Source organism: Caretta caretta, chromosome 11, assembly GCF_965140235.1.
Source record: "Caretta caretta isolate rCarCar2 chromosome 11, rCarCar1.hap1, whole genome shotgun sequence".
Lineage (NCBI taxonomy): Eukaryota > Metazoa > Chordata > Testudines > Cheloniidae > Caretta > Caretta caretta.
In genome coordinates, this window is record NC_134216.1 from 41741403 (window position 1) to 42029760 (window position 288358).

General features: G+C 41.2%; 1 protein-coding gene and 2 pseudogenes across 2 annotated transcripts; 1 reads left to right on the forward strand and 2 right to left on the reverse strand.

The window, feature by feature from the left end:
* Positions 1-274: 274 nt before the first annotated feature.
* CDCA7 (cell division cycle associated 7) lies at positions 275-13810 on the forward strand. 2 transcript variants are annotated; one of them, XM_048869948.2, is made up of 10 exons: positions 280-605; positions 4665-4787; positions 5190-5300; positions 6818-7066; positions 7476-7553; positions 8502-8690; positions 9216-9356; positions 9572-9721; positions 10919-11055; positions 11431-13810. In XM_048869948.2, exons 1-10 carry the CDS (start codon positions 540-542, stop codon positions 11459-11461), a joined length of 1275 nt encoding a protein of 424 aa, XP_048725905.1. In that variant the 5' UTR covers positions 280-539; the 3' UTR covers positions 11462-13810. The 2 variants fall into 2 exon arrangements, with proteins under 2 accessions (XP_048725906.1, XP_048725905.1); XM_048869949.2 differs by lacking the exon at positions 5190-5300 and having other exon boundaries at positions 275-605.
* A 5020-nt stretch (positions 13811-18830) lies between these two features.
* Positions 18831-205210, reverse strand: LOC125645061 (dynein axonemal heavy chain 11-like; annotated as a pseudogene).
* An 11656-nt stretch (positions 205211-216866) lies between these two features.
* LOC142068502 (dynein axonemal heavy chain 9-like) lies at positions 216867-249972 on the reverse strand (annotated as a pseudogene).
* Between the last annotated feature and the right edge of the window lie 38386 nt (positions 249973-288358).

The window sequence follows — 288358 nt, forward strand, 5'->3', positions numbered from 1 at the left end:
TCGTTTGTGGCTGATGATACGCTCTGCAGGGCAGCAGGATCAGTCCTGCCCCTGTGCACTGACCCGACCCCCTCCCAGGGGCACTGGGGACTAACCACGCAGACGCCACGTGCACGAGGGGCGAGCCTGCAGACCGCTCTGTCTCCCCCCATCCCCTCCCCTCCCCTCCCCATATGCAAATACTACTGCTTTGCTACAGGGAGCATTTCGCGCCACAGAATTAGGCCCTTACAGTACCACAAACTCCACTGCAGGAAAAAATATTCGAGGATGCTTTCGGCCCCCTCTTTGCACTCCACGGAGCCCTCTGCTGCTCTCTGCACAGGGAGCAGGCTGTCTGTTGCACGGGGGAGCAGTAAGGGGTCCTCGCCTAGAGGGGTGTTGCCTGCACCTTCCAGGACTCGGGCTCCAACGCGGGAAAGGTGCCCCCAGTCCCCGCCCCCCTGACAGTCCCGAGCTGGTTTGGCGCGAGCTCGCAGCCTCCTGTCGACCTTCCCAGTCCAGCGCACGCTGCCCGGATCGCGCCCGGGCTACCCGTTATGACTAGCCGTTACAAGAACCGCGCGCGCCCTGCAGCTGGTAGCATGGATCCCTTCGGCATGCAAGTGAGTGGCGGACGGGGGCCCAGGGCTGAACGCGTGCTGGAGCGGGGAGTGCAATGCATTACAGGCTCTGGAGGACGGGGACGTGCAGTGATTGTAGGCACCGGAGGCTGAGCGGGGCAGAGGGTGCAGTGAGTTGCACGATCCGGAGGAAGGGGGCTGAATGAGATGGGGGCGGGGGGGGGATGCAGTGAGTTGCAAGCGTTGGCGGATGGGGGCTGAGGGTGCAGTGAGTTGCACCCGTCGGAGGAAGGGGGTTGAATGAGATGGGGGCGGGGGGGGATGCAGTGAGTTGCAAGCGTTGGCGGATGGGGGCTGAGGGTGCAGTGAGTTGCACCCGCCGGAGGAAGGGGGCTGAATGAGGTGGGGGGGGATGCAGTGAGTTGCAAGCGTTGGCGGATGGGGGCTGAGGGTGCAGTGAGTTGCACCCGCCGGAGGAAGGGGGCTGAATGAGATGGGGGCGGGGGGGGGATGCAGTGAGTTGCAAGCGTTGGCGGATGGGGGCTGAGGGTGCAGTGAGTTGCACCCGCCGGAGGAAGGGGGCTGAATGAGGTGGGGGGGGGGTGCAGTGAATTGCACGCGTTGGCGGATGGGGGCTGAGCTAGCTGCAGGAGGGAGGCTGAGGGGCGGTAAGTTGCAGACTCCGGAGGAGGGGGGCTGAGCGGGGCGCGGTGCAGGAAGCTGTAGGCGGTGAAGTGGGGGGGGGGGGGAAGCGGGGTAGGCTGCGGGCGCTGGCTGGATGTGGCGGCCCGAGCTTTCGCTGCGGTGGCGGCCCGGCAGCTCCCGCCCCCCTCCCCACACACGTGTCCCCGTGGAAACACGCTGCGACGCCCCCCCCCTTTTTTTTTTGCGGGGGTGGAGGTGTCCCTGCAGGCGGGGGCCGTGGCGGCGGCGCTCGGACAGCGGACCCTCCGGGGCAGTCTGCGCTATTGGTCCGCCTGGACCCTTCCAAACTCGCTTTCAGCCCGATGCGTCCCCCCGGTCCCGGGGTCAGTCGCGTCGATTGCGGCGGGAGCCCCGTGGCCGGGCTCGCTGCTGGCCCGGCTGGCCGAGGGATCCTGTGGGAAAGGTGGAGGAGGCAGGCAGCCCTGCCGCGTGTCCCGGCCGGCACGCTGAGCCGCGTGTCTGCTCCCGCGCCCCGCCCTGTGCTGCTTCCAGGCTCGGCGGAGCCTGCTGCCAGCTCGGCTCCCCGGCTCTGCCCCAGCCGCTCAGCCCTGCCGCTCGTCCGGCCCATGGCGATCTCTGCCCTTCAGAGCTTGCTGACTGGGGTCCCTGAGCTTTGCGAAATCCAAACAAGGTCCTTGCACTCTCTCCCCATCAAAACAAGGGTGGCTGCAGGCTCCCAGTTGAGTAGGACGTGTCTCCATGCAAAGCTGCGGCCTTCCCACTGTCTGGGTGGAGGAGAGCTTTGCGAGCTAAATAAAGCCCTGGGGATCGCTCACTGGAGGAGAGCCCGGTGTCCCCAGGTCCCCACTGTGTTGGGAAGAAATACTGGTTAAAAACTGTTCTTTAGAAAGTCTCTCCATGTCTACTGGATTTATTTTGCACTGGCGTGGCTTCATTGGTCTTGCTCTGCATCTTGGTGCAGTGTGTGCCACTTGTGGTTTATAGCCGCCTAATTAGCCACATTGCTGTCAAAGAAGCCCTCACTACTCTGGGATGATTAAAATAGAAAGGATTTACAGTGAAGATGGTCAGGTTCACTTCTCTTGCCCATTTTGGGGTGCCGCAACTACCATGTTGGGGTGACCTGGTTGACACTCAGTAGGGTTCTATCTTGTGGTGTAAACAGGACCTAACTGATGTGCCTGTAGCACACTGCAGACACAGTTTGGAGGGACAGTTGAAACTCAGGTCCCTTCAAACAGAATAGTGCGTTAATAATGGAATAGGAATTCGCAAAAAGAAAAGGAGTACTTGTGGCACCTTAGAGACTAACCAATTTATTTGAGCATGAGCTTTCGTGAGCTACAGCTCACTTCATCAGATGTTTACCATGTTTACCATCTGATGAAGTGAGCTGTAGCTCTCGAAAGCTCATGCTCAAATAAATTGGTTAGTCTCTAAGGTGCCACAAGTACTCCTTTTCTTTTTGCGAATACAGACTAACACGGCTGTTCCTCTGAAACCTGGAATAGGAATTGTGGTTGTTGTGGCTTGGAAAGGACTTTTCAGGCTGTCTTGTGCTTATCTAGTGCAGTGTCTGCTCTGCACCACAGAGAGTGTAATGTAAGTTTTTACTGGAATGTTGCAAAAAGAAAAGGAGGACTTGTACTCACTTCAGCTGTAGCTCACAAAAGCTTATGCTCAAATAAATTGGTTAGTCTCTAAGGTGCCACAATTTTCTTTTTGCGAATACAGACTAACACGGCTGCTACTCTGAAACCTGTCATTGGAATGTTGGTGTTTAAAAAAAAAAATCTTGCCCTTGGGGTTTTGTAAAAGTTCACATCTGACTCCATATTGAGCTGATACCTACTTTGTTTTTCCTCTGCAAACCTACCTTTACCTCTGCTGAAAAACAATAGGCTCTCTAAAGAATGTGCTTTTGGTGGGAGTGCAAAGTGTCTAATTGGGGTGGAAGCATACCACATTGGAGAATGATTAATAGAGTACTGAAGAAGTTTTAGGCTGGTTTACACCTAAAATTTAGGTTGACTAGCTGTGTCTCTCAGGGGTGAGAGAGATGTTGTTAAAGTGACCTAAACCCCAGTGTAGATATTGCTACATTGACAAGAATTATTCCATTGGCCACTTTTTGGTGGTGGGGATTAATTACAAAGTGATGGAAAACCCCTTTCGATTGCTGTACCACATGTTTACACTACAGTGCTATAGCTGTCTTGCTGTAGCGTGGACATAGCCTTACCCTCTCCATTGGCCAGATTAAAAAAGTAGTAGCTATGATCCGGGTGGAAGCAAATAGCTGTGTCTGATTGTGAGGAAAAAGAGAGACTGGTCTGCATGTTGGTGCAAATTTCAAACTCAGAACTGGCGGGGGAAGGGAGGTGGCAATCGTTTCTACAGTTGTGTTAGAATTAGATTACGTTCTCATGGCTCAGACAAGTGTATGCAATATCCAGCATGTGCAGACAGCACATATCTTTAAACCTCTCTGTGTGGCTACATTTTAAAGAGATTTCTTAAATATTTTGGGCTCAATGAGGTTGGCCTATGAATTGCTAGTAACCATAAGAGTTCTTTCAGCTTGGCATGAGCCACATCAATCACTGGTCACGTTGCAGTAACTTTTGGGTGGTGTAGTGTGTTTAAATATGGGTACAGACATGGGTCTCCATTTACAACTCAAAATCTTAAACCATATTTACTGAGGATCTGTGAGATTCCAAGGAAAAGGATAAATTTAAAGGCCATCAAAAGATAAGACATTACAACCCAATGATGGTACCTAATGAAGTAATAAGCCATTGTCCCTAAAGCAGTTGTTCCAGTGTTCCTTTTCTGGGTTTTTTTAATGCTTTAAAGAAATTTAGTTGATTAGTATTTGATTTCAGAAATTAAACTACAAACTAAAATGGTGATTTCTAGATGCTAGTCACACTCTATAAGATTCAACATAAAATAAAACTTGAAGGACTTTCAGAAGGGATGTAACTAATTTTGGTGGGATTTTTCACAAAAGCTATTATTTGTCAGAAGAAAGAAGAAACATTTATAATATTCAAGGATAAATCACTTATGTTAGTGACCAGAAATGCATTAGAGCAGAAACTACTCAATTTGAATTTTAGAGCTCTACTCCTGTTTCTTTTCAGTGCTGATGGTGTACTGAATGGATACAAGTCTACTGCATATCTGAAAATTTAACCACATTAGGCTTTATAAGCACACTTTTAAAAGCTAGTGTACTATAGTGTAAATCATATTTTAATATTACATCCGATGAAGTGAGCTGTAGCTCACGGAAAGCTTATGCTCAAATTAATTTGTTAGTCTCTAAAGTGCCACAAGTACTCCTTTTCTTTTTGTGGGTACAGACTAACACGGCTGCTACTCTGAAACCTGTCATATTTTAATGGTATTGTCATCCTCCCCTTGCAGCAAGCAGACCTTTCAGGAAAGAAGAACTTCATAGCATTCCGAAATATGAAATTGATCCCCATGGAAACGTCATCATCTGATGACAGTTGTGACAGTTTTGGTTCTGATAATTTTGCAAACACCGTAAGTACAGTACATGAATAAACAGAACTGAATGTGCTGTGTTGAAAATGTCCCAAATGCTTCATGTGTGATTTAAAACTGCTTGCTATGCTTACATTTCTATACAGTAGCTATGAATCTACAGTATGCACTATAATTTCATTTCACTTTTTGCTTGTCCTTCTAGGTAATTGTTGGAGGCAGATTAGCTATTTATTCTATTCTTTGAAATGTCGCTTAAATTAATATGCCTGATGATTTGCCGTAACAGCTCTGAAACCATTTGTAAATCCCTGAACCATTTTGTTTTCTTTGTTACAAAAGCTATTCTCTTGTAGTGCACTTGTAAATGTGATTGGCTGTCTGCATGGTTCATGAAAAATTGGTTCTTTTTTTAAAAAAGTGTTTTTATTCTTTTTACAGAAACCAAAGTTTAGGTCAGATATCACAGAAGAACTGGCTAAAATTTTTTGTGAGGACTCGGATGATGATTCGTTCTGTGGTTTTTCAGAAAGTGAGATTCAAAATGTATTGGTGAGATATGCAAATTAACTCACTAGTTTTAAAGTTTAAGTAATTACTAATTACTGAAATGTTACAGCCTCTAGGACACTTGCCAAATATAACTTTCCTTAATTTTAAAATCGCTTCTCTAAGTGTATGAGAGCGTGTGAATGCCTAATATGGAGAAAACTAAATTAAGTCTTGCAAGAGATAAAATTTGTGCATTTTAGAAAAATACTGTTTTTCCAGATTTAAAATTTAACTAGTACAGATTGAAACTTTGTTTATTGGATATGTACTCTGTTCGTGAGCATCTTGTATTTTCTTTTAAAACTGTTTGGACAAGATGGCCATCATTTGCTACAATCTGTGAGTTAGCATGACATGATATTGGTCTTCATGGCACTTGTGTAGCATAACAGGAAACAGTACAGGAAATTCTACACTTTGTAGGCAATGTAGAAATAGCAATAGATAGTAGAATTTCCCCCCTTCTACCTTTAATCAACTGCAGAACATCATAGCAGGCTTACTGCTTAAAAATAGCCCAAGAATAAATATTGAGCATTGTAGAGAGCAATATATTCATATTGCATGTAACATGGGTTATTGGAGTATTATGTCAAGGGATGTCTAGGGAAAAGAGTAGGTGCTCTTCTTGTAGAAAGAATACACATCTAAGTTAAATAATGAATAGTAGTTCAGAGAACTAACAGACAAAGTACGCTCATATATTCAAGAAAAGGGCAAGGACAAGCAATAACAGCATGAAAATTGGTGAGCAAGAACCACATATCAAGCTTAATACAAAATTATAGAAAATGGGATTGTCAGTATGAGCCTTGACAAGCAGAAAAAGAAGTACTAATGGTCCACAGCAAGGTGGCTGTTAGACAGGTTAGTCGTAGATGGAAGCAACTTTATTTTGGTTAAAGTAAGATAAGACATGTCACCGAGTGGATAATTAATTAAGCAAACAAAAAATAGAATAACTATCTTCATTGGCATCACTAGTAAATTCTCATTACAATTGTGAACAGCATCAGAATACTAAGTTGATAAAATACTTGATTTGGGGACCGTAATTGTCTCAATGGCTATTTGAGTTGGGGCTGTATTTGTCTCAATGGCTAGTCCTGTGAGTAAGTTACAATTTGCTAGTGATCTTGTTTCCGTATCCATTGAATTCTTTGTAGTTTACAAACTTAGGCCTGACCCTGCACAGAGAACCCTGGTGGGGGACTTGTACACCCATGTGGACTAACTTGCAGGATTGGGCCCTTAACGCGTACCAACTCAAACAACATTTTTCTCTGAAATATTTTTACTAACTAGACTTACGAGTAAAACTAATCTCTCTCTTTCTGTGTATTGGAGCACTCTGTAAAACCACAAAACTTGTCAGGGGGTTTCATGGGTAGTAGTGCCCAAAACTTCAAAAAAATAAAATAAAGCAACCTAGATTTCAGGTTGATAAACTTGCGTGTCAGACTAAACCATACAGCAATCCAGTGTCATTCATAAACAACAATATTGGTTTTTGATAGAAATTGGAGTCAGACTGTAAGGAAAATGGCTTACGTGCTAAGGAGAAGTTGCAATATAGGAGACATGAGAGACGCTCGATTCCTTTGAAAGTGGCTATGAAGTTTCCAACTCGAAGGTCTAAAAGGGGAAAGAGTGAAATAGCATCACCCCCTGAAATACAACCATCTGCTTTGGATTCTGACTCTGAAGAAAAGGGCCCCAAATTCTTAGAGAAAAGAGCTCTAAACATAAAGGAAAACAAAGCAATGGTAGGTATGCAGGAAAGTTCTTCAATTCATTTTTCTCCTTGACTTCTAATCTCCACGCAGTTCTCTTCTCTTATATAAGTTAACATTAATGGGAGTTATGTGAATGCATTAACAGAAATTTAGAGCCCTGATACGGCACATTCACTGGCATATGAAAATCCACATACTGAAATAGGTTCTTCAGCAGACATCTGGGTATTCTAAAGCCTTATTCCATGTTTAGGCTGGCAGCCTATTAAGCCTAAGCATCATTTTCAACCCACTGTCAGGCACCAGGATATAAAAATAAGATCTCAAAGAATATGACTGCATTTCCTATAAGGCAGTTGTACTTCTAGGCAATTGCCCTAATTTAATAATAGCACATAAACTCTTTTTTAAGACCATATATTTTTCTTTTTTTCCCTAGCTTGCAAAACTAATGGCTGAATTAAAAAATGTCCCTGGCATTTTCACTGGCAGAAGATCATTGTCAACTACCAGCCCAGTAAGTAGAAATTTAATTTCTGTTTGTCTTATACTTCAATCATCTGAGTGTATCTACTTTTGATTTAAAAAAACAAAAACCCTTTCAAATAAAAAGCTTAATAGACCAAGTAAATCAAAGTCCAGTTGTTCAGAATTTTATTACTTGTTAAAACAATCATCCCAGTTGTGCAATTCCCTTTTGATTTGCCGTTCTATAAAAACTGAACAACATAGGCACCTGGAAGTGTCCATATCAAAGGCCAATTAAAGCCATAAAGCAAAACAAAACCGCTTTCTAAATGCTTATTTACACAAATGGAGAAAGGGGGGATGGGGGGCTTAAGCTTCAAAGGTCAGGTCTGAATGTCATCAACAGTTTGAAGGTGCTTGGATCCAGATTCTGGTTTGGGCCCATCTATATGTTTTACAGCTGCAATATCAATCTACTTAAGGGGGCAGCATGTCCCAGTGAATGGGTCACAGGATGGGGAGTCAGGAGTACCTGGATTCTACTCCTGGCATTACCAATGACTTGCTTGTATGACGTTGGGCATGTACTTTTCCTTTGTTGTGCCTCAGTTCCCCATCTGTAAAATGGGAATAAAGATAATATACCCTTCTAAATAAAACATGTTGAAAAGTACTATTAAAGTGCTATTTATTTGATTGATTATTAAGGTACTTGGAATCCTACTGAAAATATATGCTTTTCCATAAAACAGACAAACATATCTAAGCTCATTGAGACTCTCTTATGTTTACACAAGTGAATTGCTGCCTTCTACCTTATATAGGCACTGCCTGCTGCTTGGGGCTTTGTATGTTTCTACAGTTTGTTGAATGGCAAAGGTGAATTTACCTGCAATGTTGAAATTGTGCTCCATTTTCCGTACTAGAAACAAAGTTATTTTGTTTTTGTTTGCCTTTGAGGGCAAAGGGCTTTGTTTTAACTCATTTTTTCTTCCAGCGTCCAAAACGGGCTCCAAGAAGCTCGTTTCCCCAAAATGCTTTAAGGAGGAACCCAGACCGAATTTCTCGGCCTCACACAAGATCTAGGTCCCTGATTGATGGACCACCTACTCCGTTACAAGAGGAGGAAGATGATGACAAGTACAGCTTAGTGAGGAGAAGAAAGCTGTCTGATGAATACTCAGAGGTATGTTTAATGTGTTTGCCTTTTACAGTAGAACATTAATTGGGGAAACTTTAAAAATATAATTTGGTATTGGTTATTCAAATAAGTGCAGCTTAAGCCTGGTTGTTGGTCTCTTTGGCAGAGCTAGAAGCTCATGCAGAGCTAGCTGGTGTTCCAGTCCACACAGAGGCTAATGGGAGGTGTGGGAAAAAATGGAGTGTATTGCACAATTACCTTCTTACTTTATTTTTATTATCACAGTGGACGAATTGTCACTTTCTCCACTATAGTAGGAGCTAAAAAAAATCAAATAGCATTTGATTTCTGTTCTGTTACATTTCTAGAACTAAAGCTGGAGACCTGGATTGAGATTTTCAAAGCATCCCATTAACTCAGTACTCGTCTGCTAACTCTAGTGGAAGATACACATCTAAATCCCTTAAACTGCTTTGAAATTCTCTGCCCTTGTTTGTGTGGGGTTTCTGCTGGCAGTAATGTTATGACCACAAAATAAAACTTAGATTTTGATTCTTCCACACCCTTCAGCAAGAGATTCAAACTCCCAGGAGAAGTCGCCCTGGTGCTATGGCTCTTCCTCACATAGTGCGTCCAGTGGAAGAAATAACAGAGGAAGAGTTGGATAATATTTGTGAAACTGCCCGAGATAAAGTATATAACCAGGTGATGGTAAGTGTATTGCAAATCAGAGAAATGCAGATTGTGTATGTTAAGATAGCTTTCTCTTTTGGGTTCCCCTTAAGAATGTCAAGTCTTGGAAGAAGTACTAATACAAATACCAAAACTATTTGCAAGGGATGGGTTGTTTGTTAAATGAGCTGTCTTGTTAACTAAACTACCTCTCTTGGCTTTCTTGTCTCCTGAACACCTGTTTGTTGATGTAGGGATCCACTTGTCATCAGTGTCGCCAAAAAACTATAGACACAAAGACAAACTGTCGTAACCCAGACTGTGTAGGTGTGCGAGGTCAGTTCTGTGGACCTTGTCTTCGCAATCGATATGGGGAAGATGTCAGGACTGCATTGCTGGATCCAGTAAGATAATTTAATGTGGGCACGGGGTTTGTCATGCTTAATATAGTGGGAGCCAAGTTCATGGAGCAATGGATTGTAGGTAACGCTGAAGATAGGATGTTGGTGGGCGAGCTGTGTTTTAATGCCTTTTAATACTGTAGTGCATGCATGCTTTCGTCTTTAAATATGTCAGAGCATCATGGGTGGGGGTTCACAGTGGAGACTTGAACTCATATGTGTCCTGTTGCCTTGTGTAATTCACAATTCTGAGTTAGTGTCCAGGTTCTCTATACAATGCATGGGGAGAATGGGATTCCCAAATACCAGCATGCGGAGTGGGGAGCGACTCATCCAGAGTGTGGGAGACCCAAGTTCAAATCCCCACTCTGTCTGATGGAGCAGGGACTTGACCTTGGGTCTCTCTCCTCCCACGGGAGTGCCCTAATCACTGGGCTGTTGAGTATTCTGGGTGGGTCCCTCTTATTTTGTCCTCTTGGATCTGTTTCACCATACGTAAATAATTAAATGGTCATTGGGCCAGAGACAGACTGATTGTAGAGCCCAGTGGTTACAGTCCTGGACCTGGGAGTTGGGAGAGTCAGGATCCAGTTTCTTTGCTTCAGAGAAGATTTATACACAGTTGCACAGCTCCAACAGATTGCAAAAGACTTGTCCCTGAGCAGGGGTTTCGTGAATACCCGTGCCACTAAAGTTCTCCTTGCCACTCCTACGTACCTTATGGTACCACGCAGTTCCGCTAGCTACTGTCATAATAACTATCAATTATGGAAGCAGTGCAGCCACAAAAGCATATTCGTGAACTTCAAGCTATTGAATTCTCAAAACCAAGTGGCTCACTTTTGTCTGGCTTTAGTGCCCGTGATGTAGGGAAAGAAATGCTGTCTCTCATCCTATGGAAGGCTACAGCGCAGGAGTTCAGCCAGTTGTCTTGAACAGAGAGCTAATTGTCACGATGTTGGGTTTGGAAGGGAGTGGGGAAAATTGGGATGCTCCTTGTGGCTCCATTGAAAGTACAGAAGATGCCTAGCACATTGGAAAACTTACTCTTTACTCACAAACACTAGCATTTGTTGGCATATCTTGACAGCATCTGTGCTAGCATGGAATTGTTTTGAGCCAGTGCCAGAGAGGGAAAGGAGTGGGATGAGGAGTCTCTGAGATTTTAGTTTCTTTAAAAGATGTCTTATTTTTCTTTAGAACTGGCACTGCCCACCTTGTCGTGGAATCTGCAATTGTAGCTTCTGCAGACAGCGGGATGGCCGGTGTGCTACTGGTGTGCTGGTTTATTTGGCCAAGTATCATGGCTATAACAATGTTCATGCTTACTTAAACAGGTAATTGCTATTTTTTTGCATGGTCCAGTTTTGTGTGTTAGGCAAGGGTCTGAAAGCCAGGAATGGAGAAATCCTGGCTTCTCCACTGAATTGCTTTGAAGTCTTAGTTAGGTAAATCTCTTATCCTCAGACCTGTCATCTGTGAAATTGAGATGATCTCAGAAGGATCTCATGGGAATTGATTGTTACTACTTAGTAATGTGCCAAAGTGGTGTACAGTGTAAACACTAAGTACTTATTCTGCTGGCAGTGAAGTTCAGTTATTACTTAGTCCACAGCTTTCAAACTGTATCTAAACTGAATGGAAATCAAATTCTTTAATGGATCAATCTGCTTTTCTTGAAACTAAAAGTGGTTCCTCTTTGTATTTTGCAGTCTGAAACGTGAACTTGAAATGGAAGATTGAGGTTGTGATGGGTTGTCAGTGGCACCTTTCTATAGTCATGTGCTCTTTCATCCATGTCAGACTTCGTGTGCAGTTAATTGTTCAAACATCTGAGGGTTTTAATCCCAGGGTGATCAGCGTTTTCTTTTTTTCAGGTAAAAAGGGACATGGATTTTTTTCAAGATAATCAAAAGCTTTCCACAAATCATGTTGAGTCCTTTAAATATTGTTGGACAGGCTCTTTCTTTCCCCTTCCTGTTCTTACACAGTCTGGCTAGCATCCACATTTTTTCCCCCTTCCTCCCTGGAACGGGAAGTGAGACTTGACTTGGCTTTAAACTGATTAGTGTCTTGTTCACACAGTTGCCCTTGCTGCAGTTTTTATCCACAGTTAACAGTTATTGAAAATGTTAAATGCATTTAATATATTAATAGCTGTGTTTCTCATGGACCTAAATGGAAATGTAGATGTTAATCCTTGGCCTGGTGAAACTGGTTAATTTCTGTCTCATTAAAATTTAAAATTATTTTAGGAAGAGTAACAGTAGCAAATGGAAGCAGAAACCTTTTAGGTGCAGTGATGGATCTGCTTTAAAATTAGCAACTCCAAAATGATTACTAGTCCTTCAAGTTTAAAGAGGAAAAACTTACTTGAGATTGTTTGTTTGTTTTAAAAACTTCTTTACAATGCGTAGATTTCCAGCATTTGGTTTTATAGAGTGCTCAGAAGTGCAAAACAACAGTGGGGGCAAAAATGCTGCATAAATAAGGAATTAATATAAACGTTTAAAGTTTCCAGAGTGTGACAAAGTGGGCCAAAATACAACTGAAAGACTGCTTTTGAGTAGTCAAAAATCTTGATGGACTCTGTTGATGTCTTCCTTTGTGATGTGAGCATGGAACACTGTTGAAAACTTCTAGGGCAGCCACGCTTTTCCTCACTGAACTAGTACTGGTACTACAATGCTAATGTGAGTTGGCAACAATGATGGAAAATGATTGCACCCTGTTTATATTCGTGTTTCCACTATTGCTGCCAATAGTGATGCTGCATCAGTGCAAAGTCAGGAGTGAGACACTACTAGTATGTAAGTGCAAAACCTCCGTTTGGCATAGAGGCAGAAGGTCAGTTCGAGACGCTTACTTAATCAGTCACAAATAAGGTTGCAAGATCAAATGTAAGAAATCATATGTACTGTTTTTAGAGCTTTATGGACAAGTGGTCTCTAGCCATTTGGAAGTGGAGCCTGAATTTTCTTTTATTTTTTAAGAGCCAGTGGTTTCAAAGCCCATAGTTAGGATGGACCCTGTCTTGTACGAAACACATCTAGCTATGTAGTGCAACTCAGATTTGGATAACAAAGTATTTTAAAAAGAAATTAAATGTCCTGACTGCTGGGGTATTAAATGAGACTCCCAACCCTTTTTGATAAAAGCTAAAAAGTAATAGTCTAGGAGTACAGATGTAATGATTGAATATATTTTGGTAGCATTCACACATACTGTTGCCTGATCCTGAGCACAGTCTAGCTGTATTCCCACTTAAAGTGGTCTCAGCCTAGTTGTGGAACGTTATTTTGCGTGACATGATTAATGAACCATAAGTACAGCTAAAAGCAAGGACTTAAAAGTTGAAAAGATCTAGTGTGCTGCATGGATGAGACCACTGTAATGGCATGAAATGGAAAGAGCACTACATCGGCTGAACCAATGTAATTTTGAAAATGATTGTATAGTTAGTGAAGACTTCAAATGTAATGTTATAACTGAGATCAATCCCAAGTAGAATCATCTTGGATTTGTTGAGCCATAGCACTAGATATGGTCTTGGATCTTTCTGCTAGTAGGATATTTTATGCAACAACTGTTTTTCTCTGGTGGTTTTTGCCCCTTACCACAATTCAGCACCTCCTACTGCAGCAAGGAACTATAGTAAGCCAGAGTGAGACTCTTCAAAGGCAATTAGGCATCCAGCAACTCCCTCTGCCTTTCATGACTGTCATTGTGTTTCTCTGAAAATCTCCGTCCTGCCTCCAAACATTTTCTTTTAATTATGTCAAAGCTTGAACGGATGTATAGTCTAAGGTGGATAACACACTCATCCTAAATAGAGTGAATATTTCCTTGGTCAAAAATCTAAGGTTGATCTTTTGCATTTCATGAAGAGGGAACTATATGTGCTGTGATAATTCAGGTGACCTTCTAATTGAGTTGCTAAGCTGTGTAAGTATTTCTGAAAGGTTTGTATTAAGACAAGACCTTAATGCTCACCTTAAACATGTCATGTGAATAAATGCTGTAACTGGATCATCGGATCTATGAAGTGCTTTTGTACAAAATTTTATTTTGATAATAAAAGCTTTGTCAAGAGTTTCTGCCTCTTTTTTTGCTAACATTCAGTCTTACATAGGTTATCTTGTGCGTGCTTGCTTGCTTTTTTGTTGTTCGTTGGGTTAATGTTTATGCTAAAGTTTACTGCAGAATTAAAGAAAAATATCAACTAAATACATGGCCAGCTACTCTTTCTCAAAATAGAACGGCTTCCACTTTCTATCAGATCCCATGTGTAGCTATTGATGTGAAAGCCATTTGATTAGAGAAGTCTTCCTAATTATACACGCAGTGACATTGTCTAATTTTCGTTCTTGCCCCCAAAGATGCAGCTTCCCTCGTGGCTTATATATAAAGCTGCAAGTTGTATAAACTCATCCTTAAGCCAATACAAGACTTGGCTTTGTTTACTGTAGTAGAAGGTGATGTCGTTTTAGTTTGTATGCAAAAGACTATTATTGCTACTTGTAAATCAATTGCTAGACAGTTTAATTTTAAGTAATAGTGCATTTGTACAGTATGCATCCAGCAAACCAGGAATATACTAGTGCTTTACCAGAGCTGGGCACTGCTCATTAGTATAGTGTTTCCCCTCCCCAACATGAGTGAAACTGGGCCCAGTATAGAAAGAAGATAGGGGAATGGGAATAACTGCAATTGCAGTGAGAGACCAGGTGGGTGAGGTAACCTCTTTTATTGGACCTACTTCTGTTGGGGTGAGAGAAATTTACGCAGTGCTCTTATTCAGGTCTGGTGTGCTACTGAACAGTAAAAGTTCCATACTGGGCTTCAACCTACCCATAAGTCAAAGCATACTATTGAACTTACTCTGCAGTACCAGGGTCAACACAGCCAATGAGAGAAAAGTCCAGTACAGTGCTGTAGATTTCCTCCTCAGTTTGCTGTGCGCTAATACTCTGGGTAGATGTGTTCTGTTACTCACTTTAAAAGAGACATCTTTCCACGCTCCCTGCAGGCTGCAGCCCGTATATTAAAAGGCTTTAAGTCTGGGCCAAGCTAACTCAGTTTCTTCACGCACCCAATGTTCTGTGGGCCTTGCCTTAGTTTTTAAATGGAATGCCTACACGCAAGTGGAGCCTCTTAGTTTCGTTGTAAAAACTGGGCATTCATACATGTTTCTTAGCATCTCTCTGTCAGTGGGGAGGGTGCTCGCAAAAATAACAGGACTCACTGGTTCTGATGCTTTCAGAAAGATTACCAGCTATATGTTCCCCTGGAATGTCCCGGGGAGTGCCTGTAAATATTTTAATTTATGGCTATATGGATTCTTAATCACTTCAAAGTTAAAGTTGCATTTGTTTTTGACAGTAATGCTGAAGTGAACATACAAACACAAACTGAATATCTTGTGTTTTATTTAGTTACTAAGGGCCAGCTTCACAAAAGTAGGGGCCACTGTGGTACTCAAAATGACTCCTCAGCTGTTCCCGAACCTGTCCCCAGCAGTAGGCATGCAGACATCACCTAAGCATATATTCTGTTTACTGTATTTTTCATTCCATGCGTCCAATGAAGTGGGTTTTAGCCCATGAATGCTTGTGCCCAAGTACATTTGTTAGTCTCTGAGGTGCCACAAGGACTCCTAGTAGCTTTTGCTGATACAGACGAACACGGCTGCCACTCTGAAACCTAAACACTGACAGTATCTCACAGCCAAGGAGATGCTCATAGCCCTTGCGAAAGCCAAATCTCCACAGGTTCGGAAGCGGGATTCTCAAACTTGGTGTTCCCCCGGCCTATTTTGTCAGGCGTGAGATGTGTCACCCAGACTAACTATTAGGACACTCCTGGGGTGTATGTGGAAGACCCAACGTCAAATCCTGCTCTGACTGATCTGATGCTGGGACTTGAAGCCAGGTCTTGAAGTAAGTGCCAGAACGACTAAGGTATTGTGGGGTAGGTCCCTCTCAATCTCTCCTGCTGAAGCTTTTCCACGTAGTATAACTATTTATTAGGTACTGCAAAACTCAGCCTTGCAACTTTTCTGGTACTAGCCCAAAAGTAATGTGCAGTATTTGATGTTACAGTGGGCCCTTAAAAAAATGCAATCTAGTTCTAGTGAGAGGATCTGTTCTAGGGCTAGTCCCAAATTAAACATAGAGCTTTAATCAGAATTAAATTTTAAGTGCTCCGGCTGCAATCTTGCTGGAGTCTCCATCAAGCTTATTAACCACATTTAGCAATGGGAGAAATTACATTTCCTATTGCTCTAGCCTATTTTTAATTGCCTTTGGTTTGTGAGCTGCATGTGGCTCTTGTGCAGTTTGCAGCACCCACCTCCATACCCTCCCATTCTCCACCGACCAGACCATGTGGTGGGGGAGCTCGGGACCTCTGCCTTGCAGCAGTGTCGGGGGGTAGGTGCTTCTGCCCACAGGGGAGGAGCGGGTCTCAGGGCTTCAGCTCCTCAGGGTGTTCCTGCCAGGGGCCGGGGCTTCAGGAAAAGCGGGGCTGAAGCCCTGAGCCCTGGCAGGCTGCCCCAGCTCTTGAACATCTAAAGAGTGGGGTAGGTGGCTTGGAGGGTCAGTAAGTCTGACCACCCCTGGGTTATCGTGTGAATACTAGTGTTGACCATGACTCACCAAGAAAAAAAATACTCTCAAACTCACATTTTCTTTTTTGTACACTAAAGAAAAATGGTCACACTCGAAAGGGGGGGAGGGGCGTGGAATTACTTAGCCAGTGGTTTTTCCTTTGGATTTAGGGAAGGGTTTTTTTCACACCTGCCATCTTAATGCACATTCCTGCTTTTTCCTACAAGGAAGCCTTAATCTGGTGAAGGCTTTTGGTTTGTTTTTTTAACCTAATTTTCTTGGAAACGATGGTGATTAGGTATAATGCTGAAAGTGTAACAAGTGTACAAGTGTGAGGGTCCAAAACTCTTGCTCCAATTATAACTTAGTTTGCTTAAGTAATCAAGCTGTAGTGTGTGTGTGTGTGTCTTTTTGTAGGTGCAAAACTGCCCCTGCAAACTCAGGGTCTTGCTGACGACTAGGCCTGCAAAAAATTCTGGCCACAGTCTACATACTCGCTCTGCCACAGACTTCCTGCATGGCTTTGGGCAAGTCTCTGAGGGCATGGTTATGCTATAGTGGCACAGCTATGGCACTGTAGCTATGCTGCTGTAGTATAGATGCTCCCTACATCTATAGAAGGGGTTTGTCTGTTGATGTAGTTAATCCATCTGTTTAAGCGGCAGTAGCTAGGCGAACGGAAGAATCCTTCCGGCAACCTAGCTGCAGCTATACTGGGGGCGAGGTTGCCCAAACTACAATGTTAAGCACACACAATTTTCACAGCTCTGTGAGCCATAGACAGGGCCTGCGTCTCTGTGCCTGAGATCCCCAGGTGGGGATAATAAGCACGTCCCTACCTTGTAAGGGTATTGTATGGACAACTAAATTTAAATATAGTGAGATGCTCAGATACTACAGTTGTGGCAACTGTGTCCAGGGATGCCAACCTGATTTGCCAGTACAATCATATATTCAGAGATGTTAAAGGCCAGAGGGGATCATTAGATCATCTAGGCTGATCTCCATTATAACACAGGCCAGAGATTTCATCCAGTTTCACCCTGTAATGACCCCAATAACTTGTGTTTGGCTAAAACATATATTCCATAAGATCTTCTCCTGTTTATGCATTGGTGCTGGAACTAGGGGTGCTGATGCACCTGACCTGGCTCGATGTTTGGTTCAATGGCTGTCAGCACCCTTCCCCTCCACTGCCAGAATTGTTCCAATACCCCTGCTTTATGGTTTGAATGCAAACTTGTATTTGCAGAGTTGAGGCCCTCTTAAAAATCAGCCCCTCTCAGCTTAATGATATTTTCATCAAGGCTGAAAGTCCCTCCACCCTCAACCTGGAAATAATGCCCTTAATATTTTGTTCACCTTCCAAGTATAGGCCATGTACCTATGCCCGGTCTCTAGCAAGCTGAGTAAACTCATCTTTGTATTTCTTAGTGGCATCCATTGTTCAGTCTGTCTTATCTAAAGATCATTCATTTTTATGGGATATGGTAGCCTCTGCATTACAAACAAGATTTTTTAATTGAATCACTCTGTCTAGGTATCCTACTGGTCTTACTGGTCTCTAGACTTCTACAACATGCAAGTTTGTGTAACACTTTAATGTTAATAGTCTGTGTTTGCACCATAACTGTGAGGAAAAATCTTGACTAGGAAAAGGGGTTGTATTTTGGGTAGCTAAGCTGGACCAAAGTTCAACATTTTCCCTAGTGCAAATAAAGAGTAACACTTTTAGGTTGATGAGGATAGGCTAAGATCCTGCCTGCAATCGGCCTCTTAGGTATCTTCAGAAAAGTAGCACCAAATGAGCTGCAATGTATAGATACCTAATTCAGAGGAGCTTTCTAAGCGGGTCTTATTTACATGCTGGTAAGTCAGGCTGCGGGGCAATTCTGACTTAGAAATCAGTAACTCCACTGCAATCAATGGAGTGTAAGTTAAATCAGAATCTGGCCCACAGGAATCAAATCTAATTTAATGTAACATGGGCAGTAAGGAGAAGGTACCAAGAGGCATCATTTTAAACTCTCTCACATTTACTTAGCCTCAACTTTAAAATTGTCCTAATAGGTGGATGAAAGGGATGCTATCAATTTGAAATTAACAAAAAAAAAAAAAAAAAAAAAAAAGTACTTTTAGGTACCTCAGCTGCACCTCATCACCCTGCTAATTTTTGTGGATTTATTATAATTTTCTTAGTTTGAATGGGTTTTTTTTTTGCTGTGTGAAATGCTGATGCACGTAACACAGACTTCATGAGGCAACACTAAAATTGCATTAGACAATGCTTTGTTGAAAGAAAACAGGAACATATTCTTTAATTTGTATCTGTTATATACAAAAATTGACCTTTTAAGTTTAAATCCTTATGCTGAAGTGCTTTGACATATATATATAACATGACCTTACTGTGGGCATTGGCTTGTAAAGGAATTGTTGAAATGGGCTCAAATGATGGCAGAAAGTAGAGTAGAGAAGATTGCTTTATAGCCTTGATATGTGTTTTAGTGTACCCCATATTTCTGTACTTCTAAATCTGTAAGCAAGGCAGAAAGTTTAATTAAATTGATTACATCTAAAAGCGAACTAAACGTATTATGTTATTGTTGGCCCACAAGTGTTGGTCTTCTACCTTCATTGTTAGGTCTCACATTGTTTAGTTTCACTGATTTACAAGCTAAAATAAAATAAAAATAGACTAAACCAAACTGCTTTGTCAGGGGCTAGAACAGAGTGAGTGCAAACACAGTGGAGCACTCTTCTTTGACACCAAAATACACAGCTATGATCCCTTTTTTGTTACTAATGAGCAGTATTTTACTTTTTGCAACAGATACGCCAATTTCTGTTTCAACCATCTGTTCCTTGACAATTGACACTTTAGAGGTCTAGCTGTTACTGAATAGCCATTGATATGAATACAGTAAATTCTTTACAAAATGAAAATCAATAGTCACTGACATACTGCGTATTGAGGAAAATAATTGTTTATGGCACTCAGCTTAAGCTGTTCTGGTAATCACGTTGAAAAATACAATATTTATTCATTAGATCAAATTTAATGAGGCCTCCTGGCAGTAATTATAAAAATTACTGTAGCAGTAAATTACTAATGAGCTGTGATGTGCTTCCTACCTGTGAGGCAAGACTGGGGGTTGAAAAAGCCTGATATCCAGACAACACTGAGGAGGGAGAGATCCTGAGACCAGGAGTAGAGCTCGTGGCAATGCAGCAGACCATCACTGTACCTTAGTGGTAATATAAAGAGGGGAGAAGGCTCACAAACAAGTGTGTTCAAAGGGTCACTTTAAACAGGCAGTAAATCTCTATGTTCGTTTCCGAACAAAGATGCATTTGCAATAACATAAAATTATTAATAGCAGGAGGCGCATAATTCATGTACGTAGCGGACAGTCTAAATGACCCAATAGGTCTCGATGGTATACTGACCTTTTTTATCGCAGAATGAACGTTTTTCCTACATGCTGTTCAAACATGAGGAGGGTCAGGAGTGCAGTCCCATTGCTAATCAATAGTGGAGGTGGCTTCTGGCCCCAGTAGTTGATTATTTTAGCTTTCTGGGCAGATTAATTTCTCAGCTGTGCATAACCCTATGGACAAAATCAGCTCTTGAGCAGTTGCCCACATGCTCAGTAGCTGAGGTGAACTGTATATCTTGAGCCAGGAATGACTTCTTGCTTTTTGGTGATTATGATAATTGGACTAATATTTTTGCAAACTGACTCATTATGGATTAAAGGTGGGGGGTTGCAGCTGACTCACAGCACAAGGTTACTGCATTTGGAGGGGTGGATGTTGTTGCTGGAGCCATGAACTGTACAGATGCGCTTGCTCACAAAGCTGTCTGGGTGAAGCAGTGACACATGGTCACAGCTCTGGCCCATGTCCTGGAGTAGAACTGCTTCTTCAGTCTTTTTATTCTGTTCCTCAACCCTAGTTATTTGGGCTGAGTGCGCTTCGCCAGCATTTCAATTTTAATTCTTATAGAAAACCTAAATAAGTCATACATATACTGTACTGACAAAGGGGCATATGCTGCATAAGATCATACTAGAAGAGGTAATCCTCTAAATGCTTTTTGGCTTCAATTTAAAATAGATGAATATAAAATAAAAATGAGCTATTTGGAACATTTTGGAAGAGCATATGAATTGGAATAGGTATTCAGTGTGTAGGCAGAAGGATTGGATCGTGGCTAAAGAAACAGAACTGGGAGACTAGGTCTGTCCTCACTGCCAAAAAGAGTATTTTTAAAAACATGTATTAGAGGCCAACAGCCTAGCTTCCCACCTGGGAGTGACCTCACCTACCTACAGCACAGTGAAAAACGACACAGTCTTGTCTCCATGACAATGTTACAGCAAGCTTGCTAATGCACAATAGTTACAGCTTTTTGACAGTGATGATCTAGCTTTAGATACTAGAGTCCTGTGTTCTATTCCTACTCAGTCACACACTTTCTTTGTGATCTTGGGTAAATCACTCTCTCTCTCTCTCTCTCCCTCTGTTTCCTTACCAAAGCGTGGGAACAAGGCTTTTCCCTTCCTTTTCCCTTTCCTTTTCCCTTTCCCTTTGCTGCATCTACAAGGGCAAAAACAAAAAGGCCTCCTCTGACAGCCGTGAAACCTTTTTTTTGAACATCATAATTTTAAGGAGAAAAACCTTGTAGCTAATGAAGAAATAGAGAAAAAGATAGTTAAATTTTTTTTTACAAATCCCATGAAAACCTATGCCCTAAAGACAGACCTGGACTGTGCCATCTGCATAGTTTTGGAGGCAAAGGCGTCTGAAACGGGTGTCCTCTGGGGTGGCCCTAAGCCCAGGGTCAGGGTCAGGGTCAGAGCAAAGATCTGGGCTGCTTCCTGGTGCTAAGGCGATCAGGAGCACCCCATTGTGAAGGCTCTAACATGGGGCAGGAGTTCTAGGGAAAAAATTCAAAAGCTAGAATTTTTCAATCTTCTTTCTCGGCTACTATGAGGTAAATCAATATTTGCTGAAGCATTTTGAGATGTGCAGATGGAAGGCACTTCAGAAATACAAAAGTGTAAATTCAAATGCACATACAGTAAAAGCCGTCAGGTAAATACAAGAGCGTAGACCAGGTAAAATGTTCTATGTTTTTAAAAACAGTTAAGTCTTGGGATTTTACAGCCACTCAGAGAGTCACAGACTTTCCATTCAGGCAGCCTATCTATTGTCTTACAATACAAAGAAGACGGTTGTTTAACTTTGTGAGTTCTTACACTATCTCAAATTGCTGTGCTGGAATGGAGCACATAGCCCCAAGGGTCTACTTCTGCAGCTTATGATGTTACTTAAAGGGGAGCTGAGTACCACAGTGCTGAAGCATACAAGTTGAAAGCATCAGCAGTACTGTTTAAGAGAATGTCACAAGTCTCAGCAATCCAATAAGTAGTAAGACTGTTGCTGTATATTAGTACTATAATTCAATTACATTCAACTAATACATTAATCCGTCACTAATACTATACTTAGCGGTAGGGTTTTGTCACATAAACAAGCCTTTAAACTTCTCCATTTTGCTGTGTGAAATGCAGGCAAACATAGAAACTGAAGCAGCAGAATATGACAGAAAAATGTTTAGCAAAAGGCCACCTGGTTTAACATGCCAGTCCTTCTTAAGGGGGTAAGTTAGGACTGCTGGAATACATTTACCAAAGGGCTGGATCAGAAGATGTGTGTGAGAGGTCGCTAGTTTTAGTTATTTGAAGCCATTAAAGTGCCAATGTAAGCAATCTCTTTTCAGTTTTGCCTTGAACTTGGGCATATGTATGGTTACAACTGAAGCTGCTCAAATTGGGATGTTAAATAACAAGTGCAAACAATAACTGAAGTGAAGCTTCAACGTTTTCTTACAGCAAAGGTGGAAAAAGGAGCCTACAGTATCATTCAAACTGTGATAGCGTGACCAGTGCAGTATGGCAACTAGCCTGAAAGCCTTAGCTACTAAGGCAAAAAACAAGCTAGAAGAGTAACATTATCTCAGGCATTCCCCTAGATCCCATGTCCATCATGGCATCTTAGTCCCTTTTCCTCTTTGGCAACTCCTGCTCCGTCATAGCCTAATATGCTTTTTGCATGTAGTGGGTGGTGTTGAATTGCTGTCAAGTCATTGCATAAACTGTAGCATTATGCCAGACTAGCTGTCCTTTCCCCAACCATGCAAATTATGGTTCAAGCTAAGGCTGCCTTAAATGTGCCCTTTAAAATCAGGGCAGTTTGTTTATTATCAGTGACCAGCATAGCTGAAACAAAAGTTAGATTTTTTTCATTTTATTTTTTGAATGATCAGAAACAATAACCAGATTTCTGTCCTATCTGACACCACCACATGCACACACACAGCATTAGACACTTGGAATATACCAGGATGCACCGGTTGACTGGCCACAGTATTTGTGGTATTTCTTTTACTTACCAAAGGCAGTAGGCACACAGATAATAAACACGATGCCCTGTATTAATTTGGTGTTCGTTGCTTATTGCACAGTTGTTGGGGTGACAGTCTATTAGGATGGCTCAGCTGTTCATGGGGGAGTCAGAGGTCAGTTTCCCATCTTCCTGCTGCCTGAGGTAGGCATAAAATAGGAGTAATATGGAGACAGCACCTTATGAATCCCCCCCGCCACTGGCTGATTCAGGAGTAGTCCCTGTAGCCTCTGCAGGGAGCTTCAGCCATGACATGTTTATGCTGTGTCCATGTTTTATAAAAAATGCTCACCAGTTTGTAACAATACTTTGCACGTTTGTGGTGCCTAGCAGCTGAGGCTCTCATAGTGTTTTAAAAGAACTAAAACTCTCAGCGCCATTGTGAGGTAGCCATGCATTGTTTGAGGCTCTGAGATATGACCTAAGTCACTTGAAAAGTGGGAAGAATTGGGCAGAGAACTCCTAATGTCTCATTCCCAATGTGCTAATCATGCTACTTCCCATCTAATTTTCCTAAAACCCAGGTCTATGCTCTTAACCGCATTTCCTCATTTCTATACACAGCGTGTGTAATAAATATAGCATTGTTTCAATGGTCACAAGATATTAGTTTCCAACTCCATTTAATCACCTGGAAAGCAATCCTTTGACAATTGGGTGTAGATATGGCCATGAAAGAGAGAGAGAAATGTCTTTTTACTATTGTCACAGCTATGGGGTCTTGTCTCCCCTGGAGGTGTATAACTCCTGTGCATGCCATTTACATGGATTCCTGACAGAATAGGATCCTAAAGCTACAATGTCCTTCATGCATAGCCGCCAATTCTCTACAAAGCTTACATCTCACAGGATTCAACAGTATTGGTTCTTTTGGGATCAATGAGAAATTCACCACCCATCTCCACTAGCTCTGAATTACAGAGCAGAATCAGATCAAATACAGAAGAGTTCCCTCATTTATCCTGCCTCTGAAACACTTCAGAGTATGTGCTGCATTCATTTTGTGTAGGCGGGCTGGTGTCTAATCTATTCTGTGAACATATTTATAAAAGATTAACCTGTGCCTAGTATTCCTGAAAACTGATTTACTTAAAATACATTTTATTCCACTTGTCTCAGCCATACATATCTTTTCATTTATCTTTGATATTAGTCATTTTCATTGAAGCATAATGTACTGTACATTATCAGTATTTCTTCTATGTATGATACAGCTTTCTCCGAGCCAATACCATTCAGAAGATTATATGCTCTGTGTCTAAGAATTTTAGCATACAGTTAATGCATTCACTAATGGGTTGGACTATGATTCTTAACAAATAGCTGAACACCTGGGATTTCATAGAATGCTGTAACTTTAAAAGTGTTTAGGAGCACCATGGACCCACAAAGTCATGCCTCATGGCACTGAAAAGCACCAGGTGCAATGTATACAAGTACATAGGCACACGCACACCATGTGCGCATGTCTACATACACTCCTTGCACCTCCCATTTTATATATGATCCGGAAAGGAGTGAGTCTTCTGCAACTGTAAAGAGCTTCAAATATGTTTTAAGTGCAGATGATACTTGACTGATTTAGGGGAATGATTAAAAGGAAATGCATGTTTATAGCTTGGTTATTCTGAGGAGACAGGATCTGCTCGCCCTGTACAAGTATTTGAAGGAGGGTACAAACTAGTTAATGGTGATTCTGGGGATTTACCTAGAAAGGCTGGGATGAAATTAAGAACGAATCAGTTTGGGTTGAGTTAGACAACATTCACTACTGGTCAGGTTCATGAAATAGTCTCCCAAGGGAATCAATGGAAAACCCATCACGTGAAAGATTTAAAATGACTAGACCTGGGAATTCAAGATGCCACCAGCAATGGCAGCCATGATCGTCTAATTCTCTCTCTCCTCTAACATGCACTTTGTCGCTCCCTTCATGAGTCAGAAAAGTTTTAGTCAAAATTCCTAAAGACACTACCTCATCCTTCAAGTCCCTCCTCAAAACTCACTACCTCTTTAATGAATACAGTATAGTGCAAATTGTTAACAGCTAGGCAGGCAGTGAATTGTGATTACTGCTCCCAACTAAGAATTGCATGTATCCTGTTTTTTATTACTCTATTTCCCCTGTCCTCACGCTGACCTGCTGGTTTAGCTCATCTATCTGTTATGCCTTGTCTTTTAGATTGTAAGATCTTAGGGGGCTCCCATTTGCTGTATGTTTGTACAGCACCTACCACAATGGGGCCTGGGCTGGTTAAGCTCTTTGAGTGTTACCACAATACAAATATTAAACACCACCACCCACTGCTACAGTGGAGTTGAATTTGATGACCTTAATAGGCTTTTCCCATTTCTACTGATAGTACACAATAGATTTCAACACTGTAACATGTGGACTCAGACTCCGTAGTCTGTCATTCAGGTGTGCCCTGCTTTTCAGCCTAAGTTGGGGCTGTTCAGCTTTAAGATTTTGAAATTTGTGGATATTAGATTTCCAGATGAGTTTCACTGTGCACACCATTGTTATTTCTCATTGCTGTGATTTAGAGACTTACTGAAGCTTTACAATATATTTGATTTATTTCTTTTTGTAATAATTGGCTCTTGTAACCCATTGTACATGTGTTATCTGTGCTTAGCACATACCTGCTCTGCATATATTGGAAAGGCAAGGTTTTTTGGAAAAACCTGGATTTGTTCTTCAGCATCTTTTGCATTGTGGATCCAGACAACTGATTGGTTGATTACTCATTATATGTTTCTTCTGTTTGCACTTTGAGTTGGTGCATTTCATTCCAGTTCAGCCAGTTCTGCGTTCTGTTATTTCCTTATTTATAACCCATTGGTCAGGCATCTTACAGTATTAGTTTTTTTCACTATCAAAATATCTTATTCTGCTATGATGTAACACAAAAGTCAGCATTTTTTTCCCCAGAGCCCATCAAGCAATTTTTATAGTTCATTATCTTTCTCATTGGTTTAATGCCAACTCAGAAGCTTGAAAACGTGTCTTTTTTTTCCCCCCAAGACAGTGATACTTTTGCCATGGCACACAGGTATGGGTTTTTCTTGTTTTGAATGCAGCTGAACAAAAAACATCCTTCTCAATTTAACAGCAACCCTCTCACATTAAGTTCTTATATCAAAGTATCTTTTGATTTCAGCAAAGATCTGCAATTGAATTTGTTAATTAACTATTTCTGAGCAGAAAACTGGGTATCTGTAGGGATATCTAAAACAGGTTATTTTTCTGTCTGTTTCGAGTATATCATAGAGCGCACTTGCAGCTTCACTTTGGTTTGGCATGTACTAAAACTTGCAGAAGGGTGGGAGGGATCTTTTAATCCGAAACTCTTTTAGCTGCCTTTCCCGCTACAGCTTCCGCTCCCTTTTTATGTAAGTTACAGTATGGTGCACTTTCACTGAATCCCAGCTCAGTGCATGGTACAGGTTTTTGGCTGGCTTCACAGAAAAAAATCTGTGCCTCGAGGGTTCCATGTCACTGAGATTGTTGTAATGTCACCCTTCCATTTGATTGACAGGTATCTTCCTGAATGCACAGTACATTTCATCCTGGACTGCTCCATGATGATCACCATTAGGCCACCCCTCACCCCCATCCTCCTGTTCTTGTAGTATTCCTCGCTTTTGCTTTTGCTTTTTTGAACTAGGATTCCTTCTCAGAAGAGTAATACCTGCCAACTCTTTCACATCAGCAGCTGATTCTGTTATGCACTTTAAAAAATTTGTAAAAGGCCTTTTCCTTTTAAGCATGTTGTTTTCCACTCAGTGAGGGAGGAAGACAGTGCATTCATGGGATATTTTTTCTTGTGCCTGCCTTTGCTAATCTTGTATACCACTGTCACATTTTCCAAGGTACAGTTTTCTGTATTTTGCAGCATCCTTTGTGGAATTTTGCTGTATTTGTTGAAAGCCAGGGTGGGAGGGCTTGTGAGATCAGCTTTTTTTCAGATGGATCTCATAGATTTCTCTGAACTGCTGTGGCCTGAGAATCAAAGCATCAGTACATTTCTTCCTTTTATGCCACTTAACATCATCTAAGACTCAACCACCGTCTTTCCATCACAGGTCTCTTCTCTTCTTGGGAGCCCTTCAATGTTGCTTCATAATAGATCACGATTAGGTAATGCGAGGCACACCTTCCACCCGAGGGGCAGACATGCTGCTTCTAGCCCACGGGTCACAGGGACGTGACTACTGGTGCAAGCGCAAGAGAATGAATCCAGGCCTCTTGTCTGGCAGAGTAAAACACTCACCCTGGGCTACAAGGCTAGCTCTTGTAAGAAAGCATTTGACAGTATTTGCATTAGATTCAGATAGCTGCACAAAAGATCCTGAGAGATCATACAGATCATACAGTTACTAGGTAGTCTGACATTTATCTTCTTAATTTAATCACTCATACCTGCTGTTTCTATGACATATTTGCTGAGCCCATGAAGCTCAAACTGTGCATTTATTCAGATTTTGCCCTTCACCTCCTTATCCCACCTCACCCCACTTTGAAACAGCATCTGTTTAAAAAAAGCAAAGGGTTTTATCTGGTGTCTCAGCTGGTGACATGTCCATCAGGGATACAGGAGAAGCAGATTTTAAAATCAGGGTGAGTGAGGCATCATCTTACCTTGCAACGTATGTGCCAGAGAGAGGCTATCCTCCACGGATAGCAATAATACAAATTATTACAGAAAGGGTTTTCACGTGCAACAGGCAATCAGGTTTTATTTGCAGGCTCTAACAGTGGGCTACTGGTCTCCCTCACCCATGTGGGCTCTCTGACCAATGGATGCAGACTGCCATCCCAATAGCCACACCCATGCATATCCTATGGGCCACCCTCCGCCCCACCCCTCCCCTATGCTCAGTCAAAGAAAGCTGGCATGGAGCCCAGCTGTGTGGCACAGAGTCCCCCTTACACTGCATTCTGCTTTTCAATGATTTCACTGCACTTTGCACCTTATGCAAAGGATAATCCTTCATGCTAAATCCTAATATGTCTGTCAGATAGGTTTTAAATCAGTGCATACTTTCCCGTCCTCTCCAGACATGAATATTGGGTCTAGCTTGACTTTCCCATACATTTATTTTTTTAAAAGAGTAGCCGTGTTTTCCTTCATGAGAACAGCTTGTAATTTACCATGACTGCTTTATTTTCCCATGGCAATGCTTACTGTCCTCAGGACGGTTGTCTATCAGAAGCGCCACAGGCTCTATATGGTGCTCCAGTTTTCCATCAAGGGAAGCTAAAGCCCCATGATGCTCTGGTTGATCTACTCCAAAATCCACCCCTGGTGCTTTATGATTTCCTTCCTCTGATCAACAAAATGTCCTCCTTCCCTTTTCCTCTTCCAGGGATCTGAAATGGCCTCAGATGAACTCATCTGGTTTGGACTTGTTTTGCTTTTTAGCACTCTTTCCTGCTATGCCTGGCAGTTCCTGGCAGAGCTCTGCTATCCTTTGGGTGGCTCTACAGAGATGGTACAGTGCAGACTGGTAGAGACCAGTCCCCCTTCCCCCCCGTACCCCTCCCCTCCGCTTAGGGTGGCATCAGTACAGGATGAGAACACCCAGAATTCCTTGGGTGGCTTCTAGTGATTCCACTAGCTGGTGGCCGTGGAAGCTGGCAGAGCTTCATTCTCCCCTTCTCTTTGCTCCTGAGAGTGTTTCAAAGGTGTTTAATCAGACATTTTTATCAACAAATAACTAATCATCAGTTACTTTTTTTTCTTCTCCCAACTTTCACTCCTTTGTGCGATAAGATACCCACGACTGATGCTAGACTAATGTATATTTCTGGAAATGATGTGCTATTAATGCTACCCATCACGGCAGCAGAACTGGGTGGGTCAACACTGTATGCCTGCTCCGAAACATCTCCTCCAAGTTTCTGTGTCCTTAATACAAAGTTCTGTGCAACGGTTACCACTGGAGTCTGATACTTTCCCCTCCATGTACCCAACAAGGTATTTGTTATCTATTAACATTATGAATCATGACCCAAACAGAAGACCTGTGTCCATGTTTAGTCTTTTGAGTGGTAGATACTACATGTTAGAGCTCTCTGCCCAGTCACTTTGAAGAGCACTCAGCTTGATTTGAAAAAAGAAAGAAAAGTGAGAACTAGAACATTACAGAAATTGCCCAATGTCCAGAGCAAGGTAAAATGCAAAATCTTTTTGCTTTTCACACTACAGTTAATATCAAGCTACAAAAAGCTAGTCTGAATTATGCACAGACACAGGATATTTGCTGGAAAAAAATCGTATCATTCATATTCTGTTTTTCTGATGGGCAAGAGGCACCGTCCATTCTGATTGACTGTTGGCATGCAGCTTACTACTGAGCTAGACTGTATGTTGATGGATAAACCAATCTCATCCAAGTGTCAGGAAGATTATATGAAAAGAAAAAAAAAAGAGCTGTCTGTAGTTGCTCCAGCTCTGAGAAGATTGCCAACTCACCCTAACAAAAGAAAACATTAGTGTGCTATTTGCGTCTCACAAAGAGCCTGTGATAAGATGACATGATAAATGATAGAGAGCTTTTTTCCCCCCAGTAAAAACACATAAGGTAGCTAAATCATGCAAGTGTAAAGAATATCTTGGCTCTTTGAACTAGTGCGAGCCATTTATTAAAAATAAAAAAGGTGAAATTGTCAGAAACATGAGTGTAGTTTCCATTTTTTCTGCATTTCTTAAATTAACTCAAATTACATTATGTAGGGGAAATACATATGTATACACTGAATATCCTAAGAGCCGTCTCTCTCTGCACCCACATGAAATGCCACAGGCAAACAGGTTAGGAGCTTCACTGTTTGTTTGTATTAATGGCTATTTGAGTGCCCCAATTCTATAGGTATTAATTAAAAATAGGAATGTGTGTATTTCCAGTTGTCAAAATTGGAGTCTACTTTCAAAATTTGGTACTAACGATCATATCTTCAAAAGCCAGTTGTAGCAATACGTGCATTTGTCACAGCTTTGCATACAAAGCACTTGATCATAAATGCAAACTGCTGGTTAGGCATCTAGAAAGCCATTTAGATGCGCAATGTGATCTGAATGTGCATTAAGTCCAAACACAGCAGGTATGTTACTGCATTGACATTTCTGTATCCAAATATCAGGCTTCCCTTTGTGAACATTTGGCCCTAAATATTCAAGATTAGTGAATATTATTATCTACTCTGGTCATACACAATGAATAATAACTACAAATAAAGGAAAGAATTAGATCACAAACCCCTACAGGGTAATTATAAACTATTGCTACAGTCTTACTTATGTTAGTATTCCTGGAGCACTTAGTGAACATGCGACCAGATAGGACAGCACATATTAGCCTCATTTTAAACCTGGGTATGTTCTGAGACTGGGTATGTATGATAAGAGTATGAACCTTATCCAATGGCTAATGATTACCTTCTAGTCATGGTCAAAGGCACATGCGAATCCATTTAAGTGTTCCAGCGGGCACAGTCGTATATATTTTGGACCACTCGATATTTTTGTCTTGGTGGATTTGAGTGGATCCATTTTTCCCCCCTCCCACAGAGTTCCCAAAGTGGGTATTGCCTTCTAGCCTAAGGGTTGCTTCATGATGGGGGCATTCTCAAAATATCCACCACAGCTGGCAACCCCTCTTGGTGGCACTTGCAGCAGAGAGGCTGAAGGAATGAATGGGCATGGGGATTTATCTCCCCTCTCACCAGCTCCAAGCTCGGGCTGAGGCACAATGAGAAGGCAATACTCAGAAGGTTGTACTGTCATTTCCTAATATGGGGCTAAATGGAAGCTTTCAGGCTTCTGAGCAGCACCTTTTGTGATCACTCATTTCACATAATTTAAAAAACAAACAAGCTATTTTAGAGTTGACAAACCGTGTTATAATATTTTTTAAGGTCCATGCAATATGAGATGACAAAACACCCCCCAAAATGCAGACATCTACTATATGCATACACAGTCGTGTCTTTAGTTAGACTGGATCATCCCACAAGGCAGGTAAGCAAAGCACACATACCTCCAGAACTAAATCAAGTCTCTTAAGTAAATGCCTTATCTCATGTATTAGCATATTCATTCTCTCACATTCTTGAAAACAAACCAGTATATATGGGGAGTGTTCTGCTGTTTTTGAGGTAATGTCAGACATGTTATATTCTTCGAGAAGTTTCTCCTGTATCTCATCTAGTATGCCTTTACCTTCATGTTTTTCATGTTGAAAGTTTCTTGTGTATCCAATTATGTGAGCATTTGTAGAATTTAGGGGTCTATTTACATGCAGGGGAAGTTACAAACATACATACGTGCTTAACTTTATGCACTGAGTAGTTCCACTGATTCTTGTGGGACTAATCTCAGTGCATCACATTAAGTACATGCATAAATAGCAGGATTGGGGCCAACACCTAAATGTTAACTACCTGGGGAAAGCCCCAGCATGACCTTTGGAAAATAAGACCTCTTAATGTGCATGCTTACATTGATTGGAAAGATTGTCTGAATGCAAAGAAGAAAGTCATAGCTTGAGTATCGACTACTACTTTGTGTCTTGCAGTCATGTTGTAGCTGTGTTGGTCTCAGGATATGAGAGAGACAAGGTAGGTGAGGTAAAATCTTTTATTGGACCAAATTCTGTTGGTGGAAGGGACAAGCTTTCGAGTTTCACAGAGGTCCTCAGGTCACTACTTTGCTAACCACTCCATATTGCAGTATTAAATTGCGCGATCTGCCCCATTCACACAATTGTTTTTGTATGTGGGATGGAGAATTGCAGCTGCTTCTGTCTCCCCTTGTCTCTCTGGACTCAGAAAGCGCTTGGTGCGTCTGGGAATTGGCACGTAGGACGGAAGAAAACCAACCTCACCAGAAATCTGCCCAGGAGTTCTTCCAGCTCCTCCTTAGAAGAGGGCAGGAGTATCAGGGGAGGCTCCTGACAGGGGAAGCTGGAATATTTGAGAGAATCTGGCACTCCTAGCATGGGAGTATGGAGGTACATCCGCATAGATATACTTGGCCTCCTCTGAATCCTCCACAGAATTTGTGGGCTTTTTCTTTAGGAATGGGAAGGGCATGGAAACGAACCCTACTCTCCCTTCCCTGGATCAATTTGGAGGAAACTGCAAGAACACTTCACAGGGTTTCCCTACAGGATGGCAAGTTCTGGGGTACAGTTCATGGGAAAATGGGATACTGCAGCTTGACAAAGGATTCTAAAGAGCGGAGTTCTACTAAAGCATAATAAGACTCACACGGGATTGCTGCATGATTCAAACCGGTGTTTAATGTATTCAGATTTCTTTTATGTATCACTTAGGCTGTAGATCAGTTTCCCACATTACCAATTTCAAATCAAAGCCATACAAAATAGCTTTTACTGGTGAAACCAAAGAGCCAGCAGAAGAAACCAACAAGCGACACACCATCTTGTGAAGGATTTGCAATCTGTTTTTACTAGCCTTTTCTTCCACAGTCTGTGAGACTCCTTCCCCAGTAATCGAATCCTTGGATTGCAGTTCCAACAGCATATGGAACAGTTTGTCTGAAATCACTGTCAAGAATTCAATCTCTGCATTGGGGGGGTAGGCCACAGTGGATGGACTTTCAGGAGGTAACATTGCATCTGTGTATTTAGGGTAATGTTGATAAGCCAGGATCACAAACCCAGGAGCAAGACCTAGCTTCCTATCAAACTGTCAAAAAAAACCACCAAACCACAAGTGACAATCCTTGCTAAACAGAAAAAGGAACCTGCTAGCTATAAATCAAATTATTCCGTTATGGAGTCATTGCTGAGAATGATATGACTTCTTAACAGTTTATGTCCATGAAAATTAATAAAATTTGTTCCATATTTTAATTAGCTTCTTTATATCACATACAGATATTGATGTTCACAAGACAAAAACTACATGAATTTGCAAAAAAACAGGTTTTTCTTCAGTTAGCAAAAAACATACCGATAATTTTAATTTAAAAAATAGAGAGAACTATTTTAAAAGAAAAATGTTATTTCTTCCAAATTACAAAGTGCTGCTCTCTGGTGTAACATTATTATTCCTTATATTAATTTATTAAATAAAGCAATTTATGATAGTATCACTGAAAAAAGCCATCCCTTCTTGAAATGAAAGCAAGTAATAGTGTAAGGTTTGCAAAATAAAACGGCATGGTTTTTTCTTCAGATTATTACCAAAATACATGTATTGTTTATTTGACAATCAATACACTCCATAAAATAAAATGGAGCTATGGTATCATCCTCATCATAAGTTCTTTTCAAATGGTTTGCTGAGAGTCAGACTTTATCCTTTATGGAACAGAATGGCAAAATTGTTTAATTCAATATCATATACTTATAATAAGCTAAAATTCTGCTGTATCTCAAAACTGCTACGCAAATATTTTAGGCTCACTAGACATTTAAAACAACAGACGGGTGGGAGTACATTTATTTATTTACATTTGTAATGACTTAAAATTCAAAATGCTATTTGATGCTTTTGAAGTATTACTGTGGGATGCTAAATTACTACTGAAATCTTACAGTTTTGTGATACCTTTCAACCTGCCAAGATACATAATGATGATGATGATAACAACAATAGCAGTAGTGCAGGATCCTTAAAATAATGTGGGGCTCATTTCTGAAAGATAAATACCATTTTCTCTAACTTCAGTTTTGTGATTCAGCATTTGTGATGCAAGTAATCTGCAATAATGAAGGTAAAATAACCCCAGGTTTGTGTGGGATGGAGATACATTTGAATCTAAAATGAGGCACCTCCCTTATAATGAGGGACATGTTAGCAGCATGCAGTGCCATGATGCAAGGCTTCCTCTAGAGAAACTGCAAAAAAGTTCATCTTCAGAAATGACATTATACTGAAAAAATGAACAATTAGTCCAGATGTGCCTGCTGCCGGGCCTCAAGTTTTTTCAGTGCCTCACCAGATCTGTTTGGAAAAGGATTTCCCACTGTTTCTTTGAGAGAGAATGCACCACACTCGTAGGGCCAGAGAAAGCTGAATGACCCCAGATTCCTGGCAACCTCAACTGCAAATATGGGTAGCTCCTTGAAAGGAGTTACAGCTTTCCTCCCTGCAGCCCCTCTATATTCTGCTCTCTTTTTAAAAATTCTTGTTTCTTTTCACTGCATTCTTCCTTGGCTTTCTTTTAATCCTTTTCTGCTCTTGTTCTTTTGTTCTTGTTCTTGCACTCAGAGCAGGTTACATACTGCTCAGGGTGGGTAGGGAATGTACACTGCAGGCTCTGTGGGTGTGTTCTCACAGCTGAGCTGAGTGGCACATGGGACAGGAGAAAGGAAGAGAAGTTTGAGCCAGTGGGCTGCTGCCTTGGCCTGCCACTGTATACATCTGCGGCCTGATTCTCCACTATCTCCCACTTTGTGTAGCCACTTACATATGTGCACGGTGTGTATAAAACACCACCAATCTGATCTGGAAGTGTTGTATACCCACTTTGCACAGGTGGCTTGTTCAGGAGGGGAGAGAGAAAAAATAGATATAAAAGGACTATGTATGGTGGCAAATATATTGTTTCATGGGGTAGGATGAGGGAATCACAATAGAAGGTTAGTGTTCATCAATGTCAAAAGGGATCCCAAAGAGAAGGGTTGGGAACCACTCGTTTACAACAATCAGAATGATCCTGATTCTGTATCCCACAACTCCCATTGACTTCAGTGCAAAATCTGTGTCTGTCTAAACAACAAAAGTCATAATTGTGCACAAATGAACTCCCTTGTACAGCATGACGTAAAAGGGCTTTTGCTGCCACTGACTCCTACCATGTGATTTTAGAACTTGAGGGAATTCCATAAATATTATAACCCTCTCTATAATGCATTTGCAGACATCTTGGATATTTGAAGGGAGATCAGAGACCACCACCAAAAATCATCAATGGATTGGACAGATAGTCTTATGAGCTAAAATAGCTAAATCCTTAATTGAACCCAGGATGCTTACATGGGTAGGAGTGGAGGAGCACATTTGAGGATGTCTAGGTAGAGAAAAAATAATGTTGCTTAAAACCAAAATCCACGGACCATAGAACTTTGTGCCAATGGATGGATGGATGCAAGGCTGGATTATCACTGGGGAATCTCCCCTGGCAAAACCTACAGATGTTCCGCTTTTACTCCAGTCCCATTAACTTCACTCAGACATAACCTCATGCGTCAGGGCTTAAACTATATCTAACCAGTATGGGTTAGGGTGAGACCTTATTGGGAAACAGGTTATACCACACTGAGAGATCCTACTCTGAGGTTTGTTGTATTTTCCTGTGAAGCATCTGGTTCCAGCAACTGTAGGATACAGGACAGTGGACTAGATGGACCATGGCTCTGATCCAGTCTGACAATTCCTAGATTCCTATGCAGATGCTTGTAAATATAAGACAGAAGGGTATATCCCTACTGCATTTTGATATCACATTATTCTCGTGTGTCAATGATGTCTCTAAAATTTCAGCATATCTAGAGCTGTTATACAATGAAGTTATCCATTTTTAGTCAACTTAACCATACAGTTTTTGATGTTTAAAAAGTAATATGTTATTAAAAGCTGATATTACTATTCCATTTTTACTTTGACATCTGAGAATTTGAAAGGGAAGAACCCAAAGCTTGATGTGTACAGGCCATGTCACATAGAACTGAATACACAACCTAGATTATGTGCAGGGTGAGGTAAATCAGTCTGACGACGGTAATAAATGACCCAAACATTTTTATAAAAAAGATGAACGGAATCTTTTCTGCAATTCCTAACTGTTCCGGTAACTTCCTTCACCAATTATCTTACATATTCATATGTCCCTTTAATTCCTGATTCCCAGCTAAGACTGAAAGCAGGAAGTTGAAACTATCTTGAGAATGAACTCTTTGCAGGGTAGTTCTGTTGCTTCCTGATTCCAGTTAAGACAGAAGTCCCACAAGCCTGCTTGTGTTAACTGTATGTTAACAGTTTTGTTAACATAAATGATTTGGTGCTAAACAGCAACACCCAGCTTTTTTTGGGGGGGAGGGGTGTATCCTAATCTACCCTATGGAGATTTACCCATTAATAATTGAATTACAAGCAGCTAAGCAGAATCCTTATAAAAATAGTAATCAGTGGTCCAAAACACTTCAGAATCACTATTGTAAGCTTTAGCCTTTTGGATCCTTACTGTAACATTTTCTTTTTTATATATAGGGGAGAAGATTCTGTTTTATTGTAAAATGAAACGATTTAAGGTAAATAATGGTATGCAAGGACATAATTTTCACTGCCAACATAAAAATGGATGGAAGAGCCAGGGGACTTGAAAGGTGAAATAGCACATCATGATCCAGCAGTGCACTTATCACAAATAACACACGTTTAAGAAAAATTATATTCTTCAGAAGTGTTAAGTTTACATATAAAAATGTGTCAGCTTCCAGCAGGGGGAGCTCTAACTCTGGAAACACTTCTGTGGTTGCTGAAGCTTTGATTACCTGACTGGGTTGCATATACTCTTCCAACTATATGCGACAAAGTCTTCTATCCTAGTTGTCTGGAATATGACCACCATACATAATCTAGCCAAACAAGTAACAGATCTTCCCAGGATACCTACTACAAGAAAGATATTTTTTAAGTGTAGGGTTTGATTCTAAAGGAAATGAAATAATTATTCAGACAAAGAGCAGAGGGTAGTTAGTGTATCTGGATTTCTACCCTCAGTGAAGAAAGATTCAGTTCTGTTTGCCAGTCAGGTTCAGAACAACAGTTGATGGGGCAGAAAATTTCCACTATTCTAATTGTCACACAAGAGAGGTCGCACAAAGTCATCCTTCGTAGAATGTGTTAATCATCTTTAAAATTCGTATTAAAAATAAAAACCCAGTGTTGCACATACAGGAAACAACAGGATTAGGTACAGCACATTTATCAAAGTAGTCAGGGATGGCACATGCTTACTTAAATAGGTTTAAGGAAATGCAAAAATATCTGAGAATTTGCTTCTAGGTAGTTGTAGAGAACATGGTCAGAAATTGTGAGGTTTCCATTGTTAAAAGGGCACTTTCTGTTCTAGCCCCAAGGTCCAAATTTCTGCCACTCATCCACAAAGGCATGACAGCAGCAAAGTGAAAAACAGAATAATCTTGAATTCCTGTTCACAGATACACTGATCAAGCAGGTTCTGAAAAATCAGAGAGATTTCACTTATTCAAGAGACTCCATCAATCTGAAAATTTCTGTGTGAAGATTTTGTACTTCCTATAATTATAAGTAACACTGCAGATGATTATAACTGACAGAAGTTAGTGACAAAAGTATCTTCACTATTTTTTGCAGCTTGTTTACTTTGTACATTTGTCGGCACTTTCTGTGTCATTGTTTCCCCTGTACAGTCCGCTACCTGTTTTCTTTCTTGCTACAAGACTCCTATAAACATCAACAGGGGAACAAAAAAAGACATTATAATTTCTAAAGGGGTTTCTAAGATGATTTGCACACCATACTATTTAAGTTGTGAACTATCAGAAAATAGATTTTTTTTTTGCTATGAGGCAATTTCTCAAAAAATTAATGTTAATGGTTTCCCTTTAATGTGACTATTCATGTTAAAGAGCTAATTGATTTCTATGCCTGTCTATGCAACGTTGCTTGCAATTATTAACTGTATCAGTGTTTGTGTATCTTTTAAATATCAATAAAAGTGTTTTAATTAAAAGCACATTCTACAAAATGGAAACAAGTTGAGAGAAAAATGATGATGATCCAGTACAACCAAAGTGATGTTTCATATTACATGTGATCAAAACGCTTCGGACTAGTTGCTTAGCTGGTGTAAATTGGCATAGTCCCATTGATTTCAATAAGGTTAATTGATTTACACCAGCTGAGGATCTGACCCCATACACAGTAATAATACAAAATAATCCAGTGGCCACTGGGCACAAAAATTCATGTTCTCGCATCTGAATTAAAGAACAAAATGAAACCAGACCAAAATAATTTCTCATTTCTACAGTAATTATCTGTAATGTCTGCAAACTGTTTCCCATGGACACAGGAATATATTTAATCAGAAGCCATATTTCATGCTTCAGAATGAGAGGATCTAATTTCTTGTTTGATGTACAGTTACACCACTATAAGAAAATTTTGTGAATGGATCTTTATGTAATGAAGTTTATTCTATTATATTATCTCACAGCCTGCAGTAACTGTCAGGGACTTTTCAATTTTAAATGCCTTTACAATGATAAATTTAATAATCCTATTTTTATACTTTATAACTCCTATGATGTTTTACTTGCTTGGACAAAATTATCCAGTGCAGCATGAAGATTATGCAGCATTCCAGTGTGTGGCTCATTGGTTATTTTAATAGAGTTTTCCAAAATTCCCTGTGGAATGACATGATCTTTAGGAGAAGGGGCACGTTCAGCACACATAAAAACCTGATAGTCTGGGTGACTTCCTTCACTGCGTTTCTCCACAAATTCCTCTACTGTGCCAAGCCACTTTGCTACCAGATGAATATTCTGGGTAAGGGGGTGGGGAGGTAAGAGAGAGAAATAGGCTTCCCAGTGAGCTATTGATTTGAAGTATGAAACATTTTATTGATACAAGCAAATCCGAGGCGTAAGGAAGCATTTGGATACAACACAATATCTGCAAAAATCGTGTGCATCTGTTCAGCACAATATACCGCATCATGACAGCAATCTTCCCTGCTTGTGTCTATTCATCTGATTACACAGAGTAACAATTCTTTTTGCTACACATTTATTTACTAAAGGGTTTTTTTTTATGGATAATAAATTAGTAAATCAAATAGCATGTGTCTGGTAAAATACTAGAGTCAACTCCCTACCACACAAGGCAGATGCAGTTCACATTTTATGTGATTTTCAATGATCCATTAACACTCAGACCTCGATATTAAGTTCTGAGCTTCTCTTTTGGAAGAGACAAAGGCAGTTGGTAATCATTATTTAGCGCTGTTTTATCTAGACACACATTATTTTGAAAAGCTTCCATTTTTAACACTGCAATGTAGCACTGTTGAAATGAAGAGTTTTTACTTACTTGAAGTATAACCCAGTGGCCTTCTTTTGATGCTTTTACCATAGCTATTTCTGCCTCTGCTTCCTGTCCTTGACCCAGAGGTACACTGTGAAGTTTTCTGGCATCAGTGGTAAATTCAAGCTTGCTCCCTAAACAGAACAATATATCATATCACTTCAACCCAAATAATTAATATAATTCAAAGAATCACATACTGTGCACTGAGCATTTAAATTGTACACATAATAGAAGTCACTAAATTGAGAACAAAAACAATCCCTCCAAAATAGAGTTTCATTATATCAGATGGACTAATATGTTTTACTCCTTTTGTGCTTCTTACAATACAAAATTGCAGATACAATAAGAGGCAATCCAGAAGGAGAACAACCAACTAATTTCCACTAAGGAAATCACTACCTACTACACATATAAAATACAATTATATCACAAAAGTGCATTTTCTGGTAATGTAATGTAAAGGCAAATATAAAAAAACTTCTGACTAAAATAACATAAACTGACTAGTTTCAGAGTAGCAGCTGTGTTAGTCTATATTCGCAAAAAGAAAAGGAGTACTTGTGGCACCTTAGAGACGACCAAATTTATTTAAGCATAAGCTTTCGTGAGCTACAGCTCACTGCATCAGATCTGATGCAGTGAGCTGTAGCTCACGAAAGCTTATGCTCAAATAAATTTGTTCGTCTCTAAGGTGCCACAAGTACTCCTGTTCTTTTTATAAACTGACTAGGGTATCTGTTAAGCAGCTGCACATCCCATCGATGTACATACAGAGTGCAAGGAGTTAACTTGTAGTCATTACATTGAAATTGTGTGTGTGTGTGTGTGTGAGTGTGTGTGTGTGTTTGTGTGTGTGGTGGGGGGGAGAGTCGTGGCATAAAGAAGGATGAGTTGAAATTAATACATTTGTCTCTTATCAATGTAAGTAGGCCAAATTCTCCTCATGCAAAACTATCGACTTGCACTCCTGTAATCAAAACAGATGCTGGCCCTTTATTTTTTCACCAGAGAGCAACCAACAATTGCATTGTACACTGTCTGAGTCAAGCACTACAATTGTCATAAAGGAGTATATTTTCCAAATGTCAAATAGTTCATGAAGTAATGTGATGGTACTCAACAATAATGGAGGTTCCTTATTTATTTCTCTAGAGGTATTAATTGTAATAGCATTAATTACAATGAATTCTTTTGGTATTAATGTGAATGAGTAGGAGTTCCACTCCAATTCAATAGAAAGTATATTAGTTGTAAGCATTCCCTTTTGTGCAACATAAATAGACATGTTTGGCCTGGACTTACCTAATGATTCTATGGCTTTCAATGGGTCAGCTCCAGGAGATAAATGAAAACTAGCAGGACTGTTTTCTTAAAACTATTTTGCATACTCAGCTTTATGCCTCTCTACATATTGGTTCCAAATTTCTCTTCACCAAAGTTCCTATAAATTAAGAGTTGCAAATGACAAAACTTCAGGGAAACCAACATTTAAAATCTATAGAAAAAACATGAATACTACTAGTATTTTATCATGATTCATATTTGGTAAAAATCCAAGAACACCACAGTCTGGAGGCAAAAAATCCATTCCTCAAAGTGTTCAGGTTAGTAATCCAACTAACACCATATGTCATCTGATCTGGTCGCCTGGCTTACATCATAATCAGCTTCTGGAGGGAACTTTTCATTTTCCATTCTTGTGAAAACTTCTCTTTCTTTGGACATTCTGATTCCACCACTTTTTTGCCTTCATTTTGGGGAGCCTTCAATATCTTTATCCATGCCACAAAATTAATCCCTAAAACATGTTGTCTAGAGATGAAAAAAACCCTAAGCACACCGATCACATTTTATTGTATTCATGTATATTTTGAACAGCAAAAAATCCCAAATTATTTGCACAGATTTTTAAAAACAACAACAACAACGTTTGTGGTCTGCCTTGCAAGCCTACCCAGGTTCCGGGGTACATACTACACCTTAATTGCACTCTATGCAGAGCTGGAGTGAAAATCCAGTAGCCTGTTTTAGCTGTTGTCAATATTAACGGTGAATAAGAAGTCAAGTTCACAAGCATCAGTTTCTGTATTCATAAGTAAAAGCTGCAAAACAAAACATTTACGTAATTAACTGAACAATTCCCCGCCTACAGTTGTTTACATCTGTAAGAGTTTAGGACCCCATTCATGACCAAAACCCAAGTTCCAGCCGGTTTTTTAAACATGCAGTCTACGGGTACCCTAACATGTTGATTTAAATATAGAAGTGTTCCCTACTGCAGTTGAATCAATTCACAGTAGATAAGTGGACAAAAAGTAGCAATTGAGTAAGTCCATTTGAATCAAACAAAAATCACCCCGAACATTCATACAAAATTTGAACCAAACCCCAAACCTAAAGCTGTTTTGAAGTTCAAAACATTTAACTCTTTCTGTTAATTTTTCGCTCCCATCTGTGTGCCTTTTTTATATGGGACCAGGGATAGAAACACTAAAATGTGGGGAGAAACAATATTTTATGGTGTTCCTGGCTCGGTAAAAACCAAATAGCACTGGAATGTCATATTACATTTCCAGAACTGAGAGGATTAGCTAAGCAACCAAATTTTTGGATGGTTATCAAATCTGAATCCAAACTATCTAAGGTTAGCAGATTGCTAGCTTTTGGTGACTACTTTATAGAAATCAAAAGTAAACATAAAACCACTATAGTATTTAACTGTCTTGTGGAAGGATATGTTGCTTGCCAACATTTGGAATTTACTGAGGAAGCATTTCAGCTAAGTGTTAGTAGCCACCACTCCTTCAGAGCAGCAAAAAATGTGACAAATAAACCATTTACTGCAATTGCCCCTTTCAAACAGAACAGGAATGTTTTTGGGGGCAGAGGGGAGGGTGGGAGCATCCCTGCCCCTGGTGGAGGTCATTATTCTCCAGAAACTGGTAAACCAACCCTGGCTCATGTAGATATTTGAGAATAGGAAATGTTTTGTCTTTGAAATGCACCAGATTACATGTAGCTTCAAAGAGTGTTCATGGGGAAGACACCCCCGGGACCACCTTACAAGGGCTTTATTTCTTGCCTACAAATTAGTCAGTTCAAAACACTGCTCTCCTCTCATCTCAGCCCTCAAATCTAACACTGCAGATGCCATTTGCAAAATGGGGGGTAAGAAAGAAAAGCAACTGTTTTGGAAAAGACAAAAATATTCTAAAAAATGAAGCCAGGCGCTGTAGAGATAGGAATAAGGATGCAGTTCAGCTGGCAAGTAATACACTGACAGGGTGATGGAATTTTGAGGCATTTCAATAAATCCGTCTTTTTCAACTTCAGCAGGGGCGCATTGAAACAGCTACATTTTCCAAGTGGCAGACAGACAATAGCATCTACATTATTTTTAAGAAAGCACCTACAGCATTATGATGACTATAACTAAATCCATCTTAAAGCTGGGGGGGGGGGGTCAACAAATGTATTGAGCTCTTTGTGTAATGCCTCACTGACATTTCCCAACTCCCTCAGTCGGCTTTTTGCCCCCCCCCTTTTTTTTTTTGAGAAACCTGGTAAAATGCACTAAAGGATTTAAGGTTATCCTCTGTCTCTCTGTCTAACTTCTGACATATCTTTATGACAATAAAAAGTCACAGTCAGCTGTAATAGGAGGGCAACACAATGAATCCCGGTAAGTCAGGGAGGGAGGTCATTTTTTTTTCAACTTCGCTGCCCTCTCACCCCCATTTCTTCCTTGCATAACAGAAGTGCCATCTGTTCCTACCCCAAACATGCATGTATTTGATTTCCATTCTGTAATAGCTAACAGAAAAAGAGATTATCAAGCGATCTAAAGCACTCATCAGCATTACTAGTCTCTCCCATCCAATGTGTTTTGTTTGCACCTCCAAAGATTTAGAGACAAATGGAGATAGATGAGTGCTGTCATTGCCTATAATTATTCCTTTATTTGGTAGGGGACCATATATCAAAGATACAGAACATGGCTGCAGTAAGGAAATATGAGGCTCTGGGGTCAGAAAGTTTTAGGAGCCCCAAATGAGGGGAGGGATGTTTAGCTTATAGTTTTGTGTGCTCTAGTTTGCATTCACATAGCAAGCACTATTACTTGGGTGCTGTGCTATCAAGATGCTGCATTAGAATACGTTATTACCAAGTAACGATGTTGCATGATGCAATGTCACCTTGTGGTGATGCAAAAATCTGTATACTTTGCAGCTGGGGTGTCAACGTTAAAAATGTGGCTCCAAAAATCAGCTCTGTACAAAAGTCATCCCAGGGTTCCATGTTTAGTGGAGCTCAATGACTTCCGCTCAAATTTGTGCAGTTTACAAGTAAAAAAAAGATTTTTTTTCCCTAACTGCCAGGTCAGCAAACTCAACTTGGGATCTTAAAGTCAAGTTGGGTCCTTTCCTTCCTATCTTGTAACCAGTTCTAATGATTCTGTAGGCCAAATCCTGCCCTCAGTTACATCTGGTGCCACCTCATGAAAGCAATGGCTCTACATTTGGAACTTAATTAATGGTTCAACTGAGGCCAGGTTGTGGTTGTCCTGAAGTAGTGCTAAAAAGAAAAGAAAGGAATATGCATTTTGTTACCCAGACAAGTAGACGTGACAAGATACATTCATGGAGCAGATCTACTGAGACATCTGGTGCAAATTTGCCTTAATTACTTTTCAAAGTAGAACAGCACTTTAAATCCAAATTTCTGAGCGATCTAACCTCTGTCCCATTCCTCTTCCCTCACTTTCTGCCCCTCTGTCTCCACTCCTGACTCATAGATACTAAGCCCTGGTCTACACTAGGACTTTAGGTCGAATTTAGCAGCATTAAATCGATGTAAACCTGCACCCGTCCACACGACAAAGCCCTTTATTTCGACTTAAAGGGCTCTTAAAAATCGATTTCCTTACTCCACCCCTGACAAGTGGATTAGCGCTTAAATCGGCCTTGCTGGGTTGAATTTGGGGTACGGTGGACACAATTCGATGGTATTGACCTCCAGAAGCTATCCCAGAGTGCTCCATTGTGACTGCTCTGGACAGCACTCTCAACTCAGATGCACGATTGTTTGCCGTTGCTCTGACGCAGGGAAGGGCAACTGACGACACGGCTTACAGGGAGCTAAAATTAACAAACGGGGTGGCTTCACATCAAGGAGTATTTCAGGCAGGACTTCACGGAGGGTTCCAATAAGAAATGGTGCACCTAAGTTATTGTTCTTATTGGAACAAGGAGGTTAGTCTGGCCTCTGATTGATACATGGCTAGATTTACCTCGCTGCACCTTCTCTGTGAGTGACTGCAGTGTGACCTAGAGGAATGAGTCCCCTAGACGGGGGGGGGGGGGGTGTTTGCAAATGAGTACAAAACAAATCTGGTCTATTTCTTGTTTTAATACACTCCATCTATCTTTTACATCTTTGGCTGGCAGCAGACGGTGCAGAAGGACTGCATGCCATCCACATCTCATGGCTGCTCGGCAGAAGATGATGCAATAGGACAGCTAGCAATCCGTATCACCTGCCTGCTCACCATAAGATGGTTCAATAGGACTGACTGCAGGACTAAAGAGAATGACCTGGTCAAGTCACTCCAAATTTAGTCCCTGCGCCCATGTCTGCCCAAGCACTCCTGATCGACTTCACAGAGGCGACCAGGAGCACCTTGGACATGATGATGACAGCTACCAGTCCTATTGCACCGTCTGCTGCCACAAGGCAATGGGTTGCTGCTGCTGTGTAGCAATGCTGTACTGCGTCTTCCAGCACCCAGGAGCCATACGGTGACAGTGAGCTGAGCGGGCTCCATGCTTGCCGTGGTATGGTGTCTGCACAGTTAACTCAGGAAAAAAGGCGTGAAACGATTGTCTGCCCTTGCTTTCACGGAGGGAGGGAGGGAACGGGGGCCTGACGATATGTACCCAGAACCACCCGCGACAATGTTTTAGCCCCATCAGGCATTGGGATCTCAACCCAGAATTCCAATGGGCAGCGGAGACTGCGGGAACTGTGGGATAGCTACCCACAGTGCAACACTCCGGAAGTCGTTGCTTGCCTTGGTACTGTGGAAGCACTCCGCCGAGTTAATGCACTTAATGCACTTAGAGCATTTTCTGTGGGGACACACACACTCGAATATATAAAACCGATTTCTAAAAAAACGACTTCTATAAATTCGACCTAATTTCGTAGTGTAGACATACCCTAAGGCCAGAAGGGGCCATTGTGATCATCTAGGCTGTCTTCAGAACTTCCCCAAAATAATTCCTAGAGCAGATCTTTTCGAAAAAATCCCATCTTCATTTTAAAATAGTCAGCAATACAGAATCCACCACAAACCTTGGTGAACTGTTCCAATGATTAATTACTCTCCTGGTTAAATTATCTGTCCATCTCCTGTTTCTTTCCTTTCAGTCCCTGCCGCCTCTCGCCTTACCCTCCTCCTGCTTTCGTTTTCCTCCTACCTACTTCCTTAATTAAGCCAGCTCTTATATGTCCAGGGCCTTTCCACTTTGTCAGGCCACTGAAAGGTGGAAGCAGAGCCAGGAGTGGGGCAGATCCTGGAGCACAGGAGACATATGGGCAGCATACCCACACTGTGGAACTAACTGGCATGGTAAGACAGTGGAATACACCAGGAAAAATTCTGAACAGCAGGCTGTGTCATTGCATGGGGACTCCAGGAAGCTATGCTTGTACTTCAGAGTAGCTATTTTGTTTAGCTCTTAATTAATTAATTAAAAAGAATCAGAGACTTTTTACAAAAGGTGGAAGTAGAGGGGAAGGCGTCAGCTCAGCAGTGTTCTGCAGTTCAGTCACAGGGGACCTCCCTAGACTTGGCTACTAGCTGGGTTTTGATGCAGGAGTTCTGGAGGGCCAGTAGATCCAAGATTACGTACCCAAGGATCTACCAGAATAAGGAGAGAGTTAATCAGAGCAAAGGCTACCAAAGCCTTGGGGCTGCAGTAGATGCTGCAGAGCAACTGCTGAGGGGGCTGGGAAGAATTCCCTATGTCCTGGAGGGCAGCCTACCCCAAGCCCAGCTGCTCATGCTCAGGATGGTGGGCAATCTATAAAGCAGTTGTGCAAATCAAATATTGCATAAGCAGAGTCTGAAGCAGATCTGTCTGGCAAACCTCCTGATTTCTACATTATGTCAAAATACATGAGTCAACATTTCATTTTCCCAAATTTTCAGTAATTTAGTTGCCCTATTCTTGTACTTTATATCCTACACCAAGATGACATTTTTGAACCATATTTTAGGAGCTTAATTTGATCAAATGATCCAAGGGAACTACCAGTAGATAACTCTGATTTAATGCTAGATGTGTTATAATGGTTAGCATTTCTGACAATGAAGTTTTATTCTGCTCCAGTTAATTTTTAGGAAATACATGCTTTATTTTTTACATGAGCCAGGAATGCACATTCCTTTTTTTGCAGTTCAGTTAGGAAGTAAAAAAAATTAAAAAATAAAGAGCTTAACCTTGAAAAGTGCTGAGCACCCTCAAAGAGAGCAGAGGGTGCTCAGCATCTTGCTGGATCAACCCCATAATACATCTCCCAGTGTGATAGACTTAATGGTGACCTGTAGGTGACCCAGAAGGAGCTGGGGTAAGACACAGCTAAAGGACTGATATTCGGATTTGGTAAATACTAGCAGTGTCTGAATATCAGCTTTCATGACCTCTTTCCCCTTCTCCACATGGGGAACCCAGTGCTCAATTTGAATGAAGGAGGTGCGGAGCGCAAGGTGCTGGGGTTCAAGCAATATTTTTAACATTAAAATACATACAGCAAGCCCAGAGATACCGGGGCTCAGCCCTGCCAAGCTCTGGCACAAATTAAGCACTGATTCAACCTCCTCCTTCCCCACAACACATGTTCAACAAGCCCCACTCCTAAATTTACCACCTTCCTCCAGGACATGGCAGCTCATAACCCAATAGGCCCTTGGCCCTTCTCCTCTGTCCCCATTTGTGTTTTTTTTCCAAAAGGAACGTGTAGCTTGTGGGGAGGGGTACTAAGGCCTGTGCCCATCATACAACCCCTTCCGTGAACCCAGAAGAGCAATGTCTGGGTTGAGAAGCAAAGACATAATAGAGAAATTTCCAGCTGTGCAAGGAAAAAAAAGGCATTTTATACCAGATCAGAGAACATTACACAATACTCTTCCCTCGCCTCATAAGAACAGCCATACTGGGTCAGACCAAAGGTCAATCTAGCTCAGTATCCTGTCTTCAACAAAGGCCAATGCCAGGTGCTTCAGAGGGGATGAACAGAACAGGTAATCATCAAGTGATCCATCCCTTGTCACCCATTCCCAGATTCTTGCAAACACAGGCTAGGGACACCATCCCTGCCTATCCTGGCTAATAGCCATTGATGAACCTATCCTCCATTAATTTATCTAATTCTTTTTTTAACCCTGTTATAGTCTTGGCCTTCACAACATCCTCTGGCAAGGAGTTCCACAGGTTGGCTGTGCTTTGTATGAAGAAATGCTTCCTTTTGTTTGTTTTAAACCTGCTGCCTATTAATTTCATTTGGTGACCTCTAGTTCTTGTGTTATGAGAAGGAGTAAATAACACTTCCTTAATTACTTTCTCCTCCCCCACTGGGTTCTGTGTGTGTGAAAACCATGCCATCCTTGGGTGACCCAGTATAATTTAAAAAATGAATCCAGCTCCCACATTTTGCTCCCAGGATGGCTAGTGGGAAAATCAACTCTCTTCACTGGGATAACTTTCCAGGGATGATATTGTTTTTGTGTTCTTAATGTAACCCTTCTGCCCGTCAGAGTTGGCAGCAACAAGGGCCGGGTTCAATATCTAGGGGTTCCATTCCAATAACACAATGCAAACCGGCTCGAGCCCCCACCCAGTGACCTGGGACAAATATATACCACCCCCGCTGGGCGCCTCCAAGAGGCAATACTTCCCCTCTCGCAAGCACATAGTCTAAGTGTAGCAAAAGCCTTTTAATAACAGAGAGAAACAATGTGGCATTATGTTGGGGAAACACCACCAACAGGATTCATAACACAACCCATGAGCAACAAAAAGCCCACCCCAGGCAAATTGGGGCATGCCCTTTTCCCTTTGGTTCTTGAGTCCAGCAACCCCAAATCACCCAAAGTCCCAAAAGTCCAATGCCCCAAAAGTCTCTGTCCCTGGTCAGGGCAGCCTCAGAGTTCGAAAGTTTATCTGCGGAGCTTTACCTCCCAACCTGGGTGGAAATGGGACGGGGGTAAGAGGCACCTTACGTGATCTGAAGCTGACCGCCCCATAGCTCCATAGCGGCGCTCCGCTCCGCCAGCCGCCCCACAAACTCCTTCGCTCAGCTGCACTCCGCTCCGCCAGCCGCCCCACGAACTCCTTCGCTCCGCTCCGCCAGCTGCCCCACGAACTCCTTCGCTCAGCTGCGCTCCGCTCCGCTCCGCCAGCCACCCCACGAACTCCTTCGCTCAGCTCCACGGCCCACAAGCAGCTCCTGCCATCCACACACTTCTCCGCGTCGAACTGCTCCACAATATATCTTCAGGCTCCCCCACTACTTAACACAACACTCAGTGATTTCAGCTCTTAGGTGAATTAGGGGAGCCCCAGTGCTGGTGCACTGTCAGCCCAAAGTGAGCTCAGCAGCCTATAACTAGACTTCTAATGAAATCAAAATTAGCTCTGATATTCCACAGTGGAGAGAGGAGGAAGTGCAATTAGCATGTAAGGCCCTCACCAAGGGGCCCATGCCACCAAGTATTAGTACTTGCCCCCAGCCTCTCTCCATTCACACAGTTTTGGAACCCATGACCCTTGCCTAGCGAGTGCTACTTAGTTGATGGTGAATCCCTCCATCATAACAAAAGGCCACGTACAGTTCCAAGCACAGTTCCCATAATCAGGGTAATAACAATTTATTCTTCCTGCCCCAATAACAGAGACACTGGGGATCCCACAGCAGCCAAAGTGACCATTTGGGCAGCTATGGTCTCATTCTAGGTGGGGTGGGTGTGCCTATGCAAATGAGATCAGCCCCTGAAGTTCTTTTCCACAACTTGCCACACCTCACCACCAGATGTCAGGGTGGAGCTCATCCTGACACTGCTTACATCAAGAAAGCAACTTTGAGTGGCTGGGAGTACGGTGGAAGTACTGGGAGTACTCTGGCACACTCAGCCCCAGGGAGCATCTCAGACTCAGGGTGACACTGATGGACCAAAGTCCAACTCTCCAGAGGCCCAGTAGAGCTGTCCTTCAGCATAAGCAGCTCAAGCACCAGTATGGAGTCCTAGTAAATGTACAAACCAGTTCAATCTCTCCCTCCCACAGTGGGAAGAGAGGAGGAGGAGATATCACTACAGCAGAATCTCTCCTCACACTCAGCAGATGGGGGCCTTGAACATTGTAAGATTAGTTCTGCATACCTAATGACATATGGAGCAAAGTGTTGTGGGAGAAAGCGATCATGGACTAAGCGGGCACGTGCATGAGCATACACCCACCCAACAACATACAAAGGTGTCTCTGTCACAGACATACCGCACCTGGAAAGCTAACTGGGCTGTGAAGGTAAGCTTGTCTCTTTCAAACAGACCCCGAGGACGGATGTAAATGAAAGTGGAGTATGTCACACACTCGATCAGATTGTTTACCCTCTGTCAGGAAGTGTGCGGGAGTCCGGGCCCTGCACCCCTCTTCCTGAGATTCACCATGACTCTCAGCCAGCCAGTAAAATGGAAGGTTTATTGGACAATAGCAACACAGTCTAAAACAGAGCTTATGGGTACAACCAGGACCCCTCAGTCAAGTCCTTCTGGGGGGGCAGGGAGCTTAGACCCCAGCCTTGGGCTTCCCTGCATTCGACCACCCAGCCTGAAACTGAAACTCTCTCCAGTCCCTCCTCCTCTGGGCTTTGTCCCTTTCCCAGGCCAGGAGGTCACCTGATTCCTTTGTTCTCCAACCCTTTAGCTCTCATCTTGCAGGAGGGAAGGGCCTGGCCATCAGTTTCCAGGAAACAGAGTGTTGGCCATTCTCTGTGACCAGACCCCTGCACACACCTGCCCTCTAAGGTTCTGCAATTTCATACACCCTTATCCCACCACCTAGATACTTAAGAAGTACATAGGGGAAACTGAGGCACCCCCACAATATTCAGAGAAAACATTAAGAACAGTCCCACTTCATCACAGCCTCTCACACCCATTGTCAGAGGATTCTGCCTGCTGCCCTGCTTTGTGAAATACAACATAAAAAGCCCATGACAGAAGGGAGACAAGGGTCTAAGCCAATGGTAACACTAGATTAAAACAGCAGCACACGAACGTATTGATCTCTTTCTAACTCGTAACCTTGAGCAAGAACTGATATATTGGATTGATTTTAATCAGCTTATCCTTGCGGAAATAGAGCTGGGAAGCTCTTGCCACTACTGGCTGATAATGCTCACGAGCCTCATTGATCTTCACTTTGTTGACTTTTGCTTCCAAAACCTGCAATATGTGAGAGATACAGAAACTGTGTGTGAAGAGCTGGACCTGGCCTGACTGGATTCAGTGAGCAGCATTACGACAGAGGCCTTGGGAGAAGCCAGAGGGTTTGCAAATGATGGAAGTAGCAACAACTTTGGGTCTGTTTCTGGAAGGTTCTGAGAGCCTCAGATTCTGCAAGGTTTGAGATGTGACATACTCTCAACTCCCATGACAGTCAATGAGAGCTGAGAGCACTCAGACCCAGCAGGAGGTGCTCACTCTTTGAAGGATCAGGTCCTTGAGGAGGCCACAAGATTAAGAACACCCTGAACTTCTTTTCCCTGCTTCAGTTACTTTTCAAATCATTTTAGGGCATTAGAAATTCAAAGGGCCTCAGCCGAAAATTGTTTTCCATGCAGCACTCCCAATAAGGCAATGGAGTTTTGAGTGCAGACATTGCAGGATTGAGTCGCAAATATTTAATTTCAACCCATTTGTTTCTCACTGCTCAAACATTTTAAAAGAAAGAAAGAAAATAAATCAGTGATCACTTTCCCTCAATGGATATTGTGAACTAAGAATAGAGAGACGACACAGAAAGTATCCAGCTACTATATATGTCCATAGCAAATGCAGCTGCTTGTATCATGCTAGAACATCTGCAGGAACATGACATTCACGCAGACTCACACACATTAGCTTTATACAGAGAACAGTTTTGTTATGAAAGCAACATAAATCTATTTTATAATAGCTTTGTCCACCACCTCCCCTTGCTCTCTTAACATAATTTTAACTGAAGAATACTGTCAAACTGGTCAAAATGGGACAAATCCTCAAGTCCGTCATCATTTTTTACTCAGTCCTTAGTAGTCTGAGTGATGTCATGGTAAAAAATGACTAAGGATTTCAGGATTTGGCCCTTTTTGCATTAATAGCCACTATGTAATTGTATCTCTTCAGAAAAGGCATGAAGCTACCAAAAGAATGACAGGCGGAAGATGTCAGTGCCTACGTGAAACAGCTAAACTCATTCCAGGCAGAGCTGATCACATTTTGTAAGAGGCACTGCTAGTCTGTAGAAACTAGGCAACAAGGACCTGCGTTTCTATTCCTCTGCACCTTGCGTAGTCATTTACACCAGTGAAAAGTAAGTGGTAGAAATGTTACCATTCCAACTTTGCACTGCTGTAAATGACAGCACAAGGTCCATAGAAATGGACAATCAGGCCCCCCAATGTGAATTTTTGCAGAGTTAGAGGCAACCCCTTCCCTAGTTCCTTTACAAGTCTCAGCTAAACTCTCTTCCTAAGGATTCACACTCAACCATTTTTAAAAACAAGTGTTCTAAAAGGTTCTTTTAAACTCCAGTCTGTCCCAACAACCTGTTTATAAAGAGTTCTGATGCTTTAGTTTATTTGATGGCTTCTTTTGAAAGAGGCTTTTAATTGAATGTTTGCTATCTACCGCTATTTCATCAATATAGGCTGCTTCCTGAGGATTTTTACAGGGGAAACTTTGGCACTGATGTATGTTAGTTTAAAGTTATCTAGGAGATGGGTAAAGATGACCTCACAGTAAGACAAATACAAATCTGCAGCTAATGTGCAGATTTGCAATTTACTGGGTTCCTCGGGAACATCTTACTCACAGCCCCCTAAGGAGAGTCCAGGCAGGATGCATCCACACAGGGTAATCAGCTCCAGCCACATTCTCTCATTCTTCCCTCTGACTTCAGGGCTCAGACAAGCCTGATGGAAAAGTAGCCTAGCTGGGGTCACAGCTTTCAGCTCTGTCTAGTCTCACAGCACTTACTGAACCCTCTCCACCTAAGGAAGACCTTCAGAAGTAAGCGTCTCCCTTTTAAAAAGACACTGTCACATGATTAACGTTCCGAGACATTTCTGCAGTTGGTTGTTGATGTTATCTATTCTGAGATGGCAAAGGGATGGGATAATAGCGTCACTGTATTCTGATCTGGCTTGAATGCTGATATCCTCAGATTTTTTGGTCAAGTCACTTAATCACCACCTCAGTTTCCCTATCTGTGAAACAGGGGTGAACTACGTATTTTACTACCTAACAGGGACGAACAGAGGATGAATTAATTAGTTTGTAAAGCACTTTGCAGATGAAAAAGAGATGTAAGTGCTACGTATTTATTACTGATATCACATGACATTTCATACTTATGAATGTAATATTTCTCTCTAAACTGCATATGAACCATGACTTTAAAATGCAATGATTTCTAACATTAGCTTCTTGGTTTGCATACTTAGCACTGTTTGCACAAGAGATCCAGTGATGTGCATCAGCATAGCAGAAATTAATATAGAGCTCCAAAATGTGTATGGCATTCATCACTTTCCTGTTACCTTCTTGAGTTCCTCAATTTGCATGAGGTTCATTATGCATCCACTGAAAGGGTTTTCCATACTGGACATATGTTTTTACAGTCAGTTCTGACTACTTAGAGCCAGAGAAAACAGCTCAAGGATTGAATCTGCCTGCCTGCATTTCACTGGAGTAATTCTTGCACTGTTCCCTCCTGTTGTTTTATCTAATCTCCTCAGGCCCTTGGGAGTTAGGTGCCTAGGTGCTTTTTGAAAAACCCACTACCTGCCTATCTGTATCGGTGCCTAAATCCCTATAAAAATCTGGCCCTTTAGTTTTATGATTGAGCAATGTCAACCAACCGATAACTCAATACAGGGCAATCTCAACATAATTCTAAACCAAACAACATAGAAAAATATCAGTAAGCATTTGGTTCATAAGAAACTATGAAAAGAGATGTGCCAAAGAAAAGCTAATTTTCAGTTAACAGTCACATGTGAAATGTAAAACATCGATCTAATTCTCTTCTTCTTACAGCTTTTATTTTGAATTTATAAAAGGATTTCATTGTGATTAAAACATTTTAGAATTATCAGGGTACAAATTATAGAGAGATTCTACTACACTACATATACATGCAGTTTCACCTATGCAAGTAACTGAGGCTGTTACCCACGGAAAAGAGCTATTAAAAAGAATCTCTGAAACACACTGAGATCCTCACAGATTAATATGCTGAAAAAAGAGGTGATGCAATAAGTATAATTATGAAAGAAAAACATCTGGTTTTGATCAAAAAGAGCCATCTTCATCTTATCAAAATGATCATTATTGTTGCTGAGCTAATTCTTTTCATATTTTACCTTTAGTTCTACTTCTGCTGCTGTGTGTAGTGTTGTTTCCAGCTTTTCAACCAGAAGTGTATCCCAAAGAAATTACTCTTGGCAGCCAAAAGACGTGCCAGCAATTCATCCTCAAGCATTTTCAACTCAATTTTAAAATAATTTTGCTGCTTTGTGAGTTCAGACTGAAATGAAGATGGCTAGTTTGCAAATCTATATATCAAACAATGTTAACATAGGAAATATTGCATCTCTTTGCTTCAAATACACTGATCTCCTAAACCTTCCTTATAAACCTAGATTTTAGTAATTAAGTTTTGGATTAACATCAAAAGAAAGAAAATGTATAAATTGTGACCTTTTTTCTGATTATTATTAAACAGATTTAAATCAGAAAAATTAGCTAATTACTGGCTATAGATTCCATCCTAATAAATGTGAGTTAACATCCAGATTTATGTCTGACCATATCTTGCAATTATTTCTGTGTGCACCACACACTAGTCATGTCATCCTCTTTCAGGCAAAAACATGCACAAGAGAGAAGAACTCATACACAACATTAATAGCTTCAAAGCCAGGGAAAACCTGAGGCATTATCTCCTTGGTTTAAAGGGGTAGTAGCTAAGCAGACCTAGCCTGGCATGTGGCTTACGAGTACAGACCCTTTATGATTTGCAAAGAATCATGGCCCTAAATGTCAGTCTGAGGGAATTCATGTGGCATGCCTGCCCCACCAACAGCTGCAGAAGCAGCTTGGTTACCTAGCTGGCATTGGTCCTTGGTCTCCAGTTGCAACTTTGCAGTGAGTACAAACTGTAGATTGGGAGCACTAACTTCTCAGCACTTATCTGTGACAAATCTGTGGGGTTCTGAAAGGATTATGCTATCTACAGGAAGTTCCCCAGGCCCCTTCCGTGGTCTGAAATCTCCAACTCCCAGCCAGCAGAATCCCACACTTGTTGCGGAGAAGCTGCTGGGGAAGGAGTTGTGCAGGCTATGCTCATAGGTTCTGCCTTGGCATTTTTCATGACCCAGTTCACAAGAGCCATTCGATGCGTTCATTACTTGTTACATTGCTTTATCCCTTTCTCCATTATTTCTCAATTATCAAAGTGTGGCTTCCTCAGTGAGGATTCTGTGCATGCCAATGCCAAAGTACTAACACAGTTATCGTCAGTTATTCTAGAGTAAAAAATGGATGCCACAATTTTTATGAGTATAAAATGTGTATTTGTTCCACCTCCAAAAAATCCTTTTTGATGAGACCAAGCATAAAATATTTCAGTTCAAAAGGAGCATTCCAAGATAAGCTTATACATGACATATCCATCTCAAACATAACTAGAGTGTTGCCACTACGGTGCTCAATTGGCAGCATTCAGACTTGGTGTGTGTCCACACCATTGGGCGGGAAGCTTTAGGGCAACATTTTCAAAAGTGTCCAAGTCACTTAGCAGCTCAAGTCCCATTTTCAAAAGTGACTTGGACACTTAGGACCTAAGGCTTATTTAAAGTCAGTGGAACTTAGGGTATGTCTACAATACAAAATTAGGTTGATTTTATAGACGTCAACCTTTAGAAAGAGATTTTATAAAGTTGATTGTGTATGTCCCCACTAAGCGCATTAAGTCGGCAGAGTGCGTCCTCAATACATGGCTAGCATCGACAGTCCCCACAGGCTCCGCTGCCCATTGGAATTCTGGGTTAAGCTCCCAATGCCTGATGGGGCAAAAACATTGGTTTTGGGTACATGTCGTCTGTCTCCCCTCCCTCCCTCCGTGAAAGCAATGGCAGACAATTGTTTCACGCCTTTTTTCCTGGGTTACTCATGCAGACGCCATAACACGGCAAGCATGGAGCCAGCTCAGCTCACCGTTGTGAGCACTGTAAACACCTCACGCATTATCCTGCAGTATGCGCAGAACCTGGGTAGGAGCCATAAGCACGAGGATGATTGTGAGGAGGACAGGGACACAGATGTTCCTGAAAGCATGGGATGTGGCATTTGGGACATCATGGCTGAAGTGGGATAGGTTGATACAGTGGAACGCTGATTTTGGGCCCAGACAACAAGCACAGACTGGTAGGATGGCATAGTGTTGCAGGTATAGGATGATTCCCAGTGGTTGCGAAACTTTTGCATGCGTAAGGCGACTTTCATGGAACTTTGTGACTTGCTTTCCCCTGCCCTGAAGTGCAGGAATACCAAGATGAGAGCTGTCTTGACAGTTGAGAAGTGAGTGGCAATAGCCCTGTGGAAGCTTGCAATGCCTGACTGCTACCAGTCAGTTGGGAATCAATTTGGAGTGGACAAATCTACTGTGGGGGCTGCTGTGATTCAAGTAGCCAATGCAATCAGTGACCTTCTGCTAGCAAGGGTAGTGACTCTGGGAAATGTGCAGGTCATAGTGGATGGCTTTGCTGCAATGGGGTTCCCTAACTGTGGTGGGGTGATAGACGGAAGGCATATCCCTATCTTGGCACTGGACCAACTTGCCAATCAGTACCTAAACTGCAAGGGGTACTTCTCAATGGTGCTACAAGCACCGGTGGATCACAAGGGACATTTCACCGACATCAACATGGGATGGCCGGGGAAAGGTGCATGATGCTCGCATCTTTAGGAACTCCAGGCTGTTAAAGCAGCTGCAAGAAGGGACTTACTTCCCAGACCAGAAAATTACCATTGCGGATGTTGAAATGCCAATAGTTATCCTTGGGGACCCAGCCTACCCCTTGCTCCCATGGCTCATGAAGCCTTACACAGGCAGCCTGGACAGTAGTAAGGGGCAGTTCAACTATAGGTTGAGCAAGTGCAGAATGGTGGTAGAATGTGCCTTTGGATGTTTAAAAGCTCGCTGGCGCTGTTTGTTGACTAGGTTAGACCTCAGCGCAACCAATATTCCCACTGTTATTGCTGCTTGCTGTGTGCTCCATAATATCTGTGAGAGTAAGAGGGAGACATTTATGGCAGGTTGGGAGTTGAGGCAAATCGCCTGGTGGCCGATTTTGAGCAGCCAGACACCAGGGTGATTAGAAGAGCACAGCTAGGCGCACTGCGCATCAGAGAGGCTTTGAAAACCAGTTTTAGGACTGGCCAGGCTATGGTGTGACAGTTGTGTGTGTTTCTCCTTGATGCAAACCCACCCGCTTTGTTGATTTTAATTCCCTGTAAGCCAACCACCCTCCCTGCTTTGATCACAGCTGGCAAAGGAAATAAAGTCTCTATTGTTTTGAAACCATGCATTCTTTCTTTATTAATTAAAAAAAAAAGTGAGATAACTGACAAGGTTATGTGGGTGGGGTTGGGGAGGAGGGAAGGACAATTATAATCGGGCCCACTGAGCACAAAAGTTCACCAGCATGCCTGCTGGGCTATATATATTAGTATGACAAGTACAAATCTATTGATGAAAGTGAAAAAGTTTGTTGTGCTGGTCCCTCCAGCAAGTGGAGATGTCATTCTAAAGAGCAATAACTAACATGAGAAATGTTACAGTAATGCACATACACACCTTGAAGGGTTCTAAGTCTGGTGTTCCCAAATTGACAACGTGTGCCAACAACTGATCTTCTAAATCAGCTTGAGTAACAGTGAAATTGATTAAAGTGTTCTGGGCCTGGCTTTCTCGTTTGTAATGGGGATTTGCAAACTGTGTGTGGTGGATCAGCCAGAATTTAGGGTGAAACTTACATTCCTTATCCCCTACTCTGATATAACTGTATGCAGGTGGGGAGAGTGGAGGTGAAGGAAAGGAACATGACAGCAGGAAATAATTGTACTTCTGAAGAAATAAAATGTGAGTGAGAGGGAAAGTAGCTTGACTGAAAAGTGAATGGGATGCCTGGCTCAGTTATTCAACAAGACCGAAAGAGACTTGTAGCGTGTATTGGAACAGAAAGTGTGCATTTCAAAAGTCATTCACATTCAGAATTGCAACCAAAATATAATTAGTAGCAGTAACTTTGTGAGTCTCAACATACCAGGAAATCCCTTCTTGAATCAAATGCCTCCCGAGGGAGTGAGAAATTAAAGCTGCCTTTCCACTCTGAGCTGCTGCACACCAGTATCAGTAGTCAGCATAAGGAGGATTCTGCATGTAGTTGCCCTGTGGGGGTGTCATGAAAAAACACCCTCCTGAGTGCAGCCAGTTTCAGTGCTGTAAAGCGCCAGTGTAGACAGTGCCCCAGCGTTGGGAGCTGCACCCCTCGTGGAGGTGTTTTTTTTAAAGAGCGGGAGAGCTCTGCCGCGACCACCCAAGCCATGTTAAAGCCCTGACATGGCAGCGCTTTAGCATTCCCAGTGTAGACTAGCCTTCAGGAAGGCTGCTCTCAACAGGTAGACAATCTGAGAAGTAAGATTTAAAGTTAGGTGGGGAAATTAAGATAACAAGAGAAAAAAGGTGAAAGGATCAGGACAGGAATGTGGGGATTGTGATGACTCCACTTTGTTCCTCAATTTGACCTGTTTGATTAGGGCTCTCACAGCTGCTGTAATTAGAACTAAATTTCAAGAGTCAGGAATTCATTACTGTGGCTCACTAACTACTTTCTCCCAGTATGATTAAAGAGTAGAGAAAAGGAACTGAAAGAATTTTATGCTATTCCATTAATAGTTCTCTCTTGCCTAAATTGTAGGTAAGAGCTGCATTATGGCAACTTTCCCAGGGTTGCATGATTTAAAGAGATTAGACAAGCCGGGTAACGTAACAAGCTAGCGTGCATGATCCCTATAGTCAGAAACAATCTTGGGCAATAGAGGGAATGACCATGAGAGATGGGATATTCTCATTCTCCGGCAGGGCCATGGGATGGAAGGGAGAATCCCTGGTAGTTGCACAAAGGGATGTAGGTGCAGCTAAACCAGAGGGAGGGAAAGGGTTCAGGATTATAATGGGGAGGAGAGGGAAATGCCACTAGACTAAAAGGGGAGTGAATAGCTGAGAAACCCACTCATATTAGCATGTCTCTATCTCAGAGAGGTGGGTACATGACTTGAATGGAAGGGGAGATAGCTCCCTATGTCAAAATAGTGAAATAAAGAAATCAGGTTAATAAAGTGGAGGATATGGATCCCTTCCAGCCACTCCTCCTCTTGGGGAGAGGAGCATTACTAAATGTGGCCTATTTTTGACCCATGCGGCAGCACACAGGTTGGTATAACCCCTCCGGTGCTACAGTAGGGAATTGAGGAAGATTCCATGGTGTGGTGGGGAACACTACTCATCTGGGTCTCACAAGGTCCCTGGGTAGTACAGCCAGGACTGTGCAGATAGAACCCTGGCCCAAACTTTAGTTTTCCCCTGTCAGGTGTGCATGGGTGTAAAGCCACACACGGAAGGGTTAAGCAGCTGGAAGATGCAGCTGGGCCCAACAGTTCAGGGGCCTTGCAGTACCCAGATGGTAGCATACCCAATCACACATGTGCTAGAGAACTTTGATGAAAAGATACATTAAATATAGATAAACATAAGTGGAGAGATGGCTGATGACATGATAGCAAACTGATTTACCTTCCTTTCTTTAGCATATGCCTTCCAAGTAGTTGGTTAAGTACAGGATCAATGGTTACGTCGAGTTCTCTATCAAAACAGGATCTCCAGCAACAACTACCTGCTGTATAATATCAACATACCTGTAAAAATCCACAGGGGTCGGGGGAGACATGGACACAATGCTGAAGATGCTAATAGACAGCTCAGTTAGTTATTTCACTGGATACTTTGATATGCTTACAGTAAGAAAACAGTTTAGTAGAGTTTTTAATGCTTCCTGGGATATAAAGAAAACAGTTCAGGATAAAATTAGCCCCCGCACCACTTTAGTAGCTCAACAAATAAATGTTTCTATTCCTACTAATTCTGGTAGCTGCCAACTAGCTTTTATCCTGCCTGACTCAAATGGACGACTTTCAAATCTGAGCCATATCTGCTTTTTATCCATTTGATCCCCCTGGAGCGGGGGGTCAATCAATAGAGGCCAATGTTCATCGTTTGTAAGAATAGTGGCATTTTGTGTGGACATGTATCGCTGGGCAAGCCTTCATTGTTCCATTTAGCAATTGTTGCATCATCCGTCAGCATGGAGATTGGAGCAAGACCTTCTGTCATTGGAATGGGGACCTAAAGTAATAAAGGTTAACTTTTAAATTGCTAGTTTCAATGGCTTGTGTGTGACAATATCTTTTCACACATATTTGTAATGCATGTAAAGAAAAAACTGCATCAACAGGAAAAAAATGCAGCATGCTTCTTAACTTTGTACGAATCAACACATGAATGTAAGAACTTGGGTTATAATTTTAAACAGTCAAAAGACGGAATACACAAATTAAGATTTTCATAGTGATCTCAACTCTCCAGTGCTGCACATATGGAAAACAATTTGACTGTCTGTGTAACATTCATTGAAGTATTTTAGAGTTATACATACAAGGGCAGAAGAGTAGTCACTTATATTAAACCTTTAGCTGTATAATCAGTACCTGGTGGGCCAATTTCCACTCTCAGCTCCGCTGTCTCACAGCTATAAGAAATCCTGTGTCTTCAAATACGTTACTGCAGGCTTAAGGTGGTATAACTGAGCAGAATTTAGCTCTCCACATGCCACATGGGCACTTTATGATGAAGACCTCTGCTTTTTGTACATCCTGACTGTAGAGGGTTTAAAATTATGGCCTGAACATTATTACATTAATATAAATGTGTATATTTTATTCCCATGTTTTTTTAAAAAAAGGGAGATTCAGGGCCCAAATTTTGCCCTGTATTAGCACAAAGTTGATCTAACACTGGCTTAACCAGCCCATAGAGGAGACGTAATCAATTATTTTTTGTCAAGGTCTAAATTTCTTGGTCAAGGTCCAGACTCCAAAGAAAATAATACAAAAATAAAATTAAGAATAAGAATAAGAGAATAAAAAGATTTTGTGGTCTGTCCAAAAGCGTCTGGTGGTCCAGATTTGGTCCACAGTCTGCCTATTGATTACCCTTGCCCCAGAGGATTCCTCCAGTGTTAGGGAATCCGTGGGTAGCACAGAGCTACTTTACTGTTCCTTTGGCACCCACTATTCCACCCATTGTTGCAAAGAGTATATCTGGGGAAATGGAGGAATGGTTCTTTATACACTGAAAGTCCTTCATTGCTAGGATGGTTCCTTGGTGTTCTTGGGAGCCTGAATAATAATTTAGAGTAGCCCCCAGACTGCTCTAATTTACTGAGGCCAGCCTGGCATCCAGACAGCCCCAGACAGCAGTCTAAGGCCAACTTTGCACTCTCCTGAGTTGTGCCTAGCACTCTCTCTGGTCAAAGCACATGATTCACAAAACCCTAATTACTATACTGCTTTCACTGTGAGCTTCCACATTTTCACAGACAAAAGCTACTGTATGGAACTCCACAGTGAAATTGCAGCACAAAACACTGGTATTATGTAATTATAATATTTTATAATATCTTAAATAAGCTTATTACTTTAAACTTACGCTAAGGGATTCATAATAGAAACATCTCAAACAAATTAGTTAATCATATAAAACACTATATGTAACTTTTTATTTCGCTCTTTCTTTCTCATTCTTTGTAATTAGCTTGGAGACTGGCCCTCAGTCAAAACTAGCCACCTGGAAAGTTTCAGCTTGTAACATTTAGCTTTTTGTGAGTCATAAATGTGCAAAAAAGAATTTTTTACAATAGAAAAAACACTTTTTTTCCCCATCCTTGCATAATTCAATACCAATGAATGGTTTTTACTCAGGCTTGCAAAAAAAAAAAAAAATCACATTTCAACTGAAACCAAGCATGAAAAATTTCAGATGCAAAGGAAATTTTCATCTGAAGGAAAGTTATGCGCATGAGACAACAGCAGGTTCAGATGGACGTCTCAATGCAACCTTAATATAGCATTCACCATGAATCCAGTGTTATAACTGAACACTAAATCTTGCTCTGTGCTGCACAGTGGAGGGACGAGAATAGAGTATTAACAGCCTGTCCCCTCATGCAAGCAGCAGGGAAGCTTCTCTCCACAGCCCTCAGCAGAATACTGGCCGGACCTGACAATTGCCCTGGGTTGCAAATCATTTCCCCAAGGTCTGTGGGTTAGTCTGCATGTCTAGCCCACATCAGCTAGTGAATATGTTTCAAACAACAGCAAGCACTAGCCAGCGACCTCATTTGCTCTTGTTCAGGAGTGCACTTCGTTGATTTATTATTTCCAAACGTACCTTCCTATACAATGAGATATTTGCAGAAAGTAGAGTTAAGCTACATGGTGAGTCAACAGCTAAAAAAGGAAATACAGCAGATGTTGGATTTTTTTGATTAATTGTACTTTTAAAAAAATAAACAGTATGAGCACTTCAATTACGAAGGCGTGTGCAAGTCTTTACTTAGCCTCTAGTTTGCCAAGTAAGGCATCCACAGGTTTTGAACTAGCCAATATCTCTTTGCAAATGAACCAGCATAAGAAATAAAAGCTGCAGGTAGGAGCATATCTCCACACAGAATTTGCTCTTGTTCACGATCCTGAGGGACTGACTGAACCCATCTGAAATCTTTGGACTAGAATACAAGGATGAAAGAGCCTTGTTAATTAATTGTTTACAAACAAATTGCTGAAAGGAAGTCCTCATTGTTCTGGGAGCAGGTGGGGTTACTCACACGTGTTAGAAACAAGACAAATAGTTTGGAGTTTGCACATAGCAAGTCTCAAACAATTCTGTTGCACAAAATATCCTGTGTTCAACATTATGTTGATCTCAAAAGCAGGTTGCTTTTGGCAGTGGGGGGGGGGGGCAAGATCCAGTCAATAGCATAGTAGTAGAGGGATAGCTATGCAGCATAGATGCAAGACTTTCTAGGGAAGGGCTTAAAGCTTCATCTTGAGTCTGGTTGTCTTTGGGGATTGGTAATATCTCTGATATCCAGATGACTTGTGAAAAATCAACTCAGGGCATTAGTGGTGGAAAAGTTGTTGAAAATGGCTGTTTGGTGATTTATATGGAATGAGTTGGTGGCCTCAGTTCTGTGATTAGCAGGCAGATGACCACAGCATTATTGGCACCAATCAGAGGCCAAAGACGGAATGGATACAGAGACAGAACTAACTTTTTGGCCCTAGAGATGATCTTGTGTGTCAGGGCTCAGGGACACTGGTGGAGTGGCAGGGGAAACTTACACTGCCATTGGCTGTTTCAGGGCTTGATCTTGCATTCAGTAAAGTCAATAAGAGACTTGCTATTGACTTCAACTGGTGCACAATTGATCCCGTGTTCCTTTTCCTGTGGCTAGACAACTTCAGCTTCCAAGACTGTGCATTCAGTACTTTCCACCAGGAATTAGAAGAGAAAACACAAGCACTGGTTATTTGTTAGTATACTAATGATTTTCAGGATGAAATTCCATTTAGTCTAAAAAAAACCAGTACACATATTAACATAATAGAAAGATCCACTTATGTAGCACTTATGTAGCACTTGCTCAAAGGGAGTTTTGGGAAAGATTACCTTTCTAGTCTTTGCCAGGTCAATGTGCAACTATGACTGCAGCAAGGGCTTTGGCATAAAGCTAATAAAATAATATGTTCTCAGCAAAAATTAAGATGAAACGAAATCAATCCTCTTGCTCTCTAGGGATATGGTCTAAGAGTATTCACTTCATACAGGCCACGCAACAACCATCCAAAGGTAACAGCTTTGGGTCATTACTGACCTTGATTGAATTTGATACAATTATGTACAGGTGATAGACTCAGTATCCCACCACCAATCCCTTGAGCTATCCAGTCTCTTCACTGAACTGTTGCTTTGAGAGGTGCCTAGTGAAGGACTTGCCATTAAAATTCACCTGACTGTCATCTTCATCTAGTGAACAACTCACCTTTTCTTTCCTTTCATCTCCATCTCCTCCTTTAGATTATATTCCATTATACGCCTCCCCTTTTCATCTCTCTGTTGCTATTCCAGTGCTTGTCAACCACAGCAGGGGGTCATGGTGGAACCAAACAATATGAGACATTAGGCGGAAGAAAATAATATCTGATGCTCCAGAATAACCATTTATTGCAATAATTTTGAAAGGTCTGCTGTATTAGATCCTTTATTATTCTGTATTATGTATGTGGTTTAATTTTAGAGGCATTAGTTTCTCACTAAAATATACTATACTTTCAATTCAATTGGGATGTTAACATTTTAAATTATTTGATTTTGCTTCTTTAAACAGGAACAGTGGGCCTTTTGCATTCTCCTTCAGGCAATCAATCCTTCTAGAAATGCTGTGCTTTATTTTAAGTTCTGCCAGAGAGACTGAGCAATATAAATTTACGTAATAACAAATAGATCTTTTATTTTTGAAGGTCCACATATTTGGTTATCTAAGTCAGCTTCAGACGACTGGCTCAAATTGCACAACACCCATAATGCCAGTAAACTATAGCAAGAGATTCCCCAAATGAATTTTAACATGGAATAAAATATCTGAAAAAAATATATAAGGTAAAAATCTAGATGGGTGATGAATGAAAAATCCATCAGTGAATATGGATTCCCCTGAGCCAAACTGAATCAACAGACAGTATGGATTTTTGATAATTCATGGGTTTGCCATTATTTTTTCTCTCTCAAATAATACCCACTGACTGCACATCTCAGAGAGCTAATTAGAGAATTATCATATTACTTAACTAAGTAGCCCAAACTATTATTCTGTATGTACCCCAAGCAAGGGCAGTATCATTAGCACTGTTTAATTGTTGCAAATAAAGCGATTGCATCTTATTAAATCATCATCATGGTCAATACCTAAGATTCACTAGATCCATTCTTTTAATGTTCTTGGATATGTTAGTTACTAGGTAATCTTACAGTTAATATATACCACAGTGAAGCAAAATATAAGAAAATGTAAAGGTCAAAAACATGCTTCTATTATGAAAAAAATGAATGATAATGACATAATTTTTTCAGCTCATCAGGTTCTTTGCTAAGTGCCTCTGTTATTGCCAGATCAGTAGTGTATAACAAAGAAATGCTTTCTGTAGGCTGCTTCATTAGCCTGCCCTGTAGGACCTCACCTCCAGACCTTTCACTAATCTGTTGGCCAGCTCAATAGTCTTGTTAGTTCTATTCACTTCTTCCTGGCAGCGGATTTTCTCAGCTGTAGCTCTGAAAGGCAGTGGTTAAGGCAGCCAGGTTTGTGTCTAGTGCCTTCAAATAAAAACAGTAAGAAACAACTTTGGCCATTGTAAGACCAAGTAAAAATATTTCTGCTGTCTTATTTTATATTTCTGAAAGTTAAATTATGCACTGTGAGAAAGATGTAAACACGACTGCTCTTAGCATCCTTTCCCAAGTCACACCATCAGATGGTACAGTTGGAAAGCAGTAGGAAAAAAATGTGGCAGTTCTTGTAATTTTTGCTATTTGTTCAAAACTGCATTAAAAAAAGAAACGACAGATTTGCTCTCATAAGAGGGAAAGAAGACTGACCATTTTTCAGAAAGGTATCTCAAATTTAGCAAGCTTTAATACCATGTATTTCTTATAAGATGGCATACTTTATAGGAGGTGTCAAAAACACTCTGCAGAGAGCTCCATTTGGAAACTAAAGAGAACAGACAGGTTTAATGAGGAGGGGTAAAAATTTGCTAAACAGCATACACGACAAAGTTAGCTTGACATAAGTCACCTTGCGTCAACCTATTAGCGTAGGTGTCTATGCTCAAATTTGTCTTTGGCTGACATAAGCGCCCAGTTACAGTGACACAATAAGCAGCTCTCCCTTGTGTGCAACTGCCCAACCCACCATGGAACTCCACGTACTAGATGCATTCCCGCTTGGGGTAGACAGGAAGCATCGGATCCCCTGGGCCTGTGGGGAGAAGAGACTGTGCAGATGTAGCACAGACCAGCCATAGAAATATGGACAGCTACGCACAGACTGCATGGGGGATGCAGGTAAAGGGATAAGATAGGGATCAGCAGCAGTGCCGTGTGAAATCAACATCGGGGGAGGGCTCCAGCCATGCCATGAGCCAGGACCATTTCACATATGTTTACACAGCTCACGGACACGAGCCTTGCAGCCAGGTTGATGGTCTTGGGGGTAGTGGGACACAAGCTAACATTCTAAAAATCACTGTGCAGACAACACTTTGAAGTTGTGGCTCAGGCTGGACTGTGGGCTGTGAAGCCTAGGGATGGGGTGGCGGGAGCTTCAGAGCCCGAGCCACAACTTTCAAGAGTTGCCTACATATCTATTTTTAGAGCACTAACAGGAGCCCTGCTAACCCAAGTCTATTGATCCAGGCTGGAGGCTTGCTTCCACAGACTGTATAGAGATACCTTTCATGATTCTAGCCGGTGTCACCAGCTGAACACAGACGAGTCCAATGAAGGGGAAGGGACCTCAGGTAAGTGTCGCATGCATGTTTCCTCACAATATTTAAATGTAGAGCTGGCAACTAGCCCATCTGCAAGTTAACAAGACACAGATATCAACTTCTTCTTGTTTTACTCATGTGAGAAGAGGTAATCGTACAACAATCAGAGGTAGGGTTGGTATCGGCTTTTCACTCCCCCGTTGGGTTCAGCAGGGAAAAGGGAAGTGGATGTAGAGCAGGTTGCGTATGTACAGTAGAACCTCAGAGTTACAAACACCTCAGGAATGGAAGTCATTCGTAGCTCTGAAATGTTTGTAACTCTGAACAAAACATTATGGTTGTTCTTTCAAAAGTTTACAACTGAACACTGACTTAATACAGCTTTGAAACTTTACTATGCAGAAGAAAAATGCTGCTTTTAACCACCTTAATTTAAATGAAACAAGCACTGAAGAGTTTCCTTACCTTGTCAAATCTTTTTTTAAACTTTTTTTTTTTTAAAGGAGTTTACATTTAACACAGCACTGTATTGTATTTGCTTTTTTGGTCTCTGCTGCCTGATTGTGTACTTCCAGTTCCAAATGAGGTGTGTGGTCGACTAGTCAGTTCATAACTCTGGTGTTTGTAACTCTGAGGTTCTACTGTACATAGGGATGTCCCTTGTATCCTCCTGGAAGATCATGCTGTAACTTTCATGGAGATTCTTTGCAGTCCTCTCTGGAAAGTGTCTAAGAATGGCTGCCTTATTTCTTCCTCCAGAATAGGACACTTACCCATACCACTCTGCAATGAGTTTGGCTGCAGTAAACAAGCTAGTGACATACAGACCCAGATAGCTTTGAGACACCAGGAGCAGCTGTGTTCTCTGGGCCTTTGTTATAGTCAGAAGTGAGATAGCAGCTAAAGCCACCACAGCTTGTGGAAAAGTAATGACAGCCTTCAGTACCATTGCCCTATTGTTGTACCCAGGGAATAGGAACCAAAACTGTATTGTTTCTTGCAAACGCCCATGGCCCTGGCAGGCCACAGTCACCATGGCTGGGGCAGAAGAGCAGCGAAGCAGGAATTGATTAATGACCGTACAGACTTGCATGACAATGACCCCCACTGAGACCCCAAAATGATTTCACATTGACAAGCAGCAATGTGGCATTGCACGTTTGTAGACTGCAATTGCCACTCAGGTCTCCACTGTCAGTGCAGCTCTCATTCTGGTATCCCTGCACTGAAGGGCTGGGATGAGCTCAGCTGATATACCCAGGAATGTTGCCTTTCCCAGCCAGAAGCTTGGTGTCCCAAACCTGCATTATGATGAGATCCCACCAGTCAGTGCTCATTTCTTAGGCCCAGAAGCAGCACTCCACCATCTGCAGCTGCTTTGTGAACTCTACCGATAACCTTCAGTTGTTTTTCACCATGACTTCAATAAACCATCCTCGATAATAAACCATTGTTATATCCTCCATCCTTCCTATGGGTCTGCAAATCAGGTAACAAATCACATGTCCTGTTTGCAATGTTCATGAGAATAGTGCCGAACTCTGTGGGTTCCATGTTTCTGTCAGAGATAGTCGACACTAAAAAGTGCTACATGGGTTTGTGGGATTAAAAAAAGAGGTGCAAAAACTATGGGATGACATTATCAGATGAAGAAAGTTGCATACTGGGAAGTTGACCCCCAGCGGCCAGAGATTCCTGGGCAACTCATTTCTACCCCACAACACAGTGTGAATAGTGCCCAAAAGACATTATGTCAGATGGCAGCGCCTGGCACGTTGGAATACCTACCGATGGTGTTCCACATTTTGCATTGACAAGCACTCCTGGTAAATACATGCAGTATCCATGCAAGCAACCAAGATAAATATGCACAAACTTCAGTGGCTGGATGCCGCTGTAACTTGTGTCAATCAAAGTTTGTAGTTGTAGCCATGGCCTTAATAAATAAATAAATTGTCAATGGGATTTAGGCTCCTAAGTCCCCAAGTCACTTTTGAAAAGTGGCTTACTTGGGTGCTTTTGAACATTCTGCCTAAGATTTGGAAAGAGGAAGTAACTTGGGTCATGATCCAGCAATGCACTTAAACACACTCTCAACTGTATGCATGAATAGACCTGTTGGATCAGAGCCTCTGTTGTTCCCAGAGGAAGGAGTGGGAGAGAGAGAGTTCAGCACAGATGGTTGGGCGTGCCCACTAGTGAAAGCATGATTTCCAACTCAGGAGCGTTACATCAAAGGAACACAAATGACTCCAAGAGGAGAAGTGTAGAATGACTTGGCTAGTGAATGGGTTGATGTGCTATTAATAAATGTGTAGAGAAATTTTGAAAGCCAAAAAGGCAATTCTAAATTGTACCGCAAGGCCCCAGAGCCAGTGAAGCACTTAAATTTGGAACATGTGCATACTCCTGTTGGCTGGGATCTGGGATTTAAACCCTAAAAATACTGCAATTGTCCAGTATGAGATTTCATAACTATAACTTGAAGCAGAATTTTGTCTTTTGTAGCTGATGGTTAAATCAGGTGACTTAAGAGCGCCATGTTTCAACCCCAGTTCTGCCACTCACTTGCTCTGTATATCATGGGAAAAAATCAAACCCTTCCTGTGCTGTGATTTGCCCCTCTGCAAAATGATGATGATGATAATAGTTAGCTACCTCACTGGGGTGTTGTAAAGCTTCATTCATTAACGGTCACATTGAAATCCCTGTGGCATTATAGGAGGGTAATGTATATAATACAGAACACATGTGGCTGACACAGAAATTGTATTGGCATGAGTTTGGCATGACCAAGTGAGTTATACAACACAAACATTCCTAACAAGGGCTGTTACATATATTTCAGATAAGGAACAATATAACTTTTATACCATACCACACCACCATATTTAGGGTCAGATCCCCAGGTATATCAAGCAGCACTCAGAGCACAGAGGAGTGAAAGGCTAGGGGTAAAGGTGGTTTTCTGTTACCTTCCTGTCCCCTGCATGGGGCATATTAGCGCAGCCTCAGGTCAGGCAGGATTGCCCAGGCACGTTGGCCCAGCTCCTCTTAGATATTTAGGCATCCAATTCCCATTGAAATCAATGGATGTTAAGTGCCTAACTACCTATTGACCTCTAGCGCCACCTCCTGTACTGGAGAGGCCAAGACACCAGTCCCATACCAGTTAGGCACTCCCCGTGTACTGTAAGAAACCTCAGGCAGCATTACATCCCCTTTGTGCTGCTGGAGGGGCTGAGCATATGGCCCTGAGGGTTATGGTATATATTTAACACACTTTTTAAAAATATCAGGGAGCGTTGGAACTTTTTTACTGGAATAATTTTTGCTTCTCTCTGCCCACTGAGTGCAATGAGCCAAACTGTAAATCCCTCAGATGCAGAAATATATGGCTAATTGAATTTTACAGACATCTAAAATCATGATTTTGAAGTTCAATGTCTCTGAACTTTCCAGGGTTAGAAGCAGGAGCAGCATGCCCCCTGGAATAACTTGGTCATTGGTCCGAGGCTCGGTGTGAGACCAATGTAATTTTTGGCAATTTTGTTGTTAATAAAAGGCAGCTGTCTGAAGGGGGAAAAATAGGCAGACAGTGAAGAGATAGAGAAGAAACCCCTGTCTGTGATTAATCCACGAAAGAAATAGTTCCAGTTCGCGTAGGTTAAATAATGACCTGTGGACTGCTGCCAGAGCCAGTGAACCGCTGGTGAGCTGATGAATAAGAGCTGTTTGGGGAACTGGAAGTTGCCTGGGGGCAGTATTAACTTACCTAAGCAATTTTCTCAAGATTTCATCGTATGAAATATTACATGCAAGAAAATGGAACTCACTTTTAGTTACCACTTTGCCCCGTCCCTCGTTTTCTACTCCTTTTGTGACACGTGCACCCCTTCCTGTGCCCACACAGACCAGGTACGTTGTGGCTGAATTCTAGTAAGGAGAGAAGAACAAACTGCAGGTAAATTTAGAAAGCCATGCAGCACTACTTCCTTTTCAATTAAAAGTCCAAGACAGTCAGGGCCCCTGATGTGTTACCTTTCACTTGACTACCCGCATTTTTAACTATCTGCAAGTAATGTACTAAATGGATAAAAGATACGATTTTTTCTTCTTTCCCCTGAGTTACAGATAACAAGACAAGTCCCTTCCCTTACAGTTTGTGCATATCAATGTGATTTAATGTTCAAAAATACTAATAATAAATTGGCCAAATCTCTCTCTCTGTCTATGTATTTTTAAAACATTGCCCTTTTCAAAACAAGAGGAAATTCAGTATAGTTTCAGTGCCACAGTGATCAAACAGTGTCACATCACTATGGCAATTGCTGCCCAGGCCAGGAATACAGATCAGCTTTAATTGTGCAACGCCTTATTGCTGGTGCATGTCAATCAGAACCTATGAATTGAGAAAAATTTGCTCTGTTCATTCTGTTAAATGATGTATCCAATTAAACCTGTTAGAATTCATGATCTTCAGTCAAGGTTAAATGAAAGTAGTTACTCCTGTCAGCTAGGTGATTAAATGCTGCCTACATCAGGCACATTTATGTGCAAAATTAAAATTTTGGTATAAAGCATGAATCTTTATGCATGCCAGTTAATTATCTTGCGGTTCCTCCATTTATTAAATGCCCACTGCATTTCTTCTTAATCATCAACGTCCTTTCAAAACTTATTTCATAGTCCACATTATGCCAAATTTCAATGTTTAAATGAAATGCTTTATCAATGAAAACTTGCTCTTTTGAAGGATTTGGCTGTTGCTACGCTACTAAAGATGGCCATTATTAATAGTTTTTTAACCATTATGCAAAAGATCTAGTTGTGTTGTGTTGTATAATTCTGAGTGACTGTGAGAGGAATCCCTTGTGTTGTTGCTGTCGGTCATTGCCTCATTCTCTGTACCTAGCTGGGACTTGTGCTGCATATCAGCCAACTCCAACATACACCAAGACAGTAATATACAGTGCTACAAAATTAGTATAAACCTAACTGCTCTGGGGCCAGTCCTGACTCCCTACCCTCCTATGTGGGAACGGAAGGCCTTGAACACAAATTCAGAGTAGTTTCTCTGTATGGGGGGAGAGAGAGGGAGAGGAGGGGCAGGATCTGGGGATCCTGCAGGATATCCATAGCCTCTGCATGTCAGATAAGGATTTCTTTCGAAGCAGGGCCAGTGGATCCATCAGCCAAACATCCACACATAAAAGAGAACATACCAGCTATGGGGTCTACACAGCCTAGAGGAGGAGCTCTGCCGCTGCTCCATTTTATGGGGTGGATAGAAGACTTTGCTGTCTCTCCCCGCCCCCCGCCCCACCCCACCCCACCCCACCACACAGTCTATTTATTCCGGCTGTATGCTCTGTCCAGGATTTGCACAAAGTCATTCACTGTACCTCAAAAGTATTGTTCGAATTAGGAGCAAGAATTATGTATTGTATATTTATTCTTGTAAAGTCCAATAAAGCCAGGCTTTGAATGCTGCATGCAGTGTAGAACCAGGATACAAATGTGTGTAGTGATCAGTCAATACATCTTTAACTAGAAACGTATACAAAAAAAGACTGTGAAATACTCGTTTAAAAAACTACAGCGTGGCACTAACTTTGCTATTACAAGGGACATTTCTTCCTAAGGTCTGAAATATTCTAGGTGGACATTTATTCCTTTTCATTCTGAGACAGTGTTAAGAACCCCTCTTACAAACAATCAAAATTAAAAATCTACTCTGCCTCTTCCCTGACTATTAATGAATAATATTTAAATCAGACTGGGAGATAAACTAGTACTCTACTAAACTGGTACTAAAAAGAAGCATGCCGCTGTTATTAAAGGTGAATGGTCACAGTAGTTTTCTACTTGTGGAGTGTAATAAGTGTAATTTTTATTCACATGTTTAAAAATACAGCTAGATAAAATAAATATTGAGGGTGGCAGAAGGAGTGCCACCAATGGAAAGACTGTTGAAACCAACTTGCCGCTGTGTACAGCTCTATCTTTGACGGTCCTCAGAAATTATGGAATGCTGGTTTGAATCTTAAAGGTGATTGATCTGATTTGATTTATTCAGGATTACACCAGAAAATACCTGTTCAGAAAGTATTTCCACAGAAGCTTACACAAATGGCAGTGTTCTGTCACTCAACATATATCTCTAGGCATTCAGTAAGTTTCCGACACAAATCTTTTGTGGACTGGAGCTTGTAAGCCAGTCAATTCTCGCTGAACTTTGGCTTCAGCTTTTTTGAGTCCAGCTAAAAACAACGTGTTTGTCTCTTTGAAAAAAATCTCTGAAGCTTCTTGATCCATGCAGCAGCACACTGAAGGGAAACTATCACAATTGTATTTCTGGAGTATCTGAAAAATGGAAAAGGTCACTCCACTGAAGCTGCCTTGGAAAACGTCTGGAGCTCGAAGGAAAGGCTTTCCTTTGCTCTCCCCCTTAAACAGCTAAAGACAAAGCCCTCCTTCCGGTCCCAGGCAGCCGCAAACAAAGGTCCCTCTCCTCTCCCTTATCAACTGAAAATAATGGATTTTTCTCTCTTGGCAGCCAGGAGAAAAAAACCTCTGCTCCCTCCTCTCTCTGGCAGTTGTTTACAGCCACTCCACACCAAAGTTCAATATTTTTAGGTATCTAAATATAATGCTGTCAGCCACTGTGAATAAAGGAGTATCATCAGGCTTGTAGACAACAGAATCCTCACCAAGCCTTGCAGAGGGTGGTGACAAGCCTTGAAAAGTGAACTGGAAAATAAGCCTTTCACTAGCTTCCCAGAAGGCTGATGCTGAAGCTCCTGGATTTGGCTCGGCCTGTCTAGCACATAAATATTCTTTCTTCTTCTTCCTCCACCCACACTTAGCACTATTCCACTCCTCCAGACATACACAGAGGCTGGGAATTGCAGGCTGTATTCTACAAACCCAGCATGTCCTTTCCATGGTTAACTGTTGCCATGTGCATCAGTATGGATTAGTACTTTAATTGGATATTTCTGCTCAAGTGCTCCCCAGCAGAAGATCTCAACCTTTTTTTGCTGTGTCTCCCTTTGGAGATTCATGTCCTATGCATGCCCCACCCTTTCTCAGAAACTGTATTTCCATGGAGGTCTGGGGCCTAGGATCCCATCCCATTCCTCCCTGGCCCAGGACATGCTCTGGGTGGGAGCCCCAACAGGACACAGAGCTGAGCTGCACCCTCTTCTTGTGCCTCTGTCCCAGGGACCCCCAGAATCACTCACAGACCTCAGGCTCCTCTAGCCCTGGTACAGTCCCCAGCATGCATGAGCTAGAGCCTCTGCAGGTAGAGAGGCTGCTTCCCCAGTGGGCACATGCACAACAGCCTCTGGAGAAGCGAGCGAGCTGGAATGTCTCCCCCACCTCCCAAACAGAGAGAGGCCACTCCCTTCGCTCCTCATCCCTCCTGCCTCCTTGTTCTTCCACAGCAGAAGCTGGGGCAGGAGACTCAGCTAGGGGGAGGCATTCTTATTTTATTGTAACCCTTCTGCCAAGTGGAGTCAACAGCAACCAGGGCCAATATCCAATATCTAGGGTTTCCTTTTCAACAACACAACACAGAACCAGCTCGAACCCCGCCAGCTGCCGTTCCGCTGGCTGCTCCGACAGTCACTATGCTGCACACAGTCACCTTCTGCTGCCACCTGCTTCTCTATGGTGACCTCTGTAAATCAGCCTCTTGAGGTTCCCCTGCAGCTCTATGTGATTGTCAGCTCCCAGTGGGGAAACTTCACTGTAGGACAGAAACGCTGCTCCACAACAAGTGATTCCAGCTCTAATGATCACTTAACAAAATGAAAAGACTCCTAAAGGAGCCCTACTTAGCTCTGTCTTTGAACAGTGGGGAGGGGCATGTTAACTTTTGCATGGGGCTCTGAGCTAGAGCCCACACCTCCTGGCAGAGACACCTGTCCCCACCCCTGCTTACTTTCAAAGTGGTCTGCATTTGAGCCCCTGGTTTAGCAGAGTTCATTTCAGTTGAGGGTGACCCCCTCAATCTGGGCAGGCTAAGCACAGTTCTAGTGCCCTTTACCGATACAATAAAGATAACATTTCACTACCCCTGTATTCAGTTTTAAATTTTTTATTAACGCTAATGTTAAAAAAATTATGTAATACATAGGTTGAGAAAAGAGTGTTGGTACATCTGGGTATAGTCCTTAGATTATCCACAAATACAAAGTTTGTTTTTAAAGTCATATGATACATAGAGTACATAATGAGCAATAACCCAAATTTGGGTGAATAGATTTAACAATACAGTTTAGATATTAGAATCCAAATACTTGGGTATATCACTCATGAAAAGTTGTACAGCGAGTTGGTTGTGGAAAGCAAAATATAACAAATGAGTGGAGACTGTCCCTCACTAATTGAGAATTAGGTAAATTGTCCATTTAGAAAATACAATCCATGAGGAAAGTATTTCAGTTAATTCCCTGACTGATTTGTAACCCAACATTAGCCAAAGTTGATCACTTCGGGCAACACAGCTCTGTCTGCTGGATACCTAGGCATAGTAGGTGTATTCATGTAAATACAATCTGCTCCTGTAATCTTCCCCCCCCCCCCCCAGCCGGGGGAGAGCTCATTCATCCTCTGCTTACATCATCAACAATAATTGGAAGAAACAAGAAAACATTCTTAACCAGTCACCACCTGATAATCTCATCATGCCCCCCTCCCCCAGTTTGAAAACCCACACTCTACGATAAAAGAGTTGACATGTGGTTTAAAGTGTGATCATTAGGTTTCAGTGTTATCCCACCTCTCTCGGTTCAAGCTGTGTCTCTACAAATTTAAGGAATGCAAACCCAGCATCGATTTATATTTGGAGTAGGGTATTTCACAGGCATAAGGGTTAGGAACTTCTTTAATGGCAGATTAAATTGTGCAGAAACTGAGTGACACTAGCAGGGAAGAAAAAACAACCACTTAAACACGCTGTGGGTTGTGCATCACAGCTATACATGTACACAGGAATATTTGAATACATATATGTTTATCTGATTTCATATGCTGTTTTATTTCTCAGTCTGATCTACACATATAAAAGCAGTATTTTATAGTAAGGAGAACATCAGCTCTATGAATTCCACAAGAAAATCCCTATGCAGTTCTTTATATTCCAGTAATTTATGACAAAATCGAGAGAATTTTTGCTTTAGGATTTGCAGTCACTTTCAGTCAAAACCTCACGTATAGATAGAAGGCTATTAAGCATATTTGTATCTGGTAATTCCATATTCTTTGTTTTAATTTTTGTGTGTGTTTTGCCCCTAAAAACTAAACAGAATTAATCAAGGAATGGAATGGAAGGATTTTTTTTTTTTTTTTACTGAATATTATAAATGAATTGAACAAAGATTGCTAGTGTTTGTTATTTTTCTTATCTGTACACATGAATATGTTATATACTCATTTCCATTGCAAATGGTACATCAAAATGATCATAGCAAACTGAAATATGTCGTACATTTCATTATTTAATTTCTTTGAAAGTATCACTCACAAAAATATTCAGTTGTCACTGTTCTTGAACTAAAGCTTTATGGTGCGATGAAAGACCTAAAAGTGCTAATGGTGTCAGTCCAGAATAAAAACAGGCCACAAGCTTTGGAAAATTATTATTTGTATTTAATTAGCTAGAATCCCAATCAAGTTCAGGGCCAGTTGTGCTAGGTGCTGCACAAAACACTTAATCACTCTGCTTGTAGGTTATATTCCTTTCCCTTACTCTTTGTATGGCAGGGGTTAATCCAGATCTCAGAATGGCATTCAAAAATACAGTAGGGGAAAAAAAAAATCTGCTACGGATCATGGATTGGAGTTCTTCATCACAATGTTAGGAAGGGCCTATCAATCAGAATAGGAGAAACAAGACTGGGGAATAAATATACAATAGGGAAGATAAACACATCCTTTTGGATTTAATAGGACCAACATCAGTGGGAACTCCACACATATATCTCAGTGCATAATTGAGTGCTAAATTAATTATTGTAAACAGCATATTGGACCAAACCCTACAATCCTTACCAATGAAATAAATGGGATACTTGTGTGAGTAAGGACTGCTTATTTGCCTTACCAAGGGATTACATGATCAGGTTCATTTTTTGGAGGATTATTGGACAAATGCTAGAAAAAACACTCTCTCTTCTTTGACACTTTCTTTTGAAGTAAAATAAACAAACAAAGAAACAAAACCCACACACACTAGATAATTTTGAGTTCAAATGTTCATTGTTCCTGGGTGTTTTTAAAATTCTTTTTTAAAGCTAAATCGTCAAATCAAAATGGAGTGAAATGTTCATCTACTGGTGTGTTTTATAGCTTGTTTTTATAACTAGCTTTGTTACTTAGAAATGTTACAGAGGCTAAAAGAAACTTTGTACTTAACTAGTCTTTATCAGTCCAAATAGACACACACTCAAGTTTGTTGTTCTGTAATACTGCTGTGTTAGCAATTGTCAAGGTTCCTCCCCCACTCTGAACTCTAGGGTACAGATGTGGGGACCTGCATGAAAAACCTCCTAAGCTTATCTTTACCAGCTTAGGTCAAAACTTCCCCAAGGTACAAAATATTACACCCGTTATCCTTGGAATGGCCGCTACCACCACCAAACAATTACTGGTTACTGGGGAAGAGCTGTTTGGACGCGTCTGTCCCCCCAAAATACTTCCCAAAACCTTGCACCCCACTTCCTGGACAAGGTTTGGTAAAAAGCCTCACCAATTTGCCTAGGTGACTACAGACCCAGACCCTTGGATCATAAGAACAATGAACAATCCTCCCAACACTTGCACCCCCCCTTTCCTGGGAAATGTTGGATAAAAAGCCTCACCAATTTGCATAGGTGACCACAGACCCAAACCCTTGGATCTGAGAACAATGAAAAAGCATTCAGTTTTTACAAGAAGACTTTTAATAAAAAATAGAAGTAAATAGAAATAAAGGAATCCCCCCTGTAAAATCAGGATGGTAGATATCTTACAGGGTAATTAGATTCAAAACATAGAGAACCCCTCTAGGCAAAACCTTAAGTTACAAAAAAGATATACAGACAGAAATAGTTATTCTATTCAGCACAATTCTTTTCTCAGCCATTTAAAGAAATCATAATCTAACACATACCTAGCTAGATTACTTACTAAAAGTTCTAAGACTCCATTCCTGTTCTGTCTCTGGCAAGAGCAGCACACAGACAGACACAAACCCTTTGTTTGTCTCCCTCCTCCTAGCTTTTGAAAGTATCTTGTCTCCTCATTGGTCATTTTGGTCAGGTGCCAGCGAGGTTACCTTTAGCTTCTTAACCCTTTACAGGTGAGAGGAGCTTTCCCCTGGCCAGGAGGGATTTCAAAGGGGTTTACCCTTCCCTTTATATTTATGACAGCAATTCCCTGAATTTAATGTCAAATAGGAGCCAAAGTCACATTAACATGAAAGGGAATTTCTGGAGGGTGGCTGAGTTTGTGTGTTTTGGAGGATGGGGTGGTGGTGGTGTTAGTTATTTGGAGCTTTAATTTTCAGGAAAAATTAAAGCTAGAAAAATTCACAGTTTGTTGAGGGAAGGAGCCCTTTTCTCTGAATACTTTTATTCTAGTCATAGAAATTGAATCTTTTGCTATATTTGTTCACATTGATTTGAGCACATTATGTTGTGGGGTAAAGACTGGTAATGTGGGAAAGATGGTTTTAATAGTGTTCCCATTTCAGGTTAACATTTATGGCACTGCATCAACCACAGTGGAATACAGCTAACTACTAGTTTAACTATTAACTGGTGAGTACAGAGAACCAAATAATAACTAAGCCTAGTTGGTCTACAATTATAGATATTTATGGTCAAAGTCAAATGTAATTTTCAAGACTGAAATATATGTTGAGTCTCCAAATTTTGTTGCAGCACACTTCACCCACAAGGGGGAAAAACCAAAAAGATAAACACGGTTAATTTAAACAATAAAATAACCTACTTCAAGCTTCTTTTGAATAACTGAGTTTTTCTGTTGCAATGGCAAGATCTGCATTGGCTTGAGGCAAGGACTGGAGTTTTAGATCCACCTCACAATACACCTAAACTGTAAAACATTTTCAGCATTTTAAAAGTGAAATAAGTCATTGTTTAAAAAGATCATGGATGGTTGGCACCTATATTCTTGATCACACCAGGAGATTGATAAATTAAGATTGTTAATGAGGAATAGTGAATAATGAATTGGAATTAATCTCCTCTTTCCTAGAGTCAAAAAGTTTGGGGGAAAAAAAAAAAGAAACCCCAAATAGATTCAAAACCTATAGAACCCTGGACTCAAAATATTTGGCTCAGATAGCCCCCAGATGTTTCACTAAGAATTCCCACAGTCTTCCTCCAATCAAAGTTAATAGGCATTTTGGATGTCCAAGGAATGAAGGATTTACTCTTTAGACGCAATAATTTAAGGGCCCAGTGTTGCAAAATGCTGAACACCCTCAGCTCCCAATGAGTTGGTTCAATGAGACTTGGAGATGCTCAGCATCATGCATGACTGAGCCCTTATGTAGCACCCATTGACTGTACCCATTGACTTCAGTGGAAGGTTTTGTCTAACTCAGAAGTGTAGTATCAGCCCTAACCTATTTATATATTCTATTTCTGTTCCAATTCTACTCTCATTTACCCTCACGTGACAGCATGGGCCTCCACGCAGTTGCACAGAGCTCAATTGGGTGGTCTATATTTTATAATAAAACCAATAGCGAATATAATTCTGTACCTGTTCATAGTATTAACCTTTTACTAAGATCTTTTGCACAGAAATGTAGAGTAAAAATAAGGAATTTTGTTCAAAGAAACAACACTATTGCACTGCCCCAAGATCAGCCCAGAAAGGAGATTGTTCATCTGCTACTCCAGGGAGAAAGTAAACTGCAGCAGGTCTATTCCTAGTGCAGTGCAGTGTACTATTCCCAGCAAGCCTGTACAGCTATGCTTCTTGGTGCATTGGAGATTGGAGCTAAGGCACTAGCCAGTCCCTGCCCCCTTCCACTCCCCTGTGCAAGGGGGGACATAATGGTCCTGTACATTTATTTCCCTTCTCCTGTGCTGCCACCCTAACCTTGCCCCTCCTTCTGCCCCTAAATCACCAGGCTAACTGGGCACAATTTGGCCCTATGACAGCTGACAATATTACCTTACAAAGAAATGCTCAACAATTCATAACAGGCTTGTACGAATGCATACTTACCTTAACAAATACATTTCAAACATTCAATTTGTTTACAGAATTATATTATGAATGCATTTATTTGCCTACTAGTAACACAGTCAAATGTTTTTAAAAAACCAAGAGAACAATTAGGAGCATTAAACCCTTATACAAGCTCAGCAAATATGGCAGCAAGAGATCATCCACCTCTTCAGTGTGTGCTTTATTTAACTGGTTACTACATTAATAATATTAAAAGTGCACCAGTTCACAATGAAGAATCTTATAGCAAGTAATGCTACAAAATCTAGGTTTTTACAAACTGTGCTGCATACAACACAGGGAGAAAAAATGCCTGTTTAAAAAATATTGTAAAAAAATAAGTCCCCAAATCAGGTTAAATACATACATCTTTTTGAAGTGCCACATGGTAGGAGAGCAGATTGATAAAGGACAGAAGAAATGCTAAATATGCAACATGACAAATAGTGAAAAATTAAGTATTGTAACTAACATTAATTACACTCTCGTAAGATGAATAGGCTGCTCATCATTAATGAGAACGTATACCTTTGTCTAAGTTTCACATCTACCTGTGATAAATGTGCTAAAGCTGATAAAATTCATCATAGTAACATTTGAATTAACAGCGCACTAATAGATTGACATGCGAGTATGAATAAAGCATTTAATCATAAACACTGTACACACCCGAGAGCAAATGTTCTTTTATGCATATATCAAACAAAATGGGTATGATGAACATTACAATCTTATTTTTGGTTATATTGAGATAACCTCACATTATTGCCCCAAATATTTATAACCCAGACTATTAGATAGTTTGGACAGAGTACACTCATAGGAGAGATTCAGGCAGTTTAATCAGAGAGTGATAATCTCTGAATAGAAAGGGTGGACTTGGGCTCAATACAAAATACCCAGTGACTCTTTCTCACAAGACAGGGAGGGAATATTCAGACATGCCTCATATTGGGCCAGATCCAGCTCCCACAGAAGTCTGTGAAGCCTTGTCTACACCCAGGGTTTATTTCAAACTATCTTTAATTTGTATAAAATGACTTATATCCATACAGCCCAATTCTTGACGTGTATTAACTAGCCAGTTAATATGTATTCTACAATCCGCTTTGAATGTGGTTTAATTCATTGCGTATTGTTCACAGGGGCACAGCTTTACCTTGCATTAGCTTTGGCAGCCTTCCAAATGCCATCATACAATGCTTTCCATTATGCCAGGACTGGCCTGTCTGTTTACCTGCGTGCCTTGCACTGCTCTAGAGTCATCCTGACCAGATGTCACCTCCCCATTTAAATGGTGGCACAAAGCCAAGATTGGTCCATTTGTTGCTGCACACCCCTGGAGTCATATATATTATACATTGCTATTGCTGCACTATAGCACAGGCCCAGGAGACCTGCAGAGGACCTGGATCTCCTAACCCAGTGGGGAGAGGTAAGGGTGGAGGCAGCCCTTCCCAGGAAACACAGAAATAAAGAGGTGTAAGAAGCAATATCTAAGGGCCGGATGAGAAGGGTTACTTCCAGGACCCTGTGCAATGCCAGCAAAGAGGCTCAGAAACACTTATAAGAAAACCAAATACAAAAAGAGGCTTTCCAGCACTGCTCCTATTGAGAGTCTTTCCATTGATTTTAATAGAAGTTTGATAAGGCCTACTGCCCATTTAAGTCATTGGCAGCCTTTCCATTCTCTGTCCCTCATAACTCCACCCCCCACTCATGCTTGGCTTGGCTTATGTAGCCGGGGACTGAACTTTCCCTGCCCACAGAGAATGCAGGCTTATCTCCTGACTCTCTGCTTTCAGTGATTTCCTCTTTGTCATCTGCTGGCACCTCTCTACTGCACAGGTGTAGCTCCCAGTTCTTCCAGCAGCTCTAGAGGCAGCTTTAGGGGGTGAGAGCTGGAAGCAGCTGCTACAATTGAGAGAAATAACTGGCAGGGAGTAGTGGGAAGGGTAGTCTGACACATAATCTTGGGTCAGTGACGGGGACAGATGTTTTCCAGGGATGGTTCCAAACCTGGGCCTGTCCTGACCAAACCAGGCATATTAGCAGGTGGCTTCCCTTCTCTTCCACATCCCCTACTTACTAGAAGGATCCATGCATGTGGTAAGCCAAGGAAGAGGGGGAGGCAGGATGGTTTGATGCCTCTCTGGTACCTCTGTGGGGAATGGAACAGGTACCATTGGTGGGTGGCTGCTTGAAGAGAATATGAAGAGGAGGTAAGCAGATGGCTTAAAAGAAGCCACTAGCTACTGCCTGCTCTCCACAGAGAACATTCTGCAGCGAGAGCAGGAGTCTGGCAGTTTCTCCACACCAAGTGCGCCTCTCCTCCAATCCATGTGGGCTATTCCAGCTGCTATCACTATTCTCCTGCCCCAGTCTCATGGAGGCCTGAGACAGGATGGGAAGCAGGCAGCCACTGGAGTTCAGAGCCTCCCTTTGTTTTTCCACAACCCGTCCTGCACACAGACTGATACCAGCAGCCACACATAGCTGGAACCACTGCTGGAGTTGGGCACTCCTGCCCCATTTACTGTACATTCTTACAAAAAGAAAACTTGTATTCCTCATTGTTCAGTGCATTACGGCATCCCATTGGAATTCCACATCACAGCACAGGTATAACTGGAGCAAAGGGTTTCTCTCTTCTCTGTGGGTGAAGACTGAGGCACATAGAGTAACTCTCATTAATGATAATCACATTTAGATACATAAATCCCTTGTCCTAGAGCAATAAAACCAGTGATTACTTATTAAAAAGTTTGAAACATTATCCACTGTACTTTCATTTGGCACATCTAAAACATGCTATTTAGTGAACTCACTAATAGCAACAATTAGCCCCTCTCCAAACCAACAGAAGCAGTATCAAAGCAAAGGCCACACACAGAGTAAGTATGCAAAATTATTTCAACATTGCTAATGTGGAGTTGTTCTAGCCACTCATCTGATTAAATATAATTTACTGCAGGTTGTTCACACAATACAAGTGCATTGGTGGTTTTTTTGAACCATTAAACCATTAAATATACTTCAATTTCAAGGCTGTCCCTGGCCCAACTCCTGCCCCCTCCTCCAGGGGAGACTCTGGGGCCATGGAGTACCCTCTGTGGAGTTTGGAGAACGGTAAGACTGCCACATTGAGACAGCTAATCCGTCTGCTTTGATCAGAAAGGGAAGATCCATGAGGGGATCTACGGGAGGATGACCAGGCCAATGGAATTAGTGAAAGTGAGTGGAGAATCATGCCCTCCCCCAACCCTTGCTGTCCTCCCCACATCAAGACTGTTTACTTTGACTTTGAGCACAATATGGTTGGCAATTTCAACCTCCAAACAGTTTACACTACCACTACAAAAGGCTAGAGAGGGGCATGCATATAGTCTAGCAGCCAGAGTGCAGAACTAAACACCAGGGACTCCTGAGGTCTGACTCTGATATGACTCATTGAATGATCTCGGACAAATCAATTCACCTCAGTTTCCCCCATCTCTAAAATGGGGGTAGTACTATTTGAAGTGATGCTGGATAGTTGGAAAATTAATTATCTTACAATTTAAACTTTTGTAAAGTGCTAAGCATTATCATATTATATGGCAAGCAAGCCACTGTAATACAGTATTATTGCTTCACTAGCAATTGTAGTCAAATATAACACTAATCGACTATGTATTTCCTATTAATACAAATGCTATTCATTCAATATCAAATTAGCAGAAGTTTTTCTTTGCATTTGGAGTGACAACTTATTGATCTGCTATTTCATGTACCTAAGAAATAGATTTTATTGATTCTCCTACACAGATTTGAAAGCAGGTATGTATTATCATCATCCTCATTTTACTAATGGGGAAACCGAGGCACAGAGAGGGGAAATGACTGGCCCAAGGTCGACCAGCAGGCCATTTGCAGTGTGCAGGAATAGAATCTAGGTCTCCTAGGTCCCAGTGGCCTATTTGTTGGACTACACTTACAAGGTCAAACCCTTCCAAATAAAGAAAGATGGTAAAGTTACCACTATGCTTGAATCTAGATTTACAGCTATGACATTTTAAAAAAAGCATTTTCTCATATACTTTATTATGGCTATTGACAAGAAGTAAATTCTTTTGCATTTTCAGAAGAGTATGGCTGAAAGAAGAGAAATTTTTAAACTATAAATTAAACAGATTAATACTAGTTTAAAATGGAATCTAATGATATTAATAACCCAAGCACAGAATCTGACGACTGCTAAAGATTTTGTACACACAAATTCTGGGTTGAACTCTGGGTCACTAAGATAATCTTTTTTTTTATAGTCTTAACTCTGATTTCACGGGTGTGTTCCTTATCAAAATGTACAAGATTTTGGAGGAAATCATCTACCTAGAAAACAGAGAAAACACTGTGAAGATGTATTAATCGTGTAGTACACGAAACTCAAGGAGCTTTTAGCACCTGCCACAAAGCACAAGCCCAGTAGATCTTGGTCAGTTTGCAACGGTATTTCCTCATTTGCTGCCAGTACTTAGAGAGGGTCTGGGGAGAGTGTCATATTCACAGTTCAGCTATGAGAGCGAAGCAAACAAAGATAAATTACCAACACTTAGAAACTACACAAGGGCACGTAGTGGAAGCCCTTTTTTCACAAACCTCTAGGTATATCCACATTCTAGAGGTTGATAACAAATGGCTCGAATCTATTTTTGTTAATCATTTTGAATGTTAACTTAGATAAAGATTTCTTATTTGTGGAAACCTGTTCTTCTTTCTAAATATTCTTTTCACTGAGGTTAATCAAGACCTGACTATCCAGATTGACCCCAAACAAACTTCCTCTTCCTTTCCCACGTTATCAGACAGATCTATCATGATCCACATATGTTGTACATGGCAAATTTAACTTGAGACATCTAACTAGTGAGAAACAACAGATAAGTTAATAAAAACAAAAATCCCCACACAGAGTCCAAATGGATTGTTTTGTATGGTTTTCCTGGCTCTATATTTTTGCATGTTTATGGGGAAAAATCTTTATGAAAAAAAATTAAAATAAGAAACCTCCCTCTGAAATTAATGGGAGTTTAAATGAGTCTGGCTGGCAACACATGGCTCATAGTGTCCAATCCTGCTGTCACTCCACATGAGGAATTCCCATTGAAGTCAATGGGAGGTTAGTATTCAGGAGGACTGTAGGATAGCGTTTTCCCCTGGCTCCTATTACTATTTGCAGATGAGTAGTGCTGCTTTTTTAAACTCACATTACTAAGTATCTTGGGTATTAGCCATGACCTTTTTGTGCAGGTCTGTTCTTTGATCTCAACAAGTCTTTTGGGTAATCTAGCAATTTGCTAACAACAGCCTCAAAGAAAAATAACACAAAGCTTTCATTCTACATTCAAGCTATGCAAATACAGTGTCTCTCAATGATGTGTTTCATAATCACAGCTTTAAATGTGTATGATCATGGAGGTTTTCTAGCTGTTCCAGAATACTGGAATATATTTAATCTCTAGAGAAGATCAATATTTAATCCAGGTAATGACTGATTCACTAACATGAACCCTACTTGAAACTTAAAATAATTTATTTTGCTTTTATTCAATGAAGTTTGTTATTGTTTTATAATGAATAATAAGAAACCAAGGTAACTAAATATTTAAAGTTCATTACTTGGCAAAAATGTAATTTATAAATGCTTAATCTAAACAGCCTATTGGTCAATCATTAACTCAGTATTATATAACAACATGACTCAGTTTATTCTCTCAGTTGATAAACAACTTTGTAGCAAAACAAACTGATACTTCCTAGTAGTCAGATGAATAACCAAAGTGATAGAGCTGGATGCAGAAAGGTTAATTAATAATTCTGGCTAGACTCAAACTCTGAATATACAGTAGTCTAATGACATGGTCTTCTTACTTAGGGCTTTAATCTGCATGGGGCTGAATGCCCTCCACTCCCACTGAGAACGTTGTGCAGCACTGGACTCTAAGGCATGCTTCTGAAAGAGAAACCTATTTAGCAGCTATTGAGGGATGATTATAAGATAACCACCTGAAAAGTCCACCTATAGTCTGGGCTTTCAGCAATTCTATGACTAAATTGGCTAACAATTTTACCTTTTCATTCCAGCACAGTGTAACTTTGTATAACTACCAGCAGTTTTCCCTTAGTTCATTTGTACTGGAGGATTTGGGTAATATTTTTGGAGGACATGGTTGGCGACATTAAAGGAGGCTGAAACCTGAGCTGGAGCTCTCCCACTCCCAAATTTCAGACAGACTCATACCTAAGTGATTCAGTGTCACCAGTGCTGTAAGCTACTTTAGCTTTTGAGTTGAATAAAAACAAACAGCAAAATTTCATTTGGCATGTATGAAACTTCCCAACGTCACCATTCTTCACCTCAGAACTACCAAATGATTTTTTTTTCACGATTGTTTAGTAGCTTAGATATCCATAAGATTAACCCAAGCCAAGTCTGATATGTCTACTTTCTAACTACCCACAACATTTCTGATTACAGCACAAAGGGAAGAGTATTTTCTCACATACACTTGCATATACCCCTATCTCCAAAACCTCTGATTTTGCTCAGACTTTTCAGAAACATTCACCTTTGGATCAAGAATGGAAAATGTCAGCTTCACAGAATTAGTATGGAAAAGGTATGCACAACCAGAAAATAGGATACAGAATGGAAGCTGGTACACAATCTTTATGCACTATGCTAGTCTGCTACAGGGGGCTATCACAACTTCCTTCACAATCACACTTTCTTCATCCATTCATAAGCATCCACTGTGTCATCTAGCCCTACTCTCAGCATATACTAAAGCTTACCCCATTGGTAGGAATGGTGCTCCCACAGTGTTTATGAAAATTAGATAAGAAATTTCCTAGCATCCATAAGGTGTTTCCCTGTTGCCTGTACACCTTTGTGCCTTCTGCACTTTCAGAAGTATTTGTCCCATACTTTTTATGAGTGTGAGTTGCAAACAGAATTATTTCTCTAATGTATATCAAACTTAGTACACCTATTTGAAAATATGATCATCAATGAAAAATCCCCCTTCCTCCGAAAGTTCTGTAAACAAAGCACCACTGGGATAACTGCTATACATATGGGTGTTTATAACAAGCAGTTTTAAAGATGTTGGGCCTTATCCTACAGCCTCTATTTAATCAGAACTCCTGAAGGCTGACTGAGGATTGGGCCCATAAGCAGTAGTCAGTCCATTCATACTGTCCCAGGAGACAAAACTTGTACGTTAGTACTGTGCTGCTTGACTAGGCCATAAAGCTTTAGGATGCAATGCCGAGACCAAACCTTTGCTGCTTGATGCTACTAAGTATATGAAATTCATCAGCATGATAAGCGTTCCTCTTATGCAATATCAGTGGCTGCCTTTCTCATACAGTATGAAATTAATCCTTCACCAACAGCAACTGTTTTGCAGTCACTGTATCTTAGTTCACTAGACTCGCAGACAAATTGACAGGATTGTGATAGTGGAAGCTGGAGAAGGCAATCTGGAATAAAGGAAATGAGACACGGTGAATGGGCATGCCACTATCCTCCCTTTACCTCTCTCTTTAGGGTGTCAGCAATGCTCTCACCAGTCCTGCTCAGCAAAATGATGAGAGTTAGTACCTTCCTAGCCCCGAACACAGTGAATGGGGGTTATTTTCCTCTTGACACCTGTGCATTACTGATGGAATTACAGACATCCAAATCAAGTTGAAAACATAGAGCACAATGTGGGGTAGATAACCCCAGCACCTCCCCTTCTGGCTTTATTTGTTGACAGTATTTGACAGCCGGCAAGGTTAAAATATTCTTAAGTTTCAAGGGTGCAGATGCTTGAAATAGTTCAGTCTGAACCAGTCTGATAATGACAGCCTTAGCTAGAGCTGTCACAGCACTACATTAAAAGTACATATTTGACTGAATTTTTTTTTTAGATTCTTTTATAGCAAGACTTTTCTACAGTACTCGCCACTGTAGAATCTGGACTTTCAATTTACATCTTGGAGTTTACATTTAACAAGTATCATCTTGGGAAATTGTCAAATATGTCCTATAATTTTTAAGAAATAAAACAGTAAAGATGTCTGTATTTATGCTGAAACATTTTCTGAATTCATTTGACAAACTCCTGCCTTTTCTGTGATCTTTGGCATTTGTTGCAAATATCACAAATAAGCCAGCACACAGCAATAAAGACTTATTTACTTGGATTGCTCCCATACATAATACTTCTGAAACATTCTAACACATTGAGAAAAGGAGTACTTGTGGCACCTTAGAGACTAACCAATTTATTTGAGCATGAGCTTTCGTGAGCTACAGCTCACTTCATCAGATGTTGTGAGCTGTAGCTCACGAAAGCTCATGCTCAAATAAATTGGTTAGTCTCTAAGATGCCACAAGTACTCCTTTTCTTTTTGCGAATACAGACTAACACGGCTGTTCCTCTGAAACCTGTCATTCTAACACATTGTTACCTTATTCATGTATATCTCTGCACTCTTCCAGCTTTGATCCTTTGGAATTTTGCCACTGGGAGACAAAAGGACTTGAACAGCAACAGTCACTTTGGTTACAAGAGCAGGGGAGTTAGGGAAAGTTCTCAGCTCAGTCACATTGAACTAAAACAACACAGGAAGGTTACAACTATGAATTGTACCAATGACAGCTCCGAAACTGCAAAGGAAGAGAAAAGAGTCTATTCACACCAGATAAGAGAAGCGAAGCAGAATTGTTACCCTGTTTAGAATGGTTAAGGCAGCATTTGTGGCAGTAAGAGCAGGTCCAGCTTTGGCAAGGTCATCTCCAGAATCTTGCTGCTGCTTTGTCACTTTTGCTTGAATCTCAGCAACCTGGAAAACATCCCACAACCAGTTCCACACCACACTGTGATGTTGCTGCAGGGTAAACAATGACTGGAAACAGACATATTTATGGTTAATTTCAGCCCAGGAAATCCTATGACTTGGTATGCACAGGTGCAAACGAGGGCAGAATTTATCCCTTAATTTCAATGTCTAGGTTTTAGCAAATAACTAGGTTTATTGTATTTGGCATATTTATCTCTCCACAGTCTCAATGATACTATATCTGTATGAAAGACACAAGTTGTATAAATGATTTGCTTAATTAAAAAACAGCATTATGCTGGCATTCAAAAATTTTCCAGGATAGCACTTAAGCCAGAGATGGGGTGCATACGCGCCAGAAACAAATATGATGAATCATATGCAAATATGAGACCAGACTAGATGCTCATGATGGTCCACTCTAAGTCTATGAATCTGTATTGCAAACAAACAGCTTTTAGGTAATGGAATGAGGCAGGTATATGAAATAAGTAAAATACTGAATTCCCTAACATTTCACAGCTTCCATCAACACCCTCTGGATACACAATATGAAAGAATAGAAAGGGGCAGTGATGATGGCTGTCACCAGCATCAACAATCCTAACAAGTGTCTGGCATATCAATCGAAAGGAAGACAAATGATTTGATAGCATTAATCAGAACTGGTCCCCAGATACCATGGCAAGTCACTTGAATTTGTGCCCAGTGCCAATTGTTCACTTTTTGGATGTTTGGACGTGCATGCTTCTTTGTGGATACAGTCATACTACAAACGCTGAAATAAATCAATAAAAAGTTGCTTTCGCTTGGCTGCAAAGGCAATCGTAAATGAGTTAAAGTTCAAAGAACCGGAGTAGAACAACTACTACTTGTTCCTAAACATTAGCTGGTAAATGCCACATGCAGATGGGAACGATGACAGGCCTGACCCGAGGCAACTTTCTTCATGCTCTTGGAAACCACATCAGTGAGGGCACATGAGAAGGAGATGGGATGCTTCCCAGAGTCTCCAGCTACCCTAGGCAAGACAGGACAAATAGGAAAGCCTCAGGGAATCAATCCTGCTTCATGGTTTAACTGTTGCTATAAAGACAGTGCTGTAGGGGCAAAAGATCTTGCTAGAATCTTTCTGATGGACGTATAAAACGCCAGTCTGTGATTGTCACAGGTAAAATCTCTTAGCTAAAGAATTAGTCCTAGTGACATAACAAGGTAAACGTGTTTTGCCAGTCTGAGACTGGATTAGGATTTGTTAGCAGGGACTTTTCACATGGGACACTCATGTTACAAACAAGTCTGTGAGATTGATTCCCCCCACCCCACCATAAAGAGGTGGGTAGCAATTGCACCCAGATGCATCAGATGGCAGCAACTGCCCAGCATGGCTCACCATTGAGAGAGGCAGTAGATGTTCTCCTCGGGGAAGGCAGCTTTAAAACATGGCCAGGGCTCTGTAGGAATCCCACCAGCAGAGGTGCTACACTGAGTCAGCACATCCTTTAAGTGTGCTGCCCAATGCCATCTCCCAGTTATTGCGACCAGCTTTTGGAGCTGCACTGGCTGGCTCTTGGCTCCTTGGCAGTGCAGGCTTTGAGGGTGCCTTGAACCACTGGGATCCCCTGCTCTCCCTCAATTTGGACCTTCCACTATTGCGGCCCACAGTCTGGACTTTGCCAGCTGGAATTAATCAAGCTCTATATACGTATGCACAAGCGTGTGTGTATATTTTCCCTGTGCTTATATGACAGATCAGCTCAGTCTTGTTTTTATTAGACGCATATATACCCTCTGCTCCTCATCATCCACTGTGACTTTTTCTTCGCTATTTCTATTATCCGATTTTGACAACGAGCTCCTCAGTTTCATTGCTTCTCAGATGAAGTTCTATTGCTTGAACAGCAAGTTTAGACTTCAGATCTTCCACCAAATTATCACAAGAGAAAACTGGTAATTAAGTTTTAACAAGATTTAAATTATATTAAAAACAGACAGCTAAAAGGAGAGACTGCTTTGGGCTTCATTGTAAATTTGTATAATTATTTTTAGACCTCTAGAGGATGCATAATTATGTTTCTGTATTTATAAAAATACTGCCCCGGAGGTACCAAAATGAATTTTACAGTCTGTTGATTTGCTTATTAATGTTCATCTTGTGTCAGATATTTTCCTAACAATGAAATGTTCGCAACGATTTTCAAAATGGCCAGAGAACTTTACAATACTGCTGCCCTGGTTTTGAAAAAAACTGCTCTTGAATGAAAAAAAGGAGGAAGAACAAGAAACCATGGTGATAGGCATGGCATAAAAGCCCAGAAAAATAAGATAGATAAAAATAAGAGAACTATACCTACACCAAAACTAGAGAGAACATAGAAGTGTAAAGTTTAATTCTATCTCATGATTAAATGTTTTTGGTTCAGTTTACTTTTGTGCATGTGTAGCTAAATATTTAGACCCAGATCCACAATAGTACTTAGGTGCCTCAGTCTCATTTTTAGGCTCCACTGACATCCACAAACCCACACTTGGCTGCCATGTAACCCTATAAGCATCTAAATTTTTTGCTCTAAAAGTTTCCGCCTCTGGGCATGTGCGCTGCATGCCTCACTCTAGGCATCCAGGCATCCACTGAAGCCCCAGAGCGACCTATGAGCCGGGGAGGATAGGCAGAGGAGCACCTATCTCGCCCATGGGACCTGAGAGGGTAGGCGTGCTCAGAAGCATTCCGCGTCAAGCTGGTGGTGTTGGCGGTGCCCACCTTTTAACTTTAGTCCAGGAGTTACAGCACTCTTCTGAGATGTGGGAGATGCCTGTTCAAATCTTTTCTTCCCCTCAGGCGGAGGGGGGAAATTGGACCTAGTGTCCCACATCCCAGGTGAGGGCTCTAGCCACTGAACAATGGGATATTCTGATGTGGGGTGCCCTCAGTCTCCCCTGTTGAAGCTGTTCCACTTTGGATAAGTACTTAAAGACTCACTGGGTGATAAAGAGAAAATGACTGGGTAGCCTGGTGGTCATGGAACCCATCTGGAAGGTGGGAGACCCCAGGTCCAGTGCCCCAGCTCCAACGATTCTTTCATTATTTCCTCACAGTGGAACAACAACAACAGGAGAGATAGAGGGAGACCCACATCAATATATCCCAGAGCTCAGTGGTTAGAACACTTGCCTGAGAGCTAGGAGTCTCCTGTTCAAACCCTATCTCCCCTACTATGGATGCCCTCCAGACTTCCAGTCTGAGGAGGAGATTAAGGGGGACACAGACTTTACTTGTTGCTGCCTCAAAATCGTCTTTAAAAGCTAGGACAGCAATGGTGAAGGAGGGAGCTCTGAACCAATGCACTATTTGCACCACCAGAGGGACTCTGGGCCAAGCTCTGGAGCCATGCGAACTTTGGTATTCCAAGAAGAGACCAGGAACGGTCAGGGTCCAAAATGTTTTACACTGGAAATCTCCTCTTTAAACTTTCAAAAGGAACTCACCACTGGCCTTCCCTCCCGGCTTATTTTTGCCTGTTACTTTATAAAACATTCTTTCTTTATGTCCATAAGAGATTTTCAAAGACACAAACTCTAACTTCCATTGAAAGTTAATGTCAGTTGGGTGCTTATCTGCACTTTGTGCTTCTGAAAATCTCCCACTTAAAATATATTTTTTTAAAAAACAGTAATAATAGCAGGATCATACTAATAATATAGGATCCAATCCTGCAGTCCACGTGTTGGCAAACTCTCACTGACATTCAGTTAACACAGTGAAAACAATGTGAGATTTTCTTGCGAATGGACAGCAGAATGAGACCCATACTTAATGGTAATCCAGTTTTCTTATGACAAACCGTAAACCCAATGAATTTATTATCTTCATATGGAACAAATTTATTGCCTACTAAAATAATGTAGTATTACTACCATTGCTAAAGCAATAATCTTACAGTTATTTGTATTTTAATTTTATATATAGCTTATCATCCAACTTTATAAAGAGATCTATGTAGGCGTTTTTTGATTCACACACAGAGTAGAACTGAGATGTACTCTGTGTGCCAAAATTAAATGAAAAAGTGACAATGTACAGTGTCTAATATTAGCAGATAAGTTGACTTTTATGCAAAATGCTGCGTGTCAGTCAACTGCTGGCATAGGGCAACATTTGTTAGTCCCTAAATGATCTGATTGCATGGTCACAACTACCATTTCTGTGAAGCCTCATTCAAGGAGATATTAATGGCCATTATTGAGCTGCAACACAAAGGTATCACAGAGGGAAAGTACAAATGACACTCTTCAGCTGTTCCTTGTAAGCATAACTCCTGAAATGTGATCTTTTGACCTATATTCTCTTATCAGAATGTTTAAAGGATCAGTAAAAAGGTTAAAACAAGAAAGGACTGAGCTAAATGTTTCTGTTAAATTAAAGGATTGATTGCAAACTGGCTACCATATAATATTGGGCGGGGTGTGTGTGTGTGTGAATTAGGTTGCCTATAAAACGAAGTCCAGCAAGTTCTTAGGATTTTATAATGGACGAACATTTGGGGGGTTGTTTGAGAAAGTTTGCACCTGTACTTTTGCATCCACAACCAACTTCAGGAACAAAGCTGCAGATGCGATTCCAAGGGACTCATCCTTACAAAGTGCTAAATGTCTCCTGCAATGCAAAAGTGGGACATGAAGATGCTTAGTCTCTTGGAGAATACAGTACTAAGGGCACAAATCACAGCATTTAGATGTCTAACTACTTGAACTTCTAAATGCACGCACCTCGAAATGCTACTATGGATTTGTCGCTCAGACTCTGTTGCTTATGAGTTTTAAAACCAAGTCCACAAATGCATAGCATGTTTGTTGCTGTTTAAAATGTTCCAGTTTTGTTTCCAATGCTATTAAACTGTGGGTCGACTGTAAGATTTTCAGGGCAAGGACCTATTTGCTTGCCGCTGCTGTTTGCTCACCAACTGTATAATGCCATTTATAATAATAATAGCTCTGTTTTGATAGCTAATAAATAACACAAATATTTGAAAGAGCTACCTGTAAAGCTGTCGCCTGGAGCTTTTGTAAACCGTTTTCCAGTCTTTCCATGTTTTGAACCAACTCTTTTCTCTTCTTCCCAAGTAGATTCTGGTAGAGTTTGATAAGAGCTTTCTGGAACTTAGGAGCTGCATAGTTATGATGTTTTTCATTCTGCTCCTACTTGACATGTATTTCATTAACACTAGTGTGTGCAAAAGCAATGAAGTGGCTGAAATGCAAATACATAGAAAATAATACTTTGTAATATACAAACGAAATCCCCTATTTTAGGCTCTAATCAAGGTGATGTTTTGTAAGCAACCTTTAACATCACTAGTTGATTTAATCTCTCTTTTTCAAGATGATGCTAACAATTAAGGGCCTGTTTGTGGTTGGCTTTTATGTGCGGGCAGGGAATGAGATGGTATAAACATCCTTCTTCCCCACCTGGGCAGCCGGCACACGGGTCAACCACACCTGTAGTGCTTTTCTCAAGTAGCACAGGGACTGCTCCTATTCTGAGACTCCAGGAGCACAATCCAAAGGGACAGGGGAGGTTCGCAGAACAGGCCCAGTACACCAGAGGGGGTATGTTGCACCCAGTGAAGAGATGTAACAACAGGCCACGACGCGGCGCAATCTGCCTCCTTGAATTCCCCAGTGGCAGCACTTTTTACTCTGGACTGTTTGCATTTTGCAGAGTTTACCCTAGATGAAGGAGAAAATAAAAGTGCTTTGAGGGATGTCTGATTTTGCAGAGATGGAGCATCACAAAGAAACAGACATTAAAGGTCAGATAGGGTGACCAGACAGCAAATGTGAAAAATCGGGACAGGGGATGGGGGGTAATAGGAGTCTATATAAGAAAAAGCCCCAAATATCGGGACTGTCCCTATAAAATCAGGACATCTGGTCACCCTAAAGTCAGATGACTAATGACAATACAACTATCCATACCTCCTTAGTAAAACTGTTCATGCGATACCCTCTGAACCTGATCTATTACTAGCACCTTGTGCCAGGAGTTTGCACACCTGTGTAGTACTTGGCTGCCTCATTATACAGAATCTGCACCTAGACTCTTTCTTTTCTGACTGGTGTCATTCTGGAGTAATACATCATTGGGTACCATACTAGGTGATGCATTGCATGAATACATCAGAAAATCAGCTGGCTTAGTCTCTCAATCCTTGGAGTCCAGCAACAGCTGGCAGTGATGATGCATTACACAAACACCCCAGTCTATCATTGCAATACATCAGAGCAAGGCACTGGTCCAAAAGGTTTACTACTCAAAAGATGGCATTGCTGAAAGAATCTGTCCAGGAGAAGGAATCTAGGTTAATTATGGAACAGAAGGTACGGTCCACTGCTAAGAGGAGGAGGCTTCTTCGCTTCAAATTTTTGATGCATTGGTAAAATACAATTTGCATTCAGACAGATTACATTACAAGAGCGGGTCATGTTGTAACTATAATTACTCAGTTGGAGACAAACACCACAGCTGGGTCAAGACGCTGCCACCTGTGTTGCGTATCAGAGTAGAGATTAGCTACAGTTCATAAAAAGTCTCTGTGGGCGTTGTTCTGCCCTTGTGTGCAGAGGTTTCCCATTGACTGGGAATGCTGCTCATGCAGCTGAGGGCAGAATTTGGCTCTGAAGTTTCAAGGGAGCCTTCTTATGATTGAGACCGCTCACCACAAAAAGGGTTTGTCTGTGCCTGATGCCATGTGAGGAACGCACGTGACTCCCATTCAGAAGATGATGGACTGGCAGTGGATACGAAGCAGGACTCTGGTGAGGCCTGTTTTCAACAGTGGCTCCCTCAAACATGTTAGAACAGCGCTGGGGACAAAGTTACCAAGTATCACTTTTTCAAGTCCAGCTCCTCTCAGACTAGGTTGCTTTCAGAGCCCTTCACTGGCATCTAATTTAGCGCTGTCACATCCTTTCTCCAGACTCACTCCCAGTTCTGATAGCCCAGATAACTCCTTACACTCCAACACAGATGTGTTGTAGATGGTGAAGTAAGTGTGTTGTGTCTCATCCTAGGGTATGGTGGAGGGTGCACTGGCTCTTCCTGTCCCCACACCCACTTGACCCATTTATTCAGTGCTTCTCATTGTGCTCAGCTGATGAGAAATACTCCTTTGAGGAACATAGAATCATAGAATATCAGGGTTGGAAGGGACCCCAGAAGGTCATCTAGTCCAACCCCCTGCTCAAAGCAGGACCAATTCCCAGTTAAATCATCCCAGCCAGGGCTTTGTCAAGCCTGACCTTAAAAACCTCTAAGGAAGGAGATTCTACCACCTCCCTAGGTAACACACTACTTCCTCAGGATTCAGACACATGAGCAGAGGGTTGATGGTGTTTCACATGCAAACCCAGTGATGAGATGCTTTCCCACTAGCAGGCAGGGCAGCATACAGACACCTCCAGATATTGGCCCTCCTGCAGATACTGACCACTGGTTAGAACTATGGCAGCTGTTGGTGCTCTTCACCTCCTACTGCTGAAACTATTACTACTAGACACTGATTCGCAACCATGAGTTTGCACCTTTGAATCCCTCCACTGCCGCCTCACTGCCCTGCATATCAAGTTCAAACTTCTTCCCCAGCACACCTCTCTGACTTCATCTCCTACTGAATGCCTCTCCCCTCCTACACTGATGACAGCCTTTTCTTCTTGTCGGTCTCACTCCTGTCTGCATGTCCTTTACAACACTGCTCCTAGGCTTGGAACACCCTTCTATACCAGAGTTCATCAGCTCACTTACCTCAGTCCCTTAATTTATTTCTGCTGTATTACCTACAAGAAGTACAACTAAAAACTTAATGATTTGCTACAGAACTTCAATATATACATAAGCCAAAACTGGGTCAATGCATATTATTTTAACCCTTGTCCTACCCTTCCCCACGACTCTGTCACCCCTTCTAAAATTGGATCACTAATTCCTCAAGGTAGGCCTTTCCTACATATGTGAATCCGTTAAGCCCCTATGCCCATTTCGAAGCAATATAAAAACAACAAATAATAATAGTATCTCAGTGTATGCCCAATTCTAATCTTTAATACATTTTCAGGGAAAGCCTCTGGCTACCGTGGCATCTGAACTAGATAAAACAAGGAAGCTGCATCATAACTGATGATAGATATAGGAATGGCACTTGGGAAGAGGGACTTCACAGCCATATCAAAGAGATATTCGGAGTGAGAAAGGGAATAGAAACTAGAGAGCTTGAAGTAAAAGAAACAACAAAGTCCAACACTGTCTACACTGCAATTAGACACCCGTGGCTGACTCATGCCAGCTGACTCAGGCTCGCGGGGCGCAGGCTGTGTTGCTGTTTAATTGCATTGTGGATGTTCAGGTTCAGGCTGGAGCCGGAGCTCTGGGACCCTTCCGCTCCTTCAATTTTAATAAAAAAAATTAAAAGCTGTTTAATAACATTCTCAAAATCCTAATGAAATATTTTATTTGGGGTCCAACAAAATGCTCAGTTCACTGAGATGCTCAATCCACCTGATACCTGTCCCGCTCTAGCTGGGACGCTAGTCAACACTGTTATTCTGCAAAAATATGATTAATAGCATATGTAAATATAATGACTCAAATACATGAATGGGGGTGGCTATTTCAGGAATGTGTCATATATTTGCTCGAGACAGTTTTAGGATTTGCTTTGTTGTTCAAAAGAAGATCTAATCAGTCTCCTGTCTGTGAAAGATGTCACTCACCCGGAGATGCACGACAAGCAGCCCCATGGATAACACAGCAAGAACAGACAAATAGTACTGAATGATTAATAGTTAATAAGAACTGACTCACCCAAGACACTTATACCTTCCTCCATAAGATGAGCAAGGTTCAGAATAAATTATACAAATTTAGAGACGAATGTAGATGTTGTGTCTTTCGCTGCAGTACCACATTGTTGTGCTCTTGGGGTCCGGAGCAGTTCACAAGGGTTAAGGACGATGGAGCCATAAAGCCACGATGGGAACTTGGGGTGAACTCTAGCTGCTCACTCAAAATAAAAACAGAGTTGCTGTGTCTTCACTACTGTTTTAACCCAAGTTAAGAACACACCTTTTTTTTTTTTTTTACAGTGTAAACATACCCTAAGACTGCAAGGTCTTCAGAGCCGGGAATTTATTTTCTTCCTTCTCTATAAGCACCATGCACAGCAACAAAGCTGTGTACCTAACTAATAAATGTGGCAGTTTAGTGTGTACATATGTAATAAGAAACATGTTCTAATGGGATTAATGGCTCAATCCCACCTACTAGTTGGCATGCTTCTTTGCTGGTGAATTGTATCACTTCCAAGAGAGGTGCTGAGGCACTCTGAATAAAAGAAGGTACAGTCAAACCATAAACATGTGTAAGTATTTTAAATCTATTAGCTATATTCTGCCCTGACTTATAGTAGGGGCTGCTTTGGGCACAAATCAAGGCACACTTTACCTTAATTCCGTCCTTCTTTTAATGCACAACTCCCAGTAATAAACACTGAGGAAAAGTTCATTATTTTTCAAAAAATCTAATTTAGGCATCTACTTGAAACTACTGCAGCACTTGAATCTGGCACTTTCTGTGATATCAGTGCTCCATTGTTACTTAGTATTTGGACAGCTGAGTTACAATTCTGGAGCACTATATTGTTCTGTTTCTATGAAAATCACTTCTTGTGTTGACTACGCTTATTCTTTTCCACTTCATTTCTATATTATAAATCAACTTAAGATCATCAGGGATATTATTAGGAACTTATTGTTGCCTTTTTCAATGCACTTTTGAATACCAGCACTCCTCAGTCACAAGTGTCAGCATATTAAGTGCTGTTCAGGCATCTGAAAATAATATATCCCACTTCTAAGGCTTCCATTGCATTAGTAGTATGTTGATTATTACAGCAAATAATAAAACACTGCAAAATTGTTTTCTCCCCCACCCTAATAACATAAATAAAAGGAGCAATTAATTTCCTACAATAAAAACAGGCAATACAATAACGAACAAATGTAGAGTTTCTTCATTAGTGCATCAAATTGCAAAACGGAAACATATAATTTCAAAAGGCTCAAAAGTAAAAATGGAAACACAGCTGATGTTGCGTCAGCATGTAGGCTACAAAAAGAATGAGGCTTGCACAGCTCCCAGCCAGCCTCCTTGGATGAGCCAGTTCAGTTAAAACTTCTAAACTAAACCCTCTAAGGTCTAAGCCGTCGCTTGCTCTAAAAATACATCACTTTTTCCAGTAGGCTTTATTTTTTGTATTTGAGACAACCCGTTTTCTAAGCCCTTACTGCTAGTTACCTGTATAATTCTACAAGCTCATAGTATTGCAGCTGATCTCAAAACTTCAGTGTCATGCGTATGCACAGATAGATTCACAAACAACAGTTGTTCAAATGGCATTTGAATACACAAACAAAACATATTACACTTCACATACAGTTGCCAGCAGTACTTTAAAATCCACAAGTTCCTCACTGATATTCTGGTTGGTTGATTGGTTTTTAGTTGCTGAAAAAGATGACACTTTTTTTTTTTTGACATTTTGTGCAATTTTACAAGTATTCAGGGCACATTCCCTGCTTTGCATGGAAAATGTATTTGCACAGTTGTCAGAATGATGGACAGGGAGAGAATGATAGGAAAGAGCACTGATCTTTGCTTGCTATTACATACAATAGCCCAGTAGGAATCATGATGTGTTGTGAGACAAACTGTGTCCCATCCTGGAACATATTAAGTTTGTCTCCAGGACACACATGACTTCACTAGGGTGTCTAACCTCATTCATAATAGATGCTAATCTTTTCAGGGCTGACTGATGACAGCACTTCCTGCCCTTCACGGAATTAGAGCTGGGTTTTATCAAAGGACTCAAACTGCCTGCTAATTAGACTAATTCCCTTCATCATGAATTATTTATTTCCATTGGTAACCGATCACTGTGACATTAATGGGTTCTGCTCAACTTAGTTTCATACTAATATACACTATAAGTTAAATGTTTAAAAACTCTTGATACTTTACTCCAGGTCAAGTGTATCCTAGTCTAACTCTTGACAGTTTCAGTGAAGTTTTGATTGGTAAGTTCGAGTAACAATTAAAAAATAGAAAACAAAAATGCAGAATGGCTTTAAATTCTGCAAGCACATTTGTTTTTTCCCAGTTATCATGTGACTGAGGCAAAATGAACATGTACCTAGGGCTCAAGGGTGCGAAATACCGACCCACAGCTTCCAGTGGTTTTGATAAGAGTTCATGGTGAGATTCTGCAGTGTTTGCACATCCAAAACTCCCATTCAGTGCAAGAAGTTTCGGGTTGTAAGTATCAAGGCAAAGTGAAGGCAAATGATAGGTCATCAAGTTAATGGGGACATACATTGAATTAACCCTAATTCCAAGTAAGGCTAAATTGTAAGAGCCACAAAATGATTTACCCTAATCAGAAAAATATTATACCTCAGTTACTATTATATATATATCCCTTTATAAAATACCTTGATGTATCTTACTATTTAAAGACTAAACTCTAAGTTTGCTGAAAATATATGGTTAATTATCAAACTGCTTAATTAGTTTCTAAGTGTGTGTGTGTGTGTATATATAAACATTTTACTTGGTATAATATTTCAATTTTCTCAAGGTAATGGATGATGTTTTACCCCGCTATCATTACCACTGAATTTACACCACACCTTTGACACATGGAGTAGTTATGAATCATGCTTATGCACAGTATAGTACAATGTCATTGTTTTCTCCCTGCCCTCACTGTTTAGGGCCCAGTCCTGCAAAAGTGCTATGTGCCTTCTGGGAGGTGATGGGTACACTCAACTCCAGCAGGTGTTGAGCATACTCTGTACCTCCAATGGGGCGCACAGTGGTTGCAAGGCTGGGCCCATCATTTGAAGTTGAATGTATTCCATGTGCATCTGCACTTAAACGCTCTATTCTCTCTCTGATCCTGTCAAGTCAGTCAGAGAATAGGTTTTATTCCTGTTTAATCATCCTGTCTATAAAATGTTGTAAAACAAAATGCCTACAAGACCTAGACGGATCAACAGCCAGGTTTTTTGTATTAATGAGTGTAGAATAATAACTACAATGAGATATCTGGACAGAATAGTCTACAACTCCTGGAATAATAAAAATTTGTACAGGGCATCTGACAGACATTCTTGCATAGTAGAATCTAAAGAAGAATGTGTGATTTTAATGCAAAGTGATGTTTCATAGAGGTTTGGTTAAAAAAAAAGAGAGATCATATTCAGGAAGTATATGTACATTTTGGTCACAGTGGGGGTTACTTTCACTGTGAAAATAAAGGTGTTATTTTTCTACTATTGAAATAATACAGAATCAATGAGAAACAACTGTGAACTTCAATGGCATCGAGGGGTTTCTGTTGACATCATAAACCACAAAAGCAGAGCTCGAATGGATTGAGATGTCACTAGAAACCCCAAGATGGCATTATAGCCTTGTTTTTCTATGTTGCTTTCCACCCCATAAATACATGAAATCCAACTTTTATTTTAATTAGAAAAAATAAACCTCTCATCTTCCTAGTTCCTATCTCTTCTTTCGGGTTTTCCTCTCATCCTGTTTTCCTCCATCCTCCTCTTGCCTTTTCTCTCCTTTCCTACTCACTATTCCCCTCCCCTCCCGCCTCTTTCATGCCTTCAAGCAAACAGCTGCTGGAATGGGCAAATTATGAGATTTTGCGGGACATGATAGCAGTGATTTCTAATGTCATTTCAATAGTGCAAATAGTAATTTTGATAATACAGATAGACTATTCTATTAGACAAAAAGAGGCATCAGTCAAGTACCTCTCATTATGTGTACAAAATTCCTGGCCAACAGCATAAGATTTCAAAGAGCTGGGCTGTCTCTAAGCAACTACTGATGCAGCCACATAAAATATCTTTCAGTTCAGATTTAATATGACTACTTCTAATAATAATAATAATAGACACTTATATGGTGTCTTCCATCTGATGATCTCGAAGCATTTTACAGAGGCTAATGAATTAAGTCTCAAGAGCCCTCTTTTATGTAGATACTATACCCATTTCACAGAGGTATACGTTATTTGCACACAGATCCTGATCCCATTGCATTCAAAGAGATTTTTGCCTTTGCCTTCAGTGGGCACAGGATCAGGACAACCATGAGTAAACAGAGTCAATAACAGAACTCGGCTCTCCTGATTCACGATCCTGTGCTTTAGCCACTGGGCTGGACATTGTGTTGTGTGTCGACTTGCGTTCATGGAGGGACGGACGAGGACAAGCCGGACAAAGGTGACATTGCTTCTCCTGGTATTATTGAGAGAATATTTTCTCCACATGCTGTCGTACAAACACTATATGAAACATTGATTCACATTTTTAACTTACAGTTCACCTAGAAAAGGTAGACTTTGCTCCTCATTGCTCTTCTGTCATGAACAGACCCACCAACTCACGTTTGAATTTTTATTTTATTTTTTTTTAAAAAAGGTGTTCTGGAACCGTATCCTGTTGTATAAATAACATTGCAACCTTAAATCTAGCTTTTACTATAATGAAAGCCACCATGCCATACAAGAAACAGAAAGAGGACACTATACAAACACATATCAAACATTTCCCATATAATAGTAATTGCAATTTGCTTGTAATATCCTTAGACCTGTGAGATGTAATATCCTTAGACCTGTGAGATGTATGTCTTATTCAGGGTGTTACTAAGTTGTGCTTAATAGATTTGACTGATATCACAAGATTTTGACAAAAAGATGTCATTCGCATCATCTACAAAGTGTTCTGCTTTATATTTATTTTTTTGAAAGTTCTGGTTTTTGAGATACATGATAAATAAACCCCCAGAAAAACAGGAGAAAATGTGTTTAAGGTATTTTAGTTTTACAACTGCAATTATTGGATGATTTAATTGCAGGGAGAAATACAGAGACCAAAAAGTGCAGTAGAGAAGGTCACAGGAGCTCTAAAAGGGATAGTGTTATAAAAAGGCCAAAGCAGCACAGAGTAACAGGAGATGTCATCATGGGCAACCTTTATAAAAACCAACAAGTTTGTATCATGTTCATGAATGTGCAGAATCAATTTAAAGCAGGTCCAAAGATCAGGAATTCTATGCACTGAGAGGGATGGGGGTGGGGAGGAGGGGTTTGAACTTTGCTACAGTAGAAAACCTTTGTGATTAAAACTAATTTTGAGCAAAAGATGAAAGAGGAAATTGTTGTGGTATTTCAAATGATAATGCTGGATTCTGACATTAAGCATAGCAGGTAGGCATATCCTGCGTGGATTTTAAAAGATGTTTGTTTTTAAAGTCCTGGTCACTGAAGTGCTAATGAAGCATCAGAAAATAAGTTTGCATAGAGGGGGGCATGAGCTACAGAGGTGGTGACAGGAGTACTGCGGCTGGGTAAATAATTATGTGGGATCCTAGAGCAGTACCAGAGTGACAGGTTATTCTGAGACACAAAGAAGGCACTGGAGAGTTGGCACGGTCAGCTCCCAGGTACAGAAAGGAGATAAGAAAGCAGTAAAAATATAATCTGATGGGTTTAGCAGCAGGCTGATCTGGAGTGGACTATAGAAGATCAGAAATGGTCTGTCCCTTTTGTCAGACTGCCATTCACACTAACAGTGTTATTTCACAAAGTGGAATTTGCATCGTGTATGTGTCACTCTCTTTTCAGTTAAAAAAATCACTCTAGTAAGGGCAGTGAAATTTAGCCTCTACTAGCACTGTGACGGAGAAGCTGCCGAGACCCATCAAGCCCTAGGATCGCTACCCCTTCCTGCTTCTCCACGTGGGCACCAATCATACTGCCAAGAATGACCTTGAGCGGATCACTGCAGACTACGTGGCTCTGGGAAGAAGGATAAAGGAGTTTGAGGCGCAAGTGGTGTTCTCGTCCATCCTCCCCGTGGAAGGAAAAGGCCGGGGTAGAGACCGTCGAATCGTGGAAGTCAATGAATGGCTACGCAGGTGGTGTCGGAGAGAAGGCTTTGGATTCTTTGACCATGGGATGGTGTTCCAAGAAGGAGTACTAGGCAGAGAGGGGCTCCACCTAACGAAGAGAGGGAAGAGCATCTTTGCAAGCAGGCTGGCTAACCTAGTGAGGAGGGCTTTAAACTAGGTTCACCGGGGGAAGGAGACCAAAGCCCTGAGGTAAGTGGGGAAGTGGGATACCAGGAGGAAGCATGAGCTGGAGCGCACGAGAGGGGAGGGCTCCTGCCTCATACTGAGAAAGAGGGACGATCAGCGAGTTATCTCAAGTGCCTCTACAAAAATGCAAGAAGCCTGGGAAACAAGCAGGGCGAACTGGAAGTCCTGGCACAGTCAAGGAATTATGATGTGATTGGAATAACAGAGACTTGGTGGGATAACTCACATGACTGGAGTACTGTCATAGATGGATATAAACTATTCAGGAAGGACAGGCAGGGCAGAAAAGGTGGGGGAGTCGCATTGTATGTAAGGGAGCAGTATGACTGCTCAGAGCTCTGGTATGAAACTGCAGAAAAACCTGAGTGTCTCTGGATTAAGTTTAGAAGTGTGAGCACCAAGGGTGATGCTGTAGTGGGAGTGTGCTATAGACCACTGGACCAGGGGGATGACACGGACGAGGCTTTCTTCCGACAACTCATGGAAGTTACTAGATTGAAGGTCCTGGTTCTCATGGGAGACTTCAATCACCCTGATATCTGCTGGGAGAGCAATACAGCAGTGCACAGACAATCCAGGAAGTTTTTGGAAAGTGTAGGGGACAATTTCCTGGTGCAAGTGCTGGAGGAACCAACTAGGGGCAGAGCTCTTCTTGACCTGCTGCTCACAAACTGGGAAGAATTAGTAGGGGGAAGCAAAAGTGGATGGGAACCTGGGAGGCAGTGACCATGAGATGGTCGAGTTCAGGATCCTGACACAGGGAAGAAAGGAGAGCTGCAGAATACAGACCCTGGACTTCAGAAAAGCAGACTTTGACTCTCTCAGGGAACTGATGGGCAGGATCCCCTGGGAGAATAACATGAGGGGGAAAGGAGTCCGGGAGAGCTGGCTGTATTTTAAAGAATCCTTATTGAGGTGACAGGGACAAACCATCCCGAGGTGTAGAAAGAATAGTAAATATGGCAGGCGACCAGCTTGACTTCACAGTGAAATCCTTGCTGATCTTAAATACAAAAAAGAGGCTTCAAGAAGTGGAAGATTGGACAAATGACCAGGAAAGAGTCTAAAAATATTGCTCGGGCATGCAGGAGTGAAATCAGGAAGGCCAAATCACACCTGGAGTTGCAGCTAGCAAGAGATGTTAAGAGTAACAAGAAGGGTTTCTTCAGGTATGTTAGCAACAAGAAGAAAGTCAGGGAAAGTGTGGGCCCCTTACTGAATGAGGGATGCAACCTACTGACAGAGGATGTGGAAAAAGCGAACGTACTCAATGCTTTTTTTTGCCTCTCTCTTCACAAACAAGGTCAGCTCCCAGACTACTGCACTGGGCAGCACAGCATGGGGAGGAGGTGACCAGCCCTCTGTGGAGAAAGAAGTGGTTCGGGACTATTTAGAAAAGCTAGACGAGCACAAGTCCATGGGTCCGGATGCGCTGCATCCGAGAGTGCTAAAGGAGTTGGCAGATGTGATTGCAGAGCCATTGGCCATTATCTTTGAAAACTCATGGCGATCGGGGGAAGTCCCGGATAACTGGAAAAAGGCTAATGTAGTGTCCATCTTTAAAAAAGAGAAGGAGGATCCTGGGAACTACAGGCCAGTCAGCCTCACCTCAGTCCCTGGAAAAATCATGGAGCAGGTCCTCAAGGAATCAATTCTGAAGCACTAAGAGGAGAGGAAAGTGATCAGGAACAGTCAGCTTGGATTCACCAAGGGCAAGTCATGCCTGACTAATCTAATTGCCTTCCATGATGAGATAACTGGCTCTGTGGATGAGGGGAAAGCAGTGGACGTGTTGTTCCTTGACTTCAGCAAAGCTTTTGACACGGTCTCCCACAGTATTCTTGCCAGCAAGTTAAAGAAGTATGGGCTGGATGAATGGACTATAAGGTGGATAGAAAGTTGGCTAAATTGTCAGACTCAATGGGTAGTGATCAATGGCTCCATGTCTAGTTGGCAGTCGGTATCAAGCGGAGTGCCCCAAGGGTTGGTTCTCCGACTGGTTTTGTTCAATATCTTCATCAATGATCTGGAGGATGGTGTGGATTGCACCCTCAGCAAGTTTGCAGATGACACTAAACTGGGAGGAGAGGTAGATAAGCTGGAGGGTAGGGATAGGATACAGAGGGCCCTAGACAAATTAGAGGATTGGGCCAAAAGAAATCTGACGAGGTTCAACAAGGACAAGTGCAGAGTCCTACACTTAGGACAGAAGAATCCCATGCACAGCTACAGATTAGGGACTGAGTGGTTAGGCAGCAGTTCTGCAGAAAAGGACCTAGGGGTTACAGTGGACGAGAAGTTGGATATGAGTCAACAGTGTGCCCTTGTTGCCAAGAAGGCCAATGGCATTCTGGGATGCATAAGTAGGGGCATTGCCAGCAGATCGAGGGACGCGATTGTTCCCCTCTATTCGACATTGGTGAGGCCTTCTCTGGAGTACTGTGTCCAGTTTTGGGCCCCACACTACAAGAAGGATGTGGAAAAATTGGAAAACGTCCAGTGGAGGGCAACAAAAATGATTAGGGGACTGGAACACATGACTTATGAGGAGAGGCTGAGGGAACTGGGATTGTTTAGTATGCGGAAGAGAAGAATGAGGGGGGATTTGATAGCTGCTTTCAACTACCTGAAAGGGGGTTCCAAAGAGGATGGCTCTAGACTGTTCTCAGTGGTAGCAGATGACAGAACGAGGAGTAATGGTCTCAAGTTGCAGTGGGGGAGATTTAGGGTGGATATTAGGAAAAACTTTTTCACTAGGAGGGTGGTGAAACACTGGAATGTGTTACCTAGGGAGGTGGTGAAATCTCCTTCCTTAGAGGTTTTTAAGGCCCGGTTTGACAAAGGCCTGGCTGAGATGATTTATTTGGGAATTGGTCCTGCTTTGAGCAGGGGGTGGGACTAGATGACCTCCTGAGGTCCCTTCCAACCCTGATATTCTATGAAAACATGACCTATGAGGAAAGGTGAAAAAACCTGAGCATGCTTTGTCTTGAGAAAAAACAGAAAAAAAAAAAAAAAAACCACCAAGGGGGACTGTCTTCAAATCAGTTAAGGGCTGTTACAAGGAGGACTGCGATCAATTGTTCTCCATGTCCACTGAAGGCAGAACGAGAAGTAATGGGCTACAAGCTTAATTTGCAGCAAGACTAGATATCAGAAAAAAAAAAAACTTTCTAGCTATAAGGGTAATTAAGCTCTGGAACAGGCTTCCAAGGGAGGTTGCGGAATCCCCATTATTGGAGAATTTTAAAAACAGGTTGGACAAATACCTTTCAGGGATGATCTAGATTGACTTGGTCCTGGCTCAGCGCAGGGCGCTTGGCTTGACTTCATGACCCCTTCCAGACGTACTGTTCTATGATAATTTACCGCATAGCACCAAAACCCTGCACTAAATACAGAATTATTAATGTCCTTATGGGCTTCTCTAAGATGCTGTGATCTTAGCAACTTAGTTCTTTATAATTATTATTGAACTGATCTTCCCAACATTCCTGTGAGGTGACAGGATATTATTATTATTCCCATTTTACACCTGGTGAACTGAGGCCCAGTGGTTAAAGCTAAAACTGTCAAAAGTGTCAACTGATTTTAAGTGTCCAATCTGAGAAGCCGACAGCCTGATTTTTCTGAGTGTGGAGCATTTTGTAGCACTTTATATATTCGGTGCACTGCTCCTATTGACCTCAGTTGCAGTTGTGAGTTCTCAGCACTTCTGCAAATCAGACCTGAGAGGTCTCAAGAATGGTACCCAGAAAACGAGGAATACACAAGTAGAGCTGGTCAAAACTTTTCCATCTGAACTGCTTCTCAATGGGGAATTGTTTTTTGTCTAACCAACTTTTTGCAAAAAGAATATCGGTTTCCCAGGGAAAATTTTTGTTTTTTCCATCTAAATATTTTGCCAAAAATCCTTTGGTTTTCAGCTTCAAACTTGAAAATTTCCATTGGAAGAAAAAATTGGACCAGCTCTAATACACAGTGGCCACTTGTGAAATTTTTGCTTTATGTGACTTACCCCAATTCATATCAGAATTCTGTGGCAGAGACAGGGGTAGAATCCAGTCCTCCAGGGCAGCATTCAACTGCCTTAACCATGGACCTTTACCTCATTCAGTGCAAAGAATAAATGGTGCTCACTTAATAAGCAGCTATTTGCTATTTTGTTTTATCCTCATTGTATAGAGTGTGACCCCAGGACTGATTACTGCACACTATTCAAACCCTGCTCTGAAGACAGAATTATTAATTTCCTCCTAGGCTTTTCTATGGTGCTCCTCACTATGGTATCGAAATGCTTCACAAACATTAATGAATTTATTTTCACAACAATCCTGTGAGGTGAGAGTATAGTATTATCCCCATTTTGCAGATGGAGAACCAAGGCACAAAGAGATTAAGGTCAAAAATATCTATTAATTTTGGGTGCCCAATTTGACACATTTAGGACTTTAGGTTGCAGAGTACTTAGCATTATGTAGCATTTTATACAGTCAAAGCACAGCTCCCATTTACTTCAGTTGTAACTGTGGGTGGTAAACATTTCTGCAAATCAGACCCCAGGATCTCAAATCAGGCACCCAGAAAAAGAAGAACACAGCAACCGTTGGTGAAAAGCCTGTCTCAAGTGACATGCCCAGCATCACACAGGAACTTTGTGGCAGAGGCAGGGATGAATCCAATTTTCCATTCAACTGCCTTAACTATGAGTATATATATATATATCTTTTCTCTTCCTGAAATTCCCTGCCTCATTCACGATACAACTTCTAGCTTTTGCAACAAATGAGTCGGTAAACTTGGGCAACCGGAAGAATAGATGATGCTACCAGCTCTGCCTATAACAAACATGGCCAGAGTTCAAGAGTGCCTGCTGGTTCCTAGTGTTGAAGGTGGAGATATATAGGTGCAGGGTGGTAGAAGGGAGATAGCTGAGTGTGAGAAAGGAAACAGATGAGTGTGTAGATGGGTTGTTGAATGTCTTAACTGCTTATTTTCTTGCTTTTTGTGGTTTACATTGATGTAATAAGCAGTTTCACAATCTTAACTCTAAACTTTTTTTGTGCAGGAATATATATAAAAATGTATACCTATATGCAGTCGCTCTCTAAATACAGAGATATGAAATCCAACATATGCATAAGATTACTTAATTTAACTGAAAATGGTAGCTCGTTGACAAAAAGGCCCTGCTAGGTTCCACAACCTGGAAAGGTAGCTTTTATGAAGCAAATAATTCTTGAGTAACAATACAGTTTGTTTCATATCAGTGTCACAATATTTAGCTCTGTCATCTAAGTATAACTGCTCTATTTTTACAATGTTACCACTATTGATAAATGTGGATTATGTGGAATAAGAAAATTCTCCCTTAGGATGGTAAAGTGATTATTTATTAAAAGGAGAAAACTGTTACTTACACATTTCACAGTCTAGATTTAAAACAAATGATTCTATTTATTATGGTAAATTGAGGTATGACATTTCAATGATTTTGTGTCTAATATTTTTTATATTGCAATATAGTCTGCCTGCTTCATAGACAATACATATGGATTTATGCAGATCACAATTTACTTGTGGCTGCTGTCTTGCTGTGTGGAAATGCCCATTCCTCTTTTGAGAATAATCACAGCAATAACAAAAATTGATATTTTAGGTGGTATTTGTAAAATGAATCCAGTCCGAAATGCACTGGTTTCTGCCAGCACCACACCATGGCTGAATCCTCCCCATGAAGAAATCCCACTGTGGTATCATTTTGCCATTTTTAATGAGGAATTTCACCTCAATTGCAATAAAAAATGTGAGTGCGTTTTTTTTTTTTTACTTTGTTTTTACTGAAGTGAGTCTTTCCTTAAAATCAGCTCATCATTTTACAATGAATGCAAATTTTTGGCTTCACAAAACTTGATCTCTCTGGGATTAAACATTCATTTCAGACTGACTCAGAGAAAAAATTACTTCTATTACCTCTCAGCCACCTAAACACAAAGAAAGTGTCCTTTATATAATGCTCAACTCACTGGTTGGGGTGAGGATCTGATGGGACTGGGCAGCAGGGGCTATGGGCCAGAATTCTCTGTCTCCTCATTTATGCAGTGCTCCCCTCACCTTCCATCCCCACCCCAGCCAGGACTTCTGCTACTACTTACAATGGAAGGCAGGCATACATGCTGGCATTGTAGTGTGAGGAACTTGCATCTTTACTCCACTGCACTTTCTGGCCCCGCTGGGAGAAACAGGAAGCTGAACAGGCTCACAGCTTCAATGGGACGGCTGTAGGTGTGTTATATTGGGAACCCCTGACCATAAGCAGCCCATTCTAGCGCCCCATTCTTCACCCCCTAAGACACACATGACGGATTTCCTGGAATGCCAGAGGCTCACGTTATCACCTTTTTCAAGCTCTGGGAGGGCTCTTTCCCTTTTGACAAAATTTGCAAACAGCCTAGCGGGTCTTCTAATCTTCCTCCTGGCAGCTAGTGTAGTGTATTGGGGACTGTGCGCTTTAAAGGCTGAGCTTCTCAGATAGAATCTAGGTGGGGGCATAGTCCCTAGTACTGCACCTAGGGGTCCATTCTGGGTCACAACTCCATCCTCAGCCCCTGCTATAACATGCAAAAGGAAAATATTATAAGGTACCTTTTGACTGGTTTGAATCAAGGGGAGCAGAGTGCTGTAAGGGAGAGGAGAAAACTATTTGTAATATTGTCTCTTTACACTTTTGGACAACTCCTGGAGGGGAGCTGGTACAGAATGGACTAAAACAAATCACTGTCAAATTTCAGAAACCACCATCATAACTGGCACACTCACTAGCAATCAGAGCAGAGAGGCAGTGCACAGAATGGGCATGGATTCTGAACTACACATTTGGGCTGCATGGGAAGAGGGTGGACCCTAAGATCTGGGATTCAGAGTGGGAAAAGAGCCATATCCACAGATCTCTGGTACCAGGGGTAGAAGCTGGATCCCCCGATGTGTAGTGTGTGGGAAGAGCATCTGTGTATGCTCTCAAATAGAATTGCAGTATTTGCAACTGCAGGCATTCAAAAATCATGAGTCAGCCCACCATAAATCAATCATGAGATTGCTTAGAAATCAGGAGATTTTTTTAAACAAATGATGTGTGTTGGTTTCTTTATATTTATCATCTGTTTTCTGAGTCTTTGTGGTTAACCCAATCTTGTTTTCAAGATTTTTTCTGCAACTATAAGGGCTATAAACTTTTATTTTAAATAAAGAAAAAGTTGTATGAGATTCTCATACAGTCTCTTGATTCTAGGATCTGGCGCTTTAAGGAAAACACTAAATATTGAGAAACTCATGATAAAGTCTTAAGAATTGGCAAGACTGGCCTGTTTTGGCACACTTGTAGGACAGCAAGTGGAAACTTGCACTCTACTTTCCATGCTGTACGTAATCTGTGGGTTAGCTTTCATTCTCCACAGCTATCAGTCTGGCACCTTTCAAAAGGGCTAAAGAGATCTATACAAATTGAAAGAATCTAAAAGAAAATCCTGTAAACCTGGAAATAGCCCCCCACAAGTTGCTTTGTATCACTGAGCTGCCTTATCTTTAGTAAGGACAAGGCCCATTAGCAAATCAGCATTTGCTTAAAGCTCTTTTACTGTATAACATTGAACAGCTAGTCTGAAATCATTTTAAGTAATACAATATTAAGAAAAATTCCTGTAAACAGAGAAACAAACCAATTGGACCTTATGTCAGGTAAATCCACCTTCTCAATGCAACTGCTGCTGACAGACTGAAGAGCCCCCAGTGGCCGGCAGGAAACGAGTCAATGGCTGTGCAACTCACCAGAGCTAGAAATTTCTTTCCTCTTGCTCTCTGTATAAAACCCACAGGGGAGACGCATAACATAACAGAACGCCACTAGCGGTCACCTTCAGCCCCCAACTAAAACCCCTCCAACGCATTATTAAGGATCTACAACCTATCCTAAAGGATGACCCAACACTCTCACAAGTCTTGGGAGACAGGCCAAGTCCTTGCCTACAGACAGCCCCGCAACCTGAAGCAAATACTCACCAACAACCACATACCACACAACAGAACCACTAACCCAGGAACTTATCCTTGCAACAAAGCCCGTTGCCAATTGTGCCCACATATCTATTCAGGGGACACCATCACAGGGCCTAATAACATCAGCCACACTATCAGAGGCTCGTTCACCTGCACATCCACCAATGTGATATATGCCATCATGTGCCAGCAATGCCCCTCTGCCATGTACATTGGTCAAACTGGACAGTCTCTACGTAAAAGAATAAATGGACACAAATCAGATGTCAAGAATTATAACATTCATAAACCAGTCGGAGAACACTTCAATCTCTCTGGTCACGCAATCACAGACATGAAGGTCGCTATCTTACAACAAAAAAACTTCAAATCCAGACTCCAGCGAGAAACTGCTGAATTGGAATTCATTTGCAAATTGGATACTATTAATTTAGGCTTAAATAGAGACTGGGAGTGGCTAAGTCATTATGCAAGGTAGCCTGTTTCCTCTTGTTTTTTCCTACCCCCCCCCCCCAGATGTTCTGGTTTAACTTGGATTTAAACTTGGAGAGTGGTCAGTTTAGACGAGCTATTACCAGCAGGAGAGTGAGTTTGTGTGTGTATGGGGGTGGGGGGGGGATGTGAGAAAAACTGGATTTATGCAGGAAATAGCCCGACTTGATTATGTAAAGAGTTGTCACTTTGGATGGGCTAGCACCAGCAGGAGAGTGAATTTGTATGGGGGGGTGGAGGGTGAGAAAACCTGGATTTGTGCTGGAAATGGCCCACCTGTTGATCACTTTAGATAAGCTGTTACCAGCAGGACAGTGGGGTGGGAGGAGGTATTGTTTCATATTCTCTATGTATATATAAAGTCTGCTGCAGTTTCCACGGTATGCATCTGATGAAGTGAGCTGTAGCTCACGAAAGCTCATGCTCAAATAAATTGGTTAGTCTCTAAGGTGCCACAAGTACTCCTTTTCTTTTTGCATAACCTGGAAAGCAAAATGGTTAACACATGTCTATGAAACAAGTTTCTGTGCCAGTCCAAATTATATTCAGAAAAGTCCAAATTATATATTCATTATAGTTCTATTAGCACCAAGGGCATAATGATTTTTGGAGTTCCCTCCTCCCATATCCAGCAAATCTTCAAATCCAGTACTCCCCTCATTAAATTGCAGTACTCCCCTCATCGTCCTGCCTCTGCAAAAGAAAAAAATAAATCAACACCCCATACAGACATTCTTCTCCGACAGGCATGCGTCATGAACTGCACTGTCCTCAAAACATTTAGCCACTCTACTCTCAATAAGAGGGGGTCATAGGACAATCATCTACCTTCAAAGTCCCACTATAGCCATTGCTCTCCAATTTCAATTACTCATTTCTCGTATTCACAAATGGAAGCAACATACAGAGGTAATTGGTTTGTCATTGAGGGGTCTGAATAAGAGAAAGACTGAGATGTCTCATGGCTTATTGCTAACAATTCCCATGCTTTATATTTCCATTCTTCAAACTCAGAGCCACTCAACTTCCCATTGAAGCATTCTAGGTATTTTTATTAAAGGATTTCTCCAAGGGATTCAGTGTTTGATTATAGTCTGCTCGAATTAGAATTACCCATGCAGAGCATTCAAAACACTATGTGCAACGGTTTCTATAGTACTTTACAAAAGGCACTGCCCTAATCCATGCATAACCTCGGCTATTACTCACGTCTTTATTCCTAAGGTAACTTACGTCTCATCAGGCTTTGTTAGCTTCCTCACAGGAACAAAACATCCAAGTCTCTTCTCTGTAAGAGTAGTTTATTCCATCTCTTAACTGCATGGTGGTTTCTTGCAGTCCTTGCTTCCAATCCCCAGATCTTATGATGAGCCCTCTCAATTCCCCTTGCTTTCCTTTATTCTCACCCCGGCTTCCTTTTTCTTTATTGTCTTGTGAACCACTCCATTTTTTGCTAACAGGCACCCTCAGTGCTCAACCCGTTACTAGGGGTATTTCTTTTACCACATCACATCACTCCAAAAGCCACTGTTTTCCACCAGAGCAGATCAACCACTGTCCTCTGCTTTCACCAGTTCTGCTCACCAACTCAAGGAAGAGAAACATGGTGGATATCAAGCTTTAACCATTTCAGTGTTAGGTACATCTAGATATTCCACTGATTTAAAGAGACATCCAGTTAAAAGAGCAGCAGTTTAAAGAAGGAGGCTGTAAAGCAACAAAAAGAAAAGTATTAAAAAGACAATCCTGATAAATTCTTTTCTTCATCTTTGATTTTATTAGATTTTGAACATCTGTCTTTCTTCTGTGTGTAACAAACAATGTTCTCATAGAGACGAGCCAGAAGTAATTTGGCAAATTCAGTCTTAATTCCACTAACTTCAGTGAAGTTATATCAGGGATTAATTGGGCCCAATATGTGCATTCAGTAGATATGAGTAGTTAGCATGAACAATAAAATCTTTAAGGATTAAAGGATCATTTTATTTTTCATATATACTTTACTGTCATTTCAAAGCTGCAATAGCAGCTTGAAAAATAAACACAACTTCTCTTTGAAAGTTTACCACCTACCATAGTTATCTAGTAACACTAAAAATTGAAGACAACGTGTTGGGCGGAGGGGGGAAAAGAGTTTCTCTACTTTTCCAGTTTGTTTACTCTGTGAATTTGTCAGAACTTTATGTATAGTCAGTTTCTCCATTTCCTCTTTGAGCCAGCAGTCAGCCCCTGGCCAACAAGATTGTTATAAACACTAACAGATAAGGGAGCAGAGAAACCCTTATCTTTTAAAAGTATAGAAAAAATATCAGGACAGACTATTTCCATCAGAAACTGGATTTTAAAAAATTGGAACATTAGAAACAAATTAAGTTCACAGTTACAATGGTGCTTGGAGTTTTAGCAAGATGCATTAGCATTTGATACACTGCCTGGGCTTCCTTAATGCTATTTGCTTTTCACAATAAGATACTACTGCAAATTTATCTGAGACTGTCATAAATATAAAGGGAAGGGTAAACCCCTTTGAAATCCCTCCTGGCCAGGGGAAAGCTCCTCTCACCTGTAAAGGGTTAAGAAGCTAAAGGTAACCTCGCTGGCACCTGACCAAAATGACCAATGAGGAGACAAGATACTTTCAAAAGCTGGGAGGAGGGAGAGAAACAAAGGGTCTGTGTCTGTCTGTATGCTGCTTTTGCCAGGGACAGAACAGGAATGGAGTCTTAGAACTTTTAGTAAGTAATCTAGCTAGGTACGTGTTAGATTATGATTTCTTTAAATGGCTGAGAAAAGAACTGTGCTGAATAGAATAACTATTTCTGTCTGTGTATCTTTTTTTGTAACTTAAGGTTTTGCCTAGAGGGGTTCTCTATGTTTCTGAATCTAATTTCCCTGTAAGGTATCTACCATCCTGATTTTACAGGGGGGATTTCTTTATTTCTATTTACTTCTATTTTTATTAAAAGTCTTCTTGTAAGAAGACTGAATGCTTTTTCATTGTTCTCAGATCCAAGGGTTTGGGTCTGTGGTCACCTATGCAAATTGGTGAGGCTTTTTATTCAACATTTCCCAGGAAAGGGGGGGGTGCAAGTGTTGGGAGGATTGTTCATTGTTCTTAAGATCCAAGGGTCTACGTCTGTAGTCACCTAGGCAAATTGGTGAGGCTTTTTACCAAACCTTGTCCAGGAAGTGGGGTGCAAGGTTTTGGGAAGTATTTTGGGGGGAAAGATGCGTCCGAACAGCTCTTCCCCAGTAACCAGTATTAGTCTGGTGGTGGTAGCGGCCAATCCAAGGACAAAGGGTGGAATATTTTGTACCTTGGGGAAGTTTTGACCTAAGCTGGTAAAGATAAGCTTAGGAGGTTTTTCATGCAGGTCCCCACATCTGTACCCTAGAGTTCAGAGTGGGGGAGGAACCTTGACAGAGACTAAAACACAGTCATAAATAGAATCATACTTCATGATTCTACTATGCAGGCCAATCCCTGGTGCACCCAGCCATGTACACAGCTGGACACAAACACATAAGCATATTGTGGTGATGGGCAATATAAATGGAGCACTGAAAATTAATTTGGATTAGATAGATTTTAACTCAGAAAACATTTTGAATGACAATTAAAGAGGATACTTCAAAAGCAGTGATCCTCACAAGTGGTGGTGAAGTGTTGGTGCTCATCCAAAATTATCCACCCTTTTTCAGGCTTCCTGGCTTCATCGCCTGCTCCCTCCCTGTTACCAGCCCAACATGCAAGAAACTCTAGCAGCCTCTCTGCTGGAGGCTCAATGCTTTTAGATTCAGCTTTACCACACTCGGGAGCAGCATTGCTCTCTCACAAAATAAAAAATTATGTATTTCTTCCTCCTTCAGATGAAAACAGTTGCTGCCCGTTGACCCTGTCTAATTGTGACTCCAGCTTTAACCACTAGGAAGTAAATTGTGTCCTTCAGTTTCAGATGAATTACATTAATCTCTGCCAAACAAAGTGGCAGGGAGAGCATGTGCTTTCATTGTCATCTTCTCTTCAAAGTGAAGGGAGAACATCTGGAAGCTTACATTTGAGTTATTAAAAATTCCAGGTAAGAACACTCCTATCTCTGACCTTGTATGGGAGTGGGACACTCATCTAGACTCACTTGGGGTATGTTTATATTGCAATTAATAACCTGCGGCTGACCCGTGCCAACTGACTCGGGCTTACAAGGCTTGGGCTAACGTGCTGCTTAATTGCAGTTTAGGGTCCTAGAGCCCCCGCCCCAGGACCATGTGAGGTGGGAGGGTCCCAGAGCTCAAGTTGCAGCCCAAGCCAGAACATCTACACCGCAGCTAAACAGCCCCTTCGCCTGAGCCAGTCAGCATGGGCCAGTCTTGGGCGATTAATTGCAGTGAGAGGGACCAGAAGGAAGCTTCAAGGCCAGTGGACAATAATTTTCTTATTATCCCATTAAGGCACCACTTCTAAGTGCTTGAGCTCTCAGTCATATCCTTCTGATAGAGCTAACCTGTTGGAAACCTGTAGATTACCTTTAAACCTAGGTTAAGCACAGACTAAGCAAAGCAGGGCTTGATCAAATGGCATTGTCTGCAACATTTAAATAGTTGTTTAACCCCCAAAAGGTCAAACACAAGATAAAAATAATTTATTTTAAACTTGTATTTTTTGAAATGTTAAAAATAGAATAAAAAACAGATGAAGAAAAGGATGTTCCTTAACCCTATGAAAACTGGCATGATCCAGAATGCCAGCAGAAGAATTTGGAACTGAAGGTCAGTGCTTGAAGAATTTGATGGCAGATAGGAGACCAATAAAGATTAAAGAGTTACCGAAGCTATTCATCATCTGAATAAAGGCAAAGCAGCAGGTATTGATCACCTCTCTGGAGAAAGGTTGAAAGGAGGAGGTAAGGTCACTACATCGAGGTTATACAAGATCTGTGGAAGAAGTGGAATCAAGATCAAGTGACAGTCATGAAACCAAGGGATCAATGTACAACATATTAGCTATAGCACAGCTGAAGGGCAGTTTCACGAACTGCAATAAATACCAAGCCAATGTATTCTATGGCCCATGGATGTCCAGATATGACCCAAAGACAATGAAAAGAGAAGCCATGATACAGCTCTTGGTTGTTATGCATGATCATCTTAATGAGTTAGTTAGGCAGTTAGTTGAGCTGGTAGTTGGATCAGGATCCTATGCAACACAGAATGGATCTGCAGCTTCTATCAATTGATGAACAGAATCTAAATATAAAAGCATGATAGCAATTGACATTGTGACTTACACCACCAAGCTATTTCACAGAGTTTTGTCTGTAGTGCAGATGAGCAATAGGCAGCAAACACCCAGCTTCTAGGAAAGAGTTTTAAAAGCTGTATGAAAGGAACCCAGGGAATCAGAGGCATGAGGGCAGAAGGGTGCTGTCCCTATTGCACTCTCACTTTAGGTTCAGGAAATATTTGTTCCCGTTTGTAGTGCAGTACTGAGTACATTGCCCCTTGGTGCTTGAACTAAAACCATCAGAGCAGGAACCTTTGGTTCTAGCTACCACCACTCAGGCCAGCACATCATCATAGGGAAAAACATAACAGTCTGCACTGCCTATTATTATAGGGTATTCTAAAATATGGGTGCAGTGCTGTGGAGCCTGTATTACATATTTCAAGGAAGAGCTACTAAAGCCATGACATGTCACAACTCGAAGAATGGATAGGCAAGGAAGACAACCAATTACAAAGCAGAAATTAAAATAAATGGCCAAAATCAGGCTGAAAATCTTAACTACTTGTGCGGTGTCAGAAAGAAGATGGTTATGCTTGGCACCACATGACAAGCTAAATTTAAATCCTTTTGTAATTAGACAATATCATCAAGAAAGAATGTTGATCAAAACTCTGAAGGCCTAGCCTCCTGTGGGACTGTGTGGGTTCTTGGGTCTGGCACACTAAAGGGGTCATTCCCAAGACTTACAGGATGGGCATAGACCAGACCATGGGGATCCGTGACTCCATGCTTCTAATTTTTCTACATAAATCTGGTTGTTGAAAATAAAGCTACCTAAAATCAAGGCAGCATCATTTTTGTTCAGTTTCATTTCCAAATCAAGGGGACAAAGAGTCACACTTTGTGTTTGCCCAGGCTAAAAGCTCAGAGAAGGGGGACACACACACCAGGGATGAGCATGCCATAAAGTTTTGGATCCTTTCCACCAACACAATAATGTAAAGAAGATCAGAATCTGGCTGTATGTGTTGCAGAGTCACATGGACATGATTTTCCTCTCATTTACATTGGTTATACACCAGCATAACTCCCTTGACTTAATACTCATTCCTGATTTACACTGTGGCAAATGTTTTAAAGAATGTTAAGCATTTGTCAACAAAAATTACATTTGGAATATAATGTTATGGCACTAGAGGACTTGGGGGATGGAAGAAAATGGATCATTTCAAATATTGCTAGAGCATAGTGAGAAAGCTAGAAAACAGTATCATGTTTAGAGTAGCCTTTCATACAGAGAATCAAAAGTCTAATTCAAGTTGATGCTAAACTCTAACTGCCTCATTTTCTCTCATTTGAATGTTTCACAGAAAGTTGCTGCAAACACCTACATACATCAGTAACTTTGCTCCTGTAAATAGTCCGATGAAGTCAATGTGATTACCCACACAGAAAAGTTACTCGTGTGCATGTTGGCAGGGACTGGTCCAGAAATTGCACCCAACCTGTTGTAACTGACTTGAAGCTGCAGGAGTTGTTATGTATTTATTCCTTAAAATCAATGCCAGCTTTATGATGTCATTTCTGTCATTCAAACTTCTTCCTCCCTCAGTAAAAAGAGAGCAAAACACAGTGATTCTAGGCAGAGTTTCCCTAATTTACTCTTGCTTTAAAAGGTAATACAAGGATTAAGGATGGGGTTTTTTCAGGCCTCCTACAAGTAGATTCTTCACATCATAAAAAAAAATCATCAATACATTGATTTTTCCTCACTAACCAACATAATTTACCACAAACGCTGTGCTTATGAGAATTCATTCTGCTGTGCTTATGAGAATTCATTCACTTCAGCCTGGACGAGTTATTTGTCAATTGGAAAAGAAAAAAAAAATTCTTATCACTCCTATTTATTATCCCTCCTCACCTTAAACAGTCGAAAAATTCTGTCAATAAAAAACTGCCAGCCGTTGTCTCTCAAATCTGCCTGACCGACCCCTCGTAATTCTATCCTTACAGAAGAAATGATGCTACCCACTTCACCCTCACAAAGAAGTCAGGAATACCATCTTCAAACACAAGCATTCTGCTTAGCAATATGAGGGCATTACATAGAATTCAGCCTTTTCCACCTGTCATAGCTTTTTCAGCACCTCTCACTGAGAGATCCCAAAGTGCTTTACAAAAATGAATCACTTAAGCTTCTACACCCCTGTGAGACAGATGTTATCACCTTCCTGCAGATGGAGTATCTAAGCCAGAAAAAGACTAAGGGCCAAATGGTGAATCCCTTACCGCCACTAGTGAGCAGTTACTTGCCCAAGTAGTAGCACTGAAATTAATGGGGCTACTTGTACAAATAGTTGCTTGCTTGTGGGAGTGAAGAGTTCTCAATTTGGCCTGAAGTGACCTGCCTAGTGTTATGCACTAAGGATGTCTACACAGCAGCTGGAAGGTATAATTCCCCATGCAGGTAGACAAACACACACACTGGCGCTGTGTAAGGAATCAGGGTGCAGGCAGTCTGGCCTACCAGACACAACTGGGCTAAGGTCTTCCTACTAGGGCAAGGAGTTGCCAAGAAGGAGTTGGAGGAATTGCAAGGCCGGGTCCCATAAACAAGAGTCAGGGTCAGAGTCAGGCCAGGGTCAAAGACAGAGATCAGAGGCAGTACCAAGTTAGAATCGAGAGGCAGGAGTTAGGGTCAAACTGAGGCTGGAGTCAGAGACCAGATATCAGGAGACAAGGCAAAGTCTGGCATTTCAGCAGGCCATGGTCTCTGTAGCTGCTGAGACAACTTCCTGGGGCAACCCCTGGGGTTAAGTAGGGTCACTTGTCCAACCAGAGGGCCACAGAGTACTGTAACCCTGGGTCCTGTGGGCAGTATGTCCTGGAGCACCTACTCTCCACATTACTGTGCCTTCTGCATAGCCTCCTTGTGGCACTGTGGGAATATCAACTGCCCCGGGCTCTGCAGACCTGGGTTCTGGCCCTTACACTCTGAACGAGTGCCTAAAAATAACAGTATGGCTGCAGCAGCCCGGGCTGCGAGTTGGGCAGGATTGTTTTTAGGGGGCTAGCCTGTGCTGCCACAGCCATACTGCTATTTTTACAGGCTAGCTCAAGCGGATCGAGCGAGGGTATGTCTACCTACACTGGGAATTACACCTCCCTCCCAGCTCTGTAGACATATGCTAAATCCCTTAGAAGGGCAACACAGTCTAGTGGATAAGACACTGGCCTGAAAGTCAAAAGATCTGCACTCGATTCCTGGTTTGTCACTGATTTGCTGAGTGATTTTGAGCAAGTCCTGTAATTGCTCTGTGCCTCTATTTCCCCTCCCACCCTTTTCTGTCTTGTCTTTTTAAATTCTTTGGGCCAGGGACTGTTTCTCACTAGACAGTAGTAAAGCACCTAGCACAATGGGGCCTGGTCTGCAACAGGCACTACTGTCATACAAATAAGTAACAAGAATATAGTCAGTAGCAGGAACAAAATCCAGGACTTCTGATTCTCAGTTTCCTGCTCTAGCCACACAGCATGCTTTACAAATCATATTGCATGTGAAGGATTTTGTATTACTTTAAAAGTACATTTCTTTGGATATTCTTTTATCTAAGTTCTAATTATTATATCGATCATTTTCTGCTATTCCTACTACATTATTCACTCTCTCTCTCAAACAAATCAAGCAATACTTCCACTTTGCATCACCTAAGCTCTCTTATCTCAGTAAAACTTACAGGAAATGAAGTTTGATTCCTCTCCTTTCGTTTTATTTATTTTTAGTTAGTAGGTGCTTTTGATTCACTAAAAGCCTTTTTTCCTCCCTGTCTTTCTTTCCACCTTTGTGCTTGTTCTCATCTAGAACAGGCTCCTTTGCTGTCTCTTGCTACTTCAATCAAAATGATGGTGGTCTGACTCCGAGTTACTTGGCCTGGAAGGCAGTTAATTTCTTGCTTTTATCCAGAATTTCACCACGGGAACCTCTCTCATTTTCCCAGTATATCCATCTGCACTGATCTCTTCAGTCATTATCACCAGCCCAATTTACCTCAAATGTCACTGCAAACACTGATCCATGAACTAGATGGAGTACAACAGGGGGTTAGTATGTACAATGGTGACAAAATTCAGTCAGTTTCTTTCATATCTTTATCTCCAATGCTTAAATTCCAGCACAAAAGACTTGGTTATGCCCTCCAGCCAACAACTGGACAGAACATTCCCCTCCACACCCACAGATATGATTGCCCCCTAGGGTCACAATGGGTCCAAAGATTGCCCTGGCTTTAAAATGGACTTGCTGACCTTTGAGCTTCCTCTGGTCTACCCTGAAATACAATAAAATAAGCATGTGAACTGGTAAAAAAAAAAAAAAAAAATCTCCCTGAAAATTTTTCTAACAAAAAAATTTCAGTTGAAATTTTTTATTCTTACATCTTAATTTTTCATTTCAATTCATTTTTTGAAAACAAACTGGTTTTTTTTTATTTTCAGTTTAAGGATTTTCTGTCTCCATTTTTCTTCCTTTTTTTCCCCCTTGCTTTAATTATAACTCTGCTACTCTTTAACTTGACATACTTTCCTAATTTTTGAAAAGTTTTGGACAAGCAATATTATAGTGTCTCAGTTTTTCCTTTTAGCACTCTGTAACTTTTCCAAAGTTGGAATAGTTTTGAAAAGTTAGAGTGGTAAACAAAACTGAGGAAAACACAAAACCTTTAGATACGATTCTAAAGATTCAAGGGGGGAGCGGGGTGAGAAGTAGGGGGAAAAAACCTAAAAATTTGATTTGTTTTGGTTTTTAAAAACCTAAAGAAAAATTTTCCTGTCAAAAAAATGTTGAGCAGCAATAATGGGACCAAATACACACAAAATTATCTAACTTCAAAGTCATTTCTTTCAGCTTTTCTCCCTTTATTCCTTTCTCTTGTTCTCTTCTTACAAGTGTCTGTCTCTACTTCCATCTTCCACTTTCTTTTGCTTATTTCCTTCATGTTTTTTTCCTGTCTCTCTCTCTCTCTCTTTCTTCCCTGCTCCACTTCTCCAGAGTATCTTTTACGTCTGCCCTTCCCCCATCAGCTTTATGTCCTTTCCTAGCTCTTGGCTGCACTTCATTACAGGTTCTCTCTTCCATAATCCTTCTCCAACTTCTAATATTTTCTCTTCCCTGAAATCTTACCTCAAAATATCCTTTCCCCTCACTACCTTCTTTAACCCCACAATCGCTCTTCATTATCCTCTGTGACAAAGTTCCTCCTCTGCCTTGGTGGGTCCTGCGCTTATTGGGGGATTTGCTTGCCTCAGAGATTCACGGCAGCCCTCAGCTTGGCCACTTTTGCTAGTGGCTCAAACCTGCCAAACACTCAGCTAACCTCACCACTGGCCAGCATGCGAAAAAGGAAGAAGAATAATCCCCGCAGTCTCTGCTGACCCACCATGTGGGTTGGGGAACAGCCCAAAGACCTTCCCCTCTGGTGGAACCCACAGTCCAGGTCAACTCCTCCTGTGTCTGATCAGGAATTGGGAGGTTTGGGGGGAACCCAGGCCCACCCTCTACTTCTGGTTCCAGCCCAGGGCCCTGTGGAATGCAGCTGTTTAGAGTGCCTCCTAGAACAGCTGTACAACAGCTACAACTCCCTGGGCTACTTCCCCATGGCCTCCTCCCAACACCTTCTTTATCCTCACCACAGGATCTTCCTCCTGGTGTCTGAGGATGCTTGTACTCCTCAGTCCTCCAGCAGCATGCCATCTCCCTCTCAGCTCCTAGTGCCTCTTGCTCCCAGCTTCTCACACGCACGCCACAAACTGAAGTCCTTTTTAAACTCAGGTGTCCTGATTAGCCAGCCTGCCTAATTGATTCTAGCAGCTTCTTAATTGGCTCCAGGTGTCCTAATTAACCTCCTGCCTGAATTTGTTCCAGGAAGTTCCTTCTTCTTCTGGAACTGCCCCTGTTATCTTACCCAGGGAAAACGGACCTGCTTAATCTGGGAATAATATATCTGCCTTCTAACGCTCTCCTGTAGCCATCTGGTCTGACCCTGTCACACCTCATGTTCATTTCTTAGTCTCCTCCCTCCATCCCATTCTCTCTTTTGGCTCTCCTCTAACTACATGTTTAGTAGCAGACTCTGGCATCTACTTCCATTGCTCTTGCTCTGGGGTTGGCTCCTGCCACCCATGTTCCAGGATGGGTTCCCAGGGCATGGGAATTTTTCTTTGAAAGGTCTCTCTCCTTCAGAGATCTCTTCTCTGTGTAATTCATCATTTAATGGGCTGTTCATGCTTTTTCTTTAACTCAAAGCTAGCATTACAACGAGGCAGCCAAGCAAGAACCAAAAGGTCAACATTGCACTGGTATGATGTGTCAGCTAGATATGGTACAACAAGAGCATTGATCGCTATATCAGACTGTTGCATACAATGCCTCAATTCAAGCATTGGATATATTGGCATATTCCTGTGCCCAGAAGTCAGCACAAGATCTTATGATGGATAATAAACTAACTGGAGTGATGTTAAGTGGCATTGTTAGTAACAGGAGACAGTTTGCATCACCATAGGTATGTGCTTAATCTCTCTCAATCTGCACTACCACTAAACATGATGTAATTTACGTCACTCAGGGGTGTGACCCCCTCCCGAGTGACGTAAGTTACATCGATTTAAAGCCATGTCTACCTACACTGTGCTGTTGGTGGGAGAGCTCTCTCTCATCAACACAGTGTGTCTTCATCAGACACAGCTATACCGATGTAGCGCAGTAGCGAAGATAAACTCTTAGTCTAGGAATCAAGAGTCTGCTACCCCTGCTGCTTCTTAACTAGGGTGTCACTCATGGCAACAAATCTGAGGTTTTATTATCGATTAGCTAAAAAGTTAATTTGTAAGAAAAGACATAGCACTTGTCTGAATTATTAAGATGCAAAATATGAAATGAATGGGAGATCAGAGTTAGTTAAGATGGGATGGTCTTACTTTTTGGTCAGTAATTCATTTACACCTATGGGGATTCGTGGATTTTAATTTCACATTTTATTTTAAGTGATAAAAGACTCAATCTTATTGTCATGGATTTCAGTGCAGCACCAATCTCAGTCAGAATCCTTAGGTGTAATACAAATAAGAAATAATAACAAAAAAAAATCTACTTAGTAATATCAAAATTTCTATAAGGAATTTTAGAACTGATGTGATAAATGAGGGGGATAGCTGCCTTTTATGGACACCCAGCCAGTCAGTAGCTATAGAATCCGCCTTAGCAGCTGTACCCTAATTGTCATAACTGTAAAGGGTTAAGAGAAACTTAACCTGAGTTGGCACCTGACCAGGGGAACCAATAGGGAGTCTGTACCCTTTCAAATGGGAAAAACTGCTGGGTGTGGGTTGTTTTTTTTTTCCTTTGTCTCTCTCTTAAGTAGCACAGGAAAAGTTAAGACAGATGCGATTAGGAACCTTTTTGGTTGTTTTGATTTGTGGATTCCTCTGTGCTAACCCAAGGGGCTTTTGTTTTGCTTGTAGCCTTTAAGCTGAACCCCAAGAAAGTTATTTTTGGTGTTTAATCCCTAAAGCCTGTTTTCAGATGTGTTTTCAGATGTGTTTCTTTCTTTTTTAATAAAATGTACCTTTTTTTTAAAGAAGTCTTTGATTCCAAAGTCCTTAGACAAGGGGTTGGTCTGTGCTCACATTGCTAAGGCAACTGGTTGGTATTTTATTCTCAAGCCTCCCCAGGAAAGGGGGTGAAGAGGCTTGGGGGGATATTTTAGGGAGATAGGGATTCCAAGTGACCCTTCCCTGAATATTTGTGAAAATCACATGGTGGTGTCAGCAATATTTGTCCAAGGCAGAAGACTGTGCCCTGGAAGAGTTTTAACCTAAGCTTGTAGAAGATAAGCTTAGGGGGTTTTTCATGCGGATCTCCACATCTGTCCCCCCAAGTTCAGATTTCAGGGGGTATACCCTGACAACTGATTTCACAGAGATTCAGTGCTACTTCTGATTTTTCAATCAGTTCCCCACAGACAGCAATACACAGGTGTCTTGACCTTAAATTTAGGTAATTATAATTAAAGATCACATACTCCATTCAAAAGCATCTGCAGCTCTCTCTCTCCCTCTCTATTGTCTAAAACCATTATTCTGCATGTGGTTCCTTTTTTGTTCTCTGCTTCTTTGGACCTCTTCCAAGATTTGGTTGGTGGTTATTTAAACCCTTTCTCCGTGTTTTGGTATTTTGTGCTTTGCCTCCTCTGATTCATGGATTATTCCACTCTGAGTGAGATATTTTCTATACCCATTCACAGCCGTTCCTCATCCCACATATCATAAATATAATGCCCATCTAATCAATCATTACTTCTATATCTCCAAATAAAACATTTCCTTATTAAGTTGGGCAAATTAGTCAAATGAATGTTTTCTAAAACTTGCTGCCTTTTTAGGTCCTTTGTCTCCCAGCCTGTCTCTCTCCCCCACCTCCTTTATAGTCCTTTGATTTGCAATCAGTACCAGCTTAGATCCATTAGTGTTTATGTGGATATTTTGGCCTTCCTGATTTTACCATAATAATTTAGTTTTATAGACCACAATGACTGGAGGGAGGGATAGCTCAGTGGTTTGAGCATTGGCTTGCTAAACCCAGGATTGTGAGTTCAATCCTTGAGGGGGCCATTTAGGGATCTGGGGCAAAAATTGGGGATTGGTCCTGCTTTGAGCAGGTGGTTGGACTAGATGACCTCCTGAGGTCCCTTCCAACCCTGATATTCTATGATTCTATGACTGTGCAGGGAGCATCCCCTCCCAGAAAAGCAGGGTCAGGGGTAGCATATAACTAACAAATAATGGTTTCTGATCATCCCCCCTCCCCCTAAATCTGAGTTCAATTGATTCTACTTTCATAAGAATGGCAATCATATAAGAGGGAATGTGGTATAGTTAAAAAAACAGGGTTTTATATATTACAACTTCTACAACAGACTTGCTGTATTGTGCTGCGTAAATTACTACTTAGCAGCTCTGTGCCTTAGTTTACCAGTCTATACAAAGGCTAAGAAATTATGCCAACTTCAAAGAGGTGTTGAATTAACTGATGTTTGTGAACCCCAAAGATCCTCCAATGAAAAGCACAAAATGTTATAATGCAATCAATAATAATAATAATGAATTGCAAAATGCATTGTTTGTAGCTTCCATATAAAACAAATGTGCGGACAATGGTTTGATTCTGCTCCCACTTACACCAGTTTAAGGCCCCAGTTCAGTAAGGCACTTAAGCGTGCACCTAACTTTAAGTCTGAGACACAGCACACATGCTTAAAATCAGGAATGTGCTTTCTGAACTGGAACTGAGTCAGGAGTAACTCCAATGAAGTCAGTGGCATTACTTCATAGTAGAAATAGAATTGGGATCAGGCACATCACACTGAGTCCAGATTCCCCTCCCCCTTTCAAAATGTGTTTTTAATAAGAAATCCCATATTTTAATAAATTGCTTTCTCTTTGAGTCATCATAGAGTGTTCATGAATTAATGCAATTCAATACAGTCTTCAGAGCTGCATCTGTTACTCTATGGAGTCTCCAGCACAAATCCCGTTCTGGTGAAGTCTTACTACTGTCCTAATGGAGCAAATGGCTAAAGACAGAATTCTTTCTAATGTGTATGTGAAATATATGCAATTAAATTCCTGTTATAGTGAAGAATCACTGTCAGCAGAGATTATTTTAATGGATGTACAGTAGTACTCTAAACTGAGTCTTCACCATCTGTTCATCTTAATTATAAATGCAAACACAACATATCTTACATTAGCATCAGAACATAGTGAAATATCAGCGATTGAAATGCCCATACATACATACTCTTTGTACAATACTGAATGCATCTGTGCTATTTTTCCTCTCTCTCCCACCCACCAACACAAATTGAAACAGGGGAAGGAAAGTGCTTATTCCTCACAGATAATTTCCTGACATGGTTGAATATTTTCCTAGCAAACAAGGATTAATTATAGAGAATTTTAATACATTATGCTCAGAACACTTTCCAAAAGTATGCAGTGCAATAGGACTGCCACTTAATTTTAGCTCTTTTTAGTTGTCTTAGTTTTTTCCCTGTTTAGCTGTCAAAAGCTGTGAGAAACAGCAAATTCACTCTAATCCTAATAAATCACTAGCTTGCAGGTAAAAAATAGCGGAAATAAACTTGAGCTTTTCTTTTTTATAACTGAAATTTAAAAGAGACACACTGCAGACAAATAAAAGGTACACACTTGATTGGGAAAGTTTACAGATATCCATACATTTCCTTTTTGATGTGGCTCTCTATGGTTTTGCAAACTCGTTATTGGGAGGACAATAAAACACATGAGACCATGGTCTAGAATCTAGATGGTGGAAGTATGGATTCATGATCTCCTTCAATTTCATAAAAAGAATGAGGAGTACTTGTGGCACCTTAGAGACTAACAAATTTATTTGGGCATAAGCTTTAGTGGGCTAAAACCCACTTCATCAGATGCATGGAGTGGAAAATACAGCAGGAAGATAGATATATATATATCTACACACAGAGAACATGAAAAGATGGGGGTTGCCATACCAACTCTAACAAGACAAATCAATTAAGGTGGGCTATTACCAGCAGGGGAAAAAAAAAACTTTTGTAGTGATAATCAGGATGGCCCATTTCAAACAGTGACAAGAAGGTGTGAGTAACAGTAGGGGGAAAATTAGCATGGGGAGGGACTTTTATTCCTGTTTTTTGTAACTTTGAAGCTGAGCTTAGAGGGGAATCCTCTGTGTTTTAAATCTTTTTATTTACTCTGTAAAGTTACCTTCCATCCTGATTTTACAGGTGTGATTCTTTTACTTTTTTTTTTAAATAAAATTCTTCTTTTAAGAACCTGATTGATTTTCAGTGTCCTAAAAACCCAGGGATTTGGTCTGTGCTCACGTTGTACCAATTGGTTAGTATATTATTCTCAAGCCTCTCAAAGAAAGTGGGTGAAGAGGCTTGGGGGAATATTTTGGGGAAATAGGGACTCCAAGTGGCCCTTTTCCTGAATTCTGGTCTAAATCACTTGGTGGTGGCAGCAATACCATCCAAGGACAAGGAAAGGATTTGTGCCTTGGGGAAGTTTTAACCTAAGCTGGTAGAAATAAGCTTAGTGGGTCTTTCATACAGGTCCCCACATCTGTATCCCAGAGTTTAGACCAATGTGATATATGCCATCATGTGCCAGCAATGCCCCTCTGCCATGTATGTTGGCCAAATCGGACAGTCTCTACGCAAAAGAAAAAATGGACACAAATCAGATATCAAGAATTATAACATTCAAAAGCCAGTCGGAGAACACTTCTGTTTTCCTGGACACTCAATTACAGACCTAAAAGTGGCAATTCGTCAACAAAAAAACATCAAAAACAGACACCAATGAGAAACTGCAGAACTGGAATTAATTTGCAGACTGGACACCATCAAATTAGGCTTGAATAAAGACTGGGAATGGATGGGTCATTACAGAAACTAAAAACTATTTCCCCATGCTAATTTTCCCCCCTACTGTTACTCACACCTTCTTGTCAATTGTTTGAAACAGGCCAGCCTGATTATCACAACAAAAGTTTTTTTTCCCTCCTGCTGGTAATAGCCCACCTTAATTGATTTGTCTCATTAGAGTTGGTATGGCAACCCCCATCTTTTCATGTTCTCTGTGTGTATATATATATATATATATATATCTTCCTACTGTATTTTCCACTCCATGCATCTGATGAAGTGGGTTTTAGCCCACGAAAGTTTATGCCCCAATAAATTTGTTAGTCTCTAAGGTGCCACAAATACTCCTTGTTCTTTTTGCTGATACAGACTAACAGGGCTACCACGCCGAAACCTATCACCATTCAATTTCATAGTTATACTATTATGCGTTAGATTCTCACAGTGTATATTGAGGCTGTAGCATCACTATAGTTAACATTGAGACTAGTTTACTGTTTAACAGCCCATTTCTCTAAAAGCTCTAAAATCCATATGTTGACTCAAATTATCTTGAAAATTGTTCTCTCATGGGGATCCAGGGTGGAATTAGTGAGCCAAATTTGAGGCTGCTTGAGCAAGGGGTTTTGGAGATACAGGTCTCCCCTCCAATAACTTGAAATCAAAGCAAAGCAAGTAATTGTGATTCTCATCAATGCTAACATGATCAAAGGGGTTGCTGAGCATTAGGAAATGCACCCATAAAACAGAACTTTATTCTAAGGACCAGTGTAAGGTGCCATTGACTATTTCAGCACCAGGATAGTCATCAGTCAAAACATGAAAAATAAAACACACAAAACAAATTTCAACTTTCTACAATAATTCCAACCAATCGATCACTCCTATCAATTTCACCCCTCAAAGAGCAGTAGTTCCTGTGAAAATGGGTTCTGAAGGACATGTCAGACAGTAGAAAAATCTTAGACACATGGCCCTTTTTAAAGCAAACCTCAAATGATATTCCCCCACCCCAAACTGCTATGGGGGTGCGGGGGAACACGAGCAGTATGCAAACTAAAACAAACCCTTAGAAATAATGTTCTAACTGCAAGAGATAGAATTTTTCTATACCATTTTCATTTCTGTTAAAATGAAAATCCTGATGTAATGTTAATTGTCATATTTCTGCTGCGCCAGCATAATATTGCTGTGCTACCATAGGGTCTGGGTAGAGTTTGTGGTGCAAATTTGGGGTCATTTGATCAAAGGTCCAATATATGGTTGCCCATATTATGAGCTGCTTTTAATTTTCAAAATGCTCTAAAATCCAAGTGCATAGTGAGATTATGTTGAATATTGGTATGCCTGTCTCTCTTGGTGCAGGCATTCCTCAAATGTAGCACCTTGCAATAAAGAGTTGATGTTAATATTCAAATTGCTCTAAAAACTATGTGTCTACCAAAACTGTCTTGAAAACTGATATTTGACAACAGGGGCTGGGATAGACTTTGGGAGAGGGAGAGGGAGAAGGAGAACACCCACTGAGGAGAATGGGTCATTTCACACCTCTTAGAGCTATTGTGTCAAGATGTATTCATCTCCATGGGGTTTTCAGATGAACTGAAATGAATGGGCCACTTCACACCTCTACAATGCTACAGAGGGTTGTGCAAAGCCTCTTCCCACTATCCTAGCCCCCAAAGGGGAGTACAATGTGTGGGGCTACCCTCACTCCCCTGTGCTGCCTCCAGCCAATAGATGTGCTCCTCACAGCCCGTTGGTTGCCACCTTCCTTTCTCCACAACTTTTACTGGAGGCATGTAAGGACCAGGAGGAGGGCAGAGCTGGTAACTGAGTCAGTGAGGTGTTCCCAGGAATCCTACTTCTGCCTTCAGTTATACCACTACAGTTATACCACTATTATACCTGCTACAAATTCCCACTGCAAGAATAGAATATTGTGCTCCTCAAATTGCACAACTTTATAAAGGTATTAGGTGCCTAGTGGGATTTTCAAAAGCACCTAAATAGATTAGGCACCTAATCCCCATCGAAACTCCTATTACCAAATCCAGTCTGCTCAGGATGAGGGAAATCTTACAATAACATCCATTCTCACAAGTTTTTGGCCAAAGATGAAGGAAAGCCTGGGGGTAGGGGGAGCGGATCTTTTCAGATTTATACTAATTTGGATCTAAGTCTTATGGGAACAGCTAGTGAAATTTCAGCACGCTCAAACCTGAATATAAACCTTACTCCTAGTTCAGCCTGAAACCCAAATTCCAAACTCTGGCCTTCAGTCAATCCAGATTCAGATACCTCACCAGACCACCCTTCGTATCAACATGGGAGAAATAACAATGCAAATATATGACAAATCAAAATATAAGTATTGCATACTGTAAGTCTAAGCTAAAGTATTTTATTAGACAATCCCTCACCCACATTTGCCAGTTCTTAGAACTCAGTAATATGCACTTCAAAGAGATGGCTGGTATCAAATTGTTAAGAAGGCTAAACGAACTAAAACACAGGTGTGTAATGTAAGACTGCAGATTAGCCTGCTTGATGTAGGATCATTAAACATTATCACTCACAAGTGTTTATGAGGACAATATAAGGACCAAGCCTCAACCATCTAAAAGCAAGCCTTCAACTACTTAAGCAAAAGTAGATTTGGAGAGGTATCTCCCAACAACGTTGTACTTTGAAAAACAATGTCATGAAAACACCACAAATCATTAATAATGACACTTTGTACTCATGAAATGCAAGTGTGTGCACCTTGCATTGCACCATTTTAAATAATATTAAAAGGGAAAAACATTTTGTAATAAACGGCATTTTTGCTGATTGCACATGATTATGTTAAACAGATTGTACTATTGGTGTCACAGAGGTGACTTAATAGCTAGCTCCTATAACTAATTTCCACAGCTGACCTCTCCCCTCTGTTGATGAAGCCTATTCAAATCCTGCTGCCCTTTGCTCATTTTAAGATCTTATATTTCTGATCATGAATATATTTGTCAATGTTCTTTATTTTAAACCTGTAAAGATTTCTCCAGTGGTCTTCTTAACCTGCATGATTTGAGTTTTATATATTACTTTATAAAGTGTAACAGAAACTAGTTTTCATTGTTATTATTATTTTTTACCGGATGCTAGCATGTCATTAACTAAAACAAGAAAAGACTCATAGGGTATCTGAGCACCTGTGAGAAGGAACAGTGCTAATATTCTTCGCTATAACTTTAAAATAAAGGGTGAAAACATCACTCAGAGGTAGGAAATACAATAGGTCATTTCCACAATCTGAATATACATACACATTAAGAAACACTCGGTTGGAAATATCACAAATTAAAAGTTAAAAATCAGTTTTATTAAAATAATGTAAAAGGAATTTGTATTTATGATATCATATATTTCCACATATATATGCATACACTCCCTCTATAGATACACACATGCATGACTACTTAAAATCCACTGAACACAAAACACAAACCCACAGGATGCCAATAGTCAAAAAAAACCCAACACAACCTGGAAGAGGTTAAAAAGCAACTTAAAAATAATGATATCTGGAACAGGAGATATTCAAAGTTACTATCAAGGTCAAAAAAAGGTGAAGAGAGAAGTAAGCATTCCATATGAGAAATACAGACTGTAATAAATGGATCCCTTAAGGCCTCCAAGCAAGTTGCCACAAGCAAAACACATATCCCTAGAGGGCAGTACATAATTAACAATTTGAAGATCTAGCCACTGTCACAAAGAAAGACAGGGAAGCTACCCAAAAAGATGAACAATCATTTTGCTCTCAGATCAGCTTGCTGATTACCCTATAAAGCCCACGCTGATTGTTCCTCATATAGTATTTTCCTACTTTCCATCACAAATGTTTTCCTGTATACTGTTTAGTTTTCCAGTAAAATGCTGGGATTCTAGACAAGACACAATTACTATAACTAGTAAGAGAGAAGCAGTGAAACAAGCATCTCTGCAGGTGTGGGGGAGAAGAATGGTGATTTTAAATCATTGTGAATATCAGGAAGATACATTTTAGACAGATCATAAAAGTCAAGTAAAACTTGAGTAGATGGTGTTTTGTGAAAAGCAAACCATGATTCTATGGAGTACATAAATCAGATTTAAGGACCAGTTCATGAAAAACTCTAACTCATATTCTGGGATCGACAGAATGGTCATATGAAAGTGAAGAACAAAGGGATGTTTTTGTACTGTTGTTTCTAGATAAGTAACATATATACAATATCTGTGCATCTGCTGAAACCCCAAAGGACATCCAACTCAAAACTGAGATGCACACTTCAGAGCAGGCTCAGCAGGTGAACATGAGGTACAGTTGGTTCATTCAGTCAGGCACTGATCTAGCGCTGAGAACCACATGGGTGCACCCACATATAGCCCCATTCATTTCAATGGGTCACCTCTGTGCCACTCTGAGTTTCACCTGTGTAATTTGCAATGCATAATCTGGGCCATATATGGTAGGGAAATCTTCTAAAGGGAGATTTTTTAAAAAAGGTGATGAGAGGAAAATACTGAAGGTCAACTGTATTGATCATATCTGCTTATTTTCTAGGCCCTTGGGAATGTCAAAGCTACAGTAATTCTATAAGCCCATATCACTTAACTTGGCCCATGGGGCCAAATTAACCCCTAGTATAATTCTACTAAATTCAGTATAATTGCACTAGAGAGAAACATGGCCCGTTCATTTGTAAGTTTTCAGCTACAGATCATTTTGACCCAACAATAAGTTACAGATGGTAAATAATGTTAATGTCCTTTTATAGTAAAACCACGTTTCTATTTATTACTTTATTTATTGCATACAGAAAACAAGGAAAGGATTGTGATTGGAAAGGGTTTAAACATGTAGATATTTATTTCTGTGCCACCATTTTGGTGATACCTAGGGACAATGTATCTAATAATTGTAGAGCAACCACCATCAGTTTGTCTTCCAAACATTGCTGAGATACCACTGGGTCCTCAATAAAAAAAGTGTTGCCATGAAGATCACTGCACCACCCCTGAAACTCCACATAAAAATGTATGAAGATGACAGATCTTCACAGGCATGAGAATCCAAGTTAAAAACAGAGACATGTAGATAAATACAAATTATTCATGTGGCATACTCTATTCTTGTTTTTTACATGGGGAAGTATGGACACTAAAGGCATGCATAAATCCAGTGCAGAACACATTGATTAAAAAACCACAACAGTACTTTGACTATCATATGCCAATACAAAACTACTCAAGACCGTTAAGTCCCAGACAGACTGGAAAGAGCTACAAAACGATCTCTCCACACTGGGTGATTGGGCAACAAAATAGCAGACGAAACTCAATGTTAATAAATGCAAAGTAATGCACATTGGAAAACATAATCCCAACTATACATATAAAGTGAGGGGGTGTAAATTAGTTGTTACCACTCAAGAAAGAGATCTTGGAGTCATTGTGGATAGTTCTCTGAAAACATCCACTCAATGTGATGGGGCAGTCAAAAAAGCGAACAGAATGTTGGGAATCATTAAGAAAGGGATAGATAATAAGACAGAAAATATCATATTGCCTCTATATAAATCCATGGTGAGACCACATCTTGAATATTTTATGCAGATGTGGTTGCCCCATCTCAAAAAAGATATACTGGAATTGGAAAAGGTTCAGAAAAGGGCAACAAAAATTATTAGGGGTATGGAACGGCTTTCGTATGAGGAGGGATTAATAAGACTGGCACTTTTCAGCTTGGAAAAAAGATGATTAAAGGGGAATATGACTGAGGTCTATAAAATCATAACTGGTGTGGAGAAAGTAAATAAGGAAGTGTTATTTACTCCTTCTCATAACACAGAACTAAGAATCACCAAATGAAATTAATAGGCAGCAGATTTAAAACAAATGAAAGGATGTATTTCTTCACATAACTCACAATCAACCTGTGGAACTCTTTGCCAGATGATGTTGGAATATTCATCCCCCCAGGATGAAATACTGAAAGAGAAGACCACCACCTATCACCTTCCACTTAGACCCAGAGCAGTAAGTTTCTCAATTGCAAGATTCTGCTGATGAGAACACTAATAAATCTTTTTTTCTGTAGCTTGAGTTTCTGATCTCCATTACATCTGAACTCCATTACATAATATTCTTTAATTACTTATATTTTATTATGTATAATAAATGTAAAACTTATTTTTACTTTTTTAATTAAGAACATATTCTTAGTTACTTAAAGTCTTCTTTGGAGTTCTTCTACTCTTTTATAGAAATAAGCATTTAGGAAATTGGTAATAACATCATAGTTTTGACCATATATTTTCTGAAGGTTATAAATTTTATATTTTAATCTGGTTTCAGAGTAGCAGCCGTGTTCGTCTGTATTTGCAAAAAGAAAAGGAGTACTTGTGGCACCTTAGAGACTAACCAATTTATTTGAGCATAAGCTTTCGTGAGCTACAGCTCACTTCATCGGATGCAATCTGTCAGTCACAATGGGGTAAAGACCCATTTATTTTCAATGAACTACAGAAATATGAAATAAAGTTATCCACTGATATAAATAAATAAATATTATATTTCTTGAGGCTAAATTACTCTGTAATACAAGTTCACTGACTTCCAGCTAGTAAATTTGGCCCTCTGTCAAGATGTTATGGCTACAGGCCAATATGAACAATTGCCACAGTTAGGTCACAAATAAAAGCTGGCCACAGTTAAGCTTAAGATATTGTGTGTGCTTTAGTGATTTAGTCCATGCTAAAATGGCTGAATTTACCTTGCCTAATTTGTAATCCTCTCAAACACAGAGTTTGAAAGTTAAACTCAGAATTAAATGATATTTGGTTTGTGCTTCCTTAGCAGAGACTGTGAGATAAAGGACAAGTAAGGAGAAGGAAAACAATTCACATAAAATTGCACCACTCAGCACAAAGCAGCCAGAAAGTCATCTTCACAAACTGTTGAATGTTCCCTCTGGTAAGGGGGAAACCAATCAATACAGGGAGCATTTCTAGGCTCACAACATACAACTTTAGTAATGGGGAGAGGCAAAACCCACAATCACGTGTTGAGGGCTACCATCACTATGCACAGACGTGCACAGACGTGCACACACATAAAATAATCTGTTATTCATTGCTCACGTACAGCAAGTAATCTCCCATCTTCGGCTGACAGAAAGTGGGTAATTCTATGAACGTTGGGAAATAAAAACAGTATGTTAAAAGAAATTAAAACTTTTACCCTGAGATCATGAATAGCACTTCCTTTACCAAAAGCTATTTGGAAAACTGCCAGGGAGCTGAGAAAGGCTGCTAAGCAGCACCAACTTTGCTTGCCCTTACCTCCAACTCCAATTAAGAGAGCATTGCCATATGGGGCCTCAAGAATGTAGCTGACATGACACCTATGGAAATTATATTAAATTACAGTGTTTTTATTTTTGCTTGGTAGCAGACTTTTCCATCATATGTAATCTATTGAAGTTTATGGGCTAGAAAATATTAGTTTGATTTTCACAGATAGATCCAAGCTGCAGAGTCCCTGTCTGGATTGCCATCTTCCTAATCTTTTGGGGTGGGCCATATATGGTATGGAAACCTTCAAAAGGGAGATATTTTTTAAAAAGGTGATGAGAGGAAAATACTGAAGGTCAACTGTATCAATCATATCTGCTTATTTTCTAGGCCCTTTGGAATGTCAAAGCTACAGCAATTCTATAAGCCTAGTCAGCCTCTGGCTTCTCTGCTGGGACTACCACTTAGTACCAGTGGTAATCTGTAGGATATGGACACCTACTAGGAACTGGACTGAGACCTTCTTCAAATACAGCCAGCAGAGAGCAGTCACTTTTGGTCACTACTGTCACTGACTGCATTCAAACTGGTGAACTAGATATGAACGGGTCAATATATTCCCCAATTGCCAGTTCCTGTAATTTCCATGTTGAAAAACGTTGAACAAAAACGTCATTTAAGATCATTAAGACACAACCAACCATGTATAGCAGTAAAAGGATAAAGCCTCAATCGTATGGCTTAATTACATTCCCACTTGAGTAAAATATGGAGTTCTTTTAGCTACCATAATTGATGAGGTTCTACTCTATTAACAGTGAAGTAGCACAAGAAACTTATGCTATATCAGACTATGTGACATCTGGTCTCAAGCTCAGTTCAGCCTCTACATACACTGCTTCCTGTCAGAGTAACTAAGTACATTTTTCTTAATTAACAAAATCCAAACAAGATGAAGAGTTAATATGCTTTTAGCTCAGAGTCCCAGTGGAAGAAGAATTTTTACATTCCTTTGGGGATCCTCCACCATTGACTTGTATTTCTACTTTTGTGTCAAGGTGAATCTAATGACATTCCTCAAAATGGAAAATATTGTTCACAATTCAAAGGTATCCTTGAGAGGCCTTTTTGCTGTGCCAAGGGATACAGACCCCCATTTTAAGCTTTGAGGAGGGGTGTGTGTGTGTGTGTCAGGGATTCCAAAAATCAGCAAACAGAAATATTTTCTTATTTTGCATTATATTTTAGTGAAGGGTGTGTGTGTGAAGGATTTGGCAGGGGATGGTGACTTAAATTTCACCTATAATGTTAGGTTTCAGAGTAGCAGCCGTGTTAGTCTGTATTCGCAAAAAGAAAAGGAGTACTTGTGGCATCTTAGAGACTAACAAATTTATTTGAGCATAAGCTGAAGTGAGCTGTAGCTCATGAAAGCCTATGTTCAAATAAATTTGTTAGTCTCTAAGGTGCCATAAGTACTCCTTTTCTTTTTACCTATAATGTTGTGAGCTCAAAAGCACTGGCATTGTACAAATATATGAGAACCAAACGGTGAAACACCATATACAAAGCAAAACTGACTAGTGTAGTTTTACTATTTAAGCTAAATGGAATGCAAAAAGTGAACAAACAACAAAATCAGTGAATGCTTAATTTTAATAACGGATCCTGCAAATCTTAGCTCATGTGAGTAATCCTAATTTACACATGCAGTGAGTGTCTAGCTCATGTTTGGGCTAAAATAAATGTAATAAAGAATTAAATAAACCTAATAAAGCATAAGACAATGGAGTTAAACCAGAGCTAAATTTGGCTCCCTAGGTGCAAAACTTAGGTCTGTATTAAAAAGGGCCTGTAAAATAATTTTATCAACAAACAATCAGCTTACAAAACATGCAAGAGATGTCCCAGAAAATCCCCCCAAAGGGATTTAAAATGTAAATCTTACTTTAGTTCCCTTCCCCCCACCCCTCTTTTTTTAGACTTTGCTAAGTCTAGACACACTGGATCAATACCTCCAGTTGTAGATGACCTCCTGGCATTGACTAAACAGATGTCATATCTACCACAGAACCCCACTTCAGACTGGAGTGACCCTGGGGGAGTTAATTAAAGCCTCCTTCCTAGATTTCAAAGTGTTTTTTAAATAACCTTTATTTCATTCCCACATAGAAATGTAAAATATTTGAAATCAATATAATATTGTAATAACAAGTCTTAAAATATTGTAATGGGTAAAACTGCAGTCTGCCCCAGGGCTCTACAGTGGATTTGATGTGATCAGCAACATGCTTGGTGGGTCACACTGAGAGGAAGCCAACAATTCACAGTGGGTCGAGGTTTCTTGGAACCTTTAAAAGTAAAAATTGTTACATTTTATTTTAAAACAGTGCTAAATGCCTGGCTTAGTCTGGTCACTTGAGGCACTCAGCACACTGCTCTAAAGATATGTGAGGTTATTTTTAATACCCTTGCAGGTCACCTTTAAACGAATTTGCACTTCAGTGATTATCTTTGTTAGAGTACACATTATACCAGCTGAAAGTAAGGAAACTTACATGTGCTGTATAGCATGCTCAAAACGAACAAGATTCATTGCAGCATGAAGCTCATTGTAGTGCTCTAATGAATCTGTTAAAATTCTGGTCAGCTTCTCCCAATCAGATACTGGAAAGTAACAAGGTTCTCCAACACCATGGGCAAAGTGGCAGTAAATTAGTGGCTTATGGATAAATACGTGCTCATCAACACCCTGATGGTAACAATAGAGAGATATAAACAAGCATTCACACAGCACATTAACCCTTTATCACATTTTTTCTCCTAATTTTAATGTTTTGAATGAATTGTTAGTGCTTGTGAAAGCTGCTGAATTGACATCTTTGGAGGCTGAAATCCTCTACCCACAAAGCAAACACAGCATACACAGTGGCAATTTACATTTCCCCATCATTCCCTGCCAACAAGCCACAACCGTGATCTGGAGGGACTCCTTCCAGAAGTTTCGTTTTCATGGTAATTCGGTCTTTGTTTTCTCTGATGAGCCTACCAACAAGGGTGCCAGTTACTGACAATTGTGTGACAGTTTTGCACTGACACTTGTTCAGAAGGAAATGATTTAACACAAACTGACCATTTCACTGAGGCTTCTACTCAAGAAGCAGATTTTTATATATATATATTTATTATTTCATGTAGTTTCTATCATTAGTTTTACCCATTTACTAATACCATAAGGCTCTCATTTTTCATTGCAGCATTCACCATGAGGTTGTAACATACAAGTAGCTGACCAGAATGGAAGGTAAACAATCTAATTTCAAAGAAGAAACTGGAATAACTATTTGTGGCACCTTAGAGACTAACCAATTTATTTGAGCATGAGCTTTCGTGAGCTACAGCTCACTTCATCGGATGCATACCGTGGAAACTGCAGCAGACTTTATATTATCTGTACAAGTTTTTTCATGCAGTTGATAGATTTCCACTCCATGCATCCGATGAAGTGAGCTGTAGCTCACGAAAGCTCATGCTCAAATAAATTGGTTAGTCTCTAAGGTGCCACAAGTACTCCTTTTCTTTTTGCGAATACAGACTAACACGGCTGTTACTCTGAAACCTGGAATAACTATGTTTCCAATATAACAGGGAGTATTTAATACTATCCTTTTCATAATATTCAAATCATGTCCAGTTAGGCATATGAATACATAGAAACAAGAAAAAGGAACTTGTTATACAATGATCCACAGAGCTGTCAGGTATATTCTTATTTAAAATCATGAATCCTGTTCTAATTATTCTAAATTTTGGGTAAATGGGAGGTAATACGGCATGAAACAGCATAGAAGCATTCACATGTATTACTCATAGGTATCTCATATATATTGAAATCATACCTCAAAATATCTTTTTACAGTATCAATAAGAATTTTGTGAAAATGTTCAATATCCTTTTCCTCCATAAGTTCATCTGACTAGACTCAGAATGATTCATGGAAGCCATAAATGAACCAAGTCAATAGGAAATCTCACACACTCTTGAAATGCAAAAAACATTCCCTGCAAAAAATTTTTCAAATTTCATTTCCATGCTTGACTTTTTATCAACATTATACTATCCATTTCTGATTAGTAACTAAAATGCTCCATTCAGTTAGATGCATTTTTGTGTCACCAAAATATGAATATTTGCTTTCCATAAATGTGTGTGTTTACTAGGAAATTAACGATTTGTTGTCAGAGCAGCAGAAGTTATATAATGAGGTTCTGTGGCTGCTTCAGGAACAGTGATTCCTTTTTCTCCCATTCTCTACTATCATTTCATTTTTGCTGAGATAATGTTTCCTGTTTTATTTGTCTCTGACATGCTTCACTCCCCCTATTCAACTCAGCCTCACAATATTTTTCCAGGACCACACTGTCCCCCCACTGCCACTCGCATTCTCATTACCTCTGACACATATTCCTAGCTGACCCGGTAACACACCTGAAGGACTTCAGCACCAGTACCGCTAGTGATGTTACAAATAAGTGAGTCTTTAATCCCCTACTACCTCGCTTAAAGTTGATTCCAATTCACTGTACAGTTTGACTGGCACCTTCATGGTACTTCTTATTGCCTAACACTTTCCTATCCTCCATTTTTCCCGACTGGTCACCATTGCTTAACAATATGTGGGGTGAAATCCTGACCCCACTGAAGTCAAAGGCAAAGCTCCTACTAACTTCAGCAGAGCCACTATTCACCCACAATTTCTACTTGTCTCCAGAGGTCATTAATCTCTAAGCTGAAATTCTGTCCCACATAGTGCTAATGCACACAACACCTTGACTTTGGGCAGCTAACACCAGGTGTCACCCTGGCATGTCAGACTACATCTTGAGAGCATGAAGCAGGTGGCTCATGTAACCATACCTTCCCTAATTCTCTCATTCAGGGACATGTTAATTCCAGCTCACTTATTTAAGCCCAGAATTCTACACCTGGTGTGAGGAGCGATTAGGAACCTATCTGGGCATTTTTTGACAACAGGGGAGTTTCTTGGGAAATTTTTTCCTTCTTTGGTGACCTTTTCATCCAGTTGTACGAGGCGATCTTAAAAACTAACATCCAGCACTTCCTGCATCTAAACAGGATGCAGAAAAAGCAGGTGTCAGGGACCTTGGCTTTGCAAATGTGAAATAGACCCCAAAAGCTACAGACAACCAGTAACCAACCAGAAATGGTATAAGGGCCAGATCCTCAATGCTGTTTAAGCACTAACTCCCATTGAAATCAATAGAAGTCAGGTGCCTAAGTACCTGTAAATAAAAGTCACACTATCAACAGCATGTGCTACTGCCCGCTCTGCTCAGGCTGCCCAAATTGCTGACCTCCTTCGCACTCTGGCAGACTCCCTACATGCTGCCTCACACTCTTTCTAGCCTCCGATAAACCTGACCCACAATACCAAAAAGGTTCTCACTTCAATAAATAGTGGTAGGATAAAGGGAGGGAAACCACCTTGAAAATAAAATAGGAACACTCTTCTTCCTCTGCGACAAACCCTTTCCCCCATTTTGAGAATCAAACACTATGTGCTCTCATTCATTTTTATTTCCATGCCTCATTGTGCTTTCTGCTTCCAGCACAGCTCAGGCAGCATTAGAAATCTCAGGAGAAAACTTGGTCTCTTGAAAGTTCCTGCCAAGACAGCTAGCTAATGGGTGGGGCATCTAACTTGTGGGTACAAACTGACACTGCTTCACTTGAACTAGGTCTTGCAAGGTGCCAAGATCCTTCTTAGAGGCATGAGAGCCCTCCTCTCCCCCTGACATCAATGGGAATCTTAGGAGATGCTCAGTGCCTGGCAAGATCATTCCTCATGAGATTCACCCTGAAGAAATGTGCAGCGTAATGTTGTCCCTGAACACCCTGAGCACATGGTCATGTACAGCGATTACAAAGAGCGGAGGTAGGAGCAGACTATAACAGGGAAGTGATGGCATGTCCACCCCACACAAGACCTGAAGGGGTTAAGGTGGCAGGTGGGCTAATTAGCCTCCTAGGCTGCCCCTGGAGGAGAAGCCAGGGAACAGGGATGAATTAGAGATAATGGTCAGCTAGACAGGAACAGGAGGGGCCTAAATAAAGCCCAGGAGCTGAGAGTAGAAGGGGGCTGCAGAGAGAGAGAGAGAGAGAAACTGCAGTCACTATCAAGGTGAGAGACAGTAAGGGAGGAAGTAGATCAGGGATTTAGCAGTAAGACTGAGCAGACCTTGACCGCTTGTTGTATGGTCCCTAGGCTGCAGTGACGGATTTGCCACTAGACCACTGGGGCCTGTGCCCAGGGTCCCTGGCCAATTGGGGGGCCCCTGGAAAAATGGGTGCCCACCAAGCACTCCTGCCAGGGAGAGGGGCAAGTCCCTGTGCCCTGACCCCATTTCCCCAACAGGAGTGCCAGAGGCAGCCAGGGGGAACTGCAGGCGGAAGAGGTGGGATGGGGCCCTCATGTACTCTGGCCCAGGACCCCACAAACCCCTAATACCTCTGCTGGGCTGGAACCCCACATAGAGGACAGGCCTGGGTTCCCCTACCAGCCACTGGACAGTGGTATTGTTAAAGGGAAGGGAGAGGAAAGATTGCCTGGGTTCCCAGAGAGTTTGATATTCTGCAAAGAGAGGACTGCAATGACCTTGCTGGGGGGACAAGCATGAAGCAGGAGCAGTTGAGTCCTGAGAGAGCGAGAAAGCGAGATAGAGAGTGATGGAGTGAGTAATGACAGGAGGGGTGTTGGACTGGCAGAGCTAATCCCCAGAGGGAGTCAGAAGGAAGTGCTCCGGCCCTGAGCATGGCACCCCACGGCAAGGGGGTTTTAAATTCAGTTTAGAGAAGATCTGGAATGTGAACCTCTTTTCATCATATGATAGTTTTCATGGCTGACAAAAGCTTGGTGTACTGCACATACCTACCTAGGTAACTATCCTCTATTAGACTTTTAATCACAAATTTCTGATGCTGTGAATAAGGGTGTGTCCATTATTAAACAAGCACTGGGCTGCAGTACAATTGAAAAAACAAAAAAATTACTCTTCTAAGGTTGCATAAAGAGTTTAAGTCCTGGTTTACTCAGGCACAGCAGTGTGTGGAATGTGGATAAAATTATTCTACTGGTATCTTTACATCCCTTTCTCTCTCTGGTGGGGTGTATCTCCTCATCTCCCAGGATGAAACTCTTGCATCCTCCATATCTTTCAATTGATTTGGACTCCGGATGCTGAACTATTTTTCAAGGCTTGTGTGTCAACATAAGGGAACCCTATTGCAAAATATTTTGGAGATCATCAACTCCTTTTGGCGTTAACAGCGGTTATGCGTATGTATTTATTTGAGGGCAATCCCCAGCTCAGTTTGACTAGAGACTTTAAGAAGAGTAACATAAATCTTATAAACGTTTACAATGCATGGTGGAGGAAAAGGGTGATTGGTCTGATCCTATACATAGCAGAGGAAACTGTGTTGGCTGGAATATGTGTAGGTAGGAAGCACCTCTTAAATTAAAAAGATAATGGATTCTAATAGCTGTGGGTAGGAAATTCTGGGCCATTTTCTGATGCAGACAAAGTGCAGCTTGTGTGAGTGTGCTGATAGATTTCAGTACACTGTAACAGAAGCCCCAGTGCTGGAAATGGATATTTATGATGCTGCTGTAGATGGTAGCTAGAGCATCCATCCTTGGGAAGTGGAGAGTAAACACAGAGAAAAGTTTCTGAACGAAAAGAAAACGTGAATGGAGAAAAGGGTCATTATTTCTTTAAAAATACACCAATATATTTTTAATAAAACTGAAAACTTTAAGGATGAAAGCAAGAGTTGAAAAGGTTTTCATAGCCAATGCACACGGTGTTAAATATCTTATTCTCTCCTTGTCTCACTCTATGGAGATCATAATTACTATCAAGTTAGTATTTAACCTATCAAATGAGCCTGACCTTAGGGAAGTGCAGTCCTTTGCACTACACTAGCTCCGTTTTATCTCCAAAATGCTTGCTAATCTAGGTTTATTTAATGTACGCACATGGAGTAGGGATAGTTTGAGGACTGAAGGCCATCAAAAATTGCAAATGCCAGACATAAGAATGCAGATAACACCCTAGCACAACAGTGTAGTGGCAGGAAGGAGTGGCTGTAATTCTTAGGAAGGACATTATATTGATGATTTATTTTATTATAACAAACACTAATAGCTCTTATCGATATAATTATAGTCTTTTTTTTTTTTAACAAGGGCCCGATAGCCACAAAAGTGTTCAGAAAAAACACAAGAATGTGTAGCAGGGTTTTTCAGATGCAGCTCAAAGTATACTAGGACATACATTTCTGGGATTCTGACTGCTTCTGCTTAGTGAAAGCAAGGAGCACCAGAGGAAGAGGATTTGGGAGTAAATATTTCTCAGTTATTCATTTCCAAACCAAAACTTGACAAGCTCAAAGGAGAAACAGAAAACACCTCAACTTACAACTGCTGGGAAGGTAATTCAAGTTACATGCCCCCCACTCCCTCCCCCCATATAGTCCATGCATCTCCAAGCATAACATGTATTGGGACTATTGAGATAAAATGTCTGCCTCTGATGGGAATATCACATAGCATCAGGTAAACGCTGTTAAGCAAAATTCACAGTATCCAGCTGGGTATTGAGAAGTGTAAGAAGAGAGCCCAAGGCATAAATCCTGCCATCAGAAATAAGGACTCACCTCTTAAGTTCAGTAAAGTTGCTTTATGTCACTCTGTTGGCAGAAGACAACCTGAAAACTGTCTATTGTAAGATCTTCCCGGTCCAAGGAGGGCCTTGGATGGTGTAGAATTGATATAGCCATTCCCATGCCCCCTTCCTACAGCTGGGGTGGTATCTCTATGCCTCTGTAACCCTCAGTTGTCACAACAGACCTCTGAGGCTGTTAGCATCCAGTGTAAGTTAGAAGAGCATAACTTAGAACAATCACAGAGAGAATAACTATAGAGCTCCACGGTGTTATTTTAGAGCCACTTTGCAGACTGTAATCCCATTTTAAATACCAGATTTTCAAAAAAGAGTGCAGTAGGTCAGCCCACAAACATCTGTATGGAAACAATCATTTGCATGTGCAAATTAGTTAATGGTGCAGCTACGTACCTTTCTGCATGTCAATTATTCAATCTACATGCACAGCAAATAGTAATTGAGTTTGTAATTTCAGTAATACCATGTGCAAATGGGTGGATAGGTGTGAAATTTCAAAATCTGCTGACCCATACAGCTGCTTGCACACACAAATACACTTCAGAGGGTAAACTGGCCCTTCTAGGGAGCTGGACTCGTCTCCGCCTGTATTTTGTTATCCATCCCCTTGTGATGGATTTGTGTATGGGACAGTGTGTGTTTGGTCAGGTGAGCAGGATTACCGGATAGCAGCCAGGGGACAGGATTCTCTATAAAAGGGAGCATGTGCGATCAGTGAGAAGGAGAAAGACAAAGGGATGCAGGGTATCCAGAGGGGACTCAGAATCCTGTCAGGAGCTACCTTCAGTGAGAGGCAGGAGCAGAAGCCTTAAGAAGAAGAGGCATGAGGAAACAGCAGTCAGGAGGACCTGCGTTTTTGAGGAAGAACTGCTGAGTCCAGCCAAGAGCTGAAGAAATTAGGAGTGCAAGTCCCTGCATGGTGAGCATCAAGATTGATGCTTCAACATAAGTACAAGTGGAAACTATGCCCAGGTGTGATGTTAACTACAAGGGATAAAAAAGACCTTTTCACCATAGGAAAGATCCTCACAACATTGACAGCCCCTTTGACCTAATATACCCCAACCAACCAAAAAACCAAGCCAATGCACAATCCTGAAACTAACCACAAACAACCAATGCCCTAACAAAAGTAAATTACCAATCTTAAAAACAAAAGCTTTGCCCCGAGCAGAGTTTTTACCCTGAAAAAGGAAAAGTGCCAGAGATTTCATGAAGTCTACTAGGGATGTCACTGTTGCACCATTGGGTTTATGTGGAAGGTGCTCAGATACTACTGTGATGGGCAGCAGCTTAAAACCCAAAGGCAGGCAAGGCAAACAAAGAGTTCTCCATGCTCAGCAGAAGTAAGCTGGGATACATCTACACTACAGCTTCTGTCAGCATAACTTATGTTGCTCAGGAGTGTGAATAAACCACCCCCTGAGCAACGTGAGTGCTGGTGTGGACAGTGTCACTGCCGACACAGCTTCTGATGCTCGCAGAGGCTGGAGTCATTAAGCCGAGGGGACAGCGCTCTCCCATTGGCTTAGAGCGGCTACACTAGAGAGCTTATAGCGGCGCAGCTACATCGGTGCAACTGCGCTGCTGTAAACGCTCCAGTGTCTCCATGCCCTTAGCAGTTCTCTCTCTTACTCTCTGCAGGGTCCAAACAGCAGAGCTTGTGCTGAACGCTGTAGATACGTCTTGAACATGATCCGCATCATGCTAAACAAATGCTTGTCGCTGTGGCCTTATTTCTGCTACGAGGTGGGGATACCTTGAAAGCTGCTTTCATTAAAGCAGGATCAGGTTTCCCTGTGTTCCCCAGCCCGCTCATCACCTTTTATCTGGTGCTTATATGTTTGTCAATCCACACTTGTGCAGTGCAAGAGCTAGTTCTACATGACAGCTTTGCAAGCATGTAATAAAAAGTTTAAACCTTTCACGCTCAAATTAAAATAGCTCAAATGAGAAACATTTACTCACGGAAAGGAAACATGTTTTAACAAAGTGTGGCACTTAGAGCACCTACCTGAAGACGCTGATGTACTGAAAAACTTCCAGCAGTAAGATTCAGGCATATGACATACTGACAATTGTGGATTTCTTTTAAAATCAGTTTGTCTGTCATACCTATGTAGTTACAAAATAACAAAGGGATAATAAAGTTCAATTGTATATTCACCGTTTGAGATTTCTATTGACAGACGTTCACACTGAATGCTGCTACAAGAAAGGCTGATTATGTAGCCCTGTGTTAAAAGAACTGAAAAAACCCTCCTTTGTTAAAACTCCCTTACACACCATTTGAATCTTTTTAAGGAACACTGTCAAGGTTGACAGGCTCCAAATGTGGCCTCCTCTCACCAAATTATATTGGCAGATTTAAAATAACCATCAAGTAGGGGAAAAAAACCAGCTGTCAGCCACTCCAAAAAAAAAGGGCTGCAATAGTGTTAAACATCCCAACTCCAGGCAAGGAAGCATGAGCCAGAAACAATTAGCCCCTGGTGCTTGGTGAGAATCAGAACTATGGGTGCACAGAATGAGAGCTGATATGTATGTGCCATGCCATCTTGTGACAGAATGTACCCCCGGGTACACACCCTACACCCCATTGTAGTAAGTTTTGTACAAGGCATGTCTTGTAAGGTAACATTTGAAAACTCAACTTGATGGTCAGTATCATCCTGATACAACGTGTGTGGCAACATCATATGTAAAGTTATAAGATTTCCCTGTATGATGTTCCAAACCCTACCACTCTGCCCAAACAGAAGCTGGCAAACAGGTCTGTCCTAAACAAAGGAATGTGTACTCTGCTTAATTTGCATTTAAACAGTAAACAAAGTCATCAAGCAGGGAAGGAAAGACAGAAAGTTCAACCAAATGAGAAAAAACCAGCAGGGAATATTCTTCCACAGTAAGAAAAGGAGGACTTGTGGCACCTTAGAGACTAACCAATTTATTTGAGCATGAGCTTTCGTGAGCTACAGCTCACTTCATCAGATGTATACCGTGGAAACTGCAGCAGACTTTATATACACACAGAGAATATGAAACAATACCTCCTCCCACCCCACTGTCCTGCTGGTAATAGCTTATCTAAAGTGATCAACAGGTGGGCCATTTCCAGCACAAATCCAGGTTTTCTCACCCTCCACCCCCCCACACAAATTCACTCTCCTGCTGGTGCTGGCCCATCCAAAGTGACAACTCTTTACATAATCAAGTCGGGCTATTTCCTGCATAGATCCAGGTTTTCTCACATCCCCCCCACCCCCATACACACACAAACTCACTCTCCTGCTGGTAATAGCTCATCTAAACTGACCACTCTCCAAGTCACTCTCCAGTGACTCTTTTCTGTCTCCTAGTGCCCGACTGAAAATGGCTTTAAAGAGAAGGTACTGAAACGATCCAAAGGAGGGACAAACATCCCAAGGGACACCTCTCTCTCCCCCAGCCCATTGCATTCACTGCACCTGAAGTGACAAAGGAAGCATTTGTTGGACTCTGGAGGACTGACCGGATTTGGTCAGTAAGACAGCTGAAAACATGGTAAGAAACTTTGTTTGGATCTGATATAGTTTAAGTTCAGTATTAGTAAAACATCTTATCTTTGTTTTTCTTGTAACTATTTCTGACTTTTATGCCTCATTACTTGTACTCACTTGTATAAACTTGTTTTGCTGTTTTGTCTAATCCAGTGTGTTTAAACTGAAGTCTCTGAATAACTATTTGAGATAATGAGCTGACATATTTTACGAATAATGGATTTAATATAATTTGTACTGTTCAAGATAGGGCTGGGCAGTACAGGACATACATTTCTGGGGGGAAATCTAAGACTGAGTGTGTGTTGGGGTCACCCTGCAGTATAACCAAGGCTGGTGAGAGCCAGAGTGAAACCCAAGTGTGGCTGGCAGGCTGCAGTTAGACACAGACACTCAGGGTGTGGCATGCATGCTGGAAGGCTGTTTGTGAGTGGCCCAGGTGGGAGCTACTTCAGGAAGTCATTGTAAGGCACCCAAGGTTGCAGGAAACGGATGACATAGCTGCTCATTAGTCTGGATTGTACCCAGCTATGTCACACATCTCTTCTACTCGCCAGGCATTTCAAAAATGCCATGCGACCTTATCCACCTACAGGGGAAAGATCCTCATATGGTTGGCCTAATTCCAACATTTTCTCTTACAGTGGAGAACAGATATCCTTTTCAGTAATCTACCAAAGTTTTGTAAGTGTCCTTTCAAAAGGGACTATTATATAGTCCTTATAGCACACAACTCTTGGGTTCTGTTCTAAGAGCTGACTTGAAGTATGCCACTGCTGTACTATGACCTTGTGCAATTTATTTAGCTTCTTTGGATCCTTGCTCACCTATTGTTAAACTAGATCTGATCATATTTGCCCAATTCACAAGGATGTTGTGTGGTTTACTTTGTCCAGCCTAACCCTGAATCCATGTTCAGACAAAAAACACACTGAGGTCTGTAGTTTTGATAAAGGACTGAGAAGGATTTCATGACTGCCCCATCATGATTATATAAAATGCCTTGAGATCTTTGGATGAAAGTTGCTATAAAAGTGGGAAATATTATCATCATTGACTTCCCAATGAAATTTCTGCCAAAAAATGGAGAGTATGTGAAACACAGAAGGATATCTCTGTTGCCATAGATGCATAAGGTGCTAGGTTTAGGCGAGTATAAAGCGCATCTACATGGAAAATGACATAAGTGGAAGGGAAATATTTCATGTTTATCAATCCGATTTGTAGGAGGCACATTTTTCATGAAAATATTGATAGTAGTTTTGGCTGCATATTTACAGAAGGATGGAACAGAACGGTCACACTCAAGCTGTCCCATTGTACCCAGCATGTTGTGTGCCTTCAAATTAACAAATCAAAACTTTGAGTTGACTTTTAATGTTAAGGCTGCATGTGATGAAAAGTGATGATTTCTACATCCTGAATGTCAAAAACAGACTCTTCCCAGATACATTTTTTGGTACAGGGAACAAAATGATACAAATAGCTGGGAGAAGCTAGAGTCCAGCATAAAAATGAGCCTGGCTTCACCCCAGCTTCAAATGTATTTATCAGTGGACCCAGGGGAGCAGATGACACAGACAGAATCTAATAGATTGCTGACAGACAACATGTTGAACAGCTACCTCACAAGAAACCTCAGTGCAGCCAGAAATAAGACATCATCATAAGACGACTTCTGTTGGGTTCAATACTTTTTGTAAGAAAATTTTAAAATGTGCTCATCCTTATGGCAGACCATTCTTTTTCATCAAAAATTGTAAATCTGACATTTTATGGATCTCTAAATGTAAATATCTCCTTTAAATATTCTGTATCTCCAAAGGGAACACTTTCAGAGGAACAGCCGTGTTAGTCTGTATTCGCAAAAAGAAAAGGAGTACTTGTGGCACCTTAGAGACTAACCAATTTATTTGAGCATGAGCTTTCATGAGCTACAGCTCACTTCATCATTTTAAGATCAGTAAAGTACTGTACAGTATTTAGTCCTTTATTTTAACTGAGCTGTGTGGGCATACACTGGACTGACATTGGGCAGGATTACAGATGGTCAGTAATACTGGATAGAAATAGAGGCCCCAGTCCAATGATATTTACTCATTATATGATTGGGCAGGATACACTGCGCACATTGTTATGCTAATTATAATACAGCATTTTCTGGGCTATCCTGGTAGCTGGTGGAAGTTGCCTAGTGTAGAAATAAGATGAAAGTTCTGTAGTTTAATTTCCTACAAAGCATTCTGCACAAGCAATAACACTTCTGTATTCTTATTGTCCAGGAGCATCAATAAGAGAGAAGTTTATTTGGGGTCTTCCTTTTACTTTCAATAGCTCTTTTTCTAAAAAGATTGCATGTTCCGAAAATGCAAAATTAACTGAAACAAACATGGAATCCTCGGAAAAACAAGATTAATCTCTAGCTTCCACTATGCATTTTTCCCTCCTAGCCTGTATTTCTTTCTGGGCCCACTCCATTAAGCTCCTATCAGACACACTCATTGCTACAACCCCAGAGATAGTGGACAAAATTTAGAAATGCAGCCATCTAAACTAAAACCAGCAATCACCACAGTGAGACACAAACTCCTGTGTTCACGCCAAGAATACAAGCCCCGTCTGTGAGATGATTTCACCAGCCTTTTACAAAACATTTCTGTGAAATGGAGGGAAATAATCTCCACAAGATTCCCCACAGAGCTTCTCCTCTGCACACAGACCTACCACCTCTCCCATGGAGAAGTCAGTTGCCTTCACATCCCTGCCTCCAGATCACCAGAGAGATCGCTAGGAGTCTCACAGCCTGTACATGGAGAGGGAGCATGACAGGGATACCTGCAGCAAGGTAATCACAGAAATTTTAATGCAGCCTAAGATTTCATTTGCTTTCCCACAGCCCCTCTTCATGCAGGAAGGATGGTTCTAGGGGTTTCCCTTACAGCACAGCTATGGTACAGCTATGTTGCCACACAGACAGCACTTGGCCTTCCACAAATTTAGGAGGATACATGCTTGGGGGAGGAGGGGTGCTCATGGAGATCCCAAATGCTTAGCTTCACACAGGTTGCGCACTGGTTCAAAGATCTGGCCCTTTGGATATAAAATCAGGATCTGAGTTACTAGCTGTAATAGGAGCTCTTCAAATAAATATCAGTAACACTGACAACTTTAAATTTTTTTTTACCAGCGACTGTAGTCAAGAGGTTGTGTAATTAGAGCAGGAGGTTGGACAGTACTATAGGCATCAACCTCAGGCACATTAAGATCAATTAAATAATTATTTTAGCACCTGGGAGAGAATAATTTCTTCTAGCTTTCTTTTCCAAGGGTCTTTTGAGAACACCTGTCAATGGAAGAAATGTTGTGAGAGGATAAATGTTGAGGCATTTGTATAGCAGAAGGCCTCATGCTTACAAACACTTGACCAGGTCCTTCACTTTAAGCACATGAATCCTCCCACCGGACAGCTCATGTCCTTAAAGTGAAGCGCCTGCTGAAGTGTTTGCAGGTTAAAGGTCCAAATGTTGCTCTTTGGATAATAATTTAGACGAATTGCATTCCATACATCCCTCCCTTAAACCAGAAAACCTAATCAGGTATCACTCTTTTATTTATGGACACAGACTGTTGTTACTACTGTTCATTTTTAATATCTGATGGTTACCACAACAGAAGAAATTATGACAAACCATTAAATAAACTTAAAAGGGAGCCTCAAGTACTTCATATAGTTTACAGTTTATTTATATTCTCCATTGTTTTAAACAGTCTCTTAAAATTTTGAAATAAAATGTTGCCCAACAAGGTTACCATTTTGCACTTCTCCCTTTAGTTCCCTACATTTATTTTAAGTGAATTTAGGGCTAGTAGAGAGTAGATGACTGCCTGACAGCTCTTAAGAATGAAGCCTTCTTCGCTTTGTCAGTCACAGAATTGCCAACTTGGTACCATACAGGCAGAGGGAGCTCATGTTTTCCCCACAGTGACCTGGGAGGACCTCTGCAAGGGTGGAGAGACTAGTTCAGTCTATATATACACACTATACCTCTGCCCTCTTTGCTCAGTCTGCCTGCATGGGTACCAAAGCTTCTGTGATTCAGACACATATCTTAGAAACTTAACTAAGGGCTTCAATTCATTTTTCATAGGTAATGGAATGGTCAGGTAATGATTTGTTCACATTATCAATTTGAACCAATGACCTGGAAGTTAAATGCTCCTTATCCCATTTCCAATCTCTGAGCCACCTAGTCTCTTTTAGCCCTTGTTTTTCATTTTTCTTTTGGTTAATTCTTTGGTTGCACATCATCAGCAATAGCAGAATATCACTTACAGAGGATTTTTTCATGAACTTTTGCTCTTTCTGCTGGCTCCGTTGTAGCATAGTGCAAAATATTGTAGAACCTACATAAATAGTGGCTGTATTTTTCAAATTCTCTATTACAATAAAGGTGGTAAAAAATAAACTTTTGGAATCAGGACATTTTCCACCAGAGTTTAACAATTTTACATCAGGTATTGAGCCTAGACTAATAGCATTCCTTTACTTGCAAGCTCACTCTCCTGCTGTATACTATAAAAATCTAATACTTCATGCACAACATTTTCAATAGTGAAAGATAGTTATTCATCATTAAATTAGTGATTTGCTACATGAATACCACGTCTAGCTTGGAAAAGGAAATGGTAAACATTATGTGAACTCTGCCACTAGAAAGGACAACATTTCTTTTGGAGAGTTACTGTCAACCATTAACTGAGCTATTTGGGTTGGTTAGGCACAAACTGAATGTGCGTGTGTCCTTATGATAAATAAATGACACAGGACTTACAATTTTAAGGCCTGATTCTCCTCTCCCTTAAACCAGTGCTAATCAATAGTAATGCTATCGAAATGAATCGAGTCCCACTAGTAAAGAGAGAGGCTAAGTGAGAGGAGAATCAGGTCCTTGGAGTGGAGAACAGTTACAATTACGTACGCTGAAGCATAGCAGATGTTGTGTAGAAAATGAAAGGGACTTTGGCCACCATATAACCTTCTGATAGCTTGGTAACCTTGTCGGACACAAGGACTGCTTTTCCAACCCCAGGATTTCCGATTAGCATAATTGGCTTCCCCTTCTCCAAAAGTAAATCCACAGAACATCTCAGGCAAACTGTCCCAGGAGAATGAATCAAGACAGTCTACTTGCAAAGAAAAAACTCAAGGCATGTGTGTGTTAGAGACAAAGAAAAGATGTATGTTATGCAGTTAAAAGAGTTTAAACACGACTATAAATCAAAGAGTTTGTTTTTAATACTCCAATGTAGTGATAAGTGAATTAATATGCAAGATTAAACAAGTGGAAATATACAGCAGAATTTATATTTATCATAATCTTAATTTTGTAACAACAGCGAATTATTTTTAAACACTAAGCAAAGATCAGAAATTAACACTAAGCAAAGATCAGAAATTAAATAGTCTAGTAAGATTACATTATATGGCATTTATAACTCAATGTAGTAGGATACTACATTTTCCTGTCACTGGTAAGATAGTGAAATATAATATTAAAATTATTGCAATATCTATACACACATTTTCAAATATAAATGGCATGCTATAAACATAACTCATTCCACTACTGTATGATTATGTTGAAATAATATAACATGGATATAAATGAAAAAAAATGATGTTGAATTGCCTTACCAGCTAGTTGGAATGAAATACTATCCAAGAAGATCAGAATTAAAATTGGGAAACTGAGTAAATTCTGTAGCAATAGTTTTATTCTCAGAAAAGCACCAATTTCTTTTGAAAATGAAATTGCAGATATACTTTAATATTTATCACACCAGGTACTTCATTCACACTGTACAAAATAGCTATATCATTGGCAGAAATGAAGTATGAAATCAGCTTCTATAGCAGATAAAATTAGAATCTAGTGAGTGGTGGAGAAAAAAAGATTTGTCTCTACAAGGCTCCAAATAAAAAATAAAATATAGGGCCTGTAATGCACCATAATTTATACAAACCTGTGAACTGGAGGAGGCAGATAGAAAAATGTATAGTTGTGATGTGTTTTTCATATTGAATAAATCCCACACCTTCAGTTGTGTTCCAACTGTCTGGCTGTGCATATGCAACATATTAACACAAGTCATGAGTCGAAAGATCACAAGTGCTAAAACAGCACTGCTTAGGCATAAAACAGCATGTCTAATGGGAAACAGGGTTTCTGAGTTCTTTTCTTGCATCTGCCATTAAGAGAGAAATGTGTTCTTGAGAAAAGCCAGGTCTATACTATAAACTTACATGGGTATATCTATGTCGCTCAGGGGTGTGAAAAATCCACACCCTGAGCAACGCAGTTATACTGACTTCAGCGAGAGGCGGTAGCAAAGTTGACAGGAGAAGCTCTCCCGTCGGCATAGTAACACCATCACTGAAGCGCTGCAGCATTTTAAGTGTAGACCTGCCCTTAGTCAGTTAACCTCTCTGTGTCTCAGTTTACCCACAAGCATAATAGATACTGAATAGCTACTTGACAGGGATGTTGCAAGGCTTAATTACGGTCTTTTATTTGAGATCCTTGTGTGTAAGGTGCTAGATAAGCACAAAGTATTTTAACATGGAGAAATGGTAGACTCTTCTTAATGAAGGCTGTAATCACCTTCCATTGTACAAATCTTTTTCTCTTTATAGCTTTGGCTTGACCTAAAATTTGCCATGTTTACTCTGAACATAAAGGACCATGTTTCTATCTCTGTCAATGAAACTGACTGAGGAGCCAAAAACAACCCACCCAAAATAAGATGACAAAAATATTTTCATCATCAGTCTCTCAACTGACTATTTTCAAAAGTGAAAAGAAACTCCATCCTCCGGTAAAATTACTCCTCCTCCCATCTTTCCCTCCAAAATGCTCCACTAGCAGTGTCCAGATGGGGTAACTGAGGAAGACAGGCTTAAATGATTTGTCAAAGATCATACTTTGTAGGAAGTTTGTAGCAGAGTTTTGAACAGAACTCTGATCTTATTCGTGGTAAAGACTACATCTTCTAGGACTACACAAAATAAAACCATAAAAGCTGTTTAAAACAAACTAAACAATCAATAAACTTTGGGAAATTACAAAATTAAAACATTAGGTTTCAAAACCCATTAAATCTGCTAAGAGCCAACAATGTTCTGACCTGTAGTATGACATCATTTTCAAAACTCAAGTAACTTAAAAAGCAAAGAAATTAATAGATAAGGACTAGAGCTAAGTGAAATTTTTCAGACAAAACTTGTGTAGCCAAAAAATGCATATACTGGTTGATCAAAGCATTTAGTGAATTTGTGCCAAATTGTGACTAAAAAAAATCTAAATTTTCCAAACAAAACATTTTCATTTTTTTATTCAAGATGATTTTTCATTCAGAATTTGCTTAAATTTTATTTTTAAAGGCAAAAATACCTCACAAATAAAATGAAACAAAATTCTTTTGACTTTTTTGTTTTATCAAAAAATTCAAAAAAGAGTTGTTTTGGTCAACATGTCTTTTCTCCCCAGGTTTGGCCATTGAACAAAAAAACTATTAATTATACCATTTTTGTAAGGACATCATACATTTTACACAGCCCACATAACAAACAAATATTTTTATTAAGTATTAAAATCCATATTTTATCACAACCCAACCAATGTTAATGCAGACTCTGAGCCACCCTTACCTTTCAGAACAAAGCTCCTGTCCAGCAACCAGTATATTCTATTCATCAAGCAAGGAGACTAATGTAACATTACAGCACAATTTTCCTCGCCACAAACCTTTGCACTTATCATGCCCTGCAGTACTGCCATTTTTCTTCAACTGAGCTGTCAGGCCTAGCAATAAGGAACTGCAGGAGAGCTAACTACAAGAAAAGGCAAAGGAAAAAGAGGGTGGGGAACTTGGAATGCTTTGTTCTAAGTTTAAGTGGAAAAGTAGACTGAAAAACCCCTGCAGATAAAAGGTGTTGGAAGGAGATCTTAAAGGCTGTTATGAAGTTAAACAATTTTTAAAAAGTGGCGAAAAAAGACAAAGGGCACATGCAAGAAAACTTTAAAGATGTGCTCCAATTGCTAAATTCTGGACTGGATTTTCAACATTCCCCAAACTGCAGAGATTTTTAGATTAAGGCTCTGCTCTAGTGATATATAACAGGAAGAGGAAGTGAGAAAATACAAAAAGCAGAATAAAGCAAAACAAGGAAGAAAAATGGATGGATATAAACCAAGTGTGGAGAAATAGCACAAAAAAAAAAAAGTACTAACTTTACAGCAGCTGGATTTCTTCTAGAATCACAAGGATCCCACTGCAGGAGAACTCACCTGGTGCAGCCAACCCCAGAATCTTTTAGCCAGCACCCTCTTGTATACCTTCATGCCCTTAAAGTGTGGGTATAAAAGGCAGAGCAGCCCCAACTGCCACATAGTTCCTTAACTAACATAGAAATCCAGATAAAGGTTCAATATCATTGGGGAAGGAGGGCAAGTCATGGCATCCATGTGGACAAAGCATCCAAAGAACACCAGATACAAGAAAGTAAGTAACCTCTTTTTGTTGTGAGCACTCTTCCACATGGATCCTACTGTAGGTAAGCGACTTGCAGTTGCCCCTCAAGGAGGGAAGAGATTGGAGTACCTGTCTGAATAATGATTATGGAACAGCTCTACCAAAATGGGCATCTGATATAGAAACTGTGACAATGGAGTAGTGACTGGCGAATCTATGAACTGAACTCCAGGGATAGGGATACCTCTTAAACAATCATAGAATCATAGGACTGGAAGGGACAGAGGAGTATTGGTTAAGTTGAAGGCACCTACATGCTCTGCCTGACCAGGGCTGCATGGCTCAGGAGCTATGTAAACCTCCATCCCAACTCCCTATGCCCCCCTTGGAGCCATGGAGCCTCAATAAGAGCATCATCCAGACCCCTGGACTAACAAGTGACTACTGTACTAAGTCCCTGTTCTGTACTAGAATTTATTGACACTAGGCAATCAGCTGCAGTCTCGGGTTTACCTGAAATTGTTCCAAGTGAAAAGTGCCCAGTAATAAACCACCCAAAGTACAGAACACACTGTGCAAGTCCTATCTGTTTGAGCTTCCTGACACAAGATTATAGACCTGGGGGCCCAATCCTGCCACTTTGGCTCACCTGAGCAATCTATGGGCTGCAGGATCAGGCCCATTACTCTCCTAAGCAGCCCAGTGTTCACATAAGACTCCCAGAGAGGAATTCCTTATTTAACACAAATCAATTTTATGTTCTCCCCTGTAATTTGATATATCTGCCTCTGAGATCTCACTTCCCCATGGTCAAATCATTATCCCAGGACAGGTCCTATTCAACATGAAGAAGAGAAACTTCTGATCAGCCTACTCTATCTGCTCTATGCCCCTAATATTTCTGGCAATATATTTTGTTTCCAACCCTTTTGTTTTTTCATTTCACACAGCTGTAGGCCTCAATCTTGTTTGCAATGAATTTAATGGCAAAACACCTGCTGACTTCAATGTGCCCAGGCCTCGAGCATCCAATCTCTGCATGTGGGCTGTACCACTCACCATTGTGACATTTCTACTTGTAAAAATGTGAAATGTGTGTGCACATGTGCAGCACTGAGGCATTTATAGTCCAACTTACATACAATTCACCACAGAATCCTCCTCAGATAGTGGCAACTAGTAATGTCTCACAAAACAACAATGAAATGGCCAGTGTCCTACCCGCAGTGTAATGATAATCACACATTTGCAAGGCAGCTACAAAACAAGGCTCTAAGCGTTTCCAGGAATGTTCAATATTCCAATGAAAAGCACAAACTGTAGTTCAAATATGTCTTCACTCTGAGTGCATTGGGTCATTTACCTTAACAATGTGAACGTGCTCTCATTATCATGTTCAACTTGATTAGTGTATAGTCTAACATTTAAAAGTGCACTTCAGATGGACGAATGTATGAATGCATGATTGGTTCCTAATAAATTGAGCAACCTTCTAATGAACTGTGAGGGATCTAGAAGGAACTGTGGTAGATACTAGACAGACACAGAGAACCAGACAAAAGGAGATAATAAGGAGGGGAAGATATTCTTTCAAACAGTTTGTCATATGTGCATCACATACTGTATAACTCATTGCTAACTTAGGGATATTGAGCAGGAGGGTGTACAGAGTCAGGGAGGTAGAAATCATTAGGAATTTGGGTGGGGAAAGTGGATGCTAGTGAAAGGTCATATGTAGATATCACAGGCATGACCAGTCTGACTGATATGATTTGGGACTGTGCTACTCAAATATATCATGCCCTGGAGCAGGGAGCTAACCGTGTCTCTCTATCCATCTCTCGTTTGTCTGCTATTGGACTATTTCATTCAGTTCTGAGCACCACATTACCAGAAAGATATTATCAATTATCACATTAATGTGGATTCGGAGAAAATCAACAAAAATGATCAGAAGATTAGTGAGATTTTTATGAGGACAGATGTAATGTGCCTAGTGTGGCTAAGAAACAAGAGAGAGGACATGATCAAAGTATTCCACGGCTGTTTGAAAGACGTTGACACCACAGAAGGAAAAAAATTGTGAGGTAAATGGGGGTATAACTAGAAGTAATTATTTTAAATTAAGAAAGGGAAAAACTGAATATTAGGAAAAAGTTTAGTGAGATATATTAGGATGTATAATTCCCCCCAGTGGTAGTAGAAGAAGCCCCATCACGTTGGACATTTAAAACTAAAGCACTAGAAAGTATACTGCAGAGATTAATAGTGAATTACTAGGGTAAGTTTTTTCCATCTCTAAATTCTGAGTCTATGTTATGGATTACTATTGTGACCATCTGCTTTTTCCATTATTCTGAAATTTTCCATCTCTCGTATTCCTTCAAAAAGCAGTTGTTCGTATGAACTTTTTCCACTTGTCTCCTATAATCCTTGAATGTCAACATTGCCCATACACTAGTGCCTGCCATTCAGTTTTCACTGAGAATACAATGCTTGGACAAACTGAACCTGTGGCATTTTTGGCATAGCCATTTTAACTCTTTGCACACCAAGAAGAAATTTGAAATGAAAAGTCAGGCCACAGCAGATATTATAGCTTTGGTAACACCAAGAACTTCCTTTCCAAATATCTGGAGTGTTATATACATTTCATGTCTCAGCAGCCTAAGCAGGACTTGCTCCCAAGTAATGAGTCATTTTTGGCCTCGGCAATACTACTAATGTTTCTAGGTTTAGTCACATAACATGTTTACTCAACTGAAGTACACTGGGAGTTGTACAAACACATTTCTGGGAAAAGGCTGTTCTGGAGTCTCTCTAATTTACCTCCTTTTAAAAGTTTATCTAATCTTTCTCCATATTTGCTACACCCACCACTGGGGCATCTGAGTGCCAGTCAAGGGTTAAATATAAGGGCTCTTTCTGTTTATTTCTTCCTGTTCTTCCACCTCATTATCTGGAGATTTGGGAGTGCAGGAAAGCTCAGTTAAAGAAATAAGAATTTGCATTTTTTTCTGAAAGGAGTGAGGTTCTACCTCTTAAAAGACCTCACATCATCACTATTATTCAGACTGGTTGTGTTCTCTTTATCTACATGAATGACCCAGTGATGTAAAATAAGACTAGAATAGCTCCATTGATCTGCTGCAGAATGCCAATGCCTATATATGTATGTACATGTTTGTGAATGCCTCCGTTGTCCACTGAAATACCTATAACTCAAGGACTAGCAAAGAGGACTGTACATTCCCAGTCACTGAAAACACAGCCATGAGAGAAGGGTTTTAAAGGAGTAAGGGTTACAGCACAGATGTGATGTTTTCTCTTCTGTGGCTGTTATGTTCTTCTGGAAAAAAACTGACAAAACATGTTTCTACAATCATTTGCTCACTTAGGTAAGAAGCACTTCATCAGAAGGTAACAGCAGGATCATATACTAGTATCAATAGCAGACTCTTTCATGAGGCCTGTGGCTATCAAAGAGGAACTGTAAAAATCCAATGACTACCCACACTTGCACTTTGACTGAAACCGTGCTCCTTTTTCTTGGTAAACAAAGAAATAGATTCTGGCAGTAAACCTGCCAGCCCACCTCAAGATTACAACAGCAGCAAAAGAAAGGGTATCCCTCTTAACAGCCACACCTACCATAAAAGCAGCAAGAGCAGGTTCAGTAGTGGTGTTCAACATACTCACTGTTAGTTACTGCTGACATAGCCAGTACAGTAGAACCTCACAGTTACAAACACCTCAGGAATGTAACTCTGAAATGTTCGTAACTCTGAACAAAACATTATGGTTGTCCTTTCAAATGTTTACAACTGAACATTGACTTAATACAGCTTTGAAACTTTACTATGCAGAAGAAAAATATTGTTTTCTTTTTTTTTAATAGTTTACATTTAACACAGAAAGGTACTGTATTTGCGTTGGTTTTCTTTTTGTCTTTGCTGCTGCCTGATTGTGTACTTCCAGTTCCAAATGAGGTGTGTGGTTGACTGGTTGGTTCGTAACTCTGGTGTTCATAACTCTGAGGTTCTACTGTACTATATTTGCATGTAGAACAGATTGGGAATTTTTTCAGATACCTTTTTTTTTTTTGGTTGGAAAATGCCAATTCATGAAAACTAAAATTTTTGCAGAAAGACAACTTTCATTAGGAAGGTTTCTCATGTACAGAATGGAATATATATGAATATGAGCGAGAAAGAGAGAGAATAGCCACAGAACAGCCAATAGCCTATTGGTTTAGAGGATTCACCTGAGATCCCAGACCAATTCCCTGCTTTACCTGATTCAGGGCAGGAACTTGTCTCCCACATCCCAGTTGAGTTCCCTAACCACCAGGCTATATGGTCAGTCAATCTGTCAGTCAATTCAGGCCCAATTAATATTAATTATTTATTTAAAGTGGAACAGCTCCAACAGGAGGGACTGCGTGTGATAGAGACTTGATTCAGGCAAAGCCGGGACTTGATCTTGGGCTTCCCACATCTCAGGTGAGTAACCTAACTATTTGATGATCGGCTATTTTGAGGTGGGTCCCTCTCCCTCTCTCTCACAAAAATGTTTTAGTTTTTTCTTCCATATTGGAATGAAAACAAATTTTTAAACCTGGACATTTTTCACAAAATGGAATTCTTGTTTTCTGGTCAGCCCTACTTGTATGGCTAATAAAACCATGTGTAAGAGGCATGGTTTTCACCACTGGCAAGAAAGGTAGCTTAGCCCAATGAGCAATGCACAGGACTAGGAGTCAGAAAAACAAGGCTCTGCAGCTGATGGTGTGCCTTTCCATGCCTCAGTTTCCCCATCTATAAAATGGGAAGAGTGACAATTCTTTTCCTTTGAGAGCTGGGGAGAAGGCCAGCCTGTTAATGTGTGGCAGAGAATGCGAGTAGGAAATCAGTCCCCAGAATCCAGGGGAAATTGAAGCCTCTGAGCACTGACTGGCACCCAACCCCAGTTTGGGTGATCAGTGAAGATGGAGTATGTGATACATCCTGTTGGTAATGGCACAGTGGCAACAGACAGCCACACACCAGCAGCAGGCAGTTGTGCTACAGTGGCAGTAGGAACAGCAGCAACAGATCCAAACTGTGCTCCTGCAATTGATAGAGCACCTGCAGAAAGAACAAGAGGCCCAATTTGCCACTCCACAGACATGGCAAGAGGCTCACGTCCAACAACAAGAGTGGTTGCAGAAGCGGCTGGGCCAAGGGACTCTGGGAAATTAAACTGGTACTGGAGAAGGTAGTTTGGGCTGACTGGACTCTGGTTTGGTGAAGCTGGGGCAAGAGGATGACCTGGAGGCATTCCTCTGTACTTTCAAGTAAGTGGCCAGTGCAGCAGCTAGGAAGAATCGACTTGGGCAGCCTGCATAGCACCATTTCTGACAGGCAAGGTACAGGCAACCTCCCGAGCAGCGAGTGACAAACGGGCAGCCTGCTATCCTGTGGTGAAGGCTGCCATCTTGGATAAAGTGGGATTGACTCCAGAGACATAGTGGCACCACTTTTTGGCTGAACCATTCCCAGAGGGAGTACAACCATAGGTAGTGGCTTAGAGATTATGGGACTTCATTGCCTGGTGATTATGCTCCGAGATAGCTCCACAGAGAAAATCATGGACCAAGTGGGATCCCAGAGTGAGGTAAGGAGATTCCAACCCGCCCCAGTGGGGGAGGCAGGTGAACAGGCAGAAGTCTTTGAGGCTTGAAAGAGCCATGTGACCTGAATGGCATGGCACACTAGGAATGTCCCACTGCGGGAGACCAAACAAGAGGATACCATGATCTGGAATTCGTCGGGAAGCTATCAGTGGGAAAGGGTCCAAAGTAGCCCAAACAGGGGGAAGTGCTTCCAGAGCTAGCTAGGGAAATCCACTGATGCGCTTCAAATATAGCAGGCCTGGGTATATTTGGATGACTAATAAAAGAGTGTGATTACCAACGTTGCTATTACAACCAGGCTTGAAGCCTGCAGTCCACTCTGAATGGTACTGGGGCTCAGCCATACATGGTACCCGTTTGACTGGGGAGGACTGTTTGTAGAAGATCTAGTGGGCTCAGGATGTGGGTACACCCTTGTCCAGGAAAATGGGGTGCTGGCAAAGAAGATGTATCAGCATCTCCCCCATACATGTCTTATGTTTACATGGGGAGACGTGATTCTACCCCCAAAACAGAGGTTGAGCAGGGGTGGAGAGATTGGCTATGTGTCAGGGTAGTGGAGGATCTTCCATGACCGATACTTTTAGGAAGACACTAGTGGGGTTCCCCAGCCCTGATGCAGAGGAAAGTAGCATAAGAGCTGGCAGATGAGAAAGGTCTTGTGAACCCAGATCAGTGGCCAAAGACAGATAAAACCAACGGTTGATCAGAAAAGGAGTGCAGAGAGCAGGAAGTTTGAGTTATAAACTCATCAACTTTAAGACCAGAAGCAGGGGCGGCTCTACCAATTTTGCTGCCCCAAACAGTTGCCGCCGAATTGCCGCCGCGGGACACGGACTGCTGCCCCATTCTAAATGCCGCCCCAAGCACCCACTTGGAAAGCTGATGCCTGGAGCCAGCCCTGACCAGAAGGACCCATCATGATCATCTAGTCTGACCTTCTGCACATTGCAGGCCACAGAACCTCACCCATCCGCTTGAGACAGACTGAGAGGAAGTCCTCAGTCATCTTCAAAGCTTTCAGGAGCAACTGAAAGAGTATCAACAAGAACTAGAGGATGTAAACATCTTCCAGCAGAAGATCATCAATCAGATGATAAAACTGGATTAAGAATTAGCATGGTCTGGGGTGGACGCAGATTGTGGGAAACAGCAGTGCTTGACTGAGGAGTTGGCTACTCTTCAGATGCAAAAGGGTACCAGGGAGCAAAAGCTCATGGCACAGAATGAGCAGCAAGCAGTGCGAGCCCAGACAGGACTGCAGGCCAAACGGCACGCTGTGGGGGCCCAAAAGGGATTTCATCAGCATGCTGGGGCCCAGGTAAAAGGCTGGGGTCAAAGCAGTGCTTTTTGTGGAAGGGGATTCAGAGAGCACCTGTTTTATGGACTGGGGGGACTGCCAGAACAACTAGCAGCTGCTGACAATCCAGAAAGCACAGCTGGCTGCAGGACATAAGGTGACTCAGGAAGAAAGGGGCCACCTGATCTTAATGGTTCATAAGCTTGAGGGAGAATTAGAGACTCTGTGTGCAAAGACCTCAAAATCAAAAAAATGAGGCTCTATTGACTGTCCCCTGGTTAGGTTGTCGACTGTAAGGCTTCCCTTAGGGGTGGCAAGGTCTTAAAGAGAGGAGTGTCACAGGCTGTCACTAAGAGGGAGCAGGGCAAGTGCCCCCCGTCCCTGGTCAGCTGATGCAAATTAGGTTTAAAAGAGGGCACCTTTGCCTGGAGGAGTTGAAGACCTGGTGAGTCTGAGCCAGGGAGCTGCAAGAAGCAAGAGCAGCTGGAAGTTCCCGTACAAGGTAAAGGGGGGAGAACCCTGGGAGCTGTATCCCAGGGTGGGTTGCGGAACTGTTGCTTTGCCTATACTGGGAAATAAACTCTGGAAAGAGACTCTGGGTGTGGCAGTGGGCGCTTTGGGACCTGGGAAGAAGGCCAGCTCATTACAGATGCCTTCCTATTGCAATTACCACCTCCAAAGCCTGTAGCGATAGGAAAGGAAAAGACTCAGAGCAGGTCTCCTTAACAAAGGGACAGAGATGAGAAGCTACAGAGGACTGGTGTACTCTTCCTGCCACACAGGCAGTAGAGGTTCCCCACCATAGGCATTGCCAACCGTCTTTTGGGTCAAACGCAGCATGACCTGAACATATCTTTCCATAAGATTTTCCTCTCCCAAAGCTTACACATATTGCCAGCCTCCATAGCCAGAGACCAATACATTCAGGGGAAACACTTATACTCATTAAAGGGAAATTCCTGCCCCTCTCCACGTTATGTGATCATGGAAGGCCCAAACTGTAGTGGGCCAATGGTCTGAGGCCTGGCTGTGGAAAGGCCATGCAGAAGCACTCTGCACTCCTTCTCTGCAGCAGTATGGAAGGGCAGAGGCATAGACACCAACTTACTCAGATCCTACGGGGGAGGGGTACTAGACCCCTGCTCCGCCCCAGGCCCTGTTCCCACTCCATCCCTTCCTCCAAACCCCTGCTCCCACCCCACCTCTTCCCTCCCCTGGCCTCTTCCTGACCCTACTCCTCCCCCTCCGCACCTCCTGCACATCCCTGAACAGTTGATTGAAGTGGATGAGAGGGGAAGGAGCAGATTGGTGGAGCCACCAGGGGAGGGTGCGGCGCTGATCCAAGGGGCTGCTGGTGGGTGCTGAGCACCCACTGTTTTTTTTTTCCCGTGGGTGCTCCACGAGCAGCGCCTATGGCCAGGGGAGCACTGGAGGCATAAGTCAATGGGTTTAGCAGCTACACCTATCCACTGCCAAAACACCACGGCCAGAGAGCACTGCAAGTCTCAGTCACCGCTGCGCTCCTGGGGCTGCCAAGTGGCCGTGTTTGCAGCTATCAAGCGGCTATGCAGGTGTTCCACAACTTGGGCTGGGATGGTGGCCATGCATGCTGATTCCAGTGTATGTCACCCACCCAAAGCCCATTTACTTGTGTGAGTGACTAGGATTTCACCCTAAGATAACAGTCTGAGGAAGCATCTTCAGTGGAAAGACTCCTCTATTTGCATGATGTCACATTTCACCAAAGATTAGATTTAGGAGAAGTCTGTGGTTAACGCCTGAATTTCTGCCACATTTGTGAAAAAGACAAAGTGAGCTATCCTGAGGCGGCAGAATAGCTGGAACATTTGAGATGACAACTAGACTAACTAGTGTGTGCCACAGTAGAAACACTGCTTTTTATAGCTACAACAGCTCAAAAATGGCATCTCTACATTTGGCATTTTCTTTGCAGATTCAAATCAGGAAATGCGTGCATGGCAGAACAAGGGAAGACTGTGGAAACCTCATGAACCTCTCCTGTTAATTACCAGATTAATCTCCCAACAAGACTGATAAACACAAATAGGACTGAAACAGATAGGGAAAATCTCGTGTGGCTCAAACTGCTGTAAACGTCACAGCACGATTCCCTCCCTCCCCTGGTTTTACACTAAATGTTTAGGTTTGGACATTTTAAAACTTTGAAATTATCCATATATTGAGGGGGGCTTAACTGACATTTATAAGGCATCCTATGGCCCTCTCAACACCATTCCTTGTTAGTATCTCCTGAAGCTCATTCTTCAAATGACTATATCAAAATTATTCCATCCCACTGCCTTTCATGGCTGTTCAGGTTCTCTCACATCCCCCTACCTGTGTTAGAGCATAGTGTAAGACAGTACTGGCTTATGCAATATACATTCTCACACCAAAGAAATACTACTCAAAATATGCCCCTTTATCTTCATCGTCTCTGCTACGGTGCCGATCATACATCCACCCCATTTAAAAACAATGAAAACCATTAATTTTTATTGTTTTTAGTCAAGCTGTATACGGAAGGGTCATTTTCTGCCTTGATTCCTTTAAACTTTCACATGTCAAAGGAGGATAAATGTACATTTGCAGGATGGCAAAACACAGCCACCAGATATCCTAGGTTCCACTCAGTCCTATTCAACTTTTTATTTTTTTCCTTCTCAGTGAGCTCTGCATAAAGCTAACCCGAACCCACATGGATTTGTAGAATATCCAAAAAGAATGACAATGAGTGATGTGATGTAGGTGGAAACTGCCTCAAGAAACCTAAATTGTAACAGGAAAAAAATTGACATTTTAGATTTTAAATGTTACACAGTTTTTATAAAGCTTCAGTCAATTTATTTTATTTATTCTAATGAAGAGCATTACAACTGCTTTACTGCACTGAAGCAAGCATCGATCACACCATTAATCACACCTTGTGAATAGTCACAAATCAAGTTCTAACAGCAAGCACTGAATCAGGAGCAATGAAGCATAAACTCCTTCACAATTTATGATCTCTCCAATTGCATCTTTTCAACCATTAAATTGCAAGATACCATAAATTTTTATCTTCTTCACTTCAGTCACATTATTGATTCTGCCTTGTGAAATATAGAATAGCTGTAAATCTAGGCTATTGAATTAAATTTAAAGTCTTGACTTCGGAAAAGAAACCCAACACACTGCCATGGCCGTTAATTTACACTGAGGAACAAATGATAGAAACATTAAAATTTAAATGGACAACAGGGATTTCAAAGAGTCATAGTTCTGTCAATCCCAGTCCTTGTCAACCTTGAGGGGTTTCTTTTAGCCAAATTTTAGAATGAGAGAGAGAAAAAAACAAAAAAACAAAACCACAACCCTCCAGGTAGATGCCAAACATAATTTTTGCCGACAAGTAAATAATGAAAAGATTCCTAAATCAAAGTGACTAAACAAACATTAGGGCTCAACTTCAGCCCTGGTGTAACTCTGTTGAATTCAGCAGAATTGTACCTGCTTATGTTCATTCTCTCTCTCTCTCTCTCTCACTTTCATACCTCCCTATTACATGAGGAACATAGGGCTTTCACCACTGCATTCCATCTTCACCAGTCTCCTACTGCAGACTTAGCTTCTTCCATTGTCATTCTGGTAGCTTTCAATTCTGCTTCTATTGTGTATATCCATGTTATCCTTGGCCTACCTCATTGCCTCTTGCCCTGGGGGGTTCCAGTCCAATGCTGTCTTACATCTTTCAGGCCTTTTCTCCATGTATGTCCTAGCCATCTCCATTTTTGTTCCATAATTTCTGGTCCTATCAGTGCCATATAGTACAACCAGCTTTACATATATTCAAAGTTTAGTTTGAAGAACACAATTTCTGTTTCTCCAAAATGGATTTAGAGTAGCAAAGGCATGTCTGGCTTTAATGTCTTCATCTGTTCCACCTGTTGTACTTACAATGCTTCCAAGATATGTAAAACATCAGACATCTTCTGTGTCAGTCCCAGAAAACATTACTGGTATTTTTTGTTTTGCGTTGATTCTCATGACTTTCATTTTCTGTGTTGATTTTCAACCCTATTAATTGTGAATAGGCCTGGAGATCATTTGTTTTGGTTTGCATGTTTCTACAGGTATGGAATAGCAAGCTGATACCATCTGCAAAGTAAAGTTCTGTAACTTCTGTGTCAAAGTCCATTGTATGCCCCTTAGTTGTTCTGTGGTCTCTCTCTTTATACAATTCACTACCAATAAAAAACTACCTGTAGTAACCTTGAATGGCTTAATCAGTTCATTGTTATGTATTACTTGGCATGTCATATTTTCATAGAAACTCTGAATGACGTTCACAAATTTCTATGGGATGCATAGTGCCACAGCAACTTCCATAAAATTGTTCTATCCATTGTATCAAATGCATTTTAGAAATCTATAAAAATAATATAAAGCGGTGACTGCCATTCAATCAATAGTTCTATGATGATATGTAAGGTTACTATTTGATCAATACATGATTTCTCCTGTCTGAACTCTGCCTGTTCTTGTCCTAACCTTTAATCTACTGCTTTCTTTATTCTATCTAGAATAATATGTGTAAATACATTACTTGGAATAGAAAGCAATTGAATGCCTGTCCAGTTTTTACACTGACTGATGTCTTTCTTTGGCGTCTTCGCTACAATTTTCCCACTCATTTGGTATTTTTTCTTCTTCACGTATCTTTTGTGAGAGGCTTATTGAAATGTCTACTATGTTCTTTAAGTCTGCTCTAAGAACCTCCATTGGAATGTTATCTAGACCTTGGGCCTTTCCATTTTTTAACCAACTGACTGCCCTTTCTACATCTACTCTGCTGTTGGGTCCTAGTTCAATGTCCACATCTTCTCCTTCTGGCCTCTGGGGGATTGATCACTGGCTCGCCATTCAGTATTGATTATAGTACCACCTCCATATAATTAATTGTTCTGATGTCTTCATTGTTAAGTTGCCCTCATTGTCTTGAACTGGTTGGTTGGTATTTGTTTTCGTCCTGACAACTGTCTAACGATGTCTGTGTAATTTTGTGCCGCAGCAATCTGTGCATCTGTTTCTATTTGGTGTAAAAGTCTCATTTCTCTTTCCTAACATTTTTTGGCCTCTTTGTTCTTTTCAGCATATTCATCTGGGAGCCATTCTGTCTGTGTTCTTGCTTGATTTAGTATACACTTAATTTTGAGTCTTTTTGTATTTTCTGCCATATATCCTCAGATCACATTTGTTGTGATGTTTCTTCCTGAATCACAGCACTTCACCACAACTACTAATGAAAATTTCCTTTACAGGTTTCCATTACCTTTCTACCATTCCATCATCTTCATCTTCAAGCACCTGGTATCTATTTGCTAGTGCAATTCTAAACTCTTGCTGTGTTGTCATCTGTTATAGCATGGTGATATTATAACATCTGATATTATAACATGAGCATCTTTGTTGTTCAGATTTTTTTTTAATTTTTATTCTCAATTTAGCTACCATTAGTGTGTGGACCATTCCGACATGTGCTCTGTTCCTGTTTTGTACCACCTTCTACAGTTCTTCTCCATTTGCATGGAATTGAAATGTGGTCAGTTTTGTTCCCTGTTCTGAGGACCTCCAAGTTATTTTATCAGCAAACATTTAATCATTTTCATCTATTTCACCAAGGTCTTGTGTGACAAAGTTCCTCCTCTACCTTGGTGGGTCCTGCGCTTATTGGCAGATTTGCTCGCCTCAGAGATTCACGGCAGCCCTCAGTTGGGCCACTTTAGTGGTTCAAACCTGCTGTTTTACTCAGATAACCTCATCACTGGCCAGCATGGGGAAAAGAAAGGAGACCAATCCCCGCAGTCTCTGCTGACCCAGCATGTGGGTCGGGGAACACCCCAGAGACCTTCCCTCTGGTGGAACCCACAGTCCAGGTCAACTCCTCCTGTGTCTGATCAGGAGTTGGGAGGTTTGGGGGGAACCCGGGCCTGCCCTCTACTCTGGGTTCCAGCCCAGGGCCCTGTGGACTGCAGCTGTCTAGAGCAGTGATCTCCAAACTTTTTTGATCGCGCGCCCCTATCAGTAAAAAGTTTTTGAGCATGCACCCCCAATATATGTATATTTATTTATGTATAAATTATATACATGTACTACTGTACTAATATATTATGTATATTATAAAACATACCCAAAAAATTGCAATTAAAAAAGGATGAAAAACAACATTTTAAAAATATTTTATTTTATTTTATTTATTAACGGTACAAAAAACCTTTTTGGTCTCACTAAAAAAATAATAATAATAATATGTTTAGTGAGAGCAATGTGATTGAATATGCTTCATTATTTTTGAAAATCTTGGTTTAACACTTTGTGATGCAGAGATTCGAAGGTCTGGTTCTAAGTTCAGTTTATTTCGCACCTTGGTTTTAATGGCTGTCATAGCTGAAAAAGATGCCTCACAAAGATTCGTAGATCCAATTGGAAGTAGTACAGCGTTGGCTGCGCTTACTAAATCGTGATACTCATTTTTCAATCCCATCCACCAATTATGCAAAGGCTTTGTTGAAATTCGGCTTGTAAATTTCCATCTTCCCTGATGTCAATCAGTTGTTCTTGCAAACTAATTGGAAGGTGTCGCATTTTTATATTTTTAACATATGGGTTCAAAACCCACTCAAACTCTTCGTTTGGAAGATTTTTAAACAGGTTAGAAAATTCTGTTTCCAAGTTTTTTAAGTGTGCAGATATGAGAGTTTTTATAGGTGACACACTTACATCGTTTTCAGCAACAAAATCACATAACGATGGCAACACTTCCAAACATCCGTTTTCAAAATGCTCTCTCCATAGCAGTTACTTTCTCACTCATTGTTAAAAAGTCACCTTTACCTTGAAGGGACAGATTAAATGTTGATTTTTTTGAAAATATCTGCTAGGTAGCATACCACTGCCAGCCACTTGTCATCACAGAAAAGGTCAGCAAATTTGTCTTTTTGTAAAAGAAAAATGTGCAACTCATCTTTAAGTTTGACAACTCTTTTAAGCACTTTGCCACGAGATAACCAGCGAACCTATGTGTGGTACAAAAGATTATCATGGTCACTCCCCATCTCATTACAAAGTATTGTAAAGATTCTACTATTTAAAGGTCTTGTTTTTATAAAATTAACCAAATCGATGATATCCTGTAGCACTTTGTGCACTTCTGGCTCCAACTTCTTTGCTGCAATAGCTTGCCTATGAATGATGAAGTGAATGAATTTTACATGTGGTGCTATCTCTGTAACCTTACCTCAGAATCCTTTCTTTATTCCAGTTGAAGCAGCCGCTCCATCAGTGGTTACACTTACACAGTTTTTCCATAAAACATTGTTTTTATTAAAGAAGTCATTTACTGTTGAGAATATATCTTCTCTGGTATATCTGTCCTTTAGTGGCTCACAAAAAAGTAGTTCTTCGTGTATTTGATTATTGAAACAGAATCTAGCAAATACCATAAGCTGAGACACGTTAGAAACAGCTGTACTTTCATCCAACTGTGTAGTAAACCTCCCGCACTGCGTAATTCATTCTAATACTTCTTTCTTCAAATCTTCAGCAATGTTTTCTATGCATCTTCCATCAGTATCTGCTGACAAAGGAATGCATTTTAGTTTGTCGCCATATTGTTTTCCATGTATTATTTCAACCATTTTTACCGCGGCAGGAAGAACAAGTGTTTCCCAATGGTATGCGGCTTTTTGTCTTTTGCTATTAAGTAAGAAACCTCATAAGAGGCCTCTAAACATTTATCATTAAATTTAATGAAATTTTGTAAAGTACTGGATTGAGTATCGCATGACTTTAAACATTGCTGAAAAAATTGTAGAGGTTTGTCTTCATGTTCTGGATGCTTAGTTTTTAAATGTCTTGCTAATCGTGATGGCTTCATACTATCATTAGCTAATATCTCAAGGCACACTATACACTTAGGGTGAGATTCATCGTTAACGATAGTGGATGTCAATCCATATTTCAAATAGTCTTCTTGATAATTTTGAATTTTTTTGGCCGACTTCTTGTCAGATCTGATTAAATCCTCATTGTTTTTACCTCATAATGTGGCTGATGAAGAGCTCGTACTAGGAGTAGGATACCAGGGTCTGTGATAATGTGGTGATATGCTTCGGTGGTCCGGCCTGGTTTGATTGAAAACACGTCCTGGTACCGGTTGATCATCTCAGTTACCTCCTTCTTCTGGTTTGGTGTCAGATCAGGGGATATCCTGATCTGCTCATGTAGGTTATTTCCCTGGATTGGGGCCTCTTGGGCCACCACACGTGCCTCTCGCTGGTGCCAAGATTTCAAGAGGTTAATGTGATAAATCTGTTCTTGTTCCGGCGTCCTGGCTGCCACACCTTGTAGGCTATTTCCCCCATGGGTTCAACCACCTCATAGGGCCCCTGCCATTGGGCCAGAAGCTTGCTTTCTGCCGTGGGTACCAACACCATCATCCAATCCCCTGGTTGGAACTGTCGGACTTTTGCCTGGCGATTGTAATGGGTTCACTGGGCCTCCTGTGCCTTTTCCAAATGTTCCCGTACAATAGGGGTGACTCAGGCTATCCGGTCTCACATCTGCAATACATGTTCTATTATATTTCTCCCCTCATTGGGTTTCTTTTCCCAGATCTCTTTGGCGATATCTAGCATGCCACAGGGGTGGCACCCATATAACAACTCGAAGAGGGAAAACCCAGTTGAGGCCTGAGGTACCTCCTGGATAGCGAACATAAAGTAAGGTAGTAGGGTGTCCCAGTCCTTCCCGTCCCGACTTACCACCTTCCTTATCATAGCCTTGAGGGTTTGGTTAAACCTTTCTACCAGCCCGTCAATTTGCGGATGATAGACTGAAGTTCTCAGGGTATGTATATGGAGCAGCGTACAGAGGTCCTTCATTAGCTTTAACATAAATGGAGTTCCTTGGTCTGTTAATATCTCTTTCTGTAGCCCCACTTGGGCAAAGATCCCCACAAGCTCTTTGGCTATCATTTTAGAGGCTGTGTTCCGCAGGGGAATGGCTTCTGGATAGCGAGTAGCATAGTCCAAAACAACAAGTATATATTGGTGGACCCAAGCCGTCTTCTCCAGGGGTCCCACTAGGTCCATGGCTATTCACTCGAAGGGGACCTCTGTGATGGGAAGGGCTACTAAAGGTGCCCTCAAGCGGGGACAGGGACTGGGACTGTGCAACTGACACTCTGGGCAGGATGCACAGTACCTCCGCACTTCATGTACTCCGGGCCAGAAGAACTGTCGTAGGACCTGTGCCAGGGTCTTCTCTACCCTCAAATGCTCCCCAAAAAGATTACTATGGGCAAGACTTAATACAGCATTCTGGTGTTTTTGAGGTGCTAGGATCTGCTGTACCTTCTGCCCCTGTACTGGTGCAAAGCTTCTTCATTATGAAGTAGGGTCCTGGTCCCTGGGTTCTCTCTTCCACGGGAACTCCATCTATTTCGGTCACCTCTTTCCTAATGTTGTCATACCTTGGGTCTTCAGCTTGGTCCCATCCAAAATTTCCTCTCCCGGGGCTGGTCTGTCCAAGTTCTAGGGGGCCAGTCTCTGTTGCCTCTACTGGTTCAGAGGCGTTAGGGTATGGGTCAGACTCGGGTGCTTCTCTCTCCTGGGTGGCCTCCTGTTCAGCTGCTCAGGTCTGCCTACCTACAAGAGTGACCCTCTGGCTTTGGGTCAGTATTTGGGTTCCTAAGGCCTTAGCTGCCCTTCTTTCCCTTTTCGTCTTTCTACCCTGTCTGGGAGTGGAGAACAAATCTGGGGATATCTCAGAGAAGATTGGGGGTTGACAGTCCACTGTGGATGCCTCACTAATTTCAGGGTTCCCCTCTTTCTCCAATCCCCCTACTGAGAGTAAGTCTCCAAACCCTGGGAAGTCCCTCCCTATGAGCAATGGGTATGGGAGTTTAGGGACTACACCTGCTGCTACCTCAGTAGTGTTCCCTTGGATCTCAATTTTTACTGGGATGCTGGGGTAGTAACTGACTGTCCCATGGACATGTTATCCCCGTACGTTTAGCCTGCAGCAATTGACTATGCTTCACAAGCCTCCCCGAGACAAGCGTGATAGCACTCCCCGAATCAACCAGTGCCATAGTCTCTACACCATTTAGTTTCACTGGTCTGGTGTACATATGTGGGGTTAGTGAGACCCCCCACAAAGTGGATTAGGGAGCATGGGTCTGCCCAGTTCCCCAAGTTACACTGCATAGGCTCCTCAGCATTGGGACATTGTGCAGCTACGTGTCGCCAACTCCCCGCAGGCATAACATCTGTATGGAGCCCTAGGCGTCCCCCGGTCTCTTAGTTTGGGCAGTCTAACATCACGATCTTCTTCCCCCTCAGTGCTCCAACTCTTTGTGGCCTCTGGTGGGCCTTCAGCCCCTCTCTTTTTTCACCTGGGCCCTCCTGGTGGCCCAGTCACCTGAGCTCTAGGGCTTGGTGCTGCTAGTTTAACCCAGGGTGCCTCTGCCTTAACTGGTTGGGTCAGCTCCCTCGCTGCCCTTCGCCTCTCCACCAGAGCGACAACCTCGTCATAAGTGGAGGGTTCGTTCTGGCTTACCCATGCGCAAAGGTCTAGCAGTAGTCCCCTCATGTATCAGTCAATGAACAGAACCTCTAGTATCTCTTCCGGACTCCGGGACTCAGTTCGCAACCATTTTCATGCAAGATGGATGAGGTCATACAATTGGTTTTGTCTTCCTGGTACCTTCACACGTGATACCGCTGGGCCCGCACTGCGGTCATTACCCCAGATCTGGCCAGGATCTCTGCTTTCAGCTTCGGGAAGTCTGCTGCAGCCTCTTCAGGCAGATCATAGTAGGCCTTTTGGGCCTTCCCACACAGGAATGGGGTGAGGATGCCAGATCACTGATCTCGAGGCCAGGCCTCCCATAGGGCTGTCCTCTCAAAGACAAGGAGATATGCCTATATGTCGTCCTTCCCCGTCATTTTCTGCAGGCAATTGCTGGTCTGTATATTCCATACATGGCCACGGTTCATCTCCGTAAGGGCCTTCACTTGGTTTACCAGTTCACACAACATAGCACGGTCTTGAGCGGCCTGGTCAATCAACAAGGGATTACTCTCATGCTGCAACCGTACTGCCTCCTGTTGGGCAGCCGTGGCTTGTATCAATGCCCGCACTACATCCTCCGTTGTGGTGAAAAAAAATAAACCCACTTTTTTTTTTTTTAACACCCTCCTTCTTCCGCCACGCTGTGCACACCAGATCCCACCACTAACACCAGTTTTGACAAAGTTCCCCCTCTACCTTGGTGGGTCCCGTGCTTATTGGAGGATTTGCTCGCTTCAGAGATTCATGACAGTCCTCAGTTTGGCCCCTTACATGGCTCAAATCTGCTGTTTTACTCAGATAACCTCATCACCGGCCAGCATGGGGAAAAGGAAGGAGAACAATCCCTGCAGTCTCTGCTGACCCAGCATGTGGGTCGGGGAACAGCCCAGACCTTCCCCTCTGGTGGAACCCACAGTCCAGGTCAACTCCTCCTGTGTCTGATCAGGAGTTGGGAGGCTTGGGGGGAACCCGGGCCTGCCCTCTACTTCAGGTTCCAGCCCAGGGCCCTGTGGACTGCAGCTGTTTAGAGTGCCTCCTGGAACAGCTGCAGAACAGCTACAATTCCCTGGGCTACTTCCCAATGGCATCCTCCCAACACCTTCTTTATACTCACCACAGGAACCTTCTCCTGGTGTCTGATAATGCTTGTACTCCTCAGTCATCCAGCAGTATGCCTTCTCACTCTCAGCTCCTAGTGCCTCTTGCTCCCCAGCTCCTCGCATGCACGACACAAACTGAAGTGAGGTCCTTTTTAAACTCAGGTGCCCTGATTAGCTAGCGAACTATAGAGCTGTTTTTCAAGAGTTAGCATGAGTCCCACTATCCCAAGTAGGTTGACCCAGACTGGGAGGTTCGAGCCAGCTCAGTCCAAAATGCAGTATAGACATACCTAACGGGTTCCTGAGGAAGAGTAGACTCACTGCTTGCACACCCCCTTATGGCTGGACACAGTCTAGCACAGGGGATCTCAAACTGGGGTTGAGACCCCTCGGGGGTCAAAAGGTTCTTACATGGGGGGGTCGTGATCTGTCAGCCTCCACTCCGAACCCAGCTTTGCCTCCAGCATTTATAATGGCATTAAATATATTTAAAAGTGTTCTTAATTGATATGGAGGGGTCACACTCAGAGGCTTGCTATGTGAAAGGGGTCACCAATCCAAAATTTGAGAATCACTGGTCTAGCTGGCTGTCTTTGTCTAGCACCCTTCACTAATGGCCCCTCTTCTAGTGACTTGGCCCTCTGGCCAGGTCATGTTTTAATTCCATGCCTTCTGAGGTTAAAAAAAATTACAACTCAAAGTCAAAAAAGTCTTACTACAAAAGAGGTTTTCTGCCACCTTTGGAGCTATCCCTTGGCCCAAAGTTTAGGCTCAGTCTTTAGCCTAAATAGTCCTTACATCAGGCTTGAACCTTTCCTTGTGCCTGGATGGGGAACACTGCCCCACTCTCTGCTCCAGGTTCTGGCCCAGGGACCCTTTATTGAGCAGGTAGGGCAGCTCCTTCAAACACGTTGCTATTTCCCTGGGCTACTTTCTACCCCTGAGCCCCTTGTGCTGCTTCCTTGAATCTTGTGCTTAACACAGCCTCTCTTCTGGTTTCTCCCTATGTCCTCCCAGCTCCTCCTTTCTCTCCAGGAATGTCGACCCCTCAGGACTGCCTCTCTGTGCCTTTTCAGGGCCCAACACAGGGAATAATTCCTACCCTGTAGCCTTCTTCAGTCTGCCTTCCTCAGACCCTTCCCAGAGAAAGGGAACTGCCTACCTCCTCTTTCCTGGGTTTCTCTATTTTGGGACCTTCTGTAGCTTTCACTGCCTTCTTTTATTAAGTTGATCCAGCTCCTTCTCAATGGGGTCTAACCACAAATTGAGCTTGATGCACCCTCCAGATGCAGCGAAGTGGGCTAATTGAGCTCTCAGACTCCTTTGTTCACCTGTGTGGGGTAAACAGCTAGGGTTGCCAATTTTGGTTGGTAGTATTCCTGGAGATTTTCATCACATGACAATCTTGAATTCAAGATTAATCTTTAATTCCTGGGGTCTCCAGGCCAATCCTGGAGGGATGATAACCCTATAGACAACCCATCACAGTCCCCCAAAGTCCCACACGCCATCAGTTGTGGGCTGTGTCCTCGGAGAAGAGAATGGGGCTGGGGAGAGGAAACTGCAGTTGAGACAATGTCTGACAGCCATCCCAGTATGTGTCCCATAGATTTACTTCTCCCTGCCCGTTTTGCAGGCAAGGTGAATCAATGGAGGTGGAGGAGTCGGGAGAGAGCAGTCCCTGTAATCTTCCAAACACGCAGACTGTGATTGTGCCTGGTCCTTGCACAAAAGGGTGCTTAGGAAGGCTCCCTGCACTCTTTCCCTCCCACTCCCCTCTTGCACATCGATATAAGGGCCAGGGACAACCTAGCTCATGAAACTGGAAAAAAACTAGTAAGTGCTAAGAAATTATATTTCAAAGCTTAAACTGTGTTGCCTATGCACCACATACTATTTGTTCCGTGTGTTAGTGTTACCTTTCTGATGCCAGGCCATATTATTTAGAGCTCTGAGGTTGTCAGCTATCAAACTAAGGAGGGTCAGGACAATTAAGTGCTTAGATGGAAGACACTCAGAAAAACCTAGGATCTGCAGAAAGGGATGTTGAGGATTACGTTTTTCCCTCCAAGATGCGAAACCAATACTCCAGCACAATGCTATAGTACAATGTGTTGAAAAGGTGCCATTTTTCACATGGGAAATTAGTTCTATTTGTGTTCAGTGTCCAAATTCTAGCTTGAACAACTATATATTGCCTACCACATATTTCCCACTCCTCTAAAATCAAATGGAGAAATTATCTTTAATCATGCAGAATGGCTGCTGCTTTCCATCCCAGAGATGGCTGCATTTCAGTACTAATTGAGCAAAAGCTCAATAGGATCCTTCTACACAAAAATGGCACATGAATATAAAGAATTAATATGATTTTAGAAAGTTAGATTCAGGCTGGCTGTGGTGTCATTCACAACTCATTAAATATACTGTACACTTGTAAATGCTGTTTCTTCATAGCCATACATCTCTATGTGCACTGTATTTCTAGTGATTACAGAGCTACTTGGGTGATTAATGTCACTTGAACTTCAACTTTCTGCCTTTCAAGCCACCCAGAATCATACAACTACTGTCCAGATATATGCAGTTTCTCTTATTACTTAATTACAGTAGATCATACCTAGAGAGGGACATCTGGTTCCATTTCAATGTCTGGAATTTTTTTCAGCCCAGAGAGTAAATTTCTTTGTATCAGGGTCAATGAAGTAATCAAAAATTGTCCCTTGGGAAGGAAATTTTATTGTTCTCATTTCTTTGATCCACCACCTGCTAAACTCCATGTGGTGATCAATTAGCTGGGGGAAAAAACAAAAACCAAGGAAGACAAAAAATATCAAGAGACATGGCTAGTCCTTATATATTTCTACTCTACAACAGCAATAGAGAGAGGTATCTGAAAAGGTTCATGGGCTCATCTCCACATCCAGTGCTTTCCCAATACTTCCCCAAAACTCATCTGAACAACTATCCTCTGAAAATTGGCTAACAGCACTCATGAGATCAGACTTTTTTTTAAATTTTGAAGTCTCCTGTGCATCCTGCTTTCAGCTATAGTATAATTCTGCAAGAATATAGCTTTTTCCATAATATTTTCTCATTTATCATTTCAAACAAAAACCCCAAAGCACAAAATTACATGAGAATTATAGCAAACAAACAAAGGGAGACTGGATGGCTTAGCAAGTTGGTGCCTGCATGTGAACCCTTCCATTCCTTGGTTTCTGGTTCAAATTTAGCTCCACTCACTATTGTGTCCCATGTTACAAAAGAGTTCCTTAAATCAAAGAATTAAGACTTGATACCAAGTTACATAAACCATGAAAATTTATATCGCTTATTAAACTCTCAAAATCTGGCCTCAGCATGCTCTATCTAGACTCATTGAACAAAATGGGTGTAATATCTCCTTTGGTTATTTGAAAGTCCTGCTGAGGAATCTGAAGTAAATATCCCTAAAATGGTAGTTAGCCGTAACAAAAAAGATGTTAACACCTGCCAGCTATTGGTTGGTCTATGGCATGAGAAATGAGTTGGTCAGTTCAGGCCAGTTCCCAGTGGTCAGGTCTAGCACCACAAAACATATGATCACAGCTGGCACTCAGCAAAGAAGACACTGAGCTGTGAGGAGAATTGAAGAGTCTAGGTAGGATGGTGTGCCCACGGGAAAGGACATGCAGAGGGGAGAAAGGAAGCTATTATCAGATTAAAGTTACTTTTCAATGTATAACGTAGGTTTAATATTTATTGTAATGCTGGCTAAATGAAACTTAAACATAGCAAACAGACACCATTTATTTCATTGTTAAGATGTACACAAGAGATTCAGTCTCCAGCACTTATTTTTAAATAATATGTCCCTTGTAACCGAGTTGAAACCATGTCTTTTGTAGCTTGCAGTCCTGAGTAAAGAAATGTGCATATGACATGAAGAACTTGTAAGAATTTCAAAAATGAAGCAATTACAGAAATATTTTATCCTTCTTTGGGTTCAGTCACTCACCTGATCCTGGAAGAGAACTCCACTGAAAGGCTGGATGCTTGCAAATGCAAAATGTATTTCATAGAGTTCATGAGGAGAGTCTGGGGAGTATTCTCTGGTGTCAGAAGACAATCCAGTAAAAAGCACAAAGTCTACAATAAAGAGAGCAGGTCAGAGGCTTTGTTGAAGTCCACAGATTTTTTGAAATTATTATTAATTTAAAATTAATAATAATAATAATTTCCAGTTCTCTCACACCTTTTATTGAGACATCAAAGAAATCTTTACAAACATTAAATCTCACAACATCACCATGAGGTAATTATAACTACTTTATAGATAGATAAATAGAAGCACCTCAGAGGCAAAGCGTTGGGAATATAACTCAGGAATCCTGACACGCAGTCCTTGCACTAACCAGCAGACCACTCTTCCCCCAATAGCTGCTTCAAAAATATAATACGGAAATGCTAATGATTAGGGCCTATGCCACAGCTCATTGAAGTCAACAGAGGACTTCCATTGGCTTTGGATCAGGACCTATATGAATAAACTTGTAGTATTTTATTACAAAATTAAAAATAAAATTAGGATTAATAGTTTCTGTTCAAAGAAAAATATGAACACTTAACATTAAATGGGTGTAAGGGATGCAACTCTACTGTACATGTCTGGGGTACCTGAATCAAAAACCTGGATCCAAATACAACATAACTTTGTGGTGTTCAAAAGCTCGGACCAGATTTGAATTTTGCAGCTAGAGCCCATCGCTAGTATATTATTCATAAATATTTGTTTTTACTTCTCTCCATTCTTTTTCACAACTAAGCCATTTGATCCAGAGAGTATTTTTAAAAAAAAAATCATCTCACTGACTTGCTCTGAAACTCATTACAGAGTGTAACACCTGCACTTTCATATAAAAATGTCCATGAAATCATTTTTTAAAAAATTTATAGGGGTTTTGGTCTAATTATCCACATGTCCCAGAAGCCCTCTCTATAGCAATTCCTGTTGTTTGCCATGATCATTACTGATCGGGGTAGAACTGACCAACTGCAGGCTTCCTTGCTTCTGAACTGTGCCAGCAAGCCACTTATGACTCCAGCAGATTCTTTTAGTTCAATGAGAATTTAATAATCTGTTTTTTTTCTTTGAGAATTTCCCTTCCCAAAAAAGGGTCATTGCTCAACATGAGGAACAAATTGCTGCCCTCACAAGAGATGGCAGAAAGTGAACTGTGCTTCTCAGAAGCAGAGAATCATCTGACAAACTGCAGCATCAGATCACAAAAATCACTGGTTTCTTTTCCTTCCCATTAAAATGCGGTACACTCGCATACTGTAATGAGTTCTCCTGGATTCTAGAGCAGAACAATGGACTTTCATTTTGAAAAAGGAATGCTGTCATTTGTTATAAACGTTCTGAGTCTCCCAAGCATTTTTCCAGGATTTGTACAGATAGATATTTGACACAGAGGACATCATTTCTTTAAATGGTGTGATCTTAGAGCCAAATCCTGCCCGGTGATGTGGGGATGTGTTAGGCAAGGAAAAGGGCATTCAGCAGTAAATGCCAGCTCAGAGCACCACAGCTCTAAGGAGACATGGTCTGTCAGCTAGGGTGCAATGGCTGCTGTCAGCAGTATGGAGAGGGCACACTGCTTCTTTCCAAAAGAACAACATTCACAGGTCCTCCTGTAGTATCCTGCCCTGCGCTGACAGGATAGCTCCAGAAACATGGCCAGGGCCACTCTCCTTCTCTGCTCCCATCTGGTAAGGGCAGGGTTGGACCCTAAATATAGATTTAGGGCTGTTTTCTAACTACTCTCACGTGATACAAAAAGGAAATGTTCATATTATGTTCTGCAAATGGGATCATGTTAAGAAACAAGCAAATTAGCAAAATACTCTGGAGAACCTGGACAGGCTGATACAATAATATTTTATGTCGGGGATGTCCATTATTCTGTAATAGTACTGAACAAATTATATTAAAATTTCTAATTAAGAAACTGATGGCTGAAGAGAAACAATGATATTTCACAGAAAAAGCAACTGAACATAAATGACACTAACATGCACCCCTTGTTATGAAGCAACACTAGGTGACAATCTGGTATATTTCTTGCTCATTTCTATCTCTATTAAATCTTCTGGGATAGATATTGACTCTTTAAAATGTGACTTACATGGAAAACAAGGAAACTCTCTTCCCAGAGAATTCACTACCTAAGCATGGCACGTGATGACAGTTGAACATTAGAGAATATGGGATGAAAAGACACAGAAATCATAGAAATGTAGGGCTGGAAGAGACCTTGAGAAGTCATCAAGTCGAGCTCACAGAGCTGAGGACCGTCCCTGACAGGTGTTTGTCCATCTCATTCTCAAAAGCTTCCAGGGATGGGGATTCCACATGAGCTACAGTAATATGATTGCATGGCTGCTTGTGTTAATCACACTTTGTATAAGCTTTACTTGGTTTATTCTAGTTAAATAATGCGGTAAGGACAGCCTGTGCTGAAAAAGCAGCTCACAGTTAAGTGGTGGTGGTGAAGTGATGGAGAAGGGTAAGTCAGGTATGGTGTTGTAAAATAAGGAATGAACTCTACCATCACACTGATAGAAAGACTTTTCTCTTCAACTACCTACTTCTGCTCTATGCTTTTTGGCTAAATCCAGCAAACTGAGCCATGTGATGCTGTTTATAATGTGGATTGATGTTTGGTAATTGGATTGAAAACGCCAAAGTATTTCATTTAGGATTGATCTCATTAATCCCAAATCCAAAAATAGGGATTGGGCAACATTTTCATCTTATTTCTTAAGAAATAACAGTCTTCTTTGGGCTCAGGACGAGCGACACTTCTTCACTATTACTGAGAGGAAATGGCAGTAAAAGGTAGAGCTTTAAATTAGAGACACTTATATTGAATGTGTATGTTATAGAAATATGTACTTATACAAACTCAGCACAGGTATTGAGGGAGTCATAATTCAGTTTTGGTGCTTAAGTGACATTGGCTATTTGGGAGATATTCATGTCCCCCAACATTCATTGGATAGGAGTGCAAAAACGGGCAAATCTGAATTATATTAATATTAGAGAGACAGCCCTGTTGTCCAAAAGTAGATCTGGTTAATACTGAGTGACAGGAAAGACCAATCAAAGGCAGGTGGAAAGCCCAAAGAGAGAGAATTTACTAATACAAATGGATAGGACTGACAAGAGACTATCCTAGAAACTCAATAAGAGATGGGGAAGATGGGACATACTTTAACTTACCATTGGCTGAAGTTTCATTCTGTGGTGGTATGTAATTAAAACAACATGAAACCTGGTTATCTAACTATTTTAGGTAAAACAGCTATTGTTATTTAGTACTCAGACCGTCTGCCAATGTAATAAGACTACTTATCTGGACATTAGTCTGGGTATTCTTAGATGGCATGCAGGAGGATTTCCCATGTATTTGCCAGCCTCTGCACTGGAATTTGGTTCCTAGTGGGGGATAAAGAAGATTTATTTACACAAGAAAAAATTGTAGCATTAAATAAATGATCACTGAGCTCCAGAGTATTGGTGAAAGGAAGAAGGAACAGTGACTTCACTGAAGGGGGCTTTTAAGCAAGGGCATGTTAGTGTACTACACATGTCACACTGCCTGCACGCATAACTGTTTGCTAAATCCCAGGCTCAGTTGAGATGTAGCCAATGGAAATTGACCTTTTCCACATGCCAGGGATAGCGCCTATCATTAGTGACAGCATCACACTCCTCTATTGCTCTCTGGCGTTATTTTAATGGATTTTATAATGTGTTAAAGATCATATCACAGAACTTGCAAATCCAGACTAAATAAATAATACAAATAAGAATGAAAATCAGGCCTTCACATACATAGACAAATATCAGGAGTAGTGCACATCCCTAAATCAAAGGATACACATTCTAAAATCCTTGGGTAGATAATAGAAAGTCATAATGCAGATGCCCAACAAAGGATGAAAGATTGTAAATATATCTACCATGGCAGTCAGCCAAAACCAGCAATTTCTGTGGATTCATACATGGAACATACCTGACTGCAGACAGGCTTGTGCCATGTGTTCCATGGAACTGTACACTTAGTTTCTTGGGAGCAACATTATCTGATTTCCATAAGATATTTTATTACCATTATATTTAACTGCACCTGCTGTGTTAGTGATCAGTCTTTGTGCCTTGACACTTTTAACTGGAGAGGGTGGGGACTAGTTTGTGGCTCTAAGAGCTGTCCATGGTAAAGTGAGGTGAAAGAGGACATGCACTGGTATCAGCTCTCAGAGTCACTGTGCCTGAAGCAGAAAGAACGTCCCAAGCATTGGGAGAATAAACACACCAGCAACAGACTTCGGTAAGGCACATATTGCACTCCCTCCAATGACAGCCCAACACCAACGAGTGATGAAGAATGGTGCCATCTTCTTTTTGATGCAAGGAATAGCTACAAAATGCTGTACATTAAACCATTGCTTCATTGCAATGAGGTTCTACCACACCAACTGTGAAATATTCAAATGTTCTTTTTAAAATCAGAACTGATGAAAAACAGCAGAGTGAAGATTCTGTTGTTGTTGTCACCTGGACCATGCGGCTTTCAGGAATTGGCGTGATAGTTTTTAAGTTGTGCCAGACTTTCTCCAAACAATAAGGAACATATGTGACAAACAGGATGGTCAGATTTGTTCTTTCAGGCTCTGCCTTGCCAGTCTCAATCCAACTAGTTGCATATTTACAGAAATAAAACATTTTTAAAATTGAAAGAAGCAATGAAATAAATAAAAATAATGTCAGCTATCAAGAATTTACACTGATAGCATGAATAACTTCTACTGCTGAAAACCCTGCTCTCACATCTGAGGGCAGAACTTGGCCAAGAGGGATTTACTTACTCTCCTCTGGTTTAACATGTTCAACTTCATATATTGTTAGTGAGTTATGTCTGGAAACCACAAAGTGTGACACACTCTTAACTCTCAATGGGTTTTGACAATCCTCAGCACTGTTCAGGATTGGACATGCAATTTGCTGCATTGCCTCACTTTGTTGCTAGTTCTTTTATATCAGCATTTCCTACTCAATAGTCCAGATGGTTTTTGCTTGAGTGATTACCCCTCCCACACAACTGCTGCTGAACACCTGGAGGGGTGTAACCTAAAAGTTGAGAACCACTGTCTCGACTATTGCAGACAATCTGTAGGGATTTTAATCTAAGCACTGCTCTGGTAGTTGCAGTATTAGTTATGTAGTCCTGCTGAATTAGCAGCTTTCCTGCCACATCAGTGAACTGGATTTTCCAGAATTAAATCCTCTAATAAGACATTAACACAGTTTTAAAAGTCTATTACCATTCAGATTACTTTGAAACCTGCCAACAACAACCAGTCCACTACAAACCAAAGCAAAGGTACCAACAGGATACAATACAATTTTCACGTCCTATTAGCTGTGAAAACTGGTTTCAAATTCAAATAAAAATGGAGCTGCCTGTGTTGGCTCACTTTCAACCAGCTATAAAGCTGGCAGACAATGTCATCAACCAGCAACAATTGTGTGACTCAATACATCTTTTCTGTTGTCTTTGCTATCAACAGATAGCTTTGAGTCAAGCAATATTTGTGACTGCACATTTGCATCACAGATAAAATGTGCTTTCGTTTTATTTACTTGCAGAAAACCTAAGTAGGACAAATCCAGACCTGGTATAAGAAGGGGCAAGTCATTGGAATTGCATTCCTGGCTCCAGGTATAAGCTTGGCTCAAAGTTCTTATTACATTTTAACTTACTAACAGAAATCCAGTTCTAATATTAGCTTACAGTAGAAATCACACAGTGACAAATAATTCTCTTCTTGTTGACTCCATGAAGAGTCCTCTGGTTGTGAACTATGCCCAGCTGTGGTAAATAATCCTAATAAATATCAGAGAAAGTTGTAAATAATGTGTGGCTACAGGGCATATTTAACTAAAGGGACAATGAAGCATGGCGTTATGGTTACAAAGTCAGTATGGGGGTGAATATTCAAGTCAGCATGAAAAAATGTAACCACGCAACTCCTATTAAAATGTCTGTGTGTATACTTCATAGACAGTGAATCCAAAAATGTTTTACACAATTAAATGATACAGAATACCAAAAGAGTCATGTATAAATTAGAGAATACACTCACAAAATATCCTATCATGGCAAATTCACGCCTATGACATGTACAGTATATATACAGATATGTCTACATGTTTGAGTATATCTGGGGCTGAATGCATCCTTGTATTCACATGGTAACCAATATTGTAATAATCTTTGTACAAAATATGCCTTGTGAGGTATTATTTGAAAATTAATAACTTACCAGTCAATAATATCATGATGAAATGTGTGTTGCAACATTGCATGTAAAGTTATAAATATAAGATGAAATTAGGTCTGAAATACGTTTATCAAACAAGTCTGGATAAACCAGTTTCTCAAAGACAAAGGACAAGCCAGCTGTCATCAAAGGTGATGGGCAATCACCAGTCAAGCAGCTATTCTTTTGGCAAGGAAGGCGGGCAGGAACAAACAGATATGCATCACAAGCATGAAACCTCTTTCACCATGAGGCTGCATGACTACAAACTCACAATGGGAATCTAGGGGTATCCCTCAGCAACCACACACCACACAACAGAACCAATAACCCAGGAACCTATCCTTGCAACAAAGCCCGTTGCCAACTGTGTCCACATCTATTCAGGGTACACCATCATAGGGCCTAATCACATCAGCCACACTATCAGAGGCTCATTCACCTGCACATCTACCAATTTGATATATGCCAGCAATGCCTCTCTGCCATGTACATTGGCCAAACTGGACAGTCTCTACATAAAAGAATAAATGGGCACAAATCAGACATCAAGAATTGTAACATTCAAAAACCAGTCGGAGAACACTTCAATCTCTTTGGTCACTCGATTACAGACCTAAAAGTTGCAATTCTTCAACAAAAAAACTTCAAAAACAGACTCCAACAAGAGACTGCTGAATTGGAATTAATTTGCAAACTGGATGCAATTAACTTAGGCTTGAATAGAGACTGGGAGTGGATGGGTCATTACACAAAGTAAAACTATTTCCCCATGTTTATTCCCCCCCACCCCCCACTGTTCCCCACACATTCTTGTCAACTGCTGGAAATGGCCCACCTTGATTATCACTACAAAAGGCTCTCCCCGCCCCCGCCCCGCTCTCCTGCTGGTAACAGCTCACCTTAAGAGATCACTCTCATTACAGTGTGTATGGTAACACCCATTATTTCATGTTCTCTATGTATATAAATCTCCCCACTGTATTTTCCACTGAATGCATCTGATGAAGTGAGCTGTAGCTCACGAAAGCTTATGCTCAAATAAATTGGTTAGTCTCTAAGGTGCCACAAGTACTCCTTTTCTTTTTGCAAATACAGACTAACACGGCTGCTACTCTGAAACCTCAGGAAAATGCATTTCAAAGGGTGACAACTTCAAAAGTGAGGAGAAAACACCCCAAGTTCTCTCCCCCTATCCATCTCTCGCTCTTTTTCAGCTAAGAAAACAAAAGAAACAGCTGTTGGACTTTGGGAGCAGATCTTAGCGTCAGAATTTGGTCAGCAATGTTCTTGGAAACATGGAGTAAGGGACTTCACCTTGAACCAAGTCTAGTTTGTTAAGTTTTAGTACTAGTGTTTTATCTTTATTTGTCTTGTAACCATTTCTGACTTTAATGCTTTATACTAGTACTCACTTAAAATCTATCTTCTTGTATGGAAATAAACTTGTTTTATTCTTTAATCAAAACTAATCTGGTGTTGTGAACTGTGGGGGTAACAGACTGTTTTATATTGATTCCCTTAGAGGGGCAATGGCCCTAAAATATCTGAAGTGACCAGGACACAGAGGGCTGGACAGTGCAGAACACATTTGGGGTGGGGGTGGCAGGGGGAATTTGAGACTTGGAGTGTGCTGCTAGAAGCCAGTGTGTGGCTGGTGTTTCCTGATGGGCTGCTGGGGTTAGAATTGCTGGACCAGGGCTGTGGCAATACACAGACACTCTGGGTGTGACCTGCATGCTGACAGGGTGTTTGTGAGCAACCCAGGTGGGAGCCACAGCAGCAAAGCATTGTGAGGCACCCCAGGTTGCAGGGCAAGGGTGACAGCCCCTCACTGGTCTGGACTGCACCCCAGAACGTCATAATACCCACACACACAGAGGCCCAAATTGCGGCATTTAGCTATTATCCCCACTAGGGGCAGTTGGGAGCACCATTGACCAGTGCAAAGTTTGGGGAAGGATCATGCATCAGGTATCATGCTATGGCGCCATCTCCTTCCTGTATCAGTTTGAAGAGCGGGGTTGAAGAAGCAATCAAATATATGGAGAAGATTGTTCTTCTCATTGCCCATGCACCAGAAGCAGTATGGAGATTTTGTGCATCTCTTTGAGGCACGATCTTGTCAGTACTCTTCTTGATGCACTGCAGCTACGCACAATCTAGCCTTTTTGAATCAGAACATATGGGACCAGATTCTGATCTAAGTTATACTGCTGTAAATCTGGAAATAATTTCACTGAAGATTATGTGGATTTGGGCCTTCTGACTTTAATCTGCTTTAAATTTGAAGATATAGATCAGTCAATAATTAAACAATCCTTTGCTAAAAGACTAACCTGAAGCTATTATTAATCTGATAATCATACTCACAGACTCCAGCCCAGGTCCAGTGCATTGAGACAGAGGATGACAGCTCTGGAGACTGTGGCTGGAGTTGCTTACTGAAGATGGTCAATAACAAACATTTAGTTGCTTTGATATTGTTAATGAAATACATTCTTTACTTGCTAGAGTTAAAATCTAAACAGAAAATCACTTTCAGAATGCACTGTCACAATTCCATGATGTTTTAAAATGAATGTAGTATTTGCATACATAAGGCTCATGTAGCACACTTCTTTGCTAATCAACTACAACTGATACAAGAATATGATGTTACTGGTGAAATACTGAAGTGATTTCATAGAATCATAGCATAGAATATCAGGGTTGGAAGGGACCTCAGGTCGTCATCTAGTCCAACCCCCTGCTCAAAGCAGGACCAATCCCCAATTAAATCATCCCAGCCAGAGCTTTGTCAAGCCTGACCTTAAAAACTTCTAAGGAAGGAGATTCTACCACCTCCCTAGGTAACGCATTCCAGTGTTTCACCACCCTCCTAGTGAAAAAGTTTTTCCTAATATTCAACCTAAACCTCCCCCACTGCAACTTGAGACCATTACTCCTTGTTCTGTCCTCTTCTATCACTGAGAATAGTCTAGAACCATCCTCTCTGGAACCCCCTTTCAGGTAGTTGAAAGCAGCTATCAAATCCCCCCTCATTCTTCTCTTCTGCAGACTAAACAATCCCAGTTCCCTCAGCCTCTCCTCATAAGTCATGTGTTCCAGACCCCTAATCATTTTTGTTGCCCTTTGCTGGACTCTCTCCAATTTATCCACATCCTTCTTCTGGTATGGGGCCCAAAACTGGACACAGTACTCCAGATGAGGCCTCACCAATGTCCAATAGAGGGGGACGATCATAGAATCATAGAATATCAGGGTTGGAAGGGACCCCAGAAGGTCATCTAGTCCAACCCCCTGCTTGAAGCAGGACCAATTCCCAGTTAAATCATCCCAGCCAGGGCTTTGTCAAGCCTGACCTTAAAAACCTCTAAGGAAGGAGATTCTACCACCTCCCTAGGTAACGCATTCCAGTGTTTCACCACCCTCTTAGTGAAAAAGTTTTTCCTAATATCCAATCTAAACCTCCCCCACTGCAACTTGAGACCATTACTCCTTGTCCTGTCCTCTTCTACCACTCAGAATAGTCTAGAACCATCCTCTCTGGAACCACCTCTCAGGTAGTTGAAAGCAGCTATCAAATCCCCCCTCATTCTTCTCTTCTGCAGGCTAAACAATCCCAGCTCCCTCAGCCTCTCCTCATAAGTCATGTGTTCTAGACCCCTAATCATTTTTGTTGCCCTTCGCTGGACTCTCTCCAATTTATCCACATCCTTCTTGTAGTGTGGGGCCCAAAACTGGACACAGTACTCCAGATGAGGCCTCACCAATGTCGAATAGAGGGGAACGATCACGTCCCTCGATCTGCTCGCTATGCCCCTACTTATACATCCCAAAATGCCATTGGCCTTCTTGGCAACAAGGGCACACTGCTGACTCATATGCAGCTTCTCATCCACTGTAACCCCTAGGTCCTTTTCCGCAGAACTGCTGCCTAGCCATTCGGTCCCTAGTCTGTAGCGGTGCATTGGATTCTTCCATCCTAAGTGCAGGACCCTGCACTTATCCTTATTGAACCTCATCAGATTTCTTTTGGCCCAATCCTCCAATTTGTCTAGGTCCTTCTGTATCCTATCCCTCCCCTCCAGCGTATCTACCACTCCTCCCAGTTTAGTATCATCCGCAAATTTGCTGAGAGTGCAATCCACACCATCCTCCAGATCATTGATGAAGATATTGAACAAAACCGGCCCCAGGACCGACCCTTGGGGCACTCCACTTGACACCGGCTGCCAACTAGACATGGAGCCATTGATCACTACCCGTTGAGCCCGACAATCTAGCCAGCTTTCTACCCACCTTATAGTGCATTCATCCAGCTCATACTTCTTTAACTTGCTGACAAGAATACTGTGGGAGACCGTGTTGAAAGCTTTGCTAAAGTCAAGAAACAATACATCCACTGCATTCCCTTCATCCACAGAACCAGTAATCTCATCATAAAAGGCGATTAGATTAGTCAGGCATGACCTTCCCTTGGTGAATCCATGCTGGCTGTTCCTGATCACTTTCCTCTCATGCAAGTGCTTCAGGATTGATTCTTTGAGGACCTGCTCCATGATTTTTCCAGGGACTGAGGTGAGGCTGACTGGCCTGTAGTTCCCAGGATCCTCCTTCTTCCCTTTTTTAAAGATTGGCACTACATTAGCCTTTTTCCAGTCATCCGGGACTTCCCCCGTTCGCCACGAGTTTTCAAAGATAATGGCCAATGGCTCTGCAATCACAGCCGCCAATTCCTTCAGCACTCTCGGATGCAACTCGTCCGGCCCCATGGACTTGTGCATGTCCAGCTTTTCTAAATAGTCCCTAACCACCTCTATCTCCACAGAGGGCTGGCCATCTCTTCCCCATTTTGTGATGCCCAGCGCAGCAGTCTGGGAGCTGACCTTGTTAGTGAAAACAGAGGCAAAAAAAGCATTGAGTACATTAGCTTTTTCCACATCCTCTGTCACTAGGTTGCCTCCCTCATTCAGTAAGGGGCCCACACTTTCCTTGGCTTTCTTCTTGTTGCCAACATACCTGAAGAAACCTTTCTTGTTACTCTTGACATCTCTTGCTAGCTGCAGCTCCAGGTGCGATTTGGCCCTCCTGATTTCATTCCTACATGCCCGAGCAATATTTTTATACTCTTCCCTGGTCATATGTCCAACCTTCCACTTCTTGTAAGCTTCTTTTTTATGTTTAAGATCCGCTAGGATTTCACCATTAAGCCAAGCTGGTCGCCTGCCATATTTACTATTCTTTCGACTCATTGGGATGGTTTGTCCCTGTAACCTCAACAGGGATTCCTTGAAATACAGCCAGCTCTCCTGGACTCCTTTCCCCTTCAAGTTAGTCCCCCAGGGGATCCTGGCCATCCGTTCCCTGAGGGAGTCGAAGTCTGCTTTCCTGAAGTCCAGGGTCCATATCCTGCTGCTTACCTTTCTTCCCTGCGTCAGGATCCTGAACTCAACCAACTCATGGTCACTGCCTCCCAGATTCCCATCCACTTTTGCTTCCCCCACTAATTCTACCCGGTTTGTGAGCAGCAGGTCAAGAAAAGCGCCCCCCCAGTTGGCTCCTCTAGCACTTACACCAGGAAATGACCGCTTTGTGAAAAATGCTTGCCCACAAGTGATATCGTGTTTTATGGTGATTGTTTAGTTTAACCCGCATAGTTGTTAGTGAGGCATTTAGTGCACTGGATGAGGTACACCACATGTTGTAATAAGCATGTGTGTGACCCATGAATCCTGAAAGGCATGTTGTGAGGGGTATTGATCACTATAGTAGTGGAAATGTCTGCAGGTTTTGCATCTGTTGTTCTCGTGCCACTTTGAGCTCTGGGTAGCTCAGAGGCTTGTATCTTCCACCAATAGAAGTTGGTCCAATAGAAGGTATTACCTTACCTACCTGGTCTCTTTCATGTCCTGGGAAAAACACGTCTACATCACCACAAACAACTGTCAGTTTAACAGGTAGACCTTTCCACCATAGATATTCTGTACTACGAACATTGAAAGAACCGCAAGTGTCTGAATGACTTTTCAGTTCTTTCTCATATCATGGGTCCAAGGAAACTGTAACTAGTGGAAGACATTTTCCACTCTTACCAACCTTGATTTTTTTCCCTTTCCCCCTAACTTACGTAACAAAGCTCTTTGGTCTAAATTTTCTCTGCCAGTCTCAGGCTAGAGAAAAATCCCTTTTTCTCTTAAGTTTGAGGGTAATCAAATGGGCTATTTTTCATTGTCAATCTTAGAACAATTTTCAAAAAATGAAAAAAAACCCACATTTTTAAACTACATTTTGTCTTCTAATAACCAAAATTACTTAGGTTAAAGACTTCTAACTTGTTTTATACATTGATCCTCAAAGAAAACTAGTAAATATCCCCACAGGAGTAGTGTAATCCTTAAGGAGTCTTCAATTTTAAAGTTCTTTTCCCACGAATATTATGAATCAACATTTGAGGTTTTGCACATCTTGCAAACTCCACACTTTTCACTACGGAACCAAATCCTGTTTGCGCTCATCATATGAGTCATCCTACATCCATAGAAATTACAAAGTCTGCAAGCACTGCATATGATGCTTTAGAGGCTACAGGAACATCTTAACTTATTTTAGGGCTATTGGCTTATCCTGTGGACCTTGTAAACTCAGAGTTTTTCATTAAAGATCTGCAGACATTCTTTATACAAAGTCCACAGGGTCATCCTTAAACTTAAGCATGTGAGTTATTCTTTTCAGGATTGGGTTCTACACTACAGATTTGAATCAACTGACCATTCACTAGCTGCTAAATAACTAATTACAATGGTGTTACAAATTGTTTGATAATTGAAGCTTTTGGAAGTCTGTTGTAAGACTGAAATATCAAAAGTAATCAAAATTGATGCAATATCATCATTCACTGCAACAATAATGCATTTGGGGATTTTCATCAGCCTTTAAATAGAAAACAAAAATGCCCCCAAAACATTTAAGACAATTTAGCTGGTTGGGAGAATAATCACCACCCAGAAAATCAGGACAACACATTCTGAATTAACCACAAATTGAACTCACTAAATTATATAGTTTAGCATTAGGTGATGGTTAATTACATTTCAGCTGGTACACTTAACAAAATGAGACATTCCTTAATGGCCAGATGATGGCTGAGGACAGTCAAAATACCACTCCTTGAGCATCTAATGTATGTGGACGACAGGAAAGTCTAGTGGAAGTAGAGATCTTGGCGAGGAAGAGCTATGCTCCTCACTTCTCCTTCTGCACCAGCTCGCTGGCAGAAGCCAGTCCCAGGGGATTCAGACGGCACCATAGTAAAAGGTGCAATAGTGGTTGTTGTTGTGTACTCTCCCATAGTGGAAAAAAGAGTAAAAAGTTTCCCAAGGGAAGTGCTGGAAACCCCAACACTTGAGACTTTTAAAATTAGAAAGGACAAAAGACTAGGAGTATAAGGGAGGGAGAAATCCTACATTGGCAGACAGAAGGACTATATGATCTTTTATGGGTCTGTTCCATTTTTAACTTCTATGATCACATTTGTCCTCAGGCACAATTCCTCCAAGAGCTCCTTGGGAGCAGTGCATCTCTACACATCTCCTACTGCGAGCTCTGGCTTAAAAGTCACAATGGAACCCTTAGAATCTAACAAGAGCTATTCTAGGTGCTGGTTAGGAAAATGTGATTTAAAGGAAGTTTCTACTATTGTGAAAAATTGGGGCAAAAATCTCCTTTCAGATCCTCACAAAGTATCTCAATTCCAACAGTTTGCTCTCCTGCTGCTGTATCCATCATAAAGAAAGACTGCCTCTGTAGTGAACAAAAGGTGATATTTTAATCAATTAAGATTATACAAAAAATACTGAACAATTCAGCTTTCAGCCCCACCCTCTTTCCAGGTTGAACCACAACCTTTACACTTTTACTCTATATTTTACTTCTGTTAAAGTGACAGACACCTTCCAGAAAACACCAAACATGCATCTAGAGAGAGCAGAATACCCAGTTTGAGATCGACCATGAATTTGGCTCTTAGGGTCTACTTATGTAGACTACTTTTGTACTACGTAAGTTTTGTACTTTTGTACTACTGTCTACTTTTCTACATCGTAATCAATATATATATATTTGCACATATACACACACACACATTAATCTCTCCCCAGTAAGTGAATTAAATGCATAAGTGAATTCTTGCTGAGACCACTTTCATTGTATAGTCTGTAACATTGATTTAAAGATGTTCTGAAAGACTATGATACATATGTTTGTATTCCGCAGAACAGGATTATTAGTAATTTGATACACACAAACCTGTGTGTCAACCATTACCATGTTCAATGATTCAATCCACATAGGGTCAATATCTCATCTAGCACAGTCCATTTGGGGGCATCAGAGGCTATGACAGAAAGTTCCCTCACAGTGGATAAGAACAAGCCTTCCAGTTATTGAAGAATGAAATTAAGTTCCCATTTACCCTAACCATGTAAACAATGTAAATCTTAAATTTGGCTTATTTCATTTGAGTATTTTCTTGGCAATACCATCTTCCCATTCCCTTGTTGATGGATAAAGACACCCCAAAAGTTCATCTGTGGTGACAGCTTTAGGGTTGATATCATTCCAGAATGGGTTCAGCTTCATGTTAGAATAGGTCTTTTGCAACATCTTTAAGATCTAAAAGACAGAACACAGCCACAGGGAAGTTACATTTTTCCTCTCTCTGACTTGGGAGTAACCTCAGCAACTACAGAGCTTGAACAGGACAGCAGCCACTGACTGAGCCCAACCCATGAAACAGATTTTAATAGTTTTTTCTCAATTAGCAGGCAGAACAGGTGTTTTGGGGAGGTACTTAAATGTGTAGTTTACCTGATTTTTCCTTGTTCCACCATTCCTAACTGTGGGGGTCTCAGAGCTAGCAGCTCTTCTAATTGTGTGACCTAAAAATTAACGACAATGAGTGATAAACTTGATACACTGGCTGGCACATTTTACCGGCATCACTAGATAATTAGGGCACTGTAAGAAACAAACTAATATTCAGGATTTCATTTTCCCCTCCATTCACAAAATTATTCCTTGAATGTGTTCTTCAGTGGGGATAGGATAAAGTTTGGGAAGGATACAAGAATTCTCTCGCCCAACAGTTTAACGTGGTGAACCACCCTAGAGATGTGATCATCAAGAAGAGCTGAACATTGTCAAATTATGGGAAACTTCAGATGTGTTTAACTGTGCCAGATATGAGTGGTATTAACCCAAAAGCTTTAGCCATCCCTAACTCAGAATCAGTACACAACGCAATTGTTCACAGTAGCAACTGCACAGCCTTTATTATACTTTCTCTCTGCACTTTGCAGGGATGTACATTTCTATCATCATTCTTGATTGATGGCAGTGACTACCAAAAAGGAATTCAAGTATGTGATAAATTCAAGGAATGAAAGACATAGCAATGAAGCTTGCTATGGCTTTGAAGTAAGACACATCACGACTGTATTTACAGCAAAGTCCTGGTGTCTCAAAATACAGTGAAACACATTTATAGTTAACTTATGTGTAGTAAATTTCCACTTAGACCATAGTAAAGTAAAATGAAAGATCCAAATTGTTTCAATACTTTCCTGAATATATTTGATTTTCAAAGTTTAGAATCACTATTGACTCTACAGTTAATAACTTAATCTAAGCTATAACTTGATCTGGATGCCCCTTCTCTTTTTTAAGATGAGCTTTCCTCATTTGGGTATTTAATTGTATTTTAGGAGGGTGGTATTTTATTGTGTTGATTTTTTTTCTGTTGAACACTTTGGTGAGGAAAGGAAGCTATGCAAGCAAAATATAACCATATTGTTATTACAATGTGCAGAATATAGTTCTAGTTATAGCAAACCACTAAAATTACAGTGGTCCTGTTCTGTTTAACACAAGGTTTCTATCAGAGAGTACATATGGAAGGAAAGCCGTCTTCGTGACTATTTTTGGAAGCTCTATTTGAATATGTTCAGAAAAATTAGGCACATTTTTCTGAAATGAATATAATAGATTTTTCACAATTGTAAGTTAGAAACAGAACTTTGTCATTTCCACAGCATATCTCCCTGTTCATCTACCACAAAGCTCACTCAGCCTCATAAAGCAAACTACAGTCACTCTCATGGACACTAGTCTCATAGTCCATGAAGATTTCTCTGCTTCATTAAGCATATCCAACCTAGAGGGGCATGCTCTGCTGCTGTTATAACTTTGTCAAGCGCAACTAGGATACTCTCCATCCATAAACCCCCTCCCACATTATGCCACACTAATAGTGCTGGATACCAACCTGAGAAAACTAATCATAGTAACAACACACCACTGGGATCCATTTTCCTTTCCTTCTTTTCTCTACTACTACATAGAGTTTACTATTCTGGAGACTGATAGAGTTGACAGGAATTATGCTATCAGGACAAGATTTCAAACATTATCCCTAACAAATGTCAGCAATGAAAAAAATCTACACACACACACACACACAGAGTGAGATTCACCGCCATAGTCACCCACCTGTCTCTTCCCTCAGACCCAGTCTCTCTCTTTCCTCCTTACCATCACTCACCAGCCTCACAGCAACAAAACTCCCTCTCCTCCCCATCACTTGGCAGAGTCTTATCTTTGTAGGTCTTTGTGTGGCTACTTGTGACAGAGGCAAGAGCTCTTGCTAACTAACTGGGTGTGAGGAAGGAGAGAATGTTCTTGTCCTCCTCTCACAGGCAGGAGAAGTTTCTTCTTCCCCCTCTTCCCACCTCCTCCAATGAACCATATGGGAAATGGGGCTCTTCCTGGTGGTTCAGGCATGGGCTTTCCAGTGGGTAGGCATGTTGTTCCAGATATATACGACTTTTGTGTCTCTCCCCACCAGGTCATACCAGGGATACGGACCAGGGAAGAAAGAAACAGGAATTAAGCTGCTATTTACTGCTGATCCTGTTTCCATAGCCAAAAAATGGTGAGCAACAGCATATAAAACATGCTCACATATAGTGGGTGGCCTTGGGACCCCTGCTAAGACCAGGCCAAGCATAACTTCCATACTTGTTCCTAGAGTGTTCATCTGCATTTGTACCAGAACAAAGATTCCCTCTACAATCATACAGTAAGAACATAGAAACTGCCATTCCAGAAACTGTTTCCACAGACACCTCTTACTGCAGAAGCACTTCAAAGATGTCTGTTCCTCGTCCGAATGAAAATCCATTAAACACAAGATGGGTTATTCGCCATAACACCATTTAAATCACTCAGAAAACCCTTTTAAGTTAGAAATTACTCCTACATGTCCAGAACAGCTCAATACAGGTATAAGAGTGAGCTCTGAAAACATATAGCTGATGTACATTACAGGGATCAAGCCCAAAAGCCCTTTCGTGTGTCAGAAATCAGAGAAAAGGTTTGAGAGGCAATGGAGGGACACAAAGTGCAGAAAGAGGAAAGGAAAGCAGTCAAAAGGGAAAAAAGTGTCAAAATCCTAATAAGTCCCTCATCACGCTATACATTATTTATATCTTTATTCCCTCACCACCTGGCAGTGTGGTGCTGGGTCATGAGATACCAGGATAATTCCAAGCTTTGCATTTCAGTCCAGTTTTAAAGAACTGTATTACAAATGGATGATCAGTTGGTTTAGCCACTCACAGTAGCAGTGGCTGCTGTTCTGCTCTCACCCCCAGCATCAGCCGCCCTCCATCAGCACCTCTGATATGTCTCCTTTTTGTTACTTTGCATCCCACTGAGCTGCTCAGTTAACCAGTTCCAACTTGTCAGCTGCCCTGGATTCACTGCATCTGATATGGAATCATCTGAAATGTTAGCAGCACTGTGGTCAACACATGATACCGGATAGCAAAGTTAAGGGGGAAGACACAGGGGGTTGATTAGCTAGCACTAATTGTTCATTGGTATAAGTTATCACACAGGTCTTTCAAAGCAAGCACATTTATTCTTAAAGTGAAAGCACTACAGAGAAAACATTAAAAACAATAAAAGAGCCTACACACAGGATAATCATCTTACCAGTGATCACCCCACAGTGCAGGTACACATGGAGCAGTGATACCATGTGTCATGCCACTGGCTACATAACTCACTGAACTGCCTACGACACAGTCTCTACTATTTATCATTTTATATTTGATGTAATTCTGAGATTTCTCTAGCAACATAGCTAGATGTCAAAGTGACGCCTAATTTGGCAGAATTATATCACGGAATTGGTAGGACATTTTTATTTTATTGACAGGTGGGAATATGAAATTCCCCTTTTGACTGCTACTCTTTGTGCTATCCTCCCTATGATCCTACAGAGGAAAACCATATACGCTGACAGATAAGGCAACTTCCTGCAATGTCCTGGACGAACCTAATTGAATTAAGTTTAAGTATTTTAGGAGCTAATTGTATTAAGAATGAAATTGTTTATGTATTATTGAGGGAGTGTATGTAAAGTCTCTGAAGAGAGACATGACTAATGTAAACCCTGGAAAGTATTATGAGCATCAAAGGACTATTTGAAACAATGTATGCCCTCCAGTTATGCAAGAACTCAGTCTTTTGAAGCTTCACCCTTTGTCTGCTGATCACCTGTTACCTGGGAACAAGATCAGAGCCCCAGATTGTACAAAGAAGTGACTGATAAGGTGGGCGAGGTAATATCTTTTATTGGACCAACTTCTGGTGGTGAGAGAGACAAGCTTTCAAGCGTACACAGAACTCTTCATCAGTCAGAAGTGATTCTCCTATTGAACGGTGTGCTCATTCCGAGCCAAGGCGGTTATGAACTTGCAACCACAGAAAATCCCTTGATGGGGTTTGAAGGACTGGTCACCTGTGTAGTCTTTTATTTTATTTAAAGTGAATTTTGTAATGTAGTACTACACCACTGTGGGTTCGGCTCGGACGGCTACAGTTTCACGCTTAACAGAATGAAAGTCATCTTTGCTACTTTCTTTAGAGTTAGAGTCTCTAGGAACACAAAGACCAAAGGTAGTGACCACACATACATTCACCAGTAAAAAGTCTAGTCTACTTTACAAGTTTTATTAAAGTTACAATTAAAGTTATTATTACCCTATCATATAGAAACGCTATACAGACCTATGCACAAGTTACAAATATAGTTATACTCACATCCTTAACAACAGTATTAGGGTCTGACGGGTCTCTCATGGCTTGATCATCAGCAGAGGGATGGTTCCTGCTGGAGTCTCCCATAGGGAGCTCAATTTTCCCATTCTGGGCATCCCATTTTTATCGTGTAATTTTGTATATACCTACATTCTGCACATCTCTATAAAAGTTCAACCCTCTTTTCTTTTATTGGTCTGTGTCCCCTGGAAACTTAAGGGATCCCAATTTTCTATAGGCTGTGTAAGTTCCCTTTGTTCTCTTTAGCATTGACGCACAACCTGTGTCCCATAGTCGAGACACATGTCTGAGACAGATCCTCCTTTAAAGTATTTTTATGATCTAATATTAATTTTGGGTAATTTTGCACAATATTCCCACTTGGTGCTTCTTTTACTGTAATCTTACGGCATTGGGTTATTTCTCAGTCATTGGCTTAAATCATCATTTCTTGTCTCCAAGGTCTAAGATAGCTAAGCTAAAGTCTTGCAGGCCTCAACCTAAAGGTTTTGCATTTCAGCTTGTCTTACTCAAGTCTAATACTTGGTTCCTCTAAATACTCAATCTTATACTTTTATAATCCTACAAATTCATTCTAATTAACATACAATGAATATATGTAATATAACATATTGATTCATCATAACATCACACAATAATATACTAAAATAATTGGCTACACTTGCCAGAGCCCTTGTTGGAGTTGGGGTGATCACTGGTAAGCTGATTATCATGTGTATAGCCTCATGTATTGTTTTAATGTTTTCTCTGCAGTGTTTTCACCTTAACAATGAATGTGCCTGCTTAGAAAGGGGCTGGGTGGTAACTTGCACCAATGGGCAATTACCCTGTTTATAGTCTCTGAACAGAAGGTACAGCAGGCCTGCTTGGGCAGTTACTTGCTGGAGAATTCACAGTGTAGGCAGAGAATTGTGCAGCCTGGAAATACCCTGGTCAGAAGGAAATGAGAAGCAGGTCTCTGCCCAAGAGAGGGATGGCTGAGCAGTCGGGAGTCTAGAGTGGATGCCCTTGGTGGACCATGAGGGGGAAAACAGAAGTGCAATCAGAGGCGTGCACAAGGGGGGGGACAAGCGGGTGCACAAATCTCCATGTGTTCCTGCAGCATTGGGATGGAGGAAGCAGCAGGGTGGCAGGGTGCCAGCTGAGCTCCTCCTCTCTCCACCCCTGCAGCTGCAGCCTGCTGCTTCTCCTTCCCTCCTGCTGGAGTCCCAGGTGTTGCCTCTGCCTCCAGCCCCTGACTCACCTCAGTGGGGGTCAACAAAGCAGGCAGCAGCGCTGGGACTCCAGCAGCAGAGAAGGAGAAGCAGCAGGCTGCAGCTGTAGGAGTGGGAGGAGGAGGAGGAGCTCAGCTGGCAGCCAGCCATCCTGCTGTTTCCTCCCAGCCCGGGCTGCAGGGACACGGAGAGAGGGCTGCTGCCTTCTCGCTGCGGGGTGTCCCAAGAAATGGGGCACGGGGGGTCACGTGCACCTTTCATTTGTGTGTGTTTAATGTGCCCCGTCAAAAGTATTTACATTTAAATTCCTGCGCACGCCCCTGGATTCAGTTGCCCTGAACAGTGACATATATGTCAAGGCAAAACTTGCTGCACCAGATGTCAATTTCAGTACTTCTAAGGGAGAAACCCAGAATGATGGTGGGAAAGGTAGGGGACGAGAACCACCCATCCAATACAAAGTGTGACCAAACAGTTACAATCCAGCTATCACCACCCAACAGAGCTCGGTGTATTCAGCAAGATGGATTCCACCCCAAACCACTCCTCAAAGAGGGCATTATCCTGACAGACCCCCAGCTTCCATAAATCAGCATAGCTCCACTGAAGTCAAATACTATTTTTTTTCTCCATACTGTTGTCCTTTAGGTCACAATTGAAAGCCCTGAGGGCTACAGATTGGACACCCTGGGTTTACGGTTAATTAGAAACACATTGTCAATGTGATCTAGCAGGAGCAGAAGAACGAGAAATATTTAATCCAATAGCATGAGGAAGATTTCTGTTCTCATATTTATTTCTATGTATGTAAATTCATGTCTGTACCTGCCTAACCTATCCTCCTCAGGATTTCCTTGTAAATAAAACAAATACATGTTTAAACTGGAGATATAACATGACAGTTTTGAAATAATAAAGCTCCATAAATGGAAGGGAAACAGACACCTAGTTTTAGGCCCAAACTTTAACATTCATTAAAAAACAAAATAATTAGAAAACCCACTATGAATAGACAAGTATTTCATGCATTTTTCTCTCACGCCAAACATTATACTAAATGTTTGAGACATAAAGGGATACCACCTATAAAATATCATTAGTGATGTGCCAAATCCTTGCATCTTTATTTATTTAGGAGTTCACCTGAGTAAGGATTGAATAAAAAAGTATGGACTACAAGGCTTGGCCCCATTATTTGTATGACAAACAGTACAGGCATTTTGCAGTCATGTAAGCAGAGGTAGTCCTTGACCTGAACAGGTGACTGTCTAGAATGAAATTGACCCATCTAGACTTAATTGCTGGACCTTGAATCACCAAAGACAAAAAACAGCAGACATTTAAAAGAAAGAATCCTGCTCAAATATTTTTCTTACTGTATTTTAGATTAGATGATCTGGCCACAATTCAGCATAGCATTTAGTACATGCTTCGTCACACTAAAGCCAGGGAGCATAAGCACATGCCTAATGTTAAGCATGAGCTTCAGTTCTTTGCTGAGTAGGGTGGCAGTGCTGAGTGAATGTCTAACGTCAGTAGTGCTCTGGCAATGCTGCGCTAAGACAACATGCCAGGCAGTTGAACAAGTGGGTCAGCAGCGTATGAAAACGCACCTACGTTCTGAAATGAACCCCATCAATCTGTTTCCATTGTCTAGTCTGAGCGACTTGCAAAAAAGGAAAGAAACAGCATAAATAGGGACAAATAAATAATTTTATTGTTCTCTAGTGAGAGCACATGAGAATGTTCTTTTCCAAATGAGATAATAGGATAGTATAGACCAGTCATATTGGTGACTTAAGTATGTCATCCACACATAGGGCAGGAGCAACAAGGGTAGGCTAATGAACATTCTGTCACTGACAAGATCCCAGTCTTCAGCTGTGTCAGCCTCCCTATTCATTTATTCTTGAACCTTGCCGGAGGACAAAAGCCACTTTTGCTAAATTTAACTTGCATTTGTCACTTGGATTTGTGTCTAATGGGGGCTACGAAGGGCTTAACAAATTAATTAAAACTTAAGCTAACATGTAATAAAATCCAGGTCACTAAAGGAGGAAGACCAGAGCTGAAATGGACAGTACTGTAATATGTGCCATGTTATTATTGAGCAAATCAGTTAAACTAAAATTAAATTTCCTACTATATAAATCAACATATAATCTATTTAAAAGAAAGAAACAGAAAGCACTGTACTGCCTTTGCTTATTGCTGCAGCAAGCAAAGGCATTAGCCAGATGTTGAAACCTCCAGGCATCAAACAACAGTAATCATTATAGCCTTCAATCACCCCATTTAAAATTTACAATAAGCTAAGCAGAAAGCCATTATTTCCACCTTCAGTATAAAGTTTTCCTCAGGCTGCAAACGGAGTTCTGCAATGGACGGATGCACCATCTGTTCCAACTTCAGATCCCTTTTCCATGGAACTTCCAGCAATGGGAACAAGTCATTGAGAGATCCAGGAATATAGGGATATCATTAGTTACTATCTTAGGAAGATTAAAATCCCTGAAGGCTCTCAAAACCCCCAAAAAGACTGACACTATAATTAAATGAAATAACAACAAACCATAATATGAGGCATAAAATTAACAAACATTATGAATTAATCATACTTAGACAATTACAATCCACATGGCTAGTTAAACTCAAGCTGCTACCTGTAGTGACATGGACTGGATACCGTATACTCAATGTCAGTGCATTTTTCCCAGAATATAATTACTTAATTTTGTGAATGAGAAAATGGTGTGTAAAAGCCAATGCTTTCATGTCTTATTGTTCTCTTCAATATCTTGTCTTAGACAAAATGCATGAATGTCTGTTCCATGGTGTGATATTACCTTTGGACAGGTACAGATATTCAATTCACATTCACACACACACACCACTAAGAGAGATTGAGGAGGCATTGTTCAGATGAAATCCAGATTAGGTTTAAACTAGGATTATGTTCTGTGCCTCTTGAATTTTGCAAACCATACTCTACATTTGCCCTCCAAATGGTGTAAAATTTATGACATCAGCGATTCATGTGAGATTTCCATCATTTCGAGTCATAGCCAAACTGGATCCTGTCAATGCGCCTTTCTAGTTTTGGATCCAGTATGGGTTTGGATTTGAGAATTCCAATATGACATTCTCCCTACCCCTTAAAGGGGTACAGTTCAGGGCCCTCTCTGGTGCATACAGCACACCTTTCCCAATGTCATTGTAAACTATAAAAACTGTGATACCACAATTTCCTGATAAAGGGCCAAGTAAACCTCTTAACATTTTAGATTTATGTTGAACCTACAAGGAATTCCTGGTTAACAATCAATCTTTCAATGTACCATTCTGAAAGTTCCAATTGTTCAGCTAGTCATCCAGATGATTTCTCTAAAACAGTTTAAAGGAAACATGGGCAGAGCAACAAAACTGAACTTTTTCTTTTGCCTCTTCCCTAAATAGAATCAAAACCAAAATTTACTGAGGTTCGGAATAGGAAACCACTCATGTTCCCTGAAGTATCTCTGTTCATCAGAGAGGAGAGTGGTCTGCCTGTCTGCCCTAGGCTAGATCATCACACTGGAATGAGGAAGGGGGATGCTCTCAGAGATAACCTATGTATCAAAGGATGGTAGGATTCGCTTCCCACCCACCAAACATTACCTGCCACCAGGATTACAGACACAACAGGTAGAGGAGAATCAGCAAATTTATGGGTGTTTATTGCTGGTCTAAGTAATCCTAGGCAATTATGAACTTTTGGGGATTATTTTACATGCAATAAAATAAATGTTTACAGGAATATACTTTCAAACAAAAATAGTAAGAAAGTTAAACTCTGGGAAGCTTTGTTAAACTCTGGGGAGCTAGGTAGTCTTTGGATAAGTCAGGAAACTGGAAATTACACATAGATCAAGACATTTTACGACAGTTTTTCTCTAATTAAAATCTCCACTCAATAATCTCATAATAGCACAATTCTACTAACCTTCAGGTCTGCTTCGGTCCTCTTGTTTCAGTTATCCAGCCTGAGACACTAGTCAAAGTGATCCTAAAAAATCAGAAACCAAGCTGTATCAAATAAACCCCTGATTTTTGCAATTAAACTAAAAGTTACTAAATAAACTTAAATAATTGTTTAAAATAAGAAGACATTTGTTATTACAAGCATTTTGGCACTTAACACACCAAGAACTATGCAATCAGCCACAAAATACTATACAGACATACTCAAATCAAGACATGCCTGTTGTTTTTCTAGTGACCAGATACAAATACACCAACATTTTAACTTCCCTCCCTTGGAGCCTTTTATTTAGACATTATTTCTCTTTGGGATCTATACACCGATTTACTTTAATTATTCCTAAAATATGACACCCACTCCATTATGTGTAGGCTTGATAGAATTCGACTTTTATTATAATTTTGACAGGTTACATCGATTTTAAAGTTTTTTCATTTTTAATTATTTAAATTTTCACAACATTATGGGTTTTAAGCATTTTTTCCAATTTTTATCAATTTAAATTTTCACAATGGCCTGAAATTATAGACAACTGGAGGGCTGGTCATTCAGTCATTGCATGACAGTTGATGCTAAGATTCAAAAAGTTAAAGCTCATAATCATCAAAACAAATTGTCAATATCACATGTCAAAATAAAAGCTCTAATAAGTTCTCAAGCAGCATCTATCTGTAAATTTCAATTATTATAGACAAACATTTTTTCATCAGCTTGAGTGTATACAGTAAAATCAAAGTTTTACTGAAATTTACCAATACAAAATCTCATCCTTTTGTGCCTAATTATGTGACTCCACAGAGGACAGAAGCAGTCAGTTTCCCTTCTGGACAGTTGTGACCTGAATATATTTGAAAGTTGCACTGTGTTGTCATAATCAAACCTGTTTCTGGGCAATAGGGAATGGCTTTTGAACATAACTGGAGTTTTCTGGCTGTCAATGAAGACCTGTCCATGACTACAACAACCAGTAAATGCACACGTCTGTTTCTCTTAACGTAAGGTATAAATTCCATTTAAGAATGGCAGAGGGCATTCCAGCCAGTGCATTTCAAGGTGATTACTAATGCACATTTTGAATGGTTAAAGTCACTCAGCCTTCAGCCTCATGTTTTATAATACCAACTGAGAAGTTTTATACTCACCTTGAAATCCAGCGCCTGTCATATTTTATTGCTTAATTAAAATAATGTAAACAAAAACCGCAGAGAACAAATGTTGACTGAAAAGATTATGTTAATCTTACATGTATCTGGTATTCACATATTACTCTGAGCAGGATAATATGACTAATGTGTTAATAAAATGAAACATATCCGACTATCTTGTCAAATGGTATCATCATCTCAATATTTACATGCATTTGTGATTAAAGGGATATACTCTGTTGAAAAGGAATAAACACTTATGATTAAACTTGTCCAAGTTGCTGCTCTCACCCAATCATTAAACAACTCTACATGCATTAGAAACTCTACCTTGTAAACTCTCCCAGTCCACTGAGCAAGGAAACTAACTCTTCTGTTACTGGGATTTGGTGGAGTAAGGGGGTTGGACGCTTTGGGGAGGAAAAAAAGCAAGTGGATGTATTGTTTCTTGACTTTAGCAAAGCTTTTGACACGGTCTCCCACAGTATTCTTGTCAGCAAGTTAAAGAAGTATGGGCTGGATGAATGCACTATAAGGTGGGTAGAAAGTTGGCTAGATTGTCGGGCTCAACGGGTAGTGATCAATGGCTCCATGTCTAGTTGGCAGCCGGTGTCAAGTGGAGTGCCCCAGGGGTCGGTCCTGGGGCCGGTTTTGTTCAATATCTTCATAAATGATCTGGAGGATGGTGTGGATTGCACTCTCAGCAAATTTGCGGATGATACTAAACTGGGAGGAGTGGTAGATACGCTGGAGGGCAGGGATAGGATACAGAGGGACCTAGACAAATTGGAGGATTGGGCCAAAAGAAATCTGATGAGGTTCAATAAGGATAAGTGCAGGGTCCTGCACTTAGGACGGAAGAACCCAATGCACCACTACAGACAAGGAACCGAATGGCTAGGCAGTTCTGCAGAAAAGGACCTAGGGGTGACAGTGGACGAGAAGCTGGATATGAGTCAGCAGTGTGCCCTTGTTGCCAAGAAGGCTAATGGCATTTTGGGATGTATAAGTAGGGGCACAGCGAGCAGATCGAGGGACGTGATCATCCCCCTTTATTCAACATTGGTGAGGCCTCATCTGGAGTACTGTGTCAGTTTTGGGCCCCACAACTACAAGAAGGATGTGGATAAATTGGAGAGAGTCCAGCAAAGGGCAACAAAAATGATTAGGGGTCTGGAACACATGACTTATGAGGAGAGGCTGAGGGAACTGGGATTGTTTAGTCTGCAGAAGAGAAGAATGAGGGGGGATTTGATAGCTGCTTTCAACTACCTGACAGGTGGTTCCAGAGAGGATGGTTCTAGACTATTCTCAGTGATAGAAGAGGACAGGACAAGGAGTAATGGTCTCAAGTTGCAGTGGGGGAGGTTTAGGTTGGATATTAGGAAAAACTTTTTCACTAGGAGGGTGGTGAAACACTGGAATGCGTTACCTAGGGAGGTGGTAGAATCTCCTTCCTTAGAAGTTTCTAAGGTCAGGCTTGACAAAGCTCTGGCTGGGATGATTTAATTGGCGATTGGTCCTGCTTTGAGAGGGGGTTGGACTAGATGACCTCCTGAGGTCCCTTCCAACCCTGATATTCTATGATTCTATGAAAAGGAAGAAGAGCCCAACAGGCCAACCCAAAGCCAGGAATCAGGAAATAAATAATAAATCACACTGCCGATACCTTATAGCCATAGAGCCAAATTCAAACCTGCAGTAAACAAGCACCACTCCAGTGACTTCAGAGGAGACGCATCTGATTACACGTCTGAATTTGGCCTCTGCTCTCTGGGCAAGGAATCCTCCACCAGGATTGCACCAAAAATGGCCTGACAGAGTTTGACACTGTTCCCTACGGAGATCTGAATATTTTATATGGCACAGCCAAACTGACCAGATTCTCTCTCTTTGCAGCTACTCCCCATTCCAGCATAACAGTACCATGAAGCCTAGGAGATCCACTCATGCAAGGAGATAGACAAAGCTGACCCTCTGTGTCTCCTCTTATCTCTGTGCTATGTCAGAGGCCAGTATGGCACAATTGAAATCCACCAGACTTATGATGATTGAGAGAGGGTAAAAAAAAAGGGGACAGAGATGTAGAAACAGAGAGGCTGGTAGGGAGAAGGGGTGGGAGAAGTGGTGCCATGTGTTGCTCCCAGTAAACCTATGTAATTATGCACCCCACCCTATCCTTTCATTAAAGGACAGATCTTACAGTAAGTTCCTTTCCACTTCTCTCTGAATGCACTGCAATGAGAGAATGCAGACCTGAGCTCATGCAATAGTATACAATAATGATTGTCTGCTTTCTCTCCTACTGCTGCTGGTATTTAAGTACAATGCCAAGAGGACTTCACACACTCCTGGTACTGGATATGTGGAAAATCCTCTATAGTCCATTACTAACAGGTAATGCCCTACGCACCAACTGTTTCAATACAGGTTTCAGAGGAACAGCCGTGTTAGTCTGTATTCACAAAAAGAAAAGGAGTACTTGTGGCACCTTAGAGACTAACCAATTTATTTGAGCATGAATAAATTGGTTAGTCTCTAAGGTGCCACAAGTACTCCTTTTCTTTTTGTTTCAATACACTTCCTTAATGACAGCATTACCAGAAAGTTTAGACTTATCCTCCATCACCCATTTGGAGAGTAACTTACAAGTGTGTGTGCAGAGACAGATTTTCTGGCATGCATCCTGGCATCCACAAATCCCTCTGTCACCGACATTATTTCACATATATGTTTGAAGTCTGGAATCACCATTGCACAAGATCTGTCAGATAGGCAGAATGCATTAACATGTGAAAGGTGATTATACAGGTCATCACTGGTTACAAACTACATTGCTGATACTGATATAATTAGCTTCAGTGTTTTGAAGTCATAAATCAATCAAAAATACTACCAGTGGTTCACTACCCTGCCACCCTCATTAACAAAAATTTCATACTGACAATATGGAAGTTTTTAAATAATCTTTTACTACAATATTTCAGCTCTTTTAAAAATATATATAGCTAAAAACTGTTAATGAAAAAAGACAGGATTAACCAGCAAAAAGAAAACAAAAAACTCTCTAGAAGTTTGTCGATCAAACAAAATATTCTTGCCTTAGATTAAACGACTACCTCAAAATTTTATAAGCACAAGAGACAAATTTGATGCCAAGTCAATTTTCAAAAAGAAAACAAACATATACACTTCTGTAGAATAATACAAGAGATGAAGAGGGAGAAATCAAACACAGACTGAGATGGGAACTTCTGAGAGTGAGCATCCCTTGAAACTTTCAGACAAAAAATAATAATAATAATTATATTTATCCTTAATAATTCTCTGAGAATTTATTTTTTCTCTGTCATCTTAAATAGGCATACCTGTCTAGATCTAGTAGTTATAGATATAATTTATCACTTTAGTCTTTAACAAGAAGAGGTTTCTTCAGGAACAAACAAGGAAGAAAGTACTGTTGGAATACATTTTCCAGGAGATTTATTAGGCAATCTGAATACCTGAGATACCTAACGGGGAGGATCAAGCTTATAGAATGAGTTTTAAAAAGTGGAAATTAAAAATATTTTATTCTCTTCTTTATATTCCAAGAAAGTTAGAATCTTGGCATTAGCCCCTGCACAGTTTTCAAAAATCTTTATCTTATGATGGAGAAGTGCACTACTGTAAATAAGGACTCATGTTAAGGTCTTATGGGTAAACTGATCTGATGCTATTTCCTCAATCTTCTTAGCTCCATTACGAGGTGGGGTTCCCGTTGGTATGAGCTTTACCTAATTACTGATATACTGGGTCATTAATTTGCAAAGAGAAAAAATATCTTAGAATTTATATTTACTGAAAAAGAACTTTAGATTTTCTAGAAATTCTGCTCTTTCTGCATATTCCAGATTAAGTGTTAGGAAGATCCCCACTCTTGTTTCCAGTTCAATGGATTCACCTAAAACATTAAACCTTAAGAAAGAGGTTGTTGTGCCATAGGATGGCACATAATTAAACTTGAAAAATTACCTTGTTTCTGGGTCCACTCTTTTTTCTTGTGCCAAATAGTGTCCTGGGTGGTTTTAACTTGAACACCTACCACAGACAGCAACTCCACAGAACTGTATTTATCAAAGCAACCCCACACTCCAGTCTGGCATAAACCTTTGTAGATATTTGCAATTGACTAATGGGGGGGAGAAAAGTATAGGTGGTGAGATCTGGCCCTAGAATACTAAGAGAGAACAGAGTAGTATATTTTAAATACAGGAGGTAGGTTTGGTTCACTCATGCGTCCAGTTTATTTCATTAAATTGAATAGATATATTTATATGGAGCAAGTGCTAAAGTGATGGCTAAATCTGTTCCTGACAGCACACTGTACATTTTGAGATTGGTACAAAAGGAGCAGTTCCACGAGACATTGTGTATTAGCTGTGAGGAGCTCATAGGTCAGAAGTGTATCACTAGCTAGCACAGTTCAGGCCCTCTGATCTTTTGCAAAAACAGAGCTCTCAACTGTACCTTTTCAGGCACAGTCTCACATTGGAAACGCACTGCCCCATGAAGTGATTTCTCCAGGAGGCAGAAATTCCCGAAGAGATTTTCAGTGGACATGCAGGGTGCACCGATCAGTATGTTTCTTCAGGGGGTACAGCATAATCCCACATGCTTCCAGCCAGTTGTGCTGCCTGCTGCATAGGGAAGACAGTTGGACCGTGGTCCTGCTTCCATCTTCTCTCTTTCGGGGTGTCTTCTGCCGGAGGGGGTGCACAACATCAGCAGTCTCTGCACTGGAGAACAATGGAGAAGAATGGTAATTATACTCACTGGGGCACAGGAGTGCAACAAGGGGGCTCCTTGCATCCTCCCTTTGTGCATCAGTGGAACAACATGACATAATCTGGCCCAAAACTAGCAAGAGCAAGAACAGGTCCAAATGAACAGATTTTTAATTTTTGCAGGTCAGCGTATTGTCTACCCAGATATTCCAGGCACCCTTTTCAAGGTGTCAAACTTAAGTCTTTGATATGAGGGTAAACCCATTCTCCTGAGCACATGCACTTTAGCACAGAAACAGTCTAAAATTGTATTCTTTGACATCTCTGGCTGCCTCAACACATTATGAGCCGATGCCTGTATCAACACTGCAATCAAGACAGTAAGCGTGTACTGGAGGAACCATATTGTATGATTCACATGACATGCCAGTGCACAATCTTTGGGCTTCTCTTCCATTTCGAGTCTCTCTTACATATTCCTAGTGCTAAAAGACCTTCAGTATCAAAACCCTCACCCACATTTTTATCTACCACCGCACACTTATGGTTTAAGCCATAACTGCCATTTTATTTAGTGAATTGGCAAATATGCCTATCATTTGGCATTAAGGGGGTAATTTCTTATGGTCTCTGGGAAAAGAAAGAACATGAAACAGCCTAACAAGAGGGTCATTTTATTCTATTTTTGAAGTATTAGTTTAAATCAAGATGGTTAGTAAAATAAGGTAATGTCTACAGCCATGTATCATGGCAGTTCTAATGATGATTTAGATCAAATCCAGTAAAAAAGAAGACACACAGCATAGCAATGAATTAGATTCTACAGCAGTACAACTTCTTGCTTACAATAATACAACATACCTAATCTCCTCAGCAATAGTGGCTATAAAAATTAAGGGTATACCATTAGTCAATCAGACTATTTCTGAATGAATTAATTATGTGAGGGAAAATCAGCAAGCGAGGATAAGACTGCATCCAAAAACACACTTCCCCTCTCTCTCAACAATCCACTCCACTAAATTCAATCTGAATTCATATTAAAATCAAAGAACTGAAACTGTTCTCATCAGGGTCAATGATGAGTGTAGCTCTCACTTTGGTCTCTGAATTTTTCTGGTTTATACAGGTCAGTGCTCTGTATCTTTTAGACTTACTGCAAATGTGTGACTCACCAGCTGGCACACCCCCAGGTGGCTGGGTATGGCATAGCAGGCTGTTCTCCTTTAGCACCCTTGCTGACAGCACTATCCCAGCCCTGTGGTGATCTGCTTCTTGCATCTCGGCCCTCCAGCTGGGTCACTATTGGCCTGCGCCTATCAGTGTAAACCAATAGTCCCTTCAACTTCACATTGGACCCCCAGTCTGAGACCAGACTCATTAGTCCTTACCTCTAGTATCAGATGTTTCAATAGCCCTTACCTCGTGAGTGGGGGAGGGGGGGAAGGGCATTCCAGTTTCCTCGGTAGGGGAGGGGAACCCAGGCCCTTCCTCTTCACTAGGTTCCAGTCCAGGGACCCTTGGATAGGCAGTCAAGGTCTGACTACCCAGACCCCTTGCTGCCTCCATGGGCCACTTTCTACTTTGCCCTTTACCTCAGCCTTTTTCTAGGCTCCCACTATGTCAATTCCATTCCTGCTAAGCCCCTAGCACAGGCTCACTGCAGAGCTTCTCAGCACTTTCTGCTAGCCAGCTGATTCCACTGAAAGAGAGTTTTCTCAGCTCCCCTTGCAGGACAGTCCCTGACTCAGCAGTTTTCCTGGTCCCTGCAGACCCCTTCATCAGCATGCAGAATCCTGGATGGATGCACTTTCTGCAGCTCCTGCCCAACTGCCGTGGGCTCCCTGTGGCAGGTGTACCTTCCTTCAGAGAGGCTCTGTCTGCCAGCAGTCCCACTCAGATCCCTGACTCCAGCCAGGCTTCTCTCTGAGACAGAGAGAGAGTCAGCAATCTCCTCTCTTTCCTTACTCCTCCCTTACTGAGCCAGTTTCAGGCCTTCTAACTTCTTCCTCCAGGATTGACACTTAGGTGTAGCAGGGCATGGCTGAATGCACCCACAGGCTCCCATTAACCCCTGCAGGCCCAGGGTGGGGTTGGTATACTCCATCACACTCATGCACAGTACAACTGTCTTTACCTTATCCTGTCCTATCGTGTGATTTTTCCACTTGTCCAGCAGATTTCAATATACTATGTGCAATAGCCATATCGCAATTTTCTAGCATTGTCTACATTCCTCTGAAGAGCCTCAGAAGTTCATTGCACAATTGCATGCTACATTTGCAGTAACACTAGTTAGGACACAATTAAGGACTAGTTAACACAGAAGGAATATCAATCCTCATGCTTCAGAGCATAAACTATCTGCCTTGGGGGGCTGGAAAGGGATTCCACAACCACCACCAACTGCCCATAGACATGGCATCCCACCACTGGACAGGTGCTATGCTGCATGTGGAGTTTTTAACCTTCCTCTACAGATCTAGGACACTGTGGGAGGGAGAATGCCCCACTAGACTGACCTAAGATCTGCTCTTCTTTGGCATTTCCTACCACCTGTTCTTTTGCTGCTGCTTAATATCACTGTGATCCCACTTGTACAAGTTACTTACTGATAACAGATGAGTGATCACCTTTATGATGACAACATGCAAGACAATCAATGCACTACAGCTCCCAGCAGTCCTGGGGCTTCCAGCTGTCACACAAGCACTTCATTTCTCTTCTAAGATCTTTAAATCAAACTTTATTCTCTGCTACAGCTAAATATTTTCTCTCTTGTGCTCCCTCTCTCCTCTCACTTGCATTTCCTCATTCTTGCTCGCTGCTTGGTGTCAAATCCAGAGGTCACACATAAAGTGGTAGGAGTCAGACTGAACCCCCTAACGTTAATTCATAATCCACTACACTGACATTAGACTCCCTCTTACACAGAGTCTACACATGTCTAAGGGGGTATAAATTGGTGTGACTTGCAACTTCTAGTTCCTTGGCATATGCAAATTAAAGCAGCTTTTCCTCTCTTCTGGCTTCTCAGCACAGAAACTACACCACTGTAGACTCCATTACACCCCAGTAAAGGGAACCTAAGTCAATTCAGTCAAATAAAATCTGAGAGTGAGAGCCTAACTGAAAGTGAGAGGGTCTAAGTTAGTGTGGGGCAGTGGTGGTCTAACTTGTATCTCCCCTGCATTTGGCCCCTGTTCTTTAGGTTTTCCCATGCCTCAGCTGTCCATAGCTACTGCTCTGGCAGCATATTTGGGGTAGAGCTCCCCAAGCCTAAGGCTTTGGCCAAGTGCTCAAAGAGGGCATTTCGCTCAATGCAGTGGGTGGGTTTCTTTTTCTTTATTTATGGCTCACAGTCCTCATCCCAAAACAACAGTAATTTGAAAATTATTTTAGATAAAATCAGGATTTATTCAAGCTACAAAACAAAGATGAAATCAAACAGAAGTTCTGCACAATGCAAAGCACCTACTCGAAGACTACACAAAGCCTCGATTGTGGAAAAAACCCTCTATTTACTAAAAGAAAAGGAGTACTTGTGGCACCTTAGAGACTAACCAATTTAATTAAGCATAAGCTTTCGTGAGCTACAGCTCACTTCATCGGATGCATTCAGTGGACTCACGAAAGCTTGTGCTCAAATAAATTTGTTAGTCTCTAAGGTGCCACAAGTACTCCTTTTCTTTTTGCAAATACATACTAACATGGCTGCTACTCTGAAACCTTCTATTTACTAGTGATTTAAACATAATGTGGATATCCCACAGCATGTCAGACCCTTCTCTTTTGCTGATGGGGCACATTCTCCTGCATGCTCATGTCAGGGACCATGGGCAAAAAGCAGGTGGTACAGAGCCAGCTATGCTGTCTCTGTGTTCACCAGAGATTCCCTAATACTTGGAGAACCTCCAGCTGGCTGTTTAAGCCATCTTTCTGTCCCCTCTGTGCCACCAAAAGGGGATAGAGTAGAGCTGTGGATTTGGCTCCAAGGCTACATTACTGAATATATCCAGGCCTCTTAATAATAAGGCAAATCAGAGTGAGAAACTCTTTTTTCCCAATTATTCGAACGAAAAGGTTGACAGATTCCTTTGTACTTTGTCTTTCAGAAAGCAGTAATTTACAAGTGCTGGGTTCTTGTGGGTTACAGGAATACCACCCAGTTTTGTAGCTCATTAATTGCTAGTGAGCTGCAAGATTTCTATATGATTTTAATCAGTACAGTACCTTTCTGTCCAATTGTTCTGAACAGCTGAAAACATACGCCATAATTCCCAGAGAATGTCCCACGTCCTTGGTTCTTTCATTTTTTCCTGTTATAGCAGGATTGAGAAGTGCCCCATTCATGGTTGAGCGAAGAGACAGGGTCAATATTATATCACATCTGCAGAAACAGAAAATATCAGACACCTTGTCTGTAAAGCATGTGCAGAAATTGCAGTAGAACCTACCTAATTTGCACTAGTAACTGAGAGAGACTGCAAATGATTGAATGCTGAAAATTGGCAAGTAACAATAATGCAACTTCCATCCAAGATCAGACCAGTGGTCCATCCAATTAATATCTGGTCTCCAACCTGGATCAGTACCAGAAGCTCCAAAAGATGATGCAAGAAACACTATTATAGACCTACCCATGGGAGAAATTTCTTCCTAGTCTTCCACCAGTGCAGTAAATGAATAAATACAATAAAAAGGAGATTAATGCACCACAATTTACTTTGCTTGTGTATTCTGACAATTTTAGCTTCCTTTTAAAAGTATAATACTCCATAATAGAAGAGTAACTATACCGCCATATATCTTCTTAAATAACAAATTTTAGTCACATTAGATCCCACTACTGTACCCTGCTATTAAATCTTTATAAAGAAGTAAGGAGAGACAGCTCTTTTTTCCCCTACTAATCTACACACTGTGTACAAAGTGTGTATATCAGTGAAATTGGATTAGTGAGGTTATATTGTAGGAAAAGATATTCAATTGATATATGCATGTGTATTAAATAAATCATACCTGACTGAGACTACTGGGGCTAGAGGTCTCAGACCTAGAGGTATAAGTTCTCTTACTCACTCTTTACTGTCAAACACCCTCACTACTGTCTGTCTCAGACTTCCTCTTCCTACTAGAAGTGCATACAGTAGAGCCCTGATGGAGCTGAACTCATAGGTCACCTGGTAGCATATATTTCTGCATACATTTAACACTAGAGAAAGTTAAATCACCACATTCTGATGGAAAAATGAGCTGAATGCAAGCACATGCCAACAATAGTAAGGCATGAAAGGTGATCTCCTGGAACATCTAAAAACAGTAAACCCTCAGGATCTTTTTAATTGATTACTTCAAATTAGTAATCTCCCATTAAGCCCTTGATGCCTCTGTTAATGCTAAGAAAGGTACCTACTGTAATATTTTTTGTCATGTGGCTACCCATTAAGAATTGGACTGTAACCATCAAGTCATTTCAAACATTAGTCAGATGGGTAAAACTTTCTGTCACTACTACTGCACTTAGTGAAAAGTTAAATATCTTGTTGATAGTGCCTTTACCCACACAGTCCCCTTAAGAGTAATAGAGCCCACATTATGTTTAGTTGAAGTTTGGTACTATACCTGACCCTGTGGTGCCCAATCAACTTGTTCCAGAAGTACGTTTACGGGTTTTTAAAAAAAAAAAAAATAGAAAAAAGTCTCTCTCGCTCCACTGCTGTTGTATCAAAATCAAGGGAAACAGACAAAAGATCAGATCCTGAATATCTATCTCCATGAGTAACTGTACCTGCACACCTATTCCAAAATAAGAAGAAGAAACTCCAGGCTGTGTACGCTCTCAAGAAAGCCTTGTAGTTAATTATTCCGAAGGTGCCAGAAAAGATATCTTCAAAAATAAAATTTGGGGAACGATCCCCAGCTGCTATAAATCAGTGTGGCTCCGCTGAAGTCAATAAATTTATTCCCACCCTACACCGTTGAGGATCTGGCCCTCAGTTTTAATGTGGTTTGTTTTGTTTTTTTTTAAACTCTGAACACCCACCAGTGACTTCATTAAATACGAGTGTGGACAAATGTAGCTCCCCTCCACAGCTCAAGGCAGGCTTGTGAGAGCTTTGTTAGGCAGGATAATCTGAAGTGGATCAGAAGGAGATAGGACCAGCGTGAGCAGCTGCTGGCTAGCAGCAGGTGGAGAATCACCTGATTGGGAATAAGCGTCCCAATGGAGAGTGCACTAACCACCATCTGTCCTGCTAAAGAAAATCTGCCCCCTTCTCCACTACCTCCACCTCCTCTCTAGGGGGAGAGTAGAAGAAAAATCCCACCACTAATACACTCTGGGAGGAAAAACAGATAACTACTACATGAGAATTTATATAAAACTTCTTCTGACATGTATTTACATCATTTTAATGTAGGAAAATTAGGGGGAGAAACACCCTTTGCAGCCCTCATTTTTATTTGCTTTCACACGAGTATTTTCTTATCCAAGTCAGGTCTTTAAAAAATGATATTTAGAGAAAATGGGATGGGAAGCACCATGGATGTACCCCTCCCCAGCTCCACAATCCATCTGTGCACATGCACACAATAAACACTTTTGCTCTAATGGCTATGGGTCCTCTAAGACCTGACACCTTCAGAAACATTTCTTGTCATTACATCCGATCATCACAGGATGCTGACTTTCTGTATCACCACTTGATGTGGAGACCTGCAATGATAGCCAGCAGAACCGCTCCTTCCTCATTTTGATCTACTTTAAGCACTGGTAACATGTAGAAGAGATCTGGATCATGTTTCTCTAGGTGCCTAAGGATAATAAAAGTCAATACCACAGGTTATATGATCTGGAGAAATAACTAACAGGTAAGATATGGATGACTAGAACATCAGAAAACATCAAATCAGGAAATATGGAACTTTTGTTTTGTTGTTGGCCAGATTACATCTTTATTGGAAGTGGAGGACTCTGGATTGTCTCATATTAGATGGCAACCACTAGCTCACCTTTCTTATTTTCTTAAAATCTCTTGAGAGATTTTAAGTGATGCTGGCATTTCCCCCTCTGCTCGGATACCTTTAACAAGCACAAATCAAAAGCAATCATCAGGATCAGCTAAATGGCACCCAACACATTGTACTGAATTGTAGGAGAAGCGAAGGAACTTGCAAAATGAAAATGTTACAGGTCTAATCTGATCCCTATAGCCAACATCAGTTGCTAAATCAAAATGAAATTAGCATTGTGAAAACAGAGAAGGGCCTTTGCAAGGACAACATGATCATGATGCCTTATGAAGGAATTCCACAGCACAGTATATACTCTGTGGCTAGATATATTTCCATGACTCCATCTATCCTTGCTGCTTTCCCCCTCTAGATCTGCAAAATCATCCTATTTACTTTCTATGGAGCTATGTCTACCATCATGCCCTCCATAATGAGAAAAACAGGAATTATTTCTCTTTCCAAATATAGGTGTCCTTGTAAGAACTTTCACCAATTTCCTCACTTTCCCAGGCCATTTCTTTGATGCACCTCTTCTTTCTTCCTGTCTCAATTCAGGCAGATTTCTTCACTTCCTACCCCTGATATTGTTCACCAACTTGAAGAAATCGCTTCTCCTATTTACCATCCTGTGTTCTTTCATCTCTCATGCTAGCTGGTTCAGGTGGGTCTTCCTGCTTGCTCTAAATCTTCTTCCAGCTCATTAGTCCTCTACTGCACCTTTGATCTTCATCTTTTTCACCTTTATGCTTGCCTTTAGTGTGCTTTCTGATATCTGTGGCTTCCAGAAAACCTTTTCCCTTAGCACGACAGTACTTTTGCTTTCTTCTGTGACCATCTCCACATGACCCTCTAACCCTACAGTACTTTTTGTTATTGCTGTAAACCTGCTCACCTTGTACTTTGCTTGCAGGTTTGCCTTCATTGGCTTCTGAGGGATCAGGCTATTTCCTTTGTCCTTGCCTGATCATGATGTGCTAGCTTTTTTCTTCAGCCCATGAGGCATCCTCCTTTGTTTGCTCTTGTACACCGTCCTCTGGGCCATTGATTCCAGAGCTCTACTAAGATATAATTGATCATATTTCTCTCTTCCCACTTAGATTTCACCCAGTGGCCAGCATTTCCTGTCTTTTCTTATCAGCTGTTTCTATCATGTACAAGTTATGGTTCTTATATTTTACAAATTGACATATGGAGAATGATGGTATTGTGTTAAAAGAACAGGAGTACTTGTGGCACTTTAGAGATTAACAAATTTATTAGAGCATAAACTTTCATGGGCTACAGTCCACTTCATCGGATGCATAGAATGGAACATATAGTAAGAAGATATATATATATACATACAGATAAGTTGGAAGTTGCCATACCAACTGTGAGAGGCTAATTAGTTAAGGTGAGCTATTATCAGCAGGAGGAACCCCCGACACACACAAAAAAAACTTTTGTAGCAATAATCTAGATGGCCCATTTGGACAGTTGACAAGAAGGTGTGAGGATACTTAACTTAGGGAAATAGATTCAACATGTGTAATGACCCAGCCACTCCCAGTCTCTATTCAAACCCAAGTTAATGGTATCTAGTTTGCATATTAATTCAAGCTCAGCAGTTTCTCATTGGAGTCTGTTTTTGAAGCTTTTCTGTTGCAAAATTGCCACCCTTAAAATCTTTTATTGAGTGACCAGAGAGGTTGAAGTGTTCTCCTAACGGTTTTTGAATGTTATGATTCCTGATGTCAGATTGTGTCCATTTATTCTTTTACGTAGAGACTGTCCAGTTTGGCCAATGTACATGGCAGAGGGGCATTGCTGGCACATGATGGCATATTCACATTGGTAGATGTGCAGGTGAACAAGCCCCTGATGGTGTGGCTAAAGTGATTAGGTCCTATGATGGTGTCACTTGAATAAATACGTGGACAGAGTTGGCATTGGGCTTTGTTGACAAGGATAGGTTCCTGGGTTAGTGTTTTTGTTGTGTGGTTTCTGGAGAGTATTTGCTTCAGGTTGGGGGGCTGTCTGTAAGCAAGGACTGGTCTGTCTCCCAAGATCTGTGGGAGTGAGGGATCATTTTTCAGGATAGGTTGTAAATCTTTGATGATGCACTGGAGAGGTTTTAGTTGGGGGCTGAAGATGACAGCTAGTGGCGTTCTATTATTTTCTTTGTTGGGCCTGTCCTGTAGTAGGTGACTTCTGGGTGCTCATCTGGCTCTGTCAATATATTTTTTGCACGTGGGTACTGTAGTTAGATTACCAGGCAATGGACTCAATGTACCAGGAATTTAAGAAATACATTCACCCACCACTGCTTCCTAATTCAAGGTCACCTGAAATTCCTCACAGATTATGAAGTAGGAAAAGGTATTTTATGATAGCAATTCCAAGTTCATGTTACTTTTGTTAATGCCTTGGAAGATCTAACTTCTCTGAAAGAACTGTGGGGTATTATTTCTTTAGATATTTTTATTGCTGGGGGAAAACATTCTTTCTTAGCAAGTTTAAGAGACAGAAATCATCTCCTTTATGCCCAGCAGTGCAAGATTCCCCACGTTGTCCTGGCAACGTACTTTAAACTAATCTGAAGGGTTAGTCTAAGACTAAGAGGACAAGTCAATCTCCAGGTCCATTCAATACTTGACTCTTTATTTAGACTACAATGAATGGTGATGGTCATTCTGGGGTAGTACAGACACGCTAGGAACTGAACTGAACCCAATTAATTTGAAACTGGTGGAACTTATCAGTGAAGACTCATAGAATAAATTGCTTCAATTTAATTTTTAACAATAGCACAATATTAATTGAAAGGTTAACTCTCAGGGCTTAGGATGTTAACATGATGGAGACCTTAATAATACCAATATTAATTTCTTATGATTTTGTACCTGACAGAGTTTTCAGAGAGATTTGAAAAAGTATACATAGGGAAGGCATAAATTGGTAAATAGCACTCAGTCATAAGAAGCCTAACCCAACACCCACTGAAGTTAGTGCAAGTCTTTCCATTGACTTGGATTGGGTTCTAATTATTTGGCAACAGCATGTCCCTTCTACTAACACTAGCATGATGAAATGGTTTATTAGCAAGGAAAATGGTTTCAATTCGAGGTAGAATGAACGAACACCTCAGATCAACAGGAACTGGAGCATCTTGTCATTGCTTCCTCGGGCCCCAACCACTACTTATTACCCCTACCTGCTCAACTGCTTCCAGCTCTCTCATGCTACATCCTACTACGCCAGAAGGAGAATGAGGAAATCATTATTTTAACAAGTCTATCAAGTGAGCAGCAGAAACTGGGGTGCTGTAAAGCTCTATATTTCTATAGGCCATGGATCCATGACCAGACTTGGCTCTGGTTTTGTCTTGACAAAGTTCATACATGATGACAGAGCTTTGCTACCCCCAAAATGTAGTTACGTGGGGTAATCTCTGGTTTTAATCATCCACTCATTTCTCTACAGGTCTTCATTTACTATCAGTCACTCTAAATAAAAGACATATATAGAATGAGGTAAAATAAATGTATTCTTTTAGCAGACTCATTTGTATCTAATGTTTGTTGTAGTGGTCTTTACTGGACATCCTTCCATATATTAACAGTAAGATGCTTTTATCTGTGGCAAACAATCTTGCTCAATTCTTACAGAACACCTCCTGCCCTGAACCCTATCCAAAATTCTAATTAACCAGGAGTTCATATTTTCACACCACTCGGCAGTTTGATTATGTAAGTGCTCATTCAATGCACTAAAGACCTTAATCACCCCCTTCAAAGCACATGGCTCTATATAAGGCCTCCCATGTCTGAAATACATAAGGATCATCATCATAATAGTGTGGCAGCTGTGCTTTCTGCAAGCCAGAAAAGTTAGTTCTGAATACAGCAGACACACCTCAGCTACTGTCTACCATCTGCCTAGTTATTGGGTAGACAACCACAGCAGACCAACACAGCTGCTCCTGACAATGTGAAAAACATCAGTACTTCCTTAAAGGCTTTGGCAATGTGGATAAACAATTTCAGTGAAAAGAATATTTAAAATTGCTTCAAATTTTCACTGCAACTGCTATTATGCCTCATACCACAACAAAGTGATTATGCTCAGTCAAATGGATTTTGTTCAGCAACTGTAACAATTTTACGCATTTTTGCAGAATACCAGTTAACAAGGCTAAAAGACCATTGTCCTGGACAAAGAGCTTTCATTATAGACACACTAAAATAATTACTGAGGTCTTCTATCCTTTCTTTTCTATGAAGTAAAATGTTTTTTCACTCTCGAGAGTTACTTTGGGCTGCATCTTGCACTCTTTACCCAGCCACACTCGAAGTGTTTGAGGTTTCTCAGAAAACCCTACTTTTACATAAGTGACCCAAGTCCCAATTATTAAGGCTGAGCACACCATTTTCAATTAATAATTCAACATATGTCACCATTTTTTTGCTCTCCATGTTCTCAAATTGACAGATAGAATTCTTGAACTGAATCAGTATTCCTCCAGGAGTATTCTGGGGGTGGTGTTCTACGTGTGGTAATGGTGTTGGTGGGGGTGAGGCAGGCCAGCAGTGTTCCACGCTACAGGTTTCTGCCAATGGGCAACTGTCACTCAAAAAGAACAGGTCATCATGTTGTTGCATGTACAACATAAGGGATGAAGTAGGGCAAATTTTGAAGAGAACAGAACAGATTTTGTTTAGTAATTTTTTAAAAAAATTAGTCTTATATTAAATTTCATAAGCTCAAAGAAATTTAGTACTGCCAGTGGTCCAAGTGTCCCAGACAGCCATGCATTACAATATTCAGTATCAGATATGGCACTATTTTATTAAATAGGAATACACAAGGTCAGAATCTCTATAGCTTGTGAGGTTCTATGACCCCATTGTTAAAGTTCCTGGGTTCTGATCTTTAAACACTGTCCTTATCTAGCAGTAAGAGGAGTAAGCACAAACTGAACATCACAAATGTTTACAAGACAGTCTCCCTGGTCCTCATCCCATCTGTGGCATAGTTGTGATAGATTGGTGAATGCTTCTCCACTGGAAATATCCAGGGTAAAAAAATGAGAGTTGCATAAATTACATAGCCCAGCAAGTGTGATTTGAAATCTAATTTTTCTTATATAGTGATCTCAGGGTTTTGTTTACATTTGCAAACTTTAAGCATAACTTAGAAGTTGTGGCAGATTTACACATTTTGCATGCCCTTCTCCCTACACAAACCTGTTGGATACAACTATCCAGAAAGAGCCCATGTAGCAATCAGGCTGTTCTGCCAAGAGACTGCAAAACATTTTCTGACTATCCCCCAGTAATTCCTTTTAGGAGACATCAGTGAAAAGTCTTGTGGTGAAAAGCAGTTTGACGTGGCCACTGGAGGATTTGTCTTGTATAAGGGAATCCTTGGGTTGTGCAGACTCACCGCACCTCCTATGACACTCCCCTATGTGAAGTGTCCAGCTGTACCGTACTTAGCATTTCACAGAAAACGTATGTTTATTCCCATGAAGCCTTTCCACCCCCTGGATCCTTTTGCTCTAGCCCCTGACTAGGGAGGCAAAACGGCCAAATTCTGCCCTCACCTCCAACAGGTTCAACCCCACTTAAGTCAGGGCACAATTCAGCCTTCTAAATCATACACTCTGAAAAACTGCAGCTTTCTTCAGATTGGCTGATTTTATGTCAGGACTGGAGGCTCATTATTGCAGTTTTATTCTGGTGTTATTGCTCCAGTAAAGTAGCACAAGAAAAGGTTAAGTTAAAAAAAAAATCACTTACTAGGATAGTGGGCTTTCCCTCCAAGTTCCCACAGACTTTAGCCCTGGCCTAGATCAACAGCCATCTACATCTAGTCTTCTCTTCCTTCCTCCCCCTTTTTTTGGTGGGAGAAAGGGGGGCTATTCCAAGAAGAGAAATGGGAAAAGACTAAGGGACAACCTGGCCAAAAGTGAAATGGAGTCTGAAAACATAACACAACTGTTGTATTATCTTCCATACGCTTTTAAACTTTCAAGCTATCTAATAAATGTACATGTTTATACTAATTGTTAGCAGATAGTAATTGGAGCTAGATTAATGAGAAACCTGCTGTCACATTACAGCATACATTTTTAAAGACATCTTTAAACATTTGAACAAAGTATCTATATATATTTTAAATGGCATTTTTAACTGGTAAATGTAATTATTTAACTGAAGCAAAAAAAACGATAAAATTGATTGAATCAATATATTCTGTCATTGCCATACATAAAAAGAAAAGGAGTACTTGTGGCACCTTAGAGACTAACCAATTTATTTGAGCATGAGCTTTCGTGAGCTACAGCTCACTTCATCAGATGAAAGCTCATGCTCAAATAAATTGGTTAGTCTCTAAGGTGCCACAAGTACTCCTTTTCTTTTTGCGAATACAGACTAACACGGCTGTTCCTCTGAAACCTGCCATACATAAGCATCCAAAGTACCTTTACAACAAATGAAAGTATTCTTTATTTTATGCTTTTAAAAATGCATTAGGGTAATTGCTGTGCAACAAATTACCTTCTTTGCTTTGAGCTTGGGTACAACATCCCTAGAATGTATATCAAGTGTGCATACTGTCATGATTCTGTGACTATCACTGGAGTGAGTTCCCTAACAGCATGTTTATAAGGGCATTCAGTTGAGCAATCTGCAATATAATTATATTTCAATGGAGATATTACACTGTGAGGGGAAAGAAAACCTATTATATGTCAAGTGCTAAATGGAGCAGTTCTGGTACCAAGACACATTTATTGGTGTTTTTAATCAAAGCAAATAACTTTTGCAAACTAATAATGGTATTGTTTTCTTACCATTTTAATTTGCTTCTTTAGTAACAAAAATACACTCTGCAGCTAGTGGCCATTACTTCATTTCCAAATGAACAAACACTGGTTTGCAGTTTCATTTGCACTACTACATCATCTGTGTGCTATGTGGTTAACTTATTAGGTGTTTAACATCTAACACATAGCATAATATTATTACTACATTTGGAAATGAATATGAATTATTTTTGTCACAGCTGCCATAAAAAAAATTATGTGTTTTGCCCTGATTCTCTAACAGTAAGCCTGCTTTGTGCCAGACGAATGGTGAAAAGCAGGTTGATCTGGCCACTGGAGGATTTGCCTTGTATAAAGGAATCCCAAGGTTGTGTAGACCCACCACACCTCCTGTGACACTCCTCATCCCACCTGCTGCTATAAGGAATGTGGCCTGCAGACAGAGGGTATGGCTCAGACACCCCTATTCCCCAAAAATCCCTGCCTTTTGTAACTCCTGAGGGCTATTGGTAGATGGCACAGACTAGAGCAGACTGAAAACTGCTCTAATTTATCCCAAGGAACCAGATCAGCACAGGATGTCTATCATCAGGGCATAAGGTGGCTTAACGGCACCTTCACACTCTCCCCATCCTGAGCTGCACAGAGAGCTCTTTGGGAGCAGCCCAGCATCTGGGCCTATTGTCTGCACAGATAAGCCTAAGCACAAGTTGGGAAGTCCAGATCTTAGCACAATATATTTTCTATGAAATATAAAATTTTGGCCATTGTGAACATTATGGTGGCTGATGGCAGAGCTTTTTAAGTTTGGGAACAGCGGCTTTCAAACTAGCTTTCTACAAAAATATGATTAAACACCTCTTTGGCCCAGCCTTCCTAATGTACTGAGGCCCCGACGCTGCAACGAGATCTGAAAAGGCAGACCCTTGTTGTGCCCACGCAGAATCTCCCTGGAGTCGAGGAGAGTTTGTGCAGATACAAGGGTCTACACAGGACTCATTACAGGATCAGGATTACATGGCAACCCATCCCACAAGGGAGAGGAATGTCCACAGAACTAACCAAAAAACATATTTCTTCAGGTTAGCTTTCCCTCAGCTCACACACTTTACAATGTATAGTACCAAGTTGAGCTCCTTATAATCCCTACCATTATTAAGAAAATGATTTTAGTGAATTGTATCCAAAGACACAGCAGTGGATCACTGTTCATATTACTCAAAGATTGCATATAATTTGGCCTCACTGAAACAATCTCTGCTCTGAAAAGGTTGAACTCTGGGCTATTATGAAGACTAAATTAACTCTCATCACTCGAGTGAGTGATCCATTCACACATCAAGGTCAAAATCAGTAGTTGAGCAGCATGGGAAAGCTGACACTGTAGCTGACTCACCTACACTTACTAACGGATAAGGCTGTATTATTTTCTCAGCCAGCAGGGATTTCAATGTAAACATAAAATTAACCATTTGCTGTGAAAAACAAAAACGTTGGGAAAATGTAAAATTCAGCCGTTCCACTTTTTCTCTTAACTGCACTATTTAGCTAAAAGCCTGAAAGATTTCAATTTGTGATTGATCTTGCTGAGAAAGGTATGAAAGCACAGGAGGCAAATGAGGGTAGGACCTTGGTTGGTTTCTACTTGGAGTCTCTTAAATTGAGCCTGAAGATCAGACAATTGATAGCACTAGGGAGGGAGAGAAAATAGGGAAGAAAAGAAGCTAGCAGGAATCAAGGACCAGCATCTCCCAAAGAAAATAATACTTTCATCAGGGAAAGAATAGGGTCAGGTCTACCTTCTTACTTTTAAGTTCCATTCTCTTTTCACACCCCATATTAGGGCTGATCGACAAATGGAATTTTCATCTCACAGGAAATTCTAATATTTCATCTGATTTCATCCTGAAAGGGGACCAAAAAGAGAGACAGATAGATTAAAAAAATTTATAAAACAAAAAGTTCCAAAAAATTTCAACATCAGAAAAGTCAAAACATTTAGTTTCAGATTGAAATTAATCTCTGCATGTCCCTGAGCTGCTGCTGTGCCTTATGAGAATTGTAGTTTCAGGTTTCTCATGCCCCCACTCTTTCTTATGGGCCTTGCTCACTGGTCTCCGATGATTCATTGTTATGTCTCTGTGGCTGGAACTCCCATGATGTATCATATCCATTCAATCACAGGGAGAGAGCACAGTGCATCGTGGGAAATATAGTCCAACCAGGAAGCAGGGCCCATAGGGGAGAATGGGGAGCCGAAGAAACTACAACTCCCAGTAGGCACTGTGCTGGCTTAGGCAGAGATTAATGTCAACCCAAAATAAAATGTTTGATTTTCCTGACAGAAATTTCAGCCAAAAAGAAATCAATATTTTCCTGCAGAAAATTTTGGTGATACCCTCTTTGCTGATGGAGAAATGTTTTGTTATTTTTTTTTAGATAGATTAGATAGAACCAGACCAGCCTCCACTTCTGCTCTCAATACTTTAGTCTGCAGGTCAGACTCTTAAATGTTCCAGTTGCCTTGGGGTGACTAAACCATTCAAGGCTTGTCCACTTGTGCCGATTAAACTAAGTTAGCTTCCTAAACTGATTTAGTTATTTCACTGCAAGTTGCATATCCATGCTTTTATTTAGAAATAAGTCTCCACACACCAAAGTAACTGAATCTGTTATAATTATATGATCATTAGAATTAAATAACCTTTGGTTACAAACTCCTCTTCTGTACTGTACATTCCCACTGCCATTTGTATTTCAACATTCTCGTCAAATTGAAGGTCACCCACAGTGTCAAGCAGCTTCAGCAAATGTCTGGTAATCTGTTGATATGCATTAAAAAATTGCAGCTAGAATAAATTTCATTTGGACACCAACAGTAATAGAAGAACAAAATCATGAAGAATGAAAAGTTTGCCTGCAATGGGTCACTTCCTTCAGAAACTATTTCCACTAAATCCATTGCAGAGACAAAATACAATCTTGGAAAGCTGATCTCTTGGCCTCCAAATAGTCTGCTAAGGATTTCTTACAAAGCATGCGTCTATAAACACAAGCATATAAGGCAACAAATATATTGCCAGTTATTGTTACTTATTAGTAATAACACCTCAAGGAGGAGGATTGTTATTGTGGCACACAAACTAGTCTAGTGTCAGGAAGTCTTGATTCTTTTGTCGTCTCTGCCACAAACTTTCTGTGTGACCTTAATGTTTAGAACACATTTTGCTTTCCTCAGATAGACGACGTTATAAAACTGCGAAGAATTTTCATTATCTTACAGTTCTATACATCTTCAAAGCACTTTACAAGCAATTAAATAATGAATTAATCCTTTCAACAGCCCTGGGAAGTAGGTAAGTACGAACTCCATTTTGCAAATGGGGAAACTGAAGGAGAGGGAAGTTAAATGATATGACTAAGCATGCACAACACATCAGAATTCAAAATCAAAACCAGGCATTCCTTCCTTCCTGCACTGTGCATGGAGCTCTATGAAAGCTTTGCGAATAATTCAGAAAAAAAAAAAAGACACATTTTGTCAATGATCTCCAAACTGATCACATTTCTCAGGTGGATTTCCACGAGTTCAAATTATTCACACATTAACTTCTGCAGAAAACTCTTGCTCTGTACTTTTTTCAGGAGAAGTTCCTTGGCCAATAGTCCACATTTGAAATTCAAATATTTTGATTGTGCAAAAAGATAAAATGCTATGACTCTGTTCCTTGATTGGAGGAGTGTAACACTTGGAGGTAAAATACTTGTGATTTCATATTCAGCACTTGTTTTCAGAGGAAGGATGGTCCAGCGGCTAGGACCCCTGCCTAGGACCCAGGTTCAATTTCCTTCTCAGCCACAGGCTGTTGACTTTGAGTTAGTCACTTAGTCTGTGTCCCAGTTTGCCATCTGTACACTGGGGATAATAGCATTTCCCTACATCACAGGGCTATTGTGAGGATAAATGCATTAAAGATTTTGAGGTGCCCAGATGTTATAGCAATGAGTACCTAAGATAGAGATATTTTTCTACGAACATTGTGCTATTAGTTTAAAATTCATTCTTTCGGCAAAAATTCATGCCAGTAAACTCATCTACCAAAATATTTATAAACCAAACCCAAATGTGGCTAAAACATGAATGGAACAAAACTTGTTTAAAAAGTGGGCAAATATTTGTGGAAAACTTCTGTGGTATCCACCCAGCCCTGATCTCTCAGATATGCATCTTCTATCATTTCTTTACCATTTACGCATATAAGACTTGGTTTCTGCAGCCACTTTATATGCAGGTATTCCACTGATTTGATTGGGAATTCTACTTGTGGAACATACTGAATATAGGAGAATCTAACCTTTGTTGAAGATGTTTAATTTTTCAAGCAACCCCATCTGGTCTATTATTTCTATTACTTTTCTTGTCTTCAATCACCCCAGCCATAAGCTTGTAAGCTGACTGTGAAGAGTTACAAAGGAATCCCACAAAACTGGGTGACTGGGCAACAAAATGATAAATGAAATTCACTGTTGATAAATGCAAAGTAATGCACACTGGAAAAATAATCCCAACTATACATACAAAATGATGGGGTCTAAATTAGCTATTATCACTCAAGAAAGATTTCTTGGAGTCATTGTGGATAATTCTCTGAAAACATCTGCTCAGTGTGCAGCAGCAGGCAAAAAAGCTAACAGAATGTTCGGAACCATTAGGAAAGGGATAGAAAATAAGACAGAAAATATCTTGCCACTATATAAATCCATGGTCTGCCCATACCTTGACTACTTCATGGAGTTTCAGTAGCTCCATCTCAAAAAAGATATATGAGAACTGGAAAAGGTACAGAGAAGGACAACAAAAACGATTAGGGGTATGAGACAGCTTCCATGTGAGGAGAGATTAAAAAGATTGGGACTGCTCAATTTAGGAAAGACAGAACTAAGGGGAGATATCATAGAAGTCAATAAAATCATGAATGGAGCAGAAAAATCAAATATGGCAGTGTTATTTACTCCTTCACATAACACAGGAACCAGGGATCACTCCATGAAACTAATAGGCAGTAGGTTTAAAACAAACAGAAGGAAGCACATTGCCAGAGGATGCTGTGAAGTCCAAAAGTATAACTGAATTCAAAAAAGAATTAAGTTCATGGAGGGTAAGTCCATGAATGGATATCAGTCAAGATAGTCAGGGACACAAAGCCATGGTCTGGGTGTCCCTAAACCATCTGATTGTCAGAAGCTGGGACTGGACAACAGGTGATGGATCATGTGATAATTGTCTTGTTTTGTTCATTCCATCAGAAGCATTTGGCATTGACCACTATCGGAAGACCGAATACTGGGCTAGATGGATCATTGGTCTGACCCACTATGGTCATTTTTATGTCACTTGCATTCTCAAAATGTTTTCATTCATATACTTTTTTTAAAAATTATGATCTAAAAATAGTGAATGAATACAGAGGCATCCAGCAGTTTCTCAATGGACACTTGATTACATAGAATCATAGAATATCAGGGTTGGAAGGGACCTCAGGAGGTCATCTAGTCCAACCCCCTCTCAAAGCAGGACCAATCGCCAATTAAATCATCCCAGCCAGGGCTTTGTCAAGCCTGACCTTAAAAACTTCTAAGGAAGGAGATTCTACCACTTCCCTAGGTAACGCATTCCAGTGTTTCACCACCCTCCTAGTGAAAAAGTTTTTCCTAATATCCAACCTAAATCTCCCCCACTGCAACTTGAGACCATTACTCCTTCTCCTGTCCTCTTCTACCACTGAGAATAGTCTAGAACCATCCTCTCTGGAACCACCTGTCAGGTAGTTGAAAGCAGCTATCAAATCCCCCCTCATTCTTCTCTTCTGCAGACTAAACAATCCCAGTTCCCTCAGCCTCTCCTCATAAGTCATGTGTTCCAGACCCCTAATCATTTTTGTTGCCCTTCGCTGGACTCTCTCCAATTTATCCACATCCTTCTTGTAGTGTGGGGCCCAAAACTGGACACAGTACTCCAGATGAGGCCTCACCAATGTCGAATAGAGGGGAACGATCACGTCCCTCGATCTGCTGGCTATACCCCACTTATACATCCCAAAATGCCATTGGCCTTCTTGGCAACAACGGCACACTGCTGACTCATATCCAGCTTCTCGTCCACTGTCACCCCTAGGTCCTTTTCTGCAGAACTGCTGCCTAGCCATTCGGTCCCTAGTCTGTAGCTGTGCATTGGGTTCTTCCGTCCTAAGTGCAGAACCCTGCACTTATCCTTATTGAACCACATGAGATTTCTTTTGGCCCAATCCTCCAATTTGTCTAGGTCCCCCTGTATCCTATCCCTGCCCTCCAGCGTATCTACCATTCCTCCCAGTTTAGTATCATCCGCAAATTTGCTGAGAGTGCAATCCACACCATCCTCCAGATCATTTACGAAGATATTGAACAAACCCGGCCCCAGGTCCGACCCCTGGGGCACTCCACTTGACACCGGCTGCCAACTAGACATGGAGCCATTGATCACTACCCGCTGAGCCCGACAATCTAGCCAACTTTCTACCCACCTTATAGTGCATTCATCCAGCCCATACTTCTTTAAATTGCTGACAAGAATACTGTGGGAGACCGTGTCAAAAGCTTTGCTAAAGTCAAGAAACAATACATCCACTGCTTTCCCTTCATCCACAGAACCAGTAATCTCATCATAAAAGGTGATTAGATTAGTCAGGCATGACCTTCCCTTGATGAATCCATGCTGGCTGTTCCTGATCACTTTCCTCTCATGTAAGTGCTTCAGGATTGATTCTTTCAGGACCTGCTCCATGATTTTTCCAGGGACTGAGGTGAGGCTGACTGGCCTGTAGTTCCCAGGATCCTCCTCCTTCCCTTTTTTAAAGATTGGCACTACATTAGCCTTTTTCCAGTCATCTGGGACTTCCCCCGTTCGCCACGAGTTTTCAAAGATAATGGCCAATGGCTCTGCAATCACAGCCGCCAATTCCTTTAGCACTCTCGGATGCAACTCGTCCGGCCCCATGGACTTGTGCACGTTCCAGCTTTTCTAAATAGTCCCTAACCACCTCTTTCTCCACAGAGGGCTGGCCATCTACTCCCCATGTTGTGATGCCCAGCGCAGCAGTCTGGGAGCTGTCCTTGCTAGTGAAAACAGAGGCAAAAAAAAGCATTGAGTACATTAGCTTTTTCCACATCCTCTGTCACTAGGTTGCCTCCCTCATTCAGTAAGGGGCCCACACTTTTCTTGGCTTTCTTCTTGTTGCCAACATACCTGAAGAAACCCTTCTTGTTACTCTTGACATCTCTTGCTAGCTGCAGCTCCAGGTGCGATTTGGCCCTTCTGATTTCATTCCTACATGCCCGAGCAATATTTTTATACTCTTCCCTGGTCAATGTGCTTCTTGTAAGCTTCTTTTTTATGTTTAAGATCCGCTAGGATTTCATCGTTAAGCCAAGCTGGTCGCCTGCCATATTTACTATTCTTTCGACTCATCGGGATGGTTTGTCCCTGTAACCTCAACAGGGATTCCTTGAAATACAGCCAGCTCTCCTGGACTCCTTTCCCCTTCATGTTAGTCCCCCAGGGGATCCTACCCATCCGTTCCCTGAGGGAGTCAAAGTCTGCTTTCCTGAAGTCCAGGGTCCGTATCCTGCTGCTTACCTTTCTTCCCTGTGTCAGGATCCTGAACTTAACCAACTCATGGTCACTGCCTCCCAGATTCCCATCCACTTTTGCTTCCCTCACTAATTCTTCCCTGTTTGTGAGCAGCAGGTCAAGAAAAGCTCCCCCCCAGTTGGCTCGTCTAGCACTTGCACCAGGAAATTGTCCCCTACACTTTCCAAAAACTTCCTGGATTGTCTATGCACCGCTGTATTGCTCTCCCAGCAGATATCAGGAAAATCCTATACTACTTATGTGAAACCAAAACAGTTTTAGTGCAGTGGACTTAGCTTACAATTCTGTATATTGTTTGAAAATAGGGCAAGATGTTCCATAGTTACATCATGTCCTTCACTGCAATTGATTATTCAAGAGCAATAACATTTCAATACCCCCCAATCTCTTTGATACTGGGGTGACAATCCAAAACACGAAAATAACATTCAATAACTCTTGAAAATCCTGGATAATACAAAAATAAACCATTGCCTGACTGTCTTGTAATGTCTCTTCGAGGTTTTGATCAGATTACACCAAAGGAGTGCCTGTGCTATGATACTGTTCGTATGAAATGTCCATGACACACTAGATCGGGTTAATCTCCACAAGAACCTGTGAAACATCAGAGGTTCAGTTTGTCATCTACCTTTTCATAAGTGAATTATTATTGTACAACGCTGACTGCAGCTATGTCCTCTATAGCCATTTCTTTCACGGCTTCATCCACAATATTTTTACTTCATCTTCCACTCTGTGCAGCTGAAGAGCTAACAGGACCCCTAATGTGGTGTCTTCGTTCATGACATCCCATGCCAAGGAAAGCTGAGGAAACAAGGTGTTTCTGAGATGCCAATATACACCTAAAAATTCTACAGCTTAATCAACGTTCCTTTTAGTTTGCAATGCCAGAACATTTACCACTGTTGAATTCATAAGTTGTTGCCAATGCCTGTTCCTGATGGCAGGGTTCTGAAGGGATTCACAGCCCAAAAGAAAGCCAACAAATTTTAACAGTTGATTCTAAACCCACATTAACATCCCAGGTCTGAATTTCTTTATCAAGGGTCTTCATTTGTTAGGACATAATCACAAAATGGAAAAAAAAGAAATGTGAACGTTATTGGACTCTGAAGGCTTCATACACTATGGGTCAATTTTTCAAAATCATTCTGGGCCAGATTTTCAAGAGCTCAGTGCCCACAATTGAGTTTATATTTTCAAAAGGCCTCCAATTCCCTGCTAGACACCTACATAAAGGGCAGATATTCAAAAGTGAGCAGCACACTTTTTCTGGCTCATATTTATGGCGACTAATTACTACACTTGTTTGCCGCATCGTATCTAGGAAAATAAGTAAATTAAAATTATTGAAATCTTAAGAACTAGTAAATAGTCTCTCATAATTTTAGATGCCTTTGACAGCCTTGCAAAACAAACATGTAAAACCAACCTAGACATATTCTATTCATTTGCACTTACCAGGATAATGAAAAATATTTTATTCCCTCAATGTGCCCCAAGGAATTGGTATACAGAATTTTGCAAGGTTCCCATGTTTTGCTTTTGTGGAGCTAGCATGTGTATCTTGAAGCTTGTCTGCTATGATGTCTGTGTAGTTTTCCTGATAATCTGTACAAAATATGGGTTTCAGAGGAGATTTTCAAAAGTACCTAATGGTTTTAGAATCACAAATCTCATGGAAAGTCATTGGGACTCTTACTCCTAAATTTCTAAACTGCTTTCAAAAAATTACCCCTAAGGACCACTGTTGAGCTAGCTACTGGTACAATATAGGGCCCTTAGAATGCGAGAGATTATTTCAAGTAGTAACACAATATAGTAATTGGGGAAATGATCCCCTCTGCAAATCTTAAAAAGAAAAGGAGTACTTGTGGCACCTTAGAGACTAACCAATTTATTTGAGCATAAGCTTTCGTGAGCTACACGAAAGCTTATGCTCAAATAAATTGGTTAGTCTCTAAGGTGCCACAAGTACTCCTTTTCTTTTTGCGAATACAGACTAACACGGCTGTTACTCTGAAATCTGCAAATCTTCTGAGCTACCTATCCCATTTGCTCAACACATTTCTTTCCATGGAATTTTCATCCAGTCTTTAATATTCATGTAAAAAATAAAAATAAACACAATATTGGCTATAAACACAGACTGCAGCAGCTGAAGATGAAAGCAGGTTTCTGTATAAATACATATAATGAGCAAATGCAACAAAATAGTTTTCAAAATTTAAAACCTAATCATGCTGAAATATAATCTGAGGATTTATATTCTTGATTGTGTGCTAAAATACTCTGTGTGTTATAGAAAGAGAACACTCCCTAAATTTCAGAAGAGCATGAACCAAAATTCATTCTAACACATGTTCTAACCCTCAGCACATGGATAATGCTCACCTGAAAACGATTGTGAATCCCAACATGTTCACAGGGAATAGTTTGCAAGCACACTAGAGGTAGAAATTTGTTGCATAAACTCTTCAGCAAATAATCCCCATTAACCAATAGATTGCTGGAAAACAGGATGGGTTCATAAACAATTTTTTGAAGTCACCAGCAGTGGAATGGGATGGGGGAAGGACCCTGATAGTGGTATAAGCTAAGCAGGGCCTGCAAAATCACGCGGGTGAAAAGGGGACCTTCAAGAGCTGTAACTAGTTCAGTTGACGACTGTCAAATGGTTACTCTTTCCTCTGGGTTTGAACTGAAAATAATGCGGGGACGTGGTTGAAGAAAATGCACTTTAGATGAAATGTAAAACTTACCCCTTTGCGGTAATTTAATTTACTTTATCTTTGGGGCAGGGACCATCATTTGCAGGGGAGGGATAGCTCAGTGGTTTGAGCATTGGCCTGCTAAACCCAGGGTTGTGAGATCAATCCTTGAGGGGGCCATTTAGGGATCTGGGGGAAAAATTGGGGATTGGTCCTGCTTTGAGCAGGGGGTTGGACTAAATGACCTCCTGATATTCTATTCTATTCTAAAATTCAACACTGATGTAAGCAAGCATTAAATCCGTGGCAGTCAAAAAAGCTATCCCCCTTTATATTGAAGCTGAATTTGGTCTAATAGCTTTAGAGCTTTAAAAAGAAATTAAGATAAAAGTTTGACACATCCACATAGCTGCAGATAAGGTGGTAATACTCTTTTCACACTACACTGTGCCTACTTACTGCAGCACATTCTGTACGATACTATTGTATCACCCAGTTTGGAGAAGCCTGAAATAAACGGATATAAGGAGATTTATGGATGCTCTCTCAGCTCTGATTTCCTTGTTTAAGATTAAACATTAATCTAAGTGAATGTAGGGTTTAAGTATTTTCATGGATTTTCTTATTTAACAACACTCAGACAAAAAGGAAAGCTCTCGCTAGAAGCATCTAAGGGCTTGTCTACAGGGGGAAATTGACCAGCATAGCTATTCCAGAATTAATGTTCCACTATAGCTATTCTGGAATAACTCCCCATGTAGACACTATTACGAAATAACTTGACTTTATTCCAGCATAATTACTCTGCTCTGGAAGTGGGGTAATTATTCCAGAATAAAATCCACACTGGGGCATTATTCTGGAATAGCTAAATTATGTGGAATTATAGTGTAACTGTTTTTCTGGAATAGCTATGCCAGTCAATTTTCCCTTTGTAGACAATGCCATATAAAATTTACCTATCAGTGTGTAGCAAAAGGACTTAAGATTAAAACCACACAAGAGAGTATAACAGCTCCTCAGGGTCCATTGCAATCTACAGTATAATGCAAATAAATACTTAGGGACTCAAACAAATGTCTTATTGACATAATAGGCCATAATGGCTCTGAATATGTATCTGTTTTGTCATGGCCTAGGAATTTTACTTCTTAGCATGTAGATTATTAACACAATAGACCATAACGATTCCAGGCTTAGAGCTGATGCTCTCCATTTTATCAAGGCCTACTTAAGCACTCCTTGTGTGGATTCTTGACATGATTGACTATAATGGTTTCTTCAGAAACATTCTTTATCAACATCTCCCCCACCCTTGTCTATTTGAATTAGACAAGACATGTAGGGAAAAAAGTTATTATGGAAACAAGAGTTTAACTGGCTTTGAATACATTCTTGCTCTTCTTCTATTCAAGAAACTAAAACTATTCTTGGTACATTACGCAGGTGGGTAAGTGTTTTAATTTTTGCCTTTCTGTGAAGCACCAGATGTAGGCTTAATTGCTGGACACAGAACACTGAAGTTGGACCAATGGTCTGTTCCAAAGAGGTGGAAAAATTAGATGGGCCAAAATGTGTGTCTGCAGGTAGAGAACAGTTCAAAACTATCATTTTGCCTGGCCCTGATTCACAGATGTCAGAGAGCATTACATCTTGAAAGACTATTTATGATGGAAACAATAATCGCTATATTATGTCAAGAATTATACAAAAAGTTTTTCTTCAGGTTTCATTTATGTTATTTAATTTCTTGGGTTTTATTTACAAAACTTATTTTAGGCTGTAGAATTTGCACATCCACAGCTTTGCATGGGCAATTTTTGCTCACTATCACTGGTGCATACAAATGAATTTACATATAAACTACACATTCATAAAACCCTCACTGTGTGTGCATATGGGGTGCAAACAGGTTTTAGATTCTATCATCAGTATAGAAATGATAGTGTTCAATAACTATGCAAGCACATTTAGACTCGTCTTAACTAGAAAAGGGTGTGTTTTTAATTCATGTCAGCTAAATTGAGTTAACTATCCTAGTAAAGACAAAAGCAAATTGTAGTTTTCATATAAGTGAGCACATGGCACTAAAAATTATGGGGGAAGCTTAGTCTTTAACTTGGCCTGCTAACATGTGAAAACCACAAACTGCCATGTGTCTACTCAGATTTTTACCGCAACTGAGCTAACTTGAGTTAAGAACAGATGTTTTACTTCGTAACATCACAGTCTTAGACTCTCTTCAAAAAATTAACCCTGGAAATTAGTGGAATTGCAGAGATTATTAATCTCTTCAGAATTCAGACAGGTGCATGTACCTAGCTTTTGTGAGAAGAGGAGAAGCTGTAACGTGGGTTGTAGCAGGAAGAGCACCAAGACAGAGAGTTCAGATCTGGATCTGAACTGTCCCATAGTTTGGGGATGTAAAGAGCCACGGTCTGGTTTGGATCCATCTCTAAACTGTTTAGCTATTTTGGATTAGACCAGCACAGCCCGGAATAGGTGCTCACTATTTCACAGGGAGTTCAAGGAAGGATTAGGGCTCATGCTACTCCCCTCCTGCACAGAGGAATTGCACAAGTTGCACAGTCCTGTCAGACGATGCAGCCCATGCCACAGGCTTGCTTCACTGGTGGATGTGCAGGGGGGAGGGGACAGGGCTATGACCTAATCTAACCTCTTCTATTTGGGGAAATGTGCACTCCAGGCATATCCCTGCACTCCTCCTAGTTACTGCCCTGGCCCTTGCATGGCTCATATAGCAGAGTAGCAACTCTTCTATGGTTAAGGCTGATATAGTCTGAGGGAAAGCCCCTTACCACAACCAATCTTAAAGCTAAATAGGACTAGATGGAGCACAACCTTTGGAGGGCCAGGGCCAGTGTAACCCAAACCAGCTCGACGAAGCTCACCAATATGGTTCTTTTCTGTCTGGACCCCATCACACCACTATGTAGTCATCTGGGCCCTATTCTCCAATCACAGGCTACGAGTCATTCCCATTGAACTCAAAAGGGAGTTAGTTGTATCCTGTGGCTGAAGAATCAGGCTCCTGGATTGGTAGCTGCTTCTACGTGAGGCAGTCCTTTTTCCTATTCAGCATTCCCACTCTTGTCAGAAAGAATAAATAGATTAGAGAAAAGGAACAGTGTGATGCTGGCAGACCCGGTGCCAGCTCATGACAAGCCTCACTGAACAGTGACAAATACACAGCTGGAAACAAGTCTGGCTCACCCAAGTGTTAGTATTGTTAAAATAGATATTAGAAGTTATAAGAGTGTGTTTAGACTTTATGAAATACTTTTGGGATGCTGCATGTATTAAGCCTACTTACAACATCTGTAGCCAGTGTTATAAGGTAATGTTTAAATGTTTGCTCTGTAACTATAAAAACATTCACTAAGACTGTAAATCTCCCACAGTCAGGGGAGAAGCATTACCACGTGTGAAATACGAGTTTTCCACAAGAGGCATTATCTCCTCCCCTACGAAAAAAGGTCTAGACATCAGCCAAGCCATTGTTGACAAAAGACTTTGTTGATTGCTTCTCTCACACCCCTGAAGAGGGTACGTGCAAAGCCCTTGTCCCATTACAGCTTGAACACTGGGGAAAAGGGAATAAAAATACCTGTTAAGGATAAATTGTTATCCCTGTGCTGAGTGAAGACAGAGGGGCGAAGATGTCTAAGCATAAGCATGGGGTCCCCAGCTGTTTAGCTTGGGTTAGCCCTAAAGGACATACAGAGTTCAGAACTTATTACAGAAGTTTTCTATTATCTTTTGAAACCTAAGGATGTAACTCATTTGTAGGGCCCTACCAGATCCACGGTCCATTTTGATCAATTTCAGGGTCATAGGATTTTAAAAATCATAAATGTCATGATTTCAGATATTTCAATCTGAAATTTCACAGTGTTGTAATTGTAGGTTCCTGACAACCCATTGTAGAAGGGGTTGCCTTACTGCTACCCTAAGTTCCCACTAAGCTATGCGACCGTACAGCAGGCTATCAAGGACCACACAACCAGGGAGAGGCCCCTCTCCCCCAGCCCCAACCTCGGAGCTAGGGTGACCAGATGTCCCGATTTTATAGGGACAGTCCCGATTTTGGGGTCTTTTTCTTATATAGGCTCCTATTACTTCCCACCCCCGTCCTGATTTTTCACATTTGCTGTATGGTCACCCTATCCGGAGCTGCCACGGCCAGGGAAAGGCACCTCTCCCCCGGCTCAGGCTGCTATGGTGAAAGGGCTGGGGGTGACCTTTCTCCCCTCTGCAGCCTCAGGGAAGCCTGCACCTCAAACCCCTCATCCCCAGCCCCACCCCTCGCCCCCCCAGCCCCAACCCTCTGCCTCAACCCTGAGCCCCCTCCCGCCTCTGAAGGCAGAGCTGCCACCAGCAGCAGCACAGAAGTAAGGATGGCCTGGTATGGTATTCTGGGCTGCTGCCTTCAGAGCTGGACCCTCCGTCAGCAGCCTCCACTCTCCTGCCACCCAGCTCTGAAGGCAGCAGCGCAGAAGTAAGGGTGTCACAGTATGGTATTGCCACCCCTTGCTTCTGCATTGCTGCTGATGGGGCTCTGCCTTCCGAGCTGAGCGCCTGGCCAAAGGCCGTCGCTCTCCGGCCACTTAGCTCGAAAGGCAGCGCAGAAGAAAGAATGGCAATACTGCGACCCCCCTAAAATAACCTTGTGACCCTCCTGCAACTCCCTTTTGGGTCAGGACCCTCAATTTGAGAAACTCTGGTCTCCCCCATGAAATCTGTATAGTATAGGCTAAAAGCACACAAAAGACCATTTTTCACGGTCCGTGAAGCATTTTTCATGGCCGAGAATTTGGTAGGGCCCTATGCATTTGTGTGTATGTTAATCTGCTTTAACCTTGTAAATAACTTATTTATTTTTCCTAGTTAATAAATCTTTAGATTGTTTATTATATGATTGGCACAAATGTTGTCTTTGGTTTGAGATCCGAAGTACAGTTGACCTAGGGTAAGTGAATATTATTATGACTTTTGGTGTAAGGGACAATCTATCACAGAGACAAGCTTTCCCAGGTGGCAAGATTGACCAGAGTGCCCCAGGGGACTGTCTGTGACTCCATGTTAAGGCTGTTATAGTAATTTAGGAGTTCACATTTGTTACTGGGTTGGTGAAATCCAACTATAGAACATTCAACAAGTTTGCAGTTTGTGCCCTGTTCTTTGACAGTCTGCCCTGAGGTAGGCACTCTCAGTTGTGAGCCACTCTAGACAGTTTAACGAACAAACAGAACGAGAGTCTCCCTCATAACATTACTATTGCTACCCTGAGATATCAGTTTTTAGGAGTCAGAAACTTTGAATCTTTATGAAAGTGAAGGAGAGATGCTGGAAGCTGAAGTCAGTCACTGCACAATCTTTCATCACACAGCTATGCCTGCATCTCACCATAGCAAGGTGATAATTGTATCAGACTATGTGAGGCTTTTGTCCTAAAGGCAGATCCCCTTATTCTTCCATTTAACTATTATGTACGTACATACTCATACACAGTACAGATACGCACACACCCGTGAAGCAAAGACGAAAGGACAGAAAAACTTACCTTTTAATTCTTTTCTGAATGCTCATTACTGAGAAGTACAGAATCCCTATTTTTCTAAACATCAGATACAGAAACAGATCATCATCAGCATATTGATTTATTTCTCCAGCATCTGTTATTTAATCATTTTTTATTACATGTTCATTCAAAAATATACCAGTTTTTCTCATTTGAATAATGTCTTAAAAAACATGCAGTGACTACATGGCACCAAATAAAAATTAATCCCATTCTATTTCTAAGGGTTTATTAATTCTTTAAAAAAATGGTCGAAAGTACCCCTAATTCCAACTAAATCAAACCACAACTCATATCATGAAGTTCTCTCTCCTCTTTTGTTAAGTGAAGGAGGAAGTAAGAATTAAGATTAGTGCCTGTATTTCCCATTCTGAACACAACTGCAGAGATGAGGCCTTACCTGTACAAAAACCACCATGTCCCACACAGACTTCAGTAGAATGACATCGGCATGGATTGTTTCAGCTGTTTATATTCTGTCATACTTACTTCAAAAAGGTCTGCAAGTTTCCTGAAGACTTTTTAACTCAACCTCCAGTTTTGCAATGTCTTTAGGGGTCTATAAGAATGTAATTTTAGAACATCTTACCAACAATGGACTAATGCTTTGCATATACTTTTTAAGAGACTCTAGACTGGTTTGCCCAGAATTCTGCTCCATCTGTCTACCTTTCTATGTCATGAGCAGGTGTCATGAAGACACACCAACTGGTGGGGATAGGAAAATGACCTACATCTCATCCCAGAGTAAAGGGGAAGATCAGTACATCACACTGAGGTGTTTCGACAGGAAAAGAAGTCATTCTTCCAATATATTCAGTGCCTACCCCTGAGAGAAACATTATGGGGAGGGTGTAGATGGCTTCCCCATTGTACTGGGTGTGCTCCGCACAAACATAAGGACAGGAGAAGGGGACAGGACTCACCATTTCCTCATCCCTTTGGCAAAAGGTGCACCTCTAGCGATATACAGAGGGTCTAACAAAGATGTAACGCTCAAGAGTACCAGTAAGAGATGGATATTTATTTCCAGATCCCAGCCACATGACATATGTCACGGACACAAAGTGTTTCATTCCTGTCATGCAGCTGAGTCAGTAATTACCAACTCCAGCGACTACTTTTACAGTTAGAGTTGTTCCCGTCAAGTGCAGAGATGGCAATTGTGACTGACCCTTGCACTGAGTATACAAGAGGCATTACCCCTCCCAACTCCCAGTTTCCCTGCAAGGGCCAGTCAGTCTGGTACTCTGTCCCATTATAATCAGATACATGCTTCTTACCTACTCTGAACCAGAATTTGGCCCAGGAGCTTGGAAGGGGTGGGGTTAAACAAATACTTCCCCCCTCACCCCAATGAAAAAAAATAAATCAAGACCTGAAGCCCAGTTCTCCCAAGCAACCCTGGAGCAACAAACCAATGGGAGGGGGGAAATGCCGACATAACAACAGTCGTCCACTTTTAGGTTTTATATCATAACCAACCTTGCAATTAAAATTTATTTTAAAAATCAGGAACATACTTCAAGAGCAACATTTTAAAAGAATGAAACTAGACTCTCCCTCTCCAAACCTACAGATTACGGTATTTTGAGGAAGAAATTCATGTCACCTTAATTTACAAGTTCAGAAAAAGATTTGGGAATATTCTTCAAGTCAGTATTTCCTCACACTGGTCTAAAGATCTGTTTTAAAATGATAAGCCCATTTCTGGGTCATATTATTTATTGTTACACTGTAAAGCACTTGGGTGCTTGAAAGAATGGGCTATGTACATCAATAAATGTTAATGTATGCTGCATACTGACCGCAGGCTGCAACTATGTTTCCCAGACTGTTTACAGTGATGGAAGTTTCACAGTAATTTGTAAAAGCAACAGATATTTTTACCTTATCCATATGCTTAGAAGGGAAATCTAAATAGGACTTCCTGTTTAAATCTGTTGCTAAACTCATGCTGTTTAACATGAAAGATACAATGTATTTATTGAAGTAGGGCTCCTTAGAGGTTAAGGAGGTGATCCATGGAGACTATCTCATAACTTTTCCTTAGCTGCCATTCATTAAATATGTTCCATCTCATGAACCATGAATCATTTCATTTTTAAGTACACTTTTATTTCCTTTAAATTTACCTAAAATTTTATTAGATTCAGCCTGTACAGCACTGACAGACAGCCCGCATACATTTAAAACATTCCCAGTGGAGAAGCATAAAACATTTAAAATCTATATTTGATCTGACAACAGCAGCACCACGTTTGAATTAGAAACACATTACACATAAATGAAGATAAAGAGTATGCAAGTGTCACTCCCATTTTGGTGAAGTGGGCTTTAAATTATCAGATTCATCCAGAATACATTACCAAGAAACATTGAATTGTTATCTTTAGACAGCCTCTTCTAAGAGTTTACAATTTCTCAGTTCAGTGAAGCTTACCACCAGCTTGTTATCAGAACAAAAAACGAAAAATCATTTGGTTCAGAGCACAGAACTGATCTCACCTCAAAAAAAGTACACATTTTCTTCTGATAACAGATAGTTCATTGGACTGCAGAGGTGCCACTTCATGCTTTACAGTGAAGGCAATCTTTTTTATGGTTCTTCCACTTTTGAGGTAATTCCTCACCACATTACAAACAGATATTGTTGGTCAGTAATACCTCAAACAACCCGCCCCTCACAGAAAAACACACACACACACACACACACACAACACAAACACACACACTCCGCAACCCCTTTTCTTTTTTCTAGCTGACTTTGGATCATTCACTCTTCATAGAATATCAGGGTTGGAAGGGACCTCAGGAGGTTATCTAGTAAAACCTCCTGCTCAAAGCAGGACCAATCCCCAACTAAATCACCTTCTTATTTAGTACCAAACCTGGACTCATCACTCCTGGTAATTTCCAAAACATAATTATGACAAAAATAAAGTGTATTTACAATATTCTGGATTTTCTAGTTAGAACATGATTATGTATTTGAATTTTGAAAATAAACAGCACTACCAAAAACAAGTACCAGACACTTCAATTATGCAACAACACACTATTAATTAGGTTGGTTTTAAAGACTAACAGATTTTTACTTATTTGGTTTATATAATTTAGGGCTCAAACCTACAAACACTTGGTACTGGATGTTACTGTACTTCCCATTAACTCCCAGTAGTCAGCACTATATCCAATAGGAAGTGCTTTCAGAATTTGGCCCTCCCATATCCAGAAACTCAGCTGTGTTTCAGCAAGGATTTGCTTGTTCACAATTTTTCTTCTAGCCCAAAGAGGTCACATAACTTGCCTGAGTTCCACAGATCCCCAAACCTTATCTACACTACAGAAAATACCTGTTGCTGACAACAGGCATCACCAAACAGGTGCAGCTGAAGTAATGCTGAACATAAAGAAGCTGTAAGTGTACCCAGGGATGAGACATGTTTAGCACTGTTTCATTACACATGGTCAATCCCTTCAGGTTAAAGGCAGATACACAAAAGCAAATAGTTGTTTTTTGTTAGGCGTTGGGTTTTTTTTGGTAGCACAGACAATGCTTTTGAGAGCAACTTTGGCTTGAACCCCATACTACCAGCTCTTTACTGTCACTAGACCACATTGCCTTTCCAGAATCGTATTGCTGAAAAATGGGTTTCTGATTCTTATTTGATGCAAGGTTTGACATTTACCTGGGCTACAAGCTTAATAAACACAAGCAATCTACTGACAATACACCCATAAATAAGGACACAGAGAAATCTGTCTATAAATTGCACATTAAAGAACACATTTCCATAGTAAAACCATGTTTTCCAACAAGTATTTAGACTGCCTGAAAGATTAGAATTGAAAAGTAAAGCAATCAGTTTGAAAGGTCCTGCAGTTTCATACCCAGCACAGATCGACATATTTCCTGGAAATTGTGCTGGGGGAAGGAGGGGGAAAAACCCAAAACCTATCTGTTTCATGCACAGAGCTTTGATCTTTCGAAAAATGAGGATGAAAGCAAGGTTCCAGTTTCACAGAGAATGTTCTAACTTGTAAAACACCCAATCTAATATTATAATCATGCCATTCACACTGACATAACTTTTGGTATACCAAACTTTCTTAACAAACCCCTATATTACAGATTATGGCCCACCTTTTCAAATAGTGGCCTTTCAATTAGCACATACAAAATCAGACTATTTGTGCACAGTTTCTGCATGTGTGTGTTCAAACATATTTGTTTATGCAAATGAGATTATTAGGCACCAAATTACTCAATTTGCATATACAAACAAATAGTGCCCTGATCCCGCAAAACGTCGTCTTTGCAAGATCAGGGCCCAATCCAACAGTTGTGCACAGAAAACTTCCCACTGCAAAAACCACGGCATAGTTGAAACTCCTTTGAAAATTGAGTTTTAGGTATCTTATTCATAAAAATTAACATTGAAATGAAATTAACACACAACTTCTTAGCCTTGGAACATTTTTAAAATGTTTGCCCTTTTTATCAAGATTTAACTAAAACCTAAATATAAACATAAAAATGGAAATTAAATTTTTCAAGCATTTCTCTACATTTTTGCAACTCAAAAATTCCTTAAGTTTTTTTACATAAATATCACAGAAGTTTGTGCTCAGTTTGAAATAACTGATTTTGTTATTTTGATAAACATATTTCAGAACAATTAAGATACTGAACTTTAAAACTCTTCAGCACATGTGAAACATGACTTTATACTGAATACATATTGTTACATGTAATAATTTCAGTGCATTACTTGGAGTATTATTAGAGGTAATCAGAACATGTGGGGGGAAAAACATAAAAAGCTAGCCACATCTCTTCTTTTTTCAATCAAAATTGTTTTTAATCTAAATTTCCCTATCAGTTCTAGTGATTATTGTTATTACATTCATTAATAAAATTCCATAAAACACAATAATCTATTTGTTTTGGTGGTTTTATTCTCACTGATTTAGAAGCCTGATTCAAAGTCCATTTAAGTCAGTGGAAAGACTCTGATTAACTGAAATGGGCTTTGGATCAGGCTCTTGAGGCTGATAATAAGATCATCTTATTGGTGGAAACAAAAACAGAATGTTTATAAAAGGACAATGAAATTCATTTAATTAAAAACAACAACATTATGGGTCATATTGGGTTTATAGCTTGTCAGCCCCAGATCATGGTGGCATATCCTATTCTTTCTAGTCTTGTGTCTGGATCTGGGTCCCTTTCAGTCCCTGGGTTTTTACTAGAAATGACCCTAAAGCCAAACATTTCTAAACTTTGGGAAGTTCACAGTCATACACGGTAGCCCTGGTCTATCCAAAAGTTTTAGCTGTGAATTGTTCTTTCGTATCTGCTCCACAGTGTACAAGAGATTGTTAGCAGTGCTGGTGACTAAACAGATCCACTATGGATTACAGTCTGTGATGGGGAGCACACCAGATACCAGGGCAACCATGTCACTACGGTAGCCAGAGGGATTTCAGAGGAGTTCCGCTGCCTTTAATGACCAAGGGAGTCATTGGGGAAGAATTCCTTCCTCCCAGCCTTGACAGTGAAGAGATTCCCACCCCATTCACAGCATGGCCACTAAGGCCAAGAGCATCATTTTACAATCTCCCTGAGGAAAGGGCACCGGGTAGTTGTGCTGCCCCAGGAGCTGACCAGACTGGGACTCCTGATTCCCCCTTGAGCTCCAGAGGGGAAACTAATCTGCACCAGCACCATAGCTGCAGCAAACTATTTCCCCCTTTGCAAAGACTTAGCTGTGCTTGCTGATGCATTGGGGGGCAGAGCCTTAACTCTACTGATCATGCACCCATCCAACCAGTAGAGGCTGCAGTGGCCTACAGCTTTTACGAAAGATTCCAATGGCTTTTTAATGTAAAACTAATCCTGCAGCCCTGGAAATGGAGAGACAATAATACTGTATGACTGCATGAGAGCTAGAACTTGAAAATGAGTGGGCTCAATACAGGGATAACGGGGTGAAAGTCTATGGCCTGTGATATACTGGTCAGACTAGATGATCTAATGGTCCCTTTCTAGCCTTCAAATCTATGTATTCATGAACCACCTACTCTAGTTTAATTATCCCAGCAGAGTGAAATGCATAAGGGAAACAAAACGCGTAAGTGGTGGAACACACGTTACATTTTCAAAACCCTTTCCATTTCTGTAACTTGAGGCGTTGTTAATACAAGAAAATCACCTTTCAATAGATATATTAATTCTTTAGTGAACCAATAATTTATATCTGTTTGGGGTAGCTATCCCACCTACCCACCCACAGACCTTTTCATTGTAACTTTATCCTTGGAGTACACTGATAACACTGTATTGGAAAGCAGTTCTCTGTTAAAATGATGAAGGAAATTGAAGAACATAGGGCAAAATCCTGGAAATCCTGACTAGAGTGAATCTTCCCCTTCTCCCCCATACATATCAACCCCTTTAAGTTAGGGGGAGTTTTGCACAGATTGTGACAAAGGACTGCAGATTTTGACCTATGATCCATTGTTTGATTTTTAAAAATACAGATCCAAGTTTAATATCTCTCAAAATTAAGCTAACAAGGGTAGAAAAACAACAAAAAGTTTTGGTACAAGTATGACAAAAAGCGTTGTGTGTGTTACACAGAGTCCTTACCTCCAATTCTGTATAGATCTGTTTCGGTAGCTGCTGCCCATAGGTTCTGAGTAGCTCAGCAGTTGATTTTAAAGGTCTGAAAATGTTATAATGTGGATTGACAATCCTGTATAGCCATCAGATGCTCCAGTATTTCAACCAGAATGAGGCAGCCTCCTCCTTTCACTGTCTTAACTAAACCTTTTTCAGTTTCATGAATGGATTTCTCTAGCTCAGTAACACTAATGATATATAATGTGAGAAAGTGTCAACAGTTAATTAGCATGGAGCCTGTGAAAACTGAAGGCAAGCCACACACATCAATTATATTAATGAACAAGTAAATGCAATCAAATCAAATGTAGAAGCATTGTGTTAAGTTTTTACAAGATGAGAACTGTATTTCACAGGCACTACAGCCGCTGTCTCTGTGGGCAGGATGTGGTACCATCTGGCCCTGCCTCCCCTTTTTTCTTCTCCCAGTGCATCTGCTCAGGTGGCAGCCAGGGGCTGGCTCCAGGTCCGCCCAAGGAGGGCAGAGGGGCTAGCTAGCACTGCCGGTTGTGGTGAAGGATCCAGAAAGGCATCTAGACAGGGGACGTGCAACGCCAGGGTCCACTCACTGTACAGGACGATCAAGCTGGGGAGAATGCAAATTACTCCTTTTAAAAGTGTAGCCAGGGTCAGCTCTTACTTCTTTCCTCTGTGTTACTCAAAGTACGGTATTCATTATACCTTTATTATTGTTTGTATTCTTGTTGTGCCAGCACACCTCCATCCACTGCTGCTCAGGTGGTGAACCCCCTTCCTTCACCAGCATGGCTCTGCCTCTTAAGTATTCATTCAGCCATAAACGCATAATAGGCAAATGGCGAAGCATTAGAAATCCATAGTACTTGTGGCAAGTTAAAAAGCCATTAGAATAAAAAAATAAATAAGAAATAACTAATATGTTTTACTTATATGCCACCTTCCATCTGAAGACCTCAAAGCACTTTACTAACAATAATAAATTAAGACAACACTTCAGTGAGGTAGGTAAATATAACTATCCACATTTTACACATGAGGAAACTCAAGCACAAAGAAATTATGTCTCTTGCCTCAGGTCACATACAAGTCTATGACAGAGCTGGGGTCACTCTGTGTTTTTGCTTCCAGTCTTCCTTTCCCTTCTTTGGCCAAAGGATTAAATTTCCAACAAAGCCAGTTAAGAGAATGCAGAGTAGCTTACCTGTGAGTTACATGGTTGAGTAGACATTCCTTAAACATCCAACTCCATTTTTAATAATATTCATCCAAGACATTTCAAAGGGCTTAATATTAACCGGGGACCAGCCATTGAAAGTCTGATTTTCAAATTCACTAACTTCCTGTACAGTGTTACATAAATATTGATGCTAAAATAAATAAATATATATATATATATATAATTAGCATTTTTAATTTAATCTACAAAATAATATAATGATTTCATAGCTCTTCTATCAGCATGAGAAAGAGAAATACAACAAACCACAAAAACTAAAATACTTGTTCTTTAAAGTGTGCTAACTTGGGAAAGCATTTCTGAAGCCCATATTCTGCATACAATTACAGCTCCTCGGTATTAAGAAATCTTTCACAGAACAAGAACCGCTTCATAAATTCAGATTTATCATCCATCCATAAGTAGCTGTATTTGTTAAAGTGGCTTTGATTCTCTTGGACATTAACAGTGACCGATTGCACTCTGCTCATGATTTCTTCCAGGGTATCCATCTGATCCACATCTTGCTTAAGTGCAAATAAAATTGAAGGGTGAGTGGAGCCAGTGATTTAATGTAAATTAAGAAGAGGTGGGCTGGAAGCCAAACCATAAGATACCTGCAAGGACTCAAGAAGTTAGCCCAGTGGCAAGTGAATAACCCAACATGCCAGTTAGCAATCAGGTTGGCTGTATGCTGCTTGAATAAACTGAACGTGATTGCTTGGGGTTTAATAATTTCTATTTTATCCATCATGCCAACATCTTGAAGTGCTTACAAAAAAAAACAAATCAGTCAGTGTCTATTTGTCATCATCTGACCACAAAACATATCACTGTTATTACCCATACCCACTGAGAAGTTACCCACCAAGCTGTTGACCTATATAAAACATAAAGAGCCTTATTTCAACCAAGTCCTAAATGCCTCCAGAGTCGGCCTCTGCTGGATCTCAAGAGACTGAATTCCAGAGACAGGGTCCTCAGACCCAGCACCAAGAATTCCCTGTTGCCCAAGCACAGGGTTTAAATCCCTGCAGACAGACAGCAAAAGTGGATGACTGATGTTATGTCATCTTGGTAAGAGATTATTTTGGCTGAAGCTATAATGGCAGGTACAATGGAGACCATAAAGCTCAGTATCTCCATATTGTAGGCTCCACCCTGTGACTGGCTTCTGAAGGCTGTATTCAAGCCCCTTCCCACACCTTCTCTTCTCCTAAGACTCACTCTCCAGCTGCCCTCCCTTCTTTCCCCCGCCCTTCCCTTCCCAAATATTCCCTTTCCTTTCCTCTCCTCTCTCTGGTTACCTAATCCTCTGCTAACAAAACCCCATCCCACCAAATTAAAAACCTCCAATAGCCTCCCCAAAAGCCTCCAAAAAATCGTCAAACCACATGGCACTGATGTGGCTTTTCCAAACCATCACATTGTTTACTCTGCTTGCGTGTTGTGGGCCTTTCCCCACCCTGTCTCTCTCTTGCAGTGTTGCCAGTTCTCCCAATTTTAATGCATCTCTTTACATGTACTGGTTTTCTTAAAGCCCCAGCTGCTGGTAGCAGGAGATTGCCTGAGAATCTCAGCTCTTACTTTTTAAAAAGTGTCAAGCCTTCGTAGTTGCAGAGAAACCCTTGAAAATGTGACCAAGTGCACCCTAAAGGCTTGGAAACCAGAAAGCAAATAAAAAGAAGTTAATGTGTGGGGGGTTTGTCAATAATCAAATGATTTTTTAGTCGATCTCACAACTTTTGGGGGGTCTGACTTGTGATATCTGAATGTGGGGTCAGCAATACTGGTTTTATCTATTTAGATTTTAAGCTGTTCAGGGCAGAAACAGCCATTGGCTAGCACAATGGGGCCCTATTCTCAACTGGCTCCTCAGGGCTACCGTAATACAAACATAAATAAATCAGCAAAGGACATAAGGACAATTTAATGAAAAATACTCTTCTTGGGTTCTGTGCAGCTTCTTTGTGCTGCTCAACAAATGCAATCTGGTTGTGGAGCCTGCCACAATGCGAAGGATGCTCTGGTGGCACAGTTGGTCTTTTGGCTGTTATGCCATCTACCCCTCCCTCCTCAGCCAACATCAGGGCTATTGGGGCAGAACAGGAGATGTGACCAGATCTTCCCCAAATTCCGTTGACATTCCAGCCTCCTGAACCAGTACAGCTTAGAGCAAACCACCTCCAAACACGCTGTTCTAACTTACTCAGGGGACTGGCCCAGCACACAGTTGGGCCAGGAGTGGGGAAATGGGGAAGTGGGGAAAGGTGAGCTTTATTCCACCTCTGCAGAGTCCCAGGCCAACCTGAGCTGTGAAGCTCCTTAGCTGCAACCAAGGGTTAGTCCCTAAAATATTATCAATTCCCATCAGCGTTGCTTGGTTTAGTTGCTTTTTAAACGTTTTTTGTTTAAACTTCATGATGTATTTCACAACACTGCTACTTCTATATAGTTTATATGGCTGTGACCTACCTACATTTTATCTGTTCTTTCTCGGTGGCCTGCATATCTGAGATTGGATTTTAGCACTTGCTTGTGACTGCCATAAATCATAGAATCATAGAATATCAGGGTTGGAAGGGACCTCAGGAGGTCATCTAGTCCAACCCCCTGCTCAAAGCAGGACCAATCCCCGACTAAAGCATTCCAGCCAGGGCTTTGTCAAGCCTGACCTTAAAAACTTCTAAGGAAGGAGATTCCATCACCTCCCTAGGTAACGCATTCCAGTGTTTCACCACCCTCCGAGTGAAAAAGTTTTTCCTAATATCCAACCTAAACCTCCCCCACTGCAACTTGAGACCATTACTCCTCGTTCTGTCATCTGCTACCACTGAGAACAGTCTAGATCTATCCTCTTTGGAACCCCCTTTCAGGTAGTTGAAAGCAGCTATCAAATCCCCCCTCATTCTTCTCTTCTGCAGACTAAACAATCCCAGTTCCCTCAGCCTCTCCTCATAAGTCATGTGCTCCAGCCCCCTAATCATTTTTGTTGCCCTCCGCTGGACGTTTTCCAATTTTTCCACATCCTTCTTGTAGTGTGGGGCCCAAAACTGGACACAGTACTCCAGATGAGGCCTCACCAATGTCGAATAGAGGGGAACGATCACGTCCCTCAATCTGCTGGCAATGCGCCTACTTAAACATCCCAAAATGCCATTGGCCTTCTTGGCAACAACGGCACACTGTTGACTCATATCCAGCTTCCCTCATCCATTGTAACCCCTAGGTCCTTTTCTGCAGAACTGCTGCCTAGCCATTCGGTCCCGAGTCTGTAGCGGTGCATGGGATTCTTCTGTCCTAAGTGCAGGACTCTGCACTTGTCCTTGTTGAACCTCATCAGATTTCTTTTGGCCCAATCCTCTAATTTGTCTAGAGCCCTCTGTATCCTATCCCTCCCCTCCAGCGTATCTACCTCTCCTCCCAGTTTAGTGTCATCTGCAAACTTGCTGAGGTTGAAATCCACACCATCCTCCAGATCATTGATGAAGATATTGAACAAAACCGGCCCGAGGACCAACCCTTGGGGCACTCCACTTGACACTGGCTGCCAACTAGACATGGAGCCATTGATCGCTACCTGTTGAGCCCGACAATCTAGCCAGCTTTCTGTCCATCTTATAGTCCATTCATCCAGCCCATACCTCTTTAACTTGCAGGCAAGAATACTGTGGGAGACCATGTCAAAAGCTTTGCTAAAGTCAAGGAACAACATGGCCACTGCTTTCCCCTCATCCATAGAGCCAGTTATCTCGTCATAGAAGGCAATTAGATTAGTCAGGCATGACTTGTCCTTGGTGAATCCATGCTGACTGTTCCTGATCACTTTCCTCTCCTCTAAGTGCTTCAGAATCGATTCCTTGAGGACCTGCTCAATGAAAAATGATAACTTTCCAGTTATCCGGGACTTCCCCCGATTGCCGTGAGTTTTCAAAGATAATGGCCTCTGGCTCTGCAATCACATCCGCCAACTCCTTTAGTACTCTCGGATGCAGTGCATCCGGCCCCACAGACTTGTTTGGGACTATTTAGAAAAGCTGGACGAGCACCACTTCTTTCTCCACAGAGGGCTGGTCACCTCCTCCCCATGCTGTGCTGCCCAGTGCAGTAGTCTGGGAGCTGACCTTGTTCATGAAGACAGAGGCAAAAAAAAGCATTGAGTACCTTAGCTTTTTCCACATCCTCTGTCACTAGGTTGCCTCCCTCATTCAGTAAGGGGCCCACACTTTCCTTGACTTTCTTCTTGTTGCTAATATACCTGAAGAAACCCTTCCTGTTACTCTTAACATCTCTTGCTAGCTGCAACTCCAGGTGTGATTTGGCCTTCCTGATTTCACTCCTGCATGCCCGAGCAATATTTTTATACTCTTCCCTGGTCATTTGTCCAATCTTCCACTTCTTGTAAGCCTCTTTTTTGTGTTTAAGATCAGTAAGGATTTCACTGTTAAGCCAAGCTGGTCGCCTGCCATATTTACTCTTCTTTCTACACATCAGAATGGTTTGTCCCTGTAACCTCAATAAGGATTCTTTAAAATACACTGTGGAAAAAGGAAATGAAGCCAAAGCTGGGTACAAAATATTTTTAAATGTTCATTCAAATTAAAACTACAAAATTGTTTTAATATTTGCAAACCAGTTTGATTTACCGTCTGTGTACATTCACACAAACCTATACTTGTCTGTAGGAAAAGAAACTGCGGTGGACATTCATGCTAATAAGGATTCTGTGTAGCAAGGAGCAGAAACAACATCAGGTGATCTATGCGACCAATCACACAGCACAGAGAGCACACACTCACACCAAGAGCTGTAGCAAAGCAAATAGTTCTGAAGATTTACACAAGCTGAAACACAATTGCATAAATCATTGCTCACGAAAGTTTAATTAATTAATGAACACATTTGTAAACACCAAGACTGGTAGAGGATTCTTCACAAACAAAAGCAGAGGCTAAATCCATGAAAGTAATTGTCCTCTGCAAATAGGTCAGCCAGCTCCAGACTTCAGTGTGGACTGGCCATCATGCTGTAAGCTCGGCAAGCAAACTAGAGAGGGTTAAAAAACAAAACAAAAAACATGCAGAGCAATTTCAAGAGCACCTTCTGGTGGCTGAACGAAAGTACTGGATGTAGAAATACAAGAAGGAAAGAGGAAGAGGTTAAGGCATGTAGAAAATGACAGCTCACAATAAATAGATGTGTAAAAGCCTTTCACTCCTCCATAAGTCACTGAATGCAGGTGATTTGGGTGGGGAAAACAATCACATTTAAATGCCTGGTGAAGGGTCAACTGTTTGTTTAAGTAAAGATACTAGCTAGTAATAATACCTGGTAAGTGTCTTTTCCAAGATGTTTAGCAACTCGGTTAATAAATGATGTGATTCTGTAAATGTTTCTGATTAGTCCCTCCACATCAGAGAAATTGCCATTGACATTAGGGTCCAAAGAAGGTTTAAAAGTGGTTTAGCTGCTATTAAGGACAAGCTGCACTTCAAATAACGGAGTGGACTTAAATGATGTCTTGGTGTTTTCAATCAGATACTTAAGAGAACACTTGATAGCTTTGATCAGTCCATCTAAAATCATGTGGTCTATGTACTCAGTGTAGGCTTTCCATTCATCAGAAAGAGGATCTGCCTGGCACAGGGTCTGATTGTCCTGAAACAGGTAACTTACAGAATGGGCAACAGGGTTTAGAATTGCTCTTCCCAAAATGGATTCCTTATCTCTGCTAATTGATCAGTTCAGGAGTAAAGGAACTCTCACTTCGATGAAGAAAAGCTTTCCCACTATTTACAACTTCATTATCTTTTGATTGTAACTTTTACAAGCACATCTGGAACCAATTGCTAAAAGCTATTTCCTTTTAGAGTTGGATTTGCATTAGCCAAGTGTATTTAAAAACATTTGAGTTTTGTAATCTACTGAATCCCAGCTTTCCCCAGTTATCTCAACCTATTTATTAACAGTTGGTTCGCCCAGTGCCAAAAGTGTACTGGATTTATAACTATTATCACCTGGACTAGCTGGTAGATCCTGTCTCTTGGACCATCCAGTGCAACTTGGAAATTCTCTTTTTACCATCAAGACAAAGAAGGGCAGAATTTCCACAATTTTCCCTCACACAAAAGGAGGTTTTTCTCAGTATGTACAGCAATCACTTAATTACAGTTGGTTTTCTGGATTCTGCGGTCCACATTCTGAACAAGATCCCTAACCTACTCAATGTAATCCCACAGTTCTTCATTCTGCCAGGTCAGGATTCAGTTGTTGTACTGTGAGTTCTACTTCCACTTGCAGAATGATTTTCCATAACCTATTATACCTCTTGGTAATTAAATTTAAGTTTCCAATATACTGAGGGGAGAAATATCATATTCTTCTTTATAAATTAATCAGAAATGTTTCTGATCACAGATTCCATCACTCTTTGAAATGTAGATTTGTGTGCAATGTTTAAATATACTGGGGGGGGGTTATCTTCTAAAAATATAAAACAGGCAAGAATCATAAACACTTCAACTTGTATTTTAAAATAACGGAAGGCCAGATTCTCAGCTAGTGTAAAGCAATGTAGCTCCAGTTAAGTCAATGGAGATACATCTATTTACAGTGGCTAAGAATCTGGACCTTAATGGTAGCAAAAAGTGCTAGATTGATAGCTGGGAAACTGAAGACTTCTGTTTATTTATAAGACCCTGCTTTTGCACAAACTATACCTGTAAGTTTCCCCACATTGCCCCATCAATCGCATAGTCTGCTCACAAGTATGCACCAGTTTAACTGAAGATGAAGTGATATTGCACCAATTTAGTTAAACCGGTGCAGCATAATGTGCAGACACTACACATGGGTTTAAACTGGGCTTATATCAGTTTAGCTTGTCCCTGAATCAACGTGTACCCAATTTAAACCTATGTAACAATGTCCATACACAAAGCCGCACCAGTTCAACAAAATCAGTACAAAAATCACACTGTTAAACTGGTGAATATCTGTGTGCATAGACAAGTCCAATGTGTCTCAGTCAGGCTCTGAGGGGCTGCTTCCACTATCAGAAAAGTTCTGTTTCTAAGGGTTGTCTACACTTACAGCACTGCAGCAGCTGTAGCACGTAGAGAAGATGCTACCTACAGCCACCGGAGAGCTTCTCTCATCACCTCCCTGAGAGGCAGAAGTCCTCCTGTCAACATAGTGCCGTCTACAACGGGAGTTAGGTCAGTATAGCTCCGATTTTCCACACCCCTGAGCGACATAGTTATACCAATATAAGTTTGCAGTATAGATCAGGTTAAGAAATGTCATATTTTTGGTCTCAACAGAAGCTGCCAGCAAGAGTTTCTACTCTCTATAGTACTGGCTATTGTCATGTGAATGTGTATCATCTAGGAGGTGGACTAAAATCATGAATTCATTTCACAAAGACCACACATCAGCCTTTCAGTGATAACTTTGGTCATGCTGACCTAGACCAGAGGTAGGGTGACCAGATCCCTGATTTTATGGGGACAGTCCCGATACTTGGGGCTTTTTCTTATATAGGCTCCTATTACCCCCCACCCCCGTCCTGATTTTTCACATTTGCTGTCTGGTCACCCTAACCAGAGGGGGGCAAACTACGGCCAGCAGGCCACATCCAGCCCACAGGACCCATCCCTCTGGCTCCTGAGCTCCTACCAGGGAGTGGGGTCAGGACAGGCTTGCGGAGGAGCCAGCCCAACTCCCTGACTAGCCCCTGGCCCCTCCCCTTCAGAGTGGAAGGGAGAGCAAATGCAAATGAGGACAAAACTGAACTGCAGAGTGCTCTGGGGGAAGAAGAGCTGCCTTGCCAGCAAGAGGGATGGAGACTTCTATGCTAAGAAACAACCTCATCTTGCAAGTTTCTTCTATTTGAGAATTTCTGTAACTGAAAAGCGCTTACCAACACTTCCAGTCTACAGAATTGGTTTCCAGTTTGTGAAGGAAGTTTCTAAGACTGCGTGTCAAACTACAGAGAGCATAAAACCTATTTTTAAAAAGCGCTAAGTGTACCATGAGTGACACATACCTCCGTAACACACCAAACAGAATAAAATTATAATATTCATCTCCCCCGCCCAAAAAAATGACACACACAGAGCTTATACAATAACAATTGCGAGCATAGAAGAGCACCCACTTTTTCATTTGTCAAAGATTTGTTCACAGCAGGTAATCGCCTCTTCAGATATTAAAAGAACAGCAGCAAAATTTGGCTAAAGGCAAGAACTGGTGACAGACCTTTCCAGAAGAGTACTAAAAATCAGCAAAACCTACATAGAACTCATTAAGGAACATATACAAGAACAACCACCTCAGGTGCTATCTCCTTTGGAGAAAGGAGGTTGCACATTTAGATTGTGTTATACACATTTAAAATGAAAACAATTTTTTAATTTTGTTGCTGAATACTTTTTGTTGTCTGTGTGTATTTAGCCCTTGAAAAGTATTTTTAATATGCAACTTGGAAAGACAAATGGGGGATTATTTTTATAGATTTTATGGGGCATTCTATTTTTATCACTGAATTCATTGCCTCTTTACACTCATGATTAATGTGTTTCATAAATGGTTGTAGACACTATGATCCAGAATTTTTCACAAGAGCGTAACTATGGAATGAAATTAAATGTGTCAGCTATTGTATACCCAATATATTAAAACAAAAATAATGGAAAACATTGCTACCTTTACTATAAGTGTATATAACTAGGCATAATGGGAGCAAATTGAGCAAGAAAAAAAAATTACGGCTGATTATCAGTGGGGTCTCTTAATAATGGAATAGTCCCCCAGTGGCAATGGTGAAAGTCCCATCACTTGAATCATTTAAAATTAGACTGGACAAAATACTCAGACACACATCAGAGAGCTATTCTAGACTCATGAGAGAAATGGGAAAATAGAGAGACTATGGCTGTAAAATTTTGCCCATCTCTAATTTGCATGGACTACATTATTGTGGTGGAGATTCCAGATCTATTCTCTGCAAATTGGAATAGGGGATGCTTCGCAGTCCTGTGTTCCTATGATTAATAGTGTGTCTACAGATAGTTGTGGGATAGTGGAGCAAAAACAGTTTGCAGCAGCATCTTTTGCTGGCCCTGTGGCTCTCCAAGTGGATATCTGATCAGGAATTAAAGCTGCTTCAGACTGCATGAACATTAACTGGGCCTCCCACCGACAGCTATTCCATAACCATGGGGGCAGCCAGCCAGCAACAGCATGGCTCCAGAAGAAATTGTGCTGGCAGGGGAAGAGTGGGGCCAGCAGGGCAGCTGTATTAAGGCACCAGACATTTACAGATCATGTCTGTCCCTGAGAGCCACACAAATCTTTGATGGGTTTAGAGAGCAGAACCACATCTCTTCTTCAGGACAGTTTGCTAACCTCAGCTCCTAAATAGGACAATTTAGACAAAGTGTTGCAAGAGCTATGCAAAGGGCTTCTTGATCATTGTGTCAGTCTTTCCTCTGTAGGGGCCCTCTGATAATCCAATATACTTATATGTAAATGTATACAGGTCAAAACAACATTCCTTAATATGTAGAAGGAAGTAGAGTTCTTGTCTGGGATATTGTGGGGCACAGCATGCCAGCTACCACTCTTTCTGATGGCAATAAATGCAGTCTTCAAAAAAATAAATTGCAGTTACTTTGTGGACAAACTCAACAAATGCAACCAAAAAGTTTATGGGGTGATTTTATAACATTTCTGCCAACAATATGTTTGTTTGTTTTTCATATGTATTACCACCAGCAGCTTCAGCTTCTGGTGGTTCATGGTTAAATATCCCATAAAAGCGAACTCAGTCTCTTCTATTCGGAACTCTCTACCTTCACGCTGACAGTCCAAATTACAGTATTTTATTATATTGCATCTTCACTGTGTATTTTATTTATCTCTGTTGTGCCTACTAGGTTTTGGCATCTATTCAAAACCTTTACCTGTGTGCCCTGCTATTTGTCCTTCTCACAAACTGTTCTGTGTCTTTTTGCAGCTTGTTTTGCCTTATAGCCTTAACAATCTTTTATTTTATTCGCTACTCAATTCATTAGTTGAGAGAGTTAGGCCATTATGTAACAATTATTTTGCCATCGCCAAGTGACACCAAATTATTTCCTATTTTCTTGATGAATGGTCTCTCTGACCCACAGGACAACTGCCAGTGATAAACACAATTATAAATCATCAGTTTTTAGTTACTTGTGAAGCACTACTTGTGGAGTTGCTCATCATGGTGTAAGGCCAGGTTAACACGAAGGTTAAATTAATCAATAAAATGTGAGACACAAGGTGGGTGAGATTATATCTTTTACTGAGCCAGCTTCTGTTGGTGAAAGAGACAAGCTTTCAAGGTCCACAGAGCTCGTCTTCATGTCTAAAATGTCACAGTTAATGTTTATGTTGTCTAAAAGTAAATCCAGTATGTCTTCATAATTGAACTGCTCTGTGCTTCAGCAACTCTCCATTTACCATACATTCTATCTTTGTTACCTGTTTCTTCAAGTCTCTTCAGAGATTCGTAGCATAGTAGAATCATTGGGTCAGAATGGAACTCTGTAGACCCTCTAGTCCAGCCACTGGCATTCCAGCAGCACTGATTTCACTATTCCTAATCTAGACTAAATGGTGAATGTCTAGACTACTTTTGAACATCCTCAGTGATAGCAATTCCACATCTTCACTTTGCAATGTGCTACAATGCCTAACTTTTGATAGTTAATGTTTTCCCTCACATTTAATTTCCTCTGTTGCAGTTTAAGATTGTAGGTCTGTCAAGGTTCCTTCCCCACTCTGAACTCTAGGGTACAGATGTGGGGACCTGCATGAAAGACCCCCTAAACTTATTCTTATCAGCTTAGGTTAAAAACTTCCTCAAGGTACAAATTTTGCCTTGCCCTTGAACCCTATGCTGCCACCACCAAGCGTGTTAAACAAAGAACAGGGAAAGAGCCCACTTGGAGACATCTTCCCCCCAAAATATCCCCCCAAGCCCTACACCCCCTTTCCTGGGAAAGGCTTGACAAAAATCCTCACCAATTTGCGTAGGTGAACATAGACCCAAACTCTTGGATCTTAAGAACAATAAAAAGCAATCAGGATCTTAAAAGAAGAATAGTGCACATATATTACATAGTTCGCCATATTCTTTATCCTTATATAGTCTAAGCATCTTCTACTTGTCTTCTTCCTCTGCTACTGTACAATATCTGTGAACAGGTCATTTTCTCACATCTCTTCCTACTGTCATTCTAGTCATCCTTTGCTCTGCTTCTTCTCTAGTGTATATGGCATGTCTGCTTATGCCCTTTTGTCCTATCTTCTGATTTTATTATACATTTTTTGCTATGTTTGTTGTATTTGTTTGGATGTGTTCTTGTAGAGTTGATGGTAAAACTCTCCTGCCTCAGCAGGAAGCTGCTCCTCACAGCAATTACACCTGCTGTCTTCCTTCTCATTTTCCTTCAGCTTCTGATGAAACTGTATTTTCTGAAACCCTATGAATTCTCTCACAATCTTACATAACTCAATGTATTCAATCATCTCTTTTCCATCCACCTTCTCTTTTCCATCAGCTTTTTCATTTTGTTAGACATTTTGCTCATTTTCTCAGACATTTTGCTCATTTTCTTATGTAACATCTTGTCTGCTACTTTATATATTTGTTATTTTCCACTATCTGGATTGTCATTTTTCTCTAAATTTTCAGAGTTTGCATGACATCTAGGCACTAGACTTTCATAACTCCCACTGACTTTAATGGGAGTTGTGTGGCTCAATCCCAGGCAACTCTGATAATTTAGGGTCTCATGGCTATTATTATTTATGTTTTGTTCCTTCTTTATAACAGAATTTAGAATCTCTTCTTTAAAAGGAGAACATATTCAAGGCTAAACTCTTTCTTTCATGATCTCACACCGTTATGGCTTCCAATATCTGGTTGGTTGGAAGAAGATATTTTCATGTAAGCTTGAGCATTTGAGTCCTTTCATAAGAAATTGAAAAAGATTAGTTATTTCCCTCCCTTGTGTCATGGCCAGATTTTGCCTTTGGTTTTATCTTTACATCCAGTGGTCTCCTGCCTTCTGATCTGAGCACAAATCTTGAAGAATGTATGACTTTGTTATCAAAAATATCTAAATCTAGTTCTTCATTACAATATTTGGATATATCAATTTCAAAACATATCAATTTTAATTCTAACAGAAATTAATAATGAAGCTAAGACTATTATCTAACTCTGCCAGACTGTCATTAATTCATTCAAGAGAAAATTCCCATTTTTACTCCCAAGTGTCAGACATTATTTCCATAATTTTCCACAAGTGTTTCTATATCTTAATTACAGGTTTCAGAGTAACAGCCGTGTTAGTCTGTATTCGCAAAAAGAAAAGGAGTACTTGTGGCACCTTAGAGACTAACCAATTTATTTGAGCATAAGCTTTCGTGAGCTACAGCTCACTTCATCGGATGCATACTGTGGAAAGCATAAAAGATCTTTTTATACACACAGACCATGAAAAAATGGGTGTTTATCACTACAAAATGTTTTCTCTCCCCCCACCCCACTCTCCTGTTGGTAATAGCTTATCTAAAGTGATCACTCTCCTTACAATGTGTATGATAATCAAGGTGGGCCATTTCCAGCACAAATCCAGGTTCTCTCACCCCCCCCCCCCCCACCAATTGTAAGGAGAGTGATCACTCTAGATAAGCTATTACCAGCAGGAGAGTGGGGTGGGGGGAGAGAAAACCTTTTGTAGTGATAAACACCCATTTTTTCATGGTCTGTGTGTATAAAAACATCTTCTGTATTTTCCACAGTATGCACCCGATGAAGTGAGCTGTAGCTCACAAAAGCTTATGTTCAAATAAATTGGTTAGTCTCTAAGGTGCCACTAGTACTCCTTATATCTTAATTCTGTTCAATCCGGTCCCCCCGCAAATCAGGACTACAATTAATTGGTGTACTTAGTCAGCTAAGCAATCTGCTTTCTCCCAGCAGTGGTTTTAAACTACAAATTAGCCTGGTTTGAACCCAAAGGTAACGTCTCCAAACCTAGTGATTTTTAGTGTCTCTTGTTCATTCCACACAGCTACCCTTTTACTATGGATTTGTGAAAGCCACTAGAACTGAAAACAATGGTGTTTAGCTAGTTACCACATTTGTTTTTCAGGTCAAGCCAGGTGCTTACTGAATATTCCTAACATGAAATTCCATACTGACTGCAGGTCAAACCCTTAGGGCCTCATTTAGGACAAGACTATGACTAGCCCTTATGCAACTGCACAGGGAAATAGGAACTAGTAAAGATTTACCCCCTGATGTGGTAAAATTGCAGCCCTGATGTTTCATCCCCAGGTGCAATTGAGTAGGGAGGAGCAGAGATTAGGCAGAGCCACAGTTTCACCTTCTATATGCTGACCTGGAAAGCTGCCTGCCACGAAGGAGAGTATGCTGCTCTCCATAAAGGCTTTGGGTGGAGCACACAGATGCTCAGGAAGGAATTGTCCCTTTTGAGGCACAACACCTCTGTGTGTTCCCCTGGGGGTGGGGTGTCTATGCACCGTTCCTTACTATGGGCTGTATGCAAATAGCATGATCTCGCCCTCTATTTGCACCCACACCTTACTCAAACAGGATCTAATTGAAGTCAATGTCCCTTAAAGTAAACAGGAGCGAGTTTCATCCACAATGCACTTCTCCTGACTGATACGTATTATGCTATCTTACATTAATGCTACTATACAGCTCTGATGCAGAACATTTTTCAACTGCTAGCATAAGTTTTGTTTTTTTGGGAGGGACACTTCATTCATCTGTTTGTATTTTTCAGAATTTCTTTTCCTGCTTTGCAATTTTTCTCGTCTTAGAGGACACTCACATGAGAACATTCTACCATCTTAAATGCTGAGAGCTTTTATGCATAACCAATAGCCTGTGGACCGAAAAACAGAATATCCTCTGAAATAATTCATTTCCCCTGATTTTATATTCAATTATCTGAATGCTAAAACTGAAAGTGAACCAAGTGCAAAGAAGAAATTCCAGCGTCATATGTACAAAGCAGAAAAAACCCTAACGTTTCCAAAGCTGTAGGCATGGAAATTAGGTTGGCAGAAGACAGATTTACTATCATTCTGCCACCCTTCCTCACACTGAGTAGTATTTGGCTCCCAGTCCTGCAAACTGTTCCATGCAGGTGAAGCCTTTACTGGAAGCCAGTGCCCGTGGAGCAGTTTTCAGGATTGGGGCCTTACTCTCAAGTAGTCCCACTGAAGTCAATTATGCTAGATCAAAGTACAATTAAAATACAAATTAATCATATCACATACTCAAATATTCAAAATGTTTCTCAGTTTAGGCACCCCAGACTACAGAAAGTTGAACACTGAGAAAGAAAATGAATTACATATTTTACCTTAAAAAGCAGATTCCAGTCCCTTTGGCTCTTGAAATGAACAATTTAATATTGTTCCGGAGTGGTGATCAAAGTCATTCTTCTGCTGAGTATATCTCACGGTCAGAGAGAAATTCCTGCATGACAATACATTGAACGTTCTATCTCAAAATTCATTGACAAATATCAATACTTTCTACTCAGAGCAACAGCTCCAAAATAAAACTTTTTAATTTCAGATCACACTTAAAGGTATAACCAAATTATTGCATGCTCTGTTGCTGTATACACCAGTTTTAAATAGATGAGCCAATTCTGAACCTTATACTCCCATATCACTTCCTCATTCAAATCGTCCCACTGAAATCAATAGGACGGTTTGTGTGAATAAGAATTACTCATGCAAATAAAGACTGCAGGATAGGCTTAATAATTTTACTAAAATTGACTGATACCATCCATTTGCTTTATGTCTTTGAAGCTCCTCTCTGTAGTTCTAGGTGCTTTTATGCAAACAAACAAACTATAGAAAATCATACATGAATCTAAAGACTGCTCAAAACAAATGTGCTGTAGGCTGCCATAATACTATCAGAGACACAAGGTGAATGAAAAGGAGTACCTGTGGCACCTTAGAGACTAACCAATTTGAGCATAAGCTTTCGTGAGCTACAGCTCACTTCATTAGATGCATTCAGTGGAAAATACAGTGGGGAGATTTATATACATAGAGAACATGAAATAATGGGTGTTACCATACACACTGAAACGAGAGTGATCACTTAAGGTGAGCTATTACCAGCAGGAGAGCGGGAGGGTGGTGGGGGGGAGAGACTTTTGTAGTGATAATCAAGGTGGGCCATTTCCAGCAGTTGACAAGAACGTCTGAGGAACAGCAGGGTGGGGAGGGGGGGAATAAACATGGGGAAATAGTTTTACTTTGTGTAATGACCCATCCACTCCCAGTCTCTATTCAAGCCTAAGTTAATTGCATCCAGTTTGCAAATTAATTCCAATTCAGCAGTCTCTCGTTGGAGTCTGTTTTTGAAGTTTGTTTGTTGAAGAATTGCAACTTTTAGGTCTGTAATCGAGTGACCAGAGAGATTGAAGTGTTCTCCAACTGGTTTTTGAATGTTATAATTCTTGACATCTGATTTGTGTCCATTTATTCTTTTACGTAGAGACTGTCCAGTCTGACCAATGTACATGGCAGAGGGGCATTGCTGGCACATATCACACTGGTAGATGTGGAGGTGTCCCCTGAATAGATATGTGGGCACAGTTGGCAACGGGCTTTGTTGCAAGGATAGGTTCCTGGGTTAGTGGTTCTGTTGTGTGGTGTGTGGTTGCTGGTGAGTATTTGCTTCAGGTTGCGGGGCTGTCTGTAAGCAAGGACTGGCCTGTCTCCCAAGATCTGTGAGAGTGATGGGTCGTCCTTCAGGATAGGTTGTAGATCCTTGATGATGCATTGGAGAGGTTTTAGTTGGGGGCTGAAGATGACAGCTAGTGGCGTTCTGTTACTTTCTTTGTTGGGCCTGTCCTGTAGTAGGTGACTTCTGGGTACTCTTCTGGCTCTGTCAGTCTGTTTCTTCACTTCAGCAGGTGGGTATTGTAGTTGTAAGAATGTTTGATAGAGATCTTGTAGGTGTTTGTCTCTCTCTGAGGGGTTGGAGCAAATGCGATTGTATCGTAGAGCTTGGCTGTAGACAATGGATTGTGTGGTGTGGTGTGGATGAAAGCTGGAGACATATAGGTAGGAATAGCGGTCAGCAGGTTTCTGGTATAGGGTGGTGTTTATGTGACCATCGCTTATTAGCACCGTAGTGTCCAGGAAGGTGAATGAGGTGATATCAGACCTGAGGAAGAGCTCTGAATCAGCTCAAAGCTAGTCTCTCTCGCCAACAGAAGTTGGTCCAATAAAAGATATTACCTCCCCACCTTGTCTCTAATATCCTGGGACCAAAATAGCTACAACATCACTCCATATAATATTGCTTTCAGAGTAACAGCCGTGTTAGTCTGTATTCGCAAAAAGAAAAGGAGTACTTGTGGCACCTTAGAGACTAACCAATTTATTTGAGCATGAGCTTTCGTGAGCTACAGCTCACTTCATCGGATGAAGTGAGCTGTAGCTCACGAAAGCTCATGCTCAAATAAATTGGTTAATCTCTAAGGTGCCACAAGTACTCCTTTTCTTTTTCCATATAATACTGTTAGCTAAGCTAATAAAAGTAGCAGCTACCCACACATACATCCTGCATCTCTCACTACACTGCCTTCCCAAAGGGCCCTCCTCTCCCAAGATGAGTTTTGGTGCACGTCCTAAAGGTAACTTATCTGAATCCTCTGTCTGTTTAGTTGCCTGGCTTCATGGTTCTGACTTTATGCGTGGATCTGATCAGTCTATAGGTCTATGTCCAGGTAAAGATTTGGTGCGGATTCCAGGCATAGTTACGTATTTATCACGTCACAGGTTTTCAATGATGGATCCTGGCAACGGAGCTTTAGACTTTCCCTTCTTCAGGGATGGCAGGTAACAGGTGGCGCATGGGTCAAAGGGCAAGAGAGAAAGGACTGTGGTCGCCAAAGGGGAGGAGGAGATTGGAATCAGAGATCCAAAATCACTTTCACAGGGCTCAGTGATGTTTTCTGGCTAGCAGCCTAACCAGGTTGCAAGCCTGGAAGATCCCAGAGTAAGCGGGCTTGCCTGAACCAATGTTAAGGTGGATTAGTTATTAGCTATTGCCACTTGCTTCTCAACCGTGAGGGCTGCTCTCATCTTGGTATTCTTGCACTTCAGGGCAGGGCAAAGCAAGTCACAAAATTCCATGAAAGTGCCCTTACGCATGCGAAAGTTTCGCAGCCACTAGGAATTGTCCCAGACCTGCAACACTATTCGGTCCCACCAGTCTGTGCTTGTTTCCCGTGCCCACAAGCGGCGTTCCATGACATGAACCTGCCCCATTAGCACCATGATGCCCACATTGGCAGGCCCCATGCTTTGAGAGAAGGCTGTGTCCATGTCCTCATCACTCACGTCACCGCGCTGATGTCGCCTACTCGCCCGCTTTCGCTTTGCCAGGTTCTGGTGCTGCATATACTGCTGAATAATGTGTGTGGTGTTTAATGTGCTCCTAATTGCCAAAATGAGCTGAGCGGACTCCATGCTTGCCATGGTATGGCGTCCGCACAGAAAAAAGGCAGAGAACGATTGTCTGCCGTTGCTCTGACGGAGGGAGGGGCGACTGACGACATGGCTTACAGGGAATTAAAATCAACAAAGGGGGTGGCTTTACATCCAGGAGTATTTCAGGTAGGACTTCACGGAGGGACGGAGGAGCAAATGAGTACAAAACAAATCTGGTCTATTTCTTGTTTTGATCTACTCCATCTATTTTACATCTTTGGCTGGCAGCAGACAGTGCAGAAGGACTGCAAGCCATCCACATCTCTTGGCTGCTTGGCAGAAGATGGTACAATAGGACTGCTAGCCATCCTCATCTCCTGCTTCTCCGGCAAAAGATGGTACAATAGGACTGCTAGCCATCCATATTGCCTGCCTGCTCACCAAAAGATGGTAGAATAGGACTGCTGCAGGACTAAAGAGAGTGACCTGGTCAAGTCACTCCTAATGTAGTCCCTGCACCCATGTCTGCCCAGGCGCTCCTGGCCAACGTGGCCAGGAGCACCTCGGACATGACGATGACGGCTACCAGTCCTATTGTACCGTCTGCTGCCACAAGGCAATGGATTGCAGCTGCTGTGTAGCAATGCAGTACCACATCTGCCAGCACCCAGGAGACGTACGGTGACAGTGAGCTGAGCGGGCTCCATGCTTGCCGTGGTATGGTGTCTGCACAGGTAACTCAGGAAAAAAGGCACAAAATGATTGTCTGCCGTTGCTTTCACACTGGGAGGGAGGGAAGAAGGGCCTGATGACATGTACCCAGAACCACCTGCAACAATGTTTTTCGCCCCATCAGGCATTGGGATCTCAATCCAGAATTCCAATGGGCAGCGGAGACTGAGGGAACTGTGGGATAGCTACCCACAGTGCAACTCTCCGGAAGTCGACTCTAGCCTCGGTACTGTGGAAGCACTCCGCCGAGTTAATGCACTTAGAGCATTTTGTGTGGGGACACACACACTCGAATATATAAAACCGATTTCTAAAAAACCGACTTCTATAAATTCGACCTAATTTCGTAGTGTAGACATACCCTAAGAATTTGAGAGGCTCTGGATTCAAGCCTCTACTGAGGAAGGACTGGGATGGTTTGGGCAGCATCCATTCTCCTCCTTCCCTTCTGCAGTCAGGAGAAGCTGCCTTCCAACTCCTGTCTGAGTTACAGATAAATAAGTTGTAGCTGCTTGGCCAAAATTCTAGTCTGTCCCTCTCCTCATTGGTCCCTGGCCATTTACCAATCCAACTACCTTAAATTGGGTTTGAAATTTGAGATGCAAATTCACTCCGAGTCTAGCAAGAAGACTGGCATCTAAGATCTCTGTCTATGAATTTCAATTGCAATTTTAGAAGAAAATGTCATCCTTGGCCATATTTAAATTACAAAAAGAAAACCTAATTTTTTGGTAAGACATTAAAACAAAATAGTTCTGGAACAGTTAAGGCATCAGTCATTGTTAACATAAGATTAAGACATTGGGGGTAAGTGGAAGATGCTATGTTAAACAAATTAGTAAAGATCTTTGTTTAGGGGCAACAATTACATATAGTTATATGGCCCAATCCTACAATTACTACTTGGACAAATATGCTGTACTCATGAGTAGTCCCATTAGAGGCAATGAGACAGAGATGACAGTTTGCTGGATCAGGCCGATAATTTGCTACTCTAGGTTTCTCCCTGAAGGCCCTGATACTACAGCAATTTAATCACACTGGTGCTGACTCAACTAGCAGTCTCATTAAAGCCAAGAGGACTATCTGCTTGAGAAAGGCGTACTCAGGTGAGAAAAGCTTTGCAAAATCAGACCCCCAGTTTCCTTTTTACAAATGACTTAGTGAAGAAACACTATGGAGCAAAGTCCAAGGTGCCAAGCACTCTCAGCTGTCATAGACTGCAATGGATGTAAAGGACCCTCAATGCCACCACAGAACTGGGCTCTATAACCAGCACTGGATAGTTGCAGGGGGGCTGGAACAATTTGTATAGTGGGGGTGCTGAGAGCCATTGAATCAAACTGTAAAACCTGTAAATAATGAAAACGACTTCAAACCAGGGGGTGCCACAGCACCCCCACCACCCTTAGTTCCAACACCTATGCATAGTTGTAACCAGTATACCCTAGAAGAGGAAGTTAATTGAAAATATTATTGACTGATCCCATAGGAATAGCACTGTCCGCAGATAGTCTTATACTTATTACTCATAATAAGCTGTGTTATCGTCCCAAATAGGGATGCGAAGGGGCTTAGAAGACACCCCTTACTTTCTTGCGTGGGCTTGGGATAGCAGAGGATTCCCACAAAAGTGAGCAGACTGAGCTGATACAGAAGGGGCAGTAATCTGCACTCAGCGTGGAGCTGTCCCAGCTTACTTCTCCACACTAGCACATGGGAGGAACAAGGATTAAACTGCAACTCTGACACTATTCAGTGCTGGTCTGCTACTGAGGCAGCTGACCCTGACTCAGGGCAGCTCCACAGTCTAATCTTATATGAAGTACTCTCAATACTGCAAATACTGAGGTAAAGGTACTTAATTATCTAAGGTGTTAAAACAATTGGCAAGTTTTTAAGGGTGAACTCTGTACTGCATACTACCACCCTGAGATGGATAAATTACCTTTTAGACATTTTGTTTAAAATAGCAAGTCTTATCTAAATTGAAAATGTGTCTTCTGTGCAGGATTAATAACTACTTTTCACCAAAAACTGCATAAGTGTATCATGTAAATGAAGGACTCCCTAAGCACACATTACTAGGAAAGACCATAACAGTCTATCATTTCAATGATCCCTGAACGACAGTGCCTGTAAGGAAGTTTTGATACAACAGATTGTGTGACAGCTTCATAGGAGTTGTTACAGGCTACGTAGATAAAAATCTACAGAATAAAAGTGAACCGAAATGGACTAGAGTCAATTATGTCAATAACTAGTAAACTAGAGTACGTTCAAACTGCTCTTGGTACAAAAGATGGAAATTTCTCTTTCTAAATTGATTTTGGATTACTTTACCAACTATACAAGTATAAAGGGGCATGAGTATAGGCACAGCTGTCCAGGAATGTTTAAAGTCTGAGAGCTAACTGTGTCCCACAGAATCCTAAAAACCTTTCCCTGTAAATGAAAGGGGGCGGGGGGGAGGGGAGGAATTAACTGTAGGTTTTTGTTGCTGGTGAAAAACTAATTTCCTTTCATCGTTCAGTAAATACCTAAGTACAAACAAATAATATGCTACTGTGCATGAATCTGTGATAAAAGCAATATGCAAATACATATGAAAATTCAGTGTGCCTCTTGGAAGCCTGGCAATTTGCCCACACAGCACTCCATATTGAAAAGTCTGGACTCTTACAATAAAGGGTTATGACTAAGGGTTCTTGCTTTTAGGTGTAAACTGGTATCACAAAATGTTGGGGAAAAAGCAGACATGCTAGTATTATATTGGATACAATGAAGTTGTATTATGCTTTTCTCATTTCTGGAACTTGCACCTGCGTGCTATTATTATTACTATGTGTATTATTGTAGTGCCATCAAACTTAATACCACACCTAGTCAATTTCACAAACAAGGTTGCCAGCTAGGACGTTAAAGAAAGTTGAAAATGCCCAGAACTCTGTACTGGCCTCCTCCTAGAGGCTTACTTTAAGCAAATATTTTGCTATTTTACCTTCCTTCTAAATAAGATTCCTCTAATGCAATTACTTCAATGGTGAAGAGGGAGGTTGTAAGATGTAACCCTCTTCTCATCGCTCTAATTCAGAGATATGAAATACTGCCAGCTATGAGACCAAATTATTTGGCTTTGTGTTTATCTGCCAACCCACACCCTTGAATTTGTCTGAGTAAAAATAGTAAAATATCTAAAAAGTGCTCGGGTACAGCAGCTTATTCTTTCAGTCAATATTCCCTGTGTTGTTGACAGTGTTTATTGTCAATGGCAAATTGTATTTAACCTTTTACATTTTTATATGGGTGTATAACAAAAGCAGCAGGAAATGTTACACCTGCAAAGAGAAAAGTTTTCAACTCCCTGCGCCCAGACTGATTTTCTATCTGCAACATATTGCAAGCTGAGAAAATCCAAATCCTGGCATCAAGAGGTTAAAGAAACACTTTGAGTTATGTTTTCACCCCAATGCACAGAGGTGATCCATATGCAATTAACAGCAGCAGCAATTCACTCTGATATAGGGCCTTTCATCCGAGAATCCCAAAGGGTTTTTACAAAAATCAGCCCTGATTGGACTCCCATTGAAGTCTATGTGAGTTTTGCCAGTGTGAATTCATTGGGAGTTAGAGGGGCCCTCTTAATTCTCAACACCCTTGTGAGGTAAAGAAGTGAGGTAAATCATAAATGCATTATTAGTCCTAAGAGATGAAAGAGTCTTTACTATAGAGAAGGCCAGGACCTAGTCTTCTGAGCATAGGCTGGAAGTTAGGAACTCCTGAGTTCTAATCCCACCTGTGGCAATGACTGACTTGTTCTGTTGGTCTTGGACATCTGTTTCAGATGTTCTGAAATCTTAATTAATCTTAATCTTTCTTAATAATTTTACCTACCTCAAAGAACTTTAATTAATGTTTGCAAAGCAAGCTGGGAGCACAAAGGGGTATCTAAAGTAATTATAATTATGATAGATTAGTACAATGCTAATTCAAAAAGCAGCTCTTGAAGTACTGCACGTGTGTATTTACCATATTGCTGTAATGCAGTGAGTTGTATTTACTTTCTTGCATGACCCTCCAACGGTGGTGCAAGTAGAATCCATTTCTTACCGGTGCGGGTGGGGGTGGGTGTAAGGGGGGGGAGACGACAGGTGACCCTCCATGTGACTCCTCCCCGCCTCCAGCCCGGGCCCCCCACACTCTCCCCATCCCCTCCTCATGATCCATCCCATGTTACCTGCGTGTGGGGGCTGCTGTCCTCCTCCTGCTGCACCGGGACTTTGGAACTGCAGCTCCTCCGGTGTAGTTCTACCACCCCCATCCCCACTTCCTGACCTTCCACAGAGCTTCCTCCATCTACACAGCAGCAGCCCCACCAGAGGACAGGACCGTGGGGGCAGGGCTGGTGCAGCTGCGCCAGAGGAGCTGCTGGCCTTCTGCTCCTTTCCCCGCTGCGGTTCCCAGGAGTCTCTCAGGACGCCAGCAGCTCCTCCGGCGGGGCTGCTGCTGTACAGACAGAGGAGACGCAGCTCCGTGGAAGGGCAGGGAGTGGAGCCGGTCTGCTCCTCGTGTGTCTTTCCAGTATGCCACACCGGCTATAAATATCTTGCTGGCACAGTGTACCGGACCAGACTGCTGCACTTGTGCTGCTCCAATGACGGGTTTACAGTGGGGCCAATGGAGCCGGGCCCATGCTCATAAGGGCCCCCGGCCTGCTCTGCTTGCACTGCGTCCCGAGATCCCACTGGCTCCCCCCGCCCACCACTCACTCTCTCTGCCCCCTGGCTGCACCCCCCTGCTCCTCTCTGCCCCCTGGCTGAACCCCAATGCACCTCCAGCTCCAGGCAGTCTCTGCTTCCCACCACATGTGGGGCCCCATCTGTCTCCTTGGAGCTGAGCTGCCGGGGACTGGTGCAGAAGCCTGGCCAGCTTCAGCCAGGTGGGGAGCAGGGAGAACAGTGTGGGGGGCTTGGCTGGGTCCCTCCAGGCAAGTGCGTCTTGAGGGAGCCCAGCCAGGGCAGGCCCTGGCTGATCGTGTCACTCCCGAGGGGCCGGAGCGAATCCCCACCTCAGGACCAGCCTTGGCTGCGCTGCCGTCTCAGCCCAACTCAGGGCAGATGAGTGCGACCAGGAGGCAGGACATAGGGGAGTGGGCCTCTGGGGTGTGGTGGGGGGGAGTGGGCTGTGAGGGGACAGGGAAAATGTGTGTTGGGGCACTAGGGAGTGGGGGTTCTGTGGGGGGAGGCTGGGCAGGGGTGGTGTTGTGCAGGACGCTGTGCATTTGGGGGGGGCACACTGGGCATAGTGGGTCCGGGGGGCTCTGGCCGTAGGGAGTTGAAGAGAGGATGTTTGGCGGGGGGGGAGGGAGAGGGCTATCTGGCATGGCATGGGCCCACCCCCGAGGGGAAGGGGCATGCTGGCAGCACAGGGCCAGGTGGGCCACTGTGCATCTGGCAACTGCCAGTTTGTAAATAGTGGCCTTGCACTGGTCTGGTAGGAGCGGGACCACCCCACCATGCCATGCCCATTGCCTCTGGCTGGCCCCTTGGTCTAGGGACTGACCTCCCCGTGCCATGCACCATTGCCTCCATGGGAGGCCACAAATATGTTTGTCGCTGGACCCACAAAAGATTAATCCGGCCCTGACTGCTGCCCTCCAAGCTTTCATGAAATTCTTGATTCATGCAGTGATTTCTTCATGGAGAATCTTTCCTCTCAGCTCCCCAAACCTGTTTTCTCTAACCTGAGAAAGTCAATGGGCTCCTTTAAACAGAAAGAGTTTGAACCAATGGTTCTCTATTTCTATATACTAACTGATCTTACAAAAACCAAGATTAACGTAGTAGTCTTTTCTGGCCTTAAAATTTATTATCGATATAACACAGGCCATAGAATTTCACGCATTTACCACCAAAGTTCTCAATTCTTCTACCCTTGAGTTGAGCTTACTACACAAGTTAGAATTTACTGTAAATAGTGGGAGTCAGGCCAGGGTTTTCAGATTTATGAATAACTTGCTCAATTTCATAACTGAGGCTAGAGTTTTGTCTTGGCTGCCTTGGAATCAAGGGGTAAAACCCTGACCATATTGAAATTAACGGCAGAACCCCTTCTAACTTCAATAAAACCAGAATTTCACCCAAGGGTTCCATAACTTTACGCACACGCACACACGCACACTTCATTAATATCCAGAGACTTCTGGAACTTAACTGCACTGCCATTTATTGTTTTTTATTTATTCCTACTTATGTATGCACGAAGTGTTAAATTCTTATATAGCAATAATAGCTATGTCAAATAACATGATTATAATGGGTCGGGAAACGATTTATTGCTCCTTATAAAAAAAACTTCAGTGAAAATAAAAAATTTTTTGTGTTCATCAAAATTTCAATTTTCAGTGAAAAGCAGCGTGTTTTTGTTTATTCTGTTTTTGACAACCAAAAACTGAAATGAAAGAAAAAATACTTTTTAGATACCAAAAATTTCACCTAACCATCCAAAATTTTGCAGTTTTCAGTTGTCCCCTCCCCCAAAAAAAGTGACCAAAAAAAATTAATTGAAAACAGGAATCCATCCATTTCTACAAAATAGCCATTTTCCACTGAAATCGCTTTTTTACTGAAAACAATCTACTAGTTCTAATCATGGCATAAAAAAAAACAATTTCTAGGTTTTCCCCCTGTCTTATAAGTGAAAGTGATGTCCTTTTTTATGGAATGTATGTTATGGATTCTACAAGTGTCAGTGTTCAGTTGGTCAGTTGCTAATGCAGAAGCAAAGTCCGCTATAGAAATCTTATATTAAAATGGACTTGAAAGATATTTAGTGTACAATACCTTCATTGGCTGAGCAAAGTGAGGTCCTACACTCGACTGCATTTCTCTGTTTGTATGGAATGCAATAACTTGAATGCTGCATGCAACCAATTCCAAAATTTCAGGGCATGTTCTAGGCAGTAATGAGCAAAACCTTATTGATTTTGGTGAGCACTGGAAGGGAAAAATTGGTGGGGTGGGGGAATACCAACATAGAGCCCTTCGCGTCTGGCTAACAGACCCAGCAGTTCCAATCACCACTGTAATTGTGGACAGATCAAAGAACCAGTTGATGGCAGCCCTTACACCTTCCAGCAAAGCACATGCATACCACCATGTCAGCTCTGCCCGTGGTCCCAATACAATTTCAATACGTTGACGCCCTGAATTATTTACCTCCCAGACAAAAAAGAAATAAAGGCTTGTCTACATGGCGAGTTAGTGAGCAGCAAGCTGGTGTGCTGTAGAGTCACCCCCTGGCTTGCCGTGCACTAATTCAACATGGGGACAGGCCCTCTGAATGATGATGGAGCGAGAAAATGGGGAGTATGGGGGAAGGAGGCACACAGAGCCTCTGGCTGGGGGAGAGAATGGGGGACCCTAGTATGATAGGGAATTGTCACAAACCAGGACTGGGCAGTCATGCCTAGTGGTCAGAGCTGGAGTCAGATGCCAGGAAGAGCACTGAAGGTCCAAGCCAGAGTCAGGAACCAAGCAGGGGAGCAGCACAGGATCAGGACTAAAGCAAGGTAAACAGAGGAGAGTTCGCAGCTGCAGGCATGTGCGTTGAGCAGCCAGAGATCAGTGGTCACTGCTGGGCTTAAGAGCGGGCTTGCTGACTTCCTTGGCCAATCAGGCAAAGTGGTCAATAAGGCAGCCCTACTATGGCTCAGCTGTGCACATAGGCACACCTTCAAGACTTCACTCCTGACTGGGAAGAGGAAAGGAGGACACACAGAATGCCTGGCATAAGGACGAAGACTGGGAGACAATGGTGGTGGAAGGGCACAGAACTCCCTGCCATGTGGTATATGGGGGTACACTGAGCCCCTGCCATTGTGGGGAGGTTGCAGGTAGTATCAAAAATAGAAAGGGATGGGAAGGTGGCAAAAGGCAGCCTGCAAGGGAATGGAAGAAAGCAAGGAGCTTGCAGGGCAATGGGGGGGATGGAATGTGCAATGAGCTCAGCCAATAGAAACAACCATATTCACGAACCTCTAGTTTATCTGGTTTCATTAAAGATAACCTAAGGAGCTAATGCTCAGAAAAGCTGGTTTCAGACCAGGATTTGGGGTGTAGCTATGCAGGTGTACTGGAGCCAGAGTTCAGGTTTCATTCATTCAGAGTTCATTCAGTAGTGCCAAGATCTGGTGGAAGTCTCACAAAATCAGATATTCTAGGAAGATTATAGCCACATCCAAACCAGAACCAGAAAACAAGCCCATCCAGTCTTGGATCTGCCATGGAATCGTGGACTAATGATTGATTCAGATCCAAGAATTTTAATCTAATATCCCCACCAAAATTAGAAATACTGTGACCAGAGGCTTGAGGATTGTCTCTTCTCTAGGATTTCTATTTACATTTTCATGTATCTGCTCTTATTTCCCAAGGATATCTATTCAACAGATACATTTCATTTTAAAATGCTTTAAATCATTTTAAATGCAAATAAAATTCTCATCATTTACAATCCTGAACCATTCAACTACTTGTTCATTTCAGCATGCAGGCTCCAATCCAAAACACTTAAGCATGTGCTCAACTGTAAGCAGGTGAGTAGTCCCACAAAACTCAATAGGCTTCCAGTCTAGATTGACTTGGGACTACTTACCTGCTTATAGTTAAGCACATGCTTAAATGCTTTGCTGAAACGGGGTAGTCTTCAAACCCTTAAGAGCATCTTTCCATTCCTTCTTCTTGATCCCCTTTGAAAATCTCCTCAGGCTTTTATGTTTCTAATTCTGGTTTCAACAAAGCAACATTTAATTATTTCTAAGGCCATATTTTGAAATCTTACTTTTAACATAACATAATTAAAAGATACAACATCACTTAATCAGATGGCTGAGTAGTGTCATGTTTGTGATTATATTATGGTAAGACAAACGAAAATGTTTTGTGCATCAGAGCTTGATGCACAATAACTAAGATCATTAATATTTTGTCCTAGAAGTGCATGCAATATACAAAAAAAATAACAGAAAAACTAACTAGAAATGTGTCCAAGTTTTAATGGCTGTGAGGCAGTAATGTGTAGTGGCTTTTCAAGGCTAAAAATTCCTGGGTTCTACCTCCCCCACGACTGAGAGAGAGAGATTAGGGAAATCATTTGATTTCCATGTGCATCAATTTACCGCACTGTAAAATAGGTATAATATGCTTTAGCCGATCTTAAAAGAGTTTTGTGATTAATTATCTAATTAACGTCTATAAAGCACACAGACACTCACTTAAAAAGGGTGATTGTAGCCAAAGGTTGCACTACAGCAGTGGTTTTCAACCTGTAGCCCATGAACCCCTGGGGCTTTGCAGACTACATCTAAGATTTCCAAAGGGGTCCACACCTCCATTTGAAATTTTTAGGGGTCCACAAATGAAAAAAGATTGAAAACCAATCCACTGTTCTATTAGCGCCCTGCCTCTGTTTTCCCTCTCCCCTCCTCAGGGCCTTCTAAGAACTCACAGCTGTAGCTCACAAAAGCGTATGCTCAAATAAATTGGTTAGTCTCTAAGGTGCCACTAGTACTCCTGTTCTTTTCACAGTTCAAAACTAGTTCAAACACTCCCCATAAGGGGTCCCATTTATTTAGGCCACTGGGGACACACTGCCCCTGCCCGCCCACCCCCCCCCCCCCCCACAACAACCCTAGTTCACTCTCTCACTCCCCCAGGAGTCCAAAACAACACAAAGTTGAAAATAAAACAAACTTTCACACTCTTTACCCCAGTTTCCGCTAGACTCAGCCCCTCCTTCCTGAGGGTCTGCCAACCTGCTTCCCAGTATCTTCCACCTGGAGTTTGTCCTTCTCCATAGGCCTTTCAAGTTCAGCCGTTGCAGTCTCTCTCCATGCTTGGACAGGGTCTCCCGCCCCCCGAAACCTCCCTGCCTGAAGAGCTTTCTCCAGCTTTCTGCCTAGCCCCTTCTCTGAGGCCCCGCCCATTCCATTCCCCCCCCCCCATCGCTCGCTCTCCCCCACCCTCACTTACTCGCTCACTCATTTTCACCAGGTTGGGGAGAGTCCCTTTTCAACCAGGTGTTCAGCTGAAAACTGGACACCTGGCAACCCTCCCCCTTTACTGCAGCTGCCTGCTCTTTTTACCCTGCATCACCTGATTCAACCCAGGTGTTGCTCATCCTGTAATCTGGGGTGGCTTAGCCCCAGGCTCTCCAGCCCACAGGCCAGCCACCCTGTTACAGTGATCAGTGCAAAGCGTTGTATCAGAAACATCTTTAGCTGTTTGTAGCCATGTGTCACTATAATATTTGATTTTGATTACTGTAGGAAATATTGCAATTACATCACTGTATATTTCTTCTTTATGCTACACTGATCATTTTACATCATTGTAATTCTTTCCAGAGCAAAAATAAATTTTTGTATTAACATAATAGCAATTGATAGAAATCCTATTTTTTTAATATCTTTCAATTGTAAAATATAAACCAGCACTGGGGGTCTGGCTTAAAACTAATCTATGCCAGACAACGGAGGGTTACAATCTGAATCTCTGTTGTTTTCTCCATTGTGCCACAGTGCACCAGGGATCATTAACACTAGGTAATTTTACATGCATTTTACATGTGCTGCATTTCCGGCATGTACCGTGAGTTAAAAACAGAGGTTCAGACCTAGAGCAAGTCTGATTTCCCTACCTTTTGTCAGTTTAAGCCTGCCCCCTCCTGTTGTTTACAATTTAATTTAATTTGTGGTTTCAAATGTTATTTTACCAAAGACAGTTAAAGAAACAAAAAAGGCAAGGGAAGGGAAAACAAAAGTATGGAAGAGTATTACGGCCAGATTCTGTCCTTTCAAGGATCTGCTTGTGTAAGTGTGAAATTTTCACAGATGTCAGCAGCACTGACTTGCTGTGCTGCCCTGGCCTTTCAGATGATACATAGCAGTGGCTCCAGCTGTGAGAGGCATTTCTCTCTAAGAATTCTTTGGAACCCAAACCAAGTATAAGCACAGCTCATTTTAAAAAGAAAATCTTGATCCTCCTAGCATGTACCCGAGTTGGACTTTATGCATGGTGAGCAGTCCCGTTGACTTCAGTGGGGCTACTCACATGCTTAAAGTATGTGCCTGTGTGTTTCCACGATCGGGCCCAAAGTACAGGTGTACGCTCGGTATGAGAGGGCATGACTGAACTCCTAGTGGAGATCCCTGCCTCAGCGGCGCACCCAGCTGACTGGGTAACAAAGTTCTGCTGAAGAGGAGGGTCTTGGAATGCAGGAGGGCAGGGATGCGCCACAGCCTGCTTGCTGCAGAACAGTGCTTCATGGAGCTTTAACTATTGCAATGAAGGGGTGTTTTGGAAGTGGGGGTAATGAACAAAGGAACCATGCTGAATTTCGCCATCCGGGGATGGATGCAGGACTATTACCCTGAGGCTGTAATAATAGTAGCAGGTCTACCACCACTACACAACCTGGGGGTGAGGATTTAGTTCCACACACAGTACTACCCACTTCTCAAGCACATTGTCTCGGGCTGTATCTTCAGCAATAAAAATGCATACAAAAATCCCATTGGCACATGGACTTCTTCCCCACTTGGAATTCTTTTTCCAAAAATAAATAGGAATTTTTTTAAGGCCTCAGACAACAGAGCCCCAGTACAAATCAGGGTCTCCAAGCACTCCCATAGCAGTAATACAACAAGTATGCCACGTTATGGATTAATCACTTGTCAAATTCCATTACATTTAGGATCCTAGAAAAGCATCTAACACTGGTAAATGTCTGCATTTGTCACAAGTCCATAATTAACTAAATCACTATCTCCCCTCCCCCCCCCAAAAAAAAAAAATTATCCACTCCCTTTTGCAAAAATAAAAATATATAAAATATATAATAAAAAAATAATAAAAATGAAAATACTTATTTGGTTGAAACCCCTTTTCAGCTAAATTTCCTGTGTAAGCAATTTTTTTGTAATCACATAATTTGTAAACCCATGAAGAATAAGGATCAGGACTGCGTAACAACACTACGGACTACCCCTTCAAACAATACATTCAAAAATCACTACTCCACTCCATCTCAAAGATTTGTCAATACCCAGACTTCAGTGATCTGTGCTTTTAGATCATATCCATATCTTATAAATACAAGGCCTGATTTTCTTCTCATAGAAGCCAATGGCAAATCTCTCATTGAGTTTAGCTAGAGAAGGATAGATCCTATTTTGTTCATACAGAATACATACAGTATCTGGGATCCAGGTCAGGCAACATACATCTGTTTCACAGTAAAAACAAAATATTACCCTGCAACAAATCTGCTCTGAGGCCTGGGGACAGACTTTGGCAGAGTGTGCATAAGGAGCAAAAACAGACTCTCCTCCTCATTTTCATACTTGTTACTTCTGCCAATTTCCCTTTGTGGAATTTGCATGAGACTATATTCAAGTTCATATAAAAAAAAAACAAACAAACAATCTTTTCTCCCCCCAAATAGCTTTTCAGAGTAACAAATATCATCTGGTAGTCAGCACTGGCTGTAATACAATCTCCTTTACCATAAGGTGTTGAATGTCTATTTCGTTAAGAAAATACAGTAAAGCAATATCATGACTCCATCAAATAGAATCCAGACAGTACTCCGTCAAGTTACATTGAATGTCATTCATTTAAAAATAATCTTGCGGATACCATATCAACACAGCACCATTAGAAAATGAGTAAACTTCAGAAAATTGTAAAATGCTTTTAAAACTTCACATATTCACCACTAACAGCAGATTTTTCTTGTAACAGAAACCGACACTAATGATAGAAATATGCCTTTCTGCAATTGAAGCGGAAGAACAGAAAATGAATACTATGTCCCATGTCATCGGGGAGTCCTTTAATTCATCAAGGCATAGAGACCCAGTAGAAAAGTATTTAACCCATGAATTCCATTGAACATATCTGTATTTTGGGTGAAATTTACCTCTGTGCAAAGGGCCAGCCCAAGGCATTAGCATCACCTATGTAACACTGCAGGGCCTGATTCTCATTTACACTAAAGTCCACTTGCCTTAAAACGGGTGGAAGTTACATTTGCACACACTTTCAGGCACCTTTTCACTGCCAGAGTAGTGGCAAGTGGCCTTAATGTAAAAGAAAGTCAGGCCTTCTGTCCTCAAAACAGGGCTTAAGTGAGACTTAAATGGTACAGAGGCCTTATGACTGGCCCTGTCACCACGGTGAATTTCAGCACAAACCTATACTCACACAGAGCTGACTAAGCTCCCAATCTTCAGTCCCAGCAGACAGTGAACTCATTGTAAAACCTGGGACTGATTCTCTTGGGACACGTTCAATCTCATCTCTGTGTTAGTAGTTTCAAATCCCTGGGCAGGATCCCATCGCCAGGCAGCATGATCCAATGGACACGGCCCCACAATGGGAAACCAGAGAGCTGGGTTCTAGTCATGTCACTAGCCCTAGCTCACAGGGTGACCTTGATCAAGTCATTCAAACTCTCTCTGCCCTAGTTTCACCATCAGTACAACAATAACACTTGCCTGCCTGGTAGTATTTACCCATCTTTGTAAATTCTAGGGATAGAAAGCTCTGCTAATACAGCAAGCAGCCTAGAATACTACAGTACTTCTCTCTTACAGCCTGCAGTGAAGAAGAAAGACTTACATTCTCTTAAACTGATGATAGATAAGAAAAAAGAAGAAGAAAACTATAAGAAAAAGATTTTGTGTAGGGTATACTGGGATACATGGAGTTGTTGTTTGCCAAGAAATCCTAATGCAGTACAGAGGTAATCTATGTAATGTTGAACAGTAACAAAGCACACTTTTCTTACAGGAAGTTGGGTGTGTCTTATGGGTGTGTCTGTTGCTCACTGTAAAAGGCACTATTTAATTACTAGTATGGAAGCAATTTCAGCATAAGAGGCAGGAATGTAAATAAGACCTCATCTTTTGAATAATTCATGTTTTTGTCTATATAAAAATATAATAAGTTCACTTCAGATGTAAGTATCTCTTTAGTTAGGTTTTTAATGGCGCAACCCATTCTCTTAGATCTACGTGCTACCTTTGCTCTGTTCATCCATCTCCCCTGGATATCTATGGAAATGCTGCACACCAACTGAGCGAGATATGACCTACTTTATACTATTTAAATAAGACTAAGGCTTCTTACTGAATAGTCAAGATGTTGGCTAAGTTTTTTTTAAAGTCAGTGATTTGGGGTACCCAACTTAAAACACCTGTAAAGGGCCCCAGTTTCCAGATGCCAGGTGCTCATCCATTTCTCAATATCAAACATTCTTAATGTGTTTCAAGTTGGGCTCCTAAAATTACTTTTCACTTTTGAAAATCGTGGCCATTAGTCTTTGTTTTTAATTAACATTTTTACCAGGCTGCATATAATCTGGAACTTTTCTTTAATCAGCCAACCAGATTTCAAAACATCTGTACTGTAAGAACAAACAGATACCATAATAAAGTCACTCTGATCATAAACAAAGTAATAAGTAACATACTGACAGAAAATACAAACATTATTTATCAATGAATCTCAGCTTTTCAATTAGATAAAGCACAATTTGAAATTGCTGATGAACAGCAAGAGATTTTGTGTGTGCAATTTAGGATCCATAAACTGCAAATTTATGTGGGCATATGTCAGTATTTAAATCCTCTATGAAAGAAACATACGACTTGTTAGCGGAAATAAAGTGCATTTTCTTTACCTTGGCAATTCAAAGATAGAAAAACTATTGTAGCAAGACAACTATTCTGTCAGGAAAGCAGTAGTATTTGGAATGGGTCCAGACCAGACAGATGGCACGGCAAAGGGGTTCAGTGAGACTTTCAGTTTGACTCTTCCAAGAATCTAATGTAACGTTTTAAGGCCAACATACAAGTCAATATCCTGAGCCTCTGAAACTGCTAAAATATGTAGAAAGGAATAATAGGGATGAAAACATTTTTCTAAATTGATTCAGACAACTGTATTATCGAGAAAAGTTAAAGAAATTTAGCATCAAAACATATGAACTCTTAAAATGTAATCTAAATTCTTTTGTGTGCTTTGCAAATGAGCACATATAAAAATCAGTGCCTCGTATCTTCTCCAACCTTTAAGATAAATTGTTTGAAACTGAGATAATAGGTGCTTCTTGATCTTTTTAGGATCTCTATTATCTTCTGGACCTTTGGATTTTATACCTATGGTAAAAACGTTAAAAGATATGTAGTACAGCAAAGCGACAGATACGAGGGTATACTTTGTATGTCACTTTGCTGTATGTCATGTAGCCCTGCACACAGTAACTGAGATACAAACATATATACATAATACTATTATTCTCATTGGTCTGTGCAATGTAATGGGGTATATAGAGAACCAAATATTGCATGGCAGGTAGAGCTGCAGCACGTGTCTGCTGATACAGGGCAAGCTGGCAGTGGGTAGGCAGTGGGTAGGCACTACTGAAACCAATTATCCTGTGCAAAGCAACGGGAACCATTAAGAGATGAGACATTTCAGGGACCTACTTTCCGAGGGCCTGCTCCTGCAAACACGCACAAGCAGTCATGCCTGTGCATAAATGTTTGCAGGATTGGGCCCTAACTCAGCTCAGATGGCCCCTCGGAATAGGGACCCTGATTCCAACTGTGCAAGTCATTTTAGTTTGGGGATTATATTGCACAATTATTTTCATCTGTGCTTTGAGGGTAAAAAATAAAAAGATCAAAGAGAGACATACTGTATGAAACACAGACTTTGTTGTTTAGTTGCCCAGTGATGTAGAACCGGTGAGCTGGCCACACATGGCTAAAACAATTAAGAAACTTCACAGTACTAATGCTATAATCCTGGAAAATGAAGTTACTGCTGCTAGGAGCCAATGGTACGTTTAGTTCAGTTTTAACCGAAAACATCAATCTCATCAAGTTGGTAATTTGGCACATTTCCTATTCAAATCAAGCCAATTCATCCCTTTCGTCGTTTATTATTTTACTATTATGAAAGTTCCAAAGCAGACTGCAAGTTCTTTTGAAGTGATATTTTACCTGAAATAAGTTTTCCTTTCGGATTTTGCCAAAACTCTGTTTCTGTAGGTCCAGAGGTTTCTCCCTGTAAAATCATTTGTGCCGAATCTTGTCTTAAAACATCAGATATCTGATGAGTCCACTGGATTACCATAATGTCAATAGAATATAGTGTGGTGGTTTCAATGGAAAGTGACCTGGAACAAAAATACCAGATTTTCACCATTCATAATGAAAACAAACAACGATTTCACATTATTTTCTATTAAACAGTTTGGATTTCATTCCTCCAATTGCATCATCATAAAACTGAAAAATGTGTTTGTATTATTACAGTATACCATGAATTCTCACTCTAATAGATACATAACAGATCTAACATATTTCACATATTAAATAAGCCAAGTTACAAAAACAGCAGCTCACCCCCAAAAAGGAAATTTAACTCCCACAGTGAACTTTGGATCCACATTTTAAAAAAGAAAACTATTGTTCAATGGTTCAGTGTTTAGACCCAGAGCTTTGGTTATGGCCTATAAACAGTAGCCAGTTCTCAGCAGGGTGGATTAATTTAAATCAGCAAGCAGGAAACCTTGATTTGTCTCATTAGCTGATAACTATTAAAACATGTTGATTTGCAACTAAACAGCCTTTACACTCATGGCTTGCCTACAGGAACAAAGCTGGGATGTGTACCCCAGCACTAGCCTGCCAGGGACTAACTACCTGTATGAACTGGCTGGTACATTAACAGTTTGTTAATGTGCTTTGATCTAGTCCTTTAAACCAAAGTGCAATAACAAACTGTTAGTGCGTGTCAATAGGGTTCACATGGATAGTCTGCAGCAGGCTAGTGCATGGTAGATTCACAACACACTTGCTACAGATTAAAAATTTGTGTAGACAAGCCCTAAAAATTTACTGCTCTGTTTTGCTAACCAGGAGGACACACTATAAGTATACACTTACAGAAGCAATTATATAGCTTAACTTACATTTACTCAGGTTCTTAATTTTTACATTTTTGTTAGAAAATGGTGAATGATACAGTTCTTATTTATTACATGAACTTTTTTACTTGTGATTTTTTTTCCACGCTCTATTTATGTGGAAATTCAAATTCAATTAAAATGCAAAAGACAGCATTTTTTATTAAATAAAACTACCTTAAAAATATTGGGTACATAAGCTTTTTTCCTTATCAAAACATATTGTGTATTTAAAACTAACTGATGTGTTAAGCAAAGGAATTATCATCTGTAGTTAGTAAATTGAACTGATTGGTTCTGTTCCCTATGCCCTTCAAGATTTTAGAACTCACCCTTTCATACTTAGCTTTTATTCATAGAAGAGGAGGAAAACAAGCTTTGCTGCTTTTTCAACTCCCAGTTGGTTTCTTAACTTTGAATGAAATAGTCATTGGCCCAAACTAGTTAAACAGAAATGAAGAAAATATTCTCGCTGCTTCTACAGAAGAGGCTACTTCTGTCAAATGTTGGTTGAGCTCTTCAACAAACAAGTCTGGTTCAAGGTGCTTAGCCAGTGACTTTCACCAGTTTAGTGATTTGACTTTCTTTAAAACTTGGCAACAAACTTGTATTGCTTAATATTATTTTTGTATTTAATTTAAATTATCTTAATAGGTAAGTTCATGCCTTAACACAGGCTTTCAGTTTCAAAATTAATTTGAAATAGTTTTATTTTTTGAAAAATAAACCTGTACTTCATTTAAGTTAAAAAAAATAAAATTTAACAAAAACAATTTTTTAAAAAATAGAATCAATTTTTATCCACCCTGGTTCCAGAGAACTGGCTCAGCAATCCCTCAGTGCTAAGGAGAGAAACTCCATCCCACCCTTGCTCCCCTCACTTTCTTGTCTTCCTGAGACTGTTTTCTCTTCCTCAAAGCAAATCCTCTGCTTCACTTACTATCTCTGGTACCGAGTGAGAACTAAAGCCTTCAAATGGGCCTAAAGCCCCACAGTCCTTTTCCTCTTCAGAGCCAGGAGAAAGTAAAGCTTTTAAACAAGCTAGTAAACAAAAGCAGTCTCAAAAGAACCACAGAGGCTGATCCAGAACTTCTAGTCAATGGAAAGACTCCTGTTCACTTCAGTAGGCTTTGGATTAGGCCCCCAGTTTTAAAGGAAAACAAACTTATGCTGAAGTTAGTGGTGTTACCCCACCGGGAAGCACAGTTCTCCAGTCCCACCACTGAGTTACTTAGCCATTCCCAGACCCCTGCTGCTAGTTTGCCCTGTCTCTCCAGGCTGGGTTTCCTATAAGCCTAACACACTGCAGCTGTTTCAGTCCCACTGGTTAACCCTTGCCTCCCCATATAGAACTGAGCCTTGGGGCTTTCTAAAGCCAATTACTCTCCTGCCTGCACCACCCAGGATGCATACAGATAAAATACCCTTATCATAGCACCACATGAGAAAAAGGTGAATTGTTAGATGGTTAAGTTATAAAGAACAAACAACAATTGATCCTAATTTGGGGCCCTGTTCCTCTAGCTCACACATAGGAAGACTGATGATGAACAAGATAAAAATAATGAAGGCCGATCTGAGTTTTAATAGTTTATAACCATCAGGTATTTTAATTCCAGTTGTAAAATAAAACTAGATCATAAACAGTTTAACATCTATTTTAACTTTATCTTTGAGGAAAGAGGTTAGCATTCGTTATGCAAAATTTAAAAAATCATCAGCCCCTTATTACTACTTTATATTAAAAATACCCTCTTAGCATAATTCTAATACCTATTTATATTCAAATAGCAGCAGCAGCATTGTCATTGCCATCTTGAAACATGGTTTGTGCATCATTTAGAGACTAAATCCAGGAAAAAGAACTACAGTTTCTTTATTTAAAAAAGCTGTCTTTGGCTTATTTAAAAAAAGTTAGTATAATGAGAATTTTGCACATATAGTCTTGTCATATGCTTGTTTTATTATGTGAATCTGCAATCTGTACAAATTATCATACACACAAAGCATACTTACACATCGGTTTCATCAAGGTTTTCTTTATATGTATGCAGGGGGAAGTAAGTTCTTCCTTCTACAAGTCCTCGCACAACAAAAATTTTGCTTATCAGCCATTCAAATGCTTCCTTACATCCTCCAACATTATTCTTACCCAACCATTGGAATTGTTTGGGTTGGAAAGAATGGTAACCACGACCTGCCAACAAGTTTAAGTGAGTCAAAGATGAGTTGCTGAAATTAGAATCTGAGGAGAAAAAAAAAATCAATATTTTCACTATGAAAAACAAACCAACCAAATAAGTCAGTAATGACAGTTTTTAAAACAAGAGAAAAAATGATAATGCATTTATTAAAACCTCTAATTTAGGTGTTTACACAATTATGAATTTGATGACATATTTATATTCTTTGTGGTCCGATTGCTTTGTGATAGCATATATGCTCAATATTTTACAAATCTATTAGCTGCTGTATTTTATCATGGAGGGCTTTTTTTTTATTTAAACTATCTGAAAGCTCTTGTCAAAAGTGAAGAGTCAGTTTTCACTGTCAGTAAAATATTTGCTTAGTGAGGACATCCATTTGCTCAGATGTAGCTAATTTTGGCAAGATACCCCTTACAAGAGATTGCTGACTCAACATTCCTTACAACAACCTATTTTTATTTCATGACAGACAATTCCCAGGGATTTGAGAATCTCCACTATATGGATCTGAGCACCCAACCCTTTGCCAATGACTTCAATAAGAGGAGGGCCTAACGTATTTGGATCCACCCCTGCAGCCCTTGAATCCACATTAAACTAATTGGGAAGGGAATGGAAGAAGAAGGGATATTGGATGCCTAAGGAACAGAACAGCAGGCCCCGTAAAAGTCATCATCATTTCAGTTTTGAGTGTTATGCTGTTTGTGTAAAGTAATATCTATTTTTTAAAAAATCTGCTAAGAACTTATTCTGTTATTTACCTATTACTTCTAAGAGCAACCTCAGTCTTGGAACGTGGAAAAATATGATTAGCATATATTTGTAACAAAGTTCATATGCATCAATTATATATATTTAAACATGAAAAAGAGTGTACTTAAATACAGATAGAAGACTAGTTGCCCAAAATATGCAGAAGTTGCTTTTGACTTCAGAAAATTAGACATTTTGTAACTGTGAAACAAGCAGCAGTACAGGCTGGTGATAAAAACCTAAAATTGAAATATATAAAATCCTTTTCAAGATACAAAAGTACTGCAAACGAGGACAAGCAAATCGGATGGGGACTTGCTCCACTAAATGCAGATCATAAGCCTGGCTTTCCCCTAACTATACAAAACCAAATTAATGGGGCCTGAGATATGATGTTGGTGTTTATTTTTAGGCCAATTATAGCTTAGTTTTTATCAATGACAGTTTTATTTAAATGATGTTTTAAAATTCCTTTTCTTGAGTTCTCCACATGCTGAGCCCCTCTGAAGCCCTGCACTCTGGGGATGAGGTCCCAGTGAATGCAAGAAATCTTTAGGGCCTACCAACCCCATACCACGTACAATTTTCTAAATTAGTAGCTGCTTCTATGAATATTTTAGCTGAATAGTCTGAATTTAAATGTTTGTGATGGGAGAGGATGGGTTTTAACCACAAACTAGAAATGCATCAAGTTTATTCTTCTGCAGGACTCTCCAGGGCTTTAGGGATTCTAAAAGAATACGCTTTCTTTTCAGAATTCATTTGGGGGCTCTATTTTCTCATTGAAATTTCTATACCAGTAAAACAACATTCACTAAATAGAACAGGGGTTGGCACCATCATGTTGCGCGATGGACACCTGACAAAATTACTGTCCTTAGTGACGGACATTGGGGGCTGGGGTGGGATGTCATTCAGTCATTCAATATTTTGAGAAATTACCAAGGACCTCAAAATTTTTACCACAGACACTTGTGTCTGTATAATTTGGACATGTTGCTAAACCCTGCAATAGAACATATTGCCAGACTTTTGCTGCCCAGGCTGGATGCACAGCTAATGAGGTTGGCATGATGAAGGCACTGGGTCCCTTTCTTCCACCCTCTCTTGTGCACCTGAAGAATTCAGAGACGTGCACTCCCAGAACACAAGGCGCGGTAGAGTGAGAATGTTACAGTCAGTGCTAGAGTAATGCCAACAGACCCCGGTCGGCGGAGGGCAGGATCGAACCAGCGAACTCAGGAGCTTAGTACATGAGCCTCAACCGCATGAGCTAAAAGTCAACTGGCTGTTAGCTAAGGCTGTAGAGCACACTCATTTAACTCTCTCTGAGTGGTCTCCTTGCCGTTAGACGGGACAGAACACCATGCTCTCTAGGCACCTCATAGAGGGTGTGCAAGGGGAACTTCTGTACACAATAGCACTTGAGCTCATCTCTGGAAGTGTGTGGTTTCAGACACATGCAAGGGGGATGCCTGAAAACTTAGAGAATTGTGTCTGAAGGACTTGGACGGTCCTGGTTCTGTTTTCTGCTGTAAGAGGCACAGGCTAGAGTTTGGGGAATTGATGACATTATAGCTGTTTAAGGAGGAAGGATTGTATAATTTCTTCTATTGCCATAGTTCCATTCCTAGATCCATTGCCTCAGATCTTGCACAAGTGACCTCAAACCTGATGATCGCACCAAATTTTTTAATCTTCTGTTTAAGAAAGGAATCAGAAACTATTAATAAGACTGGCATATAGGGTAACTTTTTTCAAAAGCATCAAAGTGACTTTAGGAGCCTATGGTCTTGGCCAAAGTGGCCTAAGCTAAACTGGGAAAAGCCACTGGCAGTACAGAAGAGTGTCCACATAGGGAGTTACTGGGAATAGCTATTGCACTTTACATTCACACCTTAGCTTATGCCACACTAACTTCCCAGTGTAGACAAGCCCTTTCTCCCAGTTTCAAAAGTGACTGAGGCACTTTTGAAAATTTTACCATATATGCCAGTCTTAATGGTTTCTGATCCTGCATCCCTTCTTTATACAGGAGAGAAAGCATTTCGCAAGATCGTTGGGTTTAAGGCCAACTGAGAAAAATCTTAGCAGTAAAGTTATGACTGGATCGATGGAAATCTGACCAATCTTTAGGCTCCTAAGTGCCTGAAGTCACTTTTGAAAATGGAACATAAGCTCCTAAATCACT

Coding starts and splice junctions, on each gene's coding strand:
- CDCA7 (XM_048869948.2), top strand. CDS start 540: ATGACTAGCCGTTACAAGAACCGCGCGCGCCCTGCAGCTGGTAGCATG. Junction 8,691..9,215: donor TGTCTGATGAATACTCAGAG/GTATGTTTAATG, acceptor CACACCCTTCAG/CAAGAGATTCAAACTCCCAG. Junction 11,056..11,430: donor GTTCATGCTTACTTAAACAG/GTAATTGCTATT, acceptor TGTATTTTGCAG/TCTGAAACGTGAACTTGAAA.